Below are 288358 nucleotides of genomic sequence, written 5' to 3'. Positions count from 1 at the left end.
AATCCCTGGCTTTGATCTTCCACGAAGCTCATAGGCAACCCTACACCGTATCCACACAAACTATGGCAGATGCGGGTACTTGCTGCACAAATGGAAAATTAAAGACTCTCCAGTGTGCGACTGTGGTCACCCAGAACAGACCATGGAATATATAACAACTCTATGCTTGATTCACAAATATGAAGGAAGCATCACAGCAATACACTCTGCTACTTCAGAAACAATTATCTGGCTTAATCATTTAAATGTAACATTATAGTTGTTGCTCTACATTTACATCAGCCATATGAAGAAGAAAAAGAGAAGATTAAAAGAACTTTAAGATTACAAAGAGAAGCATTCTAAAGTTAGGAAAAAATGCCAGAATTAATGTTGCCTGTGAAACTTCTGTTCAGCCCCCCTTGTGTGGATGTATTATGATACAGTCTTTAATGACATAATCACTTACAATTTTTCCCACAGGAGCCCTGCCTCATTCAGTGCACAGTCTGGGCAGTGCTCTGGGCATGAAGTAGGCCTGGGTAATGTAGGAGGCTGTTGTCTGTGGGATCCCTGCCTCATTTGTTGTGGAAGTTGGAAGATGTGATGTCACGAGGAAAAGAAAGGATGGTTTGTCTCATGGTTAAAGTAGTTGAGTGCCAACCCGGAGACTGCATTCTATTCCGTCCTCCACCACAGAGCGGCGTGTGATGCTGGACAAGTCATGTAAACCAAACTTTTCAGAGGTGGCCAATGTGTGTTCTTCATAGTCTAGGTACCCAACTTGAGACACCTGAGGCTGGATTTGCAGAAAGGCTGAGCAATCACAGTTGCAAGTGAGGTCAATGGGAGCTGTGTTCGCAGCATCTAAAATGCCAAAATGTAGTGCTCAGTGCTTCAAAAACTCAGGCTCTAGACCTTTCAAACCGAGTACCTAAAATGAGTGGACCACTCCAGACAATTTTGGCTTTAATCTCTGTGCTTCAGTTCCTCATCTAGTAAATGGAAATACTACAACCTCACTTCCCAGGGGTGTGGTGAAAATAACTTCTTTAATGTTTGTACATAAAGATACTAGGATGAGAGTGCCATAGAAAAGCCCATGAGAAAATGAATAGTTCTGTATTCAGTGCAAGGTTTAGATGGTGATTGGCAAATAAAGCATGGGCCACTTGTTGAATGGTGAGGATAAACCAAAATATTTAGTAACTGCTCATTGAGCACCATCCATTCTGTGCACTGAATGAGGAAGAGCTCCCAGGGAGAAAATAGTATGTGATCACGTAATTAAGGGGCTGAACTAAGGTTGTGTGGGCAACCTTAATTCTGGCGTTTCCTAATTTTGGGTGCTTGACTTCCAACTTTAAAATCGATGTAGTGTTATTATGGAATGAGAAATAGATCTGTCAGATCATATGACAAATGTCTTAATTAGAGGTTTTAAAGAAAGTTACTCTTATAACAAACCACTGATAGCAAGTGCCATCTAAAAATGTCCTCATGACAAGGGGTTAATCCCTATCCTGTGCTGATGGTATCACCTGATCAAACTGATACAAAACAAATGCACACCATTTTACTTTCTGAGCAGTAAATCACCAGGAATAAGACCTCATGACATAATTATAAGCGTGGGTAACCTTTCCTTCCCTCTTGCTGCGTGGCTATAGAATCTGGCTGCTCCACCTGGATTTGCTCAAATTACCTGATTAGTTTGAGGGTAAAGTTACACAAATTTTTTAAAGTAAATCTCTTCCCTCTGGATTATGGTTCCACTTTGCCTGTGCAAGATTTTACTATGCAACATATCTGCTCCCGGGGTGCAGTTCACCTCTGTGCAAAAGGCCTAGGCTTCACTGGGAGTACAAAAAAAGCCTTCAGACTAGAGCTTGCTTAACCCTGGGGCTGGCCCTCTGCACAGGGTTATTTTCACATATTCCTGTGTCTTCAGAGCCTTCTCCTGACATTAGAGTCTAAGGCCTGGATCCACAAGGGCATATAGGCCCTTAAAGTGGGGAGTTAGGTGCCCAAGTCCAAAATTTAGGCAGCACTGTAATCCTCAAGACCCCTGCTCATCTGCTACCTACCTCTGTGGGTAACTGAAATCCCTTGGTTACTAAATTTTTGCCATAAAAGTCCCCTATATTTCTACCTCTGGGCATCAACACATCTCAGTCTAGGCACCCAGAGCCCAGACACCTGTCTCATGCACAAGGCCCAGCAGGATTGTCAAACTAGATGAAGACTGATGTTCCTCTGATGTCTTCCATGTGGGGCCTGATCTATTAGGTGTGCTCAGAGCAGGCCTACCAGACTGGGGCTCATACAAAATCCCAGGAGACAAGGAGGTGGCAGTGCCTCCCTGATAACTTCTAGCTCTGTGGTTAGACCATTCCCCTGGGATGTGAGAGATGCAGGGTCCAGTCCCCCTGCTCCAGTGACTAATTATTGATCCAAAGTGCACAGTTTCAACAGGAATAATTAAGGGGCCTCGCATCAGAATATCCCATATCTCAATGGTTAGGGCACAACCCTGAGAGGTTGGGGACCCCTGTTCACACCTTTTCAGGGTGAAACATTTAAGGAAAAAAGGTAATAGTGGATGTTTTTATGTATCTTCCTTTCTAAATGTTACATCCTGAAGTAGGCCTTGCAATTTGTGAAATACAAATAAAATAAAAGCTGAGCTCCAGGAAACTGTTCTGGGATGTGTGATAGCAAGGATAAATTACCTAAACTAAATAATAGTGAGATGGTCTTTGCTCCTGAGTGACACCTGCTAAAAGCTCCAAAGACATACAAAAACTGAAGGCCAAGTGGGGCTCATAATCAGTTATGCTAAAATAAACATCCTCAAAATCCAGACATCGAGCTGCAACATCGCATTAGAAGGCAAAAACATCAAGAAAGTAGAACAATCCATCTATCTGGGCAGCAACTGACTAGTCAATGAAGACCTCGAGAAGGAAGTGACATCAAGTACAGGGAAAGGCATCGACAGCATTTGCTAAACTCAACAACATACGGAAATCAAAGATATATAGCACCAGAACACTGAGAATTTTCAACTCAAATGTTATTTCAGTGCTAATGTGGCTGTCAGAGCTGGAGAGCTAACAAAATGTTAGACAGAAAACTAGATGCCTTTGAAAGTAAGTGCCTACAAAAGATCCTGTGCACTGGATGGAAAGACACACAGTGTCCACAGTGCAATGTAAGCCTAGGATTGGTAGAACTCAAGTTAGCAGACCCTGGTTTGTTAAACTATGACTTGAGTGTCTACACTCATTTATAATCTTAGGTTAGAACTTGTTGAACCCTGGATCCAGCATCTACACTGAATTATGTGGGCCTGAGTCTAACTACCCATATCCCAGACTTCCTAGCACCCCCCAAAAATGTGGCTGATCTAGCCTTTTGTTCATTGTGCAGTGTGGGAAAACTTAACTGTCCAAAGGACAAAGAAAGTCTGCTCATGGGACTGTGGGATACTTTTTGTGGATGGCCAAAGCACGAGTCCAGTGGGGCTGCATCTACACTGCCTGCAATGCAATAGGGCTTGAACTCTGGGTCCCAGCTTCACTCAGGCTCACAGAATCTCCACCCCTGTGGGGTTCTAGGATACTGGGCCGAAGCCCTGAGTTAGAGTGATTGATGTGTAGAAGGAAGCAGGGGTTAGGCTTGTGCCTGAGTTTGAATCCTGGATTTACACTGCAGCACAGATGTACCCTAAGTCACCAAGAAGAGATCTGAGAAATCATCAACCAGCCGCTCACCTCCACTAAAATCAGAAAGAAGCACAGGGCATATTTGGGACATGTTCTCTGATGCCAACTCACAGACTGCCATGTGAAGCTGTCACGTGGAAACCAACTGGTGTGAGGAAACAAGGGTGTCCAACAGAAAGCTTGAGAAGAACTGGGAGGGGAAGGTGGAAGCAGCAGCAACTGACAGAGGAATGGAAGAGACAGAGAGGAATGAAAGGCTAGTTTCCACCCCATGACCCAACATTGGTGTGGGAAGGTTGTGACCTAATGTAATCATCTCCCAGGGATTTTAACTTCACACTCCCTGCACACCACAGTCTGTTAAAAATACAGGCAGCAGAATTTAACAGGCAGAATAAAATGTCCAGAGAAAGCGAATCGCTTTGCCAATCTACTCTTTGATCAAATGGACCATGGATATGCGGTTCTGATCCAGGTTCAAGCTCCCAAGATCATAGATTCTCAACTAGTGTTAATCGGCAAAGCTCCACTCACCTCCGTGAAGTTCAGCTGATTTACACCTTTATGCCAGCTGCGGGTCTGGCCCAAGGTGTTTGGATCTGGGGTTTTGGTTTGGGCTCATTCTTCTTGTCAACCAAGATAAAGGTGGAAAGAAGCACAGGGAAGGTGATTCAAACCCATTCTCATGGGGGAAGGTTTAACCTCCTGGGGTTTTATTATAAGAGGAAGAACAAGAAAAAGACTTAAACAGAGAATTAAAATAAGTGAGAAGAAGGAGATTTCTTCCCCCTTCCAAGGCCTGTGAGAACAAAACCTGTTCTCTCCACAACCCTTCTCTTTGTTTTTCCCATCTCCCCTTGATGTCAGCACTTGTCTGAACTTCTTCTAGTAACAAACCCTAGTTCTCCTCCCTCCAGAGTCCCAGTGTTCCTAATAGATGATCAGTAATGTCCATTCAGTTCCCCATAAACCTGTCTCAGATACCAGGGGTAACAGCTCTCCCTTATCATGCATCAGCCCAACCCCATTCTCCGTCCTTCAGCTTTCAATCCCCTCTGATCAGATCACAAGGATGAGGGTTTGATGTCCAGTTCTACAGAGAACTTTTTTTAAGTTTACCATTTAATGCTTGTAAAAACCACAAGAATACCTGGGCAGCCCCAGCACCTTCTGCTCCTCTTTCCCTATGGAGCTCAGCAGGTCTCAGCTGAAGAACTCCCCAGCAGCTTAACTGTGGAATAAAAAAGGGGCTGAGCGATATCTTGGCAATGAGGTAACAATGGGGCAGCCACTCTAGGGGATGAGCTGTAGTGGTCCTGGCGCGACCTACCAACACTTTTGACAGAGTCTCTCCTGAGTCCTGCTGGGTTTCCTGAATCAAAGAGTCGCCCAGAGCTGGAAGTGTGTTTCAAGGATGTCTTAGTGATTTTAACTCAAACCAGACCTGCAACATCCCCTTTTGTTCCAGTTTTGGGTGACCCAATCCCGCAAATCAAACACCTTTCCCTGGGCACCCCCAGTCTTGTCCCCACAAAATCCACTGCTACTCCAAATTCCTAGCCCATTCCCACCACCTTAGCTCTGCCATTATACCTTGGGAGCGTGATCCAGTGATGATGGGAGTCTAAACAGTACTGCAGAAGAGCAAAAAATATAATGAACAGGCTGGTATAAGTGTAATACTGTGCTGTACTGGATGGGATGAAGAACTGCTGTATTTTCTAGGCCCTGTACTGCTGAAAGAATTCTCCTTCAGCTCCAGTGACTGCGACCTGTAGGTCTGGAGTAAGAGGAGCCAACTTCTGTCCCTGCTGTTACTCTGAAGTCCGGAGTGTGCAGTGGACACAGTTTTAAAAATCCAACTTTTAACATGCAGCGTGGGTAATATGTGAAATCCCTTCTGGGAACTCACCCACATCCCCGAATAATCACTGTCTTATTCCCCCTTTATTCTGTAAAATCCCTGCTTCCACCTCCTGCTCCCCAAGAGTCTCAGAATCAAGGGGACCTGGGTTCTCCAAGAGTTCCCTTCTGGTCCTGGATGCTTTTGTCATGCCCGGGGGGGCGGAGGGGGGGAGGGGAATTTCTCACACTGCTCCTAACAGAGTCACCATCCTCATTGGTGGGATGGCAGGAACCTTTTATTGTGAGGGCGTAATCTTATAGTTTGGCTCCTCCTCCTCTCCTCACTTTCTTCTTACCCAGTTCACAAGTGATCTTTTACAGGAGTACAGTCTTATCATTGGAGCACAGAAGACCTATTGCCCCCCTGAAGGGGTTAATGTTGGCCAGAGGGGTCAATTAACCTATTAGGCTGCAAATTGGGATACATTTAGGCTGAGAGGAGACCCTTAATTAAGGGATGCTCACCTGTGGAGGAACAATGGGGGCTGCTATAAAACCAGGGAGCTGGTATCAGGAAGGGGGCTATAGCCATTCTTCCTAGGACAAGGGCAAGAAAGAGATTTGGACCCAAGAGGAAGGGTTTGTCTACCAGATCCAGGAGACAGGGGTTTAGCTAGAAGGGTGGAGAATGCGAGCCTAGGATAAGCAAGGTAGGAAGAAATCCAGGGAAGTGGCAGGAAGGTTTGTGTTTGCCCAGACCTTTGCTGCTGCAAAGAGGGCCCCAGGCCTGGAACCCAGCTTAGGGGGTGGGCCAGGGTTCCCTGGCCAGGGTTCCCTAACCAGTCATGGTGTGAGAAGCTCAGTCTGGGTAGTGAAATAGGACCCAGTCTGGGACTCTTTATTCTTGCCATTGAGGGAGTGGCCCAGATGTGGCAGTAGAATTAAGGACTGCCTAGGATGATGTGGAAGACTGTGACAGTACCCCAGAAAGGAAGGACTCTTGTGGCTAAACCATGAAGATAGGTACAGCAGGTCCCCAAGAGTAAGAGAGTGGCTCCAAACCAAGAGAGTGAGACAACAGGCCAAGGAGAGGGTGTTGGACTGAATGAGCTAATTCCCAGAGTTGCCTATGGTGTGTAGAGATTGCTGGAGGACTGCAAGAAGAGGGAGTTGGACTGAATGAGCTAATTCCCAGAGTCGCCTATGGTGAGTAGAGGTTGCTCTGACTCATTGTTGAAAGTCATTTAACCTTTGCCTCAGTTTCCCCATCTGTAAAATGAGGACAATACCATTACCCTGCCTTGCAGGCTGAATGCTGGCTTTCAGCAGTGACTAAAGCACATAAGTCTACATATGGCTGAAAAGTGAACAAAGCTTCCAGCCTTCTTTATAGCACAAACACTCAAGATTTATAACAGGCCAATGAGGAAAATGGATGTGGGGGCCCTTGTTAAAATACTGGATCTGGCTTTAACTCAGATCACTTAAGAAAACCACCTTTTCCCTTCCTTCCCATCACAGTTGTAATTCAGGGCTGCATTCCTTTGCCAAGTGACTCTAAAGGCTAGTAATTTCCCTGTTCTCTAGGTTTTCTCAATGTAATTAAAGTTAAAATCTCAGTCACCTTGTGTTTTGACTGGAAAAGACATTTGCCCAGAGCTCTCTACTGACCTGACCCAAAGCCCATTGAAGTCAGTGAGACTCTTCACATTGGTTTCAGTCAGCCTTGGGTCCAGCCCAAAGAGGGGAAATCCCCTTTTGCTGCAATACCTTTCTTCTTCAGGAATCCCATTTAAAAAAACAACTTCCCTTCGTGACTTTCTAGCTCAATTCCCTCTCCTAGTTTATAATATTGGAACAAGTGGGAATACCCACTCACAGCAAACTCCATGGCATCTCAGCTAGTGGCAGATGGCAGAGCTCCTAATTAAGGTAAAGTTTCCTGCCTGGCAGTTAAAATGATGGTTGCTGAGAGAGGCAGGCTCTGAGTGTGGCCACGAACCTGATGTCTCATTTTACTGATCAAGAGCTTGGCCTGGTTATACACCCATTGCAGCCTCACAGGGCTCCTGGTCTAGATAACATCCATGAGTTCACCTCTCACTTTGAGTCACTAGCCGAAAGCTGTCTGCTTTGATTTCTGATTTGTCCCCACGATTGCAGCATCCCAAAAGTCTGTCACAGAGCAAAGGTTCCAACTGTTCCCAAGCCCGGGAAACCACTGGCAGACCCAAAGGCCTACTGACTAATGTCTCTGCTGTGTGTTACTGACAAGATGATGGAGAAACTAATCCTGGTGCAAATTAATGAGGTAGTCCAATCTCAGCTGCCTTGTGTTCAGGGTGGATTCAGGAGTGGGTAATGCACCCAAGTCAGGTACTGTGCCTGACTTAAGACACAGAAAACACATTTGAGTCAGGGAAAAAAGTTAGTGCAGTCCTTATTGATCAGATGGCAGCTTACAACACCGTGTGGCACAGCACGCTGACTGCCAAGCTGCTGCACATTATTCCTTGGCGGCTGAGGGTGCAGTTCATCCAAGAAATGATTAGTAACCAAAGGTTCATCCTATAAATTGCAGAGAAAGATCAGTGGCCTTAAATATCTTTGCAGTGGCCTGCCACAAGGGTCAATGTTGGCTCTCCTTTTGTTCAGTGTATGTACACATCTGACCTTTCTGAGATGCAGGCCGAGAAGCATGTGTATGCTGATGAGATCTGTGTTGCGGACACTGGAAACAATTGCCATAAGACTGAAAGGAATCTCAGTCAAGACATGGGCATTTTGACCACTGACTTCCAGCAATGGAGACTATTTCTTAATGAAACCAGGAGAATGGCAACTGCTTTCCATCTAAGCAATCGTCTTGCCAATCAACCCATCTTAATCCACGTACAAGAATGGCTATTGCCATTCCAACCAGTTGTCATATATTTGGGAGTAAAATCAACTGTAGCCTGACATACCGGCCTCACCTGGTCTGCGTCTCCTGTCCGGGAACGTATGAGCCACTGGCACACACTAGTGCGACCAGGGACATCTGCCGGTGAGCCTGGTGTCTGCCCCAGTGGGCAGGGCGGGGGGAGGTACAGCCACTCCAGAGGAGCTGCCCAGGCTGGGCGCTGGCTCCTGTGAGCGGCGTCCCAACATGCTGCTGCTTTCGCCGCTCCGCAGATATCCGCTTTATATCCGTGGATATCTGCGTCTGCGGGTATAAATCTTGTATCTGTGCGGGGCTCTACACTAAAGCTTCTTAAAAAACCAGACAAATAAATGCAACCAGTTCCTTAACAAGGACAAAACAACATAGTTTCTCCTAGCTTTATTCTTAGAAACAGATAAACCATTCTGGCTAAAAAATTCCAACAAAATTCAGCCTGAGGCACACTCCCAGCCTGGGAAATTTAAAGTTTGGCGAAGTTGAAAGCAACTGAAAATCGGGTCTTACAATGAGAACTGTCTGGCTACCTTAACTACAGGTGCCACTACCTGCACCGTCTATTGCCAGTATTTTTACCACCATTTCATTTTTAAAATGCTCTGAGTAGGTTCAGGTGGCACTGTAGTTAAAATGCCAGCAGCTGCCTGGGGCTCTGTTTTCACTAAGTGCTTGCTATATCATCAGCGGAGCTTAACCAATATTAGCAGAAATGGGAAATCTTTCAAGAAAAAAGGCAATTTAGACACAGCAAAAGAGAGAATATTTGTCTTTTTATAATGAATTCAGAGCCCATTTGTTCCTATAATGTTTTATTAAATGTTTAATATATACACACACAAAATAAAACATCATAAACTTCCCATAGTACATAAACTTCTCATAACGTGTTAACCATATGCTACCTAACCGTAACTATATTTGAAAAAGTAGATTATGTATAATATGAATGGTTAAAATATAAATCAGTTTCTTGTATTACTCTGTTTACAAACAAACCAAATTGGTTTATAAAAATCCAATTAGTTTTAAATCTTATTCTGCTCAGAGCCTATTTGTGTTCTTCCAGATTTAACTACACATTTGAGTGAGTAGACACACTCCCAGGAATATCCAGAAGAGTGCAGATGAACCGGAGGGCTTCAAGTCAACCCCATGCATTAGACATTAGAGAAGAATAAAAAGAAAAGGTGAGATTAGTTTTGAGAAGCTTATTTTGTTTGTTTAACTATTTTGTAGATAAAGGTACTTTTTTTGGACTCTAGACTAAATGGCAGCAAGGGAGATTTTTAGGTTAGACATTAAGAAAAACTTCCTAACTGTAACGGTAATTAAGCACTGGAACAACTTCTCTAAGGAGGTTGTGAAATCGGTTACTGGAGGTTTTTAAGAACAGGTTAGACAAACATCTCTTAGGGATGGCTGAGATCAGAGGTCTCCAAACTGTGGGGTGTCTCCCTCCTGGGGGGGTGTGCAGGAATGTTCAGGATGCATGGCAGGGCCTGAGCCAGCCTCCATGGGGGACAGGGCAGGAGTGCCACCCAGCCCTGTTGTGGTCTCAGCCCCGGCTCTGCTCCTGGCCCCAGCCTCAGCCCCAGCCTAGGCCTTTGGCCCCAGTCCCCTCTCCACCCCCTTTCCCACTGGCCGCAGCTCCCTTCCTGGCCCCACACCCTCCCCCAGCTGCAGCCCCAGTCTCACCCCCTTCTCCCCCCCCACCCTTGCCAAGAGCCATGACCCCACTCCTGGCCCTGGCTCATGGGGTGGGGAGGAGGCACAGACAGGGGTAAGGAGGGGCGCAACCATTAAAAGTTTGGGGACCACTGGTCTAGATAATAGTCCTGCCTCAGTGCTGGGGACTGGATTAGATGATCTATCGAGGTCCCTTCCAGTCCTATGTTTCTATGATTTCAGTGCCTTTTATTGTCATGTGACAACACTGGCAGAACTCACCTTTGGACTCTGTTATGGACGTTTTACTTATGCCGCTAATGACAGATTTGTAGCTTACAGTAAAACTGCCTCCAGTTTTACTGCTTTGTTGCCTATATATTTCAGCAGCTACAATACAGTAAACTTTAACAGCCACTACTTGCCATAGTTATCTGATGATAAATGTCAGGTCTCTATTGAGTACCAGCAATGAAGGAGATAGAGCCTCTTTTCCTTGTCATTATCTGACACTATGACTAAACCCTGGCTCAGTCAGACTCAGTATATGCTTTCACAATATGAACACATCACTGAGGAGATCTGCTACTTTGTCTGGGCTGTGACTACAGCTATAGGGGAATTTTTTCCCCCACTTTGCCTTATCCAGGATCACCCACCCCAAGCCTATAAGCCAAGACTGCATATCGAGAGACCTTTTTTGAAAGGAATAAAGTTTGGGTTTTTATTTGGCTTCTGAATGTTAAGCCTTCAGGCCAGTGTAATATTTTCAAGCTTTTCTCTGCCACTATAAAGGCTCATGGTGAAATCCTAGCCCTTGGATGGGGAGAGGAGTTTTGCCACTGATTTCAATGGACCCAAGATTTCACCTTACACCGGGGGTGGAAGTAAGATAAAATACTTACCGGTACGGGGGCCTGGCTCTGGGGCCCCGGAAGGGGCGGGGCCTCCGGCGGAAGAGGTGGGCCTGGGCGTCAGCCTCCCCCAGCCAGCCTTTCCATGCTGCCTGGCTTGTGCCACGTGGGGCTCTGGTGGTGATTTAAAGGGCCCAGGGCTCTGGCTGATGCTGCAGTAGCAGCCGGGAGCCCTGGGCCCTTTTAAATCGCTGGGCCCGGGGCAGCTGCCCCTTCCCCCCCCACACACACGTTGGCGGCCTTGCAGGGGGCAAATGGGGCAGTGACATTAAAGCGCTACCATGGCAGTGCTTTAACATTGGCTGCATACAGGCCGGTACCAGCGGCGACTTCTTATCAGTACGCCGTACCAGCCTGTACTGGCCCACTTTCACCTCTGTCTTACACCTTTTTTTTCCAATGAACACCTTGATTCTCAGGCAATCACCTGACTCCAGGAGCTGGGGCTTTAAGAAAAACACCCAATATCTTGAAACTCACAATAAAATGATAATTGGCAACACTGCAAAACTATCAACATAACAGCTACTGAGACAGTTTGAATTAACTAGCTCTGATGGGCTAAAATCCACTTCATCAGATGCATGGAGTGGAAAATACAGTAGAGAGGTATAAATACACAGCATATGAAAAGATGGGAGTTGCCTTACCAAGTGTGGGGGGGGTCAGTGCTAACAAGCCAATTCAATTAAGGTGGAAGTGGGCTATTCTCAACAGTTGACAAGAAGGGGTGGAAATCACTTTTGTAGTGCTAATGAGGCCAGTGTAATCAAGGTGGCCCATTTCAAACAGTTAACAAGAACACGTAAGTATCAGCAGGGGGAAATTAGTTTTTGTAGTGACCCCATCCACTCTCAGTCTTTATTCAGGCCTAATTTGATGGTGTGCAGTTTGCAAATTAATTCCAGTTCTGCAATTTCTCATTGGAGTCTGTTTTTGAAGTTTTTTGGTTGAAGAATTGCCACTTTTAAGTCTGTGATTGAGTGTCCAGGGAGATTGAAGTGTTTGTTGCAGGGTTTGGTTCCTGGGTTAGTGTGTTTGTTGGGTGGTGTGTAGTTGCTGGTGAGTATTTGCTTCAGGTTGGGGGCTGTCTGTAAGCAAGGATTCCTAATGCTAATGCTGCCAACTCTGTCCGCATATCTAGTCAAGGGACACCATCACAGGACCTAACCACATCAGCCATACCATCAGGGGCTTGTTCACCTGCACATCTACCAATGTGATATGTGCCAGGAATGCCCCTCTGCCATGTACCTTGGCCAAACCGGACAGTCTCTATGCAAAAAAATAAATGGACACAAATCTGACATCAAGAATTATAACATTCAAAAACCAGTAAGAGAACACTTCAATTTCCCTGGACACTCAATAGCAGACTTAAAAGTGGCAATTCTTCAACCAAAAAACTTCAAAAACAGACTCCAATGAGAAATTGCAGAACTGGAATTTGTTAGTCTCTAAGGTGCCATAAGGACTCCTCATTGTTTTTGCTGATACAGGCTAACACGGCTACCACTCTGAAATTTAAGCTCTGATGTTTATCCACTGAGAGTTAACCCAAGATAGTAGCAAACTGAGATAAAATATAATTGATGTTTTTGCAAGGCAGCCGGGATCTTCAGGGTTATTGCTTGTGTAAAGCATTAGATATTATGAAATTTCTCTCTTTCGTAAAGCTGGTACTAATGTGCACAATAATTATTTGCATTATTTAATTTATTTGTATGCTGATCAATCTCTCGCACACACACATTGCAGAATCTTAGCTTCACTCTTGTCATGTTTTTCATAGCATCTTAAAAGAATTGGGCATTTTTCAATATGTTAATTTACTCTATATCCTGATGATTCTATCGTGGAGTGTTAAATCAAGTATTTAAGATATATTTTGCTAAAGCACCCTCTAGTGGGACAATAAAAGAAGAACTGGTTTTTAACGGGCTAGTGATATCTATTCTGTGTGTTATGAAAGAACTGAGTAGAGAAAATGGATACCAGTGAATATAAATAAATGAATCGCTGCTTTATAACAGTTTAATGTTTCTGTAATCTTCTAGCAAGTGAAACTACCTTCCTCAAAACACCTGCAATATTCCTAACATGTAAACACATTGTTGCATTTACAGAGCTGTTCCAGTGCCTTGGCAACAAATATGTCCTGAGCTTGAAAAATCTGAAAGGATGATCAGTCACTTTCTAAAAAGAAACTGTCCATAATGCCCTTCTCAATGAACTGATGTCACTGTGGGTGAGGCATGATGATGTTTGATACAATACTCCTGCTACAATAAGCCAGCAGAAAAGATACAAGGTCCCAACCTTGCAAGCAATTCACACTGCAAACACAACATTAACCTCAGTGGGATTACTCCTGGTGGTAAAGTGAAGCACATGTAATAAAACATTTAAGCATGCACAAATGTTTGTAGGAGCTGGGCCTAATAATCAAAATCACAAAACTTTTAATATAATATGGAGTACCTGGCCCTCGCCAGGGTAACCTACCATTTTCTTACAGGGTATTGGATGTAAGAGTAGCTGCCAAGCAGTGGTACCAACTCTTGTCATGTGTCAGATGAGAGAGAAAAGAATTCTAATTTTAAAAATAATGTTCATGTACACTTTTAGTGGGCATCCAGTTGAACCAGTGTAGCTTTGGAAAGGGGAGGGTTCTTCTGTTTCCAGTACATAGCAAAGGCTTTCTTTTAGTAAGAGAAACATGTATTTTAAAATATATGGGATTGGGGGGGAGGGGTTAAAATTACAGGTTTAAAGAAAGGTTCACAAGCTCAAACTAGCTTTGTGAAGCCAAGAAGGAGGCCAAGAAGTTTTCACAGCCTCCAGAAAGTTTCTGTTCCTGTGGGTTACGTGTTTTACCCTATCTAATTGCAGTGCATTTAAAATAAATGAGGGGAAAGGATAATCTCACCCTAGAAATATTCTAGCAAGCTTGAGTTTAGCAGTTTTTTGCTAGGACTACCTGCAAAACGTATCTCCACTAACCCAGCACACCCTGTTTTTATGCCATGAAAATGGCTGACTCTTTCCTACTTTCCACCTCCAAAAAATTTAGTTGAATGCACACCACTTTGTATTAATGTGAGTGAACAGCCCAGCTAGGTATTTATAACAAAATAAAGTGACTATGCATCCCTGAAAAGAAGGAAGTCCCTATTTTCAGGGCATGTTTCTGTCCATTTTAAAGACAGCACTGTATTGTTCTGAGGAGACTGGTGCCCAGAAGGAGTTGCTGAGCTGGTAACATTTAGGGTTGCCAACTTTCTAATAGCACAAAGCCAAACACCCCTGCCCCGCCCCTTCCCTGAGGCCCTGGCCCCGCTCCCTCCATCCTCCCTCCCTCTGTCGCTCGCTCTCTCCCACCCTCACTCACTTTCACTGGGCTGGGGTAGGGGGTTGGAGTGCGGGAGGGGGGTGAGGGCTCCAGCTGGGGTGGGTGGAGCGGTGCGGACTCTGGGGTGGGACCAGGGATGAGCAGTTTGAAGTCCGAGAGAGGGCTCCAGGCTGGGAAAGGGGGTTGGGATGCGGGAGGGGGGAGGGGCAGGTATGTGCTCTGGCCTGGGGTTGCAGGCTCTAGGAGGGAGTTTGGGTGCGGGAGGGGACTCTGGGCTGGGGTGCAGGAGGGGGCTCAGGGTGCAGGGTCCCGGCATCGCTTACCATTGCTCCCAGGAAGCAGCCACCAGGGTCCTGAGGCCCCTAGGCGCTTGGATGGCCAGGGAGGCTCTGCGTGCTGCCCTCACACCCTCAGGTGCTGCCCCTGCAGCTCCCATTGGTTGCAGTTCCTGACCAATGGGAGCTGTGGAGTCGGCACTGGTGCAGGGGCAGCGCGCAAAGCCTTCCTGGCCGCCTATGCGCCTAGGGGGCCACAGAGACCAGGTGGCCACTTCTGGGAGCCATACGCAACTAGGGCAGGCAGGGAACCTGCCTTAGCGCCGGGTCCCCACTGCGCTGCCAACTGGAGCTGCCAGGGTCTCTTTTTGACCGGGCATTCCACTCGAAAACAGGATCCCTGACAACCCTAGTAACATAGGATGTAGGCGAGGTGAATATAAATGCACCTCCTGGATCACCTCCATGTCTACATGGACAGCAGGTTCTTTGGGGCAGGGACCATCTTTTGTTATATGTTTGTACAGTGCCTAGCACAATGGGGTCTGGGACTTTACAAATACAAAGAATAAATTATAGTAATTCCTCATGCAGTAATGTTGCTGCCTTGCCACCCCTGAAGCCTCTCAGTGAGCACTGCCTCAAGCCAGTTCTTCCACCCGGAGCTTGATTCTCAGTCAGTCACTGCACTGAGAGACCTCAAAACTGCAAAAGACTCCTGTCTACCAGGATCCTGCCAATATCCCCAGGGCTGGTTGGGTTTTGGATCTGGCTAGCTGCCAATATGCCCAGAGTTTGCCACACACCCTAATTTCACTGGCCCTCCACAACTCTCCCTCCCTGTCTAGACTCTCTGATCTCTTACTGTGCCTTGTCCCCTCCTACTGTGTAACTGGTGCTAGCCTTGAACCACCGCCCCTTTGTCCACTCCTATAATGACCTTCATTCTTCCATACTCCCCTTTATGCATGCAACACCCTCCCTGAGCTGTTTCATAAGGCTAATTCCCTCTCTTCCTTCAACTCTTTCCACCCCACTTCTATCATGGAGCCCAGCAGCAGCTATCCAACTCACAAGGACTAGCTCAAAGGCCAGTGGGAGATACTTGTATCTTTTACCTATAAAAACCATCAGATGTTGATTGTACATTTTTTGGTCTCTTCCCCTCACCGCCTTTGTTTGTTGCCTGTCTTTTTAGATTATGAGCTCTTGATAGTGGGGACTGGACTGTGCCTTTGTTTGTTGGGCTGGTGCCGAACACATAATATAAATTGATGTAAGGGTGCGGGGGGGATGAGTTTCTTTAGGTCCGACTCACCCCCAGCCTCACGCAAGAGAATGAGAGGAGTTGCCCCTCTTGGCCTGAGTCTGTGCGTACTTGCAAAGTTTTGCAAAGGATAATTGTCCAAAAACCTGGGGATTGGTGGTGCAGGTATGTCCTTAGCTGCTGGAGTTTTTTGCATGAACGCTGTCAAGGCTAGGGGTTTTATGTAGCATTTTGCAGGCATTAGCCGTTGCATTGTCACAACCAAGCTGTAATATAAGGCAATAGTAGTCCCCTATTACAGATGTGGAAAATGAGGCATAGAGAAGTTAATGCCAAATCTTTCAAGTCAGGCACCTTTAATCAACAGTTAGACCCCCTTTTTTTTAGGTGCCTGATATTTCATAAGTGCTGAGTAATTCTAACTCTGACTGAACCCAGTTCAAGCTGGGGGTGCTCAGAACCTCTGAATTCAGGTGTCTAACTTCAGGTCCCCAAGTCTGGAATTTTTGCCATGTGTTGCTTGACCAAGGCCTCATAGAGAATCACTGTCAGAGCTGGACTTTGTCCTTTGCTTTCCAGTAGATCATGCTGCTTCTCACACAAGAATGCTACCTCTCCTTGTGGCACTGGCTGCTTAGCAGAAGAGCTAGCTCGTTTACAGGCAGCTAGCTGGCCGGACACTTGCCATGGCCCTCATACCATCAGCAGTAACCTGGATGGTGTTTACCCTTTTCACAGATCTGAGGCACTGTGGCTGCAATGGGGACAAGAGACCAGAGAGGATATCCAGTATCCCCCAGTATCCTGTCCCTGAAAGATAATACAGGTTCACTACACACAGTGGAACCCCCTTCGCAGGGGACCTTGTGGAAAAAGCCCTAGCACTGCAATTGAAGAGCCCTGGAGCTAGTGTGGAGGCATATCTTCCCTGAACTGATAGCCCTGTATATCCATTCGAGCCGTAAAATTCATAAGATTGGGAGAGGAAAGAATCCATAGGTTCTTGGGGCCTCTACTTCCTCTCTGGGGTATAATTAGAAGAAATTAGTTTCCTCCAAGTGAGCTCTTTTGACAGGTTTTATTGTGGGACTTGGCTCTGTATTTATTTTCGTCTAGATCAGTAACTTAGAATAGAAATGACAAATAATGGGGAATAAATGTTTTATGCTAATCAGGGCATTGGCTTTATAAATAAGAGAAGCACTCATTTAATTTTACAGTTCAACACTAGATTTCTTTTCTACTGCTTCAGTACTGTGGCTGCAAGGCAGTGCCATGTAGGATTGATATTAATTTTATATATTACTGTGACTTATTAACCTTGAAATGTGGAATGATGAAACTGAACCTTAGTCTAGCATTTACAACAATACTTGATCAAAACTTAGATTAAGCTCATATACAATTTCTGACACTAGAGGGAGTGCAAATGTATTTTATGAAGAGAAAAAATAAGCCTGATTTTAAATGGGAAATAAATCAAAGGAACAATATAAAATATTAGGAAAAGGATTTTATTCCCTCTCTTCAAAACAACAATAAAAAGTCACCAAAGATGTGTCTTAAACTTTACTCTTAATATAGCTAATAATGTGGTACTAGCAGATAGATATTGGAGCATGTATAGGGACACTGGGGACCAGATTTTCAAACAGCATGTGTAGTTTGTATCCATTATATCATGACTGAGCACACAAATTGGGTTATCAGCTTTTGACAAGCTACCAGACTTGGCTATCAGTGCATGCAGTTACATATCTATGGTCCTTATATGGACAACATTGCCATAGTATCTGAGCATCTGACAATCTTTTTAATGCATTTATCCGCAATACTCCTGTGAGGTAGGAAAGTGCTATTTTCCAGATGGGGGATCAGATACTAAGGGCTAGATCCGCAAAGGGGACTGAGGTTCAGTGTTGCAATACCTAACTTTAGGCACCCGGTCACCTAGTGGAATTCTCAGCCCTGTGTTAGGTGCCCAGATTCCCTATACGATGCATGGGGAGAGTTAGGCGCCTAAGAATAGAATGCACAGAAGCCAGCACATTGGGCAGGGTGCCACGTCAGCTAGCCAATAAGAAATGTCGAGGAGAGGGGTGTGGCCTAAACTCGAGTAATGTAGAAGAAGGTCAACATGGGTAAATGGAATTTACCCACTTCTCATTTGGGGGATGTGCAGTTTACTGTAGGTTAGTTTGCAGTTTACGACTACACCACTGCCTAAGCCCAGCGGCGTATTAACGCCTAGGCCGCCAAATTTGCAGGGGTGGCAAATTTATAATAGCAGCCAGAGGCTGCTTCCCCCGGTGCCGGTTTGCACCCTCCGCCCCCAGCCCCACCCCAACTCTGCCGCCCCCTCCCTGCCCCTATTGGTCCCCGTCCCCAAATCCCAGCCCCAGCCCTGCCTCCTCTCCTGAGTATGCCGCTTTCCCCCCCTTCCCTCCTCCTTCACGAAGCTGTTTCACGCACAAGCACTGGTAGGGAGCAGGGAGAAGCAGGACCTGGCAGCGCACTCTGGGGAGGAGGCGGAGGTGAGCTGGGGGGGCGGGGGGCAGGCGGCAATTATTTCTGGGCCTAGGGGCGGCAAAATCATTAATCCGCCACTGCCTAAGCCCCACCCCTCAAAGGGAGGGAGGTACCTAACTCTGGGCTGGAGGGAGTTGCCTCCCACCGCTCAGGATTTTCAGCCATGAGCCCTCTCCTGGAGCTGGGTGTAGGGTGACCATATTTCCCAAAAGAAAAACAGGACACCGGGTGGGGTTGGCCCAAACCATTCGCCCAAGCCCCTCTCCCTCCATGGGGGGCAGGCAGGGCTTAGGTGAGCAGTGATGCACATACTAGATAGAGTGACCATGTTTCCCAAAGGCTGGGGCTGGCATGGGTGCTCTCTCGAGCCCTGCCTCCCCACCTGCGCAGGGCTGGCATCACTGGTCGCCCCTCCACCTGATCCTCTGCACCCCAGGGTTTTGACAAAAGTGGGCATTTGTCCCATATTGGCAACAGCAAACAGGACAAATGCCCACGTTTGCCAATGTAAGTCAGGACGGCTGGGACAGAGCTTAAAAAAGAAACTGTCCTGGCCAAACCTGGATGAATGGTCACTCTAGTTGGGTACCTAAACTAGGTCAGTGATTTATCACAAAGAACTGAGGAGGTGCTGCCCCCCACCTTATGTCTTATAGCCCTGTGTTTAAAGCACTTGTTCAGACTGTGGGAGACCAGACTTCTAATCCCCATTCTGCCTGATGTGGATCAGGGATTTAAACCCAGGTCTCCTATGTGAGTCCTATAGCTACTGGGGTATTCTCAAGTGGGTTTCTTTCAGTCTTTCCTATTGAAGCTGTTCCACTTGGAGGAGGGACTATGAACCTAACTCTCCCACACCCCAGGGGAAATATCCTAATCACTGGGCTCTAGAATCATTTTCATGTTTTCTTTGGCCCAATGAATATTCAAGTATTTTATGCTAAGTGGAACAGTTTCAGCAGGAGAGATTCAGAGCCTAGGTGACCTTAGGAAACTTCGATGCCTACAAGGTTAGGCTGTTGATGAGCAGGGATTTTGAGGATCTAAATTTTGGACTTGGGCTGCCTAAAGTGACAGGTAGATGCCTAAATCCCTTTGTCGATCTAGCCCTAAATGGCTTGCCTAAAGATCTCTCAGGAAGTCTGTGACAGACCAGTAAACTGAACCATGGCCTCTTGAATCCAAGGCTAGTGCCCTCATCATTGAACTGTCCTTCTTCCCTGCTGTTGCATATGTAGTTATAGGTTTCAGAGTAGCAGCCGTGTTAGTCTGTATTTGCAAAAAGAAAAGGAGTACTTGTGGCACCTTAGAGACTAACCAATTTCTTTATATGTAGTTAGGTTTAGGTAGCTTAAATGGCACATTTTGTTATGACATATTACATGGTGGCATTACATTGTTTTAAAAACACCTTCAAACACTTTTTAAAAAGGATTTGGCTGAGTGTTGCACAGTCATTTTAAGGACAGCAATTCAGACCAAATAGAAAAATACTGTACATGTCATTTGGAGTCTGATCCTGCTTTCTTTGTGTACCCAAACATTTACTTTGAGATTTTGGTACATAAGACAAGCAGGAGTTAAATGATCTAGGGAGCCTCTGGTATCTAGGATCAGGCCATTGCTGTTTCTTCTTTTATTTAGATGTATCTGACATATTTCTATATCATATATTCTCCTTTGTGAATATGTTTTTCTTTATCCTATTTATAGATTTGGAAAGAACAAATGGAAATCATAAGCATCCTGTCAAAGACTCCAGTCACCACATACACAAGAAAACATAGATTTGATGTGTTCTGATGTTGGTCTATCGCCTCACATATGGTTATATCTCCTGTTGTGTCCCAAAGGGCTTTGCAAGCAAAAAGGAACCAAAGACACTAAAAAGAAATGTCATGCTTTAGAATGTTTTTCTAACATTTTTTCCATTCGATTCAATTCTCTATAGGTTCTTATCAAATCCTTCTCACCAGCGTGCCTTCTAGTCCTGCATTCAACAACATGGCAAATATTTGTCCTGGGAGGTTTTTCTTTCTGTAACCGTCTCCCCAGTGAGCACTGTGTACTACTCCTGTTTCAGATGGGTTTTGTTTGGAGAACATTAGAACGTGTTGCACACTAAGGGCTTGTCTACACTACCAGCTGGATCGACCGGCAGCAATCGATCCAGCGGGGGTCAATTTATCGTGTCTAGTATAGATGCAATAAATCAACCTCCGATCGCTCTAGCGTCGACTCCGGTACTCCACCTCAATGAGACGCGCAAGGGGAATCGACGGGAGAGCGTCTCCCGTCAACACACCACAGTGAAGACACTGTAGTTAGTAGATCTAAGTACGTCGACTTCAGCTATGTTATTCACATAGCTGAAGTTGCATAACTTAGATCGATCCCCCTCCCCTCACCCTAGTGTAAACCAGCCCTGAGATATATTCCTTTTGAAAAATCAGGCCCTTCTCAAACATAATTCTAGCACAGACTTAACTGTTACCTACAGGGGAGAAAGGTGAAAAACCTTTTTCAAACTTGTTTCTCTTCTTATTGCACGTGAATTAAAGGTGACTTGAGAAAAGCAGAAATAAAAGTTATGCCCTGTTTTGCTTCTTTATGATGACTAATGAAGGCTGGAAATGGTTTTTCTTTTCTTTTTAAAAAGGAGCACAGAGGGCAATCGAGGGGGGAGAATAGAGGGGACTGAGGAGAGGCAAGATGGTGCAGTTGTTAGGGTGCTAGCCTGCTACTTGGGAGACCCAGGTTTAGTTCCCTACTCAGCCACAGCCTTTCTGAGTCACTTAGCTCATGTCTACACTGTCAGAGTTACAGTGCCGGGAGTTACAGCGCCACTCAGAGAGCACTGAAGGGAAACCGCTTTTGTGTGTTCACACTGTCAGCTGCCTGCACAATAGCGTGTTCACACTTGCAGCACTTGCAGTGGTATTCGGAGCGCTGCACTCTGGGGAGCTTTCCCACAGAGCGTCTCTTCCTCTTCTGCCGCTAAGAGTTATGGGAAGGTGGAGGGGGTCACGGGGCATCCTGAGTCCTGTCCCAGTGCCCCGTGATGCATTGCTTTGCATTCCAGCAATCCCAGTGCTTCCATCCGCATTCGGCGCCATCTTTCAATGGTTTGTGTAGTGCGCACTCTGCCTCTTCGGGCTGCAGGAATGGATCCCAGACTATTGACCAGTATGCTGCTCGCTCCGACCAACACGTCATGAGTGTCAGTGGAGTTATTCTTTAAACGACAAAGGCAAGAGGAGTGCGACATTGATCTCGCCACGCATAGTAGCTACAACATGAGATTGCTTGTGGCATTCACGGAGGTGCTGATCACAGTGGGATGGCGCTTTTGGACTCGGGAAATGAGCACTGGGATGTCGGATCACATCGTCATGCACGTCTGGGATGATGAGCAGTGACTGCAGAACTTTCGCATGAGGAAAGCCACATTCATGGGACTGTGTGATGAGCTCGCCCCAGGCCTGTGGTGCAAGGACACGAGAATGAGAGCTGCCCTGCCTTTGGAGAAGCGTTGGAGATTGCATTGTGGAATCTGGCTACTCCAGACTGCTACTGATCGGTCGCTAACCAGTTCGGAGTGGGAAAGTCGACTGCTGGACTCGTTTTGATGGATGTGTGCAGGGCCATTAATCGCATCCTGCTCTGAAAGACTGTGACTCTGGGCAACATGCATGACATTGTGGATGGCTTTGCACAAACGGGCTTCCCTAACTGCGGAGGGGCGATAGATGGCACACACATTCCAATTCTGGCACCAGACCACCTCGCCACCGAGTACATTAATCGCAAGGGGTATTTCTTAATGGTTCTCCTGGCACTTGTGGATCACTGAGGGTGTTTCATGGACATTCATCAAGGCTGGTCTGGAAAGGTGCATGACACATGCATCTTTTGGAACACTGGCCTATTCAGGAAGCTGCAAGCAGGGACTTTCTTCCTGGACCAGAAGATCACAGTAGGTGAAGTCGAAATGCCCATTGGGATCCTGGGAGACCCCACCTACCCCTTAATGCAGTGGGTTATGAAGCCATACACGGGGCACCTTGACAGCAGCAAGGAGTGGTTCAACAGCAGGCTGAGCAAGTGCAGAACGGCTGTTGAGTGTGCATTTGGCCGTTTAAAGGCCCGCTGGCACTGCCTCTATGGGAAGCTTGACCTGGCTGATGACAATATTCCTATGCTTATAGCCATGTGCTGTATGCTCTATAATATTTGGGAAGGGTGAAAGCTTCACTCAGGGCTGGACTGCAGAGGCTCAGCGCCTCGAGGCTGAATTTGAACAGCCAGAGACCAAGGCTATTTAGAGGGACACAGCACGGGGCCATAAGGATCAGGGATGTGTTGAGGCACCAATTTGAAGCTGAAAGCCACTGATATTTGTTGCTATTTTCAGGAGTGCAGTGCTTTTAATGCTAGGAGGTGATTGGTGTAGACAATGCAAAATGAAGGTTTAACAAAATTGTGTGTTGCTTTGCAGGGCACTGTTTGTTTTCTATTAAGAGACTAAAGATTGCTTTTAAACCAACACAATTCTTTTATTAAAAAACAACAATGGGAGGAGAGATTCAGACAAAAAACAAAAAAACCATCAGCAGTGAGGGGAATTGGGGAAAGGCAGGTCCCAGGAGGAGGTGGGGTCCCGGGACAGTTCAAGATTTGTGTATATCCAGAGATCATATCCAGCCTTCCGCTTTGGAGTACAATGCAGCGGGTACTGTACTTCAGCAGGCCCAAACTCCAGAGGGATGGGTGTTGAGTGTAGTGGGAGTCCGCAGTGCTGGAATGTGAGGGGGGCGGAGTGGAATGTCGCGGGTAGAGACTGGAGCCAGGAGGTTGATAAAAGTGTGTTGGCAGTGTCCGGGGGGAGCATGGGGAAGAGTTTTGCGACACTGGCTGCAGGGGAGGGTGGGTGTGGAGCTGCTCGGTTTGCAGAGCTACTATCGCCTGGAGCGCGTCTGCCTGGAGCTCCATGATGTTTAAGAGCTGCTCCGTGGCTTCATTCTGGCATGCTGCGTTCTCCTTTCGGTCCCTCTTCTCGCTGTCCCACCTCTCCTTCAATTTCTGCTTCTTGGCCGCGGAGGGCATCATAACATCACGCAGAAAGTCCTCCTTAGCTCTTCTTGGCCTCTTTCTAATTCTGCGCAGCTGTTCAGCCACTGATAACAAAGAGGGAGTCTGGGTTAGGGTTAGGGTTAGGTTTAAAGGCAACATTTTACAGAAGCAGTATTGTTTGCAACACACAGAACACTGATTCAGTGCTTTAAAACACAGCCAGTACTCTCACACCTGTCACTCACTGGCTGCCCCTGACAAGCACACATGAGCTACAGGACCCCCAAAATGGTGAGTAGCCACAGGGCAGGGTAAATCACTGTTCCCAGACCCTGCTGTACACTGGGCACGTGGCTCCTGGGGAGAACCAGCACTGTAGCGGGGGGTGGGGTAGGGGAGGGCTGAAAATAATTCCTGTCCCCACACTTTCCACAGGATGTGATCATTATAGAAGATGTCTCGCTGCTGAGGGTGAGCAGGGACTCAAGGGAGTGTTTTCTCCAAGACTGCAGCTTTCACCCTGGCCTCTGTGCGGCTTGCCTATGCGCAGCAATGGTCCCCCGTCCCCATGATGGCACAGGCGTGGGAAAGTTACCATGAATGGGTAACCAAAGAACCTGCGGCAGCAGCGGCGGATTACCCAGTATCTCCATGAGAGTTTTGTGGAGAGCTCTGAGGCAGATTCCCGTGAAGTGAGGGAGTCAATCAACAGCCTGTTCCTCCACTCAGACTAGCCATGCGGTGGGAGACAAACCTGCTTCCTGCAACTCTCCTTCCCCCAATAACTCGCTTCAGCAATTCCCAAAATCAAATCCACTTACCAGGGGCCTCCTCTCCTGTTTGCGCTTCGCCAACATCCGACAGCTGTGACTGGCTAGCCTCGTCCTGGGTAGAAAAGAGCTCCTGGCTGCATGCATCTCTGACCTCCGAGTCATCCTCTGCCTCTGGGTCCCCCTCCCACTCCACATCCTTGTCCAAGATTTCCTCCTCCTGGCTCGGTCCACTCTCGACTGACTCGCAAGCCACCAAAGTATCCACAGTGGTCTTCGCAGTGGAGGTGAGGTCACCGCTGAGTATCGCGTCCAGCTCTCTGTAGAACCAGCAGCTTGTGAGCGCAGCACCTGAGAGGCAGTTTGCCTCCTGTGCCTTGTGGTAGGTGTTCTGCAGCTCCTTCACCTTGACCCTGCACTGCAGTGTGTCCTGGTCAATGGCCCCTTTCTGTCATGCATCATGAAATCTGTCCGTAGGTATCATAATTCCTACGGCTGGAGCGCAGCTGGGACTGGACAGCCTCTTCTCCCCAAATACTGATGAGGTCCAGCAGCTCGGCATTGCTCTGATGTGCTGAGACCACTGCACGCATCACCGAGCAAACAGGAAGGGGACTTTCAAAATTCCAGAGGAATGTATGGAGTGGGGCTGACCGTTGGTGACCTGACAGCAGGGCAGTAGAGTTCAAAGCGATGACCAGAGAGGCGAGAACAGGCATTGTGGGACACCTCTGGGAGGCCAGTCGCAGCGCTTTAGTTGCCACGGTGTCTACATTGGCACGGCAGTGCTGTAGCTCTGGCGCAGAAAGGTCTACGCCTCTCCTTGGGGTGTTTTTTTTTTAAAGCGCTACAACTGCGCAATTTCTCTGCACTAAGTGGCTTGGCAGTGTGTACACCTTGGGAGTTACAGCACAGAAAGCTGCTTTACTGCACAGAAACTTGACAGTGTAGACAGGGCCTCAGTCTCTTATCTGCAAAATGGGGAGAATCATACTCTAGTGTTGTAAGGCTAAATACATGAAAAAAGTGAGCGGTTGGATATTATGGGGACAGGGGTCATAGGAATAACAACTATGGGTATGTCTACACAGCAAAAAAAACCCTAGGCAGCAAGTCTCTGAGTCCATGTCAATTGACTCGGGCTTGTACTGCAGACCTAAAAATAGCAGTGTAGATACTTGAGCTTGGGATGGATGCTGGGCTCCAAGACCCTCTCCACTAGCTGGGTTTCAGAGCCCAAACAGCTACCCTGCTATTTTTAACCCCGCAGCATGAGCCCTGTGAGCCCAAATCAGTTGACCCAGGCTCGGAGACTCACTGCCCAGGTTTTTTGCTGTGTTGATGTATCCTGAAAGGAGTGTGAGGAGAGAAGTAAAGAGAAGTTGAAGCTGGTGAGAGACAGGTAGGCATAGAAAGAGAGAAAAAATGGAGTGAATTAATGAAAAGAAAAGGGAGGGTAGAAAAGGAAGGGTAGAAAACCTAGGAGACACGGTAAATAAAAAAAATAGTATATTGTCATATAGAAAGTCTGATATAAAAATATTACAATGAAATATACAAAGTAGTTGTCAGGGCACAGGCTCGAGTAGGAGGGGGATGTAGAGATTTGGCTGTGAGTGGGAGATGAATACAGGAACCTAGAGTTATTAGAGAGAAGCGGAGAGGCTCTGGTGGGCTATGACATTGTACATCAACAATGCTGACATTTGGCAATGGCTTGACATATTTAAATATGTGTGTTGAATGGGAAAATTTGCAAGTTTGACACCTGGTGGCTTTCCAGTGTTTGCTGGGTTTTGTTTTTTAACCAAACCTAATTTACCACTGGCAAATCAGTCAGAGATCAGGCTCCTTTCCTTTCCTTTTCCTTTTTCCTTTTGTTTTTAATTCATAAAATCTCTCTTCTAAAATGTTTTAAAATCATTTAAAATTCAGGACACTGCACCAGGCACTTCAGTTTTTCCAGAAAAGAACTTCTGGGCCCTTTCTTTTTGTTTGTCATTACATCAGGACAGTTTCTCCACCCGGGGTAAGTCTAAACAAGGGTATTTGTAAGGATAGTTGTTGAGAGCCTCAGGGATGTGCCTCTCTGCCCAGCTCACCCCCAACACACATACTTGTGCTTGACTAGCTATGGGCCTACTGGGGTACATGGATTCTTTTTGGATACACTTCTGCTCTCGCTGCAACCTGTCGCCACAAGATAATGCCAAAGCAGGACATGTCACCTGTAATTGCAGTCACCAGAACTGGTGAGCTCCCGCTCCGATTCTAATCTACTGTAACCACTCCTATATGCTAATAACGTCATATGTCCTTCCTCCAGTTTAAACATGGACTAAAATTTGGTCCATGATTTGTGCTTTGGTATATAATCTGCTGTGACCTGTTATTTCCACCAGTTTTTATTAGCCTGTGTTTTGTTCTTCTGTTGAAATGGCTGTTTTATTGGATGCACTTACTCTTGAAAATCAGTAACAACTAACTTAAAAAAAAAAGCAGGCAGAGTGAAAGGATGTAACCATGTTCCTGTGTGCAGCTGTAAAGCCAGTTGACCTATCAGCACTGACAGTAACTATTTATAACGTGGGTAACATAACTACTATAGTTTTGCAAAGATGCTTTACAGGAAAGGTACCATGATTGTGGTGGATAGCTCTGTCTATCACGTGTGACTCTGCTGTTCATCATGTATGGTGCAGACATGGGAAACTTTTTTAATTTGTAAGTAAATGTAGTGTTCAGAAAAGGGAGGGATGGATAGCCCTGTATTGAGCTAAGCATAAGGTGAGAGAGGTGCTTCTTTCCCAGTGCTCTACTAATGCATTTCAATTCTGAGTTGCAATGCCCACGCTATTCCTGTCCTTAACAACTCCTCAGTAGAGATATATGTGCAGTGTTTTAGTGTTTAGGGCCCTTAGCATTTAAATGGGAGAAAGTAATTTCACATTGCCATACAGAAACGGTACGGTATTATCAAATGATAGAATTATGTTGACCTTGATCTTGCACTCTTTGTGTGCTCAAAATTCTTTGAAGTCAATGGGAGTTTTGGGTGCACAATAAATGCATAATCATACTCAGTGTAGGCCAAATTAAATTCCCAAATCAAGAAAAAAGGAATTTATTCTGACTGTAAATTGGGTTTTTGCAAAGCAGATTTAACAATGAAACTTGGTATCTTTCCTGCCTGACATTCAGGTAGGATAATCTGAGATGAGAAAATCATCCTGCCAGTCATAGGCGCTTTTTATTAGAATGCCCAGATCAGCATCCTTGGAATAAACAACATAAAACAGATCCATTATTTTGTATCTGATGCAAAACCAAAGCCAAAATAAACAAGCAAACAAAATAAATAATCATGGAGATTTGTCAGTCTGATTCCTGGGAAGATTTGTGGGTCTGTTTTATATAAACACAATTTACAGGTGAGAGTTTCATTTTCTGTCCACAGGGACCATACATTCAGTAGGAACTGGAGGTGAAAGAAACGGAAAGCTTTAGAGCAACTGTACCTAGCCCTTGTGAGCTTCCCAGGATGCCCCATCATCTAATATGTAGCGGGCAGATGTCTCAATTGGCCATAGCAGATTTTCTGCTGAAGGATCTTTAAGGGAGAGAGAGTAAAGGAAACCTTATGCAAGAGGCTTTTTCTTATGTGATTAGATACTAGTGCTGATCAAACAATGGGCTGGTTGGTTTTTCTAGAGAACACATTACTGAAAATGAAAAGAATTTTTTTCTTTATTTTTCTCAGATAATTTTTACTTTTTGGCAAAGAAGCAAACCCCCCAAAAATTCATCTGAAAACTGATCTTTTGATCTGGAAATGCTGCCACAGTGTCTCATGGGACTTGTAGTTCAGGCACCTCATGCCCCCATTGCCCTCAGTGGACTGGGCTCTGTGGCTATGCTACATCTCCCATGATTCACCATGGTGTCCTAGGTCTTAAGAGCCTCAAACTAGCACCCTAACCACCTTCGTCCCCTGTCTTGTTCAGATAGAGTTTGACAATCTAATGTATATCATAGCCTCACTTAGCAGAGGAAAAACAAGGGTAAAAACTGGAAGGTAAAATGGAAGGAATGAATCACAGGATCATCCTAGGAAGGAGAAGAAGGATGCAGTTACCTTGTCCTCTGAAAAAAGCAGCTCAGTTCCCAATCCTCTCGTGGTAGAAGAATGCTCTCCAGAGAGAGGAACAATTAAGCCAAAGACTTGAGGGAAGACAGACATAACTTTCAGAGGATGGATTTGGGGATATAATATTTCCACCATGCTTTTAGACCAAAAGCTAGCTAGTTATTTGGAGATTCTCACTTTTCACACCATGATGGGAAAATCAAGGAGTATCTTATGAAAAAAACAGGGAAGTATTATTTCATAGTCAGAACAATGTAAAACCTGTAGAACTTGTATGAGCTAGAAAGCTTAGCTTTTTCCTGCCCTTTGAAAGGAACAGTAATTTGATACTGGAAGAGTGAACAGAGAATGAATTAGACATCTGATGTTTCTTGACTATAGCCAGTCAGAGACTGATCTACCCTCCCTGCCCGGTGAATAATTTTGACTTTTTAGCAAAAATATCAAAAACCAAAATCTTTTGTTTGTTTGGGCATTCTGTTTTAGATTGATAAATCAAAAATTAACATAGAAAACATGCACTTTTTGCAGAGAAGTTCATTCAGTCAAAAACCTAATTTTCTGTTGAAAAACTGTTTCAAAGGAAAATTTACAACCAGCCCTAGACATGGCAGAGGAAAGAGCAAAAAACTTACTCTGAAGAATGGCTTCCAGTAAGACAGAAATAAAAAGTGTTCTTCTACCAAGTTTCTAGGAAAAAGTAGTTTTATTACCTGCCTGAGAAGGCCTGGTCTACAACTTAGGTTGACCTAACTATGTCACTCAAGCTGTTAACCAAAATGCTTAAAATAACAGCTTCAACAAAGAGAGGCATTATTTATAATGGACCCCCTCCCACAGGTTTGTTCTTGATTCTGTATCTATTCACCAGTGGTGACCCTTTCCCCAACCAATAATACAATGGGAATGCAATTAAGATACAATAACAGAAATTTATTAAAAAAATAACTCGGTAGTTAACTTTTCAATGGCTTAAAGCCCGGACCACAAACTAATAAGGTGGGTTACAAAGAAAGACAGATAATTATGTACATCATCATTTCCTTCACAGGGATACAAGGGACCAAGACAACACCAGGACAACGACTGGATCAGGAACCACCAAGAGATGACACCACCAGGGATCAAAACGGACCGGACAGCGACGAGGACCACAATGCAGGAACAGGATCAGGATCGATACAAGGAGCAGGTAGGTATGATCTTTTTTTTCTTCTTCCAAGATGACACGGAACAAGCACGGCTACCACTGGGGTGGACAGCACCTCATCCAGGGCATACAGTCTTTATATAGTCTGACGTTGCTAGGTAGATTTCACCAAATCACATGACTTTTCCTGCTCTCACTTTCCTGCCATTATTCAAAAAGAGCGCCAACTGGGCGACAAGGAAAGGACCCAACATGGAGGACAAACAACAGTAATAGAAAAACAAAATGGCAAAACAAGCCCAATCAAGGGTGTGAAAAATTCACACCCTAAGAGACAGTTAAGCTGACCTAAGCCCCTGTGTAGGCACTGCTACCTCCTCTTGGGGAGATAAATTTACTATAGCAACAGGAGAACCACAGCTAAAGCTATGGAAAAACCTCTTCTGTCGTTGTAGGCAGTGTGGATGCTACAGCGGAGTAGATGCAGCACGCAGCTGTACCATAGTAGTGTAGACAATACCCTAGGTCTGAGAAGTAAAAAAATGTAAGGAGCTGCCTCTAAAATATTGTATTTTGAAGAGCAAGAACCTGCCGTGGGTCCAGGAAGGCTCATTCGGTCATCACAAAACCCCTAGTTTCGTTTATGAAGTCTGATTGATTACCTGTCTGAAAAAGGTAGCCTGAATTAGAAAAGAGATCAAGGATGCTTGCTCAGGAGTTGGCTGCCATACCTGTTCTTGTGTGCTGCCTTTTACAGCATATGATTTAATTTGGTCACTTGTCCGCAACTGTGAGCAATGTAAATCTGGACTTTGTGAATTCGCCCGTTGTGTGTTGACAGGTTGAAAGGCTTCTGGCTGCAAGTTACTAGAAATATAGACACCACCCAGGGTTTAGAGCCAGGTTTCAATTGCTAGAGTGTATACATGCCCTTTTCTCTACTCCCGTGGTTCCCAAACTGGGGTTCGCAGAACGTTACAGGGCGTTCGCCAGAAAAATTTCACTAATGGCGGCCAGAGGACCCCGGGCATTGGAGGCAGCAGGTGGGACCCGGTTGCAGGGCAGACAGCCCGAGCCCCATGGAGAACAGGGGCTGGGCAGTTGGGGCTGGCAGCTCAAGCCCTGTCCCCGTCAGCAGGGGAGCCGGCTATCCGAACCCCAGCACTCTGTGCGGGGCTGGCAGCCCGAGCCACAGGGAGAGCGGGGCCAGGCAGTTGGGGCTGGCAGCCCGAGCCTTGTCCCTGTCAGCAGGACCTGCAGCCCAAGCTCAGTGGAGCTCAGTTGACCGGGGCGGTCAACAGGGTCCAGCAGCAGGAGCCCCGTGGAGTCCGGAGGAAATTTAAACTTAAATCCCTGGAAATATTCATTTTTAGGAGGCGGTTACGAGATTTCACAATTTATTGAAAGGGTTTCGCAGGCTGTTAAATTTTGGGAACCACTGCTCTACTCCCTTTTCTGACAAAATGTAGTTTATCCAGCTACAGTGTCTGATGGTGGAAAAAAAATCGCAGTAAGTCAGAAGTATTGTTTTAAAAAGGAAGGAGGGAAAATCCCTCAGCCCTGTGTCATGGAGCTGCCAAAAAGATCAAACAATTATTTCTGGAAACTTTACTAGCTAAATGTGGGCAGAAAGTCATCCTTCTGTGTGATTGTATGAGCTAGAAACAACAGAGATTTAGTTTAGATTAAGTTTAATTCCTGACGACATTAGTTATGTTTCAGTGGAAGAAAGTGTCCAGTTTTTCAGTTTAATTATATCAGCAATCACAAAGCTGTATCGCAGAATGGTATCACACATAGAGAAACACTGAAAGGTTCCTAGGCTTAGTTCAGTGAGATAATCACCCCAGAGTTTGGATGCTTAGTTGAGGCATTTTGCACCTACCTTGAACCACTTGAGATTGAAAATGAAGACTGGAATTTCATCAGAAAAGGCTTTCCTGTGAGAGCTCCAGTATTTTGTGCTTCCAGCAAGGGTGAAAGTAACTCAGGACACTTACCGGTATGAGGCCGGGACTGGCTCCAGCCCCAAGAAGGGGCAGGGCCTCGGGTGGAAGGGGCAGGGCGGGGCTGGGGCTCAGCATCCCCCAGCCAGCCCTTCCAGGCTGCCTGGCCCATGCCACCCAGGGCTCCAGTGGTGATGATTTAAAGGGCCCAGGGCTCCGGACAGAGTAGCAGCAGCAGCGTCTGGCGCCCTGGTCTCTTTAAATTGCCACCCCCGGGGCAGCTGCTCCCTTGCCCCCCCCGTCGGCAGCTGAGGGGGGGAAAAAGGGGCAGGGACGTTAAAGCACTGCCACGGCAGCGCTTTAATGTGGGCTGTGTACCGGCTGGGGCGGGTTCTTATCGGTATGCCATACTGGCCTGTACCAGCTCACTTTCACCCCGGCTTCCAGTCAGGATGGAAGTATTGTGTGAACAGCTTTTCTTGCCACATTTCACTACATTTCCCTTAAACTAAGGCCTGGTCTGTACCTAAAACTTAGGTCAACCAAAGTGTGTTACTCGGGGTGGTTGTGTTGAAAAAATCACACCCTTGAGAGATAGAGTTAAGCTGACCTAAGTCCTGATATAAACAATACTAGCTCAACAGAAGAATTCTTCATCAACCTAGTTACTGCCTCTCCAGTGGGCGGATTAACTACGGTGACAGAAAATCCCCCACTATGGTGCTACAGAGACACACCTGCAGAGCTGTAGCTGGGCCGCTCTAGTATCTGCAGTGTAGACATACCCTAAGAAAAAAATTTTGAACCCTGAAGGAAAGTTTGGTTTGGGTTCCATTTGAGTTTTGAATGAAAGTTTGTAGGAGTTGCGGGTTTCTTATTTTATCTGGACTTGTTCACCCTTGTTCTGGACCTTGTTCACCTTGTTCATTTCTAATAGTGGTATATAAGGCACTGAAGAATAAAAATACAGTTTCCATACTGTAGGGAAAAAAAATTGAGTAAAAAGTAGGTCTGGTTCGAACATTTTCAACAAAATGAAATGTTGTCAAAACATGCTGTTTCACTGAAGTGTTTAATGGAGATGTATTTGTTTTGGCAACATTTTCATAGTGAGGGATATATTGGTACATGGGCTCTCTCGTCACTTCTGATGAGAGAAAGAGAGAGATCTGAATTGAAAAGCTGAGCTTTTTGATTCAAAAATGGGCTTTCAACACTATTCAGTTTCATGAAAATGTTAAAAATGTTTTGTTTTCACTCCGATGCAGAACGAGAACAAATTTCAAAACCTCAAAAGTTGCCATGGAACACAGTTGTTGTCCTCCAGCCATCTCTAGTAAAAGTGCCAGACATTCTTTGGAGGGGAAAAAGAGGCATTATATGTAGAATTAAAGGTCAGGAAAAGAGCAGCTGCACCAGAGAACAGCTGGTTCTACCTGTGGTGCAAGGGCAGATCTCATCTAAGTGGAATTTAATAGTCCCGGCTAATCCTGCAATCACTTACACATGTGCTTAATTTTATGCCTGTGACTATACCCATGAGCAGGTCCTCAAAGGAACTAAAGTTCAGCATGTGCATAAGTATTTGCAGGATCGAGGCCATGGATTGTCAACAATACTTACGGTTACTTTATTCTGTAAAACAACTAGTACAATTTTGGCTGCTCAAAAATAAATATATGTGAAGTGTATAAAATGCACAGTTGTGGAGCTTATTAAGTGTGACTCCTATAAATGCCAGTACGGAACTTATAAAAATCCATATCTTCTATATTCCACTCATGGTCCCTAGCACACTTCAGTCTCTTCTGTCACGGGGGCAGGACCAGTGCCATGCAGACAGTACCAAGCACTGGTCAATGCTTTTAAGTTAACTTTAACGTGTAATGTAAAGTATGGGGTGGGTGGTTATGTGTCAGTTTATAGGCAGATATATACAGAAATCAGAACGACTTACATAAATAAAATCTCTTAATTTGAAAAGTGAGTGGGTACAGGGACAGTTGTTGATCCTGAAAACTGCTTTGTCTATTTAATTAGCTTAATGCTCATGTTGTCGCACTGAGTATGCTGCTGACCAAGCTGCACAATCTGCTTCTCTGCTGTGCTGCAGCTATAGTAAGTCCTATGATGAGATTCTGTAGAAGGCATTAACCTTCCTTGTCTGACCCTGGTCGTTTTATCTGCATTCCCCACAGGCTTTCATTCATCTCCTCTACCAGTGCAATTACAGGGGGTGGAGGGGAGGTGTAGCGAAAAGAGTGCTTTTTCATTGGCTACTCTGTATATGCTAAACACATATTTGTATGAGATGAGGCATTCTATACAGAAGTGCTTACGATGCAGAAATAGCTGAAAATACTAGCGGGTATATTTTAAAGACAGTGCTCGGAAACTTAGCAGCACGATTCTTACTGACATTAATGGGAGTCATGAACCTAAATCACAGTGCAGTGCTTTCAAAACTGACCCCAGAAGACATTTCCTGACAGAGGGAGAGACAAAATAAGAAATAAAAGTTTATAAAACCAAAGAGCTGAAATAATTGAATAAAAACTGGCGACATTGGTACAAAACTGTGTAAGTAGGGCCCTATCAAATTCATGATCCATTTTGGGCAATTTCAGTCATAGGATTTTAAAAATAATACATTTCATGATTTCAGCTATTTAAATCTAAAATGTCACGGTGTTGTAATTTTAGGGGTCCTGACCCAAAAAGGAGTTGTGGGGGGAGGGGAGTCACAAGGTTATTGTAGGGAGGGTTGCAGTACTGCTACCCTTACTTCTGCGCTGCTGCTGGCGGAGATGCTGCCTTCAGAGCTGGGCAGCTGCAGAGAGGCAGCTGTTGGCCAAGAGCCCAGCTCTGAAGGCAGAGCCACCTCCAGCAGCAGCACAGAAGTAAGGAGAACATGGTCTGGTATTGACACCCTTACTTCTGCACTGCTGCTGGCGGAGCACCACCTTCAGAGCTGGGACCCTGGCCAGCAGCTGCCACCCTCTGGCCACCCAGCTCTGAAGGCAGCACAGAAGTACTGCAACCCCCCTGCAACTCCCTTTTGGGTCAGGACCCAATTTGAGAAACATTGGTCTCCCCTGTGAAATCTGGTCTTTTGTGTACTTTTACCCTGTACTATTCAGATTTCACAGGGGAAGATCAGATTTCATGGTCCATGACGCATTTTTCATGGCTGTGAATTTGGTAAGGCCCTATGTATGAGTTATGAATCTGATAAGCTGGTATGTAATCTATAAACCTGCAAGACGAGTGAAGAGATAGTGTCTAATCACAGTCTCAACATTTATATGTGTTCACTCTGTGGTAAACATTATGGGCTTTTCTTCATTTCTACTTACTAGATCTAGATGTCTTATGACAGTGAACATTGACTGACCGCCTAGAGAAGCTGTCTGAACTGCAAGACACGCATCCCCCCAGTAGGTGGCTTGGCACAGCAAAATTTGCCTGGTCTTCGGGGATCCTGGGGCTTAATATAGTCAGCAGAATGTACAAGGGAGTTCAGTCACGGGCTATTGATGTATTAAACCTCAGCTGCATTTTAAGGAATGAGGCTAACAGCTGAGTTTCTTCAGCAACCCCAAAACTGCACCAATGTTCCATTAATGTATAGTGTGGAATATGACAGTATTTTTGTCTTTATTCTTTTCATGATTCATTGGAGTCAGTGGAGCTATGCTGGTCTGCATCAGCCGAGGATCTGGCCCACAAAGTCAAGTACATGGCAGAAAAGTAATTTGGCCTCTATTTGGAAACTGGCAAGTGAGAAAATGGAAAATAAATGGACTCAATGTCAAAGCGGTCTGCAGCATGTGTAGCATGCAGGGCAATGAAATGGAAGGCATAACACACACCTGCTGTGTGAGATAACACAAACTAACACTTGTATGGCAGCTAGGAGAGTGTTTTCTGTGAGATCACAGGAAAAATTTCCAAAATCGCCTAAGCCACAGGGGACTAGGAGTGGAATCCATAAAGCTATTTAGGCATCTAAACCCATCTTTTGGTGCCTAAGTCCCCCACTGTGATCCACAAAGCTCTCGTCAAATCCTGTAGGTGCCTAAATTCACTTGACACCTAAGTTTTCCCAAGTAAAAAATTCCCTAGGTGTCTAAGTTTCTGCCTCTGATCATGTGCAAAGCTACTTCCCTCTAGACGTCCATATACCTATCTCCTGTCTACACCCCAGAGTGACTAACAAACAAAAGGAAGATAGGTGTTCGGCTGCCTAACTCGCTCAAGGGTCTGATCTGGTGGGTGCACTCAGAGGGCACCTACTGGCTGGAAGAGATGCCGGCATGCCCATCTTATAACTTCTAGCCTAGTGGTTAGAGCACTTACCTGGGATGTGGGACCGAGGTTCAATTCCCTCCTCCCTGGCATCAGGGAAGGGGTCAGGAGATTGAAGCTGGGGTCTACCACCTCCCCATCAATATTGCCTGTTGAAGCAGTTCTACTGTGGATAAATAAAGAGTGATTGGATCAGGGGGACTGGACCCAGGGACTTCTATCCCCCAGCTGGGTGCCCTAAGTGCTGGACTACAGAGGCATTCTTTCTCTCTGGTCCAATGACTCTTTCTTTCTTTATCTACAGGGGAACAGCTTCAGCAGGAGAGATGCCTATAGGATCAGGCCCTGCTGATGAGACTGGTGTTCTAGTTTGAGAATCCTGCTTCAGGGCCTCTGGGGGTATGTCCACATAGCCCCTGGCAGTGAGCTTCCCAGCCTGGATGGACAGACAAGGGCTAGTGCTCTAAAAATAGCTGTGTGGCCAGCACTTTGAAGTTGCCACTTGGGGTGGAGCTGCAGCACCCTCTAACTTGAAGTGGTTTCGATTATATCCAGGGTTTACAGTTTGGTTCAGTGGCTCTCAGCACCCCAGCTATAAAAATTGTTTCAGCACCCCTGGCTACACAGCTATTTTTAGAGCATTAGCCCCAGTCTGTCCACTTGGGCTGGGTGGCTCGCCGCCATAGGCTGTGCAGATGTACTGGGGCTTTGGCTTGAGCTAGGGCTGGGAGTTGTTTGATAACTGTGAGGCAGGGCTTGTGGGGCTTTGCAAATGCTGACTGGTGAAAACGTAGGTGCCTAGCAGGTTAGATGACAGCTGAGTGGCACTGACATGTCATTGGTGCCTAAACGGTGGATTTAGGTGTCTAAATACCTTTAAGGAACTGGGCCTATGTCCCCTTTGAAAATGGATCACTTAGGTACTTTTGAAAATGTTACCCCACAGCCTTGGAGATGTAGAACCTGCTGGTATATTAGCACAGACTAACACAGGCAGGTGACAGTTTTGGGGGTTTGTTTGTTTTAATCAACCCTAAATATCAGTATGCTTTAATAACGTATAACTTAACAACAAACCACACCTATTGGCAAAATCCGGGAAGCAAAATTCTAGTATTCAAAATTGTGTGAAGTTATCAACAACAACAAAAAAAAGACATAAAGCAAGGAAAAGAAAATTGTTCGTTGGGAAAGGGAGAAAAAATAATAAAGAGCTGATATAGAGAGCAAACATTCGTGACTCTAGCTTGCAAATGAAGATCCTGACCAACTGTATAAAATAAGAAACAATCAGAAAGCACGCTTTAAAAGAAAAGAGAATTGAAAGCGTCCCAAAGCTGAGTATTCTGGCTTCCAGCCAAGCCAGCCTATGCATCAGTTCCGCTCTCTAGAGCAAGAGCAATCCCTGCTGTCAGCTCTGCACTGTGGATAAGACTACGTGTTTCAAAGAAGTGAAAGTATCTGTTACAGCAGAAAACAGACAGAGTCTGGGGCTTTCAATGGAACAAGCCAGGCAACTGAATCAGCCTGAGTGACATGCTTTTTCTTCATGCTGCATGCCACACAATGCTGCAGTTCTCCCACTTTCTTTCTGAACTCTTGAAGATAGTAAACTCATTTCGTAGGTATTCTAGCACAGGGCTTACCCAAGCTTTGGTCTCTGTGCAATAAGTGGTATTTTTGGACAATATTGTCCACCCTTTTAGAATAATCTTTCAGACGAGCTGTTGGGGGCTGTCAGTAAAAATAAAAATGCACATCAGTCTAAGTTTATGGACATGATCCTTATAATTATAGGTAACAAAATGATTGTGGATCCTGTTCTATGATTGGCAGCCAGAATCAGGGCATTGGTGCCTTAGTCAGACAGGATTTGACTTTCCTTCCCACATAGTGACTTCCTGTTCCCTTCTCCTTAGCGGTATGGCCACAAATCTGAACCATTTCTTCCTCTTGAAGGTTGTCCCTGTTTCTGCTTTTGTCGTCTGTGACAGGTGCTTTCAGTCTCCTAACAGCACCCTGAATTACTTGTAGCAGCTACAGTGGTGTTTCAGAGAGAAGCTCTACAGCAACCAATGCAAAAGGTCTTGGGAGTATGTCTAAGACCGAAGGCATTTACTTGACTAAGCAGAATCAGAGAGACCTTCCTGAAGGGGGCTGGCTTGGAATCTCTATTTAAGCCAGAGAAGAACAATTCTGCGTGGTCTGTTGGTGAATGGCCCTAGTTGTCTCAGCTTTCTTCCGGTATTGCTCTCATAGGTTATGCCCTAAGTGGTCACCTATTTATATGTACATTTGTATGTTGAATGGTTTAAGTTTAAATCTTATAAAAGCAACACTACCCAGCCAATAGGTGACACTCAGGAAAAAACAACTCTTGTCTACATGGCCAAAGTACCAAAAATGATTCCAAATACACAGAGCACTGTTAGCCAGGACCTAATCCTGTGAGATACTGAGCACTTCCTGGTGGGTACGGAATGCGATTATCAGTGTGCTCAGTAGGAGGGAAGGGTGCTCAACACTTTGCAGCATCAAGCCCTTTGTTGCTTTTTAGCAGTAAAAATACCCCACATACTTCTCAAACATAGGTAGTTACAATGACAAGGTCGTTACACAACAACAGACACCAAAGGACCACAAGATCTTAAGTCTTTAGAATTAAATATGTTGCTCAGTTTTATTTTATGGTGACAAGACACCTGCAGAATGGGGCAGATTAACTGAGAAAATTAGTAGAGGCTAAATGAAATGGAAAAAATCTAGATCTCTAGACTTTTCTGCTTCTAGCACAAGTTGTGGTGTTTCACTTTTCCGGTTTATGAAGACACCCACTGCAAAATTGCATCTGGTGATCATATATATATGTAGAGTGGTTATTTATTCTATTGAGTTAGGGGTCTTAGGCCTGGTCTGCACTAAAAAATTAAAATGGCTTAACTACATCACTCAAGGTGTGTGTGAAAACACCACACCCTTGAGCAGTGTATTTAAGCCAATCTAACCCCCACAGACAACGGTAGGTCAATGGAAGCATTCTTCTGTCGCCCTAGCCATCGCCTCTCAGGGAGATGGATTACCTACGCTGACGGAAGAACCGCTACCCTCAGTGTAGGAATTGTCTGAGGCACTACTGCGGCATAGCTGTGCCGCTGTAGCATTTCAAGTGTGGACAAGCCCTTAGAACAGAGATCGGCAACCTCTGGCTCGTGGCCCGCCAGGGTAAGCCCCTGGTGGGCCGGGATGGTTTGTTTACCTGCCGCATCTGCAGGTTCGGCCGATCGCAGCTCCCACTGGCTGTGGTTCGTCGCTCCAGGCCAATGGGGGCTGCGGGAAGTGGCGCGGGCCAATCCCTGCCTTAGAAGGTGGTTTTTAAAACAAACACTCTTTCATTAAGCACAAGCAATAAGTCCCTTTGCTTTCTAATGATGAAGAATCCAATTTTGTCTGGGGTTGAGTAACCTCATCTCTCACATAATTTAATCTATGACAATTAAGGGATTTAATGCCTCACAGAAAGTGCATTTTACCTTCAAGGGATGAAATTCTGGCTCCACTGAAGTTAATGGGAGATTTGCCATCAACAGGGGTAGGATTTCATCCTCGATTTATAAATTAGTCTTGTAAATTCTCTGGTTTGGGGATAGCATTAGCCTTTACTGCTCTGGTGCAAAACCACAGATCCTGTTTGGAGCTCAGTGTATTGTATGGGATGTGTATGGCACTTTTTGTCCAGAATTCCTTAGAAGACATAATCTCTAAAAAGGGTGAATCCATCTTTCATTCACAATGCTCTCCAAAGCATGGAACACTCCGAACGAGATTTGCCATAACTTAGACATCTGTCACACAGCTCTGCTGTGTGTTGCAGATAGATTTGTTAGTTTTAATATTGAACATGTTTATTTTAGTACATATAAACATAACCACTGCCAAAAATCTACCACATAGACTCATCTATCCTGCCCTCACCCCCAAAGTACTGCTTATAATAGGATTGAATTAGTGGATTTCTAATAGCATCTTTGTTTAGTTAATACAACTAAATATCAATTAGAGATCACTAACAATTAGACATACGGAGTAGATATAACAGATGGGCCTTGTCCATGGTTGATTACACTAAAAATACTATGGGATTCTATTTTTAAAATAGTGTCATTCTAATACCCTTGCTCCATGCAAATCATGCTGAAGTGCGTAATGTAGTGGTCAGAAATTCTGCTTCCTGATAATTTTGCAGTTTGTACAAAACATGCTGTTTAAATTGTATAAGTGTTCCATTATTATGTCCTATTACCTCAGGATTATGACTAACAATTATGGCTAATCTTGTCCTAAAAGGTATTGGTGCATATATCTGATTATGATAATTTGGTTAAAATGCAAAAATATCCAAAGCAGACTTACAAATAAGCAATTTGCCCATGTGATCATGGTAATTTGGTCTGTAAATTAGGCAAGCAATTTTATACTAATTTTCAACGTGACCTTGGGCTTCTAATTTTATGAAACATTGGCTGTACATGTCAGCTATTTAATATATACCTCTGGTGAAAAGGATGAGGGATTTATTTTCCAAAACGTGAAATCGTGTTGCTGCATGCGTTGCTACCTTTGATATGCTCAGTGTGTGATTTTTAACTAAGCTGTACATGGAAGATCCTTTTATCTTCACCATCAAAAGAACTTTGATTTAGATTTCTGGCACTATACTTATCATACTGGATATTTTACAACCATTCTGAAACTTCCACTTTGTCCAAAGGAATATGAACAAAACAGCAGGAACTATAGATATAGATACAGATATATAGAGAGAGATAGAGAGATGTAGTTATATGTAGATAGATAGATTAGATGTAGATATAGTTATATGTAGATATATATAGTTTTATATATAGATAGATATATTAATGTTGGTGTTTTTATTGTATGTTTGAATGGGCTTTGGATCCTTGTTTGGTTTTGTTTCTTCTGTACTCTCCCCCTGGTTTACTCTCCATCATGTGGTCTTTTACATTTGTCAGTGCCTAGAGAAAATGAGGCATAGTGGTATGCAGAGCTGTCCCTTGGGTAGGGTGAATCGGGGCGACTGCTTCGGGCCCTGCACTTTGGGGGGCCCTGTGGGCCGGTGCAATTGGCCAGCACAGTTGGTCCCAGAAGAGACACATCCGTCACTTCCACCCCGGGCTCCACACGCCCCCTATGGATGGCCGTGGTGTTATGATATAATTATGACAGATACCTCTTCCTATTTAATAGACAATGCCATCTCCTAAAAGGGTTTCAGCTATCTCCCTTCCCTATCACACAGAAGAAAAGGTAGGAGAAAATCCCGCTGAGGAATATCACTGAGAGGATTTTGGAGAGGGAGTGTTACTCTAAGAGCTCCTCAATGCCACTGGCAGAGGGCCCACTCTTCTGTAACTCCTGTCAGGCCTGACATACTCACTACACCTAACCCCTTGCTGTCATAGTGTTTGTCTGTAAAGAGTGTTGTATGAATTATCAAATGAAAGCTAGTGACACCCTGGTCATTAATATAATTGTGTGTGTGTAGCAATGGATGGTGTGTGTGCTGGAAATACCTTCCTAAAATATGTTTTGGGGCACAGTTGATTAAAAAAAAAAAGTTTGTCCTAGAAAAAAGAATGCTGACTTGACTGTTTGCCTATCTCTCCAATGTAAATTGAGCATGGCAGTGCCAGAGATAATGGGCAGTTCATTTGTATCTGAGGTAAATGCCAGTTATCAGGAGGATGAGGAAACAGCATGGCGTCAGCACCCCAGAGACAAAGAGAGTGAACTCTGCGGGAACATAAGGAGAAGCAAAAGGGCACCTTGTTATCCATCACTGAGGGAACAAAGAGGTCAGCACTCTTTGCATTCCATGACCAGTGGATCCCCAACCCCAGAGCCAGTGCTAGGCGTAAGCAGACTAAACAATTGTTTAGGTCCCCAAGCAGCGTGAGGGGGCCCTTTATTAATTATTAGTATGTGTTGTGTGCCCAATGGGCTAGCACCGGCACTGCCCAACCTCATGGGGCTGGTGACTCAAAGAAGTGGCCATAGGTGAGAAAACTGCCTTAGACAAGGATTGTAACCTGTTGAGTAAAGTTTTGGTCACTAGGAAGTGTGATTATACTTTTGTTTTATTTGTAATCATTTTTGGTTTCTACTATCTCTGCGTAGTATCACTTAAGTCTCTGTTTTGTTATACATTCATCTCAGTGCTGTTATATTAGAATGAGGTGGGACTCCTCAGCTGAATCAACAGGCTCGTGTTTTTGGAGACAGTGGGCTTGGTATCTCTGTGGGCATCCAGAAGAGGGGCTGGATGCTGCAGGGAGATGCTTCTGGAGAGTTCAGGAACTGAAGTACACCAGTGATCACCCTGCAAGGCAAAGTTAGGACTGACAGAGTCCTGAGGAGTTTATTTGGCTGGCTAGCAGACTGGGGTGGCAGGGAGCTGTCACGCAGGCTAGCACCAACACATTCCTTTTTTGCTAAGGCAGAAAGGTGGCAAGGGTGACTTACAGTTCTGGATACCCCAAGAAAGCGTCACAGGGAGCATGTCAGAGAACATAAAACACGCCCAGAGGAGCACTGATGTTGAAGGATTTTAGCTAAAATTAGAAGAGTTAGGGTGAGAGGCCATTTAATCTAAGATGACAAACGTAACCCATTTGAATTGCAATCATGCACTCTGTTTCATATTTATGGCACAAATCCTTGCCCTTTTCATTTATTTGGATCAGTGGCACACAATCTTTAATATCTGGAGAGCCCCTTTGTCATCTAATATAGTCTCAGACAGTTCTGAAAGAATTAAATGTGCATGAAATACAAGTATTGGACCAGATCCTTAGCTTCGCTATATACAGTCCCTTTGCAAATCTCTGGCAGCACAAAGGGCCAAAAAAGCATTTTAATTGTCCTCCTGAGGAGCCCTCTTATGTAGGAAGATTCCTGGGTGGCAAAGAGCCAGTGTAGCAGTTCTTGGCACAGAAGGCTTATCTGGCGAAAAATGGGTGTATTCTGAGTACTACTGCACTCCAGTGATCCCTAACTGTTGGAACAGCCCACTGGGGTAGATACAACTTAGAGCAGACCTGAAGCTGCACTTCATTGCACTGGGAGCCGAACTGGCCGCTAGACAGCTCTGGGATTGGGAGAACCCACAGAAACAAAGTCACCTTTGTTCCTTCTCTCTGGTCCTTTGCTGAGCGTAGCCTGGCTAGAAAAGAGGATTCAGCCCAGTGTATGTAACCACTTAGTTGCAGAAATAATGGTTAATAATATTATTAGTTAATATTACCCTCTAATAAAGCAAACATCAAAGCATCAAAAACATCCAGGTGAGATCCATGGTAAAGAGCTGCTGAGATGTTTGAGAGGGATGTACAGTAACCTTCACTCGAGCTTCGGTGTATGGAACAGAGAGACCAACTACACAGCGTCTGTTAGTCACCTGAACTAGCTGGGGTTCCTGGAAGGCTCCCTGCCATGCCCCCACAAACATGTGAGCTCTGATTGTGAAGGGGGCATTTTTTGGTCTTAAGACCCAGTCTTCAGTCCCTGCCCACTAGAGTTATTTCAGGAAGCAAAGACAGGGAAACCGTTAGCCATGGACACTCTCTTCGGCGGCAGTTTATTTGATGCCCACCTGTTTCTCAGATGGGGAGAAACCTGCCCTCCTTGTGACAACAATGAGGCATTGCCTGAGCTGATTTAATCTACAGTGGCTTGATTGCCATATATGGAAGTTGGGCTGGAGTCATGGACAGTCCCTTTGGAGGGGGTTGGATTAGGTTGCCACATAGAGGTGCTGTTGTGGAGCTGCTGAGGGCTCTTTCAGTAGAAAGGTTAGGAAATTTCCAGTGCATTCTCTAATTCATATCAAAATATACCAGCATGCTAAATTTTACAAAAAACCCAATGTCATTTTACTGTGGGGCATATTGTGCTCTCCCTTTTTATACTTGTGGGAGAGTCACTGGAGATCTAGGAAACTTAGGGCAGGTCAGATCATGGAGTTTGCCTCAAATCATCACCTTCTGGGCTCCAGGAGGATGGGCACCCCCAGACTCACAGAGGGGATGTCCCTCCATGCTGCTGTTCTAGCCTTACAGTCCTCCTAGCAACATAGCACCGGAGGTATGCTGTCATTGGCAGAGCTCCCTCGTGGCTGTGGAGTAGTAGCTACAGAGGAGACTCTGAGAATTAATTCTGTGTCAAGCAGTATTAACTGTAGCTCAGATTTCCAGCTGGAAATCCTTAGGGTCAGCTGAGGATGATGCTGTGGAAAACAATGAGTCCTCTGCTCTGCTCCCTCCCACCACAGCCTCCACCCCCAGAGAGACCAGGCCTGCCGAACTACCTCAGAGGTGCTTCTCTCATGTCCCAGGAAAGGGAAGGGGGAATAATGCCCTGGGGGCAGCAGTTACCTCATTTCTTTCCCCATACTAGGGAACTGTCAGGTTTTCAATCCCTCCACCCACAGAGACAGAGGGAACAATCTGAGGTTTTTATTACTTCTACCGAAAAATGGGGATTTTTTTCTACATTGAAGTCTGAAAGATTTTTTTTTCATTATTGCACCAACTTATTGCTCATGATGCTGGAGTCAGCCAATCTGTGCAGAAACTCAAAAGTACAAAGTTTGATGCATGATATTTTTAGACTAATAATATCACAGGTTCCCCATACCGTCTGGCCTGTATTGAGGAATAGAGGCCCTAAAGTTCTACTAGTTCACCTTGGATTCCCTACCAGGACTCTCAAACACAGACATGATACTGCTGTTGATAAAGGCACTTTTTGAGGACTATTGTTTCAGAACTGGTTTAGCCAGTGCTATAGACAAGAAATTCTCCTGCAGAATTTGGGCTTCTAATGCTGCAGAATTTTCAGAGTCCTGTTCTTGACCCTCGTGACAAGACTCTTGCAATGTCTAAAGCAAAATGAGAGGTTTTCCTGTAGTTGATGACATAAGATATTTCATGGCCACTTGATGATCTTGTTTACAAGTGCGTTACTCCCAGAAGTGACTGGCAGTTTATGCTCAATCTGGTGTTTCCAGCAGCTGCCACTAATGATTAATCTAAACACCCAGCTAAATCTCAGGCTGTTCCTAAAGTCTGGGAAACAAAGACAATATAAATACACTAATATTAACCCCTTGCCACCAGGGCTTGGAATTTACCAGTACTGAATGCTGCTTTCATCAAACATCACTCAATTTATTATATACAACTGAAATTTGATATAAATTACGTTCTGATTCTGTTACTAAAGTTGCTGTTCCACAGATTGGAAATGGAACTGAACTAGGCAACAACCAATAATGAACATTTTTCAATGTCAGGAAAATATTCAGGCAATTTTAAATTTAACATGGGGAGCATCCTCTTCTACCAAAAGATTTCTGATGCCATGTTGGGATGGTAGACATTCTCCAAGATGAATTTATCTATCGTTTCTTGAAGTAATGGGCTAAACTCTCTGAAGTCAGTGGAGTTTTGCCAGCAATAGACTTGCATCAGCAGAGAATTTGATCTGATATTTACAAGAGTGTTTCCCTTTATAAGATCATGCTTTCCTCTCTCACAGATGGTGAATTTCAGTAACTTGCTCCTTCTGTTAGGATAAGATGGGCAAATTGTTTCAAATCAACTGTGCCTTTGCCTTTGGGGTGAAATTCACAAGGACCTCAAAACAAGGCTAAAGTGAGACTTAAGTGCCGCATAGCCCTTGTGCGGGCCCTATGCGTAAAGGTTAGTTCCACCTTTTAGGAGAAGGATCAGAAAAATATTGAAATAATCATCATAATTCTGGTTTGAAAAGCAAACCAATTGTAAAACTGTCTTTTTGATTACCTCTGAGACATCTTGTTATGTATGCCCTGACATTTAAAAAATCCTATGTAGAAGAGGTTTGACATTTCCTCCTAAAGCAAAAATATTTTACATACCAATCCAAAATATTCTCACTAGTGCCAGCATTTATAGAAAAGGTGCACCATTTTTATTGATGATACAAAAAGAAGCTCTTATTCATTAATGTTTTGTTACTGGCTGAAAATGGATATGTAAACTGGCCTGACAATGTCCAGGAATTCTTTTTTCAGGAGCAGAGCATTTTAGTCTGCCCAAGCATTATTCAGTTCGCTTTTCGTCCAAGGAAAAGATTTTTAGCTTTCATTCCTTATCTTAAATTCATGGAGGAATCACACTGTAAATGTCAGATTGTTAATAACAAAACTACATATTTATTCTCCGATTATGACCAGCTGGTCTTACTATATGGGAATTGGAAATCTGAGAAAACTGTGATTCCTTGTCAGCTGAGTTGAAAGAGGAGTGGATAGTGGCATTTTCCATGTATATATCATAATATTTTATATTCATTGGTTTTAACATTGGTTCAATGTTATCTTACTGGGTTAGACATTTATAAATAGACCATTAGTAAAGAAATATTATTGATGATGTTCACTGGGAATATATTAGACGTTTTCGCAGATTTCTCTCCTGTTCAGTAATTTAGAGGGTTTTTGGTTGATACACATAAGGGCCCCTTTAAGCTAGAACCTCAGCTGGTGTAAATCAGCATATCTTCATTTTACCCCAGCCGGAGATCTGGCCCTTTGTCTCCTGGGGTATGCCTACATTGCAGTCGGGAGGTGTGATTGCACCACATGTAGGCATACCCAAGCTAGATTTGATTGAGCCAGCTTGCTAAAAATAGTAGGGTAGCTGCAGCAGTACAGGTGGCAACATGAGCTGGCTGCTCAAGCACAAGCCGGCCCAGACCGCGCCCCTCCCCAGGGTGGCTAGCCTGTGCCACTGCCCGTGCTGCTACCCCTGTTGTTTTTCGTGATCTGACTCAGTCACAATGAGCTCAGGTGTGCCTACAGGTGCGCCAGTCATACTGTCTGATGGCAGGGTAGACATACCCCTGGAGAGAGCTGAAAGCTCTACGCCAGTGCACTGTCCTCGGAGTATTGGTTGATCACGGGATGACTATGAGCCATCAATGTGATGCGGCCATGAAAAAGGCTAATGCAGTCCGAGGATGCATCGGGCGAGGTATTTCCGGTAGAAACAGGGAAGCGTTAGTATCATTATACAAGGCACTGGGGAGACCTCATTTGGAATAGCGTGTGCAGTTCTGGTCTCCCATGTTTAAGAAATACGAATTCAAATTGGAACAGGTGGGATGATCCAAGGAATGGAAAACCTCCTTATGAGAGGAGACTCAAGGAGCTTGGCTTGTTTAGCCTAACCGAACAAAGGCTGAGGGGAGATATGATTGCTCTGTATAAATACATCAGAGGGATAAATACCAGGGAGAGAGTGGAGTTATTTGGGTTAAGCGCCAATGTTGACACGAGAATAAATGGATGTAAACTGGCCATGAATAGGTTTAGGTTTGAAATTAGATGAACCTTCAGAGGAGTGAAATTCTGGAACAGCCTATCAAGGAGAGCAGTGGGGACAAAAAACTTGCCTGGTTTAAGACTGATCTTGACAGGTTTATGGAGGGGATGGTATGATGAAACTGCCTACAATGGCATGTGGCCCATCTGTGACTGCTACTAGCAAATATCTCCAACAGCCAGAGATGGGACACTAGACGGGGAGGGCTCTGAGTTACTACAGAGCATTCTTTCCCAGGTGTTTGGCTGTTGGGTCTTGCTGACGTGCTCAGGGTCTAATTCATTGCCATATTTGGGGTCAGGAAGGAATTTTCCCTCGGGTCAGATTGGCAGAGACCCTGGGGTATTTTCACTTCCTCTGCAGCATGGGACATGGGTCACTTGCAGGTTTAAACTAGAGAAAATGGTAGATTCTCTGTAACTTGAAGTCTATAAATCATCATTTGAGGATTTCAGTAACTCAGCCAGAGGTTAGGGGCTGATTACAGGAGTGCGTGGGCAAGGTTCTGTGGCCTGCAATGTGCAGTTCAGCCTAGATGATCTATCCCTTCTGGCCCTAAAGTGTATGAGTCTATGCTGCAGGTGCTGTGGTTACAGCAATGTCATCTAATCAGCCTGGGTGGGTACTGGGACATTTTAAAAAATAAACATTAGCGAGGGGCCTGAATCAGAACCTCATATCCAAACACTCCCAAACTATGTGGCAAAGTCCACAGATTTGATGGCCTTAGTCCCACGTCTAATACACATATAGTTGCATCTTAGGTTCCATTTAGCATCTTGTCTGCTCACTGATTTAAATTAAAATTTCTGTTATTAGGGTACCATAAACAAATTAAACTAAAACTTCCTATATGACACACTTGCATATTATATCAATTTCATTTCCCCATTAAAATAATTTTCTGGATAAGGATATAAAGAACCAGGCACTTCAGAGAGATTTACATGGCCCTTAGGATTTTTTTAAAATTTCATATCCAGAAGTCCAACTAGTAAACTGGCATATCAGCCTGGATTTCTCTTTGGGTAATTTGCAATTGCTTGAATAAGTACTAATAAATAGCTCATAAATTTATTGCCAATAGAATGCATTGAATTAGCATGTCTAATGTCTACTGAAATTTGTTTTTCATTAGCATAAAATGATCAGAACTCTATTGGGCTCCTAGTTAGAAGGTGCTTGTAAATTAAATGAAGACTATCCCCAACTTTCTGTTTGGAATTTGACTTAGTATCATTAATAAGATTACACATAGCTGCAAATGTAGCCAAATGTCTCTATTAATGTGTTTAATTATATTTATGATTCTTACACATAAACCATAAATTATTGTTATCTTCCTGCATCAGCCAATATAAGATTAGCTTTTAAAACTCTCCTGACTGTCACACCAGGGAATTAAACCAGTTATGTCATCTGCAAAGAATGCAACATTATTCTGACAACATTCAAAGGAAGCAGATGCCAGAATACTGTTTAGCAGCTATTATTAATTTTTTGTAGTAAGCAGTGTATTGGAATATTTCCAAGCATTAATGTAAGGGGACAGTCCAGTACTGTCATTACCTGAATTTATCATAATTTGGTAGAGAGAATGCTGTGAGATCGAAATAACATTTTAAAGTTTTATTTTTGTGATTTTAAAATATTTTCATACAAAAGCCTGATACAAATCACATGCATCCTCTTGGATCAGCAAGCTTAAAGCACAACATAAACTAAGGCTCTGCTTCTGTAAGGGGCTTTATTTGGATGGACTCTTGCACCTGCCTTTAGCTCTATTGACTTTAGTAGGACTCCACTTGGCATAGACCACAACAGAGCAGTTTGAAAGAGTGAAGCTCAAGAATGCAACCATAATCCAAGTTTTAATCAATCACTTGGTCACCAATACATTTTTTTAGGTAGGACCTACCTGCTTGAAATCCTGACCCTGTTGAAGTCAATGGCATCAAGATTTCACCCACTGTTTTTAGTGCTCTGTTGCTTTACAGCCATTGATCTAGCAAAGGGAGCACATGTTAAATAACAAACTCTGGGCCATATACTAAGAGATGCTGGTTAAAATCAGTGGGATTTGCAGGCTCTCAGACCCTGATTCAGCAAAGGACTTAAACACATGCTTAACTTTTAGTCAGTGGGACTTAAGGATGTCCTTAAGTACTTTGCAGAGTTGTAAAAGTATTACTGATTTTAAAAAAGAACTAAGTGAAACACAGAGACATTTTGCTTCTGCTTCACTACATCTGGGTGCTTGGAAGGGGGAACCAAAGTTGACCTAATAGAAGAGGCTTGCACTGGTAAGAAAAAACATGTTAATTGTCCAGGTTCCAGGAGGAACAAACAAACAAACAAAAACCTAAAACTCCTTCTATGTCCCTTTGTCAATTTCAATGAAAAATGTAAACTAGGCAGCTTTGGATGTTTTGAAAACATATTTTACTGTTTGTTTTGCTATAAGAATCTAAGCCCACGCAAGTTAGTAAACCCAGGAAACATAAAATTGTCATTTATAAATACAACAATCTGCAATAACAGCTCACACTCATTAGGTCTAGCAAATTAATTAAACAAGGCAACTTGTTGAATAAAAGTAAAATGCTATGAAACAGCTATTGTCCTCCCACAGGGCAGATGTACAATAAAAATAATTGTATGTTAGGTAAAAAGGAAATAGATTAAGCATCCAAAATAAAAAGTGCACTTTATAAAAGCATTTTATGCACTCATGCTATATTAAGACTAAAAGTCTTCAGCTAACAAACAGTCAGAGCTTTAGAGGGACTTGAATGGCTTAGAGGATTTGTATTGGGATATAGAAGCTTTCATCTTTAGGTCATTACTTTGGATCAGGTCCAAGGCGGGTGGTGATCAAAAGTTGTCCTATGATAGCGATTTGTTTGGTAGTCTATATGAAAGGAGTTGGTGGTCTTATTTCTGTCCACCTGCGCTCATGTCACACCATCAGCCGTTTCAGCTGAGAAACTAAGAACCACCTCCAGGTGAGGCCTATGCAGGTGACACATGAGGCAGAACCAGAAGCCCAATTGTGCAGCATCCCTTCTGAAAAATAAATTGAGGACTTTACATAAGTACACATACATTTTAACCCTCCCACCCCCCGTAAAAACAGCAGTACATTAACACCATCTATTATAATGCAGCTCTCAAGAGTAAGATTTATATTGTCCACCACTGGATTATTCTTAACCCTGGAGTTTGGCATGGGCATGAGAAGAGGGTCCCTGGAAGACACATCCATATGTTGCTTCAGGCAGTCACACACTGAAGGGAGTCCTTCCTGTCAGAAGTGCATGCAAGCTCCTCAGCAGCTATGTTGTGTTCTTCATTAGGGCAAAAGAGCTGAAAAAGGGAAGAACATGCTGGTCAACATTAGCATTAACTGTAACAATATCCTAACGTTCAGGAGTCTTCCAGCTTTGTTCTGAGCTCCAATATGAGCAGCATAAGACATTTTAAAATAGTCTACTTTCTTGGATTTTTGTGTGTCATAAAACAATTGGAAACAACAGGGCTAACTATTAATAATAATAATAAAAGCTATTTAAGCCATAGGGAAATTAAAGAGTTTGGGTTTATAAGGATTGAAGTGATGAAACCTGATTAGGATAAAGTCAAGGCAGAGAAGTGGGGTAATTTCCTAACACCAAAAAAGAGGTGAAACATTGTATAAGGTTAGCCAACTATTACAGATCTATCACTAGAGCTGTAATTTCTGTGAAATTACTGCTCTATCAACAAGCATAATTGAAGATAAGTGTAAAAAAATCGGTATAATACAGAATGAGTGAGTCGTTTAAGAGAAAAAGAAATGGTTGTGCTGTTCTGTTTTACACAGCCCAGATTTTGAGAAACGCTTCTGCAAACAGATACCTCTATGCAGTGCTTAATTTGTGATGAAAGAGGTGCCAAGTCTCAAGAAATTAAGCAATGTTTTAACTTTCACAACTGATGCGGCAAGCCCAAAGGTGTTGGGGGTATGAACTGCCAAGCCTAGAGGTTCCAGGGCTTGCCAGGGCCAGCACAAATTAAGCACGGCCTCTATGTCTGTAACAGAAGTAGCATTAAATCAAGAATCTGCAGAAGTGGAACGGTAAATTCTTTATGTGGTTAAAAAATGGTTCTCAAGAGAACAAATGATAGAACAGCTATGATCCCATGATAGATCAGTAATATGTGGCTATGAAATGCATTTTTAAGGAGTGAGAATATATTTTAATAAATATGTTTTGTTATCTACTAGGGTGCGAATTTGTTAGTAACAGACATCACCCACTAACCTGTATGAACAGCATATGTAAGATATAAACACCTGAATTACTCCAGCACATAGGTATAAAATCATGCACTGGCCAAGAGAGCAACATAAAAAATGTAATTTTCATTTCCAATATGGAACTGTGATGTCAGATAAAACTGGACCGGAGAGATATGTGAGGACATGCCACTTCTCAGGATTAAGAGAGAGAGAGAGGAAAACCTAACAGGAGCTAAATATACCAGGGGAAAGGGGGAGGGCTAGCCAGCAGCAGTCATATGCAAAATAGCTTTTCTCTCCTAGATTTAAAGGACCTGCTACCAGCAGAGCATTCTGGGAAAGGTTCCTATAAAATGTGGAACCAAAATTGGAGAGCTCAATAGTGACCAGGTAGTCACAGAGACCCAGTTTTGACATTTATATACCTGCTTGTGCTGGAAGTAGTTCCTAGCTTCCTTGATGTGCTGCCTGGAGATTGCTGGCCTGCGAGGGGAACCTACCCACTGCACCATCTCCTTTAAAGCGGGCAGCATTTTCCCCCTTTACAGTAACTTAGCTCTGCTGCCAAGGCCAATGCCCAGCCTTCTCCCCACTCCCTTTGGAATGTCTCTGATGGGGCACTCCCTGCACTCAGGAGAACGTGAGGGCTGCCTTTCTGACTAGACCCTGCACAGGACTACAAGAGAGGAGGAAGCTCCTCTCCTAGACATCCACAGGGAGCAGTCACACTGCCGAGGGTGGCATAAAACCCTTCCCCTAGTCCATCACCAGTTGGGCAAGCCCCCACATCAGGAGAATGCCTTGAAGGCCCGATTCATTGACAGAGGTGGTATAAAAGGGGAATGATGTAGTGACGAACTGGGCTCTATGTACCTTTGTTAGCTTGTGATAGTCTATAGAGAGTGTACCCCTTTTCAATCCAAGTAGCTAGTCAAAATTCAGGGACCTGGGGATGTTTCAGTAGGGAGCAGAAATTGATGATGGAGTCTGGCATTTTCTTTGTTGCGGTTTTGTTTATTTGGAGGAATGTATAAAGTCTTGCTTCTCCAAATGCAGCAGGAACCAAAGGCAAAAGGAGCCGTTTCTTGGCTTACAGACCCAGGCCAGCCCCATCCAACCCAGAACCTCTCTCTAGGTTTTGCTCAGGGTCACACCATGGAATTCTTACAGGCTTCTGCTTGGATTTCTTCAGGCTGTCTCTGTCTCTCTCTGGTTCTGTGTTCTGCTGGGGTCACCTTTTCCAGCTTGCCCTTGTCTGTTCCTCCACGCACACAAGTTGACGCCATGCCATTCTGTTTTGTTGTGAGCACGTTCTTTCCATTTCTGGCCAAAGAATTTTGTCATGGGATCAGTCCAGCGTGTTTTCGGTCTGCCCAGCGGTCACTTGTAGTCCCTGGGGATCCAGTCAATGGTGCGGGTTGTCCACCTATTGTCTTGCCTACAGACTACATGACCTGCCCATCTTCCTTTGCGTTGCACATCGCCTGAACTACATTGGTCACCTCTGTACACCTTCTGATCTCCTCATTTGGTATGTGATCATGGAGTGATATCTTGCAGATTCGCCTTTCCATTGCTCTCTGGGTGACAGCAAATTTTTCTTCTGCTGGGGTAAGTTCACATAACCATTTTGTTTTAGGTGGCAGATTGTGATTAATTTATCTTTACAATTAGGTTATGTGGAGAGTGTGTTCATACCCATCAATCTCAATGAGATTTTAACTCACCATAACCAGGCTTTGCCCAGCTCATAAAAATGGAATGAAAATCACACTATCTTTTGCACATCAATTGCTTCGTGTGCTCCAGATTTACCATTTCCTTATCTCAAGGATGCCATGGAGGTGCCTGACATGTGGATAGATGGCAAACAGCATGGTTATAGATAGAAACCCAATATGGGGGGAGGGTCACTTTGATACTTGGGTCCACATCAGTTTATTGTTTTCCACAGTGAACTGTGACAAGAAGGACTCTTGATGAAAGATAATCTAAGAATCAAAGAACTCTAGTGTGCTAGGACCACAATGTCTGTTGAATTATAAATTAATTAAAAATACGGTTGGAGTACCTTTCCTAGGCCTGAGGAAGAGCTCTGAGTAGCTGGAAAACTTGTCTCTCTCACCAACAGAAGTCGGTCCAATAAAATATATTACCTCATCCACCTTGTCTCTCTAAACATTTATGATGCCATTCCAGAATTGTTTAATCTAGCTACTGAGCAAAGTGGGTAAAGAAAGGCTTTGCAAGGTGTAAGATAAAATAGGCTAGAGAGTAATAAAACAGTATTTGTTAATGATCCCAGTTGGAGTGAGAACCTCTTTATAACAGCATGCTGAGACTGTAGTATTTTGTAAAGCTGTGTGATAAACTCCAATAGCTTCTTTTCAAATCTGTAGAGGAAGAAGTGAGCAAAGCTGGCTCTGTTGCTCCCACAGCTTTCAATGAATGAGCTCAAAATGGACCCTTTAGTGTTAGCTCTGTCAAAGAATCAGACATGCTCAAAGACAACCATTTCAATATATATATTTTTGTAGGTTCAGGCAAACCTAATGTGCTGCTATCAAAAGAAACGACAATCTCAGAGCTCTTAAGATGTATGGTCGGATTCTAAACAAACTAAAGCTGACACAGATAGTACTGGATTTTTTTCGTCTACTTTGCAAAGCACAATTTTCACTCAAATTGAGATGAGAACAGAATACAAATATAGGCAGGGGGAATTATTGGAACTCTGACATCACCTTAAAAAGGGAAATGTGATGGGTAATTATTGTCACTACTTCATGCTTTAAAAAAACCAGTCCCCAGTTCAGAGTGGATCATCTGCTAGAGAGATGGGCTGAATGATTTAGTAAACCTGACCTACAGGCAATCAGCATAAAAATCACTTTCTGGGTAAGAAGAAAAGGAGTATTTGTGGCACCTTAGAGACTAACCAATTTATTTGAGCATAAGCTTTCGTGAGCTACAGCTCAAATAAATTGGTTAGTCTCTAAGGTGCCACAAGTACTCCTTTTCTTTTTGCGAATACAGACTAACACGGCTGTTACTCTGAAACCTTTCTGGATAAGATATTTCAGACTGCAAAAATCAATTGGTTAGAGAGAAAGACTTAATCAGAACCAAATCACTACCTCATGATGTTACTGGTTTCTTGACAGACAGCTGACTTAATATCCCCAATACATTTTACATCTGGAGATTGTGGTGTGCTTCTTCTGTTGAATAGTACATTACAACTGCATGAGTTTCAGAGAAGTGCCAGGAGCTTCTCCGCAGTGATGGGTGGTGTGAGTAAATGGACCTATGTGTTTATATTTATAGTATAGCTGTGGGAAGAATATCATGCTGTATTGTACCTTATGCAACCCAGCTATATCAGATGCTTTTTCACAGCCACGCTAAGAGTTAAAAACTCCAGGCTGAAAAGAAAGACATCCTCTTCTGGATTCTGCTCAGGTGTGGCTGGTTGAGCAGCCTGATGGAACTACTGCTATTGCTAATGGAAAATTAAAACAAATCTTGTTTGGCTAATAAAGGGCTCTGAGCATTAATGTCTTTTTTCCAATTGTCAGGAAGTTTCAGTCCCCTATGTGATGAAGACAAAGCACCTGCAGCTATTTTACGTGGAAATGTCATGGTGTTATTTTAAAAATTTTGTTGGGTAAAATATTTTCAGTATTTATCTCTGACCTTTGGCAAACAAATCTGTAAGGAAAAGATAGTTACTCGCCTTTGTAACTGTTGTTCTTTGAGATGTGTTGCTCATATCCATTCCAATTAGGTGTGTGCATGCCGTATGCACGATAATCGGAAGATTTTTACCCTACCAACACTCGGTGGGTTGGCTGAGGCACCCCCCTGGAGTGGTGCCTTCATGGCGCCGGATATATGCCCCAGCCGACCCAGCACCCCCTCAGTTCCTTCTCGCCGGCTACTCCAACAGAGGGGAAGGAGGGCGGGTTTGGAATGGATATGAGTAACACATCTCGAAGAACAACAGTTACAAAGGTGAGTAACCGTCTTTTCTTCTTCGAGTGCTTGCTCATATCGATTCCAATTAGGTGACTCCCAAGCCTTACCTAGGCGGTGGGGTTGGAGTGAGATGTTGCGGAGTGAAGGACCGCTGAACCAAATGCAGCATCACCCCTGGACTGCTGAACTATCGCATAATGGGTGGCGAAGGTATGCACCAATAACCAAGTCGCTGCCCTACATATCTCCTGTATGGGTACGTGTGCCAGGAAAGCAGAGGATGAAGCCTGAGCCCGCGTGGAGTGGATGGTAAGGTGCGTAGTTGGGACACCAGCCAAGTCATAGCACACACAGACGCATGATGTGATCCAAGACAAGATGTGCTGGGAGGAGACCGGAAGGTCCTTCATCCGGTCTGTCACAGCAACAAATAGCTGCAACGTTTTCCTGAAAGGTTTTGTTCGCTCGATGTAGAAGGCGAGGGCCCTGCGAACGTCCAGGGAGTGCAGCTGTTGTTCCCATCAAGAGGCATGCAGCTTCGGGTAGAAGACAGGGAGGAAGATGTCCTCGTTGACATGGAAGGCAGACACCACCTTAGGGAGGAAGGCCAGGTGGGGTCGCAGCTGTACCTTGTGCTTGTGGAACACCGTATACGATGGTTCTGATGTGAGTGCCCTGAGCTCAGACACACACCTCGCCGAGGTGATAGCTATGAGGAAGGCTACAGGAAAGGTACAGGAGCGAGCAGGTGGTCATCAGCTCAAATGGGGCACCCATGAGTTTGGAGAGGACCAGGTTAAGATCCCACATAGGAACCGGTTATCGAATTCGTGGGAACAGGCACTCCAAACCCTTGAGAAATCTGCTGACCATGGGATTGGAGAAGACTGAACGCCTGTTTTCGCCCGGGTGGAAAGCTGAAATAGCTGCCAGGTGCGCTCCTGGAATGCTTGACAGACCAGGCGCACTGCTCTGAGTTCCGGTACATTGATGAGCAGGGATAACTCTCCTGCTGACCACAGCCCTTGTGTACGGAGGTGGGCTCCCCATCCCAGGGATGACGCATCCATGACTAGGGACACGGAGGACTGAGGGGCGTGAAATGGCACCCCTTCGCACACTGATTTGGGGTCCAGCCACCAGCCTAGAGAGGCTAATATCCCTGGCGGGATGGTAACCACCGTGCTCAAGCTGTCCTGACCTGGGCGGTATACTGTTGATAGCCAGGCTTGGAGTGGACATAGTCGCAGCCTGGCGTGCATGGTCACATATCTGCAAGAGGCCATGTGTCCCAGGAGGCATAGGCATGTTTTCACAGTCGAGGTCGGGAAGCTTTGCAGGCTGTGGATGATGTTCGCCAGGGATTGGAAGCATACTTCCGGCAGAAGTGCCCGGGCTAGGCCTGAGTCTAAGACTGCTCCTATGAATTCTATCCTCTGGGTTGGTACCAGAGTGGATTTCACGACACTGAGCAGGAGGCAGTCGATTGAACATGTTCATGGTGAGCTGAACATGAGACTGCACCTGATCCGTGGAGCAACCCCAAATAAGCCAGTCGTCGAGATATGGGAACACTTGGATCCGTTGTTGACGAAGGGAGGCAGCCACAACAGTCATGCACTTGGTAAACACCCTGGGGGCTGTGGACAGGCCGAAAGGAAGGATGGTGAATTGAAAGTGCTGTTGATTGACTACAAAGCGAAGGAAGCGTCTGTGCCCTGGATAGATCGCAATGTGGAAGTACGCGTCCTTCATGTCGAGGGCGACATACCAGTCTCCAGGATCTAGGGAAGGAATAATGGTCCCTAGTGAGACCATGCAGAACTTCAACTTTACCATGAATTTGTTGAGTCCGTGTAGGTCCAGGATGGGCCGAAGCCTGCCTTTGGCCTTGGGGATTAGGAAGTAGTGGGAGTAAAAACTCCTGCCCCTTGACTCTCTTGGAACCTCCTCTATCGCTCCCACAGCTAGGAGTAATTGGACCTCCTGTAGAAGGAGGTGCTCATGAGAAGGGTCCCTGAAGAGGGACGGGGAAGGAGAGGGGGGGAAGCAAATTGGAGGGAGTATCCCCTTTCCACCGTGCTTAGGACCCAACGGTCTGATGTTATGTGAGACCATGCACGGAGGAAATGGGAGAGACGATTTTGGAAAGGCGGGGAAGGATCTGAATGGAGACTGGTGCTCCATCCTCAGGTGCACCTTCAAAAGTTCTGCTTAGGCCCTGCCAATGGCTTGGGAGGGCCCTGGCCTTGGCTGGCTTGGTGCCCAGTTTGTTTTCTTTTATCACCTCGACCGCGTCTTCTAAAGAAGTCCTGTCTTGGCCGAGGGGGAGGGTAGGATCTCTGAGGCTGCGGTCTGAAGGGCCTTCTCTGCATTACTAGGGTATGCATTCCCAGAGAGCGCATGATAATTCTCGAGTCCTTCAGACTCTGTTGGATCATATTAAAGAAGTTCTGTATTAAAATCACAAATGAGTTTGATTCCCCATAGTTTAAATTCCAGGGTATTACTAATTAAGAGATCTCTTGGTTTTTGGTACTGTTTCTCTCCCTCTATGTGTGAAACTTGCAAGCTCCTAATTGTGTTAGTACATTCTAAGACAGAGTCTGTTCTCAAAGCAATTCTTTGTAACAACAACTACTCACAAAGAGAGAGACTCAAAGCAATACTCTGTAACAACAGAAACAGCACCCAGAGACTCCCCGCCCTTTTGTTGTATTCATCTCGCTTTGTTAACAATTGTGATTAAAATAGAGATAGAGGATGTATGTGGATGGATGCTTGGTGTGGATAATAACTGAATGATCAGGGAGGTGCCAGCCTAAGAATCCAGTGTCCATCAGCTGAAGAAGGCGTCAAGTGGAAATAACCAGAGGACCCCCGGAGGGCAGACTGGAATCCACCCAACAGCCTCAAGAATGGGAGAACCAAAGAACAAGATAACATCTGGCAGCACGGAGCCATCAGGAATGTGCCATCTGCTGATTGATTCAGCAACAGCATGATGAAGCAATTCCCATAGACTGGCATAGGAAGAAATTCCTATAAAAATGGACTCTAGAAAGTGAGAACTTTGGGGTCTGATTCTGCAAACCAACTTCCAGGAGCATCAGATGAGCATCTGACAAGGCCCTGCTCCCTCCTCATGTCCAGGCCACCTGGCCAGTGGCTTGGCATGAGCAACTCTAAGGCTGGTAACTGTGATAACAACCTTGCAGAACCTCTGTGTGTGTGTGTGTATGAATGAATGTGTGAATAAATATGAGATTGAATGGAATGTTATAGCTATAACTAACTGCTTACTATGATTCTTTCTGTATTCACAATAAATGTGGCATTTTGCCTTTTCCCCTTTAATAAGATCCTGCTGGTTTTTATTTTATTGGTATAACTACTCTGCAGCCTTGAGTCTGTCTTTTCGGAGAATAGGCCCTGACCATCAAAGGGCAGGTCCTGGAGGGTCTGCTGCAACTCTGGTGGTAAGCCAGAGACCTGCAGCCTCGAGATGAGGCGCATGGCTATGCCTGAGGCCAGGGTCCTAGCCGCCGAGTCCGCCGTGTCCAGAGAGGCTTGTAGGGAGGTTCTGGCCACCTTCTTGCCCTCCTCTACTACAGCCCCAAATTCTTCTCTGGACTCCTGTGGAACCAACTCTTTGAATTTTTCCATAGAGTGCCACGAATTATAGTCATATTGGCTCAGGAGTGCCTGCTCATTGGCCACCCTGAGCTGCAAGCCTCCAGCCGAGTACACCTTGCCCCCAAACAAGTCTAGGCGTCTAGTGTCCTTTGATTTAGGTGCCAGGGCCTGCTGACTGTGCTGTTCCTTCTCGTTGACCAAAGCCACGACAAGGGAGCACGGTTGGGGGTGCATATAGAGGTACTTGTATTCCTTTGAGGTGACAAAATACTTCCTTTCCACCCCCTTGGCCATAGGTGGAATAGAGACTGGTGATTGCCAGATTGTCTTGGCATCGGCCTGTATAGTCCGTATAACGGGGAGGGCCACTCTGGACGGTGCCTCCGCCGACAGAATGTCAACCACAGGGTCCTCTACCTCCACCACCTCCTCTACCTGGAGGTTCATATTGCACGCCACCCTGCGGAGCAGTTCCTGGTGGGTGTGGAGGTCCATAGGAGGAGGGCCCAAAACTGTAGTCCCCGCCACTGCCTCATCAGGCGAGGAGGAGGAAGATACCCCATGACTAAGGGATCCTGCGTGAGGTCCTCTTGTGGAGGATCTTGTTGCCCAAGGTCCACCACGCTAGGGGCGTAGGCCTGTATTGGTGCTGGAGCAGTCACCTCAGAACCCCCCGGGGGGGGAGACACAGTGGCCTCCGGTACTCGGGGCTTCAAAGGGGTGGAACAGAAAGCCCCGAAGGAACCCCTTGGGCCTGATGGTATGCCCAGGGGTTCCAAAAAGACCACTGTGGAGGTCCTTGGCCTGGGTCCTGGCCTTCGTCCAGCCACTGGCCTGCACCATCCTCACCCTGGTCCTGGGTGTGGTAGCCACCTTGTGAGAGTGACAACGCAGAGGCAGAGCAAGATGGCCAAGGCGGTGCTGTACGTGTCAGTGCTGAGTCCCCCGGTGCTGTATGGTGCCGTGGTGCCGGGGACCAGTGGCGTGATGCAGAACGGCACCGAGACATCGATCCATGTCTGCGGTCGTATCAGTACCAGGAGCCTGATCTGGATCTCGATGGCAAGTTCCGGTGAGATCAGTGCCGGGATTGGCTCCGGGTTGAGTGCTGCTCTGACTTGTACTGGGAGCGGTGCCGAGAGTCCGATCAGTACCGGCCATACGGCAATTCGGATCTCCGTGAGCCGGAGCAGCGTAGCGAGTACAACAGGTGCAGAGAACGAGATCGGTGCCGGGACTGCATGTGACGCCGTGATGCGTGCCAGGACCAAGATCGGGACTGGGACCAGTGCCGTCCTGCTTCACTCGGGAATGGTGGTTGTATCAGGGACGGTTTTCCCTTCGACGGCGCCACCCACACCGGAGGTGCTGCCGGCTGCAGGGGAGACCACTCTGTGAGTGCGATCAAGTCCCGCACTGTTGAAAAGGTCTCCGGCGTGGAGGGCAGCCTCAGCTCGACCGCGGTGTGCACCGGGGAGCTCACATGCACCAGACTCAATGGCCCTTGAGGCGCCACAGTTGACGGTGCAGGAGCCGTTACTTGTCCTGTGCGCTCCGGCAATGGATGCGGCTCCAACTGCGGTGTGGGAAGCATCGGTGGTTGTCGAACCAACAAACAAGAAGCAGTCGGCACCTGCTTGGGCTGCTTCTTCTTCTGGCCCGGAGATAGGGACCGGCGCCGTGGTGGTGGAGGTGCCGGGGAGATCTGGCGCCACAAGTCTTTAGCAGAGTCCGAAAGTGGTGCTGGACCAGTCGGTGCCGCAGGGGCACTCCGCACCGAAGACGATGGCACCGAGTCGCGGTGCACGGAGGAAGGGACTGGGCTAAGTGCTGCCACCATAAGGAGCTGCTTCAGTCTAAAGTCCTACTCCATTTTGGTCCTCGGCTTGAAGGCTTTGCAAATGCAGCACTTGTCCGCTTGGTGGGATTCCCCCAGACACTTTAGGCAAGAGTCGTGGGGGTCTCCCGTTTGCATCGGCTTCAGGCAAGCCAAGCAGGGTTTGAAGCCCAGAGACCCAGGCATGGGCCCATGTACCAGGACAGGGGAGAGGGGAGAAAACTCTGTTCCACCCCACTAAGTAAACTAAATCTAACTAAACTATTAACAACTACTAACAATTATAAACAACTAATCACAAACTATTAACAGGTACTAAAGCGAATGCTAGGGAGAGTGGAGATCAGCTAAGCTGTGCTCCACAGTTCCAACGACTGTCACAGGCGGTAAGAAGGAACTGAGGGGGCGCTGGGTCGGCTGGGGCATATATCTGGCGCCATGAAGGTGCCACTCCAGGGGGCGCCTCAGCCGACCCACTGAGTGTTGCTAGGGTAAAAATTTTCTGACGATCGTGCACTCAGCGCGCACACACCTAATTGGAATGGATATGAGCAAGCACTTGAAGAAGAATATGGGAGTGCGCAGTAAGGACAGGATAATTATTTTGTGGGGAAGAAGGGGTTAATCCTGGAGCATTAAACCTAGCAGTGCAGATAAAATAAAACAACAACACTTTATGGGCCTGATTCTCAGAAATGCCAGGCATTCACAACTCCCATTGAAGTCCATAGTCCTGGTTCATTATTGTTCTATTGCTCCTCTGTGCCCTGCAATGAATTGCACTGGTGCAGAGGGCGAAGGTGACTCCGTCATCTCTGTGCTGCTTCTGCAGCAGTCCCCAGTACAGGGGGCATTCCAGGGGCAGAGTAGAGGTCAGTATGGGAGCATGCCAGAAAAGGGAGGGAACGTGGCTGGGGTAAACCTGAGCATTGGTGATTTTGCACCCCGGCATTGCTCCCTAGTAGTCACTGAAATCAGTGGTACTAATTAGGGAATCCTACGCAGGTAAAAGGGCTGAGCCAGCATCCAAAAGCCCCTTATCCAAAAGACACAACCTTCAGCAGCATTGTCCCCTAGCACTTGGCTGGGCATTGGTTCATTCCTGACTCGGCGTATGTCTGTGCTGTAATTGTGGTGTGTGATTGAAGCTTGTGGAGACACACCCAAGCTAGCTTTAATCTAGCTGGCTCGGGGACTGGAGGAGTGAAGCCATGGCAGAATGGGCTTCTGTGTCAGCTAGCTGTCTGAGTAATTAATCAAGGTTCCCGGATGGGCTCATAGAGCCCACGCTGCCGTGACTTCATTGTGCCAGTACCAGCTAGATTAAAGCTAGCTTGGGTATGTCTACATGAGCTACAATCACATCCCGTGACTGCATTGTAAACATAACCTCAGAGAAGAGAGTACCACCTCCTCACGCAACAACACCACTTCCTGGAGCACCATTGTACTTTGGAGATCTCCCTCTGGAGTGCTGACCTGTCCCTATTCTATTTGTTTGAGAGCTGATATAATGAGATCAACCTCTGCGGCAGTATCCTGATCATTGCTTTTATTGAGTAAAGTAATTCTCTGAATATATCAGTGTTAAATCCACCCTGTCATTCTCGTTTAATATTTCATCCTTGCTGTTCTGCATTGACACACTTGGAAACTGCACCTCCTCCCAGTCACCTAAAAGGAAGCACTACCTGTAGAAATGAAGGTTCAGGGTGATGGGAGTGCAAGCACTATCTTTAGTAAGAAATGTACTATGTAAGAGATGACTCAAGGTTCTCTAACTTTAATTATTATAATACATCTTCTTTATATAGAACCTATCTGCATGGCAATCTAAGTGCTTCACAGAAATGAGAGATGACAGCAAACAGATTAAAACATTAAAATTTATCTTAAAATGAGAGAAAACAATCAAATGAATCACAGAGCCATGGAAAGACAAATCATTTTTTCAAAAATGCCATAAAACGAAAACAAATGAAAAGTATGCTCCATCTGAAGTGCTAATATCTGAAAGAAGATATTAAGAGACATTCCCATCCCTCTGCAGGGACCCATCACAAGCCCTATGCACCATCTAAATCCCACTTAAATTTTGTTTTGAGGGCTTAAATGAGACTTAAGTGGTGCAATGACTCTGTGCTGGTCCCCTGGCACAGAAATGAAATTCATTCGTTGAGTGCTTGTATTATGCCATGTCTCCTAGCTCCTACATTATTCCTTAAGGATGCACTGGCACAAAGTTGGGGAAACTTGATCTGACAAATTTTAAACCCCCTCAAACATAATGGATTTAAAATGTGACAATAATGGGGCAGAACTTGTTAGTATTCAAGTGCCATTTTTGCCATATGAAATTCACCAACTTCCTCAGCCTTAATTAGGTTTTGTGGTGCTGTCGGTCACAGCCAGTCTTATTGCCCCATTTGTCTCCTCCTCCTTCTGCTTCCACCTCTGTGCCATTATCCCTCATTCCAAATTCCGTAGCCATCAACTGTCTCCACATTCAAGCCCCTCCTCCGAATGACTCATTTTTCTGTGAAGCCCTCCAAAAGTGAAACAAAATTATATACACAAATAAACTCTCTGCTTCAGAGCAGGAAATGTCCTCATTTAAAACAGGGCCAAGCACAAAGTTGGTACTTAATAAATAGATAATGGGTCTGATTCTGAGCTGCCACTTCTGAAGGCACAGCACTGGAAGTGCATAGATCACTTTATTCGATGCAAATCTGTATTTTTAAGTTGAGAAAAACCTTGGCTGAAAATTTTTGTCCATCTCTACTTGCAAGGTAGGCAGCATAGCACTGTGAATGCTGATCGTTCGCTGTGCCTGTGCTGGGGGACTTCTCCTCAAACTGTTGTGGTGCATTAAGGGTTCATATGTGCTGCCAGAGCAGTGTGTGGGAGTCGGGGGGGGGGGCGGGGGGGTTGAGAAAACTTGTCCCAATAACAAAAACAGCAGCACTGACACCTCTGTCAAGTTAATAAAGATGGCAAAACACCATAATTAAGGTTAACGGGAGGGCCCTTCTTTGTATTCATAAACCTAGACATCTGGGTATAATAAAAATACATTAACACATGGACATGTAAATTATTTTTCTTTGTTAGCAGCTGGGCAATTACAGCTTAATTTTGCTCAGTTGAAATTGACGGCAAATCTCCCTTTGACTTCAGTGTATGTTAAAAAAGGCTCTTACAATACACTTGGGGTTTTAATCCTGGTTTAAATATAAATGGCCAGGCTTGTGGAGGAGAAAAATCAGTGTATCAATGATCTAAGAGTTTGCAGAGAAAACTATGACTATCTGAAATTACTGGGTGTCAGCTTCTTTCTGTAATTCTGCTGGATGTTAACGTACAGTTAATGACAGAGGTCTTAGATTTTAAGTGTAGGTGTTAGCAATAGGAAACACTCAGTCATTTCCCTGCCATTGCAGGGCCTCAGGCACTGCTGCACCTCGGTCCCTCCTATTCTCTGCCTGTGGCACATAACAATCGAGCTGTAATAGTTTGGTCTAATTTCAGTTGTTGTCTTAGTATGCTGGTGCTGGATGGTGTTCGTGGCCTGTGATAGACAGACAAGATGTCAGACTAGATGATCTGGTAGTCCCTCTGGTCTTAAACTCTATCAATCCTTAAATGAAAAACCAGGTGCAAACACCATCAAGTTCTAACTGTTATAAATAAATGGGCATGAAAGTTCAGTAGCAAATTACATTCCAGTTTTTGATGGATTACTGTGGATATTCTGTGATTCTGTAGGACACCAGCCTGGTGGCACTTTGTTCTGCTGGCAAGTTAATATCAATCACACAAGAGTGTTACAGATATCCTTGAAGAAAAGGAGTACTTGTGACACCTTAGAGACTAACAAATTTATTTGAGCATAAGCTTTCGTGAGCTACAGCTCACTTCATCGGATGCATATCCTTGAGACAAGGCGGGTGAGGTAATATCTTTTATTGGACCAACTTCTATTGGTGAAAGATACAAGTTTTCGACCTGCATAGAGCTCTTCTTCAGGTCCAGGGAAAGAAGCAGAGTCCGAGCTAAAATACAAATTGGGACAGATTATTAAACAGAATGGGTAATGCATATTGTTGGCGGTCATTTAAAATGAAGTGGGCGCTTGGGGGTTAGACGGATATGCATAAAGTGTTTGAAGTGGGCAATAAAGGGTAGTGGGTAGTGTGGTACGTTACAAATTGTTGTAATGAACCATTAAACCAGTATCTCTAAGTTCATGGCTTTTGGAGTCTAGCAGAGTTATGAATTTAAGTTCCCATGCTCACCTTTTGAAGGTGTTGTGTAGGTTTCCCTTGAGGACAAGTACTGAAAGATCAGATATGAAGTGATCACTTTGTGAAAAGTGTTCAGCCCCAGGTGATATGGTGTTTTTGTCTTTTATCATTTTTCTGTGTGAGTTCATTTGAAAGTTTAGTGACTGTCTGGTTTCACTGACATAGTTGTTATTGGGGCATTTGATGCACTGGATGATATAAACCACTTGTTGTGATAGGCATGTGTAGGACTCATGGGTCTTGAAAGGTGTGTTGTGGGAACTATTGCTCATTGTAGCAGTGAAGATATGTCTGTAAGTTTTTGTGTCTGTTGTTCTGACAGGGTCCGGTGCTGCTTTGAGTTGGTGTGTCCTGGTCTGTGGGGAGCTTGCTTCTGATGGTGAGCTTGGTGAGGCAGTGGGAGCAGAGGGGGGTTATTTGAAGGCCAGAAGAGGGGATTCAGGAAAGATTTCTAACAGGATGTGGTCCCCATCAAATATCAGTTGTAACTGATGAACTGCTGTATGGGATCCAGGGTGGGCTGGTAGATGATAACTAGTGGTGTGCAGTCAGTGGCTTTCCTTTTCCTGTATTGAATCTCCTGACCTTTCCATGATTCAACCTACTTCTCTGGTGGAGTGTCCTTGTTTAGTGAAGGTGGTTTTTAGTATGTTTAGGTGTGTATCCTGGACTTTCTCTTCAGAGAAAATTCTGTCGTATCTGAGTGCCTGGCTGTAGCTTACAGATTTTTTGGGGTGTCTGTAGTGATTGCTGGATCTGAGGAGGTAGGTGTGGTGATCTGTGGGTTTCTTGTATGTGGTTTTCTGTAGGGTTCCATTGCAGAAGCTCATTGTGGTGTCCAGGAAGTTGATGCTATTGTGGGAGTGTTCCAGAGAGAGTTTAATGGACAGGTGGTGGTTGTTGAAGCTGTGGTGGCAGTGTATGAGGGAGTTTAGATTTTCTGCTTAACAATCTGTCCTAACTTGTATTTAGCTCAGACACTCTGCTTCCTTCCCCAGACCCGAAAAAGAGCTCCGTGTAGCTCAAAAGCTTGTACCTTCCACTAACAGAAGTTGGTCCAATAAAATATATTCCCTCACCTAGCTTGTCTTTCTCATATCCTGGGACTAACATGGCTACAACAACTCTGGAAACAATAGATATCCTTCTGAGCCATAAAAATCTTTGAATTTATTAAAGCCCAGCGACACAGTGAAGTGCTAAATTGGGCAGGATGACCGAGTTAGCTTTAATTGTGACTTGTTTAACTTGGCCATTTAAAAGTTAATACCTTTTTAACGTGGCTGTTTCTATAAATATTAAACACCATGGGCTTCATTCTCTGCCACATTGAACTGTATGTAGTCATTTATTTGTGCAAAGTGGGTATAAAATGCTACCAGATCAGAAGGGTAGTATTTTACACCCACTGGGCAAAAGAGTTCATGCCTACATAAAGTACAAGGCAGTGGAGAACAAAGTCATGTATCTCTGTGTGGAGGAACTGTGATTTTTCTGAGCTCTGGTCTACACTACAGAATTAGGTCAAGGTAAGGCAGTTTACGTTGACCTAACTATGTAAGTGTCTACGTTAAAATTTCGCTCCTGCTGATGTAACTCGCACATTACACCGACTTAACAACTCCACCTCCACGAGCAGTGCAGAGTCAATGTTGATGTAGTCATGGGTGGCGGGTAACGTAGGCGGGGGAGGCTGTGACTCCCCAAACAGCCTGGCATGGCCCCGCCTATGCTCCGCCCAACCACCTCCTGCAGTTCCTGGTGCTCTGCCCTGGCCCAGGCTGGGTGGGGCTGGGGCTGGCTGGCCTGCCTCCCGCAGGGACTCAGGGTGGCTGGCGCTGGGACCATGCTGCCTGGCCGCCCGGGGCACTGGGGCTGGGGGCGCTGTGGGGGTGCTTTCTGGGCCCCTACAGGGCAGGGGGGCAGAAGGGGAAGGGAAAAAAAGGGAAGGGGTGTCGGGCACAAGGGGGGGACTAGCCTCGCCCAGTGGCCGGAACACTGGCCACCCATGGATGTAGTTATGTTGACGCAGTGTCAGTTTAGACACTGCATTGCTTATATCAACTGTTGCTGGCTTTCAGAAGCTGTCCCACAAAGTGCCACATTGACAGTTCAGCTGGTGCAAGCGTTCCTGGTGAGGACAAACACTGCCAACACAAAGAGCAAAGTGTAGACACTGTAAATCCCCGAAACTCAGGCAACAACATGCACAAGTGATGAAATTACTGTGGCGGATGTATACCGACATAAGTTAGGTCAACTTAATTTCATAGTGTAGACAAGTCCTAAGTTGGTTATTTTTAATGCAAAGGTTTTGATTCAGATATCATTACATTTGGCTTTACAGAGGTAGTACGGATCAGTGTAAAATCACCTATGGAGGAAAAACATACAAGAAGTCTTAGTAAAAGTACAATCTTAACAAAATTTTAATTCAATATCTTTGAACTATATAAAGCAGACACTTTTCCTGTTAGGATATGCTATTTTAGCATACCATCCATGGGAAATAAAAGTATTGTTTTGACCACCAGAGGGCTCACATATTTTCCCATGGATGCAATAGAAATTTATTGAGAATGACTAACAAATTAAGTTTAAAATTGAATATAAGGATTGTGAGGTACAGAGTGCATTCTATATTACATATCAAAATCAACACACAGTCATTTAATTAAAATTTGAATTAATAGCCTATATTATGTTTTAGTTCTTCAATAAAAATAGTCGTTCACGGACTTTTGTTAAAAGTATTTTGGAATGAATAAGATAATTAAAGGCCCAATCCTGGCCTCAGTTTCACAAGTGTAATTCCTATCATTCCTATTGTGTATCTGAGGACAGGATGGGCCCTGTGTAGCAGTGCATTTGACACAGAGAAAACAGATATCAACTTCCAAAAAAAAAAAAAAAGAAAATACAAGGGCTTGATTCTCCTTTCACTTAAATCTCTTTAACTCTGATGTTAACTCCATCACTATTGCTTCTGATTTCCATTGCTGTAAACTAGATCAGACCCAACATTTTGACTAAGTACCTTCTGAAATAGAAAACACACTCTTTTTCTACATTTGCATGAGCCATTTTCACTGGAAATTAAGGGCTTAATTGTGAAAGGTGTTGAACACCTCTTTAGAGGGGCTGGGAATTCTCAACTCCTACTGAAGTCAATGAGAGTAGCAGGTGCTAATGGGGTAGGGGATCCAGTCCTGCAAGGTGTCCTCAATCTATTGACCTCATTGGGAACTGAGTGCAATCAATGCCTGGCAAGAGGTGCTCAGCACAGGAAGGATTAGATTTTTCTTTTGGCCATCACAAGCATCCACATTATTTAATGAAGGCAACAGAAACATATTGAAAATCTTTTAAAATATTAATAGAAAATAAATATCAGAGATCGTGGGTGCAGTCCTGAGAGGTGCTGAGCACCTCCTGAAAGACCCTTGTCTCCTTTTCAGGAAGCACTTAGCTCCTCACCTGACCAGATCTCTGGAGCTTAAATGAAACATTACCTTATTATTAATAATGCATTGTGTTTCCAATTAATAACATCTGTATGTATCCTAATTTAATGCAAAATGTAATTAATTTTCAGATTAAAATAAAACGTGGAATCAACAACACAAAAATGAAGAAGATGAAGAAACAAATTCCTTTTCTTTTGTTCATACAGGTTTTTGATAAACAGGGCATGCAACACCACAGTTTTATCTCTGTGATGTTAAAGTATGTAGGTACAAAACCATCCAAATAATACAATGTTAAGACTTAATATTGTCAGATCAATACGTCAGATTCCCCGTTTAGTTCAGTTCTGAATAAACAGAGATTCTTTTTTTCTAACTTGCTTTGAGTCACTTCATATCTCTCTATACCATCTCTCTCTCGTCATAGCTTATTTGCTTCACTGTATTTTGGAGCCCTAATGTATTTTTTCTAAATGCACTAGAATACAGATATACTTTAGCCTACTTGCAAAGTATGATTGTAGACTAGTTTTGGGGCTGCTGCTATTATTATTATTTTGCTAAGAACTGAAAAAGTATAAGACACAAATATAAAGACAACCCTTGCTGCAAAGAGTTTATAATCTAAAAGACAGACACAGGAAAATGAATTAGGATCTCTAGAGTGAGGAGTAAATTTAGATTGTGTTTTAATTACTCTGTTCTGGTTTAAGAGATCCTTTCTGTAATTTGACATGCTCTGCAGTCTTGGAAGCAACTAATTTTCAGCCCTGATAACACTGACTGAATGTTGATACAGGGAGAGGAAACGGGGACACAGTCACCAGGATTTTAAAGCATAATAGTCAAACCATCACTTCCTGCAAAGATACCCACAGAAGGGACAAGAGACGCAATACATCCAAGAAACTCCAGGACACGATTGTTGACAGAAGTTTTCCTCAGATCATCCTCTTTAGTGGTAGGGGCTAGGGTAGGGGTGGGCAAACTTTTTGGCCTGAGGGCCACATCTGGGTGGGGAAATTGTATGCAGGGCCATGAATGTATGGCTGAGGCAGGGGGTTGGGGTTCAGGAGGGAGTGTGGGCTGTGGGAGGGGGTGTGGTGTGCAGGAAGGGGGCTCCGGGAAAGGAGCTGGGGTGCAGGAGGGGTGCAGGATGTGGCAGGGGGTCAGGACAGGGGGTTGGGGTGCAGGAGGGGTGCAATAGGGGCTCAAGGCATGGGGTTAGGGGGCTCAGGGCAGGGGGTTCTGGTGCAGGAGGGGGTAAGGAGTGCGGGAGGTGGCTCAAGGCAGGGCATTGGTGTGCGGGGTGCAGGAAGGGTTTGGGGTGTGGGATCTGACCTGGTGCCACTTACCTTGAGTGGCTCCGGGGTGGCAGTGGCATGCAGCGGGGCTAAGGCAGGCTCACTGCCTGCCCTGGCCCCGCGCTACTCCTGGAAGTGGCCAGCATGCTGGGCAGTGGCTCCTGGGGGTGGGGTGGGCTAGGTGACTCAGCTGCGCGCTGCCCTCACTGTGGGTACTACCCCCGAAGCTCCCATTGACCGCGGTTCCCCATTCCCGGCCAATGGGAGATGCAGGGAGAGGGGGGACGTGCTTGCAGGCAAGGGCAGCGCACAGAGCCCTCTGCCCTCCCTCCCCCAGGGGTTGCAGGGACGTGGTGCCGGCTGCTTCCGGGAGCACGTGGGGCCAAGGCAGGCAGGGAGCCTGCCTTAGCCTTGCTGCGTCATGGGGCTGGCAATCACGTGGGCCGGATTGAAAGCCCTGACGGGCCGGATCTGGCCCACGGGCCATAGTTTGCCCTCCCCTGGGCTAGGAAGAGAGTCCAGGAAGATGACGTAGCAGGAGCTAATCCTTGAAGCACATTAACTCGCAATCAGAAATTTACGGGATCCACAGAGAATAATTACACTGAGAGCAGCTGTCCCCCTTATCCATTCTCTCTCATGTTCAAGTATTACAGAGGCCCAACCTACAAAACTCCAGAGGAAGTGGGGAGAATGGTGTTGTGCCGGGCAAGTTTCCCATTCCTTCTATGCCTGCCTATCCATTCATCCATCCATCCTTGGTTTTTCTTTAGTGTTCATAGCTGAAGTATCTATGCATTGAGTCGTTCACTTACCCCACTGAGGTAGAGGGGACAATCTGACTCAAAATCTTTCCAAAAAGTTCTAGACCTTTTGAGAAACACTAGACTTTTCTGGTTTTCCCAACTGTAAATGGAGAGCAGCATATTTGGAGAACAGTGCTCTCATTCATTTCCCAGGCAAAAAGCATTAAATATGGTCTCATCTGAATACCACTTGTTTCATTCCAAAAGAGCTGCTAGCACAGTTCTTGTTAATTCAGATAATAGATTACTTCAGCAATAAGACATAACAAGCCATGTTTTAATGGTCTATTAAAATGTGCCTTATGTGCATTGTGAAGCAAAAGGCCGAGTAACTTCAACCACCCAAGAAGTGTATTAATGACCAATTAACATATACCTTGTTGTGTCTAATTGCTGTAATAATACAGATCTTTGTATTTACCAAGGGATGTCTATAATGAAATTTTGAAAATTATTTTGTGTGCATTTCATTGAATGCATCTTTATTTTATGAAAAGAATAGATTATAGTAAAAGGAAGGGGGAATTTAGTTTACTCTTTGTAATGACTTTTTAAAATTTGTACTTTAAACTTGATGCACCAGAAGTGATCCCAAATTATGTTTGTCTATTGGGTTAAGAATTTTTTTTAAAAAATACTAAGCAGAACAGACACCATCAATTTGTACCCGGGATTAGTCATCTCCAAATTCAATTGAAAAAGGCAAGATTTTTGATACATTCTCTTAAACAGGTCACAGGGAAAGAAGGGTGAGATGTAAAATATGAATATACTGAGCCATATGTTCCCTTCTGCTTCTGCAAGTGGAAGAGAGCGAACAGCTGCAGATCCTGATAAGCGGATGGATGCAGAGCAGGGAATGTCAGCTCTATGGCCTGCTTTCAGTGGTGACCCAGAAGCACCTCCTTAACACTGTCAGCATTAATTTATGCCAGTTCCACCACAGTGATATGACGCGCCCCTCCCCCCCGCCCTTAGAAGAATTTCCAGGACTTCAAAAGGTGAAAGGCACTACAAAAGCTGTGTTGCTAAAGAGAACAGAGAGGGTATCCATCCATGTGAATGGCTTTGCCATTGGTAGATACCTGAGGTTGGCAGATACTGGAAGTCAACATTCATTTTGATAGAAAAAATGTGAATCTCAATTTTTTAACTTTTATTTTAAGCTATTTAAATGAGGTGTCTCAATGCGTGGATGAGACAATGGTGTAGGGAGGAGGGGTTTAGATTTATTAGGAACTGGGGAAACTTTTGGGAAAGGGGGAGCCTATACAGGAAGGATGAGTTCCACCTAAACCAAAATGGAACCAGATTGCTGGCACTTAAAATTAAAAAGGTCGTAGAGCAGTTTTTAAAGTAAAGGCTGGGGGAAAGCCAATAGGTGTGGAGGAGCACGTGGTTCGGACAGCAACATCCCTTAGGGGAGGATCTACTAATGGAGATTCTCTATGTCCTAGTAAGGAGGAGAGGATGAAAGATGATAAAATACAGGTAGGATCTGTTGAGAAACAGTCAAATGAAAAAAAGTCCCATTCAATTACATTATGTAATAGCAGACAGCTAAAGAATGACAAGTTTTTAAAGAGCTTATATACCAATGCCTCATTTTAAATGAGGATATTGATAGGCATCACAGAAACGTGGTAGAATGAGGATAATCAGTGGGACACAGTAATACCAGGGTACAAAATATATCGGAAGGATGGAACAGGTCATGCTGGTGGGGGAGTGGCATTATATGTGAAAGAAAGCATAGAATCAAATGAAGTAAAAATCTTATATGAACCAAACAGTACCATAGAATCTCTATGGATAATAATTCCATGCTCTAATAATAAGAATATAGCAGTAGGAATATATTACCGACCACCAGACCAGGATGGTGATAGTGAGTGTGACATGCTCCGGTAGATTAGAGAGGCTATTAAAATAAAAAACTCAATAATAATGGGGGATTTCAACTATCCCCATATTGACGGGGTACATATCACCTCATGATGGGATGCAGAGATAAAGTTTCTTGACACCTTAAATAACTGCTTCGTGGAGCAGCTAGTCCTGGAACCTATAAGAGGACAGGCAATTCTTGATTTAGTCCTAAGTGGAGCACAGGATTTGGTCCTAGAGGTGAATATAGCTGGACCACTTGGTAATAGTGACCATAATATAATTAAATTTAAACATCCCTATGGTGGGGGAAACATCACAGCAGCCCAGCACTGTAGCATTTAATTTCAGAAAGAGGGACTACACAAAAATGAGGTAGTTAAACAGAAATTAAAAAGGTACAGCGCCAAAAGTGAAATCCCTGCAAGCTTCGTGGAAACTTTTTAAACACACCATAATAGATGCTCAACTTAAATGTATACCCCAAATGAAAAAACATAGTAAAAGAACCGAAAAAGTGCCACCGTGGCTAAGCAACAAAGCAAAAGAAGCAGTGAGAGGCAAAAAGGCATCCTTTAAAAAGTGGAAGTTAAATCCTAGTGAGGAAAATAGAAAGGAACATAAACTCTAGCAAATGAAATGTAAAAATATAATTAGGAAGACCAAAAAAATTTTGAAGAACAGCTAGCCAAAGACTCAAAAAGGAATATCAAATTATTTTTTAAGTACATCAGAAGCAGGAAGCCTGCTAAACAACCAGTGGGGCCACTGGATGATTGAGATATTAAAGGAGCAGTCAAGGACAATAAGGCCATTGTGGAGAAACTAAATGAATTCTTTGCATTGGTCTTCACGGTTGAGGATGTGAGGGAGATTCCCAAACCTGAGCCATTCTTTTTAGGTGACAAATTTGAGGAACTGTCGCAGATTGAAGTATCATTAGAGGAGGTTTTGGAACAATTTGATTAACTAAACAGTAATAAGTCACCAGGACCAGATGGTATTTACCCAAGAGTTCTGAAGGAACCCAAATGTGAAATTGCAGAACTACTTACTGTAGTCTGTAACCTATCATTTAAATCAGCTTCTGTACCAAACGACTGGAGGATAGCTAATGTGACACCAATTTTTAAAAAGGGCTCCAGAGGTGATCCCAGCAATTAAAGGCCAGTAAGCCTGACTTCAGTACCGGGCAAATTGGTTGAAACTACAGTAAAGAACAAAATTGTCAGAAACATAGATGAACATAATTTGTTGGGGGAAGAGTCAACATAGTTTTTGTAAAGAGAAATCATGCCTCACCAATCTACTGGAATTCTCTAAGAGGAACAACAAGCATGTGGACAAAGGGGATCCAGTGGATATAGTGTACCTAGATCTTCAGAAAGTGCCCTCACCAAAGGCTCTTAAGCAAAGTAAGCTGTCATGGGATAAGAGGGAAGATCCTCTTATGGATTGGTAACTGGTTAAAAGATAAGGAACAAAGGGCAGGAATAAACGGTCAGTTTTCAGAATGGAGAGTGGTAAATAGTGGTGTCCCCTAGAGATCTGTACTGGGCCCAGTCCTATTTAATATATTCATAAATGATCTGGAAAAAGGGGTAAACAGTGAGATGGCAAAATTTGAAGATACAAAATTCCTCAAGATAGTTAAGTCCTAGGCAGACTGCGAAGAGCTACAAAGGATCTCTCAAAACTGGGTGACTGGGTAACAAAATGGCAGATGAAATTCAATGCTGAAAAATGCAAAGTAATACATATTGGAAAACATAATGTCAACTATACATTCAAAATGATGGGGTCTAAATTGGCTGTTACCACTCAAGAAAGAGATCTTGGAGTCATTGGATAGTTCTCTGAAAACATCCACTTAATGTGCAGCGGCAGTCAAAAAAGGGAACAGAATGTTGGGAATCATTAAGAAAGGGATAGATAGACAGAAAATATCACATTGCCTCTATATAAATCCATGGTACGCCCACATCTTGAATACTGCGTGCAGATGTGGTTGCCCCATCTCAAAAAAATATATATTGGAATTGGAAAAGGTTCAGAAAAGGGCAACAAAAATTATTAGGGGTATCTAATGGCTGCCATATGAGGAGAGATTAATAAGACTGGGACTTTTCAGCTTGGAAAAGAGATGACTAGGGGGACATACGATAGCAGTCTATAAAATCATGACTGGTGTGGAGAAAGTAAATAAGGAAGTGTTATTTACTGCTTCTCATAACACAAGAACTAGGGGTCACCAAATGAAATTAATAGGCAGCAGGTTTAAAACATACAAAAGGAAGTATTTCTTCATGCAATGCACAGTCAATCTGTGGAACCCTTTGCCAGATGATGTTGTGAAGGCCAAGACTATATCAGGGTTCAAAAATGAACTAGATAACTTCATGGAGGATAGATCTATCAATACCTATTAGCCAGGATGGGCAGGGATGGTATCCCTAGCCTCTGTTTGCTAGATGTTGGGAATGGGCGACAGGGGATGGATCACTTGGTGGTTACCTGTTCTGTGCATTCCCTCTGAAGCACCTGGCATTGGGCACTGTCAGAAGACAGGATACTGGGCTAGATGGACCTTTGGTCTGACCCAGTATGGCCGTTCTTTTATTCTTATAACTACCTGGATTTTTAAATCTTGATTTATACATTGGCTGTTTTAGGCTATGTTCAAGCCTCAATTCTACTTACATCTTGTGCAGTGAGCCTGTTAGCTCTGACAAAGCCCAGCACTGCCTATCTTATCAATAGTTGAACGGGAGACCTCCAAGGAATACCACGTTCCATAAAGTGGCATAGGTGATTCAGTAGATGGCACACCTCCCTCAGAAGCAGCACTGAACCAAAATTTTGGCATGGGAGATTGTGTTTCTGAAGTTGGTGACCCAGATTCCTCCCTGCATTAGGGCCACTTTATGCCATGCTGCCATTGGCCCAAAAGTGAGGCTACCATCAGGGGCAACAGCAGGGGAGGAGGCACACACAGCACCCCCCCAGCACCCACCACGGGGGAGGCGAGGGAGATTCCCGGACCTGAGAGGGGCCCTAGGAGCACATGCAGTGACAGTGGTGGGGGTGAGTGTGCTGCTGGGGGGGTGGGAAAGAGGGGCTCCTCCCCCAGAGCTCGCTGCTGCTTGTAGGGAAAGGGCTGGGGGGAGTCCTCCTCTCTGGCCCCTGTCCCGGAGCAACCTGCCTGCACCCCAAACTCATCCGCAGCCCTGCCCCACCCCAGAGCCCACACCCCCAGCCAGAGCCCTCACCCCCCCACCACACCCTCAACCCTCTACCCTAGCCCTGAGCCCCTCCAACACCCCAAACCCCTCATCTCCAGCCCCAGACAGAGCCCTCATCCCCCTGCACTCTAACCCTCTGCCCCAGCCCTGAGCCCCCTCCAACACCACAAACCCCTCATCTCCAGCCCCAGACAGAGCCCTCATCCCCCTGCACTCCAACCCTCTGCCCCAGCCCTGAGCCCCCTCCAACACCCCAAACCCCTCATCTCCAGCCCCAGACAGAGCCCTCATCCCCCTGCACTCCAACCTTCTGCCCAGCCCTGAGCCTCTGTAACCCCCCAAACCCCACAGCCCCAGACAGAGCCCTCACCCCCTACACCCCTACTCTTGCCCTGAGCCCCTCCCATATTCCAAACCCCTCATCTGCAGCCACACCCCACAGCCCTCACCCCTGCACCCCCTCCCATCCCCAAACTCCCTCCCAGAGCCTGCACCCTGTACCCCAATCCCCTGCCCCAGCCTAGGGCCTGCACCCCAGACCTCCTCCCCCACCCAAACTCCCTCCCAGAGCCTTGGGCAGGTGGGGGCGGAGTTTGTGGGGGGCGGAGTTTGGGCAGGGGCGGGTTCTGGGCACCACCAAAATTTCTACAAACCTGCCACCCTTGACTGTAGATGGTTACAGGAGGATCACTCCAGCATGGGTGATCCATTGGGTTGCATAGCTGGGTTGCATTCAGGTTCTAACTTATTCCAGTGCACAGCTGGACAATGATTAGAGGACTATGAAAGTGCCTTAAGGTCACCCCTCCACACACACACACAAGTTCTGCTGTGCTTTCTTTGGCCACAGTTGAGGATCTGGGCCTCTGTCATCTGCCTAAGATGTAAAATAAGGAACCTGAGTACTTGCAGTGATTAAAAACAGATAGCAGTATTTGTAAGAGTAGAAATGTTAACCCCTGAGTGACCCAGCCAAATTACTTACCTCCTTCCTAAAATCAACTTGTAGTTTCATTTGAATTAGGGTATTCTTCTTCACACCCTGTCCTAAAGTATTGTGTAGAACAGCTGCTCACTGCTGCTGCATCTCCCCTGCAGGTTACTGTATTCTGTGGTAAATGAAATGATGCCTTTATACAACATGTGTATCAGTTTATAAAGTGTTTTAGGATCCTTTAGGTTGAATGCTGATACACAATTACATGGCAAATAGTTACCAATATTATCCAGCACAGCTTTGAACAGTTCTGTACCCAGGACACTGCTGCTTTTAACTTTCACATTTTAGTGAAAAGCGTTTGATTCTCTAGATTTTTTTCTCTAACGAGAAATGAAAATCAACCTTGACGCAGCCATAGATGAGGGAGCATTAAAAGCCACTGACAGTCTCTGCTGAAAAAATGATCTTTCTATTCCTTTGATGGCACTAGCTCAACTGTGACTTTCAGAAACTATCCCTCCTGACTTTACAGCTTTTAACTTTTTATTTTTTAAAAAAACCCTGAGCTTTAAAGACCCCTCACAATTTGACTTTTATTAATTAAAAAAAACAACCAAATGTTGAAAAGAAGCACTGTGGTGGGTGAAGTGCTTTTGAAACCATACAAGCACTGATGCCAGGTAGAAATCTGCTGAAGTCTGGAGTCAGAACAGGAAGTCTGAAAAGAAGAAGGGGGAACCAAAGTGAGCATTTAGGTGACATGACTAAAAAAACAAGGAAAAAAATCATTCAAAATAATATTACATTCTATTATTTTTATGATAGTGCCTAGGAACTGACCAAAGACAGGGCCCCATCATGCTAGGCACTGTCCCAATACACAGCTGTAGACAGCCCTTGCCCTGAAGAGCTTACAATCTAAATAGACAAGACAGACAAAAGGGTGGAGAAAGGGGACATAATATTATAAAACACTAAAACAGGGCTGTTTTTACTATAAATTAATATGTATTTTTTAAGTTATATAATCCCAGGGTTTCCTAAACTCAATGCAATATAAAGCATCAGACATACTCAGTTCAGTTTTGATTTAAAAACTCAGATTAGTCTCTGAATGTGAAAAAGTAATAGATTTCATAACTGTGGGATATAAACATTAACAGGAGAATTCAACCCTGTGTCAGCACTTGCAAAGGACTGGAGGGCTTTCACCTCTCCTATTCAGAGGACTGCCAAATGATCAATTAGACCCTCAGTGCAGGCTACAGCTGCCCTAACTTTTGCTCCTACTGCAATGGTACCTATAGGCCACTGCAGCCGTGGAGAATAACTAGGGCATAAGAATGCCCTGAAAAGCTCCTTGTGCCATGGCTTCCTGTTAGGGAAAAGGCATGCATAGCTTGTTCTGTGGCTCCCACAGAAGGTTCCTGGCACTGTTGGTATTCCCCATGGGTTCATGCAGCTGCTTTGCAGCCCACTTGCATGAGAATAGTTGGCACAAAGGGATGAGAGAACCCAACTCCACCTTGGCTTTCATGGATACACTTCATAATGAGATTGATGCTGTAATGGGAGTTATACCTGTGTATGTAAGGGCAAAATTGGTCCTTATTAGCCAAGTCTTCACAACTGGCCTCTAATTTCATGCCTGAAACTAACTGTAGGAACAAACAGTAGGGTTTATACACCAAACTAACTAGATTGGGTAATCCAGGTAGTTAGATTTCTGTATTTTACCACTTGCATCTACAACTGTGTTTGCAAAATTAGTTTGGTTCTCTGAAAACTTGCCTAAAAAACCTCAAACCCCCGGTGTAAAGTACATTTAGGACAAACTGGCCTGCATCCTAAATCCACAGATTCTGACCCTTAAAAAAGTATATGGAAATTTAAGAGAAAAGTAAGTAGGAAAGGTATGCAGAGTTGAGCCAGATTTTTTCATTAGATATACACTTGCAGCTCCCAATGATGTCATGCCTAACTGAAGTGAGAATTTGGTCCTTAAATGTGATTGTAATTAAAATGAACACTTTTTAAATATGTGAAAGTCAGATACAGTAAAATACCTATCCTAATCCTTTCTTTTATTTCCTCTCCAAAGTGTTTAGCTTTGAAAATTGCCTCATATTTTGCCTCTCCTGATTTTCTTTTCTTTCTTTCTTCATTCAGGCAGAAAATCTCTTCCGACACTGCTGTCATTCTTGCCAGATCTGCTTGTGGTTCCCTTTAAATTAATTTGCCAGGGCAGACAACAGGGAACAGGCAGCAATGCTTGCTACTGAAGATCATCATCTTCTATAAGATTTTCATTAGGCGCTTAATTCTTTCCCTGGCATCCCAAGGAGCTGTAGGGATTCAGAACAATATACTATGACTTGAGAAGATTTGAGGCAGGTCAAGCAGATCTGGAAAGGAGCTGCCTTTTTCAGGCACACGTATTTGCAGCAGAGTGAAGAGGGGTATGCACTCCTGAGGATACTAATATTGTGCATTATTATGTAACGGGGGTGTATATTTCCTCCTGACCGCAGCTGATGATTAACTTTTTGCCCCGAAACATGATGATTCCTAATCCTTATTAGTTTTATTTTAGCTTGTGACGGTTTTGTGTTGTTGTTTTTTGTAATGTGGACACCAATCTATTAGTAAGTGAACTAAGTCCATTCACGTTGGCCACCAAACTGTAGCTTTTCTAATGTGCTGAGATCCACAAATGATTTGACTTCCCCAAGTTTTTTTTTTTTTTTAATTTAAAGTCTTTGCCTTTGTGCTCTAATTCTACTGAATATGAAAAAAGGCTTCTTGATTCTTATTTACACTAAGGGCCCTATACAACATTCTGGGAGTATAAAAGAGACCTTAGTGCAAATGAGAATCAGGATCTTTGTATTTATTAATATTTTTAGTGAGCTTTTATTTGTCGGAACTGAGGAAATGTTGCTGAAAGAAAGGAGTTGCTGCACTCGGAAGTGATTATATTCAGATTTGAGTACCACAGAGATCTCCACCTCATTGAGGCCGAAACAGATTGCAAAATATGCAACAAGAGCCCAAAGAAGGAACACAACAAAAAATAGATACCAAAGCTTCTATGATGACCTGGATAGCCCTTGACAATTCTGCCCCTCTGGAACAATGGAACTATCAACCTTCAGGGTGAAGTTTGTATGGGCTGGAGACAGGGCTTTCTCAGGACCTACCCCACAACTGTGAAATTCACTACTGCTGGACCAGAAAACCTGATTCACCATTGCCCTACACTTTTTGTAACTATTTTCACCAGTTCAAATTTGGCTTAAAACACTACTGTTCTGCTCTGGTACCATTCTCACTTGGTACTTACTGCAGTGCTGTAAATGACTACATATGGTGCAGGGGAATGGTGAATTAGATCCTAAAAGTAAACACAAACCTCATTTCTTTGTGGTCCAAATGTAAATCCCCCTTCTTTTATCTATCTAAAGTACTTGTATGGCATCCCTCATCATAGTTTCCGAGCACCTCACAATCTGTAAAGTGTTTATACTCACAATACCTCTGTGAAGTAGGGAAGTGCTATTATTCCCATTTTACAGATGGGGAACTGAGGCACAGAGGTTAAGTGACCCATGCAAGGTCACGTAGAAAGTCTCTGGCAGAGCAGGAACTTAAACCTAGATCTCCTAATTCCTAGGCTCGTGCCCTAACCACTGGACTATCCTTCCCCTTTTACCAAGCTTTCCTGCATAGCAACACAGAGCATATTGCTTATATTTAAATTAATTAATTCAATACCCCATTATATACCATTGCCTCTGTAAGGGACAAATGCAGAGAGAACACATGATCAACATTAGTCACCTTGTTTATTTTTAACATTGGAAGGTATTTGGACATCACAGTGAATGGTGCAGTACAAGAACCTGAATAAAATGAATCCAGGCTGATTTCTTTAACATAAATGATACTATTACATTCATCCCAGGATCACAGAACCCTTTATAAACATCAATTATGCTGCCTAACAATCTTATGAGATAGATACAGGGTAGTGTAATTGTAGACCATTTTGCAAATGAATCAACTGAGGCAGTTAACTGGAGAGCTTAGTGACCTGTATACTCACACAGAATCCGTGGAAGAATTAGGAATAGGATCCAAGAACCCGGACTTCCTGTTCCCGCCTCTAAACACTACCCATTTCCTCAGTTTCATGATCCAACAAATTTCATGTTAATGATATACAAGAAGTAACACTGGGATAATACCAGATTTGTATGAGACAGGAAAATTTTAATCTAAACTAAATGAATGAGTCATATGCATTAAATGACATATTCAAGTACTTCTAGGGGCATACACACAATATTTTCAGATAGAAAATCTTCTGGAGCTCATCTTGCCACTCCTGAGGAAGAATGTCATTGAATTTATACACTCTCCATAGGTTAGTTTGAATCACATATGGTAATAAAAACAAATTTATAGCTACTGAGAAGATACAACAGTTTTTAGAATTCCCCTAATTTTCTAGTATCAGGGGGTAGCCATGTTAGTCTGTATCCACAAAAACAACAAGAAGTCCAGTGGCACCTTAAAGACTAACAGATTTATTTGAGCATAAGCTTTCGTGGGTAAAAACCTCACTTCTTCAGATGCATGGAGTGAAAGTTACAGATGCAGACATAAATATACTGACACATGAAGAGAAGGGAGTTACCTCACAAGTGGAGAACCAGTGCTGACAGGGCCAATTCGATCAGGGTGGATGTAGTCCACTCCCAACGACAGATGAGGAGGTGTCAATTCCAGGAGAGGCAAAGCTGCTTCTGTAATGAGCCAGCCATTCCCAGTCCCTATTCAAGCCCAAATTAATAGTGTTAAATTTGCAAATGTATTTTAGTTCTGCTGTTTCTCTTTGAAGTCTGTTTCTGAAGTTTTTTTGTTCAAGTATAGCTACTTTCAAATCTGTTATCGAATGTCCAGGAAGACTGAAGTGTTCTCCCACTGGCTTTTGTGTGTTACCGTTCCTGATGTCTGATTTGTGTCCATTTATTCTTTTATGTAGGGATTGTCCAGTTTGGCCAATGTACATGGCAGAGGGGCATTGCTGGCACATGATGGCATATATAACATTAGTAGACATGCAGGTGAATGAGCCTCTGATGGTGTGGCTGATGTGGTTGGGTCCTCTGATGGTGTCACTAGAGTAGATATGGGGACAGAGTAGGCAACGAGGTTTGCTACAGGGATTGGTTCCTGGGTTAGTGTTTCTGTGGTGTGGTGTGTAGTTGCTGGTGAGTATTTGCTTCAGGTTGGGGGGCTGTCTGTAAGGGAGGACTGGCCTGTCTCCCAAGGTCTGTGAGAGTGAGGGATCATTTTCCAGGATAGGTTGTAGATCGTTGATAATGTGCTGGAGAGGTTTTAGCTGGCGGCTGTATGTGATGGCCAGTGATGTTCTGTTATTTTCCTTGTGGGTCCTGTCCTGTAGTAGGTGATTTCTGGGTACCCGTCTCACTCTGTCAATCTGTTTCCTCATTTTCCAAGGTGGGTATTGCAGTTTTAAGAATGCTTGATAAAGATCTTGTAGGTGTTTGTCTCTGTCTGAGGGATTGGAGCAAATTTGGTTGTATCTTAGGGCTTGGCTGTAGACAATGGATCGTGTGATGTGTCCTGGATGGAAGCTGGAGGCATGTAGGTAAGTATAGCGGTCTGTAGGTTTCCGGTATAGGGTGGTGTTTATGTGACCAACACTTATTTGCACTGCAGTGTCCAGGAAGTGGATCTCTTGTGTGGACTGGTCCAGGCTGAGATTGATGGTGGGGTGGAAATTGTTGAAATCCAGGTGAAATTCTTCAAGGGCCTCCTTCCCGTGGGTCCATGTGATGAAGATGTCATCAATGTAGTGCAAGTAGAGGAGAGGCGCTAGGAGACGAGAGCTGTGGCACCGTTTCTCTAAGTCAGCCACAAAGATGTTGGCATACTGTGGGGCCAGGCGGGTACCCATAACAGTGCCACTGACTTGAAGGTATAAGTTGTCCCAAAATCTGAAATAGTTGTGGGTGAGGACAAAGTCACAAAGCTCAGCCACCAGGTGTGCTGTGGCCTCATCATGGATACTGTTCTTGACAGCTTGTAGTCCATCCTCATGTGGAATATTGGTATAAAGAGCTTCTACATCCATGGTGGCCAGGATGGTGTTTTCAGGAAGATCACCAATGCATTGTAGTTTCCTCAGAAAGTCTGTGGTGTCTTGAAGATAGCTAGGAGTGCTGGTAGCGTAGGGTCTGAGGAGAGAGTCCAAATAGCCAGATAATCCTGCTGTAAGAGTGCCAATGATTGGGTGTCTAGGGTTTCCAGGTTTATGGATCTTGGGTAGCAAGTAGAATACCCCTGGTAGGGCTCTGGGGGTGTGTCTGTGTAGATTTGTTCCTGTGCTGTAGCAGGGAGTTTCTTGAGCAGATGGTGTACTTTCTTTTGGTACTCCTCAGTGGGGTCAGAGGATAGTGACCTGTAGAATGCCGTGTTGGAGAGTTGCCTGGCAGCCTCCTGTTCATAATCCAACCTGTTCATTCCTCTAATTTTTATCTTGAACCTAAAAAGTTGATTATGGGGAGCATTTTTATAGTATTTCATGATTTGAATAGAGACAATGCAGATGGAAAGTGACAGGAATGTATATGAGCAGAGGCTTTGGGATGATAGGTCAACAATTGGTGGACAGCAGATGACTAATCTTTTTTATGGAACTGCAGTTACTTCAAGCCTAAAACAATCGATTGCCTTGATATGTAATGCCTTAAACACTTTTGATAAATATATGGTTTGTTGTGCATTGCCCCCTACAAAATTTTCATTTAGGAACCCATCGGATCCTAAAGCCCAATGTGATAATGCCAAATCACCACATGAAGGTCTTTGGCTTTAATTGACAACTGAATGAGAAGTAAATGGCCCTCATCGCTCATGGTTAGAGAACAGATGGCAGTTCTGTAAGAGTTCAGGAGTGAATTTTGGGGTCCTGTCCAAATTCCAATTTGGATGATTACATTCTACTTACCTAAATTCTCTCTGCAGGTTCAACTAAACATCATATTCTTCTTCACTTCCTTTCTTAAACTGTTCTGAAGTGTTGCTGTGTCCTATTAGGCAACTGCCAAGCTTTCTTCCTGGGGTTGTTATACTTCAGGTTGGAAGTGAAATTATCCCTGTTTTTTTAGACGAAAAGTGCTATAAAATTGAAGATAGTATTATAAAAATTATTTGTCAAGGTTAATTTACCATGTTTCCCGTCCCTTTGTTCTTCACTCATTTTCATATTTCACCTTTTTTGGGGGGGTCCTTTATCTGACTATTTTTTTCCTCATTCTTTTTTAGTTTCTGTTTTCCATTAAACTAATTTTCTACAATTTAGCCATTTTTAAAAATGTTCACTTCTTCTTTCAAAGCACCCATTATTTATTTTCTAGTTTTTTACAAGGTATGGACAACAATTCATCAGTTGCAAGTTACAGGTAATAAGGTAGTTTGTTATCCGCTGCACAATTATCAGAGAAGGACAGAGAGGGGTGATTCCCTCTGACAGGATCCAAGACCGAATGGAATAGCATGTAAAGATTTTTTTACGGTTATGCTTTTCTATGGATATTCTTTGTTCCGTGCTAAAACATGCACATATTTTGGGGAAAGGTGAAAGACGGGAAAGAAGAATATTCATCATAGCATATGGCATACTTAACTATATCCCTTCCTTTTAAACACAAATTCAGTGCCTTTCATCTAATTAGACAGAATGTGTGTGTAAGAGGCTGGCAATATTTGCGTGAAATACCCCACTCTCTTATTAGATGTTGATCCTTTTGGGAGGCTTAAGGGGGTTTGTTGAGGCAGGTGGCTTAATGTCCTACATGGGTATAAGGTGAGAATGGCTGTCTATAAAGAGAAAATCTAGGGTGTTGACTGTGTAATCCTCAGGTAAGAATCCTTGAAGCATCCACATCTGGGGATAAAGCTTGAGATTAATTTTATGTCATGTCATCTCATGCTAATCTCTTTATCAATAAAGCCAACCCCAAGAAAGGGGTTAGTTTCTTATTCTAAACTATGTGGGCTGAGAGCTGAGAATATATGTGGGCTGTGCACAGAGGAGCAGAGTTATACATTAGAGAATGATTGATATGTTTAAAATTAATATATTTGGAGGTAGAGATCAAGGATGGGCACTTCCTAGTTATACTGTGTAAGGTATAGCTTGTGGAGATGAAGTTCCTTCTGGAATGTGGACTTCCAAGACACTCAGTCCTTTAATTCTAATCCTTCCACATCTAATACAAAATAGTAAAGGACTGCCACATTCACGTAGAGAATATAATTCTTGCACAAAGAAATAGCAAAATATTTTCACTTAGAAATAACATCGTCTCCCTGATGCACGCATTGAAGGAAAATAAAATCCAAGTATACAGACAGAACACCTACAACAATATGTTCATGCAATTAAAGAAAATGAACAGTACTTCTACAGCTAAATATTCCAAACACATGTCACTTTAGCTTCTAGCTAAAACAGCTGATCATCATTTTGGGACTAGGAGTTTCTGCTTGAGCCACCACAGGGAAGCAGTTTTTGCCAAATTCTATACCAATACTGACCTAAACAGATGATAATATATATTGCAAAAGTTGAGGAAAAGCCACCTGCAAACTCTTAATCATTGCCATTCTTGAGTCCAATCAATGCCTGCTATTTTTGAGTTGGCTGGCCTGCCCAGCCCTATTGGGGAAGGTTTCTGACAGATATCTGGCAACATTGATGTCTGAAAGCAGTAATGCCCAGAGAGGAAAGTAATTTTAAAAAATCTTGGTTATTATATCCTTAAAATACTGGACCTAACAGATGATCCAGGGAGGAATAACAGAACAGGCACAAAAGATCATCTATCTTTTGTCTATCTGGCCTGCTGGCCCATCTAGTCCAACACGTATAGCATCCTGCTGCCAAGAGTAGTCAATACTTGTTGCTTTAGAAGAAGGCATTTTTCCCCTCTACTCTATCCCAATAACAAGGCTAGCTAATTGTGCAATATTGTATATAGGTGAAAGAACCTTTCTTGATCCCACAGGGAATTAGTGTTCTGAAGCATGAGATTTGATTAGCAGCTTGCCCAGTTACCAATATTGTAAGCAGTCATGAAATTATCCAACCCTTTAAAAAATCTAGCCACAATATTTGTCTTGATTACCTCCTCCTGTGGAGTTGAATTCCACATGTAAAAATACCACATTGATGAAATATGTGAAAGAGCCTAAATAAACAGACTTTATATTTTATAAAGAAATATTCTCTTTTATTTGTTCAAAACGTTCTGCCTTTTAATATAACTGAATGTTCCCCTAATTATCCCATTTTGGGTCAGATAAAAGGAGAAATTTGGTCAATTTTTACTTTACCCTTAATAATGTTAATGACTCCTTTGACTTATTTTTCTTTCCAGCTAAAAACTCCTAAAATTGTGCAATTTCTCATCAAATGCAGATTACACTCATGTTGCTTAACACCTTCATAGCACTTCACTGGACCTTTTTTATTATCAATTTGGAGGATATTTCATGAGACACCACTTCATATTATCTGCCTCAAACTCCTAGCTAGATCCTTTGCTATAAAGAAAATCATAAAAAGAGATCACTAAGGTTCATTATGATTGTCTTGTGCAGTATGTCAGCAGAATAAATAAACTAGGGAGCCAATACCCAGATGTTGGCAAATATGGCAAAGTAATTGTGGGTGTATTAACTACAGTATAATATCATGTGACAAGTGGAGCATATTCCATGGGCTACCCAACATGATAGTAGACTAGAACTCATCTAAGAAGTAATAACAACCGTATTTCATAAACAAATCTCAATGTACTTCAATAATTTACCTTCACAAAGCTCTTGCGAGGTGTGCATTATTATATCCATACTACAGAAATGTAAACAGAAGCACAGAAATTACAGGATTTACACTGGTTGCACAGTGAGTCAGTGAACAGATGGGAACATAGCCAAAGAGTATACTGATGCTTAGTCCCCCACTTTAACAATTTGACCACACTGCTTCACAACTGGATTATACACAGGGAACACTTTGTCAAAAAGACAGGATCTTCTGAAGCTGGATCTCACAGCTAAATCAGTAGTTATAACAATTATTCAGACTCTGGTGGAATTACATGGAGCAGAACAGAATGTGGCCCAAAGATACTAGCAACGGAAGCATTGCTCCAATAATAGGTGGATAAAGGGGACATATGCCTTTCCCTCTGTTATCTCAATGCCAAGGGTATTAGGTAAGGGAAGAGACAGAAATATACCATTATACTAGTAACACCAACAGAGAGTTACCACAAAACTAGCAACCCTGTTCTCTTTCATTATGTTTAGAAGGGTACTGAGCATCTGAGCACTGGACATAATAAAGAGATGATTCCACCCAAATGAGGCCCATTTCCTCATAACTCAGAGGCTGAGTCCACAACTTTTTATGGCTGTAATCTCCAGTCTAGTCCAATGGTACTCAGTGCAAGATGGAGGGGGGGGGGAAAGAGGGGATAAAGGTGCCTTTAAACCCCATTCAAGTTCCCACTCTTCGTTGCTGAGAAATTGAGAGGATTGTAAGCTCTTTGGGGGCAGGGACCACATCATCCCATGAGTTTGTACAGCTCCCAATACAGTGACCCACTTCTGATTGGAGTCTTTGGTTACAACTGTAATTCAAATAGTAAATAATTATAGGAGAAATTTTTACAGCCTGGCCTCCTAAACTAAGATCTTGCACATACAATAGCAAGATCATATTTACTATGTGTATTAACTTATTAATATGAAAAAGATTTTTAACATGCTAGCTGCTACTTCACAGTTTCTTTTACTGAGTTCACTGTATACACTGCTTCCTTTGATTCTTCTGGCTGCAAAAAAGTCAGCTTGTTTGTTATCTAGTGGTAGAGCACAACCCCAATCTGTTAAATGAAAATCAATACCTAGCCAATTTTTTTTTCCAAATGAACTCTACTCCAAATTGCTCTGACTGTGTAAGCCCTTATTTCTCCTCCCCCTTACTACTTCCATTGCAAGAGCCAGTGTGAATCGCATTGAGCCATTACACAGAGTGATCATGTGTTCATCACTCTACCTGGTTTTCTTAAAGTGGCGTAATCAGATAGATTAAGTCCAAAATGTATGTTCAATTTAAAAATGGGTTTACAGACTAACAGATTTTTTTTTTTTAAAGTTTGAATGAAAACAGATAGTGGTGTTTTTTAGATTTAAATATTTTCCTGCATTGGGGCTAATTCTTTCCTTTTATATGCACATGACTCCTACTGGCTTCAATGGGAGTTTTGCGTGCATATCTAATCTAAGGACATAAATTGGCCCAGCGTTTGCAACTCAGATACTGCAGCATCAGGTTCGCCCAGGCCATGAGAACCTAAACGTGAAAGCTTCTGTGGCACAGTGATATCATTAGTCTATTGTCATTGTTCAAATGGAGTAAAATGCAAAAAGCAAACAACGAGTAAACGCTGAAAGGAAAATTAGATTTTCAATTTTCCATTCTTTCCATTTGCCAGTCTCTCTCACTGGCTGGCTAAGCACATTGAGTGGGTTCCACAAAGGGACTTAGACATTGCAGGGCTTAGCATCACAGAACCTAACTTTTAAGCACCTAGAAAATCTGAGGAACACACTGTACTTCACAAAGCCTGCATTAGCCATCTAGACTCCCTGTAAAATGAATGGGGAAAGATCCATGCCTTAGAATGGGACCCACAAAATCAAGCATACTAGACAAGGAGCTGCCAAACTAGCCAATGGGAGACACCAACAAGAGAAGAGTGTGTTAAACCCTAAATCTGGGTCCCTAAACACGTTTGATCCCCACCCATTGGGCCAAATTAATCCCTGGTGTAACCCCTACTGATTCCAAAGGGAGTCCCAAACCTGCTGTTAGGGAGGCAGGCGCAGAGCCAGTGGGGGGTTAATGGGCTGTGCACACACCCCCCCCATTGGGATCCAGGAAATGGGCTGTGCACACCAGCCCACTGTGTGCAGGGCATGATTCACAGCAGGTTTTTTGTTTTTGTTTTTTTACAGCCTAATTAAGGGCGTGACCCTGCTGACACCCCGCTCCAGAACGAAGCCGCCCATACTCGGGCCAAACATCAGCTGCAGCCAATGGCCATAACGCACCATTTGTCGTTCCCTTAAGGGGCCAAGGCCTGCAGCCGTAATACATGGGACGCTCCCCCAACTAGAACCCGGCTCCCTCCTGCGAAGCGACCAGGCCCTTGAGCCGGCCCGGGGGCACTAAGAAGAGGAGGCGGCCCGCGCGCGCAAGCTCCCAAACGTGGGCCGAGCCACGTGGGCTCCGAAGAGTTAAAGGGGCGGGGCCTGGGGGAAGGCGGGGGGGCGCGCTCGCGCTCTCTGGCTAGAGCAACTGTTGGGCGCTCGGCAGAAGCGCAACCGCTGCCCCCGCTAGCGCTCACGCGCCATAGTGGCTGCGGCCGCGCGCGCTGTGAGGGAGGAAGGGGCGCCTGGGCTGGAGCACGAGTTGTGGCGGCCGGCCGGCAGGCGGGCGGGCAACGGCCGGAGCTGCCTCGGCTTTCCGGGCACTCCCCCTCACCCGACTAGCCGAGCCCGAGTTTGTAGATGGGGCTGAGCTGTGCCCGCTGAGGAAGAGCCGGGGCGAGGGAGCCGGGGCCAGCCGGTGAGTGCCCCCCTCACGCGGGGGGGTCGGTGCGGGATGTTTGACGGGGTTCCCCTTCAGGCCGCGGGGGAGGGGGTCCTGTTGCTATTCTGGTTTCTCGGTGGAGACCTCTCCGCCCCGGTCCTCTCCCCCGCCGGGAGGCTGCAACGAGTGGGGCCAGCTGGCCTCGGCGTTGTGAGGAGGCTGCTTTGCCTCCGGGGGTCGAGCCGCCCCGTGTGTGAGCCGCTCGCACGCAGGCCCGCCCCGAGCCCCATACCTGCGGGGGAACATGGAAGCGCGGCGAGGGAGAGAGGGTTTTCCTTTGCCCCCGAGGTGGGGACTGACCACTTGCTATTGCCGTGTCCCCAGCGATTCTCCGGCCGCTCCGGATTATCTCTCTCTCCCCAGCCCCCATTCTCTGCTCTCCTGGAGCTTATCTGTTCCCGCCCTCCCTCCCCGAGGGGATTATTCTCCCTATTGCTGCCTCCTTTCTCCCCCTTTCTGATCCCGTGCTACCCCTCCCAGGGATTATCTCCCCTTCCTGCGGGATTATTCCCGATCGCTGCCCCTGCTCGGCGTTCCTCCTTCCCCGAGGAATTACCTCCTCCCCCTCCCGCCCCCCTCGCTGCAGTCCGCAGTGAGATGAGGGAAAGAGGGCTGCTTTGGATCGGGGAGGAGGGTGGGCTGTAATTGTCACAGGGCTGTCACTTTATTAGGTTTTGTACTGGTACTACAGGCTGATGGAAGTACATGGGGTGTCGGGGGGGGGGGGGGGGAGTAGAGGGATACATGGCAGAGTTAGGGCTGCAGTGTGTGCTAAATGCAGGAGGAAATATCCAGCTTCACCAAAGCGTGAATGCTCTTGATGTTGTTGCTCGTGGAGAGAAGAAGCCAGCTGTCTGGCATTCTGCTTTATAGATTTACATACACACCTTTTTGTTGGGTTCTGGAGTCTCCTTTTCAATCATTTATTTTTGGACAGTATTCCAAAAATATGTACTCCAGTTCATAAAAAAACCCCTGTCAAATACAGTAGTAAAGTAGCATTAAAACATGAAGATGCTACATGGATGACATTGCTGTTGTGCAGGGTCAGCTCCGAACGGAATGTTTCTCTTTTCTGCAAAAAGAAAAGGAGTACTTGTGGCACCTTAGAGACTAACCAATTTATTTGAGCTGTAGCTCACGAAAGCTTATGCTCAAATAAATTGGTTAGTCTCTAAGGTGCCACAAGTACTCCTTTTCTTTTTGTGAATACAGACTAACAAGGCTGCTACTCTGAAACCTTTCTCTTTTTTGTTTTTTAAGGCAGTTGATGGATTGACTGGGGAAGGGAGTAAACATCTTGCACTTGGACCCTGGTGTATGTGTATGGACGAGTGCTGCAGTGACACTAAATGAGGGGAAAACAAGTTCGCTTAATGGAGTAGCGATTATGGGTGACCCTTTATGTATGGTTCCCACTCGGGTCAGACCACTCATGTCTTCTCTATCTCCAGTTGCGGTACATGGGATCATTGGATTGGAACTGCAGAATTTCCTGTCAGCTCTGCAGCTCAGGGCCCAGGATTGCATCCATTAAACTTCCCTTGACTTGGCTCTGGGAAGAGGAGGGGCTGAGGGAAATTGGAGAGAGGCTGGGTGGCTATAAATAGACATCTAGAGGAGGCTTTGAACAAATCTTGGTGTGTTACTTATGAACACACACTGTCTGTTAAACTGGTTGGTTGTCAGTAGTGTCATAATGTTTCCTTCTATTCCTGCTGTGGTGGTTGGCTTTTAAAACTCCTAAATGAGCCAACATTTGTCGCCAAATACAGTTTAGAAATGCCATAGAGAAATTTTACATTTTAAATAAAATGTTGATTGGTAGTTGGTTTATCAACTACTTTTTCATATATTTTGAAAATAATCTTAAGAGGCTCTTAAGAAAAGATCAAGCTGACAAAACACAAGAATGTTGAGTACAGAGGCTGTCTCTCTGCCTTCATATCTGCTTGAGCCTGGGTATTGCACCATATAAACATAGATTACCTGAGATCACGCATTGCTCAGAGATGTCTGCAGTGTCAAGGCACAATGTCATGAATAAGGCTGGAGTGTCAGTATTGGCTTTAAGAAAAGGAGTACTTGTGGCACCTTAGAGACTAACAGATTTATTTGAGCATAATTTGTTAGTCTAAGGTGCCACAAGTACTCCTTTTCTTTTTGAGGATTCAGACTAACACAGCTGCTACTCTGAAACCTGTCAGTATTGGCTTTGGATTTGTGTGGCTCTATTGTAGAGGAGACTCTCCAACTTTTGTAACATTTTATTTTCAAAATGCACTCCACCAATATCTTATTGAATGTATTGAGCCTTCAACTCCTTTGAATTCAATGTGCTTGCTTCCATATGCAGATTCTGCAGTTCACTGCTGTTTCAGTTTATCTTGTCAAGAAAATGTAATGTAAAGGTTATTGCCAATTAGACCATCACAGCTCCTTCAGAGCTGTATTTGTTCTGTTGCTATACTTGTGGACCAACTGTGCATACCAAAAATTTCTGAAATGATTGAAAAGCTGTTGTAGCATATGTGCAGTAAATCATTTTCTAAAGAAAATTAAACTTTTTTTGAAAACAGCAGAAGCAAATTTAAATAATGGACTAATCACCTGAACCTTTTCAATAAAAAAAAAATGTAAATTACCGAAGTATGCAAGCTTCAAACTGTTGGTGAGGATGTGGAAAGGATAAACCTTTAAACAAAGATGACCCCAAGAAATTTTGGATTTAAAAAATTGCCCTTGGACTAACTCTATATCTAGTGGTTTGGAGCAAAACTTGGGTAAGTTTGAAATGTTCAGAAATCTAGAAAGCATCACTTATTCTTGAATGCCAAGACTAATTATAATAACCTCTCCCACAAATAATGGTCTAGAGTGAAACTTGCCTGTATAAGGATCTGATCCTGTAATGTTTAAATGCCATTTGTAAGCATCTTCCAGTTCTGTTAGCGGGATGGGACAATCAAGATTCAACTGAGATTATGTCCCCGTTGTTCTAGGCTCTGTACAAATTCAGAGTAACACCGTTCCTGGCCCAAAGCTGGCAACATAAATAGGGTAGGTGTAGAGTGGGAGGGTATATGGGGGTCCAGAGACATGACTTGGGCAAGGTCATACAGCAAGAAAGTGGTAGAGCTGGGTATAGAACGAAGGTCTGATCTGTCCAGTTCCCTGGATCCCATTGCCTCTCTATACAGGCTTGCTCATTTAAAATAACAATGTATATACAAGTCTCTACTCCTACAGGCAGAGAAGTGTGTTTCTTTAATAGTTGTGTGTCAGTAGTACGTATATAACCTTAACACTTTTAATTATTGCAATAGTAGTTGGAATGTGCATGGTGCTGTACCTATATATCTATGGAAGAAACAATCCATGCCCCAAAGGGCTTGTGTCCTATGGACTAAGTGGGATGCAAAATGCAAGCAAGTGGTTGAGGTGATTGGCACTAGTGTGCTCCACTTCATCCACAGTATAGAACAAGTCAGTTTCTTTGTTTTTTACTTAAAATGCTAGTTTCTGAGGAAGGGATTTGAAGAAGGAAAAGGCAGTGGCCAAGCAACTGGTTCAGGAAGGTAATTCTGTGCATAGGGGGTGCCCTGGATGAGATCCTAAATGAGGTATCAAGATTGGCATCAAGAGGTGAAGAGTGTTTGATATATTAAAGAATAAAGTTGTCTGAATGGGGAGTGACCGAGTTACATAGCCTTGAAGGTGGAAAGTTTAAATTTGTGGTGGGGAAGGAAAGCCAGTGGAGGGATTCAAAGGATATGTATACACAGCTGCTGAAGTGAGCTGTAGCTCACGAAAGCTTATGCTCAAATACATTTGTTAGTCTCTAAGGTATCACAAGTACTCCTTTTCTTTTTGCGAATACAGACTAACACGGCTGCTACTCGGAAAGCTGCTGAGGTGTAATTCCTAGCATGGTTACACACACTTGTACTGACTGCACTGGAGCTAGCACATTAAAAATAGAAGTGTGGCTGTGGTGGGATGGGTGGCAGATCAGATTAGCTGCCCAAGTATGATTCTGCCTGATTCCCTGGATACATATTTGGGCAGCTAGCCTGTGGTGCCATGGCCATACTGTTAGATGCTAGCTCAAGCAGAACTAGAACAAGTATATCTACCCCCTGCTGGGAATTACACCTTCTGGTTGTTGTGAAGACTACCCAAAATGAGGAAAGAAGGCCTGGTTAGATGAGATAGTAAGGTGACCTAAGCAGCTGTCTTCTGTGAATTGGAAAGAGGGATGATGATGGGTGTTGGGGTTGAGAAGGCAGAACTTGTTGAGGGTTTCTTGGTTCTTTGGGGAGAACAAAAAAGCTGGATTTCTAGAAATGTTGAGGGAGGGGGAGAAGCAACAGGATTTGGATACAAGCTATATGGGGGGAGGGGTGGGAAGGAAGAGTGAAAAATGACCATATGAAGAGTCTGTGACAGGGAGGCTGAAAGTGGTGTCAGCTGTGACAGGGAGCATAGGCATATGTTGGAAGAAAAGGAAGGGGTTGGAAGAAAAGGAGTTTTGGTATTGGTGGTTTCAGGGAGATGGGCTGATGTACAGGTGTGGATGGAGGAGACAAGACAGCAATAGATGCATGATTTACTAATTTACAATAGTTATCTTGCTGTAAAATCCTAAATGGAAACAAAGTGTTTGTAGTGTTAACCGAACCTAAATTAGGTGAGGTCAGCATTACATCCATGCCTGTGGTTGACTTCACTTAATCACAATAAATTTAAAACTACAGTTTCTTGTTCCCACTATGTTTTTACAGCAGAATAGTTGATGAGCATTAGCTATCCTGAGGTAATAAACTTCTCTTTTTGTTAACAACGTAGTCTTAGTTGTTAGTAGAGAAATGGTGGCTGAAGTGGATGACAGCTGAAGGAAGGCTATATGAGAGGGGGTGTGAGTGTGTGTGAGCGGTGAGAAACAAAGGGGCCAAGAGTAAGAATGTAACAACTCTTTAAAAAAGAGAGATACTGCTTTTATAGCATAAGTACTTGTAAAGTACTTTCACAAACCATATGATATAATCTGAAATGGTATTGGTAAAAATAGAATTTGTTCCTATAATTTAAGATGGAAGGAATTCAGAAAGCCTTCTATTTAGCCCATGTTTAATTACGTTCAAGTTCTTGCTGATTAAAGAATATGACTAAAATCTGAGGGGTGCTGCTAATATGAAATACTCTAGATATGTAATCTAAACATTTTTTAGAATTACTGCTGATTTTTAATGTCTGTCTCCTTAAATTCTGTTTGAAGTGACATCAAAAGAAAAATTCATTGGAATTAAGTCAACACTTGATGTATAAAACTACCAAGGTATGTCTTAATAAAGTAAGAACTTTATGTATTGTAACTGTACCTTCTGACTCTCACTTTTTTCATTTGACAGCCTTTTTCAACAGCAGGAACAGCACAAGAGTTCTATATCCTTGCTGGCTGACTATTGTCTCTTTTCCATAAGTTTGTGGGGCTCAGTTTAGCTTTGACTTTTCGGTCTTTTGCATCTTGCACTGACCTGTCAGTTTCTGCTTTTGCTTAGTTATAGAATCTCGAAGGATCAAATCTTGCTTTAGCTTTTTCTGCTAAATTCACTTATCCAGTAGCTGGAGACAAGCAGTTGATCTCAAACCAGTTCAAACCTTTGCGTTTTGACTCTTAGCATTTTGCCAAAGTATTGGTATAATGCTGCTGATCATGAAGCAGATGAAAGTACACTTTTATTAATGTGTGCTTGATTGTGAAAAATCACTGATAAAAACCATATTTCTTGCATTCTACCTCTTCATCAAGATAGCGTGAGCATGTTGGTGTGCTGCCCAAGAAGAGTGATTGCAGTCAATTCATTGGTTTATAATTTGTCCTTTTTATGGCTATATTGCCACCTCATGGTCAAATGCTCAGCAGAGAAGCTGAAGTGCGACCTGAGAATCGAAGTGCAAGGTGCAGGAAAATGTATTGAGTAGATTGAGAGGTGTTTTTTTTAAATGGCAAAACTATCTAGTAAGGGAGGGGAGTTCAGACTAAATTCTATACAGTCATCAGGGAGATAGAGCTCTTGTATAGCATCTGCTGTCCATTGGGAAAATAAAAATAGGAGGGGGATGAGGAATGGAAAAATTAGTAGTTCTAACCGCCTTATTGCTGATACGCTATTGTTAGAATTCCAGAAAAAAATGAATGCAATTATGACACCATTCCAGGGTAAACAAAGGGCTGTAGATATTCTTTCTTTATCACGCCAGCAGGATTCCATGGATGGGAAGAGCCTCCTAGACAAACTTTTAACTTGTCTTAAAAGGACACTGACTTAAATTGTTTGAGACTAATTTTTAGAAAAATCCAGTTACTGGTAAATCAACCTTTAAATGGCCTCTTTGCTTAAACTTAATTCAAATGACTTATAATTTTCCTGATCTCCTGTTAATGTTTACAGAGGTCTTTTCAACAGGAAAAAGTAAGTACTTATATTGCAGAAACAGTGAAGCTGACTATAAAGAAGCTGCAGTCAAATGCACAAAATGATCAAATAGAAAAACTAGAGAAATACTTCCGAGGAACACTAGGTTACAGTAATCTTGGCTGTTTGTACCTAGTTACAATGTTACACAGAAATGACTTAACTCTTGTGTCTATAATATTTCACACTAGCTGTTTTTGAATTTTTGCCATAGTGATTGAAATGCAGGAGGAACTATTGTGGTTAACAAGGTTTGAAAAGGATGTTGCTCACTCACTAGTGGAGAGGATTGCAGGAGGCTACTACTAAAGTTTCTAGTCCTTCTGGCTGCAAAAACAACCTTAGTGTGGTCTTCCAAAGTGTGCAGATAGGTGGCTTCTGTAGCTTCCTGCTTTTTATACCTTTGCTAAGCTACAGCAGAATAAGATGAACAATACTCACTCTGCTCAATTCATTTTTGACAAGGCTTTTAAACTTCCCTCATCACTGTAGTATTTGAGCACTTCCAGAAAGTCCTGTCTACGCTACAGGTGCTGCAGTGGAGTGGCACAGTGACTCCACTGCTGTGCTTTTGTAGCTCCATAGTGTAGACACTTTCTACAATGATGGAAGGGGTTTTTCCATCTCTGTAGGTGATCAGTTTCTCTGAGTGGCAGTAGCTAGAGCCACAGAAGAATTTTTCCATCAACCTCGCTGCGTCTCATGGGGATTAGGTCAGCATAGATACAGTGCTCTGGGTGTGAATTTTTCACATCCCTGAGTGCCATAGTTAGGTTGACCTAACTTTTAAGTGCAGACCAGTCCTAAAGGATGTGACTAGAATTTGTCATGTGAGTCCTTCTCTAAGGGGAAAACTGACATTGCCTTCAGTATAACACATAGCACAGCAGACCAAAAAAAGAGAAGCACAGTGTTTTTTTTTTTTCCTTTTCTTCAAGTGGAAAGTTTGATATTTAAGGTGATTGTTAGCTCCTGTGAGTTTATTCCACAGCCTTAGAACTTTGTGCCTGGTCCACAAATGAGTTTTAAAGTGGATTCATTGTGCTTGAGGAATGTAATTCTATTCATGGTCCTAATTCTGGAGCCTTGGGCAACCGTTTGGGTATCTGAGATCCAGTTCAGAGTGCCTTGAAAATGAAGAAAATTTTGAATTTGACTTCCTGTTTAAAAGGAAACTAGGTAGAGAGCAGAAGACCATCTGGTGTGATGGGCTTATCGTAGCCTTTGGTGATTAGATGATGCAGCCCATTTGGAGTTTCCTAAGGACTTATGGTAATGCTCTAGTCATCTTGACTGTGATTATTAAGAACCTTGTGGGAAAGAGGGAACACTCAGGTTTAGGACCCTACCAGATTCACAGTGCATTTTGATAAATTTCCCGGTCATAGGATTTAATCTTAAATTTCATGTTTTCAGATATTTAAATATGAAATTTTACCAAAAAGGGCTTGTGGTGGGGAGGTCACAAGTCTATGGGTGGTGGTGGGGTTGTTGCCACCCATTGCAGTATTGCCACCCTTACATCTGCTATCAGAGATGGGTGGTGCCGCCTTCAGAGAGTGGGGGCTGCTGACTGGGAGCCCAGTTCTGAAGGCAGCACCATCACTGGCAACAGTACAGAAGTGAGGGTGGCATGGTATGGTATTGCCACCCTTCTGTGCTGCCCCAGGAGGTGGGTCTGACTTGGCCCTGGAAGTGGCCTGTGTGTGTAAGAGGAAGTCCTGTCCCACCACAGCCCTGCCGAGACTAGCAGCTGGAGCCTGGTGCATGGTAGGATGCCCCAGCTCTGTTGCTCCCCAGCATTCGTGTTAAAGGGGCTAACTGTGTTTGGGGGGTGGGGGGGCGGTTTGACCATAGCACCTTGGGCAGTCATCCACCCTATGAGGCCAGCCCTGTTCTCCTGCAAAAAGTGATACCCCCCACCCAAAAAAAAAAAAAAAATGCTGTGGCACCCTCACTTCTGTGCTGCTGGTAGTGGCGGAGCTGCCTTCAGAGCTGAGTGCCTGGCCAGTAGCTACTGCTTTCCAGCCGCCCAGCTCTGAAGGCAGTGCAGAAGTAAGGGTGGCAATACTGTGACTACCCTACAATAGCCAGATTTCATTGTCTGTGACATGTTTTTCATGACTGTGAATTTTGTAGGGCCCTACTCATTTTTCTGCTGCATGGATTAGGAGGAACTGTATGAGCAGCAGCTAGGACAGGCTGTGGAGGGCCCAGAAAAGGAGTTTGTAGGAAGGGGTAAACCCGAGAACTCTGGGAGATTTCCTTTAGGAGCCCTTTGATGTCTAATTCCATATAATAAAAATATTCTCTTCCTCTTCTCCCCTCCATTTCCACCAATGAAAGATGCAGAGTCCAGGGACACAGTACCGTAGTGGAAATCCCAACTACTGGAATGGAAGAGAGGCTGGGTATTGCCTTTGGACTTCATGGGGAGGGTGATGCTGGTGTGGGAGCATGTCTGGCTCATAAGGTTGTCAAATCTTTTCACGCCTTGTGTATCAGTATTATAAAGCAGAACATTCTTACAAAACAAATTTAGCTAGAGTAGTCCCTCTAGTGGTTGAGATGTGGTATCTATGAGATTGAGAAGTAGTCCTGGGAGAGGTTGTAGTTGGTGTGGATGCTATGTGAAGCTATATAGATGCCTGATGAACTTTTTAGTGTATAGTTCCTTGGTTGTGAACTTTTTTCAAAAATTATCTATTGTAGAGTCTCTTAGGGTAGCCAACTACATTTTTTTTTTTTACAAAAATAAATGACAAAATAGAGAGGGGTTCAGAAAATGTCATGTAATAAGTGGGCTTGGAAATTTAACTTGCCTACTTATCCAGCGGTTCTCTCTCCCTGACAAGCAGGGGGACTAGTGCTACCGAATCATGCGGAATCTATATCTATCTTCCACTTATACAAAACATGTATGTTAGCTCTGACTGTGAAGAGAACTTTCTGAAGCTGAAGTCAATACATTGCTTCCTTACCTCTCCACATAACTATACATAAACAGACATTCTTGTCAATTTCACAGTCTATCACAGTGTTCTGACAAGCGAGTTTTCACTCTTCTGAATCTCAGGAAACCTATGAGCAGCTGCAGAAGCAATGAAGTTGTCTATCTGGGGATTTAAAGGAGTCAATGCATTGAGACTAATTAATGTATGTGGCGAGGGGGGAGGAGGTGCTCAAATCAGAAGCTGGGCAAGGGGGTGTATAATAGCAGAGAGGCCCTTTATCCCTAGCAGTCATGAAGCTCTGGAGTTGGAGGTAGAACAGAGAATGTCTTTCCAGCAGATGGTGGGGATGGAAGACTTCAAACTAATCACAGACCTACCTAAGCAGAGGCTGATAGAAAAAATGAAGCCCTTCAACAATGACTGTGTCCTGGCAGAAATCCAACACCTCTAGTCTTCCCAGACCCAGTCTACATTTGTGAGTTGTGGTTGTTATAGTTGTGATGGTAAAAGTTCCTACCGTAGATGCAGTTATGCTGGCAAAAACTGCTTTTGGCAGTGTAGCTTAGTGCCAAAGCACTTCTTAGTTTAGACCGAGTTGCTATGGTACGAGGTTTTTTTGTCTCCCCCAGCCATTGGAGCCCGACTACCTTTCTTTTGTCTTCTGTCTAGAAATCTTGGTAACCTGATAATCAATGCTTGAAAAGTTATTAGGAATTTTTAAAGTCTCTGCTTAAAAAAAGAAAACAACCCAAAACTTTGCAAGTGCATTTTTTGGGAGTGAAAAATGAATTATAAATATAAGGCAGTTATAAATGTCTGTTCTTCAGCTAATTATGTGACTAGGGATCCACTGCACCGAGCAAACCTTAGCTTTAACAGTACTTGTTAAGACAGATCACTTCAGTGAAGAGTGAGGCCATGTCTATACGACAAACTGGTTGTTGCAAGTTACGTCAGCATAAAGCTGCCACAGTTAGTATATCGCGCATGTGTGTGTATATACTTGGCTCCTTGTGTCAGTGCTGTGTGTACTCACTAGGAATGCTTGTGTTAATACACAGTGCGGTGCATCATGTGCAACCTGCCACCAGTCAATGCACGGTCTTTTGGGAAGTTTTGGCATGGTGGGGCAAGAAAGGAGTTGTGCAGGGGTGACTGGGAGCAAGGGATCAACTTCCCAGTGTGCAACTGTCTCCATCCCGTAATGTCATCTGTATCCCATAACTTTCACACTTTAAGAAGAAGAAAAAAAAATCCCACATGGCCCTCCTCGCTGTTGGCCATCTCTGACAGAAGCATGGAGCCTGCACAGCTCTGTGCTATTGTCATAAGCAATTGCAAGCACAGAATGCATGATCCTCTGTATTTGCAGAGCTGCAAGAACTGGTTCAGTGTGAAACATGATGATTTCTTGAGGACAGATTTCTGTGGGATATAATGAGAACCAATTCAAGGTTGTTGGTGGCATTTGTGGAGCAGCTGCAGGTGGTGTAGCGGTGCTTCTGGATCTGAGAAATGAGCACTGACTGGTGGGATGGTAGCAGTGGCTACAGAACTTTCCTGGATCTGTATGCCAAGCTTGCCCCAATCCTCCAGCACAGGGGGACACACATGGGAGCACCACTGACAGTGGAAAAGAAAGTGGCGATTTCACTGTAAAAATTTGCAATGCTGGATTGCTACCAGTCAGTGGCAAATCACTCGAGTTGGAAAATCACTATGGAGGCTGTTGTCATGCAAGTGTGAAGGGCCATTAATTACCTCCTCTTACACAGGACTGAGACTCTCCGCAATGTGCTGGACATAGTGGGTGGATTTGGAGCAGTGGGGTTCCAGAACTGTGGTGGAGCAATAGATGGCACTCACGTCCCTATTTTTTGCACTAGACCACCTTGCCACAGAGCACAAACGGCTACTCTTTCTGTGATTATGCAAGTATTGATGAATCACCAGGGATGCTTCACCAACATCAATATTGGCTGGTCAGGGAAGGTGCATGATGCTTGCATCTTTTAAGAACACACGACTGTTCAGAAAGATACAAGCCAGAGTCTTTCCTGACTAGTGGATTACCATTGGGAATACTGAAATGCCAATAGTGATCCTGGGGGATCCAGCCTACCCATTGCTCCCCAGGCTCATGAAGCCATACACTGGCCGTCTTGACAGCACCACGGAGAGATTCAACTACCAGTTCAGAATGACAGTTGAATGTGCTTTCAGCCCTTTGAATGGTTGCTGGTGTTTATTCACAAGATTGTATCTCAGTCAGGTGGAAAAAGTCCCAGAGGTTATAGCTCCTTGCTATGTCTTGCATAATATCTGTGAAGCAAAGAGGGGAAAAGTTGCTGCTGGGGTGGAGGGCAGAGTTGAAGTGGCTGTCTGCTGAGTTTGAATAGTCAGCCATAAGGGCTGTTAGAGCTCACTGTGGGGCTCAGGGAGGCTTTGGAAGAGCACTTTAACAGTGAGCCACAGTAATGTGTTGTGGTGTACTATGCTGTACTTGACCCTGCTGTTTTAGGGCTGGCTAGAAATTGTGGTGCTCTTGGTGTATATCTATGAATATAATACTGTCAATGAATCTATTAATTTTGCAGTGCTTTCTGTACATTTATGATTACTGTTGCTGATCCTGTGAATCTTCACCCTGTACAGCAACTAGTAAAGTGGGTGCTTTCAGAACTGCTAGGCACTCTGCAGCATATGTTGTGAACTAATAAAGATGAATTGTTTTCAAAGTAGAATTTTATTCAGTAACAAAACCAGTGCCAAGAAAAATCTGTAATTTAAAAGCAAATACATTAAACCCAATACATTAGTGGAATGGTACTTAAGGGGACAGAATATTCATGTCCATTTTACCTGCACATAGACTGATCTGTGAGAACAATCATGGCTTTATGTGAAGCTGTGGTTGTCCTTAATGACCTCCAGGGTGGAGTGGTAGTGGTAGGGATGTCACATAGAATGAGATGTCCCTGATGTCACGTGGAATGTTGGGGGGGTATGTAGGGAGGTGAAGTAATGGAGTACTCCACTGAGAACTCGAAAGGGAGGTGAACCAGTGAGTGTTAACCCTGTAGGTCCACAAGAGTCAACAGCATTTGTGTTTTGCTGCTGGAGAACCCCCATCATGGTCTGGTGCATTTCCCTCTCCTTTTCCTGCAGGGAGTCCAGAGTCTTTCTCTGGTCCTCTTTCCTTCTCCAGGTTGTCTGCAGTGTTCACCCATGAGGCCCTTTGCCCGTGAAGTGAAGCAACACTGACTTACATGATCTCCTTGAACTTGTCATCCCAAGTCCTCTTCTTTCTCCTCCTTATCTGGCTCAGGTGTTCTGTTGGTATTAAGGGGGAACCCCTCGAGGCTGCAGTTAAAACAGTATAGTCACAACAGAAATCAAAAGTTAAGATTCAGAACTTCCTTCCCTTGCTCCCCTAAAGTTTTTTAAACAAGACATGCATATTGAAATTTCTGCTTTGGAGTGCTTATGCACGGCACCACTCACAGCACAAGCCATGGTGAGTATAGTCTGCCTACAGGTGAGCAAAATGAGGAAGGAATTGCTCGGTTGCATGAAAGTATGCGAACAGGGCAATGGCACTGAATACTGGCACCATTTTCCATAGGTGGTTGTGATTTTAGCTGATCTCTAACCCCTGAGGGTAACCAAGGCTGAGAAAGGACAGCTGTTGATATCCTGAAGCTGTCTGCCCCTGTATGCTGCTAGCTTGTATACTGCAATGGTGCCTACTGAAGTTATCACTCACTGGTGTGGGAAAGTGTCATGCATCAGAGGAAGAAGTAAGGCTGCCATCCCTAGAAACCTTAAGGAGAGGATTGCAGAGTACCTCCATGAAAGTTTCATCAAGATCTTTCAGGAGGATATAAGGGACATACTTGTGTAAATAACAAACTACTCCATATAGCCCTGCTTGCTTAGCATTATCATCTGCTTTTCATTCTCCTGTAGTTATCTCTCTCTTGGTTGTACCACTGCCTCTTGTATGGATAAATTAATAAAAAGTTGATAGCTGTGCCCTGTTAAGTTGGGGACACCATCAGTACATCTTTGTAATGTGAAATAGTTTCACATTTACCTGGGGTACCTTCCTCTTCATCTGGCTCATCTGCCAGAGCTGACTGGACTGTGGGGGAGTCTCAAACAGGTCCTGGCTCACAGCATAGCTGGACCACCTGGTTGCATGTTTCCCATCCTACTCCTCTGCCTCCAACTTGTCTTTGCTGTTGAAGCTAGGGGCTTGTGTCTTGGATCCATTGGAGGTATCCATGGTGGTTGTGGGCTATCTGCCAAGTATGGCATGCAACTCTTTGTAAAAGCGACAGGTCTTCAGCTCAGCACTGGATCAACTGTTGGCCTTCTAATATGCCTGGCGCGGTTCCTTCACTATCACATGGCACTGCTACTGGTCTCTGTCGTACCCATTTTCCTGCATCCCCTGTTCAATCTGCTCGTGGATGTTGATGTTTCTATGGCTGGTCTCTAGCTGTGCTTGCACAACCTCTTCTCCCCACATGCACAGGAGATCCAATATCTCCTGTCTACTCCAAGCAGGAGCACGTCTGGAGTGTATAGCCAGCATGCTCAGCTGAGCAGTTGTGCACAACAATGGAGAGCTGCTAGGTGTGCTCACCAGGCTGTACAATCAGGAAAAGGCATTTCAAAAGCTTTAAAGGGGTGGAGGAGCTTCCTCTTTGTTACCCAAGGGCATTGGAGATCACAGTTGTGACCAGAGTGGTCCGTATTGAACATTGTGGGACAGCTACTGGATGACTGTTAAGATTGACAAAAGTAATGCGGTGTCTATAGTCACTCTGAACCATGGTCGATATACTGAGGTCAACTCAATGCCGCTTGGGGAGGTGGTGTTACTGCGTTGCTGTAACAGGGCATTTACATCGGTAGGAGACAAATTTAAAGACAGACACATGCACAGCTGTGTTGATGCAAGGTGGCTTACATTGACCTAACTTTGTAGTATAACCCAGGCCCAAGGTTAACAGCACAAGCTACTTAAGTAATTTAATTAGAACAGACTGACTTCTCATGCTTCCTCAATGGTGTAAGTAAATACTACTTAAGTAAATAAAAATTCCAGTCTCATGGGATGCTTCAAAAGCTGTTTGTTCCAAACTTATCAATCTTTTGTCCATTCAGCACTTCGATGATTTTTTAATACATGTCCAAGAGAGACTGCAGATGCGTGTACTTCCAGGACTTAAGTTTTGGAGCTGCAGTCCAACACTTTTTTGTCTGTCTCAGCTAACTATGACCAAATAGATCATCTGTAATGAATGGCTCCCTGTGGTGATGCACTGAGTTAGCAGTTTTGCTAATAAAAGTGGTCAAAGAGCATAGGAATTGTATTTATTTTGTCTCATTTACAAGGACCAAAATGCCTATTAGGAAAAAACAGGAACTCTTTTACAAATGTTCTCAGTGACGTGTTCATCTAAAAAGTCAAAAACACCTTCTATACATGGAATAAAGGGGGATTTAAGATTTAGAAGCATGCTTTTTTTCATCGTTAGTTGAAATAACATTGGAGTTTGTGCAAGGGAGTACTGTACTATTGACTAAATTGTACAACTCCTTTTGGAGTCTTTAACTTCCTGTTCTTGGAGGGTTTTAAGCAACTCCTGATACCTTTTGGGTCTCCCACTTTCTTGCATAACCAATGCAGGATGGCTTTACCCTTCACGTGTTGTGCAGGTGAATGGTAATAGTTTAGATTACCCAGTTGTAGTCTAGTTTGTTTCTGGATATTAGACAAAGTGGGTGAGATCTCTTATTGGACTGACTTCTGTTGGGGAAGGAGACAAGCTTTTGAGCTTACACATAGAGCTTAGTTTAGATTAAAAGGCTGCTATTTGCTGCTTACAGTCAAACATGCATAGCTGTCTAAACTTTCTAGGATGTTTCACAATAGGCTCTTGTCTTATCATTACTATGCAAAACCGGCTGACTCCTAAATCTTTATCTTGCTAGCCCTGTACGGAAGACTAAGAGCCAATGTTTAACCCTCATTTCCTTCCTGGCTTCTCATAAAGACATGCAATAAAAAAAACTGCATTTCTTTTCTGTAAATTTTAATATTTCAGGTCAGTGAGAAAGCTGTTTGAATCTTCTACCTGCTTGCTGAGACTGTCAGTTATGGTGATTGTCTTTACTTATGTGTGTATGTGCCCAGTAGGGACGGGACTGAGACCAGGCTCTCTTCATATACTTCATTAAGTGAGTTGAAGTTCATGCATATGCTCTTTATTTTGACAAATGCTTAGTCTCTTTTAAGCTACTTCTGAGATCCTGCAGTTCTTTGAAATTAGTGAAAGCTCTGCATATGGGACTGTAGGCTAGATACAGCTTAGTCTAGTTACAAACTGTAGGATGAAGTTCTGTTGCAAGAAGTTGCAATATAATTCTTCACTTATTGGTTTAAATGTACATCTAAAAGTTACATGGATACTAGATGACACTCAATTTTTAATTATGCCTGTCAACCAGTGCTTTCTAAGGCTATGTCTACACTTCAGACTTTTTTGTAGACAAAAGTTAGGTTGACAACCATAATAGCAGCACTATTGAATGTTTGCTGACAGAGGGAGCGTAGTGCAGAGTGCATCCACATTTAGTGCCATAGACAGTGAGAGCAGTGTACTGTGGGTACCTATCCCACAGGGATACTCACTACCTTGTGCCGCTATGACTTGTGGGTTGGCAGAGTGGATCACAGCGCATCATGAGTGTGCGCTTAACATCCCATGGTACAATGTTTTCTGTCCCAGCATTCCATGGTCTTCCGGCATTGGTTTGCATGTTTTCAACGGCTCTTGTTCGTCGTAGTGGACTGTTGAGGCATGCCAGCTGGAAGCTGATTTTGAGCAGCCTGATACCAAGCTATTAGAGGGGCACAACGGGGGCCAATTCAAATCAGAAGTTTTGAGGCAACACCTTGAGAATGAGAACCAACAACATATATTTTTATGCTGCAAACTGCAATGCTTCATTAAATTAAATTTTCCTAGGAAGCACTTGTGGTGATTCGTGGTCTAGGATTTCAGTAAGCAAAGGATTAAACTGCCTGTGTATGTCTTGGTGCACCTGCTATCTATCTTTATGCCCTAGAAATTGAGGTATTTTTTGTTTTTGTTAAACACTCAACACACACAAACGCTTGGTGGGAAAAGAAGGGACCAGGGAAGGGCAGACTGTCGGAGCTGTGCGTAGGTCTAGCTATCATTTTGAAAGCTGTCCCGGGGGTGAAGTGAATGGGAAACCGATAAATTCCAGAGTGTCGGGGAATGCGCAGGTGGAGTTGTGGGGGCGTGGAAAACAGTTTTGAATGTGCTGCAGGGGAGGGTGGGCAGGCAGGCATCTGTTCTGACTGCAGAGTTATGAGGGACTTAAGCATGTTTGTGAATGAATTATATTACTTTTATCATCCGCTCGGTGGCATCCTTAATGTAGTCCTGATTCTTTTCTGTCCTGCCTTTCAGTTTCTCTTCACTCCTCGTGTTCCCCTTTTTCTGCATCAGGGTATTGCAGGACTTCCCAGAACATGTCCTCCTTGCACTGTCTTTATGAAGGCCACATCTGCAGAAGCACAAGAAACAATACACAGACATATAATTGTTCACACACATTGAATCATTACAGTTTAGCACATTCCTTGTAACATACCAAGCCCTTTCTCCTTTCTTTCTGTCCCTTGGCAAGTACGCATCTCAGCGAACACCCTAGGCATGGTGAGTTTAGCCAGGGTGGGTGAGTTTCTACTTGGGCTAAATAGCAATGGTGCTTTTGAAAGGGTTGCAGTGTAGGTGACTAGGGACAATATTGTAAATGCTTTCCCACAGACAGGGGTCATTGAAGCAGATATCTCACTCCTGAGGATAACCAGGGAAGCAAGGCTGCATCTGTTGCAGGCTTGTGGATTCCAACCTGGTCCCTATGTTACTTTCCTGTGTGGCACTTTGTCCCTGCACAAGTGATTGCAGAGTTGGGTGGGAAAGTTTCCATGGGGGAAGGAACAAAGCAGCTCTGCCAAGGAACCTCTGGCAGAGGTTGCCAAGTACCTCCAGGAAAGTTTTTTCCTAGAGATCTCTCTGGAGGATTCCCGTGAAATCTCAGTGTGCATCAACACCTGTTTCACTGTACTGCTTAGCTGCATACAGAAATGTCGAAACACAGCTAGTTTTGTCCATTTCTATCTCTTTACCCATCATGTAACTGAGCACCATCAACTTTTTTTAAACACCACTTACTAGGTGTCTCCTGTCCTCCTTGCTCATGGAAGTGCTGGGACTGGCTAGGCCACTCCGGAGTGGAGAACAGTTATTGACTGGCCTGACAACCTGGCAACCCCGCTGTGGGCTCCACAGCATCCTCTAACTCTACCTTCTCATCCATGACCTCGTCCTCTGGGTATGTCTACTTTCCACTGTCTCAAGTGCTGCCAAAGTGTCCACAGAGCTCTTGGTGTGGAGGTGGGGTCGCTGCTGAGGATAGTATCCAACTCCTTATAGAACTGGCAGGCCTCTGGTACAGCACCGGAGCAACGGTTTGCCTCCCTTGCCTTCTGGTACACCTGCCTCAGCTCCTTGATCTTTGCTTTGCTCGGCACTGCACCGTATCTTGATGTACCCCTTTTCACAAAAGCCATGAGAAATCTGCCTGTGGGTATTGAAATTCCTATGGCTGGAGCGCAGCTGGGACTGGACAGCCTCCTCTCTCCAAATGCAGAGCTGTTGGATCTGCTCAGTATCGGTCCAAGCGGGAGACAGTTTGCTACATGGAGTCACCATGATCAGCTGGGAAGATGCAAAGTGAGCTCTCAATGCCCAGTAAACAGGAAGTGGAATTTCAAAAATTCACAGGGCTTCAAAGGGGGAAGGGCAGCAGAGTTCAAACTGCTGACCAGCGTGGTCAGGATGGGCATTATGGGATGTCTCCTGGAGGCCATTTACAGCAGCAAAACCAAGTGTGGTGTCTACTTTGGCACTTAGCTACTAAAACTTTGCTGCAAAATTTTCTCATTGAGGTGGTTTTATTTTGTTGCCAAAACAGGATAGTTTTGTCACCAAAAGTGGCATTGCAGTGTGCACACCTCCTCTGTTTTGCCACCAAAAGCTGTCATCTGCTGACAAAACTCTGTAGTGGTAGACAAGGCCTGAACTTTTACTTAAGTATAAAAACAGTTATCAAGACATTAGAGGACCATGGTCAAAGTGTCTTCCCCCACACACAAACTTTCTCAGTATTCACTCCCTGGCAGCTGGAAATTTTACTCTCAAAGCTTTTAAAAAGGATATCCCTTGGGCATCCCTGCCAGAGAAACAATCTTCTCCCCAGCACAGATACAATCGACATATTTCCAGAAGGCAAACTCCAGGACTACCTCAGACCAATTTAAATTAATTTCTCTGATTGCCATTTTCTCCACAAGAAGATGGATGAACTGGTGGATTTAGGTGGTGTTGCACCCCCCCCCTCCCCCCCAAGTAAACTGGCTGTTGAAAATGTTAATGCTTGCTTCTTCCCATTGTTTCAATATGGAACTTGGGTACTCATATGGCTTAAAAGTAAAATAAGCTGCGTTACCTGTAATTCTACTTTCTCCAAGTCAGTAACTGCTGTTTTTGTCAGAACCCACCTTGTGTTTAAGTCTCAGTAATATGTAGGGTTTTTTCTTTTGCATGGAAATACTGGAGAGAGAAAAGTAAGATTCCATTATTATTCACATGAAAGACTTTGCTACAAATTAATATTTTTTTAAAAAAAAATAATCACAGTAGGCTAGTTTTGGGGATATCTTTGCATTCTTTTGCTAACTTACTATTTAGTCTGTATTTCACCTGTGGCAGTATGCCTAGGCTCTGTGGCTGCAGCATCTCAAGTAGGTCAGTCAGAAAAACCACCAGCCAGCTTGGACAAAACAAGTTATCTGTCTGCCATGTGCTGTTAAGGTGGAAAGACTATTGGAGCTAGATTGATGGAGCACCAGGTACCCACTTGGAGAAAATGTTATGGCCAGGAAACTCCTACCTCCTGGGGGACCCTGAATGAATAGGTGGCTCTTAAGGTGCCCTGAAGGTCACCAAATCTGGATACTAGTAAACCAAAGTATGAGACTAATTAATTTCAAAGCCAGGAATGCTCAACCATCAAGAAGACCCTATCACAATTCAACCTTTACCAGGCAGAAGCTGTTGACGCAAGTATCTGTGAGCTTGGGGGTAGGATGGTCTATGGTGGGGACAGGCTATAGGGATAATAGTGGAGAGGACTCTTTTATAAAGCTTGTGGCTGATACCAAGCTAGTAGGGGTCTCAACTTTAGAGGACAGGATTAGAATTCAAAACAACTTTGACAAAATTGGTGAATTGGTCTAAAATGAAAGGTGAAATTCATTAAAGACAACTGCAGAGTACTACTTAGTGCATTTGATTTTTTCCTTCCTAATATAAAATGGGGAATAAATGGCTAGGCACTAGTTCTGAAAAGAATCTGAGGGTTATAGTGAATCACGCACTGAATGAGCCAACAGTGCGATGCAGTTGTGAAAAAGGCAAATAATATTCTGGAGTGTATTAACAGGAGTGTCATAGTAAGAGATCTGAAGAAGCTATCTTGCTCCACTCAGCACTGGTGAGGCCTCAGCTGGAGTACTGTGTCCAGTTCTGGGTGCCACACTTTAGGAAAGATGCAGACAAACTGGAGAGAGTCCAGAGGAGAGTAATAAAAATAAGAGATTTAAAAACATTGTCTATGAGGAAAGGCTTAAAAAATTGGGCATGTTTAATGTTGAGAAAAGATAACTGAAGGGGAACCTGGTAGGTCTTCAGATCTGTTAGGACTGTTATAAAGAGGCTGGTGATCAAGAAGAACTGTGTAAGCCAGAAAACTTGTCTCTCTCCAACAGAAGTTGGTCCAGTAAAAGATATTACCTCATATCCTGGGACCAACACAGCTGCAACAATACTGCAGATGAATTGTTGTGTGTATCACCTGAAGATAGAAAGCACTGGAATAGGCTTCCAAAGTAGGTTGTGGAATCCTCACAAAACAGGTTAGACAAACACCTATCAAGGATGATGTAGGTATACTTCATCCTGCCCCAACACCAGGGGGCTGGACTCGATGACCTCTTGAGGTCCTGTCCATCCCTATATTTCTGATTATACGATTTGTTCCCCTTGATTACTGCAATGTTGAGCAAAGGCAAGACAAGGCAGAAAGAAGAACAAAAAGTGAAGCTTAGGCCAAGGCTTTTAGTTTCAGTTCTATTGGCATCTTCCAGGGTTTCATTGCAAGAGTACCGTATATTAATGGATGTTGAGCTTTGCTTGTTAAATGCAAGGTCAGTGGCTAATACAATTAAACTGGTTATACTTGCAAAGTTAAGGCCTTCACCTTTAAATCACAATCTGGTTGACTCTACCCCTATAGATGGTAGAGGGAGATAAACCTACAGATTATAGCCTTCAGAGTGGTAGCCGTGTTAGCCTGTATTGGCAAAAACAACTAGGAGTACTTGTGGCACCTTAGAGACTAACAAATTTATTTGGGCATAAGCTTTCATGAGCTAAAACCTAGTTCATCAGATGTGGACATTTCCACCCCAGCATCAACCTCAGCCTGGACCAGTCCGCACAAGAGATCCACTTCCTGGACACTACAGTGCAAATAAGTGATGGTCACATAAACACCACTCCATACTGGAAATCTACTGACCACTATACGTACTTACATGCCTCCAGCTTTCATCCAGACCACATCACACAATCCATCTACAGCCAAGCTCTAAGATAAACTGCATTTGCTCCAATCCCTCAGACAGAGACAAACACCTACAGGAGTTCTATCAAGTGTTCTTAAAACTACAATACCCACCTGGTGAAGTGAAGAAACAGACTGACAGAGCCAGAAGGGTACCCAGAAGTCCCCTACTACAGGATAGGCCCAACAAAGAAAGTAACAGAATGCCAACAGCCGTCGCCTTCAGCCCCCAACTAAAACCTATCCAGTGCATCATCAAGGATCTACAACCTATCCTGAAGGATGATCCCTCACTGTCACAGATCTTGGGAGACAGACCAGTCCTCGCTTACAGATTAGCCCCCCCAACCTGAAGCAAATACTCACCAGCAACTACACACCACACAACAAAAACGCTAACCCAGGAACCTATCTCTTCAACAAACCCAGTTGCCAACTCTGTCCGCATATTTATTCAAGGGACACCATCATAGGACCTAACCACATCAGCCACACCATCAGGGGCTCATTCCCCTGGGAAAATCTATCAATGTGATATATGCCATCATGTGCCAGCAATGCTCCTCTGTCATGTACATTGGCCAAACCAGACAGTCTCTACGCAAAAGAATAAATGGACACAAATCGGATGTCAAGAATTGTAACATTCAAAAACCAGTCGAACGCTTAAGTCTCCCTGGACATTCAATAACAGACCTAAAAGTGGCAATTCTTCAACCAAAAAACTTCAAAAACAGACTCCAACGAGAAACTGCAGAACTGGAATTAATTTGCAAACTGGACACCATCAAATTAGGCCCTGACTAAAGACTGGGAGTGGATGGGTCACTACAAAAACTCATTTCCCTATACTAATTTCCCCCTACTGTTACTCTCACCTTCTTGTCACCTGTTTGAAATGGGCCACCCTGATTACATTGGCCTCATTACCACTACAAAAGTGATTGATTGATTTTCTCCTCCCCCTTCCCTTGGTATTATACTGTTGAAGAGCCCACTTCCACTTTAATTGAATTCTCGTTAGCACTGACCCCCCCCCCCAACTTGGTAAGGCAACTCCCATCTTTTCATGTACTGTGTGTGTGTATATATATATAAAATATACCTACCTGCCTACTGTATTTTCCACTTCATGCATCTGATGAAGTGGGTTTTAGCCCAAGAAAGCTTATGTCCAAATAAATTTGTTAGTCTCTAAGGTGGCATAAGTACTCCCATTGTTTTAGATTATAGCCTGTGTAGCTGTCTTCCCCTTGGCTGTTGAAGGCCAATAGGGAGTGTAAAATGCCTGCTTATCTAAAGATGCTATCTTTGTAGGATTCGTATTCCTGGGTCTTGGCCCCTTTGGTGGAACTCTTCTTGCCTTTAAGTTTTTTTGTTTTGTTTTTCTTAACTTATAAGGACAGCTTATAGGTAGAAGTAGAATAGAGCATAAGTCAAGCCCCCTACTGATCATGATTAATTACCTCCTTCAGTGTAGAAATAGCCAGTTCTTCCTTGAGCAAAACTGGCACCTTAGTGACCATTGTTCCAGTTCTTCATTTGATCCTAACATGGGCTATCCTTTCTTCTTTTGGGTTCTAATAACACTAAGTTTGAGGCCTTTGGCTTGGGCACTAGACATACTTCAGTTTTTTGCACTTAAGTGCTCCCAACCCTTCTGATGTTCTAACAATTTCTATGGCATTTTCATTAGTTTCAGTGTTTGGGTACCAACAGTGTTCATGCTTCATTGATGACTGTCTCTAGGCACTCTGGTTCCACAAGTTTTAGAAGCCTTAGAGCTTGGTGCCTGTCTCAGTGCTTGAAATTGCTTGTTCCTACTGGTTTGGTGCTCCTCTCAATGGCCTTGTACTGCTTTTTCTCCTCTGCATGACTCCCGTGTTTCAGGTATGACATCCATTGTCCAGAGATATATTTTGTGGAGCCTGTGATTCTTGCATAGTGCGCTTGTCCCACTCCCTGTCATGAGCACCCTATGATGCCAGGATTTGTAGGAAATAATCATCTGCTTCTGAGTGGAGTAATATCTGTTTTCCCCCATCAAGAGCTGTCCTCATCCTGTTTCTAGCCTCAGAATTGGGGACAGAGTGGACATAGCTTTGTAGGAACGAGTTTCAGAAACCAGGCTTGGTTTCCCATTTTACCATCCCACAGACAATTCCCTAACTCCACATATGGATGGCAAGCTTTTTCAACTCCATTCCTTACTGATTCATCCGGCAAGTGCGCCTTCTAGATGGCTTCTAGGATCATAGTTGTATTCATATTTTGTCTTTTCCTGGACTATTATGTGGATTGGTGCACTGCGTAGAGTAATAGCAGAAATAAACAGTGATAGACTGACTTAGATTCATCTTAGGTTCAATGTTTGTTTGCCCACATGCTTTTTCTGTGTCTATCCTAGGTCTGTAATACTATCTGGTATGAGGTCTTATCTCAAAAGAATGTTAACAGAAGATGAAGGCTGCTATAAGGAAAGACACATGATGCCACAAACACAGTATATGTAAAGCCTGTTGGGAATGGTAGTCACATGGACTGATGTGTTTGTCAACCAGCGTTCATATCTATCATGTAATCCTCTCCACATCTTGCCTTTTCATATTTATTGGCAGAGGTCAAGGTCCCATTGTCTTCTCTGCTCCTTCAACTGGTGGATTTGGAGAATCTGACTTTAAGGGGAACAGAGGTAATTCTCCATTTGTGAACCAGGCAGAGTGATCATATGATAGGCAGCAGCTGGGGATAATCAAGTGTAGACTTGGCAAGCTGGTCAATTGGCTGGTCAAATGACCTCTTATTGGACCTTCATGATTAAATATTCCAGCAGTAATGCCCTCATGTAGGCAATAGTTTAACCCTAGTTGCATCATGGGGCCATCTGTTAGCAAGCCTGCTTAAATGTCTTGATCACTCACTTTACTGCATGCTAATGTCACCTGTTGTGGGGAAAAAGGGTGAACTAACTTAAAGTTGGCTAAAATCTTCTAGCACAAGTATTGTATGTATATTTTTATTTGTATACTAGGCCATCAGTGTATGTGGTAGTTTACAAAGCACATTAAACAAGTTAAAGGCATGATCCCTGCCCCAAACAGCTTACAGTCTAAATGGTCTAGAGAAACCTATAGAACTTAACTCAGAAGGGACTAGGGGAGAGATGAGGGTTCAGTCATTAAATTTCCTCCAACACAGAGAAAAGATGCATAGCCATTAAACCTCTTCCTTAACAAACAAGTGTCATAGCTATAAATCCTCCTCAAAACCTCCCCCACCCTCAACAAAACAAACACCGCATAATAAATGCCCATGTAGATAAGAGGGGAGGAAGGAGTGACGTTTAACAAAAATCTCCTTAATGTCCCCTCATTTTGCACACCTATTTATCCAGAGCCAAACCTGCTGATAATATAAAAAGTTGTATTCTAATGAAGGGTGTGAGACATCGAATCTCAGAGGCCCCTCCCTTCCTGCTCTGTTCCTCTTCCTCGCACTGTGCTGCTGCTTGAGTCCATTGTGTGTTCCTTCTGGGAGGAAGGGCTGCCTGCCCTGCATGCCCTCCATGTGATCTGGGAATCTGAAAGGGTCCTGGGAGGGAGGGTGCAGCATTTGATTGACTGGGATTTTTTGGAACAGTAGTAGTTAGATGAATGGCTACTGGCTGGTTGAAATACAAGAGATACTTCATAATCTATAGAGCAGGGGTCAGCAACCTTTCAGAAATGGTGTGCCGAGTCTTCATTTATTCACTCTAATTTAAGGTTTCGTGTGCCAGTAATACATTTTAATGTTATTAGAAGGTCTTTCTATAAGTCTATAATATATAACTAAACTGCTGTTGTATTAAAGTAAATAACGTTTTTAAAATGTTTAAGAAGCTTCATTTAAAATTAAATTAAAATGTAGAGCCTCCCAGACCTGGGCAGTGAGAGTGCCACTGAAAATCAGCTTGCGTGCCGCAGGTTGCCTACTCCTGCTATACAGCATTCCGGAAACAGTGACAATAATAAGTAGACATGGCAGAATCTGGGAAAGCCAAAATGATTGATTTGTATGAAAATCTTTTATTAGAGATGAATGTGGAAAAATTGTCAAATCTAAGTGCAGGTTCTCTTATTCTGGGTGGGTGATATATGTAGATAGAATGGAGAAACACTTGTTAAGTTCTTCAGATATGTCCAACTGCTGTCAAACAGGAGGAAAACTGGTCTACATCAGAATTTTTTTTTTCTGTGCATTATCCTTCATTTTTGGCAGCATCACCACAGAACATGAAGCCTTTTGATGAAGGAAGTGGTATGAGTGGCAATGAGAATGAAGCTAATTCTATTTCTTGATCTTCTAAAAATAATTTTGATACTCCCATCTGTTTCAGTGTCAACTCCTACTCCTGGAAAGTCTTCAGATGTTCATCAAATTAGTTTTAAGAGGTTTTTGGATTGAATGTCCCATGACCATAAAAATGAACTTGCTGCTAGAGGTATTTATTTATGATAGCAATACACCATTTCATATAGTTTAATCATTATATGTTGTAATTTTTTCATAAATTACATCCAATTTACAAAGTACCCAGTAGGAGACAGCTTGTGGGAAGTCTTTTCACATTGTCTGCTTTGGCATTCAGAAGGAGTTGGTGTTTTTGCAGACTACTCCCATCTCTTCCAGTTTCTGATGGATAGAGCAGTATTCACAGGGAGTGTGCCATCAACTTAATGGTAACTCCACAACCAGTATTTCTTTCATTCTGTTGGACAACTGAGCATCACCGCACAGCCCAATGTATTGGTGACCAGTTTAAAAATATAGTCAATGGACTGGGTCCGTGAAGGTTATTTTGGTTGACCAATAACCTGGCTAATATGAAAATGATAAATGAGTATTCTCACCTTTTTTTGGATGTGCTGCCTATGTGATGGTTTTCACTGGTGATGTGATGAGAAAGTTGTCAGATCTCCAACATGTGGCAAAAGTGAAAAGCACTGGCAAGTTTTTCAAAAACAGTTACTAGTAGCCATTTTTAGTGCCAATTTCATCTACACTGAGAGCCGTGTCATACTGGATAAACATCTTCTATTAAATGTCTCCAAAGATCTTCAGATAGGCAAGAAAGCCCTTCAGTCAGCTGCTGTTGAAGGGGCTGCCAGGTGTTGCCCCCAAGTAATCAGCACTAACATTCTTGAAGACTGTCTGTTGGAGGCAAAACTCAGTTCACTTAACTACTTGAACCTATAGCTCTATCCATTCAGAATATGGACTGTTTTATAGTTCTGCATTATGCAGTGGTGGTGTAGCTATGTTGCTCCCAGGATATTAGTGACAAGGTGGGTGAGGTAATATCTTTTTATTGGACCAACTTCTGGTGTTGAGAGACGCTTTCAAGCTACACAGAGCTCTTCCTCAGGTCTGGGAAAGGTACTCAGTGCCACAGCTAAATAAAAATGATTCTCCCAGTCAGTGTGTGGGGAAAAATTAGGGAACATGTGCAGAATGAATTTTATGTGCACTAATATGGAGGTGATGTGTGACACATGAGCTCCATATTGGTGCACACAACAAAATTGGGGCCGAGGGATTCAGCATGTGGGGGGCAGGGCTCAGGGCTGGGCAGAGGTTTGGGGTGCATGGGGATGTGGGCTCTGGGGTGGGGCTGCCCCTCCCCCAGCTGCAGCAGGTCTGGGGCTGAGTTGGGGCAGTGGGAGGGGTGCCCCTATAGGCACCGACTCCATGGGTACTCCAGGGCTGGAGCACCCACAGAGAGAAATTAGCAGATGCTGCTCAGCAGCACCGACTGGCAGCCAAGCTCCCCCAGCACCTCTCCCCTCCTGGTGGCCCCACTGACCAATGCCTCCCCCCGCCGCAAAAAGTTGTTTTGTGGCATGTAGGAAGCTTCAGGAGGGTGGGGAAGGAGGCAGGCCCTGGATGGGAGTGGAGGGATCAAGCACCTCCCAACTAGAGGGGAAGTCGCTGCCTATGGGCACCCTTCCCTTGCTGCAGCAGGTTGGGGCCGTGCAGAGCCCCCGGCCACGCCTCCACGTAGGAGCCAGAAGGGGGACATCCAGCTGCTTCTGGTAGCTGCTTCAGGTAAACTCTGTCTGGAGCCTGCACCCCTTACCCCCTCCTGTGCCCCAACCCCTTGCCTCAGCCCTGATCCCCCTCCTTCCCTCTGAACCCCTCAGTCCCATTCTCCTACACCCCAGAGCCTGTACCCCCTGCTGGAGCCCTCATTTCCCCCACCTGCACCCCAACCTCCTGTCCCAGCCTGAAGCCCCCTCCCTCACCCTGAACACATCATTTCTGGTCCTATCCCAGAGCCTGCAGCCCCAGCCAGAGCTCTCACCACCACCTGCACCCCAATCCCCAATTTCATGAGCATTCATGGCCCACCATACAATTTCCATATCCAGATGTGGCCCTTGGCTAGAGCAGGGGTGGGCAAACTTTTTGGGCCAATTCCCCTCCAGCTCCCCAGCCTTGAACCCCAGAACTGTACCGTTTTACACTGGTCAGGCTTCTGACCAGGGCAAGTTCATTACCCAGTTTGCCCCTGTCTCATTGTGGAGTGGACATACACTAGCCTTTGCAAACTGAGCTGAGATTGCCCAAGCACTTAAACCAAAGCACACACTTTTAGGTAAAATATAAAACAGGTTTAAGTACAGAAAGATTTTAAGTGATTATAAGTATTAGGAGTAGAGGTCAAAGTTGGTTACCTAAGAAATAAAATAATTTGTAGTCTGAGTTCTATAAACTAAATTGAATTAGAATCAAGCAGTGTCTCACCTTGGCAGATGGTATAGTTCAATACACAGGCTGGGACTCTCCTCCAGCCTGGGACCACCTGTGCCCCAGTTCAAAATCTTTCTTTCAGATGTGCTTCCAGGTGTTGAGTTGTGGGGGAAGTGAGGTCCAGTCATGACATCACTTCCCTTCTTTATAGTTTTCTTCCAGTTTGCTGGAAAGATCTATGCTTGTGACAGGGACGTTCACCCCCATTGGTCAATCCTCAGAGAGAGCACACAGACCATGGAGAAGTCATTTGGGATAGCTGTTGGGAAAGTAGATTCCCTTTAATGGCTATCAGTGTGTCTGGCTATTCCATTGTTGTACCTGAAAAGCTGTTACAGATGTTCCCAACCTCAAAACATATTTCAGTAACACACACACACACTCCAACTGGACATTAGTATTCAACAAATCAAGATGTTAAAATGATACCTCACGAGGTATATTTTGTACAAAACATAAATATGACAGAGGTGAATATTGGGGTTCCAGGTTGCTTCTTTGAGGTACAGAGTGCCACATGCTCCTGTCGTCATAGGTCAAAAAAGGGGAGGGGAGATTGTTGTATCAAGCCAAAATCCAGTATCGGCTAGACATTAAAAATCATGGTTTTAATACAAAGTTATGAATTTAAGTTCCCAGGCTCATCTTATGAAAGAGTTTATGCAAGTTTTGTTTTGGGATGAGGACTGATCAGAAGTAGAGTGATCGCTTTCTGAAAAATGTTCACCCACAGGTGGTGGTTTTGTTTATCATTTTTCTGTCTGAGTTCATTTGATCACATAGTGGTTGTCTGGTTTCACCCACATAGTTGTTCTTGGAATTTTTTTTTGTCCTTTGACTACAGGATTGTTAACGGGCCATTTCACTTGAGTGGTTGTGATGTTTCCTTGGTGAATCTGGACTGGTGATCTGCTAGATCACTCTAATCCTTGGCTCTAGGAGCCAGCCTTACTGTGCTCTATTGTGAGAACCCCACTCCTGGGCTGTTCACGTACAGCCTCTGGCATATAAGCTGCTCTTTAGATTGTGCAACTGAATGATACTAGCCAATATCTCCGGTCCCAGACACAACCCTACGAACCTCAGCCTTGCAGTGTCCAGTTATGCCCGCTGGACATTGCAAGCTTATATGAGTTTGTCAATTTAACAAAAATTAATATGCACCAGGCTTGTTATCCTAAGGGGAGTCTCTGACATGCTTCAAACCAAACACGCTGCAGCAGGAAGAATAAACAAATAAATGTATTAACCATTTAATTTTAAGGGATTATAAGTCAAAGCACAAGTCGGATTTGGTCAAATGAAACAAAAGCAAAATGCATTCTAAGCTGATCTTAACACTTTCAGTGCCCTTACAAACTTAGATGCTTCTCACAACAGGCTGGCGGGTTGCCCTTCAGCAAGGCTCTCCCCTTTGATCAGCGCTTCAGTCGCTTGGTGGCGGTGTCTGTAGATGGAAGTGGAAGAGAGAGGAAGAGCATGGCAAACGACTCTCCCTTTTATCATGTACTTTCTTCCCTCTTGGCTTTGCTTCCCCTTCAGAGTCAAGTGAGCATTACCTCATTGCAGTCCCAAACTGACCAAAGGAAGGGGAGGGACTCACTCGAGAGTCCAACGGATCCTTTGTTGCCAAGGCCAGTGTCCTTTGTTCCTATGAGACTGACCTAGGTTTGTCCCATACATGCCCTGATGAAGTGTGAACTGCCCCTCTGCTCTTGGAGAGTTTTTTGCCTGGGCTTGCTTTAAGACAAGAGGACACGTTCTCGGCCTCATAACTATTATTTATACATAAAATTACAACCAATAACAACGATTACTATAACAATGCTCAGTGCATCATGAGCCTTCTGAAGACATCTGACATAACAAACTTTGCATTAGATACCACACGATCATTTTATAAGGATGAACATTGGAGTGTAGGGTGTTCCCACAAGGTACAGGATGAGTGGTCACTTAGAAGATGTGCTAACTACTTATGCTAAACTATCTTTTCAACCTTGTATTTAGCTGAGGCACTCTGAGTACCTTTCCCAGACCTGAGGAAGAGTTCTGAGTAGCTCAAATTTTTGGGTCTCTCACCACCAGAAGTTGGTCCATTAAGGGCATGTTTAGATGTACAGCGCTGCAGCAGCATAGTTGTACTGATGCAGCTGCTGGGGGCATTGCAGCATGACTGGTGAAGAGACGCTATGCTTTTTTGGAACTCTATTTCATTGCATTTAACGTTTTTCGTAATTAAAGTTACTCAGTTAAGTAGGTATCAGAAGGGTAGCCATGTTTGCCGTTTTTACAGATCCAGACTAAGAGTCCTGTGGCACCTTATAGATGAACAGACGTATTGGAGCATAAGCTTTTGTGGGTGATATCCGATGAAGTGGGTGCTTCTCCTCGTCCACTCGGGAGGCCTGTGACTTCAACTCCTCTAAAGTATCCACGGTGCTGTTGTGGGTGGTGGTGGATCTCTGCTGAGGATGGCATGCAGCTCTTTGTAAAAGCAGCATGTCTCTGGCTCCACGCCAGAGCGACTGCTGGCCTCTCTTGCCTTCTGGTACACCTGCCACAGCTCCTTAACTTTCATGAGGCACTGCTGTGGGTCCCTCCTGTAGCCTTTCTCCTCCATGCCCCAAGTAATCTGATTGTAGATATCAACACTTCTGTGGCTGGATTGGAGCTGTGCCTGCACGGCCTCTTCTCCCCACAGACTCACCACCTTCTGTGTACTCCAGGCAGGACTGCATCTGCAGAATGGCGCAGGCATGGTCAGCTGGGCAGTTGCTAGGTGAGCTGTCCACACTGAGCGAACAGGACATGAATTTAAAATTTGTGGGGCTTTATAAGAGATGGGGTGTGTACTTGGTCGCAAGGCAGTGGAGTTCAAAATGATGACCAAAGCAGTCATGATGGTCCATTGTGGGACACCTGGAGGCCACTAAAGTCAACATAAAGAAAGCAGTGTCAATGTAGACTGACGCTGCATCACCCTAACTACGTTGACCTAAGAGCTACGCCTCTCACAGAGGTGGAGTTAAGTCAGTGTAGTAGGCAAGCTACGTTGGCGAGAGCGACGTTTTATTGTAGATGTTTACAGTGTTAGGTCAATGTAAGCTGCCTTGCATTGACCTAACTCTGTACTGTAGACAAGGTGACATTCTGACTGACAGATGTTTGTAATGGAATTTTCTTTCATAAATAAGCCAGGAAGAGCACAGTCAGCCATACCCCATGGAAAAATAAATCAACCTCTCCCATTCTGTGTGGAGAATTGATTCCTAATTCTACAAGCACTTTGTAGTTACGGGTGTGAATTTTCTTCAGCAAAAGTGACAAAGCTGTTGCTGTGTTCAGTGGCCTATATTTAAATGTGTTGATGGCTTATCTAGTTCTGATCTCAAATACAGGTGTAGTTTGCTCATCATCTGGCAGTCTTAGGTCAAGGGTTGACTGGAGGCTTACCTATTTTCCTGACCAAGAACCGGTTCCTTGAGAAGTCATTGCAGCAGTATGATGAAGCTGTACTTGCATGTTTGAGTCTCACTTCTTCAGGCTGAAGCACCCCACTAAGGTTTCTTTGAAGATACTAGTGCAGGGGTCCCCAACGTGGTGCCTGCAGGTGCCGTGGTGCCCGCCAGGGCATTTTTGTGCGCCCACAGGACACCCTGCCACCGAAAAGTGTTGCCGTTTCTCGGCAGCATTTTGGTGGCGAGGCTTCTTGCCGCTGCCACTTCTTGGCAATGGCATTTTGGCAGCGGGGTGTCGGGCACCCGCCACAGTCTTCTGGGGATAGCAATATGCTATTACCACAAGAAAGGTTGGGGACCACTGTACTAGTGGGTGTAGGGTTGCTACACTGTAGAACTCTGTGTGTGCTCCAGAAGTGATGGTATAGATGCTTGTAACTAACTGCACAATTTTTTTCCCCTCTGCTGATGGACTGTCTCAGAGCTCCCCACCTAAATTTGTGGCTTACATCTCCTGTAAATTCAGGTTATTCCTTTCAAAGTAACAGCCGTGTTAGTCTGTATTCGCAAAAAGAAAGAGTACTTGTGGCACCTTAGAGACTAACCAATTTGAGCATAAGCTTTCGTGAGCTACAGCATCCGATGAAGTGAGCTGTAGCTCACGAAAGCTTATGCTCAAATAAATTGGTTAGTCTCTAAGGTGCCACAAGTACTCCTTTTCTTTTTGGTTATTCCTTTGTGACTTCTCATGCCAAAAACTTCATCCCCACCCACTCTCATCTGTGCTTTAAAAGTCACTCTGCAAAAGAGAATGTAGTGAGAGTTCTAGATCAGTACCCAGAGCTTAAGGAGTTGACTTGGTATTTGACAAAGTTTCTAAAACTATGAATGCTGGTCTTGGTCTAAACTTCCAGTGAACATCTAGCCTGTCTTTCAAAAAAGTACCTGCAACTCCAGTCAGTTAGTGGAGCTTGTGACAGTGCAGCAGTTTTGAAAATAAGACTTATTAAGGCCGCCTTACTCCTCATGTTGTGAAGTGGGTATTGTCAGCAGTTTAGTTTTATATTTGTGTTTTAATAAATCTGAATCGAAATACAAAATCCATCCTAGTATTCACTCTGAACAGGAATGATTAAGAAATCTAGAATTGTGAAGTAGCTACAATACTTGCATATTCAGTTTAGATGTTTCAGTATGGTAAACAGATCAGAATGAAAAAACTTTATTTGGAAATTGAGTGGTTGGAGCTTGACCTGGCAATCAGTTATGATAAATAAAGACTTTGTTAATGGGCGTCTTAAATATTTCTTTGTCTTAATGCACTCTGTGTGCATTACTTTCTTACAATTAAAGCTCTTTAAGTTGTCAAAGAACTTGGACTTCGGCCTTGTGCCTTGCTATGTGCTAGTGCTGTGTATTCATAAGACAGTAATGTATAGTCTGTTGCCTTAACAACCAGAATATGAAGAATGCATGAAAGAACAGAACTCTAGATGAATAAGGAATGAGAGGTCAAAGTTGACATTCTCTTTATATTGGTGAGAAAATTAACTTCTAATAGTCACACTTGTCTGGGTCACACAACTTAGAGGTCAACTTTTGTGGCATTTAGGAATATCTTTTCAACTGTGTTTCAGACAAGTCTGTTTAGTTTAACATCTTAGAATTCTACTATAGTGTGGAAACTGGTTTGTTTGTAGCTTAAGATTGAGTTTGCACTTAAAGTGAGATTTCAACTACTCTTACGTATGAAGAATATAGTGTATTCTCCCAAAATTACAGAACTTTGAGTACAAAATGAATTTTGTGAGAACTTGCAACTAAGTCCTTTAATTTTGAGTTGCAGCTAATTAAAAATTGGTCATTTAAGAAATCCCGCCCTGTGTTAGACTTCTTTCGATCTTGAAATGAAAAACTAGCAGACACTGTCCTCTTCCTCTTGAATCCTGCAACCCCTTTTATTAAAGTAGCGTGAAGTCTCTGGTGTGCACGTATGCCCTATTTGACTCCTCACTAGCTTGGATGACAGTATAGCATTGATATCTAAAAGATGTTCTCTTGCCTCCAGCTTGCTAGGAAACCTCACTCCTTCCTCCAGATGAGGTCTGGACCACAGTGATCAATGCACTGGTCACTTCCAGCTGGAAAAATGACCGTTATTATATCTGAAGCTGAAAGTGAACATACACAGACTGCAGCTGGTACGGAATGTGGCTGCCTACCCTACTCCATGGTGTAGACCATCATGAGCAAATTGGGTCCATGCTAAAATCCTTTCACTGGCTTCCAGTCACCTTTAGCTGCTTGGCTTAATTGAGGACACTATGGCCTCAGTTTCACTGAGGATGGTAGGCGGCAACCATCTTGAAAGAACACCGTTCTTCATGGAATTATCTGAAAAAAAATATCCTTCAGCCTCTGTTTCACAAAACTTAATTATGAAAAATGGTCCCCAAAACCCCCAAAACTTAGTTTGAATGTGCATGCTTAGGACTATCCATTGCATCAGGTCTAGTCAACAAGGAGAACCAGACAGGAAACCTATATGCTCCGGGGAAAGTGAGGAGAAATTGTGGGTGTGAAATGGAATGTAGTGGTGAGTTGTTACTGGAAACTTGGCCAGAAAGCTCAGGCTGTCCCAGAATGGCAAAAAGCATTCAGAATCCACAGGTGAATCTGACTCAAAGTAAAAACACCAAATTAAGGTTGATACTACATATCATGTAATATTCCTAATAACTGGAAGGTTGTTTTCTTTGGGTTTCTTGTTTAATGTTGATGTATGAAATATAGAGTTCTCAGGGAATAGTGCTAACTTGGATTTCACAAATTTAAGGAAAACCTTAACTACTCCCCTCTCATTTTCTGTTCTGTAGTGACATGGGTGAGGAGAAGGTTGGAATGATGAAGAAATCTGTGGTTTTTTTAAATCAGTTTAATAGTATCTAGGACTACAAATATTACTGTGCACTAGTCATACATGTCCTGTAGTGACATTATACAGTCAGTATTTTGGGTGCCTGAACTAGGTATTTCCATATTTTAACCTGGTTGGATATCCTTAAATGTAACCTTAATTCTGAATATCTGTGGCTTGTAATGCTTTGTTTTTTAGGTAACTGAAATGCATGTAATGCTTTTACCTTTAACTCCAGTTCAATATGTGTTTTTAATCTGGGAACTCAGTACATGCTGTATTATAGCATTTAGGACTAACTTTGTGTGTTCTTTTTATGGAGAAAAAAATAAATGTAAATCTTACATCAAAAAAAATTTAAGTATTCAAACTGTTCCTTGCATTTGACATACACATTGCAACTTTATTTTCAAGTGATATCCAAAAAGCCACTCCTGTGAAAACTAACATTAAGAAAAGTGTATGTTGAATTATTCATGAATATCCTAGCTAACATTGCCTTGCTATAGCTGTGAGCAGTGTTAGAATTATGCAAGGGCTTGTGGTGCCTAGCTTTGATAATTCACTGGCAAACTTCAGTAGATTTAACTTGTGACTGAGGCTACAGTTGTGATAGCTCTGCCTTTCACTATTTTTTTTTTCTCTCGTCTCCCTATCAAAGCTGTGTTTCAGATCACTTTTAGTGTTGGAAATTGCCTACAGGCCTCAGTTGTTCTTGCACTGACTGTTTCTAATCAAACTCCTCCCACATAGCAAGCAATAGAGAAGCTGTTGTGGCTTGAGGCAGTTTTCAACACTTCAGAATATTTTTTTGAACGTACATTAAGTCAATAGAGAACAGAGTAGGAAAGTAACATATGGTATTAAGTGAATGGAAATAAGTGATAAATGAGAGGTTGGCACTTTTTGTCACAAGTTTTGATCACAAGTTGCATATGAAAACTGAATAAGAAGGACTGCTGAGGAAGACAAAGTCACAATCTTAGGGCAAAATTCTGTTTTCATCTCAACCCACATCATTTCTGCACATAGTTGAGTCTTCTTATTTTGGCTGGAAAAACTGTCTCAATTGAAGATGAAGAATTGTACCAGTATGAGAGAACAGAAATGGCAGACTAAACTGTGGTACCTAGAGCCCTGTACGCACTAAGATTGTGTGTGTGTGTGTGTGTGTGTGTGTAATTTATTTTAAATCCAAGTGTAGAGAAGGCACTGTACTCTTAACTCTTAACTTGAACCTAGTGTTAACATGTTAAAATACAACTTGTCCTGTCTGTTGTAGGATTTTTAAATCACAGAATCAAAGAAATATAGGACTGGACGGGACCATGGTAGGTCATCTAGTCCAGTCTCCTGCACTGAGGCAGGACTAAATATTATCTAGGGGTTCTCACAACAATTTTTTTTTGGTGGCCTCAGAGTGTGGCCACAAACTTTTCCTGGTGGCTGCTCTGACAATTTGTCCTAAAATAGTTAACTTTAGGAAAACACAAATATGCACATACACATGTCCAAATCATTGTAATTTATTTATGTAGGGTTTCTTTGCAATAAAAAAAATAATGTACAGTTGTCTCTGTTCTTTACTGGACCTAAACAGAATTGAAACACAAGTGAGGTGCTTTGCACATTCTTGTCTTTTGTTGCTTCTTTTGCTGTTTTAGTTGCTTTTTTTAAAGACTTGCTGGCTAGTAAGTCTGCTGCAGTGAAAAGTGATGCTTGTATATTAATATCACTTTGCACAGCCTCCCAGCTAGCTACTAAGTTTGCGGTGAAAAGTGGTGTTAACAAACATATAAATATCACTTTTTCACCACAATCTTACTCAGCCCTGGCTAGCGAGGAGACAAAGTAAGCCCTGGATGGGGAGGTGAGTAGGGAGGCAATGGGGCCAGGGGCGATAGGGAGAATGGATGGGGGCTGGGTGAGGCAGCAGGGGTCAGGGACAGTTGGGGTTAGAGCTTGCCACTGTGTGACAGGGAGGCAGAGCCTTGCACCCTGCACTTAAGGGATGAGACCCGGGGCTGGACCCTTGGGCTGGAAATGGAGTTCGAAGGTCTGTGCCTGGAGCCTACTGCTCACCACCCCCAGCCTGAAGCCTGACTCCACCACCCAGAGGAAAGTGAGGAACTCACTGGCTGCCTCCTTCTCCAGCATTTGTGTTCCCAGAGGGGGGAAAGGCCCAACCTCTGCTGGCTGCCCCAGGGGAGGGGCTATGGCTCTCTCCTTCCCCTCCCTCCCCCACCAATCACCACCCAGGAGGCTGTGGCCACAAGAAAAGCCCCTAGTGGTTGCATGTGAGAACAGTGACCATCGTGACAAGTGTTTGATAACGTTCTTAAAAACCTCCCAGTGACAGAGGTCCCAGTGCTTAACTAACCTTGCAATTAAGAAGTTTTGCCTTGTCTGATTAAAATCTCCCTTGTTGAAACTTAAGCCCATTGCTTCTTGACCTGTCCTCTATGAATAAGGAGAATTATTTATCACCCTCCTGTTTATAACACCTTACATACTTGAAGAGTTATTGCCCCCTGATTATTCCCTTCTCCAGACTAAACAAAATAGTTTTTTTTCAATCTTTCCTCAGAGGGCATGTTTCCTAGTCCTTTAATAATTTTTGCTGCTCTCCTCTGGACCTTCTCTAATTTGTCCACATCTTTCCTGAAGTGTGCTGCCCAGAACTGGACACAGTACTACGCTTGAAGCCTTGTCAGTGCTGAGAAGAGTGGAAGAGTTGCCTCTTGTTTTGCTTACAACAGTCTTGCTAATACATTCCGGAGTGATGTTCGTTTTTGTTGCAACAGCGTTATTGTCAGCTCACATTTAGTTTGTGATCCACTATATTCCCCAGCTCATCTTCTGCACTACTTTTTCCTAGGCAGTCATTTCCCATTTTGTATTTGTGCAGTTGATTATTCCTTCCTACTTGCCACTGTGCAGCTGGGGGGCAGAGCCTTGAGCCCTGCACCCGGGGAATGAGGCCTGGGGCTGGACCCCTAGGGTGGAGATGGAGTTCTAAGCCCTGTGCCTGGAGCGTGCTGCACACCACCCCCAGGCTGAAGCCTGACCCCCATCACCAGCAGGAAGATGAGGAACTCACTTGCTGCCTCCTTCTCCAGGGTTTGTGTCCCCAGAGGGGGGCATTTCTCCTTACTGACTTTCATCCTTTTATTTCAGACCATTTCTCCGTTTTTAATTCTAATTCTATCCTTCAAAGTGCTTGCAACCCCTCCCAGATTGGTATCATCTGCAAACTTTAAATGAACTCTTTATGCCAGGGGTGGGCAAACTTTTTGGCCCAAGGGTCACATTGGGGTTGCGCAACTGTATGGATGGCCACGTAGGGAAGGCTGTCTTCCCAAATAGCCTGGCCACCTCCCCATATCCAACCTCCCCTGCTCCTTGTCCCCTGACCGCCTCTTCCCAGGACCCCCCCACCCCCCGCACTCCCTGTCCCCTGACTGCCACGACCCCTATCCACCCAACTGCCCCCTGTCCCTTGACTGCCCCTCATTACCCCCTGCCCCTTATCCAACCTCCCCGCCCCCTTACCATGCCAGAGCCAGCCACGCCGCCGTGCTGCCTGACAGGAGTGGCGGGCCAGAGCGCTGCCCGCATGGTGGCGTGGCTGCGGGGGAGGGTAGACAGCAGGGGAAGGGCCGGGGGCTAGCCTCCCTGGCCAGGAGCTCAGGGGCCAGGCAGGATGGTCCTGTAGGCCATAGTTTGCCCACCTCTGCTTTATGCTGTTATCTAAATCCTTTATGAAGATGTTGAATAGAACAGGACCCAGGACAGATCCCTGGGGGATCCCACTTGATGTGCCCTTCCAGCTTGACTGTGAACCATTGATCACTACACTGAGTATGGTTTTCCAACCAGTTATGCACTCACCTTATAATAGGTTTGTCTAGGCTATATTTCCCTAATTTGCTTATCAAAAGGTCACATGAGATAGACTTCTGATACTAATATTTTTTTAAAATTATCCCTTTTTAGCCTCATGTGGACAGGCCATAGGCAAGGTGAAGAGCAGAGACCACTTCATATGGCCTTATGTAAATCTTAATTACCATGCTTGGTAATCAGTCACATACTATGATGAACGGGACAACCTAAAGAATTTCTAAAATAAGAGATGCATATAAAGAGAAGAACTCCCCAAATGCTGAAGGATTAAGATCCGTCACCTCTCTCTCTCTCCCCCTCCACACCCACACATACCCAACTATTGTATATCTTGAAAAGAAATAGGCTAATTGTTTTAAAGTGCTTGCAGTCTGGGCTTACTCTGATATCTTCTGGGGAAAAAATAGATTCCAAAGGTAATGGGAAACAAGTGCAACTTTCTGTTGGCTTTGCTTATAACACTCGAACTTCCATCAGTGAGTTTTGGAAGATAAGGCAAGAATGTCAGTATGCCTCTGAACTGGAGCTGCAAAGTCAGTTCTGTGACACATACTTATGGTGCAGTTTTGTAACCTGCAATGAAGCATAGTAAACTTTCAAATATGCTTAATATAATAAGCAGAAGAAAATATCAGGTGGATAGTGAATACTTGTTTCTTCACATAAAAAGCCCACCAGTCTAGAATCTGTGGCTGTTGCTTCTTGTTATGCTGTTTGCAGGTTTTTTTTCCCCTTTTCTCTTCTGTCCTTTTCCTTTCCTCCCTCTTTCTCCCCATACAAAGCAGACCCTTGTTTCTTGCCAGGCTTTTGGGGCTGATTACCAATCCTACCTGCAATCATCTTTTGGTTCCTCTTTTTTCTGGTACCTCTTGGTAAGATGGGGTGGCTCCTCCTGTTCTGTTGGTGATTGAAATGACATCTGGGGGCATTAGAGTGACCAAAGTAGATTTGAACCATTACGGGACAGACCTCTATTATCCTGTTTGCTCTCTGGGACCTTTTCCCCATATCTGATAAGAATGATATTGCATAATGTGCCCCATCCCCTTTGTTCCCTGGACTAGGGAGATTGGCCTATCCAGTAGTGGTGTGTGTTGGGGCTAAGATCCAGGTTTCACAGAAAACATTCTGATGGAACTCAGCTATGTTTGAGGAAACTATATGGGAGAGGGCCACCTTCTCTTCCCCCCCACGGTTAATCCACGATTAAGATCAGGCCTATGGAGAATCTAGCAAGTTCTGAGGAGAGTGAGTCCTTCCCTCCTTTGCTTCCAAAAAAGATCAGTCTTGGCCACATGAGACTGCTTCCTCCCCACCCCCCCCACCCCCCAAATGTCAAAATGTCCAAAGCATGAATTTTTGTCCTGAATGGAGTCATGAGAACCAAAAGCTCTGAAGAAGCTATTCAGCTCCAGGAGGAAAGCCTGACTCAGTTTTCCTATTTTTATGAGGGCATTGAGGTTATTCTGGAATCCTAGGATATACCAAAGAGACTTTTTCAAAAAATCCTCCTTTTGGTTTGTCAGTGAAGGGTTGGATAAAGCAGGAATTGGCTCTGTAGTGGCGGTGTTAATGTAGGAAGAAAGATTAAAGATGGGGGGGGGGGAAAGGATAGCTCAGTGGTTTGAGCATTGGCCTGCTACACCCAGGGTTGTGAGCTCAGTCCTTGAGGGGGCCATTTAGGGATCTGGGGCAAAAATTGGAGATTGGTCCTGCTTTGAGCTGGGGGTTGGACTAGATGAGGTCCCTTGCAACCCAATATTCTATGTTCTTAGATTTCTTTTGGGTCAGGCATCTGTCCTGGAGTCATTGGGGACTGTATAGAGAAATTTCCCAATGTTTCCTATCTCCCTAGTCAACAGGCTCTTGAAAATGACTGAGAATATCTCTTGGACCAGTACTTTTTTTTTTTTTTTTTTTTCTTCCCTAGCTTGGATTCTGTTTTTTGTTTTTGTTCTGCTTCTGCTCTTAAGCCTTTGGGTTCATTCTCTTACTTCTGGTTTTAAGGGAGGGTGGCCGTCTCTGCTAGGAAAGTGTGAAAACTAGTGCCTCTTCCATGAAGGTACTCCTTTCCTTTTAGTGCACAGTGGAAAACTAAAGCCTTGATTCTGCAAGCAAATGTTCACATGAGTAATTTCATTAAAGTGAATAGTCCCATAGACTTAAGTGGAACTACTTATGCTTCCAGTTATGCATGGGTATAACTGTATTCAAAACTTTTCTCAAATCTTAAATGTCATTAAAATATTTGTCACTGTACAACAAAGGCATTGTAGCATGGAAAGTAGAAGTCTTGATACATTCTAAAAGTTCAGAATTGTGAACTTTTAGATACAAACTTTTTACTAAACACATAATGCAGTTCCATAATGCAGCATTTTAAATGTAGTAAGTACAATCCATAATCATGAATGACTTATGATGGAGTTCTTTCTCAAATTCACAGGTGGTGCTTTCAAAGCTTTCAGAATCAATATTTGAGATAGGAAAGCAACTCTTAAGCCCTGTGCACATTTAGCACCAGCATAGGCCTATAGGAATTAATGATTAAGACATCCTTGTTTTCTCCCAGAGCACTTAGGCTGTGTCTACACTGCCACTTTCAGCACTAAAACTTTAGTCTTTCAGGGATGTGAAAAAACACACCCTGAGTGACAAAAGTTTTAGCCCTGAAAAGCGCCAGTATAGACAGCATTTTATCGATGGGAACTGTGCTCCCGACGATAAACCTACCACCCCTCGTGCGGGGAGGTGTGTGCATGTTTTTTATTGCTGGGAGAGCTCTCCCATGGTGATAAAGCGTGTCTACACTGCCTACATCACAGTGCTGCTCCGACCGTGCTGTAACGTGGGCAGTGTAGACATACCCTTAATTTGTCTATTACTGTCTTATTCTATAATATTTCACTGGAGAAGTGTGGTTTTTGAAATATAGGAAACTTGGCTTACAATTGAACTACTATTGGAAGAAACTCAGGGCATGTCTTCACTACAGAGCTAAATCATTGCTGCTGCAATCGATGCAGTGGCATTGATTTAGCGGGTCTGGTGAAGACATGCTAAATCGATAGGGGAGCGCTCTTCTGTCGATTTCTGTACTCCGCCTCCCCAGAAAGCATAAGGTAAGTTGGTGGGAGAGCATTTCCTGTCGACACAGCATGGTGTAGACACCATGGTAAGTGGATCTAGCTACCTCAACTTCAGTTATGTTATTCATGTAACTGAAGTACTATAGCTTAGATCGATTTACATTGGTAGTGTAGCCAAGGCCTCAGTTGCAACTTAAAAACTTCTGCATGTGTTTTGATGTGTGGGGGAAATGGCTCATACTTGAACTGATCACTTATGTTAGAAAATGACATAGTGCAAAATACTGAAAACATTTTGACAGTATATAATTGCAATTCACTGAAAGGTTTTTTCTTCCACATTTCAACAGCTTTAGCTAGTGAACATTAATTTCCCTCTATAGTAATTGTCATACTATGGACTTCAGTATTTGAGCAATCCCATAACAAACCTTTTTAGACAGCCATTTGGTATTTTTTGGCAAATGGAGTCAATATCCTGTTTTGTACTCTTCACAGATTTTCACTAACTGCCTAGAAGATTGTGTTTGTTTTCAATCTGCAAAAGCGTTTCACATTACTTCATGATGCATGACAAATGTACGGACAACTTCCTGTTTGCATTTGACAGCTGCAGAATGGTTGTTGCACATGGAATTTAATCACATGGGCCCTGCAACTGAAACTCATGGGCAGACCCATGTATTACAACTTGGACCAGTAACACCCCCACCCATCACTGTCACCAGTTATATCAGTATAAGGGTGCTAGTCTCATACAGAAAGGGGAATAAATTAAACTGGTATAACTGCATCCACAGTAGGGGTTGTAATGCATACAATTTTGGTAAAAATCACATTCCTAAACAAAAGTTATTCCCTTCCAAAAACGGTGTGTACATCAGGCCTTGGCATAAAATATTCGATACATTACAGCCTAAACAAGAGGAGAAATTAAAACTTGACTTTGGATTTGATTTAAATGCATCCTTTTGTAGTGAATGCCTTTAGAATTGTTGATAGTGAGAAGTTTTTTTTAAACTGACAGTTGGAAATGTCATGCTCAGTTTTCTAAATCCCATTATTAGTCTCTGCATAAAAATGCAGAGCACTGGCTTCCATTTTGACTATGTTTGGGACAATACAAGGGGGTGGAAAGTGTCTAACATTGTTTGTGACACCAGTCCAGCTAAGGTTGACTGTAAACTGATGGAAATAATTTGTCAGACTTCCGAATCCTTCTCCTGTAATGTTGTATTTCCTCCAAAGTTCTCCCCAGCAATATATACCTTGAATTTCAAAATTTTTAAAACAAAAAAAGGGTGCTTTGTGTACTGTATATATTGTGGTAAATATAGACACTTTGGGAACACTTGTACTTGTGATAATCTCATATCCCATTTTCTCATAGTAAAAGGAAGCAAGAATTGTCTGGAAAATAAGCATTAAACTTATTTTTTTTAATTTAACATCTATTTAGCTTCAGTGCCTAACACTTTAGATAAAGGAAGCCTGTGTTAACAGTTCACTCTTGCCCCCTTGTTAAGGGTGCTAGAGCTCATGATTAAAATTCCAGAAACCTCCTAGAGGATCATTCCTGATATTTCTGTGTTTTTAAAAAAAGAAAGGTAGCAAAACTTAAAGAAACTCAAGTGCAAATGACCACTTTTAAAAAGATTCTTTGGGGGGTCACTTAAGATTCTGCAAACAGACTTGATTGATCCTGTATCAGTGTCTGTCACTGTATTCACAGCCATATTGGCAATGTTTCAAGAATCTCAAAGCCTCACTTCACATATTAATAATCTAAAAAACACCTTGCACTGACTCAGACATACTTTCCCCAACTTCAGTTGCCTCCTTACAATAGGAAGTGCCAACATGTTGTCTAATTTTTTATTGTAGCTTTTAGACAATCTTTAATTGTCTAAATTATAAGCTTTAAATGTTCACATTTTAAATTTCAATGTAAAAAGCAGTGATCTAAAAATCTCTAAAGTTTGTCTGGGAATAAGCTGTAAATAAAGCGTTCTGAATGATCTTGGACAGATTTCAATTTGATAATGTCTAACTACAGAAAAAAAGTTGTGATTAGAGGTATACACTTGCTCCTGATTTCCATGTGTCAATTTTTGTGCTTTTACAATCTGAATTTCTATTTTGAAAAATGTTACGCTCCCCTGTTCCTCTGTGAAAGACGTACACAAAGAAAAGGGGGAACTACCGGTGAAACTGACTAGATTCATAATTGTCAAATGCACAAAGTAACTGAACTGAAATTTAGATTTTTCTCTAATTGTTATTTTAAAAAAAACCCCATGTGTTAGTTGTAACAATAGTAAATATATTCAGTTTTTTGTTTTTTTTGTTTTTAGGTGGGTGTCAATGTAGATCATGTTTAAATAATGGGGTGGAAATATTATGATTCATCTTCTTTGCTCTGCAGTTCATTATAAAAGCTGTCCTGTATAACTGATTTCATTTGTACAAATTAACATCAAATAATATCTTAAAATAGTCTTGAATAACTTTGGATATTTAAATACTTATTTTGTGTAGTGTATTATAGACTCAGCGGTATTAAGGTCAGAAGGGACCATTATGATCATCTAGTCTGTCCTCCTGCACAATGCAGGCCACTGAATCTCACCCACCCACTCCTGCAATAAACCTCTCACCTTTGTCTGAGCTGTTGTAGTCCTCAAATCATGGTTTAAAGACTTCAAGGTGCAGAGAATCCTCCAGCAAGTGACCCGTGCCCCATGCTGCAGAGGAAGGCGAAAAAACCCCCAGGGCCTCTTCCAATCTGCCCTGGAGGAAAATTCCTTCCCGACCCCAAATATGGCAATCAGCTGAACCCTGAGCATGTGGGCAAGATTCACCAGCCAGATACCCAGGAAAGAATTCTCTGTAGTAACTCAGATCCCACCCCATCTAACATTCCATCACAGGCCATTGGGCCTATTTACCATGAATAGTTAAAGATCAATTAATTGCCAAAATCATGTTATCCCATCATACCATCTCCTCCATAAACTTACTGAGTTTAATCTTGAAGCCAGATAGGTCTTTTGCCCCCACTGGTCAGATCCCACCCCATCTAATGTCCCATTGGGCATATTTACCACTAATAGTCAAAGATCAAATAATTGCCAAAATTAGACTATCCCATCGTACCTTCTCCATAAACTTATCAAGCTTAGTCTTGAAGCCAGATATGTCTTTTGCCCCCACTGCTCCCCTTAGAAGGCTGTTCCAGAACTTCACTTCTCTGATGCTTAGAAAGCTTTGTCTAATTTCAAGTCTCAGCTTCCTGGTGGCCAGTTTATATCCATTTGTTCTTGTGTGCACATTGGTACTGAGCTTAAATAATTCTTCTCCCTCCCTGGTGTTTGTCCCTCTGATATATTTATAGAGAGCAATCATATCTAGCCTCAGCCTTCTTTTGGTTAGGCTAAACAAGCCAGGCTCTTTGAATCTCCTTTCATAAGACAAGTTTTCCATTCCTCGGATCATCCTAGTAGCCCTTCTCTGTACCTCACGAAAGCTTATGCTCAAATAAATTGGTTAGTCTCTAAGGTGCCACAAGTACTCCTTTTCTTTTTGTTCCAGTTTGAATTCATCCTTCTTAAACATGGGAGACCAGAACTGCACACAATATTCCAGATGAATATACCAGTGCCTTGTATAATGGTACTAACACCTCCTTATCTCTACTGGAAATACCTCGCCTGATGCATCCCAAGACCGCATTAGCTTTTTTCACGGCCATATCACATTGGCGGCTCTTAGTCATCCTGTGATCAACCAATACTCCGAGGTCCGTCTCCTCCTCTGTTACTTCCAAGTGATGCATCCCTAGCTTATAACAAAATTTTCTGTTATTAATCCCTAAATGCATGACCTTGCACTTTTCGCTATTAAATTTCATCCTATTACTAGTACTCCAGTTTACAAGGTCATCCAGATCTTCCTGTATGATATCTTGTTCCTTCTCTGTATTGGCAGTACCTCCCAGCTTTGTCTCATCTGCAAACTTTATTAGCACATTCCCACTTTTTGTGCCAAGATCAGTAATAAAAAGATTAAATAAGATTGGTCCCAAAACCGATCCCTGAGGAACTCTACTAGTAACCTCCTTCCAGTCTGACAGTTCACCTTTTCAGTTTGACCCGTTGTAGTCTCCCCTTTAACAGGTTCCTTATCCACCTTTCAATTTTCATGTTGATCCCCATCTTTTCCAATTTAGCTAATAATTCCCCATGTGGAACCGTATCAAATGCTTTACTGAAATCAACGTAAATTAGATCCACTGCGTTTCCTTTGTCTAAAAAAATCTGTTACCTTCTCAAAGAAGGAAATCAGGTTGGTTTTGCAGGATCTACCTTTTGTAAAACCATGTTGTATTTTGTCCCAATTATCATTGATCTCAATGTCCTTAACTACTTTCTCCTTCAAAATTTTTTCAGACCTTGCGTACTACAGATGTCAAACTAACAGGCCTGTAGTTACCCGGATCACCTTTTTTTCCCCTTTCTTAAAAATAGGAACTATGTTAGCCATTCTCCAGTCATACAGTACGACCCCTGAGTTTACAGATTCATTAAAAATTCTTGCTAATTGGCTTGCAATTTTGTGTGCCAATTCCTTTAATAGTCTTGGATGAAGATTATCTGAGCCCCCCGATTTAGTCCCATTAAGCTGTTCGAGTTTGGCTTCGAGTGTGATTGCAGAGCCATTGGCCATTATCTTTGAAAACTCATGGCGATTGGGGGAAGTCCCGGGGGACTGGAAAAAGGCTAATGAAGTGCCCATCTTTAAAAAAGGGAAGGAGGAGGAGGATCCTGGCAACTACAGGCCAGTCAGCCTCACCTCAGTCCCTGGAAAAATCATGGAGCAGGTCCTCAAGGAATCAATTCTGAAGCACTTAGAGGAGAGGAAAGTGATCAGGAACAGTCAGCATGGATTCACCAAGGGCAAGTCATGCCTGACTAATGTAATTGCCTTCTATGACGAGATAACTGGCTCTGTGGATGAGGGGAAGGCGGTGGATGTGTTGTTCCTTGACTTTAGCAAAGCTTTTGACACGGTCTCCCACGGTATTCTTGCCAGCAAGTTAAAGAAGTATGGGCTGGATGAATGGACTGTAAGGTGGATAGAAAGTTGGCTAGATTGTCAGGCTCAACGGGTAGTGATCAATGGCTCCATGTCTAGTTGGCAGCCGGTATCAAGTGGAGTGCCCGAAGGGTCGGTCCTGGGGCCGGTTTTGTTCAATATCTTCATAAATGATCTGGAGGATGGTGTGGATTGCACCCTCAGCAAGTTTGCAGATGACATTAAACTGGGAGGAGAGCTAGATATGCTGGAGGGTAGGGATAGGATACAGAGGGATGGGATAGGATACAGAGGGCCCTACACAAATTAGAGGATTGGGCCAAAAGAAATCTGATGAGGTTTAACAAGGACAAGTGCAGAGTCCTGCACTTAGGACGGAAGAATCCCATGCACCGCTACAGACTAGGGACCGAATGGATCGGCAGCAGTTCTGCAGAAAAGGACCTAGGGTTACAGTGGACGAGAAGCTGGATATGAGTCAACAGTGTGCCCTTGTTGCCAAAAAGGCCAATGGCATTTTGGGATGTATAAGTAGGGGCATTGTCAGCAGATCGAGGGACGTGATCGTTCCCCTCTATTCGACATTGGTGAGGCCTCATCTGGAGTACTGTGTCCAGTTTTGGGCCCCACACTACAAGAAGGATGTGGAAAAATTGGAAAGAGCCCAGCGGAGGGCAACAAAAATGATTAGGGGAATGGAACACATGACTTATGAGGAGAGGCTGAGGGAACTGGGATTGTTTAGTCTGCGGAAGAGAAGAATGAGGGGGGATTTGATAGCTGCTTTCAGCTACCTGAAAGGGGGTTCCAAAGAGGATGGATCTAGACTGTTCTCAATGGGTAGCTGATGACAGAACAAGGAGTAATGGTCTCAAGTTGCAGTGGGGGAGGTTTAGGTTGGATATTAGGAAAAACTTTTTCACTAGGATGGTGGTGAAACACTGGAATGCGTTACCTAGGGAGGTGGTGGAATCTTCTTCCTTAGATATTTTTAAGGTCAGGCTTGACAAAGCCGTGGCTGGGACGATTTAGTTGGGGATTGGTCCTGCTTTGAGCAGGCGGTTGGAGTAGATGATCTCCTAAGGTCCTTTCCAACCCTGATATTCTATGATTCTATCTTGGATGTGGTAATATCTACCTCCATATCTTCATTCCCATTTGTCATCCTACCATTATCCCTAAGCTCCTCATTAGCCTCGTTAAAGACTGAGGCAAAGTATTTGTTTAGATTTTGGGCCATGCTTACATTATCCTTAACCTCCACTCCATCCTCAATGTTTAGCGGTCCCACTTCTTCTTTCTTTGTTTTCTTCTTATTTACATGACTATAGAACCTTTTACTATTGGGTTTAATTCCCTTTGCAAGGTCGAACTCTACGTGGCTTTTGGCCTTTCTCACTTTATGCCTACATGTTCTGACCTCAGTAAGGTAGCTTTCCTTGCTAATCTCTCCCATCTTCCACGCCTTGTAGGCTTTCTGCTTTTTATTAATCACCTCTCTGAGATGCTTGCTCATCCAGCTTGGTCTACAACTCCTGAATGAATTTTTTTCCCCTTCTTGGCATGCAGGCTTCTGATAGTTTCTGCAACTTTGAGTTGCAGAAATTCCAGCCCTCCTCCACCTTTAGATCTATGAGTTCTTCAGTCCAATCCACTTCCCTAACTAATTTCCTTTAATTTTTTAAAGTTAGCACTTTTGAAATCAAAAACTCAAGTCACAGATCTATTTTTGTTTATCCTTCCATTTAGTTTGAACTGAATTAGCTCATGATCGCTGAAACCAAGGTTGTCCCCTACAACCATTTCTTCTATGAGGTCCTCATTACTCACCAAAACGAAATCTAAAATGGCATCCCCTTTTGTCGGTTCAGCAACTACTTGGTGAAGGAATCCATCAGCTATCACATCTAGGAAAATCTGAGCCCTATTATTATTACTAGCACTTGTCCTCCAGTCTATATCTAGGAAGTTAGTCTCTCATGATCACACAATTCCCATTAGTATTTACTTCATTAAAAACATTAAAGAGGTCTCTATCCATATCCAGATCGGATCCCGGTAGTCTATAGTACACCCCAAGCACTATCCTAGGGGAGACTCTAGTGGCTTGCTTCCCCAATGTGATTTTTGCACATACAGATTCTGTCTTATCCATTTCATCACTTTTTATTTCTTTACAGTCTACCTCATCATTGATATACAATGCTACTCCACCACCTTTGCCTTTATTTCTGTCTTTTCTAAGCAGCACATACCCTTCAATACCTGTAGTCCAGTCATGACTACTATTCCACCATGTTTCTGTTATCCCTATAATATCTGGTTTCACTTCCTGCACCAGCAGCTCTAGTTGCTCCGTTTTGTTACCTAGACTCCTCACATTAGTGTACAAACATCTTAATTTTTGCTGTTTGGCTTCACTCACATTCTTTACCCGATTGGGCAAGGACATTTTACTGCCAGTGTAACCTATTCGACTGGTATCTACACTATCCTTCCTCCTTATGTCCATTTTCCTACCCACGGCCATATCCTTTCTTTCTTCTGTTGTATAGGAAGCTAATGCCTTATGGCTTCCTTTAACATTCCGATTTTAATATACTGTGGAGGGCACTTACAGTACACTGACTAGTTTAAACTTCTTGGTGATATGAGAACAGATATGAAATTAATAATTTTATTTTTTTCTTATATGGATTAAATGATAAATGTGCACGAGGATGGGTTTGGTTCAGTCTTTCTGCAAAGGTTAGGCTGAACTGGGCCTATTCTTATGTAGCATATGTACAGAAGCAATTGGCACTGCTTCTAACTGTAGCGCGTTTATTCAGGACCTTAAAATTCTGAGATACGTCAGAGCCAGCTTCTGCAAATAAAAGAAATTTTGAAGCAATGAAATTCTGTGACTAGCACCTACTGACTTCAAAATTCCAGAAAACCTGAGAACTCCTGTCTCTTCTAGTATGTTTGATGGATACTAGCAGCCAACTGACTAAAAATAAATTAGTTGTTCATGTAATATTAGCAAGTGGCTGGCTGAATAACTTCAAAAGAAAGATCTGGTCATGAGTCTTAATTCTTGCTTGTGACTGCTTTTAGTTTATTTTAAAAGGTTAGTTTAATATGTAATGCTATAACTTTAAGCTTTTATGTAATTAAAAACAAGGACAGCAAATAGCTGTCTGTAATTAGTTTCTTTATTGTGGGACTTTCTGAACATAATTTTTTAATTTTCTCTTTTGTCCTTTCTTTTTCAAAGATGTGAATGAATCAGCATCTCAAACTCAAAACAAACAAACAACCACTGCTCAAAACAGATAGAAAAGGGAAGAAGTAGCAGAGCACTGCAACAGTTATTTTGCTGAACCTAAATTCCATGTTGTGTGATATAGAAAATAGAGACATTGGCTGTTGTAAGAGACATGGGTGGTATTTAGGTACAGCGCTATGTAGTTCTTAGATACTTTAGTAAATAACCTTTGCCCTGTGGGGAGGGGCAGATTTGCGTCTCTTGTTGCAATTTTGAAAGAAAACCAGTCTGTGACTTGTGAATTTTATTACAAATAATAAATGTAAAATTGATTTTAACTTTTCACTAAAACTACTGTAAATCTTACTAACCCATGAAGGATTAAACAGCACAATTATCTAATCAAAATGACAGTTGGAACTGTTAATAAATCAACAAATTGATTTCATTCCCTATTATTGTCATTAACTGGCTAAATCACTGGATGACCACAATAAGATTTAAATCATGAGGGTAACAACACATGATCAATTCTTATACATACTGTCCCTGGAAACATAAGGAGGCATGGCTTGCTTCTCAGTCCTTTAAAGTTGTGTCTAGACTCCTTCAAGGTTGCCATTGAGGCCTGGTCTACGCTACGGAGTTAGGTTGACGTAAGGCAGCTTACATAAGTATATACACTAAATGCAGCTCCCGCCAATGTAACTTACCCACTACACTGACTTAACTCTGACAGGCGTAGCACTTAGGTTGGTGTAGTTAGGTCGATGTAGTGTCAGCATAGACACTGTGTTGCTTATATTGATTGTTGCTGCCTTTCAGAAGCCATGCCACAATGCTCTATACTGACAGTTAAATCAGAGCAAGTGCTCTTGGTGAGGATGTGCACCATTGACGTAAGGAGCATGGTGTGGACATGCTAAAGTGATTTAATTACTGTGCTGGCTGTGTGTTGACGTAACTTAGGTTGACATAACTTTTGTAGTGTAGAATTGCCCCGAGTGGCTTCACCATGTGGCTTTTTCCCTGACTTAATTTATCTCTACTGTGTCTGTTGAGCAAAGTATTTTTTGCAGACGCTAGTTTATAACCCACAAAGTGATTTAAGATAGGACTGACTTAGAATTTGGACAGGTTTCAGAGTAGCAGCCGTGTTAGGGTATATCCGCAAAAAGAAAAGGAGTACTTGTGGCACCTTAGAGACTAACAAATTTGAGCATAAGCTTTCGTGAGCTACAGCTCACTTCATTGGATGCATGCAGTGGAAAATACAGTGGGGAGATTTATATACACAGAGAACATGAAACAATGGGTGTTACCATACACACTGTAACAAAAGTGATCAGGTAAGGTGAGCTATTACCAGCAGGAGAGTGGGGGGGGGGAGGGGCGGAGAAACTTTTGTAGTGATAAATTTTAGAATTTGGAAACGCACATGCTATTTTTGACTCTCTCATTCATACCTAAAGAACCGTTGAGAGAAAAATCATGAATATAGGTGGCAGATGTCCCTAACCACAAAATAGGGACAAGAAAATGGTATTTAAACTTTTTTCTTTTATGTAGCTTGCTCAGTCATTAGTGTCAGGACTTAAGAATGGCCACACTAGGTCAGACCCATGGTCCATCTAGCCCATTATCCTGTCTTCTGAGAGTGGCACCGCGTGCTTCGGAAGATATGAACAGAACAGGGCAATTATTGAATGATCCATCCCCTGTCATCCAGTCCAAGGTTCTGGCAGTCAGAGGTTTAGGGATACCCCGAACATGGGGTTGCATCCTTGACCAGTTCGGCTAATAGCCATTGATGGACCTATTCCCCATGAACTTATCCAGTTCCTTTTTGGATCCGGTTATACTTGTGGCCTTCACAGCATCCCCTGGCGAAGAGTTCCACAGGTTGACTATGCATTGTGTGAAGGAATACTTCCTTAAGTTTGTCTTAAACCTCTTGCCTATTAATTTCATTGGGTGACATCTGGTTCATGTGTTATGTGAAGGTGTAAATAACACTGTCTCCACACCACTCATGATTTTATGGACCTCTATCATATCCCCCTTTAGTGGCCTCTTTTCTAAGATGAGCAGTCCCACTCTTTTTAATCTCTCCTCATATGGAAGCTGTTCCATGCCCATAATTATTCTTGCTGCCCTTCTCTGTACTTTTTCCAATTCTAATATATTGTTTTTGAGATGGAGCAACCAGACCTGTGTGCAATATTCAAGGTGTGGGTGTACCATGGATTTATATAATGGCATTATGATATTTTCTGTCGTCTTATCTATCCTTTCTCTAATGATTCTGAACATTATTAGCTTTTTTTGACTGCTGGTGCACATTGAGCATATGTTTTCAGAGAGCAACCCCTAACAAGTCCAAGATCTCCTTCTCGAGTGGTAACAGCTAATTTAGACATCATTTATATGTATAGTTGGGATTATGTTTTCCAACATGCATTGCTTTGCAATTATCAACATTGAATTTCATCTGGCATTTTGTTGCCTGGTCACCCAGTTTTATGAGATCCTTTTGTAACTCCTTGCAATGTGCTTTGGACTTTTTTGAGTAATTTAGTATCCTCTGCAAACTTTGCTACCTCACTGTTTACCTTTTTTTTCCAGATCATTTATGAATATGTTGAACAGCACTGGTCCCCGTACAGATCCTTGCTATTTGCCTCTCCCCATTGTAAAAACTGACCATCTATTTCTATCCTTTGTTTCCTGTCTTTTAACCAGTTACTAATCCACGAGAGTACCTTCCCTCCTATCCCATGACTGCTTATTTTGTTTAAGAGTTTATGGTGTGGGACCTTGTCAAAGGCTTTCTGAAAATCCAAGTACACTAGATTAATTGGATCACCCTTGTCCACATGCTTGTCAGCACCCTCAAAGAATTCTAATAGATTGGTGAAACATGATTTCCCTTTGCGAAAGCAGTGTTGACTCTTTCCCTAACATAGTGTGTTCATGTATGCTCCTCATAATTCCGTTATTTACTATAGTTTCAACCAATTTACCTGGAACTGAAGATTGGCTTACTGGCCTGTAATTGCCAGGATTGCCTCTGGAGCCTTTTTAAAAAATGGTTATCTGGTTCAGATAACTTTAGGATATAAACAAAAGGTTACATACCACAGTTAGTAGTTCTGCAATTTAGTGTTTGAGTTCCTTCAAAACTCTTGGGTGACTACTATCTGGTCCACGTGACCTATTACTGTTTAATTTATCAGTTTGTTCCAAAACCTACTCTACTAACACTTCAATCTGGAACAGTTCCTCAGATTTGTCACTTAAAAAGAATGGTTCAGATGTGGGAATCTCTCTCAGAACCTCTGTAGTGAAGACCCATGCAAAGAATTAATTTAGCTTCTCCACAACAGTACTACAGTTTGGGGGACCAGGTGATCTCATCTCTGGTTGATGCCTTATGCTGGCTGGTGGGCTTCCTCTGGGCACTTGTCTGGTCAGGCTGGCATAGCCTCTACTAGTCTTGGGCTCCTTGCTATCCCAGTATCCGTTCTTGGCGTTGTGGTGAACTAGCAAGCTCCACTTCTGGCATTATTGCAGAGTTAGATATTTTTAAGACTATCTGAACCCCAAGATTATAGCACAAGTGAAGAAGCTTGAAGAGCCTTCAAGCCCCATTTCTAGTCTCGGAAATTCTGTTAAGATTTGGCTGATCAACAGTCTGTGTTCTAAATAGGAAGGATAATGATGCACTGAAAGTAGAAAATAAAGGAATTCTTCCAGAAAGTTGTTTGTTCATTCATCCTCACCCTTTTATGTATGGTGATCCAAGAACCTTAACCTTCACCAGGGTTGCCCCTCAGAAAAATCAAACGAGGTATTAGTCAAAACTGATTCTAATCTGAGGAGCAGGGGATCTCACTTAAGTCACACACGTTAACAATACCTTGATCTTGGTATCCATGGAAAAATGCTTTACATATGAACTTTCTGGAGCTGAGAGCAGAAAGATAAGATCTCAACATCAATATAGTGAAGCTGTGGATTTTTTTTTTTTTTTAAGCAGCATGCTACCCAGTGGACTCACTAATTAACAGGGAGGGACAAGACTGGAGCATCTGTTGGATGAAGTTCTGTAGCTCTTGTTCTCTATTGAATCTGGACGTGCAGTGAGGAATGTTGGAACAACCATTACTTAATCTTTTCACAAAGACAAACAGTCTAACAAATGTATGTATATTATGAATATTCATTTTGTGTGGCTAGTAATGTGGTGTGGAATTTGAGTAATGGTACTTGCAGCAATGAATGATGCTTCTTAGTATGACTGATTAAAGCAATACTGTTTGTTCCACCTCACTGCAACAAATTGATTTAAATGATTCAGCAGAATCATAGCTGTAACTGCATCAGTTTTATGACTCCTCTGAAAAGGTACATGTTAGAGATGAGATAAATTAAATTGAAAGAGGAAAGGCACACTTTAAAGGATTGCTGTGCCCATTTTGTTACCCCTATTTTGCTACTCTTCTGGACTTTATGAATACTCATTTAAAATCTTAGCAACCTCTTTGTTTCAAACATTAAATACATTTTTAAGATATTCAAATAAAAATATACTATGCATACACTTTCAATTTGGGAAAGAAATCCCATGTTTAAATCATGATGATTGAGGAGTGATGAAATATTTATATACATCTGTTTTTTTTAATATTCCTTCAAAGGCTTTTGGCTATAATTTGCCATTTACAGAATTAGTCATTATGTTTTAATCCCTCTGCGTTGCTTTTGAAAAAATTTAAATAACTGTTTGTCTTTTGTAATTTAGCTGTGCTTTCAGTGAAGGGATGGGTGCTGAGAAAAATCTAACAGATGATTTAAACTTTTTTCTGTTGAAGCTTTTCTGGTAATATTAAAGATAGACAAACAAGGAAATTGAACACCAATCTAGACACTAGGTAAAATTTTTAAAAGCCCTTAAGTGACTACGTTCCTAAATCTTGCTGAAAATCAATGGGACTTGGGCTACTAAGTTACTAAGTGCTTTTATTGTAATCTCAGCTTCTGGCACCAAGGTAGTGAACCTGCAGCCTAGAATTAATCCTGAACATACCAGGTACTTTAAGATTTAATTTCTGTTTTGATGGATGATTGAATACCAAGATTTAGTCAGTTAATAATTCTGGAGCATATGCTCCAGAATTATATGACCAGGCCTGCACAATTTGTAAAGCGGCAAGGGCCATATTACTCCAAAGAAAACAGCTGAGGGTCGAAATCCCCTGGCCCTGCAGAAACAAACCCTCCTTCCCCAGTGTCGCCCCGCCAAAACAGCTGTGGGCTGAAAAGGAAGAGTTGGAGGTGGGGAGGGAGTGATACTTTATTAAGAATTTTTCAGTTAAATCAAACAGTTTTTTTAATTTTTAATTTTTTTTATGAATCATGGAATTTGGGTTGGGGGAGGAGGTCTGGGGTGCAGGCCCTGGGTTGGGGCAGGGGATTAGGGTGTAGGACAGTTGAGAGGTCGGGCTCTGGGATGGAGTTCGGGGGCGGGGCGCAGTCTCCGGGCTGGGGCACAGCATGGGGGTGCAGGATGGTGGAGGGGTGCAGGCTCTGGGAGGGAGTTTGGGGATGGGAGGGGCTGCGGAGGGAGGGGGTACAGGCTCTGGAACGGAGTTTGGTTGTAGGCTCTGGACTGGGAGTTTAGGGTAGGAGGGGGCGAGGGGTGCAGGCTCTGGGACAGAGTTTGGGTGAGGGAGGAGGTATGTGGGAAGGGGGTGGGGGTACAGGCTCTGGGATGGAGTTTGGGTGCTGGGTGCAGGCTCTGGGCTGGGACATGGGGTGGGGTGCAGGATAGGTGGAGGGGTGCAGGCTCTGGGAGGAAGTGCAGAGGGCTGGGTGCAGGTTCTGGGAGGGAGTTTGGGGGCCAGGGAGGGTGTGTGGGAAGAGGTGGGGGTGCAGGCTCTGAGAGGGAGTTTGAGGGCTGGAGAAAGGGTGTGGGCTCTGGGAGGGGGTGGTGGGTGCTGCAGGGGAGGGAACGGCCATCATATGTGGCTTCCTTCCTCCCCAGCTGCCCCTCACCATAGCCTCACTGGGGGTGGGGGATGGGGTTGCCCCTTGCCCAAGGTGGGGCAGGAGTGGTGGCGGGGAGGGGGGGCTGATCACAGGGTCAAACGCTCACCAAAGGCCCAGTAGCTGCTCAGGTGGGTCACCTAAATCATTCTCCTTTAGAAATGGTTATACATGCTTCAAATTCAGTAAGGAAAATCAAGGTGGTCTTCGCGTGCTTGTTCATGTCGATTCCAGTCAGATGTGTGCACGCGCATGTGCACGTTAGCTGAAGATTTTTCCTTTAGCAGCATCTGTTGGGTCGGCCTGGGCGCCCGCTGGAGTTTCACCCTCATGGCGCCTGATATATAGCCCTGCAGACCTGCCACCCCTCTAGTTCCTTCTTACCGCCAGTGATGGTGGCTTGAACTTCCCTTGGCTCTTGCTCAGCAAGTTTTCTTCTCTATTCCATGTATATAGTTAGTTAGTTCTTAGTAGTACTCCAGTTAATAGTTTAGTGTAGTATAGTAATTGGGGTTTTTTCCCCCACGCTCCAGCCCCGATGCCATGGCATGCCGTGATGCCCGGGCTTCAAGAACTGTGTGGCTTGCGCCAACCGCATGCTGAAGAGCGACCTGCACTCGTCATGTCTTTGGTGCCTGCGGGAGACCCATCAGAAAGATCGTTGTAAGATCTGCCACGAGTTCCACCCGAGAACACGTAAAGAAAGGGAACAGCTGCTGAAGGTGATCCTCATGGAGGCAGCCCTATGCCCCCACTCTGACCCGGTCTCAAGAGACCTGACCCCTATGGCATCATCCTCTACACAGAGTGCCCCGGTGCCGTTGGCAACTTTGGCGCCGAGGAAGGACTCCTCCAGGGATGCTCAGCACTGCCACAGCTCCTCACAGGGCCCATCTGATAGTAGGCACCGCTCCCACTCACCAGTGCCTCAAAAGAAGAAAAAGCCCTGTTCTCCGGCTAAGCCTCGAGACGCGCGACCCCAGGTGTTCCACTCCTTGGCGTCTCCTTCCTGGGCTGTGTCGACTCCTGTCCAGGTGAGGTAGTCGAGTCTGGCCCCATCTCAATCACCAGTGCCTATGCAACAGCTGCAGCTCCTGTCCATGCCGGAAGCATACCAGGCCATTAGAGATCTCCTCCACCTGATGGCACTGTTCTCGCCTACCAGGGAGGAACCCTCAGCATCAATGGAGCCCTGTCCTCTGGTGTACTCTAGGGGAAAGCCAGCTTTGATGTCGAGGCACTCCCTTTTGCCTTGTCCATCGGCGCCTGCACGCTCTGACAGAGAGCCTTCCCGCTCCCCAAGCTCTCGATGTTCAAGGCACTAAGGATCAGCTCCTCCGTGGTCTTCAGTGTCTGAGACCTCGGAGTCGGAGCCCGCCTCCTATCACTCAAGTAGGAGCAGAAGCTGTAGAGCGAGGTCGGGCAGAGACCGAAGGGAGTATCAGGTATGGCCTCCTCAGTGGCAGAATCCACCTCATTGGCCCTTCTGGACTCCCTGGGCTTATCACCAGGGCCAGGGAGGAACCCAGGGCCCACACTCGGCGACACCTTCAGTGGCCTCTGCCACTTTCATGCCGCCTTCCACTGTGCATCCACCCCCGGCACCTACGGTCCCGACACCTTTGCCTCTGGCCCTGTCATCGACTCTGGCACCATACTCGGCTCCGACTTTGGTACCGGCCTTCACGACGTTGACGCACCAGTCTCCCATGCCTGTACCGTGGTCGACCTCTATGCAGGCACCTACGGCCCCGGTGTCAATGTTGGCACTGGGCCCCCTGACCCGGGGGGCTCCTGTGAGCGTGCCGATGCAGCTCCCTCTGGTGAGACTGCCCACGTTTGCTATGATGCCTATGGCCCTGGCACTGACATCGGCACCGTCTCCGTCTGCTCCAACTCTGCCCTGGCAGTTACGTGACCCCTCCAGGGCAGAAGGTAGACAGCTTCCACTACCGGCATACGCTTCCTTCCCCTCGTCCCTGGACGAAGCATTGGCAGGGATGACCATAACGCCTGCGTTTTGAGGATAAGAGTCCTACAGCAGTTGCTCCGCAGGGCTGCCCAAGGTCTGGGCATGAAAGCCAAGGAGGTGATAGAGGATACTTATCCCATGATGGACATCCTAGCAATCTCGGGGCCTTCACGGGTAGTGTTACCCTGATAAAGACGGTGGTGGACACCACTAAGACACTGTGGCAGACACCAGCATCCCTGCGACCCACTGCCAAATGTAATGAGTGGCGGTATTGTGTCCCTTCCAAAGGCTTTGAGCATCTCTACTCCCATCAGCCTCCAGACTTGCTAGTGGTCAATGCGGCTAACCAGCAGGAGAGACAAGGTTTCCAAGGTCCTTCCTGAAAGAATAGGGGTATTAAACACCTGGACCTCATGGGTAGAAAAGTCTACTCCACTGGTGGTTTGCAACTCCATATTGCTAACCAGGAGGCCATTGTGAGCAGGTACTCTTTTATAACACCTGTGCTTCAATGGCGAAGTTCGTGGATCTTGTCCCTTCGGACTCTCGGTCAGAGTTCACCGCGTTGGTGGAAGAAGGGAAATTAGTCTCCCGTGCTTCATTGCAGGCAACTTTAGACACTGCAGATGCTGCCACAAGAGTCATGGTGACGGGGTGGCTATGCAGCGGGGGACCTGGTTGCAAGTCTCAGGGTTGCCCTATGAAGTCCAACAGATGATTCAGGACCTCCCGTTTGAGGGTGAGACTCTTTTCAGAAAAGACGGACAAACGGTTCCACAGCCTAAAAGACTCCTGAGCCACTCTCAGATCCTTGGGCTTGCATACACCCGGCACACAGCAGAGACGCTTCCGCCCACAACCTCCTCAAAGGTTCCAGCAGCAGAACCGCCAGGACAATTCTAGGAGGAGGAACTGGAGTGGTAGGAGATGGCAACATTTCTCCACTAATCAAGGCCAGCCCAAACCGCCCTCTGGCCCTAAACTGGCCTTTTGAAGGTGCGGTCGAGGACGGCGCACCAGACCAGAGACTGGATCTACCCTGCCTTACCTTTTTCTCCCGACTATCCTCTTTCTACTGGGCACGGTCCCTTATAACTTCGGACTGCTGGGTGCTTCGCCCAGTAGAGAGGGAATACTCCATCCAATTTGGTGCCCTCCCGCCCTTCCACCTCCCCTTCCCATCCCTCTTCAGGGACCCTTCTCACGAGCAACTTCTCATTCAGGAGGTGCAATCGCTCCTAGCACTGGGGGCAGTGGAGGAGGTTCCACTGGAGCACAGGGGAGAGCATTTCTATTCCCCCTATTTCCTAATATCAAAGGCCAGAGACGGTCTCAGGCCTATCCTGGATCTGTGTGACCTCAACAAGTTCGTGAGGAAACTCAGGTTCCGCATGGTCTCCCTGACCTCCATTATTCCTTCACTGGATCCAGCAGACTGGTATGCTGCCCTCGACTTGAAGGGCGCGTATTTTCACGTAGCAATCATGCAGAACAACAGAAAGTTCCTCAGGTTTGTGGTCAGTGGTTCACGTTACCAATTTACTGTCCTCCCTTTCAGTCTGTCAGCAGCACCTCGAGTCTTCACCAAGCACACGGCAGTCGTTGATGCCTTTCTGCGGAGACATCAGGTACAGGTGTTTCCATACCTCGACAGCTGGCTGATCCAGGGCTCAGGTGGCATTCATCAGAGCCACCTTCGAGAATCTGGGCCTGCTACTGAACGTGGCGAAATCGACTCTGTCCCCAGTCCAGAGGATAGAGTTCATAGGGGCAGTTCTGGACTCAACCCAAGCCAGAGCATTCCTCCCGCAGGCGAGATTCCAGGCCCTCGACGCCATAATCCAGGGACTCAAGCAGTTCCCCACCACCAGAGCGAGAAATTGTCTCAAACTTCTCGGCCACATGGCGGTCTGTACGTACCTGGTTCAGAACGCCAGACTCAGGCTTCGACCGCTGCAGTCGTGGCTTGTGTCAGTGTACATACCTGCCAGGGACAGCTTAGACAGGATTGTGACCCTCCCTCGCCGTATCCTCGACTCGCTCCTGTGGTGGACGGATGCTCAGCAGGTGTGCTCAGGAGTTCCCTTTGCTGCCCCACAACCATCCCTAGCGCTAGTGACGGACGCGTCAGATTTGGGGCAGGGAGATCATCTGGGGGACCACAGGACTTGGCCTCTGGTCACAGACAGATCTCCGTCTTCATATCAGTGCCAGGGAGCTCAGGGCGGTACACCTAGCATGTTAGTCATTCCACCCGTATCTAGCAGGTCAATGTGTATCAGTCATGACGGACAATACGACCACGATGTTCTATATCAACAAATGGGGGTGCACGCTCCTCTCCGCTGTGTCAGGAAGCCCTCAGGTTATGGGACTTTTGTATAGTGCATTCAGTCAATCTACAGGCATTGTACCTTCCAGGGGTCAAGAATGAGCTGGCGGACCGCCTCAGCAGGTCTTTTCACCAGCCATGAGTGGTCCCTTCGCCCAGACGTCGCATCCTCACTCTTCCAGAGGTGGGACTTCCTCTGATCGACCTCTTCACCACGCAATGCAAAAGGAAGTGTCAGCAGTTCTGCTCCTTCCAGAATCACAGTTCGGGCTCCACAGCGGATGCATTCCTCCTCCATTGCGGGGCGGGGGGGGGTCTGCTTCTATACGCCTTCCTACCCATACCGCTCATCCGCAAGGTCCTGCTCAAGATCTGCAGAGACCGGGCTCAGGTCATTCTTAGACGTCTCTCCTAGACATGTCAGTGGGAGCCCCGAGTACCTTGCTGCTCTTCCCGGACCTTCTCACGCAGGATCACGGGAGGCTCCAGCATGCGAACCTGCAGTCGCTACATCTCACAGCACGGAGGCTCCATGGTTGAATCCGTTCGAGCTCTCCTGTTCAGAACAAATCAGACAGGTTCTCCTGGGCTGTAGGAAACCCTCCACTAGGGCCACGTATCTTGCCAAGTGGAAGAGATTTTAAATCTGGTCAGTTCAGCGCGACTTTCCCCTGGCGCTAGACTCAGTGCCCCGGATCTTGGATTTTTTTCTTTCCACCTAAAGTAGGAAGGTCTCTCCTTGTCTTCCATAAGAGTACACCTGGCTGCCGTCTCGGCTTTCCGTCCAGGGCACAGGGCCGCTCGTTTTTCGCTAACCCCCTGGTCAGTCGCTTCCTGAAGGGTCTCGACAGGTTGTACCCGCTCGTCTGCTAACCGGTTCCAGCTTGGGACCTTAACTTGGTCCTCTCTAGGCTCATGGGGCATCCCTTTGAGCCTCTAGCAACATGCTCCTGGCTCTACCTTTCCTACAAGGTCGCATTCCTGGTGGTGATGATATCAGTTCGGAGGGTGTCTGAGCTCAGGGCTCTAACGTCCAAGCTGTCCTACATCGTGTTTTTTAAGGACAAGGTTCAGCTGAGGCCCCATCCAGCCTTCCTCCCAAAGGTTGTATCACAGTTCCACATCAACCAGGACATTTTCCTCCTGGTTTTCTACTCCAAGCCTCATGTAAATAGCAGGGAGCAGAGACTCCATGCTCTCCATGTCCATAGAGTGCTGGCCTATTTCATTGAGAGGACGAACCATTCAGGAAGTCAGTACAGCTCTGTCGCAGTAGCAGACAGGGTGAAGGGCCAGCCTGTTTCGACACAGCACATTTCATCATGGATTTTGGCCTGCATTACTGAGTGCTACAGTCTAGCAGGGATCCCAGCGCCCCCAATAACAGCACTCTACAAAGGCGCAAGCTTCATCAATAGCTTTCCTGGCTCAAGTCCCCACCTAGGAAATCTGCAGGGCGGCAACGTGGTCATCAGTACACACCTTCACCACACACTATGCGATTACTAGGCAGGCCAGAGATGATTCGGCCTTTGGTAGAGCAGTACTCCAGTCAGCGGACAGCTCCGACCCCACCTCCTAATTTTGCTTGGGAGTCACCTGATTAGAATTGACATGAACAAGCACTCGAAGAAAAAAATGGTTACTCACCTTCTCGTAACTGTTCTTCAAGATGTGGTGTTCATGTCCATTCCAATACCCACGCTCCTACCCCTCTGTTGGAGTAGCTGGCAAGAAGGAACTGAAGGGGTGGCAGGTCGGCAGGGCTATATATTAGGTGCCATGAGGGCACAACTCCAAGGGGCGCCCAGGCCGACCCGATGGATGCAGCTAAGGGAAAAATCTTCCAGCCAACGTGCACGTGTGTGCGCATACGCCTGATTGGAATGGACACGAACAACACATCTCAAAGAACAACAGTTACGATTAGATGAGTAACTGTGTTTTCTTCTAGTGTTGCATCCAAAAATGGCTCAGCTGCAGTGGCAAAGAGAGTGGGGAAGAAATACTTCCTCTACGTACTTGCCTAACCTTAAACTTTTTGGAACCTATTTTAAACCCTCTGGATTTTGTGATGATCTGGCTGTTGATGATCATACTATAGAGATGACATGATAAAAGTACCTACACAGAGCCAAACAGAAATTGATTAGGCAGCTTGAATTATAGAGAAACTAATAAAATATGGAGTTCCGCTTTGCTAGTTATTTACCACAGAGAAGAACTTTCAGTTCTGGAAGCAGGACTTGTTCATACTATAGGGTATAACTTCTTTTGGTTGTCAAAGCAAGGCAAAACATTGAGGAATTCATTACCCTTTTTTCCTCTTCAGTTGGTTCATTTTCAGGAGGTGGGGGTTGCATCAGTGTATACTGAACAGGAATTAGTAAATTGTTTAATTTATCTAGGCTTATTGTCAAAATAAATGTTTAGTTTTAGTGAATTGTCTTTATTCTTTACAGCTGAGAGCTTAAAGAAAAATCTAAAACAGTTTCCTCAATATTTGGCTCTTGATTTCTCTCTCCATTGACAGTATCTTCCTTTTCTGTTGGCCAAAGAATGCCTCTAGCCAAAAAAATTCTAAATTTGCTTTTATTTCATCGTCTTTGGGGAGTGGTGGTTTAGGTATCCACTTTTTTGCAGGAAATAAAATAATCTTTAAATATCACTTCTCTTTCCAGAAAATGCAGCACTGCAGGCCAGCCGTTCATCAGACAATTGATGCTTCAGCTTTTTTTAACAGTCTTCACAGCCTGAAAGAAGTAAGGCTGTAGATTTTTTTTTTTTTCTTTAAATGTGTGAGAGTTTCATACCTACGAAAATAAGGGTTGGATAGCACTGGTTTGAGTCAGGTATAATGTAGGTAGACAAGTAGACATGATACAAGCTTCTATCCATAGCTCTAATACTGCATCTCGGTCATGATCTGCTAAACCCCTGCTCTTCTACCTCTCTGTAGATTAAAAATAATCTGTTACCTACAGTCCAGGATTCCATTGTACTAGGCTGACAATCTCTGTGCATGACTGAGTTGGGAAATATTTTTGCAGTGTAGATAACTGAAGAAAAAGCTACACTAGTCACTTGACACCTAAATTATAATTTCAATCTAAGTGAGGGGAAAGAATCTGTGCCACTTAGACCCTAAAAATAGTAGTCTTTTGTATGTTCATGCTTAAATGATTCAAAAAGTTCTAGATTAAGTAACTCTTGTAAAGCTGTCCCAAGTAGTGCTGGTTCCGTTTTTTCCTCTTTAAATCCTGTTCTTAGTCTGGAGGTTGTAGCCCTTCCTAAAACAGACACTAAAACTTTTAAAATTTTAAACCTGCTTGAAGTATCTGTAACTCCTTGGTACCAGAAACTGGAATTTTAGGAATTGCTGCTATGAAGGGATTCTAAGAAGTTAATATAATATTGCCAAAAAATTGCACCAGGCAGTTCAGCCAAACATGGTGCTTATCCTGAGGATATTATGAGACACTTTTCCTTTGTCTGTGTTTTAAATACTTGTGCCCCATATTTCATCAAGTTTCTCTCTTTTCTTGCATCCAGTAAGCAGACCTTTTTATATTTCTTCTCTGTCATCCTGGTTTTTATTCCCCTTTGTGGGGATCCTCTTTATTAGATTATGTACTACTCAAAATTGTTGTGTCTCTAATCTATTGTTTCCATAGCATTGTTCTTCCAAACAACTATGGGATGGAATTTGTCAGACCTGTACAAATATGTGTAATGATTCTTCCTTTTAGAGGCTGTAACCACAAAAGATGTAAGCCCTAAAAGAGAAGGGAGAGAAAGTAAGATGATAGGGCGTGGAAAAGAGGGGGAGAGCTGCTGGTTGTGTTGCAATCCTACCCCCTCATGAATTTTTCACTGATGTCTTTTTGTGTGTATTTATATAAAATTACACAGACAATCTACTTTTTTACAAATAATAAAGGTTGCAATGTCAGGCACTCGAGTTGGGAACTCCTGTGCAACCTTAATTTTGCACCTTTGTACATGTGCCTTATGATACAGTGTTTAATTACATGATCACATAATGATTTTCTCCACAGAACCGCTGTCTCATTCAGTGCAGAGTGGATGGTGTTCATTTAATGAGCAACTGTTCAAAATTTTGTTTCTTTAACAGATGAGCTGAGGCACAAAGAGGTTCATGTTAACGGTATAATTAACTGTGGGTGCCCAATTTGAGATGCCTAGGGCCTGATCTCCCCTTCCCTCCATCCCGAGTATGTAGCAATACATAGCACTTTATGTATTCAAACACAGTTACCACTGACTTCAGTTGCAGCTGTGTGTGCACAGAGCAGGCCCTGGGATCTCAAGTTGGGCATACAGAAAATAAGGCACACACCATTAGTGACCACCTATGAGAAGTTAGGTTTGAATGACTTGCTTAGCATCATGCAGGAACTCTGTGGCAGAGTCAGGGATAAAATCCAGTTCTTCAGGGCAGCCTTCAGCTGCCATAACCATGAGACTGTCCTTTCTCTTCCTGCAATTCCCCTGCCTCATTCACTACATGTCTTCTAATTTACGCAATAAATGAAGCAGCGGTCCGACAGACCTCCTTTGCTGTGCAACCCTGATTCATTCCCAGAGCAGGTCCATCCTGTCTACTGAATTAACCAAGGGTCCTATGACGGGAAAAAATAGGATGTGATTGTGTAATTAAAGACTGTATCATTATCCATCTGCACAAGGGGGCCAAACAGGCATTTGTGGCATTTTTAATAAGGTACTCTCACATAGTCCATCTTTGGTCAGTTGTCATCATCAAGCATGCATGGTCTACTGAGGACCATTGAACCAGCTAGAGTGACTACGGTTGATGTAGTTGCACCAGGCATTGTATAGTGAAGTTTGCAGATCTGACTCAGTCCTGCAAATCCATGACATGCTGGGGTGGCCCTGCAGGCAGCACCAAGTATGGTCCAGGGTGTGGACCCATTCACGCTTTGGCACACCATGCTCTTATACTCTCCATCAAAGTGTTTTTGTCCATCCTGGCAACATGGATGAAGAACATGGGATGCTGTCTTTGAATATGAGTGATTGAAGGAAAGCCAGATCTTTGCATTTTGCACAAAATCAAACCACTTTATGCTCATCATTTGGTGCTGATAGCACATATGGAATGCCTTTTGCCACTCCAGTCAGTGAAAAATTCAGTTGCTGTACTCTATCAGGACAAGCACTGTAACACTATCAGTGCTAACTGTTCATAATCTTTCCAGAAGACTCAGAATATTTTATGACATGGCTGCTGAAATCAATTCTATCAGAGCTTTTCTAGCTAAGTCATAGACATGCTAAGTGCAAGAAAAATGGCAATGATTCAAATCTTATTATTGAACAGAATTGTTGTTTATGCAGTTTTGAAACAGATTTATCCATTTCTTTGTAGGCATGCTAGAATTTTGACAGGCTGGCTTTGGGAGTAATTTACAGCTGGAGAAATAATCACTTCAAAAGAGAACTGGGTTTTTGCCCTCAATGTCTCTGAACACATGCATCTTTTAAAAAAAATAAAAATAAAAAAAATTTTTAGTGGTCGTGAAAATAAACAGCTAATAGCACTATCTTAGTTTTGGGGTACTGTGCTAAGCAGTGTGCAACACAAATACATATTACTTCTGTCCTGTAACACTCCTATTTAATTATTAGTCCTGTTTGGAAAAGTCTTCCAGTTGTGTGATATGGTCAAATGAAGACTTGGAAAAAAATCTTCATTCAGAATTACTTGTCACATGATTCAAGTTTGCAACTGTATTCACCTCAGATGCTTTCTTTGAGCTTGAAGTGCAATATTTTTTGACATTTTTTTGAACCTATTAGAAACGTTTGTTTAAAGACAACCAGCAAATATATATTTGTTTCATTCTACATACCAGTATGGGGATTTGGGGATTAACCCTGTGATGAGCAGGTGGAGATTGAGTCAAATTTGAATTTAACCAGTAGCCTCTCTGCTCAACAATTTTAGGTATCTCCAAAGGGTGAAATGTCTGTTTGGTTCTTGCAAGACTAATTCATTAAAAAGTTTGTTTGCTTTTTCCTCTTGGGTAAGATTCCAGATGACTGGAAAAGGGAAAATATAGTGCCAGCCTATAAAAAGGGGACAACCAGGGAAACTGCAGACCAGTCATCTTAACTTCAGTACCCAGAAAGATAATGGAGCAAATAATTAAGCAATCAATTTGCAGACAACTAGAAGATAATAAGGTGATAAGTAATGACAAATCCATGCTGACTAAGAACAAATTGAGTCAAACCAACCGAATAGCTTTCGTTTACATGTTAACAAGCCCTGTGGATAGGAGGGAAACAGTCAATGTGGTATATCTTGACTTTAGTAAGGGTTTTGATATTGTCTCATATAACCTTCTCATAAACAAACTGGGGAAATACAAACTAGATAGAGCTACTGTAGGTGGCTGCATAACTCATTGGAAAATCGTTCCCAGAGAGTAGTTATTAGTGGTTCACAGTCGAACTGGAAGGGCATATCAAGTGGGGTCCTGCAGGAATCTGTTATGAGTCCAGTTCTGTTCAATAACTTCATCAATGATTAGATAATGGCATAGAGAGTACACTTAACAAGTTTGAGGATGATACCAAGCTGGGAGGGGTTGCAAGTGCTTTGGAGGATAGGATTAAAATCCAAAATGATCTGGACAAACTGGAGAAATGGTGTGAAGTAAATAGGATGAAATTCAATAAGAAGAAACGAAGGTACTCAATTTAGGAAAGAACAATCAGTTGCACACATACAAAATGGGAAATGGCTGCCTAGGAAGGAGTATTACAGAAAAGGATCTGGGGGTCATAATGGATCACAAGCTAAATATGAGTGAACAGTGTAACACTGTTGCAAAAAAAAAAACAAACCTTACCATTCTGGGATGTATGAGCAGGAGTGTTGTAAGCAAGACACAAGAATTAATTCTTCTGCTGTACTCTGTGCTGATTAGGCCTCAGCTGGAGTATTGTGCCCGGTTCTGGGCACCACGTTTCGGGAAAGATGTAGACAAATTGGAGGAAGTCTAGCGAGGAGCAACAAAAATGATTAAAGGTCTAGAAAACATAATCTATGAGGGAAGATTGAAAAAATTGGGTTTGTTTAGTGTGGCGAAGAGAAGACTGAGAGGAGACAAGGTAACAGTTTTCAAGTACATAAAAGGTTGTTACAAGGAGGGCGGACAAAAATGGCTCTCGTTAACATCTGAGGATAGGCCAAGAAGCAATGGACTTAAATTGCAGCAAGGGAGGTTTGGGTTGAACATTAGGAAGAACTTCCTAACTGTCAGGATAGTTAAGCACTGAAATAAATTGCCTATGGAGGTTGTGGAATCTCCATCATTGGAAATTTTTAAGCACAGGTTAGACAAACACCTGTTAGGGATGGTCTAGATAATACTTAGTCCTGCCTTGAGTGCAGGGGATTGGACTAGTATACCTCTCGAGGTCCTTTACAGTCCTATTATTTTATGGTTTATATGTCTAGCTCCGTGGATGGTAGGATTGACAAGGTGGTCAGCTGTAACTAGTCAAATAAAGTCAGTTGACTGCCTATTTGACCATGGTCCTATATTTTCAGATATTCCAGCAAGAATACCCTGATGTATGTGGTGGAACTAGGAGAGGTATGAGCATAATGCCAGAGGGAAGATCTAAGGAGTAGTTCTTCAAGTGGTTCTCCCAGTTGGTATTCACAGAGGGTGCACATGTGCTCCATGCACTTGAGACCAGAAGACTTTTTAATGGCCGTATTCATTTGTCTGCTCCTGTGCTCTGCACCTCCTCAAACTCTTAACCATGGATATAAAGGGCAGCATAGACCAATTGCTCTCTAATTCCTTTCTATTGCTTGTGGTCTGAGACAGAACCCTTCAGTGTCCTCCAGCTTTTGCTGGCAGTCCTGATTGAATTCACTTTTTTCCCCTTGGTTAGCTGTTAGTATTAGTTTTGGGGTTTAGGGGTTTTCCCTACTTGCTGCCCCAATGTCTGAAGCACTTAGTATGCCCAAGATTCCAGGCTTTAAGCCCTGCCTCGCCTGCCCACAAGCCTTTCTGGTTAGGGACCCTGCCTATGTTGACTCAGGGAATCACACATTTCTTCTAAGTGCAAAATCTGTCGATCCTTTCCCCTTTGGACTGGAGGAGGCTGGGGAGTTCCAACTCTGTAGACACTTCATAGAACTCTCCAAGAGGCCCCATTCCAATTCTGATCCCTCCTGCTTCCTGGCACACTGGCTGGAGCCTCTGCGTAGTGCCCCTCTAGCAACAATGCTCCCTAGCGATCCTTGATCAAGCTCAAGGACTTGTTTAAGCAGAGGCATTAGGAAGGTAAAGGTGGACACCCCCTTCACAAAGAGGGATACATTACTTCCTAAGTCCTCTAAGAAGCAGACTGTCTCTCCCCTACTCTTGGTACTGAGTGAGACTCTAGGTTTGTCTACACTACTGCTGAAATCAATGTAACTTACGTTGCTCAGGGTGTGAAAAAACTACCTCCTTGAATGAAGTAAATTACATCAACTTAATGCGGTGTCTACAAAGGTGCTCTCTGGGATAGCAGCATATCTTCATTGCCAAGGCAGCCTGGTATTTCCTTACCTTGACAATTGGCTGATCACAGGTCACTCGTATCAGGAGGAATGGATGGTGGTCCTCTCCTTACTAAACTTCTTTCACTCTTTGGGATGTAGGTAAATCCAAAGGTGTCCACTTTAGCCGCAACACAAGTTATGGAATTTATAAGAGTGAATCTGAACTCCATTTTGGTCATGGCATATTTACTGTCAGATTCTGTGTGATGAAGGACCTCATCACCCAACTCTGACTAATCCCCACAAATGACAATCCAGTCCTGCCTGGTCCTTCTAGGCCATTTGGCTGCATGCAGCTATGTGACATCATTTGTAAGAGTCTACTTGTGGATGGCCTATGCTCCAGGAAGCTGCACCCTGGACAAACAATTTTGTTTCATTTGAGTGTCCTCTCATCCCTCACCTAGTGGGAAAACAAAGGGTATGTCTTCACTACCTGCCAGATTGGCAGGCAGCGATTGATCCAGTGGGGATCGATTTATCACGTCTAGTCTAGACGCGATAAATCGACCCCCGAGTGCTCTCCCATCGAATTCCTGTACTCCAGCACCACGAGAGGCACAGGCAGAGTCAATGGGGGAGCGGCAGCAGTCGACTCACCGCAGTGAAGACACCACGGTAAGTCGATCTAAGTACGTCAACTTCAGCTACGTTATTCACATAGCTGAAGTTGCGTAACTTAGATCGATTTCACTCTTCCCCCCCCCCCCACCCCCCAGTGTAGACCAGAACAAAGAGACTGTGTAGGGGTTCCCTTTGTTCTCCCATCACCCACAGATACATTCATTACAGATTCCTCCTTACTGTGCTGAGGAGTGCATGTAGGCAGTCATATGGCTCAGGGCTCCTGCATTCCACACAAAACCAAACTGCACATCAATCTTCTGCTTCAGAGAATGCACAAAGCTTGCAAAAGATTGCCACCCTTCATCTGCTCCAACATGTCTAAGTTATGTCCGACAGTGTGACTACAGCAGTCTTATGTATAAGCAGAGAGGAGTGAGGTTCCCCCCACTCTGCATGGATGAAATCAAGCTTTGGATCTGGTGCATCAGATCCGTGTTGGCAGTGCACTGACCAGAGTAATGAATGCTAGAAGATAGTCTAAACAGGCATATCTACCAGGATTGTGAGTGGGAACTCCACTCTTCAGTGGTGCAGAACATATTCAGGTAGTGGGGTTTCTGGGACTTCTTCATGACCGAAGCAAACTAGCAGCGCCCAACTTACTGCTCATGAGCTGCTATGCAGGATGCCTTTCTGGGACACTGGAGCTGCTAATGTAGGCCTTCCCTCCCATCCCCCTATTAGCCTTTGCCTACAAGAAGGTCAAGCAGGAAAAGGCAAAAATAATCCTGATAGCACCTTGGTTGCTGAGATAATTTTGTTCTGCCACCATACTGCAGATGGCCTCTCACCCATGCATAGCCTATAACTGTTCCTAAATCTGCTGTCTCAGAATGAGGACAGAGCCATCCATCCAAATCCAGCCTCCCTCCATCTGGCAGCCTGATTTTTGGATGACAGATCGTTTAAGAAATTAATAGAGTATGACGAAATCAGACTGACCAGTTCAAGTACTTTGGTGTCTGGGTTCCAGAAGATAGTAAGCTTAAACATGATATGCTCCAGACTGGGGAGTGTTGGCAAAGTGTGGAATAGCATCTCAGGTGTTGTGCATGACAAACATATGTCACTGTGACTGACAGCTCAACTGTGTAGAAGAATGGTGCCACTTCAATGCTCTGCAGTAGAGAAACATGGGCAGAAAAAGGGTGGCAGGGGTAGTGCCTACCGATGTTTGAGATGAGATGTCTGCACTATAAAAAGAGTCACACACAGAGACAGATTGCAAAATGAAAGGTTTAGGGTAGAAAACAGTCCATGATGTGTCTGCATCATTTGAACCTTTGGCCTCCTGCTCTCTTTTGGCCCTGTCTGTGAAAGTGGCCTTCCTAATGGTGATCATGTTGGCTATGAAAGTGGGTAAGCTTGGGACCTTCATGGTGGATCCTCTCCACATGGTGTTCCGCAGGCATAAAATGTTGAAATCGCATCCCAAAGGTCCCCTCTGAATTTCACATGAATCATACTGCTCACTTGCCAGGCTTCCACCCAAAACCTAACAGTAATAGGAATGACAGGAAGCTGCACACTGTGGTTGTTGGCAGAGCTTTAGCCTCCAACTAGCAAAGGGCAAAACCCTTTAGAAAGTCTCCAAGGCTATTCATTTTCATTACTCAGAGAATGAAAGGAGAAGCTGTCTCTTCTCAAAGACTCTCAAAATAGATTTCAGGGTGTATTCTCCACTACTAAGAGCTTATGGAAGCGCCTCCCCATCATGGTATCTGGGCATACTCAACTAGAGCACAAACTGTATGTGTGGCTTTCCTACAGGGAGTTAGTTCCCCTCTTGGACATCTGTAAAGCAGCAGCTCAAGGCTCTATTCATACATTTACCAGGCATTATGCTTTTGTCCAAGCTTCATCCGTGGATGCCTCCTTTGGTTCAACAATCCTATGATCTGCAGCATTCTTCCTTACATACTCCTCCATCATGAGTACTGCTTGTGAGTCACCCACAGTGCATAACATATGGACCAGCACTTGAAGTGAAGGTTACTTATTTCTATAGTAACTGGAGTTCATTTGAGATGTGTGGTCCCGATGGGTATTACTTGCCCTCCTTCCCCTCTGCTCAGATTCTTACTTGAGTCGCAGTAGAGTAGGAACTGGTGAGGCAGCAGGTCCTCACTGCCACTTATGTCCTCGGTTTAGAGCGTGAGGAAGCACAGGGCGCAGGTGCTTTGGAACACACTGCTATGGAAAAGTCTTCTGGTCTTAGGCACATGGAACACGTGCACTCATTGGGACCGTGCATCTTGAACTCCAGTAACTATATGGTAAGTAAACTCCTTTTTCCCCATGCTAAAGCCAGCTTAGCATAGCCAATACTGGCATTGTATCAAATTTAAAAATCAATTGAGGCTCAGAAGTAGGGCTACTTCAGGTCTACTAGCACAGCAAAGATCACTAGAAACTGAATATGGTGTCCAGAATAATCTTCCAAAATGAATAAGCCTTCATACGGTAAATACCCTTTTCCTTCACGGCAGCAAGAAAGTTGTGAGCACATCAGGACTTTCAGTTTCTGGGCACCTAGTCCCCTACATTCATCTCACCTTGGGTAGTTTCTTTTGGAAGTCCCCCTTATGTCAGGAGTTCTTGCTGCAAAAACATTTGAGGTTAGTGGCACAGAGATTGATTCAGCTCTGAGGGATAGATATCTGAAGTGAAAGGAAAGTCAGAAAATAATATTTAAACAGGATCAACTGTCTTACATATTACCTAAGAGTGTTCTCATTTTCTTGGTGCGTCACGGATTTAGCACTTCAGCTACATACTATATTAGTTAATTTATTAAAGAATGAATGGAACTATACAACTGTAGTTTTAATGCAGTGCCTAGCCCCCTCTGCTCACTATTCTGAGTTGTCTCTCACAATGCCTTACTGGTGGCAAGAAGCAAATCCCTCCAGGTGCTGTTACCACTCAGTACAACCTCATGTGGAGCCCCACACCCAGTTAGATTGCATAAATGCCCCCAGAGTCACTCATGACTATCACAGAGAAAGGTACCAGCCAAATCCCACCAGCTCCCAGCCTTGTACCTTAAGAATATGCTGTCTTGCACTGCTCAAGACCCTTTCTTGAGCAATGCAAATTTATTATTGGTTCACAACTTCATCAATGAAAAGTGGACATGCATCAGCCTTTGTGACCTGAGCAGATTTGCCAAACACTTCAGACAAACTCTCTGGTAAAGAGAAACAGTAAAACAAGTGAATTGATTACAAAAGCTAGATTTTAAGTGATTATACGTGATAGGCAAAAAGAGTGGTTACCAAAAAAAGAAAAGAAAATATAAGCATGCAGTCTAAACTCTCAACCCTGTTAGACTGGGCAATGTCTAAGTCAGGGTTGGCAACCTTTAGCATGCGGCCCATCAAAGTAATCCACTGGCGAGCTGCGAGACATTTTGTTTATGTTGACCGTCTGCAGGTACAGCTCCCAGTGGCTGCGGTTCGCTGTTCTCGGGGTATGGGAGCTGCGGGAAGTGGCGGCCAGCATGTCCCTGCAGCTCGTTGTGTCCCTCCGTTCTCATTGTCCGGGAACAGTGAACCGTGGCCACTGGGAGCTACGGGGGGCTGTGCCTGCGAACTGTCAACATGAACAAAATGTCTTGCAGCCTGCCAGTAGACTACCCTGATGGGCTGCTTGCCGAAGGTTGCCGACCCCTGATGTAGGTTAAGCAGTTTTTCTCACCTCACTGGATATTGCAGGTTGGTTACAGTCTTTAATACGCAGGCTTTTTCCCTCTTAGCTTGTGGACCAGTCTCTTCAGCTCCGGCATTCTCATTGCCTTCCGCGTAGGTGGGGGAGAAGAGAGAGGACAAAGCATGCGGCCATTGTGTTGTGTTTTATATCCTTAGTTCATGTGATTGGAGAACATGTGTCCAGGCATGTCTGTTGGGCATTGCTAAGTCATCAGGCAAGATTGAGCAATTCCCTTGGTGTGGCCTTGTGCAAGTGAGTCATTGAATTGTAAGTCTCTTGCTGGACAATGGCTGATGATGTTTGTTCAGCACCCACGTGGGCGCTGGTTATCCCCCTTTTTACTGTCTTTGGGGAGCTAGTATCTGGGTGCTTCCTAAACTCTCAGCATATTTTAATGAGAACCATACAGTGCAATTCTCATAACTTCATATGCATTAATGGTATACATATTTAGATGGAACAGTGGGTTTCAGCAGATCATAATCTTTCCCATGATACCGTACATAGCATGCTTTATATGCAATATTACAATTAGATACAAATGATGAATATGGGGGTTGCAGGGCGTTCCCCCATGGTGTAGAGTGTCGCAATGTTGCTTTCAGGACTTAATGTGCCCTGGAGAGGGGACAGGTAGTGGTAGTTTATTTTTTTTACACAGTGCTGTGGTACACATGGTGCTTCAGTCATTTAAGAACAGTCCTGGCCCCAAATAATTTACAGTCTGCAAAGGCAAAGTATGCCCAATAAATGTGGAAAAGGATACAGGTTGTCAGCCTAAAGAGCTCCCTAGCATTTAAAAAATTGTTAGATCACCCATATGAGGGACTTTAAAGAGAGAGAGAAGGAGGAAGCTGATGCATCGTATCACTAATAAGTAACTAGTGCTGTTGTCCACATATAATGATTGCTTCTGTTTGTAAAACACATAATTTGTCAGAATTTTGTGGAATAAATTCTTAATCTTAGGACGAGTGTTAACTATGAAATGGCATTGGCATAGATGTGTAATTTTGTGGAATCTGGTGAGCTCTGCACAGTTTATTTGTAAAGCAAAGAAAGCATATTATTGTGATTTAGCATTTATGATCCCAACACTGTATGACACATAGTACACCAATAAAAATGCTAGATAGAAGCACTTGTATACTTGTGCAAATGTATTTATTTTATGTCAGAAAACCAGCATTAAGAGAACGTTACAGCTGTGTAGTTAGAGCAGTGGTTCCCAAACTGGGGTTCATGAAATTTACAGGGGGTTCTCGGGGGGGAAAAAATTCCCTAATGGTGGACAGAGCTGTCCCTCGGAACCTTGGGCAGTATGACTTCCAAGAGCTAAGCAGATCAAAGCAAGCATATCTATCACACTGAGGAGATTTAAACTTCAAGACTCCTTATAAGAAATGGAAAGGGAGGTGGATATTTCTTGCTGTTTTTAAAATTAAACAGGCAGCTAGTATTATTTTTTAAATTATTATGAAGAACAAGTTTAAGCTTTGTTGTAATGTGTGGTGTTTGCCTGGACTGCTCAAGAGCTGAATGCTTGTGTAAGAGGAACTCTGAATTGGCTTCTTAAATACCTTCATGCTGTTTCACATCTGATTCTCACTGATAAAACATAGAAGCCTTGTCTTATAACAGGCTTATTCAAAGTGATACAAGCTACGAAAGTGAGATCTTGGAAGAGTGTTGCCATTTTCATAATGTAATAAAAATACTGTAATGATTAAGAATAATAAATAGTGTGTAATAAGCATGTCATAAAAACAAATTTTATATTTCCAAGATCACTGCTTTTATAATTTATACTCAGGTAAAGGAGAAAATCCCTGGAAATAATCATTTTAGGAGGGGGTTTGCGAGACTTTACATTTTAGTGAAAGGGGTTCACAGATTGTTAAAGTTTGGGAACCACTGAGTTAGAGAATTTGGAAGTCGTGAAATGTGAGTGCAATGTTGTTTTGCCAACTTGAACTGGAATGGGTGAAGAGGGATTTAACATGTAACTCTTCATAGGGGCTTTTAAAAAACATATGGGCTATGTAGAGTTTGATTTGGTCGTTTTTAGTCATTTTTGTTTTGCTGACTTAGATATGGTATGCAGCATGAACCTCACAATGTGGTTACCAACAGCTTTTGTCTCTCAGCTAAAGATTGGAAATAATAAATTGCTGTCAGAATCTATGAAAGCATAATGTAACTGTCATTTCCCTCCTACTCATCCTTTCAAGGAGAATTCACTTTCTTAAAGTAAATGGGGGTGAGGGTGTTTATTACAAAATATGGTTATAGCAGACTTTTTCAAATATTAAAAATGGTCCACAAACCCTGTTGATTGACACAAGCTACTGTACTTCAGGATAGCATTTAATTGTGTTAAAACATTCTACTTAATAAAGAGTGGCCAGTAAATATTTTCATGAAATGGATTTTTCTAGGAAGGATAGATATCAGAATGTAGGTGTTTTAAATACCATCCATTCTGTACAGTTGTTGTTACATAATGAAAGCTATTGTGGAAAGCCATGAAGAAGTAATGCAGATTAGGAATACATTTCTGTGTGGGAGGAAAGGGTATGTGTGTAGTTTTCTGCCCTTTTTTTTTTTTTGCAGCCTGTGGACCATTGTAGTATAGTAGCTTAACGATTATTATTTAAAAAAAATTGTGTTGAACATTAGCAAGCCCATGTGTACATGCAAATGTCAGAATTGTTCAACTGTACACAAGTGTACAGGTACCACATGCATATGTTTGGACCTGCAGTATGTGTGGACATGTGCGCATGAGGGCTGAAAACATTTCTTGAATGTCCAAAGAAAAGAGAAATAGAAGAAAAGCAGCCATTAATACACATTACATTTAATAATATGTGCAAGTGTGTCTCCAAGGATATAATGTATAGCATATACTCATTTATGTATTTCTTGACACCTTTAAACACTAGCAAATGTTGGAAAAATGTGCTGCACCTGGCTTCAAAGCAATTGCATTGGTAAAATTCTAGGTGGATCGCAAAAAAAAATCTTATTTTCTGTCCAAGCCCCTTTTTTGTAAATGCAAATGGAATGTTGGCTGCCCCACACTCACTCCAATGTGCTATATAAAATATCTACAGTAATTCCACTGGAGCAATCGCTACATCAGTAGTCTCTAAACATCTGAGATGTCTTATGAATATTGGGTTTTAGTTGTATTTCAGTTTTTAAAGGCTTGTCCAGAGTATTTTTGTCATTATTATTTCTTTTTATCAGCAGCAATGCAGCAAGTTTTGGATAATCTTACTGATCTGCCCACATCAACAGGAGCTGAAGAAATAGACCTTATTTTCCTCAAAGGAATTATGGAGAACCCTATTGTAAGATCACTTGCTAAGGTATTTTGATGTATAGATAGCTTTAATTAAATTTGACACTTTGCATATTTTTACTTGGAATATTGTCAATTCAAGAAGTCTGACTGGTAGTATAAATTAATTTTATCCAGAGCATATCTACCACTGGTGGACTTAAAGGAAATTGTGAGAACAGATTTAATCTTGGAACCGCTTGACTTGATCCTTTCTCCATCTATTGAACTCAGTTTCATTTCCAGCATTTAGAAAAGGGATTGGAATATGGAGGATGAAAATAAGTTTATTATTTATTATTAGTATTATCAAAGAGCCTAGGAGTCCCAGTCACGAACCAGGATCCTACTCTGCTGGGCACCATACACACAGAACAAAAAGAGCTTGCAATCTAAAAAAAAAAAAAGGAAATTTTTAGATGGATATAGACAGACCAACAGGTAAGTACAAGAAACATTACCAGTCTGTGTGATAGGCTGTAGGCTCAGCACACCAGCAGCCTTACCATTGTCAGGTTTTTGTACACACATCATCAAAGGAGAATTTTAAGGAGGGAATTGAGGGAGAATAATGAGTGAGTTTTGTAGATGTCATGGAGCCTTTCTTCCACGCATGAAGGGATAAAACACAAAGGAGGTTGTTTGAAAGGTTGTTGGTGCTGCACAACATTTTGATTAGTTTTATATCATTCTAGTTTTTTAATGTGGCACACACAAATGGATTAAAAACTGGCTGACAGGTCTCAAAATGTAATCGTAAATGGGGAATCGTCATTGAGCAGGTGTATTTTCAGTGTGGACCAGCAGGAATCGATTCTTGTCCCTATGCTATTTAACATATTTACCAATGACCTGGAAGAAAACAAAATAATCACTGATAAAGTTTGCAGTTGACACAAACATTGGGGGAGGGGTAAATGATGAAGAGGACGAGTCACAGATTCAGGGTGATCTGGATGGCTTGGTAAACTGGGTGCTAGCAAACAATGTGTGTTTTTGATAGAGCTAAATGTAAATGCATACATCTATGAACAAAGAATGTAGGTCATATTTACAGGATGGGGCACTCTATCTTGGGAAGCAGTGACTGTAAAAGATTTGGGGGTTGTGGGAAGTAATCAGCTGAACATGAGCTCCCTGTGTGACACTGGGGTCAAAAGAGCTAATGTGATCCTGGGATGCATAAACAGGAGAATGTCCGGTAAGAATAGATGTTATTTTACTTTATATTTGGCAGTGGTGCAACCATTGCTGGGATAGTGTGTCTAGTTCTGGTGCTCACAGTTTAAGGAGGACGTTGATAAACTGGAGAGTATTCAGAGAAGACCACATGAATGATTAAAGGATTAGAAAAATGCCCTATAGTGATAGACTCAGAGCTCAATGTGTTTAACTTAACAAAGAGAAAGATAAGGGGTAACTTGATTGCAGTCTATAAGTATCTATGTGGGGAACAAATCTTTAATAATAAGCTTTTCAATCTAGCAGAGAAAGATGTAACATGATCCAGTGGCTGGAAGTTGGAGCTAGACAAATTCAGACTGAAAATAAGGCATAAAGTGACAATAATTAGCCATTTAAACAACTTGCCAAGGGTTGTGGTGGATTCTCTATCACTGCCAAGTTTCAAATCAAGATTGGATGTTTTTCTAAATGATATTCTCTAGGAATTATTTTGAGGAAGTTTTATGACCTGTGTTATACAGGAGGCCAGACTAGATGATCCCAGTGGTTCTCTCTGGCCTTGGAATCTATGAAAATTTAACAAGTGGGCAATGGAGGCTGGCATCATGAGCCGATGGAAGATAGGAATTTGCCAAGTCAACTCCTGTGTTTTAGGAACTTCAGATACCGAAAATATGGTATCTGAAAATATGGTAAAATTATTTGTGAAGACAATTTCAAAATACTCAAAATTTCAAGATTTTCAGTATTTAGTATTTATATAGTACTACTCTACTGTCTCCTGTCGCATCTCATCTGGTTTGTCTTTGACCAAACGTACATTGTGATCTACACATATGAGAGACTGTGCCTGTATAGAGCCACTCTGAAGTCAGTGGGGCTCCATGCAGGCACAGAAACCCACGCACATGGATCACCATGGTGCAGCCTAGAGAGAGAGAGGTGTAGAGAGAAACAATGGCAGTATGCTGCTATTAGTAACAAGAATGGAGTGAGAAAAGATTAGAAAATAACATAGTTTATGTGTAATTTAACAAGAGTGACTGACTTCTAGGCTAAAGTGGTGGCAACTCTGTGCAAAAGTACTGCAGGGGTCTCAAAAAGTGGGTGCTCACATTCCATATCTACTGCATACAGATTTAGAGCACAGGTACAGTGGTTGGCTTTCAAATGTGAATTGTATACCTCCACTTTTATGTTAAATTTGATACTTTATTTTTTTATCACCAGGGAGGGGGTGCTTTAGAAACAAGCTTCTTTTTGCTCCTTTGGCAAGAGCTTCTGTTCTCTGGCAAATTACAGTCTAAGAGCTTGTCTAGAAGAACAGTTAAAGACAAATCTACAGTGCTGGTGTGCCACACAGTAACTCAGTGTGGATCCTGCTACTGCATGAGCTTTGATCTACTCTACTTTGAAATGGGAGTAGATCAAAGCACACTAGGGAACTTTTAGTGCACAGGAGCAGAGTCCTCACGGACAGTTACTGTGTGGCATGCTAGTGCTCTGTAGATGTACACCTCAGCTTGCAGCGCACTGTTATCTAGATGAGCCCTAAGGCAGTTTTTTTAATGGTCAAGTTGAAAATGCAAAAGAGAGAGCCTATAATGGAAATGTTTTCACTTTTGACGATGGGCATATCTCCGCTAGAAAGCTGTATCACTTTAACTATACAATCCCCTAGTGTGGATGCAATTATATCTGTATACATGTACTTTATTCCAGTGAAACCATTCTCTTATGGGAAGTGGAATAAGTTGGACCAGTATAACTGCATCTGTGTTTTTACAAAAGGGGGAAATGAGTAGAGTACATTTTTGTTAGATTTTTTTTTAATGCAAATTGTCATTGCAAAATGTTACTAATTATAAGATCAGTATTATTGTCTTTTAGCTACTGTAAAAGCAGTATTGGGTACAGTGGTAGATGGTTATATAATCTGTATGGTATTTGCAAAATACATTTAAAAAACAGCAGCACCATAACATTTCTTTATTCTTTTAAGAGTAATGTGTATGTCTGGCTCAAAATTCTCAGTGAGCCTTATAATAAACAAGGTTATTTAGTCAATGACCTGACTTTTTTTTCTTTAAAATAGAAAAATAACTGAAGCTTTGTCCTTTTCTGTGTTAAATAAGCTACTTCAGAGGTTAATTACAAATATTGGGGCTCACTTAATAAAATTTACAGGTAAGAATGGATTCTTACCTGTAAATTCTACTTGTTGAATTCTACTTACTTCATGAAAAATCGTTTCAGAAAAAACATACAGATTTTTCCATTTTTATAGCAAGATTAAATTTAAACATCTGCCTTTGACACACCGCCTCTACACAGCCCCACTGAGAAGTGGTTTTCCTAGGCAGATACTAAAGGACCCATATTAAAGCAGTACTTGGCAATTGGATATGGGCACTTGTCCATCGGGCGCCATATATTGTGGGTATACATTGTTCGCTCCCTGTAAGGGTGTCTCAGTTCTCTCTCTACCAACCAGTGATCATGAATCAATCCTTTTGCTGACTTCTGTTTGTTAAAATTACTGTAAATAATGTTAGTAGTTTATATAGTGTTGAGCATCTTAATTTTTTTGTTGGTTTCCTTGAGAAATTCCCAGCTTCTGATGAGCACTGCTGAGTTTAGGGAAGGACTTTGTCTAAGGCAGTACATCTGTAAGTCTTTTCAGAAAAGGGATGAAGAGGCCCAACAGAATTTTCTAATTTTCTCTAATTAGAACCTGCCTTTACAAGGGGATCTGGAAGCTCATGAGCCTGTTATCCTCTGCTAAAAAGGCACTGGAAGTGCAGTTTATTAAGCCTGCCTCAGTGTCAGTCTGATATCACATCACTGGATTTCAAAGTTGTCCTCTGGGTTATCATTAAAGAATGACAACATAAGCTAAATGACTTTATAAGTCTTAAGATCCAATCACTTTGAATGGAACTGGAAAAAGCATTTTCCTGGGGTCTTTAGGTTGGAGGTTGTTCAGCACAGAGGAGAAGAGCTCTGACAGGACTTCAGCCATCTGATCTGCTCAGCCTTTATTGTGATTGGCCTTCCTGAATCCTAGGTTGTAGAGATGTGTCTCAGGTTCTGCATTAAATTGAGCAGTAATCCACAGTGTGGTTATAGACACCTTTCTCTTATATTTATGGGGGAAAGGGGCCTTTTATGAAAAAATGCTTTTTCTCCACTTCTTCTCATTGCCAGGGTAGTGTGGAAGATTTGGCAGGAGAAAGCCAACATGGAACTGACAGACCTGGTTCTCAGGACATATTACTCTGTCCATGAGATCATCCTTTCACTCTTTCTCTTGAGTCCAGATTTTTTGTCTCAGCAGAGCAGTTTATGCAGACTTCATGTCCCTTCATAGCTGTTGATTTTCAAAGCAAGATGACTTTACTTGTCTGAGGTGATCCAGTCAGTCAGAGATCAAATAGCAGCTTCATAGGGGGTGCCAAAGTTAGAACTGGCTTAAAATTGCCCAAGGCAGATGCTTTGACATGGTGGTTATCTGATTCCAATTGTCTTGGACTTTGTCTTATCTCTGGTATCACTGAAGCAATTCTTGGCAACTGTTCACATTTACATGGCTGCTAGTGAGAGCCAGCAATTCTTATGATAGTCCACAAAGAAGAAATGTCCTTAGGCTGCACCCCAAGTTTCTGACCAAAATTATATTTCATCTTAATAAGTCAGTTTCTCTGCCTGTGTTTTTTCCCCAGAGCCCAATATCTGCTGTGGGGAAGGAAAGTTGAGATGGTTAGGAACTCTGAGTTATTACACTATACTCCTGATTACCCAAATAGCAGGGGGGACACAGATTTCATTCAGATAATTGGGGGTTTGGATAAAATGGAGAGGGCAGGAGCTGTTCAGCAGTTGGGTGGCCTCCCTGGCGTCTGGGGGTGGCTCCTCCTCACAGTCCTAGCCAGAGGGTAGAGGGGGTCTCCACTTTTCCCCATCAGAAGTGCGGCCTTCTGCCTGCACCTTGCACCTGCAGGGGTCAGGGATCACCAGCTTTGCAGTGGTCCGAGCCTTCTGCAGTTCCACTGTCATAGCACCACTTCACCCACTCTCATGACAGCAGAGCTGCATAGGGCTCTCTGTGCTGCTGCAGGAGTCATTCCATATCATGGTGGTCTCCCCTGTGGCCAAGGTTTGTTGTCGTCGCCATCCTGGCCAGGGGTCTTTGCTCTATTATCAGAATCTCTGCATTATCCAAATCCCTTTCTTGGCCCCTAGCATAGATTCAGGCCCTCTGCAGCTGGGGGACAAGGAAGGGATTCGGATAATAAGGTTTTGGCTAAATGGAGTATAATGTATTTAGAGGAAATTCAGACTATGAAGCCCAGTCATTAGAGGGAAGAAGAAAAACTCCTAAAAATCTCTGCACAGAGACTAGGTGGATGAGGTGCTACATCCAGTCATGTATGAAATAGTTGGTGTTCCCACATCTGAATGCCTCAGGGTTTGCTCTGTGAGGAAATGGCAGACGCTATGACACATCTCTTCTCTACTGAAGGGCTAGCAATGTTCCCCTGTTAGAAATCTGTAGGACTGCTGTGTGGACTTGGTTCACACGTTCTCAAATTGCAGTTCTCTTGGCACTGCGTCAAGAGCAGATGCTGGTTTCAGAAGGACAGTGCTTCAGTCATTGTATAACTAACAGACGTCCTTGGACCTTCTTTTCAAGGAGGTCACTGCTAACTAGGGTGACCAGATGTCTCGATATTAAGGACTTCGTGTTATATAGGCACTATACCTCCTACTCCCGAAAAAGAGAGTCCCAATTTTTCATACTTGCTATCTGGTCACCTTACTGCTAACTAGTCTCTTAGAGTGGGACTCAGTGACAGAAATGTCCAGGATCAAGAAAAACAGTTACCAAGGCAAACTCTTGTTCTCCAACTGTATTGCCTTCATAAAGCAACATTGATCCTCCCTCTTCCTCTCTGTTTCAGAGCCCAGCCCTTGTAGCACTTCTAGAGGTAAAGAGAAACTGAAAGATTGTTCAGAGATGGTGGGCTATTAGACTGTTGTGTAATATGGAGCTTGAGGGGACACGTGTACACACACACACACGTCAGTCCAGTGCTGCTTTAAAATGAGGGTTCTGTGGCCAAGTGGTTAAGCATGCTAATCCTACGGTGAGGCTGTGAAGGCAAAACAGCAGATTTACTTTAGATAAAGTGCTCTTTTTACTCTTGATGAAAAGATAAATCAGGAAATAAAATTAATCACAGGGCTAAATGAATTAAAAGTACTGTTGCAACTCATTGGCTATCATTAATATAATCTTGTTTTTAATCTCTCACAGGCTCATGAGCGACTGGAAGATTCTAAACTTGAGGCTGTCAGTGACAACAACCTGGAGCTAGTGAATGAAATTCTTGAAGACATCAGTCCTTTAATAAACAAAGATGAAAGTATTGCAGAATTAGTTGGTATACTCAAGGAACCTCATTTTCAGGTATCATTTTTTTTCAGTTTGCATATTTAAATATGTTACCACTTAATATATCAACATATGCACATTGATCTAACTAGAAGGAGTGGAAAAAATAATTTTAACCCCCCCAACCAAATAAGGAGGAAGAATTTGGAAGAAACACCACAGTCTTTTTTTTACCAAGAGTAGAGTTAAAGAGAAATAGGATAAAACCAAAACAAAAAAAGACCACTTGGAGGGATTAGGTATATATGATAACGAATTCATTTTGATCAAAGCATATTATACATTCCTTGACATATTCTCAAATCTGTCTCTAGCCAAGCACTTGCAATTCTTTCTTCCCCTGGTTCAAATTTGCTGTGCTCAGGGGGATGATGTATATTACGTACAGATTTGACATCCTTTCACCTGGAAACTTAGTTCTGCACTGTCAGCTAAAGAATCTTTCTGTTTTTTTAAAACTGGTCACACTGTTGCTCTTGCATACAGGGTTTTTGTGTGTTGGGGTTTTTTTAACTGAACAGTTTTATGCTTCAAAAGTTACACAAGATCTAAAAGGATTTCCCTAACTTTTATTTTACTCTGGACTTTTTATCTTAAATTTGGATTTACTTTTCTCCACTGCTGTGGTGTGTTTGGCAGACATTTAACTACACCATTATTCCAGCATCCTATCTCTGACAATAGCCAGTAGCAGGCTATTCACAAGAAGGTGCAGGAAACCCCTTATTCATAAGTCTGTGGCCTTCTCTCATCCCTCAGAAAAACAGTTTCTTCAGGAAAGAGGTATTGTACATTTCTGTCTATTAAATCATTAATAGTCTAGGAATTGCACTTGACGTGAGCTATGCCCTCTACATATTCCCAAACAAAAAACTGTCAAAGCAGAGTTAAGGTTGAGCATATGTATCACTTAAGGGAAAAAACATAACCTGGATGATGATGTCCTACCAAAACCAAGCACTACAAAATCAGGAAAATCAGAGTTAAGGTAATACTTAAGCAATCCAAAATGTTAAAGTAAGAAATTCACAGTTATGGCACTGAAACAACCTTATCCATCATCTCTCATTCATCACCGAAAGATCAACTCCGGCCTCCCTGGCTCACTTGTTAAATTTTCAAACAAGCATCTTCTCCCATGTTGCCCCTTTCGCTTATGAGTTTTTCCCCCTAAATATCTGAAAAGCTAACTCATTATCTTCCTTAAGATTCCTCCTTTGGACTCTCCTCTGCGGTGTTATGTACAAAAGCTTGACAATGGTTAAGCTGCTAGTGTACTGAGCCTGCAGCTGCTTGCGCTGACCAATAATGTCCCTTGTGTCCTTGTACTTTCCTGGAGGCTTGTCTGTATATCTCTCTCATCTTTTCTTTCATTTAGATTGTTAAACTCTTTGGGGCAGCGAATGCCTTTGTTCCGTGTGTGTACAGGGCCTAGCACAGTGGGATACTGGCCCAGGACTAGAGCTCCTAGGTACTGTGATCATACAAAAAATAACCTTAACTCTGCACTGTAGTAACATTGTTAGATTATTATGATTAAGGGATCTTAGCATTTTGTGCCACCACATTAGGTTAAACTGATTTTTAAAGAGCATATTAGAATATTTTTTCATAATTTACCCCTTGTGGTGTCATGAGGATTCTGATTCTCCCTTTGCAGAGATTCCTACACAAAAACCCACTTACTCAAGTTTTGAGCAGAGGACCAGGTAAAAGAATAGCTCCCAGTCCTGTAACTGCCAGGTTCAGTCACAAGCAAATTGGTGGCAGCAGTTAAAGCAAATTTTTGCTGGCCCTTCAAGAGGCTCCCAGGAACCTGTAGCCCCTATCTTCTACTTCCACAGCTGGACCTGAAGTTCCTTTTTCTCTGTTATGTCTGTTTCGCTGTTTCCCTGTTTGTGGCACACAGGCTCCTGAAGCATCCCATGTGAGTTGCTTGAAGGCCTCTGCTTTCTGTGTCCATGCTCTGGTAGGCCTCTGGAAGCTGCAGCATTCGAGTAGTACAGCCTGGCCTAGCTACTGGTCCTATCCTCTGCCTACCCCGGCTGTGCATGTGGCCCTACCAGAGCCACCATCCATGGTATCTTGTACTCTGCTTTTTCTATCCAACTGCTTAATGTGATGCCTGTCAGTGGCCTTGCCTGTGACTAGAACTCCAGGATGTCTTTTTGTGAAATAAACTGCCACTATCCTACTTTAAGGTGAGGTAGGATTAAGGGCCATTCCACTCCTCTAACTTGTCAAGGGCCCATATTTCCTCTCCCTGCCTCTACCAATGAGACGCTCCCTTTCTGACGGAGCCTGGTACTTCCCTCTCATGGGAGTGAATTATTGCCAGGTTATACAGATGTGGGTTGGAGTACCCTTCTTGTTTCCATGTTTTCCACGTAGGCCTGAAGTCACTATAATGTGTCCCCTAGAGTCTGGTCTTTTGCTTTGTCCAGCAAACCTAGATTTATGTTGATTTTTCATAAATGTTAGAAGATTAGATTTTTTAATGAAAGGTACCTTAAAACTGTAAAGTAAATTGTCTTCCAAAGGTATTCATTATAAGATTTCAATATTTGTGTGTGTGTCCATGTATGTAGACTGGGAAGAACTCCTTTAGTTCAAAGTTCTGATCACTTGTTTCCAGCAAGTGGAGTTCTCAGTTTACATATATCCCAAATCGTATATGGGACTATAATTCAGGTTCTTGTAAGTAGAAACCACACACCTCTTGCAAAATCACTAGAAACTCTTATAAACCTAGGACTTACAATTCTGTGTAGTTTTAGCTTTTTTGTGGGGGATTGTTCATTTTTTACTTCCACCACTTTGTGTTCATGAGCCTCCAGGAACCTAATGTGACTGCTCAGATACTTCCATATTAGTCAAAGAAGAATATTTCAGGGTGTCTGCACGCATGTTCATGCGTGAGAGACCACCCGGTCCTATTCAACCCCGTATTTACTCTGTCTCTCCTACAACTGCTTACAGTAAATAGTACTTATGTGAGTAGTCCCATATTTGTTCAGATAGTATGGTGATGAAGTCATGTAAATACTTACTTATATGTCCCAAAGAAGTCTATTTAAGTGTTAATGTATTCTAAATGAAACAAGGGTTGCAAAATCTAGACTTAAAGGTTTTGTAGCAACTCATTTAGGTACTGAATTGTCATTTAATAACCAATACCTTCCATAGATATTAATAGTAAACCTGCTTTATTCACTCTTCATTTACAGTCACTCTTGGAAGCCCATGATATTGTGGCATCAAAATGTTATGATTCCCCTCCTTCTAGCCCAGAAATTAATAATTCTTCAGTGAACAACCAGGTAGTACCAGTAGATGCCATTCGTATACTTGGTATTCACAAAAGAGCAGGGGAGCCACTGGTAAGTAAATGTAATTAGGTGTTCTGTCTTTCACCTAAACAGTAAGAGAAATATTTTAGATGTTCTGAATTTTCTACATTGTTCTTATTATTTCTCTTTGTTCATACTGGTGTTTATAATTTTTATATTGAGTAAGCCCATTGATTATAATGTGCACTATAACATTTTCAAAATCAGTTTGACAGGAGATGCAAGAATGAAAAGCTAAAATCTGAAGATACATGACCATTCTCCCACACTTTTCTCTTCAAGGACAAATGATGACCTTGTCATTAGGCAGGATGATATGCCTAGCATAAGTGATATGAAGAAACTTTTTTTGAATATTTGGTCCTATTAAGGAATGACAGAACTTAGTGAAGTCAAGAGCAAATGGTCTGACCGATGTATGCTTACGTATCAACTTCCCGTCCGGAGTACATATGATTTGCATTTATTTCACTTGGACCATGCATATTTATTGCATAATACAGTGCAATAATGTCAGTATGTTAACAATTTGTTCTGTGGTCACTATTAAAAAGTCAGCAGTAGTAGTAGTAACTGTTAGAACAAAATTTAAGGTGAAACTCAAACAGTGATATTAAACTAAGTAATGGTGTTACTCAATGCTTCCTTTAGGGTGTTACATTTAGGGTTGAGAATAATGATCTAGTAATAGCACGAATCTTGCATGGCGGAATGATAGATCGACAAGGACTTCTGCATGTGGGTGACATCATTAAAGAGGTGAATGGCCATGAAGTTGGAAACAATCCAAAAGAACTACAAGAACTACTGAAAAATATTAGTGGCAGTGTCACTCTGAAAATTCTTCCCAGTTATAGAGACACTGTTATTCCTCAACAGGTCAGTAACATGATATTTTCATTGCTTCTGCCAGAAAACGTTTTATTTAGTGGTGGTATAATAATCTTATGTATTATAAATTACTGAAGGAATGGAAACAAAAGACTTTTCTCTATTTTGTTTTCTTACTTTGTGCATTTGACTGCACTCTTTGTATAGTCACTTTAACTCTTCCCCTGCAAAGTCAGTCAGTTTCCCCTTTGTCTGGGTCTTTCCCATACAGTAGAGAAGAGGAAGAAAAAAGATTGTTTTAAAAGAGAAAGGAATATGTAACTAAACCCACAAAAGTTAACACAGAGGCTGAAGAGTAAGTGTAGTATCTTTAATTCTCTTTTAAAAAGAACTAGATTAAGTTGTCCTTTAAATGATAGACACAGGATATATCATGTAATGTAAAGCTGCTATATAGCTGGTTGAAATTTTGAAAAAAATGAACATTTTGAAGAGTGACAATTTTTGGATTAAATTTTGTAGTAATTTTTTTTACTGTTTTTGACTGTGTTTGCTACCATTTTCTCATGTAAAACAATGAGATACAGGTATTTCCTTCTCTTCGTTTGGAGCATTTGGTAGTAAACGCAGATACTGCAGATAAACTGGAGAATATAAATATCTGGCCCCATAGATACCATGGTAATTGCTGTCTTAAAATGCCTCCTACTGCTTCTTAATGAGGTAGGTTGCTTCAAATATTAAAAGATGGACAAATAAAGGAAGATTCACATAATAGGATTTTAACCAGACAAAACCTGATGAGTATACAACTGAGCTATGGATTCTTTTTTATTGGGAAACATAGCACATAAAGAATATGCTTAATGTTATATGGTATTCCTTTACTAATATAAATAACATTTTTGGTCTTAAAAGTTTTGTTCTGGGAACGTGTGCCCATTTCATATGTTTATATCTGTCCTCTTAAGTCCTTCATATTGACACATAGGATGGTGTAAAGACCTTTTAGCCAATTAACAATGACGAAGGTTTATTTGCTTTATAGTGAGCATAAAGCTGGGGTTGCATGTGCCTCACTATCCAATAATTCTAATTTGATTTCATACCAAGAATTCCCTAAATCCCTCACATCTTCATATTTCTGTCAATTGAGTGGTAAAAGTAATAGTCCTTTGCATTTGCATAATGTCTCTTTATTAGAAGAGCTCAGCTGCCTTAAAAGGTAAGTAGCAGTTTCTCCATTCACAGATGGGGAAAGTGAAGTACAGAGAAATTAAGTGACTTGCTCATAGTCACTCAACAAGTTTGGTGAAGGGTCAGCACACTAGAACAGATACTGTATCCTAACCTGTATGAGAGAGCCACTCTTCTGGATTTGCGGTTTATATAGATTTCTGGTAGATTCATGTTAACGTTCTGCAAATACAGGTTCTTGTCCTTCCGTGATACCTACAAATAGGAAGTTCTATATAAATGCTAAGTACTGTTAGTTAATGGGTGTTTCAGGTTCTAGCATATCAAAAAGCTGTATTGCTGAGCTTAAGAGATCCAAACAGTATAATACGATGCAAAATAAATCTCTTATAATTGTTCCACGTCCTATCCTGGCTTTTATCACATATTTATCAACCAGCCAAATTCCCTTTTAGGGCAGGAGTACTTGTGGCATCTTAGAGACTAACTAATTTATTTGAGAATAAGCTTTCGGTGAGCTGTAGCAGCAGACATCCATTCTGATCCTCCTGGACCTTTCTGCACCATTCAGCACTGCTGATCATGAGATACTGCTGTCCCATCTGAGAAAAGAAGCAAGGATCCATAAGAATGTGCTAAAATGGTTTAAGTCCTTTGTGAAGGGACACACTCAAAGCATAGTGATGTGAAGCAGCATCTCTGCCACCAGGTCCCTCATTTGTGGAGTACTAAAAGGATAAATTTTCTCTGATCTAGGCAAACTGGTGAGAGTTCATGGATTCAAGTGCCAACAATATGCAGATGAGACACAATTTCTACTTCTACTTCTTCAGTACATGTGGCTATCAAGATCAGCTAACGGATTAAGAACAGCTGATTGAACTTGAACCTAATCAAGATAAAGATTATGCTGATTGGCAGCAGAAAGCACTTTTGGGAAGTTTTGAGTGCAGTTTCTTTTAGTTAAAAGTACATATGCACAATTGGTCAATTCATTCCATAGTTTAGAACTGCTGCTGGATTTTTGGCTGACAGTGTCTCACATAGCAGCATCCATGAGTAAAACTTTCTACCATCTCTGTTTGGCAAGGACTAAGTCCTATCCTGATGTAGAATGACCTGGCCCTCAGTTATATGTTGCCCTTATCTTCTGTTTGGATGATCCAATGGCTGGAAGTTTGAAACTAGACAAATTCAGCCTGTAAGTAAGATGTAAATTTTTAACCATGAGGGTAATTAGCCATTGGAACAATTTACCAAGAGGGGTGGTGAACTCTGTCAGTGACCATTTTAAAATCAAGGTTGGATGGTTCTTCTGAAAGATCTGCTATAGGAATGATTTTGGGTAAGTTCTGTGGCCTGTGTTATACAGGAAGTTTAGAGTAGAGGATCACAATGGATCCCTGCTGTCCTTGGAATCTGTGATTCCAGCAACAAAATATACCTGAACATGAAGCCATCAGACTTCAACTACTACAACTTCTCCTCAGCAACACAGGCTACAGTGAGCACATCAGACCTGTCATCGTCTCTCTACGGTGGCTTTTCATAGAATATAGAGTCAAATTCAAGGTCTTGATCCTTACCTTCAGTGCACTTATGGCTTGGGTTCAGGATATCTAGAAGATCACCTAAAGTTCGGAGATGAGGATCGCTGTTGACAGCTCTGCTCCTGAGGCAGAACGGTGCTTTCTGCTGCAAAGGTAAAGCTCGTTTGTGCAGGAGACAGTTGTTGTGGGAGCAGAGCCAAGACTGTGGAACATACTCCCACAGGAACTGAGAACTGTCACAAACCTCACCACTTTCCACTCCAAGTGCAAGTTATGCTGCTGTGGCCATATCTTAACTAAAATAAACATATAAACGTACATATATTAAAAAAACTACCACAACTGAACACTCTGTATTGCCACACAATTTTTCCTCTGGGGGATGATGATGAGAGGATGAACCACATTTTAAAGATGTTAGTCATATCACATAATGTGTTTCTGAAGGACTTCAAACTACCATGAACAAAATAGAGCAGAAATGTCCCCATAGTAAGATAAGGCAAAACTATCCAAACTCTGAGATTGACTCTCCTAAATAAGACGGTGGTGTCAAGCAAGCAGGATTCTCTCCTCTCCTTCTCTCTGTCCTCCCTCATAGAAGTCTGGTCAGCATTCATTTCGCAACTGTCTTTACCTCAGTTTTCAGGACTTTCCACTTAGTGTTGCCTTGATTGGTAAAAGAGCTCTCCTTAAGTGCTGTAGCCTGACTTTTGTGGCTTCCACTTCTGTTGTCACATGTCCCAGGGTAGCTTTTTCTCCTGTATTTATATCCTTTCTTTTTAAATCAGCCAGTCCAGTCAGAGCTGTAATAAATTCTTCTGGTTTATTTAACCCACGATGCATTTTGTCAGTGCTTCTTGTTGTTTAATTCCAAAAGTATTACTTCTTCCTTTGTCATTTGGTTCTGTTGAAGTCCTTTCATGAGTCAGCTCAGAGCTTGTTTTATCCTGCTTTGCTTTTCTATATTTGGAGGGTTTCTGTCTTAGTAGATTGTCTATTTTGGCACATTTTGTTGGCTTCTCTTCAGTGTCTCTGGTCTTGTAGTACTTCGGACTCTTGTGTTGTTGCTTTGGTGAATTGTTTCTCTACACAGCTTTAGTGCTTTGCCAGGTTTGTTCTTCCTGTCAAGTCTCTTCAAATTATTTTCCCCCTCACTGTCCCTATAGATAAGTGGTTTTCAAGCTGTGGGTCGCTACCAGTTCTGGTTGCAGAATAGAAGGCACTGGGTCGTGGCGGCTCCAGTCAGCACCGCCGACCGAGCCATTAAAAGTCCCGTCGGCAGTGCTGCCCAGCTACCTGTTCCAATACTGTGCTGCGCCCCGGAAGCAGCTAGCAGCAGGTCTGTCTCCTAGGTGATGGGGGCCCATGGGGCTCCTTATGTTGCCTCTGCCCGAGCACCGGCTCCACACTATAGGTTTGACCATTTAATGGTAGATTTCTTTTAAAGCACAAAATAAATCATATTCCTGAAAAATTTGAATACGATTTTACTGAAACATATGTTGGGTCACAGTAAATCATGTGAGCTTATCTCAAGTGATCTTTGTCTTTAGGTGCCTCAGAGGCCTAATTGAGAGGAAGAATTGTCTAGTGGTTAGGGCACTAGCCTAGGACTTGGGAGACCTGGATTCAGTTCCTTGCTCTATAAAATACTTCTTATGTGATCTTAGGCAAGTCACTCAGCCTCTCTGCCTCAAATCCCCATCTGTAAAAACAGGGAAGCGCTACTGTCCTCATTTCACAGTGGTGTTGTAAGAATAAGTACATTAAAGATTGTGAAGTGCTTTGAGATCTACTAATGAAAAGTGCTATATTAGAGCTAGGTGTTCTATAGTATGAAGAGACAGATCATAAAACCCCCTTTAAACTTTTTTTAAACCCAAGGTTTTGGCTAACACAAATCAGCATGGGATGGAAAATTGCAAGAAGAAATATAATTTCTGTATCTTCAATCAGTTTGGTTTGATGGGTTGTTCCTTCTGTGTATATCTTACTAGGCAACAGAAAAGGCCAATTAGAACACTGAAGGCAAGATTTTTAAAAGTGATTAGTGATTTTTGGGTGAGTCTACTTTTTTTTGTCTGACTTGAGACTACTTAAAAATGGCCTGATTTTCAGAGGATAAGTGCTCAGCGTTTTCTGAATATGTGGCCCTTTTAAGGTGTCTCATCTTGAGCACCTGCAAATTGATCCTCAGCCTGTTGGAACCTTCTGTTCAGATAATCAGTAGTCCAGAAAACAAGAAGCTGCTTTTCCTCACCAAAGTCTAGCTTCTGCCAAGACAGATAAGGATTACTCAGTAACACTACTGCTGTTCTTTTATCAGGTGAGGATCCTTTTTTTAAACTACATGATCAAAAAAGAAAACAAGAAGAAATAGAAACCAAGCTTCAAAGTGTAGCCTTTTGAAGAGCAGTTTTTCAGCCTTCTTTCTCTAGTTAGTTTGGTACATTTTTACACTAGTGTGCACTAAATCCTGAAGATGAGTCTAACTCTGTAATCCAGAAGCAGAAATCGTTGAAAGGGTTCAAAATTGCATATCCTACTAAGTTCAACACTGTTGAATAAAGGCTCGGAAATTTTATGCAAAAATATTTGGAACTCATGGCCAAAAGAACTAAGGTAAAAGGCTTTTAAGTATCATTTGGTTTAAAGGACTTATTAAAAGACTCAAAATTGAAACTTCAAACCTCCAAGCATAAGACTGGACTGGACTGGAATTGTCAAACTTATTTTGTGCAGATTTATTATCTGTTCAGTACCTTATTGTTGCATGAAGGGAAAACATACTCTATTTTAGAACTGTTGTTTTTCTGCCCACTATTTCTCTTCTTTCTGCCTTCTTCTGCGTCTTTCTTTCATTTGTACTTCGTTCTCTGTAGCAACTCCCAGTTTCCTCACCTCTGACCTATGGATTTTGATCTCAATCCTTTCCTCATTTCATTGCTAAAAGAATAAATTAAATAGTTAATGATTACATTTTAAAGTATCATTAGATTATTGGTAGTCAGAGGAAGTTCACAGCAATGAATCATTGTTTCAGGCTGTTTGCAGAATCAGGTAGATGGCATTACATTGGTTACAGTCCGTTCACATTTGAAAGGTTATATATGTAGCCAGGAGAGAGAGAACTTTTTTTGGTGAGAGCTTAGGTTCTACACATTCTGAACATGCTATGCAGGCCATGCAAATATATTTGGTGGGCTGGATCCGGCCAACATTTGACACCCCAATCTAGACCCATACAGAAAAGGGTAACATTTTCTCAACCTCCCGTAAGTTCACATTTCCTTATTTCCTATAATACAAGAGGAGGTTCTTTCATCTTGAGAGAATCTTCTAAGGTTCATTTTATCTACCACTCTGTCTCATTGAGTGATTTAAAGTGGGGAGGCTTCTTCACTCTTAGGGAAAAACACTGATAAGTACAAGATTGGGCACCCTCAGTAATGACCAGGCGGTACTGCATAAAATTACAAGAAATGCCTGTTGTGTCCCCTCTGTTCATCCTGTCCTCAGTTGCTTTTTAGGAAGAAAAATAACACAAGGTTTTATTAACTATGTGTAGTTCATTGCCTCCTCAAGTACAGGTGCAGAATCTGGGAGTTGTTTCCCTACGTTTTATAGTACCAAAAAAGGTGGACCAATTTTGATTTTTGAAATGGCTGAATTTGTTTGTATTCAAGAAAAAATTCTGGATGGAATCTGCTAATGCAAAGATTTTGCTGCTGGGGACAGTTCATTCAGGGGATTTTGTAATATGCTGGATCTCCGGGAAACCTACCTTTTTTTTTTATATGCCTCTAGATCCCTGTTGGCATTATTGCCTGAGACTTGTCCTAGGGAGACATTCACAGTGGTTCTCAAAGCTGGTCCGCTGCTTGTTCAGGGAAAGCCCCTGGCGGGCCGGACCAGTTGGCCGAACCTGCGGACGCAGCAGGTAAACCGATTGCGGCTCCCACTGGCTGCGGTTCGCTGCTCCAGGCCAATAGGGGCTGTGGAAAGCGGCCTTCCCGCAGCCCCCATTGGCCTGGAGCGTCAAACTGAGGCCAGTGGGAGCCACGATTGGCCAAACCTGCGGACGCGGCAGGTAAACAAACCGGTCCAGCCCGCCAGGGGCTTTCCCTGAACAAGCAGCGGACCGGCTTTGAGAACCACTGCATTAGCCTGCCTGTGGGCTATAGATCTCCTTGTGCTCCAAACTAAGGGTATATATGGTGGTGTGAGCTGATGCCCCTCTAGTTCCTTCTTATTGCTGCATGGTCTGAGTCGGAATCTTTGGTGTTCTCTGCTCCCTTTTTTTACTGTCATTGCTGTAGGATATTTGATATAGTTCATTTTTAGTAGCTTCAGCAGTTTTTAGTATCTTTATAGCAAGTTCTACATAGTATAGTTAAATAATGTTTTTCCCTTTTTCTTCCCCACCAGGGGACATTTTCACCCCCAAGCCTGGGATTATGCCCAGGTTCTCGGACATCAAAAACCGTTTCTCGCCCTCGTTCTTTTTCAGTGAGTGATGAACATCAACAGTGCCTCTGCTGCCTGGGTGAGGTTCATATTTCTGTCTAGTGCAGCATCTGCCACTCTTTTCCCCCCAGAACTTGTGAGGGTCAGGAACTGAGACTCAGAAAACATCTTGTGGAGAAGGCAGTAAAGCCCCAGTCAGATCCGGTCTGGTGACACCTCTGTTTATCAGTCGCAACAAGCGGGCACTGTTTCTCGAAGCACGAGTTCAGGAATGGAGGCTACAACTGTTAAGCCTAGAGAGAAAGCTTCACATGAGATGCATTCTCATAGACATAAGGACAAGTCATCTTCATCTAAAACTTCCCTGAAGAGAGAGGCTCCCTCTCTGACCCCATCAAAGTCAAGAGAGCCAGGACGCACTGGCTCTATGGGCTTAGGCCTCAGTAAATCTTCTTGACAGAAGGAGGAGGCACACAAGGTTATCGATGCAATGGTTCTGACATTGGCTCTGATGGTGAAGGCTTCGGATAAACAGCTTCTGACGCTCCTGTCTACTTCTAAAGCTGAAGCGGTACCAATAGTGACATGGCCCTGATAGGAGCCAACCACCACGATGACCAGAGAAGCTCTGGTTCCAATGGCTCTGCCAATAGACTCTCCTCAGACTACAGGGTGTTCTGAGATCTGCGTTTCCCTGGAGGACATCTTTGCTCTTCCTTACCTTAATTCACCCTCCTATCGGGATCATCTCTATTCTTGGACATCCATACACCTGGAAAGAGACTATTACAGTAAGGCAACCATTTGTACCATTGGTTCCACCAGAGATAAGGAATCCAGCTTTCTCTTCAGATGAGTATTAGCCCCTGCAGGATCCCCTGCAGCATCAGGCAGAGGGAGCATGAGACAAGAGCCCCAGATGAGCAGGATTCCAGCCCCAGACCAGATACAACTGGCCAAAGGACAGGTGGTACCTGATGCCATGGATTCCTCCTCAACCAGCTGATTCAGCCTACTGGCAATTTTGGGGACTATGGGAGCCTACCAGAGACACCAAGGATCACTTCAGGAGTCCTATTTATCATCACCCAGTTACCCACAATTGAAACTGTCAGAATATTTGGATGGGGAAAGTGAGTCAGAGCCTACAGTTCTTGTCATCCTCACCGGATGAGGTGGTTACTCCATCCTCTCTGTTTCCCTCAGATGACTTTAAGTAATACCAGGATCTCATGCACAAGGTGACTGTAGAGCTACAGATTGAGCTGGAGAAGGTCCAGAAGCCTCAGCACAGTTTGCTGGACATTCTGCAATCTTCCAGTCCCTGCTGAGTGGCCCTCCCCATCAATGAGGCTATCGTGGCAAAGATGGTTTGACACACCCTGGCTTCTTGTGTGCCCACCCCAAAGAAAGCCAAAAAGCATTACTTTGTTCCTTCCTGGAGGGGAGGGGGAGAGGTTTTTGTTTTCTCACCCACTGTCTAACTCTTTGGTAGTGCAGGTAGCTACAGAGCAGTCCAAGCAACAGCACCCAAAGCCCACGCTCTCTGATAAGGGACACAAGTGACTCATCCTGCTAGGGAGAAAGGTCTTCTCATCCACCTCACTCCGGTTCAGGAGCTCAAATTACCAAGCCTTTTTGTCCAAATATGATGATAGCAACTGTAATAAGTTTTTGGAATTCAAGGACAAGCTCCCTCAGGATAAGGCCCACTCCCAGACCTTAGTGGATGAGGGTAGGATGGTGACCAAAGCTTCCTTCCAAGCTGTGCATTTAGAAAGATAGCTGCAGCCATTGTTATGCGAAGGGACTAATGGTTGCAATCCTCAGGTTTCCCTAGAGAGGTGCAGAATACCATCCAAGATCTGCGCTTCGATAGTATCAACCTGTTTCATGATAGTCTCTCCACTCCTTGAGTCTTTAAGGGTAATGCTTTGCTCACTGGGCATTTATACTCCCACCCTTAAGAGAAAACACCATAGACAAGGGGAATAGGGCAAGATGATCTGCTCAGCTTTTTAACCACCAACATCCTCAGGAGCCACCACACAAGAGACCGGGTTTATAGACCCAGGAACTCAGCCACTGTAACATCAACTGACACATCATATTCCAACCTCCAAATGAAGAGTTTCTTTTGATAGGTCTGTGGAGACCTGCATACCCTTACTGGTGCTGCTTCATTCCCCTCCCCTGATATTTGGAGGTTGCCTTACCTAATTTGCCAAAAACCAGAGGACCTACTGCAGACAAATGGGTATTAGAGATTATTCATAGTAGCTTTCAGATCATGTTTCTGGTACCTCCTACTCACAAATCCCCTTCCCTGTTCCATTTCAAGGACCACTCTTACAAGCAGATTCTACAACAAGAGGCAAACCCCCCTCTCCTACGGGGAGCTGTAGAAAGGGTTCCACCACAACATTAGGGAAGGGATTCTATTCCCCTTACTTCCTGACCTCCAAGAAGAATGGGGAAAGGAGAGCAATTCTCAATCTGAGGCAGCTGAATAGATTCATTTGAAAGCTAAAATTCTGCATGATATCCTTGGGCATCAATAATTTCCTTGTTAGAGGGGAACACATGGTTTGACATTCTTGACCTGAAAGATGCATATGTTCACAAAGACATCCACCCAACTCACAGGAGGTTCCTCTTCAATCAATCACATTACCAGTTTAGAGTCCTTCACTTTGGCCTAGCTATAACACCCAAGGTCTTCACAAAGGTTTTTTCAGTAGTGGCAGTTTGGATGAGAAGGGATTTACAGGCTTCCCTTACCTCAACAACTGGCTTCTGAAGGGCAGTTCCTATGAGGAAGTCCAGTGAACAGCCAGTGTTCTGCTCAGCCTTCTGCCTTCCCTGGATGTCTGCATCAATCACAAAAAGTCCACGTTGACACCCACAAGATGTATAAACTCTACAGGGCAATGATGGACTCAACCACAGCAAGAGCATATCTTCCTCTTGACTAGTTTCAGGCCACGAGTGCACTCATACATCAGGTCACTATCAGACCCAGGATGTCAGTCCAAACTCGCTTTTCCCTCCTTGGCCACATTGTCTCTTGCACACATGTGACGCCATTCACCGGACTTCATCTTTGTTGCCTACAAGCCTGCCTTCTCTCTATGGACATATCAGAAGGGCAATATAGATGGTAAGGTCACCATTCCTTCCAAAGTTTTGCACCCTTTCAGACGGTGAATTAAACCGGAAAAGGGTTGGATGTGGATTCCGTTTCTCACACTGACTCCTGAGGCAACCATTGTTACGAGTGCCTCCCGCTTGGGTTGTGGTGATCATGCCGGTGATCATATGGCGCAAGGCATCTGGACTGTATGGGAGTCCAGAATGCATATCAATTTACTAGAACTGTGAGCAATCAGCAGGGGGGAACAAGCTATTATCGTCTGTGCATAGAGGCAAGCGTCCTCTGGAACTGGTGCATCAGCCATCACATAGCCCTACCAGCAGCATATTTACACGGATGCAAAACTCCCTAGCAGATTGTCTAAACAGACATTTTTCTGCAAATCACAAATGGGAGGTTTAAAATTCGGTTCTCAACGTTTTCTCTTGATGGGGAACACCAGACTGGGACTTTTTTTTGCCTTATGGGGGAACAAGAAACTTCCTCAGTACTGCTCCAGAGCAGCACTGTGTAGGGGCTCAATTGGAGATGATCTGCTGGTGTCATGGACGGATTGCCTGGAGTATGCCTTCCTTCCCGTCCCATTGATACCACAGGTTCTATGGAAGATCCACCAAGACAGAGCTCAAGTCATCCTGATTGCGCCCAACTGGCAGAGACAGTTCTGGTTTATGGATCTGCCAGATTCCCTGTTCATCCACCCATGAATATCCTCTCAGAAAATGGGGTATTTGTCCCATCGAAAATGTTGAGTTTTCTATGAAAACTCGAAAACAAGAACACTTTGGCCAAAACCCAAAATATTTCTATTCTGAAGTGCTTCTGCTGTGCATAATGCTCCCATTCTCTTCTATAGGCTGGGTTCCCTTGGCAAACTACATCTCCCATGGTGCATATGGGTCTCTACTCTTGGTGAGCAGAGGCATACATAATGGCAGCTGCATGGCTACTGTGCATCCTGAAAGCTGTAGTCCAGCTGGGGAGAGGTTTGGTTTTTGGATGTTCAGTTTTTTGACAAAATCAATTTTCTATAGAAAGTAGACATTTTCCACAAAAACAATTTTAGTCAAAAACTCAATTTTCTGTTGAAACTGTTTTGATAGAAAACTTACAACTAGTCTTAATTTTAATATATTTGTTAATTATTTACAGCCCCACCCCCCTTTACATTAAAAGAAAGCTACAGTTGCAATGTCAAGCACTCAGCAGTTAAGAAATGCGAGAATTAAGATTGCATTATAGTACACTCTGGAAAAATAGTATGTGATCTTGTAGTTAGTGTCGTTAAGATGGCTATAGACCCTTCTGCCCCATCCCCCTTCTCTCCAGACTGTCAGTACTCCTCTGGTCCTCTTTATTCGCCCTCACACAGCTCATTTCCTTATCCCACCTCCACTGCTTCCCCTTCCTTCCTACCAGCTCCTCCCTGTTCACACCTCTACATTCAGGTCACATTGCTTCCTCCTTCTCCTTCATGCTGCATTGGCGGTAGCAATGGAAGCATTGAGAACACAGGGGACATTCTTCTTGCTCTCAATTCCAGTGCCTGGCAGCACAGCATTGTTCAGCTGTTGAGAGAAGCAATTGCAGGTAAAGTCTGGCCCAGCCCCTCATCCCTGGAATGGCACATGACTAGTCTGGTCGGTCCACAGGAGATGTATAGGGATGAAGAATGCTCTGTGCGGGCAGAATCTTCAGAGAGTGATGCTGCTGCCAGTCTCTAACAAATCTCTACTGAGCAAACTGCAGTTTTCAGAGACTTGGCTGAATTTGGGTACAGGCTTAATTTGAGAGAGAGAGAGAAACTTCCTCAGAAGTTGATTTGCTTGAGAGAATGTGAGGTGCCAAATAGCTCAGTGTTCTAACTGATTGTTCCTGTAGCCTGTTAACTTATACACTGAAGGAGTAAATACATTGTTCTAAATCGATGGATTTGAAGATTCAAAAAAAGCTCTTTGCAGGTGGTAAATTTATCTTCCTGAATATGATTTTCCAAAACATAAATTCTCCAGGACCAGCTTTGAGTACAAGCAATACAAAAGACTGCTTGGGCTAGCAGGAGCTATGGGAATATAGGAATGCACTGAGCTTTAGTCAGAGACGCATTCTCCTACACAGGGGATAAGGCACACAAATCCCCATCTTCTGAAGCATTGGAACCACAGAGAAGGGGGGCAGTTTACTGCCAGTTCCCTTTCCAATAGCAACTCTGAGAAGAAGGCCTTTAATACAAGTGAGACAAGTGAGGGCTTGAAACCTCAGCAATTTGTAGCCTGAGTTCATAGTTAGAATTTCACAAATCTCAAGGCCAGTGCTCACATTCTCAGAAATGCATACTTTAGATTAATTTCAGGTTAGTGCATGTCAGAATGCTGAGTTATAGTTTATACTGAAGTGTAAAAATGAGTGTTTCAGTTTCAGTTAGACAATATGTGTGTAATTTTTAAAAAAAAAACAAATTTTGTATTTTTCTGGGTTGAGAAGCTTTTTGAGATCGTTTTAGTGTTGCTGTTTTAGTTTAATGTACTCTCTGCTGGTATAATATCAGGCAAAATGTTCTTTAAATCTTCTCCAATATCTTGTATTTTGCTTGGCCAAGGAAAATTGTTAACCATTAATTAAATTTTGTATGTCCTTAGCAAAGTTACAAAGCAGTTTTGGCTTTACTAATGAAGTAATGAGACTTTTTGATATCAGTAGCAATTGTTGATATTCAATCTTTTAAGCTTTAAAGGTTTACGATGTATTTCAGGTATTTGTGAAGTGTCATTTTGATTATAATCCATACAATGACAACCTGATCCCATGCAAAGAAGCAGGTTTGAAATTTTCTAAAGGAGAAATTCTTCAGATTGTAAACCGGGAAGACTCAAATTGGTGGCAGGTTGGTAAAATGCTGAGACCTTTATTACTTTGATTATTTATAATAGTAATAGATTTGTATTAATCTAATCCGGTTGATAGGAGTTTAGGAAGAAGTATTGATCCTGCTTTTCGCTCTCCAGCGTAACCTCAAAGTCTTAAAACAACCTTACATCATTGTCTTTCACTTCAGTATTATCTATACCACTCTGTCCTTTTTATACTACTACTTATTTGGTCTGAAACTGCTACATTCCAAAATTCAGATAATTTCCAGCAAAGTATTACATCTTAGGTTGTCAATTAATTATGGTGAGTCTCCCTCTGACAGTGATTGTGGAAGAGCAGGTTCTTCTTTGAGTGGTTGCAGACATGTGTTGCACTCAGGTGCGTGCACACCCAGCGCACCAAAGCTGTATAATTTTGCCTAGCAGTACCCACAGAATCGGCACCAGCTTTCCTCCGCTCATAACTCTTCCCATGGCTATAAAAGGGCAGCACCACCCCAACCCCGCTCCGTTCCTTCACACTGCTTGCAGCTAGAGTTGGAGCACTTAGTGTGATCTTTCCTCTCTCTTGTCTTTACAGCTTTTTGTGTCATCTTTGTGTATAGTTACTGTTAGTACCCTTAGGTAGTTAATAGCCAGGTAGCTTCTCTTGGTAGGATGCCTTCACTGGGGTTAAAACATTGCCCTTTTTGTGGGGCAGCTATTTCCCATAACCATCCCCACCCCAGATGTTTATTGTGTCTTCAGGAAAGGCATGTTAAAGAAAGGTGCTCTATTTGTAAGTCCTTTAAAAAGAGGACACAGGAAACTAGAGAAGTAAGATTAAAACAGCACCTTCTCGAGCAGACAGCATTGCCTGCCTCAACGTTGGGGACCAGTGTGGAGAGTCAGGCCCCTGAAAGGGCACTGGAGCCGGTATGTATTGGTGCTTCTGGACTGAGCTCAGATTACTTGTCCAGAAGGAAGAAGGACTGCTCCCCTTCATCGGGTCCACAAACAAAAACAATCAACAAAACAGATCAGGATCATTCCAGGGGATGTGGAGATTCATCTTCTCAGACTAAGGGAAGTACTGATTGGCACTGGGAGTCTCTTGGTATGAGGGATAGAGTGGGACCATCAATTCACAATACAGATTCACAAACTTGATCTAAATGTGAGACCACCACTGATCTCTGGTCTCACATTTAGATCAAGTTTGTGAATCTGTACCAGCAACTCTGGTGTACTGCCTCGGGGACACCTATTGATTCCGGTACCTTCAGTACAGATGATGGTATCATTGGTTTCCACCCTGTGTATCCGGAAGCAGCAGATCTGCTGTGCTTGTCTGTTCCTGATTCACTGCTTATTCAAGACCCTCATCTGACTGCAATTGCATCGTCTGTGGTGTCCTCTGCTACCCTGGGATTGTTGGTGAATTTATCGTTTCTGACACCGTCGTCCTCACTGCAGTTTACCCATGATGCATGGGTGTTGTCGACTTCTTATTTGGTACCGAGGGTGTCTTTGGCACAGATAGAATCCATGGTATCAATGCTGACTACAACATAGTCTGGATCTGCTGGCTTGACACCAGCTTTATTTTTGGTACTGATGCCTTTTTTGGGGCCCAGAATGAGTTCAGGGCTGGTACCTATATTCAAGGACTTGTTGACTGCTCCTTTGGTACTCGTGGCATTGTTGGGTTGGGCTATGAATGGCGCTGGAATCTTGGTAGTCCTGACAGGAGTGGCTGTTTGGGGGGATCTTCACAGCTGAGCTCAGAGAGATCTCCCTTCCCTTCCCTATCCCACTCTTGAAGGTTGTCAAGACACAGCAGGAGTCATAGTTGGTACCAGGATTGATATCGTTCCCACAGCAGAGACAAGGTACCTTGACCTAGTTCTTACTGGCCTCAGATGCTGTATCCTTATGCCCAGCAGCCTCCCGGAAATCCCTGGGAAGTCTCTTGCTCAGCAAAATCCCAGTCATCAGCTCGCTTAGGAGGCGATCACCTGTACTTCCAGTAGTCTCCCCGCCAGAACCATCAGACCTGCAGGCACAGCAGAAGGCGCACTCCCTGTGTATTAGGACATTCTGAACCTTTGGGATGGATGGATGTCATTCCTCAAGGGATTGCACTGGCCCCAACTACATTGTCGTCCTTGTCACCAGATGATGCAGTGGTACTCAAGTCCTCATGTCCAGTACCAGAGGATTTCAGATCATATTGGGATCTGCTCAGACACATGGCATCAGCCTTATGTATTCAGGCCAAGCTTGTGCTGGAAAACACCCATAAAATGGTAGATATCTTCCAACAATTGGCTCCTGGGAGAGTTGCCCTCCCTATAAATGAAGCAACACTAGAGTCTGTTAAATCATTATGCAGTACCCTGGCTTTGTTAACACCCACAGCAAAGTGCATGGACAAGAGATACTATGTGGGAATGGAGGGCTTCAAATCCTTTTTCACACATCCAGTTCCAAATTTCCTGGTTGTGACAGCAGAACATGAGAGAGTGAGAGAAGGAAGGTATAAATCTATGCCTAAAGAAAAGTAGTCCAAAATGCTATGTTATTGGGGAGAAAAATCTACTCGACTTCCTCCTTGTAGATGTGTTTTGCAAATCATCAAGCTCTATTATAAAAATACGATTTTGTGAACTGTGACGCTATGTCTGTATTTGTGAACGAGTTACCAGTATCCTCTAAGGAGGAGTTCAAGGCTTTTTTTATGGTTGGTAGTTTAGTGTCCAAGGCATCCGTACAGTCAACCCTGGATATAGCAGATGCTTCGTCCAGGTTCATGGCCTCATGAGTACAAAACTCTGGCATAGCGCCTGAGATCCAGCAAAGCATAGAGGACTTGTTTGATGGTCATGTCCTGTTCTCAGAGAAAACTGATGAGACATTATACTGTTTGAAAGACTCCTGAGTGCCCTACACTCATTGGGGATTTATACCCAGGCTGCAAAGAGACTGCATTTTGGGAAGCAGCAGCAATATCGTCCTTGATGATATTTCTGTCAGTGTTCATTCCTACCCTGCAAGGCGGCAAGATTTTCCCTAGAAAGGGGAATAAATCATGGAGGGAAGAAACCTTCTGGGTCTACTTTTTAGTCAAGTGGCTTATCCTCTTTCTCCTTCCGCTAGACAGTCTGTTTGACTGGTGTTTTGAGAGCAGCACCTCAGTTGTCAATGTAGTTTCTATGCCCCAGTTATTTGGGGAAAGGCTGTCTTGCTTCTACAGTGTTCGGGAGACAATAACTATGGTCAGATGGGTCATAAGCACTGGGGGGATCAGGTTGCGCCATTCAGTTCCTATCCATTCCCCACTCCCATCCTCCTACCCCGTCCCTTTTCAGGAACCCATCTCACGAGTAACTGCTCTTAGAGCAGGTACAAACCTTGTGTACTTTGGGCGCTATAGAGGAGGTTCTTCGTCATCTTTGCAGAAAGGTGTTTTATTCGTGATACTTCCTGATCCTCACATCTAAGGAAGGAATGAGACCTAGCCTTGATCTCATCAACCTCATCAGAGATTCTGCATGGTTATCCTGGTTACTGTTCTTCCTGCTCTGAATTACAACCGGTTTGCTGCTCTCAATCTCCAGGATGCTTATTTTCATGTAGCAATCTTCCCAGGCCACAGGAAGTACCTCAGATTCCTCATCACCAGCTATCACTACCAGTACACGGTTCTCCCCTTCAGGCTGCCATCAGCCCCATATGTCTTTATTAAATACATGACGGTGATGGCTGCCTTTCTCAGGAGCAGGGGAATTTATCTCTTTCCATACCTGAATGATTGGCTACTGAGAGGTGCATCCAGGGAGCAGGTTCTCTATCATGTCAGGTTCACGCTAGACTTTTTTTTATCAGTTTGGTCTGATCTGAAACAGGAGCAAATCAGTTTTGAAGCCAACTCAAAAAATTTTCATTGGTGCTCCGATAGACTATGAATTTGAGGGCCTTTCTTCTGTCTGAACTGTTCCAGGCAATTCATCACTTTTGTTGGGATCTTCAGTTGCACCCTTTGACCACAATCTGAGTATGCATGAGGTTACTGGGCCCTATGGTGGCATGCATGTATGTAATGAAACATGCAATGGTGCATCTTCACCCTCTTCAGTTGTGGCTGGTGTTAGACTTTTGCCTGTGTAGCCAGCTGCTGGACACCCTTGTCCAGGTGCCCTAAAAATTCTGCACTCTTTATAGTGGTGGGTGGAATTCAACATTGTGTGTCAGGGTGTCCCCTTTGCCCACCTTCCACCAACTAAGACAATAGTTCTGATGCCTCCCCATTTGGTTTGGGAACACATCTGGGAGAGTTAAAAATTCAGGGTTTGTGGTCAGAGGAAGCTTCCTTTTATATAAACCTGCTGGAACTTTGAGCAGTATACAATGCTTGTCAGGTGTTTCAGGATCAAATCTGGAGGGCATGGATTCATATTCTCATGGACACTGCCATTGCAGTGTATTATGTGAACAACCAGAGTGGTGCTTGCTCCAACCAGCTTTTTCAGGAAACAAATAAAGGTCTGGAACTTCTGCATCAAGGAAGATATTATACCCACAGAATACTTGTCATGCTCTCAGAACCAAATGGCTAATCATCTCAGTAGATCTTTTTTAAGCAACCATGAGTGGTCCCTAAAGAAGAGTGTGTTGACGTTCATTTTTCAGCAACGGAGTATCCCGTCCATAAACTTTTTTGCAACAAAGGGCAACAGAAAATGTCATCAATTCTGCTCTTGAGCACGTCTTAGCCAAGGTCTCTTATCAAGGCCTTAGAATCATAGAATATCAGGGTTGGAAGGGACCTCAAGAGGTCATCTAGTCCAACCCCCTGCTCGAAGCAGGACCAATCACCAACGAAATCATCCCAGCCAGGGCTTTGTCAAGCTTGACCTTAAAAACTCCTAAGAAAGGAGTTTCCACCACCTCCCTAAGTAACCCATTCCAGTGCTTCACCACCCTCCTAGGCCTTCCATCTAAATTGAGGAGGGAACCTGATGTATGCCTTTCCCCCCATTCCTCTGATCCCTCAAGCTGTCTTCAAGCTCAAATTGGATCACGTCAAACTTACTATGATTGCACCAGCATGACTGAGGCAATGTTAATTTTCCAACCTCCTCTCTCTGTCGCCTTGACCTCCCAAACCTCTCTGTTTTCTGCAACCTACTGACTCAACCAATTAGCCAGGTTGTTCATCCAGCGTTGAGCAGTCTGCATCTCAAGGTGTGGATGCTGAATGGCTAGTTCTCAGAGGCAGTTAGAGATATTCTGCTTAGTAGTAGAAAACCAGACACAAGGGCCATTACTTGTCTAAGTGGAAACAATTTTCTATTTGGGCAACGTCCATGCCGATTCAGCCCATGTTTTGAAGTATTTGGTGCATTTGAAATCTTCAGGCCTCACTCTGAGCTCCCTGAAGGTGTTCCCTTGGAGGTGTTCTCATCTTTCCCATCCTCCCATTCAAGGGAAGTTGGTATTCTCAAACCCTATGATTGTGAGGTTTTTGAGAGGGTATTATCCATCTTTTTCCACTAGCAAAAAAATGGTGCCATTGTGGGACCTTAATGTCCTGACAGCACTGATTGGTCCACCATTTGAGCTGATAGCAACATGTTCATGGGCTCTCCTCTCTCAGAATACTGCCTTCCTAGTGGCTATAACATCCACAAGAAGAATTAGTGAGGTGCAGGCCTCAATGGCAGAGCCTTCATACGCTCAATTCTTCAAGGACAAGATGGCTTTAAGACCACACCCAACATTTTTGTCCAAAGTAGTGTCTCAGTTTCACCTTAATTAGATTTACTTACCTGTATTTTTTTTTTCCCAAACCACATTCAAGTGTGGAGGAACAGCATCTGCCTAGTTTAGATGTAGTGGTTGGCATTTTATTTAGAAAGGACTAAGCCGTTTCTTTCATCACCTCACCACTTTATTTCCTATGCTGAGCAGATGAAGGGACAACCATTCTCTGCTCAAACTTTTTCCAAGTGAATAACTTCCTGCATTACTATGGCTTCTGAAGTGACTCAGATGACACCTCCACCATCTTTTGTGGGCTCATTCAACGAGAGCTCAGGTGACATCAGCTCCATTTCTTCGTGGTGTTTAAGTAGTGGATATCTGCAGGGCTGTGATGTGTCTTCTGTACATATTTTTGCTAGACATTGTGCTATCACCACAGCATCAAGACTGGCTGCAAACTTTGGGGAGCAGTTCTGCACTCACTATTTAAATAACTCTGAGCCTGCTTTCCAATGGAACTGCTTGTGAGTTATCTGATTGGAATACATGTCTACCACCTGTATCATAACTGTTCTTTGAGATGTGGGTGCAGACATGTAGTCCATGACCCACTCTCCACCCCTCTGCAGTCGAGTCTTCAGCCGGGGATTTTGGCACGAAGGAACTGGGGGGAGGGGTTGGGGCAGGAGTGAGCATGACTAATATTGCAAGGCAGAGTAAGCCCATGCACACACATGTGTGGAATACATGTCTGCACCCACATCTCAAAGAACAACAGTTATGGTACAGGAATCTTTTCTCTTGTTTTCTCAAAGAGTTGGATTTCCATCTCACTCCCTTTGTGTGTTTGAAAAAGATGATAGAGAGATCCCCATCTTCTTCTAACCAGCCAGCTACAGTAACTACAGAAGGGAAAATAAAGAAGAGAAAAAATAGTCTGCATAATTACTTACTGCCAAATAAATGTGTTTCAGAAGTTAGGCACTCTGAATCTCTTCACAAGAGCGTACTAGAGACATTCAGCATGCATGCTGTCACCTGTCTGTCTTTTCAAACTCCTCCAGCTGGCAACTTGCAAGAGTCCAAACAAAATAAACCAAAAGCCCTCTCCCACAAGCCATCTCTAGTGGGTTTTTACATTTCATTCTGTCTATTGACATGAACAATGATGTATTGTATTGTAAGTAGTAACTTGCAAGTGTACCAAAATAGATGTCATTGAATTCCTACAGCTAGAGACTTTTCAGCATCCATCCAGTATTTCTTGAGTGGGCAAAAAGTGAGATATTAACTTCATTCCATGTGGCTACTAATAAGATGAAAATATGACTCAGCCTGCTGTTTATACCATTTCTTTTTAAGAGAAATGGATGCAAGTAGCTGCTATTGAGAGGACCAAAACTATAAAATTTCACATTTGTGTGTCCTGAATTACTGACAATGGGACACTCACCATAAAATGATTTCAGTAGAAAATATCTGACTTCTAAGCTTTCAAAACTAAGTACACTGTTTGGTTTATAAAACGTAGATCTATGAGTTTTCTCTCCTAAGAAGTAGTAAAACAGTACAGTGACAGTGGAATTTTAAGATATGGTCAGTTAATAGGCAAGGATAATATTCCATGTTTGTGAAATGACAGAAAAAATAGGTGCGTCAGGTGCCTATATCTGGAATCATGGTTAGCGTAGGGCCTCTGGATTCCAGCAAGAATGCAGGATAAATGCATAAGTGTTCAGCAGAGCTCCACAGATGTTGTGCCATGCAGAATCCTTTCAAACGAATTATGTTTGGCTTTTAAGTGTTTTCTGAGCTATTTTGGTCAATTTGGTAATTGTACATTTTAGCAATTTTTTTTTTTATGGCTGAAATACAAACCTCTGGAATTAGAGATTTAACAGTACAATGACTTCATTATCAAGAAGTAGTTTTCTGTGTCTCTACTCTAGCCATGTTTCTTGAATTATGATGCTTAAGTGGACTAGAGAACCGGCAAACCCCACTGTGTTTCTGGGAAGCATGGTATGCTAAATTTGGATTTTCAGGTGTCCATCACTAATGCATCAGTGCTTAGCCTCCAGAAATCCTAAATGACAGTCTTTCAAGAAGCCAGTCTTCAGGAGAGAATGTCTGATTGAAAGTTTGCTGCTTGTTTGAATCACTGGACTAAAATTTAAAGTATTTGTCACAGGGGATTCATAGCTTATTAACTTGATTTCAGGCTAGCCATGTCAAAGAAGGAGGAAGTGCCGGCCTTATTCCTAGCCAGTTCCTGGAAGAGAAGCGGAAGGCATTTGTTAGGAGGGACTGGGATAATTCGGGTAAGGTTTAATGCACATTCAGAGATGGGTTCCTTTATCATAGAATCATAGAATATCGGGGTTGGAAGGGACCTCAGGAGGTCATCTAGTCCAACCGCCTGCTCAAAGCAGGACCAATCCCCAACTAAATCGTCCCAGCCAGGGCTTTGTCAAGCCTGACCTTAAAAACCTCTAAGGAAGGAAATTCCACCTCTCTAGGTAACCCATTCCAGTGCTTCACCACCCTCCTAGTGAAAAAGTTTTTCCTAATATCCAACCTAAATCGCCCCCACTGCAACTTGAGACCATTACTCCTTGTTCTGTCATCTGGTACCAATGAGAAAAGTCTAGATCCATCCTCTTTGGAACCCCCTTTCAGGTAGTTGAAAGCAGCTATCAAATCCCCCCCCTCATTCTTCTCTTCTACAGACTAAATAATCCCTGTTCCCTCAGCCTCTCCTCATAAGTAATGTTCTCCAGCCCCCTAATCATTTTTGTTGCCTTCCGCTGGACTCTTTCCAATTTTTCCACATCCTTCTTGTAGTGTGGGCCCCAAAACTGGACACACTACTCCAGATGAGGCCTCACCAATGCCGAATATAGGGGAATGATCACATCCCTTGATCTGCTGGCAATGCTCCTATTTATATAGCCCAAAATGCCGTTAGCCTTCTGGGCAACAAGGGCACACTGTTGACTCATATCCAGCTTCTCATCCACTGTAACCCCTAGGTCCCTTTCTGCAGAACTGCTGCCTAGCTACTCGGTCCTTAGTCTATAGCAGTGCATGGGATTCTTTCTTCCTAAGTGCAGGATTCTGCACTTGTCCTTGTAGAACCTCATCAGATTTCTTTTGGCCCAATCCTCTAAGTTGTCTAGGTCCCTCTGTACCCTGTCCCTTCCCTCCAGGGTATCTACCTCTCCTCCCAGTTTAGTGTCATCTGCAAACTTGCTGAGGGTGCAATCCACGCCATCCTCCAGATCATTAATGAAGATATTGAACAAATATATCAGGGAGGAAGGCAGTGGGGACTGGAAGGCCACACACAACCCTGCAGGCTCCACGTACTAGCTTTGGAAGGACACAGCAGCCCAGGGGCTACACATGGTGTTGCGCAGAGCGGGCAGGGCTCTGGCTGGGGTGCTACCATAATTAGCTTGCTTTGCTTTTTCCATTTACACAATCAGGCAGACCTTATGAAAGAGGCTCCTCAGGTGGTTTCAATACATAAAATAAATGCTAGTTATTACAAATGTATTTTATTTTGACCTTGACTGGAAGAGCGAGGATTAGAATGTACGCTCACTGTTTTCAGAGTTCTGATCCTTTTTGCCACCTGCTGGTGAATGGTAAAATTAAGCAGGAAAATCAACCATAGGGTGACCATTTTCAAGTTGCTTTTAAAATATATATATAAATTAGGGATGTCAAGCAATTAAAAAAATTAATCGTGATTAATCGCACTGTTAAAGAATAATAGAATACCATTTAAATATTTTTGAATGTTTTTTGCATTTTCAAATATATTGATTTCAGTTAGCACACAGAATACAAAGTGTACAGTGCTTCACTTTATATTATTTTTTATTACAAATATTTGCACAGTAAAAAACAAGTTTTTTTCAGTTCACCTAATACAAATAATGTAGTGCAATCTCTTTATCATGAAAGTTGAATTTACAAATGTAGAATTATGTACCAAAAAATAACTGCACTCAAAAATAAAACAATGTAAAATTTTAGAGCCTGCATGTCCACTCCATCCTACTTCTTGTTCAGCCAATCGCTCAGACAAACAAGTTCGTTTACATTTGCAGGAAATAATGCTGCCCACTTCTTGTTTACAGGTGTTTGCATGGCACAGTTGTAGCCGGCATCGCAAGATATTTACGTGGCAGATGCTCTAAAGATTCATGTGTCCCTTCATGCTTAAACCACCCTTCCAGAGGACATGCGTCCATGCTGATGACGGATTCTGCTCGATAATGATCCAAAGCAGTGCAGACTGATGCATGCTCATTGTCATCATCTGAGTCAGATGCCACCAGCAGAAGGTTGATTTTCTTGGTGGTTCGGGTTCTGTAGCTTCTGCATCAGAGTGTTGCTCTTTTAAGACTTCTGAAAGCATGCTCCACACCTCATCCCTCTCAGATTTTGGAAGGCCCTTCAGATTTTTAAATCTTGGGTCGAGTACTGTAGCTATCTTTAGAAATCTCACATTGGTACCTTCTTTGCTTTTTGTCAAATCTGAAGTGAAAGTGTTCTTAAAACAAACAACGTGTGCTGAAATCATCATCCGAGACTGCTATAACATGAAATATATGGCAGAATATGGGTAAAATAGAGCAGGAGACATACAATTCTCCTCCAAGGAGTGCAGTCACTAATTTAATTAACACATTTTTTTAAACAAGTGTCATCAGCATGGGAGCATGTCCTCTGGAATGGTGGCCAAAGCATGAAGGTGCATACGAATGTTTAGCTTATCTGGCACATAAATTCCTTGCAATGCCAGCTACAAAAGTGCCATGTAAATGCCTGTTCTCACTTTCAGGTGACATTGTAAATAAGAAGCAGGAAGCATTATGTCCCGTAAATGTAAACAAACTTGTTTGTCTTAGCGATTGGCTGAACAAGAAGTAGGACTGAGCAGACTTGTAGGCTCTAAAGCAGTGGTTCTTAACCTGGGGTGCGAGACATGCCGGATTTTTTTAGAAGGTAAATCATCGAAAATACAAATTAAGCACAGGTACGTACGTACAAACAACTACTTTGTTTAATCAAACCTATGTATTAACATTATACGTTTTTTTTAATGATTACTGTAATATACAAACAAAAATATATCTAGGTTTAAAGAACTGACCTACTTCAGTGATTTTTGATAAGGGGTGCAAGAACATATTTTGAGAACCAAGGGAGTGCAGGCTGCAGTAAAAGTTAAGAACCACTGCTCTAAAGTTTTACATTGTTTTGGTTTTTTTGAGTGCAGTTATATAACAAAAAGAAAAAAATCTACATTTGTAGGTTGCACTTTCATGATAAAGATATTGCATTATGGCACTTGAATGAGGTGAATTGAAAAATGCTATTTCTTTGTTTATCATTTTTATAGTGCAAATATTGGTAATAAAAAATGTGAGCACTGTACACTTTGCATTCTGTGTTGTAATTGAAATCAGTATATTTGAAAATGTAGGAAAGCATCTAAAAATATTTAATAAATTTCAATTGTTATTCTGTTTAACAATGCAATTAAAAGTGCTATTAATCGTGATTAATTTTTTTGAGTTAATCACGTGAGTTAACTGCGATTAATGGACAGCTCTAATATAAATATTTACTGGAAACAGTTTTGGTCCTTTCCTATTCATTTCTAGAAAAGTATTTTGTTTTCTGGTACATTTTATGCAGAGCATTAGTTTTTATGTGTCTGCTGTACCATTTAAAGTATATGCAAAGAGGATTAATAATGATTCGTCTCTCCAATAAAGGTCATATTGTGTCTCTGGTTTAAAAAAAAAAAAGTGCAACTATCCTTCAGTATATGGCTGTCTTTTTAGTTAATCCTAGAATCTACATAGAGTAAGCCATCATGAAAAGAGATTTATCAAAAGGTGAGTTTAAGAGCTTTCAGTATTCTTGTCTGTTTTACTTTCAGGGCCCTTTTGTGGAACAATAAGTAGCAAAAAAAAGAAAAAGATGATGTATCTCACAACCAGAAATGCAGGTACATTTTAGTCTTACATTATGTGTAAAATCCAGTAGAATAGTGTACAAGTCCAGTATGTTGTAGAGTTTCTGAATCTGCATTTTAAACTTAGGTTAACACACTGGGTATAGCCAATTAAACTATCATGACAGTGAATGCTTGTGTTATAGGAGAAAGTTTTAAAATTATAGTAGCTTGATTAGCAAATCAATCAGCTAGATCAGAAATTATAAACAGGGTAGTTTTTGTGGTTAAGTCATGGTGCACAAAGAAAAGCTGTTACTGTTGAGCAGATGCATTAGGGGACAGAATAAAGGATCAAAGAACAATTTTCTAAATACTTAAACACCATTGATTGGCACAGTGGCAAATGCTGGCATGATGTCCTAGGCACTGACTCCATGGGTGCTCCAGAGCTGGAGCAGCCACACAAAAGAAATGATGGGTGCTTAACACCCACCGACAGCCCTCATTATCAGTGCCTCCCCCAACTCCTCCACCTGCCAGCGGCCCTGCTGATCAGTGCCTCTACCTCCTCTGCTGTGGATCAGCTGCTCCGTGGTGTGTAGGAGGTACTGGAGGGGAGCAGGGAGGAGTGAGAGTGGGGGGCACTCAGGGGAGGGGGCAGGGCAGGGTGGGACCCTGGGAGAGGGATGGAGTGGGGGCGGGGCCTGGAACGGAGCCGGGGGGGGGGGGGGGGGGGAAAGCACCTATGGCACATTAGAAAGTCGGCACCTATGCATGGTGTGACTATTGCCTAAATTTCCAAAAAACAATCCTACTACAGAATTACTGTGTTTAGAGTAGATGGTCATTGAAAGAATCTACAATATTCCCATTTCTGTTTATACATAAGAAAACTGAGATAAAAATATCTGAAAAAATACCTTTTAAGTACTATTTACGTAATAGGTTATATGTGAATATAAAATAGAATTGCTGAAGTTTTCTACAAATGGCAGTGACTTGATCTGCATTTAATATTTTGTTACTTTTTTCTATGTAGAATTTGATCGTCATGAAATTCAGATATATGAGGAAGTAGCCAAAATGCCTCCTTTTCAGAGGAAGACATTGGTCTTAATAGGGGCCCAGGGAGTGGGTCGAAGAAGCTTGAAAAACCGATTTATAGTATTGAATCCCATTAGGTTTGGAACTACAGTGCCATGTAAGTTGTCAGCACTCCCACTGTCAAATCCTATTTATTGAAGTTTGTAATTCATCTGGAAAAATTTACTCTAATCTGAAGTTCGTTGTAGTGACTCAATCTGGGAGTAATAATTGTGGGTTGAAAACTTTGGCTGGAGAATGAAACGTGTTTTCAATCTCCTCAATAAGTAGGAAAATCCTGTTTGTGTTAATGACATCTAACTACCAGCCAAACTTTTGTCTACTCATGCTGAAGACAGGAGTTCCAATGCGTGCATCTGGCAGGATTATTCAAGTATATCTATTTTGGGGTTTATAGTCAATATCTGAATGCTTCTAAAAATTCCTGGTACATTTTAATAATGAACAGTTACTAGAATTTTGCTTAGAAACTCATTTTATTGTTTAAATGAACTCTTTATCTCTCTCTGTATGTGAAACAAAAACTTCATATGAAATTTGTAGTTCCTGGCTTTAACCCATAGTATCCTAGGGATAAATAAACTATGAATTCTATTTTATTGGTTGTTAATGTTATAAATTGAGGGATGAGAGGCCAATTAATGTCATTTCTTTCTACTTCTTCCTGCACCAGCCCTACCCCTCTCTGCTCTGGTCTTTCTTCCTTTCAGCTGCTGAAAGAGCTACCCCTTCCTGCAGTATCAGAATTTTCTCCTACCTCGCACTTTCTGAAAGAACCTGTTCCTTCCTGTCTGCCAGACCACCCCTTCTGGCTGACCTCTGAGCACAGAACAGCTTCATTGCCCCATACCCGTTATGCCCAGACACTTCTAAGAGCCATCTGTTCTCTTCTGCCTCATAGTGTGTGGCAAGGAATGGTACTGGCAGTAGTGGGGATGTGGGCAAATCTGAAAGACAAGCCAGGAATGTCTTGTAACTGAGGTGGGGAAACTGGATAGCTCCAGGAGTCCTAATCTTTTTCATCTTTAATGCTCACAAACCCCCAAACTGATCCATACCATTAGAATCAGGGTGCATATCTGATAGCACAATCTGTCCAAAGGAACCTATGCTGGGAGTCAAGTTAATAATCCATGTAGGCAAAGAGTAATGCACAACATGACATTAACAGTAAATTGTCTAAAAATTAACAAATTATAGGTTTCTGTAAGATATCATAACTGCAGATAGGTAATAAATGAGATCTCACAATTCGTATGTGTGCCAACATTATTATTATTGTTTGTTGTTTAATCTGTTTAGAGCACTTTTGGCCACTTGAATCGGAATGTCTCAGAATTCAGAGAAGACATGGTCCATGTGTCAGAGATCTGACTACCTAAATAGACAAGGCAAATTACCAAGCAGTAAACCGACAACATACAAACAAAACATGTAAAGTTAAATACTATTTAATCAAGCTACCATAATAATTTATTTGGAGATTAAGGCTGATTCTGCACTCTGGCACTTCGAGTGCAGAAGGTGGGGCCCACAAGGACTCTAAAAATTAATACTTGCCATTCCAGGCTTGTATTAAACTTCCAAGGTTACAGCTTTTTTCTGACCTTGGATTGGTAGATGCTGCCACCATCCAAGTGCAGAACACACACACACACACACACACACACACACACACACACACACACACACACACACACACACACACACACACACACACACACACACACACACACACTAATTTAAAATATGTGCACAAACCTCTTGAGACACAGAACTCCAATCCTGTTCTTAAAAAAGGTAATTTTTATTTTAAAAAAAGAAAAAAACATCTGGAAACTCAGGCTATTGCTAGATTTTAAAAGAGTGACTACCAGGATTAAGCACCAAGAGTAGCTTTTTTGAGGTCCCACTTAAAGGTTACAAGCAAAACAAAAGCCCCGGCGTTAGCACAGAGGAATCCACGAGCCATAAAAATATAGAAAGAGATAAACCTAATCGTGTCTTCCTAGACATTTCCTGATCTACTGACATAGCTGGGATTTCAAATGAGTAGTTTCTAGGTATGATATTGAAGATTTTTCATACCTGGCCCAAGCTTCTTACAACATAACTGCTGCCCTGTCCCCCTCTCCCTGAGAGAACAACAGACAGACAGACAAAGGGGAAGTTTTTTCTCAATTTTAAAAAGCTCTGGCCTTCCCATTGGCTCTTTTGGTCAAGTGCCCACTCGCTTCCTTTTACCTATGCATAGCAGTGAGACTTTTAACCCTTTTACAGGTAAAGCAAGTAAAGAACAGCTACTAACAAGGATTTTATAGCCTGCTGGCTGGGTGGGTGTCCATAAAAGAGAGAGAAAAATAAAACACATTTAATATTTTATTATTCACTTGTATAATAATATCACCTAGAGGCCCCATTCAGGATCAGGGCTCCATTGTACTATGTGCTGTACAGAGTAAAAGGACAGTATTTGCCCTGAAGAGTTTGCTACCTAATTTAAGATAAGATGCAACAAACAGTAGGAAGGAGTGGTGGAGGTACCATAGGGAAGCTGTAAAAAGAACATGCATTTATGCAGGGAAATTTTGAGCACAGCTAGATGGGTTTTAGTTGTCAATTTTTAAAAAAATGCTATTATAAGAAATAAATGAGGCAAATATTAGAAGCTTCTACTGGCCAACTGCCTAATTACTGTCACTTGAAAATTTACCAGAGGCATTACAATAGAAGAGGGTCTTGAAGGAGGACTGGATAATTAGTGTTTTCCTATAGCTTTTCCACTTCCACACTGTGTGTCAGAGAGAGAGAGAGAAATAAATGAGTGTTGTGGGATCAGCTGAAAAGAGCCTAAGGGCATGGCTACACTGGAAACTTCAAAGCGCTGTGGCGGGAGCACTCCCGTGGCAGCGCTTTGAAGTGCGAGTGTGGTCCTGCGTGAGCACTGGAAAAGAGCTCTCCCAGTGCTCCTGGTAATCCACCTCCATGAGGGGATTAGCTCTGAGCCCTGGGAGCATGGCTCCCAGCGCTCGGAGCCTGTTTACACTAGCGCTTTAAAGCGCTCTGACTCGCTGTGCTCAGGGGGGTGATTTTTCACACCCCTGAGCCAGGAAGTTAGAGTGCTATAAAAGGTAAGTGTAGCCAAGCCCTAAGTCCCATTGAAAGTCAGTGGGACTTAGGCTCCTAAGTGTCTAAATCATCTTTGAAAATGAGACTTAGGTGCTGTTGAAAATCTTATGCAATAGTGATTGAAGAGGAGGGATAATGAATTTTGGATATGGAATGAACAAAGAATGATGAAAGTGAGGGAATAAAGGGTAGATGAAATGAGGGAGGGAAGAGAGTAATGGCAGAGGGAATGGGTTTGGGAGGAATTATGCTCATAAATTTTGAACATGAGCTTGGGCAGTTCCCCACACAGAAAAGACACACATTATATGTACATGGCTTTACAGCCAATCAATCTTAAGATATCTTGGGGGTTTTTATATCCAGTGATTTGTGAAAAATTTGTATTTAGTTACTTCACGAAAGCCAAGGGATGATGAAAAAGATGGGCAAGCATACAGATTTGTGTCACGTGCTGAAATGGAGGCAGATATTAAAGCTGGCAGATACCTAGAACATGGAGAATATGAAGGAAACCTTTATGGCACCAAAATAGATTCCATCCTTGAAGTGGTTCAGACTGGAAGGACATGCATTTTGGATGTGAACCCGCAGGTAAGTAATGTGTCATGTACCCTAAAATGAGTATCAGTGTTGAAGAGGTATGTTTTAAATTTGAAGACTTTTAAGCTAGTCTTGTATCCTACAGTACCATGGAAGACTCACAAGTTAGTTTGGATTTTTGGCATTTTGAGGTGGAAGAGATCAGGAATGTGCAAAGGCCTGTAATAGAGTGTGTTTTGCATTGCTGATCAGTAACCCATTCAGCCAATGTAAGAGCGATGTTGAACACTTCAGAGGGGAATTTCGTACCATCCTTTGGCAAGGTAGCACTCTGAGGATGGGATAGGAGTGTAAAAATTGTCTTGTTATTTTGTTAATGGTACCGGATTAAAATTGCAGTACTTCACTGAGAAGTACAGTGACTTATTCTCATTTTTAACTAATTCAATTTAGTGTTTGGAGGGGATTTGGTTGGTTGGTTGGTTGGTTTTGTGTGTTTTCTTGTTTCTAGGCCTTGAAAGTATTGAGGACTGCAGAGTTTATGCCCTATGTAGTGTTTATTGCTGCTCCAGAGTTAGAGACTCTGCGTGCTATGCACAAGGCTGTGGTGGATGCTGGAATTACAACCAAACTTCTAACGGTAAGCAAATTCTTCCATATATAGTTTCCTTTTCACAGGATTTTCTTAAACCTTTTTTCCTTTACGACAAGTTCTTTGTAACACATGTGAATGTAATGTCTTGCTGAGGAAGATTAGGCAACATTTATATTAGATTACATAATATAGAGTAATTTAAACTGATCATATACTACTAACACTAGTTGTTACGTTCTGGCATGGATTGCTAGATTTTTAAATAAGGGTAATTAATTTATTAAGGTGGCACCCCCTATAATTTGGGTTGCCTAATGCTTTCTATTATAAAGGATTCTTGCAACTTTTCTTTGGGATGTTCTCACAACTCCACTGTTTGCAACAGACCTTTGATATTTGAGGGGAGGAATCTTTTAGGGCTGCAGAGGTAGCTTTTCTTTGTCTCATGAAGTTCCACTGAGATTTGCCTAAAATATAAATGATTTAAAAATCAAAATGGTCCTTCTCTCACTTGTGTTCCTTGGGAAGATTTTGACAGCCCGTCAATCACTGAACCGCAGCAGCACATACTGTATTGGGAACACCTGGGAGCTGCTGGGGGTGGGGGATGGGGAGATGATGGGGAGCCAAGCTGGGTTTCCCTGCTCCTGTAAATTACCTGGCTCCAACACATGGAACCAAGTGGTCCCATAGACTAGGAGTTCCCCTAACTCTCTGGGGAAGGGAGAGGGCAGGGGAGAATATGAGCTGTGCTTTCTCAGGCTACCCCCATGGACCTAGCACCAATCCACCCTCTGGGTCAACACATTGGGCAGGAACTTCTCCAACTCCAGCAGCATGAGGGAGAGAGCTGGGCTGGGTTTCCCCCTAACTCCTCCCTGGATCCACCATCTGAACCCAGCAACCCATTTCTTCCCCTGTCCCATATGAGAAAACAGCCTTCTTCTGCTGCCAGTTGATGGACTTAGTCCTGTAGAATCATAGAATCATAGAATATCAGGGTTGGAAGGGACCCCAGAAGGTCATCTAGTCCAACCCCCTGCTCGAAGCAGGACCAATTCCCAGTTAAATCATCCCAGCCAGGGCTTTGTCAAGCCTGACCTTAAAAACCTCTAAGGAAGGAGATTCTACCACCTCCCTAGGTAACGCATTCCAGTGTTTCACCACCCTCTTAGTGAAAAAGTTTTTCCTAATATCCAATCTAAACCTCCCCCATTGCAACTTGAGACCATTACTCCTCGTTCTGTCATCTGCTACCATTGAGAACAGTCTAGAGCCATCCTCTTTGGAACCCCCTTTCAGGTAGTTGAAAGCAGCTATCAAATCCCCCCTCATTCTTCTCTTCTGCAGACTAAACAATCCCAGCTCCCTCAGCCTCTCCTCATAAGTCATGTGCTCTAGACCCCTAATCATTTTTGTTGCCCTTCGCTGGACTCTCTCCAATTTATCCACATCCTTCTTGTAGTGTGGGGCCCAAAACTGGACACAGTACTCCAGATGAGGCCTCACCAGTGTCGAATAGAGGGGAACGATCACGTCCCTCGATCTGCTCGCTATGCCCCTACTTATACATCCCAAAATGCCATTGGCCTTCTTGGCAACAAGGGCACACTGCTGACTCATATCCAGCTTCTCGTCCGCTGTCACCCCTAGGTCCTTTTCCGCAGAACTGCTGCCTAGCCATTCGGTCCCTAGTCTGTAGCGGTGCATTGGGTTCTTCCATCCTAAGTGCAGGACCCTGCACTTATCCTTATTGAACCTCATCAGATTTCTTTTGGCCCAATCCTCCAATTTGTCTAGGTCCTTCTGTATCCTATCCCTCCCCTCCAGCGTATCTACCACTCCTCCCAGTTTAGTATCATCCGCAAATTTGCTGAGCGTGCAATCCACACCATCCTCCAGATCATTTATGAAGATATTGAACAAAACCGGCCCCAGGACCGACCCCTGTAAGTAGCTCTGGTAGTAACAATCTCTGTTGTAATACCAAAGGTTTAAATCCTACTGATGATTCATGATTGTGGCAGGATATTGTTACATTTGCATAAACATAATTGGTTTTTACCTTTTCTTTTTAAAATTGGAAAACAGATTGCATGTGCAACTGTAAATCTAGCATTTCCTGACTTTCAAGTGTTTGACTTTGCAACCTAAAGAATGTTCTTTTAATGTGTTTTTGTTGTGCCTTTTATATATGTATGTATACAGAATCTCTCCGTGTGTGTGTATTTTACACACACAGACAGAAAGTGTGTATTCTTTCAATATTATCTGTTTATGCAGCCACTTCTGAGTAAGTGGATGCATTTGGATGGTTGAATCTGCTTTGCATACTAGTGGATTATTTTAAATCATTTCTAATATAACAAGCAGTTGCAAATTTCCCTACTGCTTCTGGCTGTTATGGTGCTAAATTTGCATTCCTCCTTTAGAAAAGAGGAACATAAGAATGGCCATATTGAGTCACACCAATGGTCCATCTAGCTCGGTATCCTGTCTTCCAACAGCAGCCAATGCAGGTGCTTCAGAGGGAATGAACAGAACAGGGCAATTAGTGAGTGATCCATCTCCTGTCTTCCACTCCCAGCTTCTGGCAGTCAGAGGCTAGGGACACCCAGAGCATGGGGTTGCATCTCTGACCATCTTGGCTATAGCCATTGATGGAGCTATCTTCTATGAACTTAACTAATTATTTTTTTTAATCCAGTTATAGTTTTGACCTTCACAACATCCACTGACAATGAGTTTCACAGGTTTGACTCTGTGTTGTATGAAGAAGTAGTTTCTTATGTTTGTTTTAAATCTCCTGCCTATTAATTTCACTGGCTGACCTAATTTTTGTTATGTGAAGAGGAAAATAAATGTCCCTGTTCACTTTCTCTGCATTATTCACAATTTTATAGATCTCTGTCATATCCCCCCTTAGTTGTCTCTTTTCTAAACTGAAACTTCTCAGTCTTTTTTTTCTCTTTCGTCATAAGAAAGCTGTTCCATATCCTTAATCATTTTTGTTGCCCTTCTTTGTACCTTTTCCAATTCTAATATATCTTTTTGAGATGGGACAACCAGAACTGCATGCCGTATTCAAGGTGTGGGCATAGCATGGATATATATAGTGGCATTATGATATCTACTCTCTTATTATCTACCCCTTTCCTAACGGTTCCTAACATTTTGTTAGCTGTTTTGACTGCCACTGCACATTGAGTAGATGTTTTCAGAGAACAATCCACAATGAGTCCAAAATCTTTTTCTTGAGTGGTAACAGCTAATTTAGATTCCATCATTTTGTATGTATGGTTGGAATTATGTTTTCTAATATGCATTACTTGGCATTGATCAGCTTTTGAATTTCATCTGCCATTTTGTTGCCCAGTCACCCAGCCTTGAGATCCTTTTGTAACTCTTTGCAGTCTGCTTTGGACTTAACTATCCTGAGTAATTTTGTATCATCTGCAATCTTTGCCACCTCACTGTTTAACCCTTTTTCTAGATCATTTATGAATATATTGAACAGCACTGGTCCCAGTACAGATCCCTTGAGGGCACCTCTGTTTCCCTCTCTATTCTGAAAATCGACCATTGATTCCAGCCCTTTGTTTCCTGTCTTTTAACCAGTTACTGATCCATGAGAGGACTGTTCCTCTTATCCCATGACGCCTTACTTTGCTTAAGAGCCTTTGGTGACGGACTTTGTCAAAGGCTTTCTGAAAATCCAAGTACACTATGTCTGCATCATTCTTGTCCCTGTTTGTTGACCTCCCTCAAAGAATTCTAATAGATTGGTGAGGCATGATTTCCCTTTACTCTTCCCCAACATATTGTGTTCATCTATGCATCTCATAATTCTGGTCTTTACTATAATTTCAACCAGTTTGCCTCATACTGAAGTTAGGATTACCAGCCTGTAATTGCCACGATCACCTCTAGAGTCTTTTTTAAAAATTGGTGTCAAATTAGGTATCCTCCAGTCATCTGGTACAGAAGCTGATTTAAGTGATAGGTTACATACACCAGTTAGTAGTTCTGCAATTTCATATTTGAGTTCCTTCAGAATTCTTTGATGAATACCATCTGGTCCTGGTGACTTATTACTGTTTAATATATCATTTTTTCCAAAACCTCCTCTGACACCTCAGTCTGGGACAGTTCCTCAGATTTCTCACCTAGAAAGAATGGCTCCTCTGCAGTGAAGACAGGTGCAAATAATTCATTTAGCTTCTCCACAGTTGCCTTATATTCCTTGCTGTTAGTTTTTGAGTCTTTTACTAGTTGCTCTTAAAATTCTGCCTAATTATATTTTTACACTTGATTTGCCAGAGTTTAAGTTCCTTTCTATTTTCATCACTAGGATTTGACTTCCAGTTTTGAAAGGATGCCTTTTTGCCTCTAACCACTTCTTTTAGTTTGTTGTTTAGCCATGGTCCTCTTTTTTTAGTCCTCTTACTATGTTTTTAATTTGGGGTATACATTTAATTTTATCCTTTACTGTGATGTTTTTAAAAAGTTTACATGCAGCGTGAAGACATTTCACTTTTTTACTGTACCTTTTAATTTCCATTTAATTAGCTTCCTCAATTTTGTATAGTTCCCCTTTCAGAAGTTAAATGCTACTGTGTGAGGCTTCTTTGGTATTCTACCCCACCCCTCCAAGGATGTTAAATTTAGTTCTATTATGGTCGCTATTACCAAGTGGTTCAGTATATTCACCTCTTGGATCAGATCCTTCGCTCCACTTAAGACTAAATCAAGAATTGCCTCTCCTCTTGTGGGTTCCAGGACTAGCTGCTCCAAGAAGCAGTCATTTATGGTGTCTAGAAACTTTCTCTTCAGCCTGTCCTGAGGTGACACATAGCCAGTCAATATGGGGATAGCCCCTCATTATTACTGAATTTTCTATTTTTATAATCACTCTAATCTATAAGAGCATTTCATAGTCACCATCGTGGTCAGTAGTATATTCCTGCTGCTATACTATTATTAAACATGGGAATTCCTATCCATAGAGATTCTATGGTACAGTTTGATTCATTTAAGATTTTTGCTATATTTGACTTCATGCTTTCTTTCACGTACAGTGCCATTCTCCAACAGGTGCAACCTACTCTGTCATTCCTATATATTTTGAACCCTGGTATTACCATGTCCCATTGATTATCATCATGACATCAAGTTTCTGTGATTATATAAATATCCTCATTTAATACCAGGCACTCAAGTTCACCCATCTTAGTATTTAGGCTTCTAGCATTTGTATATAAGCACTTATAAAGTTTGTCACTTTTTAGCTGTCTGCCATTATGTGATGTAATTGAATGGGACTCTTTTTCATTTGGCTGTTGCTGTTCATTTCCTACTTGGATTTGTTCGTTTCTTACCTTCACTTACTGTTACAGAAGCGCTACTTACAAAACCTATATTTCAGTGTGGCTTATGTGACTTCACATTAGTATTGGGCCTTGAAATACTTATTTCTACGGAAGAGAACATTGGAGCAAACGAACCAGTAACTGCAGGTTTTGTTTAATTGGCTGTATGCAAAAGTGACTTCTGCTTTGACACTCACATCTTGGTAGTGCAGTATGTGGGAAATCCAGTATTGATAGAGTACAAAACAAAGGTGAAATTTCTTCTCTGGGATGCTGAACAACAGTTTTATAGTGGCTTTTAATCACCTTATGCTTCAGATATAGGATGTCCTCATCAGCAGTCTTGGAACAGTCCTTACACACCTCAACATCTCAGAGATAAAATGATGCAGTGGAGGCCCACAAGTGGGAGGATGGGTACAGATGGAAAGATTGGGTGAAATGCAGTCCAAAATAACAAGGAATGCCAGCACTTATTCTTTGATACTGGAAGTTTCAATTCTAAAACTCGTGCATCAAGATTCTTGTTTTGGTGGCAGTATCTGATGGAAAATTAAGTATATTTAGGGCCAAATAAAACTGGCTGCTCAAATTATTCCTGAAAAATTACCTCCACGCTCATTGCACCCAACAGTTCCACATACAAAATAAGTAGCTGCAGTAAAAGGCTTCTTTGGGCAGAAAGGCACCAGCTCATCAGAGCATTTAAGTATGTACTTAACTCTGAGCACATGCTTACGTGCTTTGCTAAATTGGGGCTGATAGTCACCTTTCAAATTTAGCAGATTTTGAAAATTTTGCTCTTACAGTTAACCAAATTACATTAAGCATACCTTCTTCCATCTCCATCAAATATTTTAAACTTTACTTCCAAGTATTTGTAGTAAATGAAAGCTTTTGTTCAATATTAAACTTAGTAAAATTCAGTTGCACTACCTGACAAACTGATGGTACCAATAGTTATGTTCGTTCATTTATCTTTGTTTGAACGTGTAATGAACTGCTAATATCACAATTTTTAATTAGTCTCCAAATCTTTTCAACAGGACACTGATTTGAAAAAAACAGTTGATGAAAGTGCACGGATTCAGAGAGCATACAACCACTATTTTGACCTCCTCATTGTAAATGACAATCTAGACAAAGCCTTTGAGAAGCTACAGACTGCTATAGAGAAATTGAGGTTGGAGCCACAATGGGTCCCAATTAGTTGGGTATACTGACAGATTTCTGAAGATGGGTTTAGCTAACAAGTGAAATTAGCTGCAACAAACGTTCTCAGAAGACATTCTGTAGAGATGGAAGATACCTGCAGGACCCTTGCATTTTTACTCTGTGTATATTCAGATGATAGTACACTATTCTGAGTTTTTATATTACATATTGAAGGAAAAGTGTACTTAGATATGTAATTTATTTTAATTTTTCTAACTTTTTACAGATAACCTTTCTATTCATGTCACATGAAGGAAATGCGTTGAAGCATTTTTATATGTTTTAATTTAGTACCTTTGCCTTTTTCATCTAAAACTTTCAAGTCATTCACTTTAACTTTTACATTTTGGTCTTACATTTTCACTGTGATAAGGAAGGATACTTGAAACAATTTTTGTAAAACTCTTGAAAGTTAGTGTTCATCTGGTCAAATGTCAATTGTTATTAGGAGAAAACACTAATTCTTTTCCTAATATGCACCTTTAAATTTTTTTATGGGAGCAGAATTTTAAATATTAAAGCAGCAGCCATCACTGCTTTGTGACATTGCTCTGACATCTTTCTGCTCAATGTTTATACACTTTTGCAGTTTCATGGTTTCTTCTTGTCTCTTTTGATTTAGACATATGTACTGTAGACTTCCCCTATGTGTACCTTTAAAAAAAATAATGTAAAACAATAACTTGCACTCTACTTATTAGGCTATTCTTGGGAGCCAACCTTTTAGCCCATTACAGTTGAGGTACTGATGTCAGAAAAGTTGTATGTAATGTAAATCATTGTAGTTAGGATCATGGTGAAGTAGCCTGAGAAGAGAGCCTTATATTGCAGAGCCTTACAGTGAGGCTTAGTGTGTAGGACTATTTATTCACACTTGTGAAAACACATTGCTAAAGAAACCTGCTTTTTTATTGAGACATTGTTCGGTGTTTGTATATTGATCTGTGAATTGAGTTCTTGTGATATTTAGCTGGCTCTTATTTTACATTTTGGAATATTGTGAGTGATCAGCTGTTGTGTTTTATAAAATGTGATGTAATGAGATTTTTGTGCTATTTGTTATTTTGTGTTTAAACTGCATTCTTCATTGAATAGCTTGTGAAATTAGAAAGTTATTGTCAGATGCTAAAAATCAATGTTTATATTTTGTTTTATAACATGATTTTTTTGTGTTTCGTGATGAAATAATTCTCCATTCAGTAGACTCACTGGCATAATTCCTATTATCTCCAAGTTCATATTGATTCATATTTTCAAGACTTTTACTAATATAAATTCTCCTTAACAAAGTATAAAATGAAAATACAAATTGTCAGTAAGACAAACTATTCTTGTGACCATATTTGATATTACACTAGCTATTGTATGTAGTCACATTCCTTCATCAGTTACCAGGTTTGAGCCTAAATTACAGTCATCTATCCACTTAATTTATTTTCTATCTGGTGACGGTCACCTGTCTTCTGAAGTTTTTTTCCATGCCGAAGCATATTACACAGAATGCCAACAAAAAGAGGACTTCTGCTGAATTCTCTTTCTGATGAAAAACCCAAAAGAGTAGATACAGTGTAAAAACAATAGTGTGCCCTTGGTCTTTTAAAGATTTTTGTCTATGTACACAAGAAAACAGGGTGCAAGTAGCTTTATGTAGTTACTTTATACAAAGAAACTCTGAGTCTCAAAAGTTATATTATAGAAGATTTAAAAACCTCTAAGATATATTTTTTAAAGATTCCAGTATATTTTGTAAATGTTATACAAAATCTAGCCTTGGTCTTCTCTGTGGCTCTTGGTATTGAGATTTCAGTTTTTTAAAGTGAGTCTGAAACTTTTAAGGAAAACGTGTATTACTACTTTGTTTTTATTCTGTTAAATTCTGCAAAGTATATATGGGTTTTGTTTCTTTTTAAAAGTTTGGTAGATTTCATAATATGTGGTGCCAGCATGACACTTTTCTATTTGGTACTCTTAGGAGACTAGGTTCTATGATGCTACTGCTCTAGCGGTACTTTGAAGAATAGATCTGTTGTTGCCAACAAATAGCAGAGCCTTTTGCTTGAATATTTTAAAAGATTCAATCTTGGTACTAAAGGACTTTATAGCTATGATGGATCTATCAGTGTCCTTGTTATACACTATGTAATAGGAGATAAATGTGTTCTGTATGTGGGAAGTGTTATCTAGTCAGATACTACGCCTTTCATTATGAGTTAGAAATGACTAACTCCTGAACTGTGATGCCAAAAGTGGGTTGAGCTAGCTCCTCCCTAATGAGTGAAATTAGAAGATTTTACTTTCCACACTGTAGTGCCGTATATTGCAAATTTCACTAACTTCGCAGCTTTGTCAGAGCATATTTCACCAAATGGAAATGTATGCGCCAAGGTCTAGTCAGAAAACTACTGTACTACTACCAGTACCATCATAGAAATAGGAATGTCAAAAGGGACAGTGTGGTGATGTTTTGTGCTAGGGCGTAGGCCCTCCTGTGTTCAATAGAGTGCAAAATGTGAAATGGATCGCGCTTGAGCCTATCGTTAAGTGTCATCAGACCTGCTGTATCCTTTTAGGTATTGTCTTTAATGTAGAAGCAGCTGGAAAGTGTGATTCTAGGGCTCCCTCACAGGAAGGATTGTCTGGCAGGATGTATATAAGAACCTGGTATATCAAAACCTTTATGGGGGTTATCTGGATGTCTAGGCTTAAGGTGGTAAGCAAAATAAACTCTTTACCAGACTTCTTTACCAAATCTTTCAAATTTAGCAAAGTATACTTTCATCATTGAGGACCAGGTTAGCTGTATTAACACACCTGCTTTGGATTTAAAACAACTGTTCAGAAAACATTGGAACTTTTCTTTAAACTATAAAAAATAGGTTTTTAGCTCATATGGTCACTCAAAAATGGCTGAATTTTTTCTTTTTCTCTTTTAAAAAAAAGTCTTCTAGGCTGACAGCAATGAGAATTTTGAGTTCAAACTAACCTTTTTAGAGAGGTTAAGCCATTCATCAGAGGGTTAGAGAATGAAGATGCTATTTCCATCGTAACTACGGTGATAGCTTCATGTCATAATACATATTGGTAGGAAGGGTGGTAGGCTAGAACAGTGGTTCTCAACCTTTCCAGACTATTGTACCCCTTTCAGGAGTCTAATTTGTCTTGCATACCTCAAATTTCACCTCACTTAAAAACTTTTTGCTTACAAAATCAGACCTAAAACAAAACAGTTCAGCACACTAATACTGAAGAATTGGTTACTTTCTCATTTTTACCATGTAATTATAAAATAAATGGATTAGAATGTAAATATTGATTGTACTTACATTTCAGTGCGATACTTGAGCCTTGTCATTCTGAGAGGCAGTGAGGCGACAGCAACAATCAAGTTTTTCTCCACATAAAGTCTATTCCTACTCTTTGTCTTGATGGCAGTCTTAACAGAAAATGAGACTTCACAAAGATGTGTTGACCCAAAAGGTAACCGAACATGCAAAGCATGGTTCCCAAGGTCACTGTACTCTTTCTGTACTAAACACCAGAACTGGGTTAGTGTGGAGTCTTTAAACTTCATTTGCAGACCTTGGTCTTAGGATGTCTCAAGAAGATTTTCTTGCTGACTGGCAGAGAGGTTATTGATACTAACATCTGACAAAATGAATGGGTTTCTTACCCAGTCGAGTTGAGCTAAGTTGTGTTGAATGTTGGGGCAGTATTGTTATCCTAAAATTTTAGACGTCAATTATGTTACCTACAATAGCGCTTTTAATTTCTTAAAAGGGTAACCAGGTTTGTGGTCTGCTCTAAAGGAATTGCCAGGGTGTTACCAGGGGGCTTGTCTATGACCCACAGAGGGCTCCCCAGAGCAAGCTAGTCTTGCTAACCCCTAAAAGGACACGGATACAGCCCTCCGCTCAAGGATAGACATACAAGCAGTAATTCTTCGAAAACAAAATAATTGTTTATTTAAAAGATAAGTGGTTACAGTGTATTTAATGAAGCAAGAAAGAATAATAGAATATAGTAAAAATGCAGTAAAATTACATTTAAAACATCATAATTAAAGCGGCACAATGAAATAAAAGACTGCTTACAATATTTCACACACAAAGAATACAGCAGCTTCAGTGTAACATGTATATAAAGATCCCACATACACAAAGGTTTTTAGTCTTAGTGTTACAATCTAATCCTGTACTTAATGTAAGAGATGCAGTCTCTATATACACACATGAGAAATCATTGTCACATAACATTTAACATAAAACCTTTACTTAACATTAACACTTAATATTTAACATCCTATAAGTGCTGGCCAAGCAGTTACAAGAGCAGAAGGGAAGATCTTACTCAAGACATAGGCATCCAGCTTTATTTACAGACAAACCCATACACTCTTAAATATTAGATAGAAAAGAAGATCAGACTTACACGTCTTATTCAAAATTTCCCTCTGATTCATCTATTGATCCTTCTGATCTGTTTGAATTTAGAGAGCACAGTTTTCACAGCTTGCAGTTTCACTGCTCAGTCGGGCCATGGATGCTGTGGTGGCTGCTGCTCATTCGTTAAGATAGTTGCTGGCAGGCAGTTGCTCGTTGCTATGACAACCTTGGAATTCTGCTGCTGCTGCTGCTTTTCCAGGTAGCTGCTTTCCAGGATGTTCCATTCTTCTTTTCAAGCAGCTTCTGTACTTCAGTTTCAGCCTGCTGGCTGAACCCCCTACAAACTCAACCTGCTGGCTATTGGCCTTATATACTGTTTGCTCTCTCAATATCAGCTCCTCTCAGCCAATCAGCAGCTAGCTTTTCAGCTCCTCCCTATGACAACATACCTATTTTTAGGTAGGAAAGCTCCTCCCTGAGCCATCTTGGATTCTAGACCTTTGTAAGCTCCTCCCTCTGATGCCATCTTGTTTGCTAAACTTTCCACAACCTAATTTTGAACTCCGTAATCCCTGTGTCTCCCATTTTGATTTTCCTGGCCATGTTGGATTTTCTAAATTTAAACTATCATTAATTTCTGCTTACTTAGAGCCTTAATCTTAAAACTAATTACTGTTTTATACAACCCAAATTTCCTGATACTGTCACCACCTTAATTATATCAATTGGGAAAAGTGAATTTTTGCAATATTTAAACCCCTTTTCAGGTTTTTCTGTAAGCCTCTCAGGATATTCAAGGTATTTCAGAACATTAAAAGCAGAATCTCTCGCCACAATATGACTTGAATTCAGATGTCAAGTGAGCAAAATGATCTATTATTATATCTTTTAATTTTGCTCTGCTCAGTTTCCCCTGTGTAGAAATCAGTGACATGTGCATGAAGCAGTGGAAAACAGGTAAAGTCTTTGTCTCCACATTTGGATTTTCAGAATTCAGTTTTCTTGATAAAGGCATTCACTTTCTCATAGAGATTCAGAATGTTAGTGTCACGTCCTTGCATGGACAAATTTGGATCATTCAGCTTGCTAAGTGTATCTGCGAGGTAGGCAAGTTGAGGTAACCACAGTATTCTCAAAGCTTCAGCTATTTCTACAAAAGCACACGATGCTTCATATGCTGTCTCCCTTCTTGTAGCAAAATCAAAGAAGGCATACACTATTACAGAAGATCTGATTCTACCTGCTGCTGTAGCACTTGCAGAAAAAAAACATGCTTGATAAAAAAGCAGTTGATACTCTCAAGAAAGTACCTTTATCAAATGACACTGTATGTCATAGAATTGAAGAAATGGCTGAGGAAAGGAGGGAATGGATGATCAGAAAGAAATGTGTGAACTTTTGTGTGTAATTCAGACAATCTGTCAAGTACTTTCTGTCATGAAAGCCAGTGAACCTCTGTGTGAAGCAACAGTTGCTGCTGTTCTGACCCCCTCTCTACGCAAACAACACAAAACAGGTGAGCATTGAGGGGCCTGGACTTGATAAAGTGACAATTTTGACAGACTCATTTGAAACTTCATGCAGTTAAGAACTCATCTTGTTTGAAGCAAGTACCCCTCAGTGTATGATACAGTGCACCCACTGCAAGGAAGGATATTCTTTCCTGATCCTAGCTACAAGTCCGTTCACTCTCTCGGTCATTGCAGCAGCCCCCTCGGTGCAGATGATTTTGCATGAATTCCAACTCAAATCATGTTCAGAAGAAAAATTCAGTTTAAACATGGCCCCTCCAATTTAGTTTGCCTTTAAACTTTTGTAAAACAGTATGTACTCGTTGATATCAGTGGTTTCACAGTATCGAACGTAAGCAATCAGCTGAGCTTCTCCACTAATATCCGTGACTCATCAAGCTGAAGGGCAAATGTTTTTGCCATTTTAAGTTTCTCTACAAGTTGAGAGAAAATTTCCTCAGCCATTTCTTCAGTTCTGCGACACACAGTGTCATGTGATAAGGGTACTTCCTTGAGAGTATCAACTGCTTTTTTTATCAGATCTTTTGAAATAGTGTACGGCTTCTTTGATCTTTGCTATAAGAAAGAGAGACAGCATATAAAGCTTCATGTGCTTTTGTAGAAACAGTTGACGCTTTTTTCATTTTAAGCTGGCAAGTCTGGAACTTGGAAACCTTTCTTTGAAAAAATTCTTCCAGTTTACCCACATGCATTGGGTGTTTTGTCTTCAAATGTTGTTGCAAATATGCCAGCTTCATGCTGTTATTTAATAGACTTGTCCGCAAAGGAACCACAAAGTTTGAGGTGGATCACTATTTGTAGATGTGAATCCAAAAGCAATATATTCCTCACAGAACTGATGGAGTTTTTTCAGTCCTTTTCAATTTCTTACAAATTTCACTGTCGCCACTACCATCGCTTCTAGCACCTTGTTTTAAAAAACTGTCAGTTTTTACATTGGAACTGCATACACACTGACAACTTCAACCTCATTAACGTGCTTGCATGCATCAGTATATGACATAAAACGCATGTTTAATACAGTGTGTATATGCACATTGTTACTGTATAATATAGTATATAGAGCAGAATAACCAATCATTGTATGAAATTTTAGTTTGTACTGACTTCGCTAGTGCTTTTTATGTAGCCTGTTGTAAAACTGGCAGATATCTAGATGAGCTGACATACCCCCTGAAAGACCTCTGCATACCCCTGGTTGAGAACCACTGGGCTAGAAGATCCACAAGTTAGACTGAACTGCATAATATACAAGTAATGAAGAGATGCTATGAATGCATTAAGTTTGAACAAATAAAAATATTTCTCATAGCATGTACTATATTGTTGTTAATAGTATTTTGGGGGTTTAAAGTTATAACGTTTCCTATTGTCCAGAAATCACTTTTGTGTTTGGTTCATCTTCTGAGTATTAAACACTTGCTCACTTTTTCCTGGACACTGAAAAGTAAAGTAGCTAAACTTTATGCTGACTAACCATAGGGATATATGTTAGAGATGCTGCTAAATTTGTAAAGTACGTGAATATATTAGTTTACTTTTATCTTCATAATGGTCAAATAGCTGGGAAGTGAATGTGTGCATGCGTGGATAGTAAAACAAAAAATGTTCATGTACACAATCATATTATGTACCAAGACTTAATCCAAAGGAAATATTCCTACATATGAGATATATTGAAAACTGGCACATATATCTCTACCTGGATGGTGGTGATTATTAATATACGTTTGCTCACTCTAAAAATTTATTCTGTATCTGTAACTTCTATCTATATTAAGCAGTTCATCAGGTACCATAAAATGTTGTGTGTGTATCTATAGAGTTATAGAGAAAATATTGGGTTCATCCTGTGAACGCTAGCTTTTTGCTAGAATGCAATCAGAATGTCATGAACCACAAATTATTCCATGGCAGGATGGAAAAAAATTGAAGCTTTCTTTTAAAAGATTAAAAAGAAAAAATTGGATTTTTTAATTTAAATTAAATGCAGGTTTATTTTTAAAATATCTATTTAAATTTGAAATAGACCTTAGCATAGGTTGTCAAACTTATCTATTAAAATTTAAATTAAATCCAAAAATAATAAACGATCAATGTTTGCTGCCAACTTTTAAAGAAAATCAAACTACTGAGCTGGTAGTAATCACTGGTGAAGCACCTGGAACCAAAGTCTATTTAAGGGCTAACACAGCAGTTTTGACAGCAGTAGCCTCTTCTGCAGGTGCAGAAACAATATTTTATTTTATTTCAGTTTATTCAACTAGTTCAATTCAGTTACTAGTTCATTCATAATTAAGAAACCAGTTGGAAAGGTTGTTTTCCTCTTCCAACCTAGGAATAAAGACTAGGTGTCAAGATGAGATCTACTAGTTCTAAAATCTTGATCAAAGTGACCAGAAACTATCAGTTCAATTTTAATTTTAAATGCAAAACATATTTTGATCAACTTTTTTCTTAGGCGTGTAGCACATTTAAGGTAGTTTTATTTAATATTTTTAAAAAGCTGGTTTTGTGCATCTTTAATTGAATTAGAATATCCATCCAAATACATCTTGAAACAAATCATAAGTAAAATAATCATCTAGTAAATAAGAAATGCATCATTCACCATTTTCTAACATAATAAAAGATTTTAAAATCTTTTATCTGAACAAATGTTAAGCTATATAATTGCTTAAATAAATATGTATAGATATAATGTATTCTCCTGATTAGCAAAACAAACACACACCAGTTTAGTGTAAAGTCTATATTTAGTTGCAAATCAACATGTTTTCATGGTTACCAACGAATAAGAATTAACCTTTCTTTAGAGAAAATAACTAAAAAGTACACATGCAAAACACAATTAAAATTGATTATTTAAATAAAGGGTTCCTGATTGCTGATTTAAATCACTTTGATATAAATCAATCCTCCCTGTTTCGTAGACTAATTTAAGTAAACACCAAACCAAACTTTAATGCAAATACTTTGGGTGCATAACTGGTTAGTTCATAATAGCTCTATTCTTTAAAAGTTATGTTATTGATTCAACTTAAGTTTCTAAATATTGTGACAAGCCCGAGTCTGTTTAAGGTTCAGTGTGGTAAACCATAATAGAACCTGTCAACTTATATATATTTTATGAAGGGCTTTTAAAATGTTTAGTAAATATAAAATAAAAGATGTGAAATTAGAGCCGTATCATAAATTGACACCGGCAAGGAAACTCAGCCTTGTGGGCAATACAGTATTATTTTTTTGCCTTGTGCAGTGTTCTCAGATCAGAATTTCTGTATGTGTATTGAGGTGCAAGAATTGTGTGGAACAGGATGGCAAGTCAACCTTAACTTTGAATGTCTGTGCTTAAAAAGACTGTCAAGGATTGTGAAGGCTCAAAATTTGACCTACTTTACCGGCTCCTTACATGCTATCCTAATTATGTCTTTTAAAATCAAACTTCAGTGCTTTCATTTTACAAAATGCCTGATGCTCAGCACTCAAGAGCTGTCCTAGGTTTCCAGATGATGCAAATATGAAATAGAAAAATGTTTTATGAAATATGAAAAATGCCTGGCTGGGTGTCCTTTTTAAAGTTTGTGTGTCCATACCGTTCCTTATTTTAGCTACAGCAAAGACAATGTGGATCTGGTGGGTCGGGCACTAGATGGCAAATCAGGAGACCTGGGTTCTTTTTCCAGCTCTGCCCTTGATCTGATGTATAACCTTGCCTATGTCAGCTCCACTCTCTGTGCCTCTGTTTCCCCTCCACACTTTGTCTTGCTTATTTAGGCTGTAAGCTTTTAGAAACAAGACTGTTTCTCACTGTGTCTACATAATGCCTACTGCAATACAGTCCCCAGCTCAGGTGGTGCCTCTAGGCACTACTGTAATACAGATATGAGGCTAGATTCTAAACTTAGTGTGGTCCATAGGGGTTTTTGCCTCAAAAATGCACCAGTTGAGAAACCCAGTGGGGAACATACATGCATGTGTTCAAAGGCAGGTTCATGCTTCTGCAATTAGAACTCTGCCCCATTCATTAAATCCTGGAGAGATTAAGTATAATTTATATCGCCAAATTCAGTGTAGAAAAAGTCAGGTCCTACTTGTTTTTAAAAGGGATATTTTGGTACATTAGTTCATAACAGGAGTGGTGGTTAACACGTCCATCACCATTCTTCAGCATAGAGAATTCCCAAGTAAGTCAGTGGGTGTTGTCTGTAAGAAATTATTTGCAATATGTTGTCTTTTATGTCGTTCGCGGTATGTTGTATTTCTATTCAAGTTCTAGTTTAACTGTATAAAATATGAAAAGCATCTTTACTAAAGGCATTCTGTAGAGTAAGTAGTTCCATTTCTGTTAAGTAAACCCACCTATAAACAGTTAATTACTTTTATAGTTGGCAGTATTTATATTCTATGGGGCAAATTCTACTCCGAAGTAAATGTGAAATCATACATGTACATTAGAAGGAAAGACTTTTGGTACTCATAATTTTCAACTTTCATGCTCATGGGCATGGATTCCCCTTCCTTTGCTGCTAACATAAGATTGGATCCTCAAGTGTGAAAGAGTTACATTGGCTATGGGGACACTTTCGCCTGTACTCTTTTCTTTTTAATGAGACTCTGCAGCTGTTATCCAAACTCAAGGACAAGATAGTTGGGCACCTGCAAGGCTGACCTAAATATTGCTCCATAAGATATTCTTCATGTTCTAGAGAAGGGTAATAAAGCTTTCTCCAGAACCCAAGTGGCTTTTCTGTACTATCTGACCTCTCAAATAAGGGGTCACAAGATTCCTCTTAACACTGGGTTTTGTTGGATGGCAGTATATTGGCCGGTACAGTGCAGTTTTGAACAGGTTTCAAAACACAGTCCAGGACATCACACTGCGTTCATGATGTACAAAATATTACTTCCATAGACTTTTTCTTGACTTTTAAAAATGCATGTTGAGTATGCCCTTCTCCCACAAATCTTACACTTCCTATGTATAATGTTTCTATATATTGTGGTACAGTAAGGGTACCCACTATTACTGAAGGAGTCTAAACTCTGGAGTTTCTTTGTCAGGGATTGTGCTAAGAAATTCAAGATTTTGGTCAAGTTAAACTCTGATTTACATTTATATTAAATATGCCTCTGTCCCCTTGAATTAAGATTTGACTTACCTTGCGTGTTTTCACAAGTGGCTTTTTCTTTTGGATGTTAACATGCATGCTTTTTGTGTAGCTTATTAAATTTTAAAACTAGACTTCGTACTTGTGAGTTTTAAAAATTGTTCTCTTCTGATGTATACAGGTCTCAGCAGTGCAAAAAACAAAACTAAGAAAACCTTGTCATTGCCACATTAACCAACTGAGTGATATTTTCTAAAGTAAGACTGTGAAAATAACTTAGCAACTAAACTTTTGCCTAAGAAACACGATATTATGGAACAGGTCCAACAAATGGGACCTGTTAGTATTATATCTTTACATGGATAAAATCAGCTGACATGTCGGACTATGTTTTTAATCATTTTGTATTCTAAGATCTCCCCTCATTATCATGTTGTCTTTTACACAGTTATCTTTTTCATGTCATGCATAGTCCAGCCTAAAAATAATGTACAAATATGTGAAATTCTGTTAATTTGCAACAAAATATTTTTGTATATAATAAAATAAAGATTTAATATTGGGGAAAATGTAGTCTTTTTTCATGATATTTGCTATACTGTGACTCTTAACCAAATAGTAAAGTTGACAAGATTAGACCACACTACACATTAGATCAGGAGTGGGCAAACTTTTTGGCCCGAGGGCCTCATCAGGGTGCGAAATGGAGGGCTGGATAGGGAAGGCTGTGCCTCCCCAAATGGCCTGGCTCCCGCCCCCTATCCAACCGCTCCCACTTCCCACCCCCTGACTGCCCCCCTCAAACTCCCCATCCATCCAACTCCCTTAGTAGTATTATTACTCCTTATCCCCTGACCTGCCCCCCCCCCCACAACTTCCGCCCCATCCAACCACCCCCTGCTCCCTGTCCCCTGACTGCCCCCTGGGATCCCCTGCCCCTTATCCAACCCCCCATCCCTGGCCCCCTTGCCATGCTGCTCAGAGCAGCATGTCTGGCAGCTGCGCCACCTGGCTGGAGCCAGACACGCTGTCGCGCTGCCCTGCGTGAGCACGCTGCCCAGAGTGCTGCCCGCGTGGCTGCAGGGGAGGGGCCGGGGGCTAGGAGCTATGGAGCTGGGTAGGATGGTCCCGCGGCCCGGGTGTGGCCCACGGGCCATAGTTTGCCCACCTCTGCATTAGATCCTACCTCAATAAATCCCTAACTAGAGCCATCTTATTCTCTTAAGTGCAAAAATTCCTCTGGTATTGCAAGTGGACTGTCTGTCAACCAATGCACTTAATCAGTATACCTAGAAATTCTGCTACAGTCTTCTGGCAGACATCATGCAAACCAAGGCTCTGTGATCTGATCAGCACCAGTTAATCTTTTTGCCTGGGCTGAATCCCATTAAAGTCAAAGGGGTTACACATGGACTCAGGTCCATCCTCATGGATCAGATTGGCAGTTTGAGCCCGAAGCGCACAAATGTAGTAGTTTTCCTTAGTTACTAAAAATCAGTTTTAACATTCACTCCATGTGAAGTATGGTACTGTTCTCAGAAGTGAACAAGGAAAAAGGCCAGATGTAAAAATGAAATGAAAGTCTTTGGTTCTACAGAAATGGCTTGAACCTCTTTCATCAAACAGATATTTTAAAGTTTCTCTGTTTGTGTCTAAAATAGTAGCAGCGGTCCTAAAGTTTGCCTCTTAACACTTCCACTGAAAATTTATATGAGAAACTAGTTTAGACATGGCCTATCCAAAACTCTCTCTGGGAGGCCAACAGGCAACTTTCCAATAAGGTAATTAACTTGAAAGAGTCATAAAGTAGAGACTATATTGGTGGGATGTATGCTTTAAGTTTAAAAATATCGAGGGGGGAAATACCCTGGGTCCTTGGATATCCAGAAGCTCTTTGGTGCTTGTGTAACACCACAATCTATTCTAAATTTTTTGGGAAAACCATTCTATTCCTGCCATATATGCCAATGGAAACATTTTTTTTCTCCTCTAAAGATTGTGTTTTGGCAGGTCTTCTGGCTGTTGTGCTCTTACAGCACAAAAACACCCTATCACCTGTGGGTGAACACTTTTCACAAAACGATCACTATATCTGACTTATCAGTCCTCATGCTCAAAGGAAACCTACACACTTAAATTCTTGTGCTCTTTACAGCACAAAGAAAGGTAGAACTTTGCAAGTGACCCTCATCCTTTCCCTGTTACTAGTGGTTGTGTGCACCACTCAGGACTCTAACCACTGTTCTTAGGCAACAAAACTATTGGAAGTTTCTTCCTTAGTGAAGGAACTCGTCTCGTCTTCCACCAGGAGCAGTCTCTGGTCAAGATTTTTTAGGCACTTTTCTCAGTTTGCCTTGGCCTGGCCTTGCCAGCGCCCGTATTTGCAGTACTTTGTAGTTCCGTCTCATGTCAGAGTTTTGGTGAGTTCTCACCTTGCCTTGGTGCTTCAGTGTCTGTGTTTTGGGAACATTGGTGCCTTAGTGCCTGTACTTGGGCTCCTCCATGAAACTTTTAATAAAGCCTCAGTTTTCTCTGTGGCTTCAGAGTTTTGGGCTTCAAAACCGCCTGCCTCAAGTATAGTTTATTTTTTAGGATTATACAGAGACAAGGTGGGTGAGATAATTTCTTTTATTGGATCAACTTCTGTTGGTGAGAGAGACTAGTTTTCCAGCTACTCAGAGCTCTTCCTCAGGTCTGGGAAAGGTACTCAGAGTGCCACTACTAAATACAGGGTCAAACAGATAGGTTTAGTACAAGTACTTAGCACATATTCTAAGGAACCATTCAAGGTGAAGTGGCCTGTTAACACTCCTGTAGTGATAGGACAAAAATGGGGAACGGGGGCAATAGTAGGTTACAGATTGTTGTATTAAGCCATAAATCTAGTTCTTTAAGACTATGATTTTCAGTGTCTAGCAAAGTTATGAATTTAAGTTCCCAGGCTCGTCTTTTGAAAGCGTTGAGTAGGTTTCCTTTGAGGATGAGGACCAATATAGAGTGATCACTTTGTGAAAAGTGTTCACTCACAGGTGATAGGGTGTTTTTGTCTTTTATCATTTTTCTTCATCCCTTCTAAGCGTGGAACTTCTTGCTGTTTATTGAGGTAGTACTGCTGTCTATGCATCCGACGAAGTGGGCTGTAGCCCACGAAAGCTTATGCTCTAATAAATTTTTTAGTCTCTAAGGTGCCACAAGTCCTCCTGTTCTTTTTGTCTAAGCCTTGACTCTTGAAATTGATGGTACTAAGCTCTGCCTTATCCAATGAGGTATTTTGTCCTTAGAAGAAATGATGGATAATGGTGCATGGAGGAGACTAAACTGAGAATATTCGGTAGCAGTGCAAGTTCAGGGACCTGGCCAAGTCAGACCTGGTCATCCCTGAAGCTGGCTGAAAGGTTGCAGTGCTGCCATGGAGCTTTCCCCTAGCCCTATGACGTAAGTTGCCAGATCTCTGGGTGCCATTGGACTTTTTTTGTGTGTGTGCCCACATCAGTGGCCAAGCCCTTGAAGTTTGCTCTCTTGATGTGCAGAAATTGGCCCACTTTTCACAATTGACTGTATTCCCAGCACCAAGGGTCTTTGACAAAGGAGTAGTCAGTACTGACCGTGCTTGTCAAGGATACAGCCTTGTGGATCACCTTTTCAGATCCACTCACTTGTGTGCTCAAAATAAATTAACCAGAATGATACTTCTGATGCCATTGTAAAGGCAACTTTTCTGGAGTTTGTCAGCCAGATTTTTGAGTCCACGCCAGTCCAGGAATTTACCAGAGCCGTAGATGAAATACCTGGGCCAGGAAACACCTTCCAGTAGGGTGGCTGTACCCTTGCATCCTACTTTGGACTAGCTCCTGAAGGCATTGTGGCAGACAGCTTTATTCTACAGCCCTGTCTCAAAGGCAAGAAGGTGTATTCTTCCTAGAAAAATGCTACCACCGCTATCTAAAAGGGAAAGGATGGTCTAGTGCATTGGCTCTCAACCAGGGGTGCAGTGAGCAGGTTTCAGGGGGTCTGCCACAATAAACCAGAGAGCAGAGCTAGTGTTAGACTCACTGGGGCCCAGGGTAGAAAGCCAAAGCCTGAGCAACTTAGCTTTGCAGGGCCCTGGGCAATTGCTCTGCTTGCTACCCCTCTAACGCTGGCCCTGGCTTTTAATCTACTGAAAAACAGTTGTGGCACAGCTGGGCCATGGAATTTGTATAGCATGTGTGGGGCGAGGCCTCAGGAAAAGATTGAGAACCCCTGGTTCTAGTGATTAGGGTACTAGCCTACAACTCAGGAGACCCATGTTTAATTCCTGACTCTGCCACAGACTGTGACGTGGGTCATTAGTCTCTTTGCCTCACTTCTCTATCTGTAAAATGGGGTAATGGCATCCCTTCACACGGATATTGTAAGGATAAATGCATTCAAAGACTGAGGCACATTGACAACATAGTGATGGGAGCATAGAAGTACCGTAGATATTTTCCACACCCTCCTCTGCTATCAGAGCTTGGTGCTTAACTCACTGTGATTAGAGGGGGGAAATAGGCCAAACCCATTAAACGGTGTCCCAAATTCCTGAACTTTGGTAGTAGGAGTCATTTGAAGGGTTTACCCATCTATGGTTTAAATCCTCTAAGCTGTGAATACTAACACCTTCTATTTCCTTACTCAGGACTAACACAAGGTGTCAGATTTTAAATTTACATAGGCAGTTAAAGATGCAAATAGGGGGATTTTCAAAAGGCCCTAGGTGCATAAAAAGCATTCGGACTTCGGCACCTACTCAGCTTTTCAAAATGCCCTATCTGAATCTTTAGGTCCCTAAATACCACTAGAAATTTGGCCGTAGGAGCTTACCAATTTGGTACACAAGGCCACAAATCTGGCTCAGCATCAGTTCTGGGTTAGCTATTAGTACAGGAAAGTGGAGGGGCAGGGGGGCAGGGGCAGGAAGCTGCTGCCTCAGCTGTTGGAATAGCCAAAGAAAATTTGGGAAGAACATGCCCTCAACCTCTAGTTCTACCTGTAGCGTCAGCACTGGAGGCCTCTGTGTTCCACCAGTAGCTTCAGAAACCACTTTAGTAGCCATGATCTATGAAAGAGTCCTACACCTAATCTCTAAAAAGGGTCTGTCTGCAGAACAGGAGAGAGAAAAGCTGGCTTGCATTCTCTTAGGTCTGTGTCTTGAAGAGTTGGAGGAGGCAGGAAGACGGTGACAGCAGCAGCTGTACGTTCTCTGGTGACTACAGCTGTTGGGAGGTTCGTCTGAGCTGTTAGCTATTCTTGTGAGACTTCTTCAATGCCAGATCCCACCCTCTCTTCTTGTACCTTCCATCTCCCTTGTGAGGGTGAAAGGGAAAGGAAGAGAGCTACTAACTACAGCTCTGTTAAGAGTGCAAGACAGGCTCAATTACAAGGGCCTCCATTAACACCTAGAAATGAATCATACATGTGTCCAGAGTAAACCTTATCCTTGTGTGAACTGAAGTCCCTGCAAGGTTCTACTGACCTTAGTCAGCTTTGTTCAGGACTTAGTGTTTCAGAAAGATCCAAAGTGACGCAAAGGTGATGTGAAAGGGTGGCAGATACATTGGCCTACTTCAGGTCATTCATCCTTAGGCAGGAAGGCGTTGGAAGAGTGGGGCTGCATCTCTTGGTGTGGCCAGAGCAAGAGGTGGCACAAAGGATAGAGGAAGTGGTTCGCTAAGTCTGTGTTCTGTAATCCTTGAAGAAAAGACGTGGAACGCTTTGCTTCTGCTGTGGGGGGCAAGCACCCCATGCAATGAGATGTTGCTCCCACTGAAACCTGTGGCTGCCATGAAAGCCAGCTTTCCAAATGGAACCTCTTTCTCTCCCCTCCCCCCACCCCCAAAGGATAGCACAAGGAGAGGGGGAGAGCAGCAGCTGGAGTAGCAGGTGGAGCACAGCAAACTCCTCCTGGAATGCTCCCCTCCCTCCTCCTCTGCAGCAACTCATAAGCCAGTCCTTTGATTGGTTGCCAGGTGATGACTGCCCTGTCTGTTCCTTCACCTCCCTGTGCTTCCTGCAGCCTCCCTCACCCAACCTCCCCCAGCTACTCCCTTCATATGCAATGGGTGGAGCTGTTATCTATGCTTTTCCTGAGTCACAGAGCTCCCAGCCTGCTGCAAGCAGAGTGGGTCAAAGCTGCACTCAGTTAACAGCTTTCTCCCCACCTTCTCCAAACCTAACCGAGAACACTGAAGGGCCCTGAGAGCGGTTGTTGGCGAAGGGAGATGGTCTCAGTCCTGCTCTGCCTACCGCTCCTGCAGCTGGGGAGTGGGCAGAGGAACACCGCTCCTTTCTACCCACCCCCCAAACAGAGCAGGGGACCTGGAGGAGGAGGAAGAGAGACAGAACTGCAGGATTCTTAGGACAACTCCCAGTCCAACCCCTCTTTCAGCAACCCCTCCCTCTCAGCTACTCCCTTCCTTCTGATTCCCCACGCGGGTGCAGGAAGGAGCAGTTTACAGGTGGGCGTTGGACTTCTGCCTCCAATCCAATCCAAGGGGCTGCAGCCTTGTCTAGACTAGAATTTAAGGTGTGATATTTGCACCTGTTCACTAATGTGCTGATGTGTTTTGAAAGCATAGTCTAGACAAGCACATTGCCTGTAGCATGCTAAATTGCTTGAGTTACAGCCAAGGTGAGTGCCAAATCTATTTTAGCTACCACAAACACATTATACCTTAACTACTAATCTAGACAAATCCGAAAACTTGGGCTAGGGTGCCAGCCCTGCTGTTTGGGAGCTGCTACAGAACACCCCAGTTTCATTCTGCTGCTCCTGTCTCCGGCCGTCCATCCTTCCTTCAACCCTCTTTACTAGCACTTGTAAAGGGAACAGCTGGCAGCAGAAGGGACTTCAAAATCCCACTGCTGCTGCTTCTCCTGGAGCTGCTTCCCTCAGAATGATCCCTAACAAGGGAAGGGGCTCCAGGCTCCCCATCACTCAAGTGGGTGTCTGTGCCTGCTGAAGAGGGGGAGTCAATAGGGGGGTGGGCACATTCCCCCTTTCCTTGAGGCATATCCTAGCAGAACTACAGGGAAGATCCCGACCTTTTCCCCTTGGAGCTCTTCTTTGCAATGATGGAGGGCTTCACAGAAGAAGCCAAGTTCAGTGCATGAGTTTTGTTCCTCAGTTTTGCACAGGACTAAATGAGCGCCAGCCACTGGCACCTGTTAGCCATTTACCTATAGGCACATGTCATGTGTATTAAGGCAGGGAGCAGCTGCCCCTTTGTCACTAGTTGTCAAGAGACAGTTGGAAAAGCAGGAGCAGTTATGGTAGCCATGAGCTGCACAGCTCCTCTCCTGCTTCCTTAGCTTTCACCTCAGGGGTCCTGGTCACCCCATGGCTGCTGCTTCCCCTCCCTTCCACTGCTCTGGTAGCTCTTGTCTCCTCTTGGCCGTAGGATAGTTATAAGGGGAGGGGCCCTGCTGCAGTGACACAGCAGTATTTCCAACCTGGGGGGGGGGGGGGGGAAGGAATTAGACCTCTCCTTCTGAAGCGTTATGAAATTAGCCTCAAAAATCTTTTTTTTTTTTTTTTTTTTTTTTTAAAGATGCTAGACAGAAAAACACTATCCTCTTGAGCGCCTAGTGCCCATCCCCAGTGTGTGTGAGACAATTACAGTGCTTCTACATCTCACAAAGTGAAAAATGTGTTTTGCCCCCAGTGCAGGAGCTCTTATGGCAGGGGTGGGCAAACTGTGGCCCAGAGGGCGCATCTGGCCCTTCAGATGTTTTAAACCAGCCCTTGAGCTCCTGCTTGGGAGTGGGGTCGGGGGCTTGCTCTGTGCAGCTCCCGGAAGCAGTGGCACATACCCCCCTCTAGCTCCTATGTGTAGGGGCTGCCAAGGGGCTCCATATGCTGCCCCTGCCGGCGGATGGGGCAGCGCACAGAGCCACCTGGCTGGGCTTCTGCGTAGGAGCCGGAGGAGGGACATGCTGCTGCTTCCGGGAGAAGCTTGAGGTAAGTGCCACCCAAAGCCTGCATCCTCTGACCCCCTCCTGTGCCCCAACTCCTTGCCCCAGCCCTGATCCCCCTCCCACCCTTCTTCACCCCAGAGCCCACACCCCTGCTGGAGCCTTTGTCCCCCCCTCTCCCCCACCCCAACCCCTTTCCCCAGCCCTGATCCTCCTCCTGCACCCTGAATTCATTCCTGGCCCTACCCCAGAACCCGCAACCCCAGCTGGAGCCCTCACCCCCTCCCATACCCCCAACCCCCAATTTCATGAGCATTCATGGCCAACCATACAATTTCCATATCCAGATGTGGCCCTTGGGCTAAAAGGTTTGCCCACCCCGTCTTACGGGAAGACCCAGCTGAGGTCAAATGACATAAATTTGTAACTGGTGTCCCCAAAATTCCCATGAAGGCCATGGCCCCCCACCGCATCTGCCCATTTCCTTGTGCCTGATGTTCCCAGCCCTAGGGGAGAGGAGCAGGACCCATGGAGGGAGGAAGGTACACATGAGGGTTGGGTGGCACAGGGGCAGGATGGCGGCTTGGGGGGGTGGGGAGAGCAGAGCAGGGTGGGGGAAGAGGTGGGTAGTTGGCAGGCGTCACACGCAGCTGGAGAGAGGTGCCCCCTCCCCCAACTCACTCAGTAAAAGTTGAGCCCCCAGCTGCTCGTGCTGCTGCCACCTCAGAGGCTATATGGCGCCTAGCTGGTGGGGCTCCTCCTAGACCCCATAGCACATGACAGAGGAGCTTGGGCAGCTGCTGGCTGGCAGGGGTGGGGCTGCCCACATGCTGCCTGTTGGGGCAGGAGGTGCCCATGGGCGGCATGTATCGTAGGCTGGGAGAGGCTGTGCCTTCCCAAACAGCCCAGTGTGGCCCTGCCCATGCTCTGCCTGGAAGCCGCCCTTCCCCCTTGGCCCCAGCCCAGGCAGGCTGGTTGCTTGTCTTCATGGAAGTGTGATGGGGTTGGGGCTAGGGTGGTAGGGGCACGCCCAGCACCTTGGGGGGCTGCCAGTGCTGGGGCATTCCCACCCTATGCTTGGGAGGATAGGGGGGCCAGGGCTGACAGCCCTGGGGCTGTGTGTGGCTCTGGACTCCGGCAGGGGAAGGAGGGGCAGGGCCGGACCAGGGCTAGCCTCCCTGAGCCAGCAGCTCACCTGCCGCCCATGGAGGTGCTGGATAGCTGCCTCTGGGGGGGTGCCATGGGGGAGGGGGTGCTGGCTCTGGGTGGAGAGGACAGGTGCTGCATCTGGGGAGGGTGCCATGGGGCAAGGAGGAGCTGTCACTGTGGGGGAGGGACACTGCTGAGGAGCTGGTGCCCTGGGAGTAGTGTTTCCTCTGCCAGGCCTTTTTCCCTGTGCAGGCCCCACCCAGGAGCCCAAACTGCACCACCCTCTCCCAGTAGTGCCCAAGGCAGAGTAAAGCCAGGATGGCTTAATCCCAGGCATTGAGCCATAGCAAAGGGCCCAGTCCAGCCTGCTAGTAAGGAGGGAGCAAGGTGGTGCACAGAAGCAGGTCATGGTTGTGGTGCAGGATCACATCTTGTAAGGCCTCCCACACCCAGACTCCAGCCCCCCCCTTGATTTGTCACACCATCCTCGGTTGTAGGGCCCTAGCTCATGGAGCTGATCCAGCTGTTCCAGGAGCAAGGAACTGCATGGTGTGGCCTTCACCCCTGCTTGAGGCCTCAAGTGGCACTACTGGTAGTTGAGGGGTAAGTAGGGGGAAACATCAAAAGACCACTGCTGGGGGGTTTGGGAGGAGGGAGTCAAAGCAGTGCAGAGGGGGGTGTTGGAAGGGAGGGCAGTTGGAGGCAGGTAGGGTTGCAGGCATCTGGTTTTTGTCCAGAAAGGGACCCTGTGGGGTCTGGACAGCACAGCCGACTGGGCCATTAAAAGTCTGGTCAGCAGCACAGTGGGGCTAAGGCAGGCTCCCTGCCTGCCCTTGCTTTGTGCAGCTCCCAGAAGCAGCTGTCCAAAGTCCTGAGATAAAGGTGGGCATGCCTGCCTCCAGCCCTTTGGGAATTGGTGCTTGGTCCTGTCGGAAGATGCCACCCGCTACCCTAGCTCTATTGACTTGAGCTTTATTTATGGGCTGTATGGGAGGAGCCTCACACAAGTTCATTCAACTGTGCTATTGTCCCGTTTCATCTTCCTTTGAAGAGTCTTCCCAAAGGCACACGACTGCAGTGGCAGGTCATCAGTACCATACAGGACCCTTAAAACAGAAAAAGTCCTTGCTCCAAGGTAAGAGCCATTTCCTACTCTCCTTTCTGTTCCATTAGCCCAGCAATTCTGAGTTTGTGTACTAGTATGGTGGCTCCTGACACGTCAATGGAAGAATTCTGGGTAGAAAGTTTATGCAAGTCTCTAGCCATATTTCCCTCTGTTCACCAACAGACGGGGGTAGAAAGCTCCTTCCGCTCTGGAGCGGATCTGTGGCTATTCTACTGTCTGGGTATGGCTACACAGCATTTTGGAGCCAGGGGGAGCAAGCTTCCCAGCCAGGTCAACAGACTTGGGTTAGCAAGCCTTGCACTAGTGCTCTAAAAGTAGCTGTGTCAACAGGGCATTGAATCCACTGCTCAGAGTGGAGCTCAGCCTCTGAAGCCTAGGGAAGGGGGATTCAGCCCTCATAAAAATCCATTAGTCTAACCCTGTCACTGAAGTCTTTGAGCAAAATACTGTATGCAGGCTTATCCCAAAATTATTTCAGTCAAATGTGCCATGGACTCTAACTGCTCATGTGTGGGGTGATGTATTATGCCCAAGAGACTGACTATGTCCATAATGTATAAACACAATGGAACAAAATGAGAGGTAAGTTACGGTTCTGTTTTCAGATCAAATGTTAAATTCAAACAGTTGATAATTTACACTGTTACAAGGAAAATGCTTTCAAAGAGTTAGTGGTTGGCAGTTAATAATAATTAACCTACTTTGCTGCTTATTAGACAAAGGGACTTCTGCCACTCCACTTTCCCCACTTACAAATTAACACACAGTAAACGATAGACAGTGTCAGGTTTCAGAGTAGCAGCTGTGTTAGTCTGTATTTGCAAAAAGAAAAAGGAGTACTTGGGGCACCTTAGAGACTAACAAATTTGAGCATAAGCTTAAGTGAGCTGACTTCATCGGACAGACAGTGTGTGTCTAATAAGGAAATTACGTGGCCTTTGCCACCATAGAAGTTGAGCACCTCACAATCTTTATGTATGTATCCTCCCTGCATCCTGTGAGGTAAGGCAGTGCTATTATCTTCTGTTTTACAGATGGGGAATGGAGGCTTAGAGCTCGGGGACCAGATTTTAAAGGTATTTAGGTGCCCAAAGATGCAGATAGGCACCTAATGGGATTTCCAAAAGCTCCAAAGCAGTTTAGGCACCTTAACAGCCATGGCAATCTTAGCTTGTAAATCCCTTGATGTCAATCTGTACTTTTAGTCACCTAAATATCTTTGATAATCTGGCCCTAAATGACATGTTTAAAATCACAGAGGAAGGGAGCAGGGAATTGAACCCCAATCTCGTCAATTCCAGGTTAGCACCCTAGATACTGAACCATTCTTCCTGCCTAGGCACACTTCCACAATGCTGCCTTTGTTCACTTTACGATCCACTACACGCAGTATAAGAACATGACCCTCAGTCTTTTAACTGAAATCTTCCCAAACCAACATTTACAATGATTTGTGCTGTATTTTTAGAGCAGTGATATTTTATCACAATTCACACGAGGAGGAAAACACCCCAATTAGGATTAAAGAGGACAGATAGCAAAGTAATGCACTGAGAACAAACACTTTACTTTTATTAAAAAACCACCACACTGAAGAGGTCAGAAGGGTAGAACAAGTGTTTGTCTGGACTGAACCAGAGTGAAGTACTACATACACCTCAAAAGGAATCATTACATTTTTAAGCGAGAGTTTAGGGTGTAACTTAAACATCGCATGCTGCTGAAACTTCCACAAAAAAGTGATCAGTAAAGATGCTGTAGTGAGGTCTAATCACTAATTTGATTAGATTTAGGAAAGTAAATGAGAGACATGGAGTATTTGCTATACTGTGGAGTATTGCCATAAATCAATCTATACTACTACTGACAAAATAAACGCCTGATTTTGCAAGGTGCCGAGTTGAGTAACACTTGAGGGCACTCTGCAGGCCCAGGCCCTAAATGAACAACGACCATGCTGGGATACAGTGCCCTTGTATTTTTCATGTTCATTTACTCACCCACTTGGTTACAAAATTCAGTGATTTGCAGTTGTCTCCCAGGCATATGAGTGCAAAATTTGCAGGGTTCTATAGCACGGCAAATCTGGCATTTATTAGTGCAGTATGTTCAGCTATTATTCTAGGTTTTTCTTTTTTTCCTCAGATGGTCCCACCTAAGGCATAAAATCCATACAAGGCAATATAAAGAATGAATGGGAAAAAGCTAGGTTCTTTCATGGTTACAGCTTTCATTGAAGACTCCATCATTTCAAGGTTGATGTTTGACAGGGCAAACAGCCTTTGCACTATGTGAAATCTTCCTGTGTCAGTCAGAGGGGCCAGGGCAGGATCTCTCAGTGTCAAAGTGCCATCAGCTGAAGCGACATTAGGCTGTGTTTATATAGACAGAAAGAGGTTAAAGCTATTTTCATAGAGTACAGTTTCTGACATCATAGATCTTTGCTCTCTGCAGTAAAACTCAGGGGACTCAGGTTCTGGAAAAACGAGAAAATATATTGTCTTGCTGCCAAAAGATACATTTAGGTAGAGTAAAGATTAACAAGTGTGATTCCATTCAGACTGAATGGAGACTTAAGCTCACACAGACAGACATTTTCAAAAGCGTCCACTAATTTTATTTTAATGCCTCCGTTTTTCGTGTCCAATTTGAGACACCATGAGCCTGGCTTTCAAGGGAGCTGACACCCTGCTGCTCCTGGTGACTTCCCTGGGAGTTTGGGGTGCTTGGCAAATCTAAAAAATCAGGCCCAAGATATTTCAGACTGGCACCGACAGTGGAGGCGCTCGTTTTGCCCCAACACTCACTGAAAGTAGGGGCTTGGTGTCAAAGGAAAGTGATGCTTTAACTGCAATCCTTTTCCTCAAAGCAGCTGAGTGAAGCCTCTTGCTCAGGTCCTCACTGTGGGGGCTACTATTTCCATATGTAATCCTTAGCCTCCAGTGCCCTATAGAGACTGCCATTCTATCTATCGGAGCAAAGGATGAGGCCCACATCTTTTCTGGCCACTATCAACGTAAGCCCCTGGACCAGCAATCGAGGGGGCGTTGTGACAGTTTCAGCTGGCCAGAGGACTTCCAAAGAAGTTCAGCGCTCAGGGTTCCTACATGCATGGTTGTGTAGTGGGACAGAGTGGCCCATGGCCTAGAGCACTCCAGCCTATCCTACAACCTCAGCTACCTATCCTTCCTCTGCAGGCCTCTGATCCCTCCCCGACACCTACCCACAGTGAAAGAGTTCCAGTCATTCTGCTTCCAGATGGCAAGTTCAGCTCCTCTTCCCCCAGCTGACTTTCCACTCTGATCCTTGTTCTTCACAAGCCTGCCTATAGCTCCCTACCAAAGTTTGGTCACTGAACCCAACTCCCACCCCTCTCCTCACAACCTCTAACAAAGTATTGTAACAGGCAGGCTCAGAGCTTCTGCACTTCAGTAATATGTAGGCAGTGATAAGTTTGTTTTCACAATGCAATTCCTACCTCACCTGCCTCTGACGCCCACTGCAGGTTTTTGGTTTATGAAGTGGTCTAATTAGATGTTCAGTAAAATAAAATCGTGACCTTTGACACTTGAACCAAAGTTCCTATTTTCTCTTGCTTCACATTTGTGGCATGTAGAAAACTACATCAATGTGTCAGAAGGAAGAAATCCAGTTTTGGTTTAAACTAGCTGCAATGTTTGTCATTTTAACACACTAGACCAGATGGTGATTAGGCTTAATCAATGCCTACTGATGTAATTTGTAGCATATTCTGACCTCTCCTTTATTTAATGACAGATGCAATCAGCCAGAGCCTACAGACTCCTCACCGTCACTAGGACTGACCTCTGAACACTAAGGCAGTCCACTCCCTTTTGGATTACTTACCAAATAACACAGGATAGGGACTATTTGTATATCACAGCAAGCACGCAGCAGAGCCAGTGTGTAGTCGGACAATTCTGTGGAAGGAGATATAAAGAGAGTTAAGTTTCAATGATCTCTGAAGCAGGCTGGTTGCTAAAAAGTAGCCTGTAGGGATGTATATGAACAAGCTAAGCCTACACACACAGTTATGAAATGCCATTGCTGGGCAGTGACAGCCCCACTGCTTCTCTTCAGTGCTGTCCTGATTAGTAGAAAGTGCTCTGGAGACCAGCACAAACCCACCACTGAAGACAATTATGTGTTTTATTGAGCACTGTCAGTGTGCTGTGCGCTGCACACCCATAAGAGGCAAATCTAGCCCCTTCCTTGTGTGTGTACAAGCTCTCCAGGCAGCAGAAGCCGCCTTCCAAGTGGAGCAAGGGGGGCAAAAAACCTAACTGGCTTCAAGACTGAGCTTGATAAGTTTACGAAGGGGTTGTTATGATGGGACTGCCTACAATGGCATGTAGCTGATCTGCGCCTGCTAGCAGCAAATATCTCCAATGGCCAGCGATGGGACACTAGATGGGGACGGCTTGGAGTTACTACCTAAAATTCTTGCCAACATGCGCAGGGTCTAACTGATCGCCACATTTGGGGTCGGGAAGGAAGAACTTTTCCCCCAGGTCCGATTGGCAGAGACCCTGGGTTTTTTGCCCCCCCACCTTCCTCTGCAGCATGGGTCACAGGTCACTTGCAGGTCCCAACTAGTGCAAATGGTGGATTCTCTGTAACTTGAAGTCTTGAAATCATAATTTGAGGATTCAGTAACTCAGAGGTTATGATTCTATTATAGGAGCGGGTGGGCAGGCGAGGTTCTAGTCTGACCCCCTGCACGTTCCAGGCCATAGATCAGAGGTGGGCAAACTATGGCCTGCGGGATTCTCCAGCCCAGCCCCTGAGCTCCTGGCCTGGGAGGCTAGCCCCCGGCCCCTCCCCCAGTGTTCCCCCTCCCCTGCAGCCCCAGCTCATTGCACCACCAGCACAATGCTCTGGGCAGTGGGGGGGGGGCTATGAGCTCCTGGGGCAGTGCAGCTGCAGAGCCCGGCCTGACCCGGTGGTCTGTGGTGCATGGGAGTGCAGCTGTAGCACTGCCAGCCACCAGTGCTCCAGGCAGCATGGTGGGGGGGGGGGGGGGGGGGGGGGGGGGGGGGGGGGGGGGGGGGGGGGGGGGGGGTTTGGATAAAGGTCAGGGGAGTTGTGGGGAGGGGCGTGTGCTGTTTGGGGACACACAGCCTCCCCTAAACAGCCCTCCATACAATTTTGGAAACCCGATGTGGCCCTCAGGCCAAAAAGTTTGCCAGCCCCTGGACTAGATGATCATGATGGCCCCTTCTGGCCTTACAGCCTTTAAGTCTATGTGGGGGGAGGGGGGGGGAATGGATGCTAGGAGCTGCACTAAGTGTGTACACTCTCCGTGTGTTGCAGAGTCCTGCTCTGTGTGAACCTAGCAGCAGCGTATCGGGCAGTGCAAGTAGGTTGGCAGGGGGTGGAGCTAGGAGGGCCATGTAAGCCTTTGGGTGGTAAAGGCAACTTTCCAGCATGGGTGGGAGAATTTCTCTCTCCTTGTCTCCTGCCTATCCTAGTGCCAGGCATGGTATTAGGTCTGGGTGCTGGACAGAGGATTTGGGCCTAACGGAAGACAGCGTCTTTGCCCCAACATTAATATGAGAGACACATTGTATAATCCATATCATTATAATTCCTAGTGGAAAACAGCTACAAAGCAGCTTTCTGGTTATGGATACTGCTTCAGGTATACATGAATGTCAGATCTAGATATTATGTCCAGAGCCAGGTTACATCTGATGAACTGTACATTACTTGTCAGACTATTAAAAGTATCAGTACATCAACAGGTCTGTTTTGTTCAATTGCTTTTGAATCTCTGCAACTGGGTCATGCTTTCAAAATGTCTCTTATCTTTCATAAACTGGTGCCATGTAGTTGCATAGAAACTGACCTTCCACCGTACAGTGCTACATGGTTACCCAATATCACACTTCACTTCCTCTCAGCACCTGACTTAATGGAATGAAGATTTTTATGAGAAAGAAAGTTGGATTTGCAGGTGGCTTTTAATTAACATGGTAGTGCCAATTTCATTGTGAGGGTGGCATTCATTTACATTTATGTTTAATTTCTTTTTTCTGTGGCAGCATAAAAACCCTCTAATTACAGATCTACATATTAAAGTATTTTTGCTAAATATGGTTTGTACTTCAACATAAGCCACATATTCAGCAAATACAAGGAAGCCAGCACCTACAATGCAACCCTGAGGCACTAGATATGAAGGATTCGGATGCACAAGAACAGTAATTAATTTACAAAACTGAGTGAAAAGGTCTGGCTTCAATGGAAACTCAAATCAAATGATTTCCAGGGAATGTTAAATTTTACTTGTAAAATATGCAGTGAAAGGCATCTGAATTTAATTCTTAGCCTGAATCACAAAGTGCTTTCTTCTCCATCCACCCTAGCCCCATAAAACTGAAACAGAAATCACTACATGTACTGAAGCTACCCAGCTGTTGCAATTTACCTATAAAATAAAAATTCATGCTGTACACAAAAGGAGTTTCTAAGTGGGAAAGCTGCAGTTATCTCCATTGTACCTGCCACTGCACTGATCAGGATGTGAGCAGCTGAGAAGAGGCCCGTATAATGAAGCTGGTCTTTCTGCAACAGCTCATTCTGTAAACTGTACCCGACCAGCTGCAAGAAGTCGGTTATGTTTTGCTGCTGTGGAGGTTTCAACTCCTTCAGGTCTGTAAAATCCGGCTCTTCTCCTGTGAAAATACTATCTAACTGGAAAGAGGAAAAAATGATACATTATTAGTTTCTCACATTTTAAACTAGACAGAGAAACAAACCCTGATCTTCCTCCCACTGAAGTCAACAAAACTTGTTAAAGAATACTTATAAAAGTAGTGTTTGAATAGAGGGACGTGTTAGCTCTATTATTTTTAGAAAGAAAAAAAAGTTCCATCATCTTACCACCTCCTCCAGTGCAATCACAATTTCTTCATGATGCAAGAGCTCATAAAATATTTTATTTAAAGCTCCTTGCTTGTCTTCTGGAAGCTTCACAAAGGGTTGGAACTGCATCTTTAACAGCAACAGATCTTTCCAAGAAAGAAACACAATGTTAAACTCATGACTCTTACAAATGCCAGCATATGCAACTAAAATTCTGTAATCACTAATCTCTAGAATTCACAATGAAATGTAGGACACATTTGGTTACAGGTGTGTTTTACTAGTGACCTTTCCAAATTAATGAAAGGTCAGTGCAAACTGAGAGAAAATAAATACTGTTATTAGGCATCAATATTCAGTTTTAAGATTTCAATATTTTAATACTGTTTTTCACATGAAAGCTGTTCATGATTCCCAGTAGGATGTTCATTTTTAGAACCAGGCAGTCTTACTTCTCAACCAGAATATTTTATTCTGGAACTGCTTCATATTATGGTAAAACATCATGAATAACTAAGGCTGATGATATTGTTCATATTTCAAATTAAAAACTCCGACAGTAACACTATTTTACTCTCCTCATATATTTCATCATCACCAGCTTTACACGATTTACCCCTCTCTCCTTTGACCAAAAAACATACGTTTTATGTTTTACATAATATTTAACCTATTACAGTATGTAGTTTATAAACTCAACTACAGTTTATTAGATTCCTTTTCCTGCAGTGCAAACGTGGTATTAAGCCAAGATGTTTTATGAGTAGGAAATCAATATTCCAGCAGTGAGTTCCAGTCAACAGAAATTTAGGGTTTGGGTTTTTTTTTTTTTTATTTAATCTCTGAAGATGCCGGATGTTACTTTTAAAGCCTGATGTAACACTTGTCAAACACACACATGATCTTTAAAGATGCCTGTTTCACATCAATAATTATAAGATATTGAAAAACAATAATTTTACTCTAGGTAGTGTCTCTCCATATGGGTCAACCAAATAATTATACAAATACTAGAACATCATGATGGGAGGAAAAGGGGGGAAGGAGGTCAAACACCTGCCCCAAATTATTCCAATATAAAAGCATTTCAATAAATAGGGTAGGTTAATCAAAGAAACAGAATGACAATTCTTTAAGTAAGACAGGCACAGAGGGTATTAAGAAAGAACAGTGCAACACAGTCCTTCACACACAAAAAAAACCTGTTATCCCTATAAAGAGATAAGTTCTCTTAAGCAAGTCTACACTAGAGAAGAATAGGATTTATTCCAGTGCAATAAAATGGCTATTTTGGTCATAAATTATTGACTAAACTGAACTCAGGGCCAAATTCAGAGGTGACATAACTGGTAAATTACACCTTGGTATGTGGAAGTGGGTGTAAAGGCAGGACTACCGGAGGCAATATAAAAGAGGGATGGGGCCTCCTTTATTTTAGACCTTCTTACTCCTTCCTGTTTGTTGTTTTGGTACAACCGTACCCTTCCACTCCCTAGCCACTTAATTTACCAACATGTAATTTGCACTGCCATTTAGCTCACATCTGAGTTTAGTCCTAGGGTTCAATTCTGATTTTTTCGAGGTTTCTCATAACTCAGAGAGGTTCAGGAAGAAAAAACTGCTTTGTATTTCTGGAGATGTCAAATAACCTTCCCCGAGAAGCTTTACTAAGAGAACGTTTTCACATCATGTGTCAAATATTCTCAGTGAACATTTTTCAGTGCCAACATAAATTATTAATCTTGTGCAGTTTAGCAGGGATATAATAAAACTGATGTAAAACCAAAACTGTATAAGGTTATATTTATGACAAAGGGTAACAATATGTTCCTAGGAGAGAAACAACTTACTCCCATTCCCTTCATACATTCATTCCAGAAGTACAAGATCTTCCAATTTTTTCTAAGTGATCACCAAGGAGTTATTGCTAGAGGCTATTAAAACAGGACAGCATAATTTCTATGTACTATTCTGCAAGAATACCTCCTTCTGTTATCTTGCTTAAGACTCTGTAGCGTAATCAAATAAAGCGTTTCTGGTAATACCTTGTTTCAGTACACTTAAGGAGGCATCGCTGGGAACGATGTTTCTATCTCCAGAGCGCCTGTCACTATCCACAGCGTCTGGCTGATATAGAAAGTAAGAGTCTCTAAATGGTAAAGAATATGGATAAGATGAGCCTTCTGTGTTTTCTCTTTCAAAACCTCCTTCTTGCTCATTTAGCAGACAGAATTCTGTAATTAGAAACACAAGTGAATAAATAAATAAAACCACATGAGTGGACAGAAGCAAATATTAATGCTAGAACTTTCAATGTAGACATTAGAAACATGCACTCAGGAAGGCTATGTAACCGATTTCTTGTAGATGGAAAAAAATGGTTAACAGTCACTGTCTACATGAACTACTGTACATTATATGTTGTTGCTTTTTTAGAACAGTGCTGTGCACAGATCTGCCTTGATGTAAATGGAAACAGGTACTAACTACAGAACGCAAGACAAGATTTTGTGGATGCATTTAATAATCCGTTCAGCAAATACCAAGAAAAGAAGCAATCTGCTAAATTAGAACAATGCTCCTCGTGGACAATTAAAACCTGCATACTATATATGAGGGAAGGATCTATATATTTCTCACATTATCTATAAGCTACTAGATGTTATATACAGTGGGCCAGATCACCCCTTCCTACGGGAAACCCCTGTGAAAGAGCTACAGGTCAGAAAAACTCCATGAGCATCCCTCAGAGCTTTGCCCTGGTTCTTCTATCGGGCTGCCTGGCTTTTGGTCCATCCCTAAGCCCCATAGATCAGTGAGAGGCCAGGTCCATGCTAGCTCAGTAGCAGCCTGGCTCCCACAGAGTCGCATCACTAGGGTCTTCCTCTGGCCATGGATGCTTCCAGGACTACCCTTCAAGGGAGACACCCACTGTGGAGCAGACTCCATGGGAAAGGAAATACACCTTCGAGCTGCATTACATTTCCAGTCTAGTCTCGGTCAGTTCATGATGGGCTGATGTACATCCTCTACCCCACCCAATGTGGGGCTGCCACCTCCTTGCCCCCAGTCAGATTTCTATGTGGGCTACTGGAAAGGAGGTGGGAGCAATGCCACAGAAGGCACTGATCCACCCTTCTGTGAAGGGGAGAGGACATTTGTGTGTGGAGGATCCCTTCTCTACTCAATTCAGAAGGCACAACCTGGCTCATCATATGGAAGACTATCGCTAGTAACAAAGTACTGTCTACCCAACAATGTCCAGCTTTACAGTTCTTCACAAACAGTAACTACCCTGAGAGTTAGGCAAGTTTCATTTTACAGATGGGGAAACCAAGGCAGAAATTAAGGACACAAAGGGAGCCACTGTCAGAGCCAGGATTAGAATGTACAAGTTTGTAACTTCCAGACCTATGCTCCGACCACTAGGCCATGCCCAAAAGAATAATATATGTGAAATAATCCAAGACCCTGTATGTTACTACAAAATTTAATGGCCCAAAAAGATATTGAACCATATACCATCCATGGCATTTTGTAGCAAAACAAATGGGTAGACTAAAAAAAGTAAGTCAGTTTTAAAGTAGTATGTGACAAAGAAGAAAGTCCAAAAGTAAACAGGTATTTCAAAGGGTGAGGGGGAAAAAAAATCTCTGCTACAGAAGGAAGGGGAAAAAAGCAATCTTTCAGAAAGCTGCCGTCACCTGTAAGACAACTTGAAAAGGAACAGAAAGAGATTAACACAAATAAAAGCCTTTCCCAGCAAGGGCAGCAGCCAAGGCATTACTGACTAAGGAGTATAGTCTTGTCTCAGTATGCTTGTGTTACTCCCATTACTGTTACAGTGATTTACATACGCACACCTGAAGGGAGAAGCTATCACTAAAAAACAAAACAAAAACAAAACAAAACACACACAACAAAAAACCCAACTGCCCTTTATGGGAGAATGAGGCCAGTGACTGAAATACATACACAGCATCATGTGAAAATAAGTGAGGCAGTCACAACTGTCAAATCCCATAACAGATCTGGATTCAAAAGCAAACAAGTCTATGAAAGTTTGTATTGTTACTATCGTTCATTATTTTTATAGCACATTAAGTTTGCATGACCCTTTATAGAGGTGGGGGTGAGGGCAGAGAGGATTGGAAAGTCAAAATATCATAATGCCATTATATAAAATCATTGGTGCACCCTCTCCTAGAACACAGTGATCTGTTTCTGCCAGCATGTTTGAGATAAGGTGACAAGAACTGAAGAGATCCAGAGATGGGCAATGAAAATGATGAGACGCAGAGACATTAAGATGATTAAGGGGAGACACGTCAAAGGTATATAAAACAACGAATGGTACAAAGCAAATCAGCCAGGTGCTACTATTTATCCTCTCTCGTAACACAAAACCAAGGGGACAAAATGAAATCAAAAGGGAAAAAAATTCAGCCCTTTAAAAGAGAGAGTGTTTTTATATTCAGTGCATAATTAACCTGTGGAACACAGACACACAAAAATCACTGTGCTAAAGGGTTCAGCAGGATTCAAAAAAGGATTAGACATTTTTATAGCTAAGACCCTCCCTAGCCATGTTAGAGAGAGTATATACAGAGAGGAGGAGAGAGAGAGAGAGAGACTAAACTCTCATGCCTTAGGGCATAAGCCAACCACTGATAGAAATGAGAACAAACAAGACTCATGTGCAGGTTATTCGATAATTATCCATTATGGGGATTCTTCCATCTTCCTCCGAAGCAGCTGGAGCTGGCCACTATCAGAGGCAGGACACTGGACTAGATGGACCTCTGGTCTTATCCAGTATGGCAATTCTTATATTCCTAAGCAGACATTAATTCCACTTTTACTCTTGCTGAAGAGTACCTTACTCTGCGATTAGTCCCACTGGTTTCCCTGCCCACTGAAAGGAAGGGAAGGGATGGATGATTGTTGCAACAATTAAAAAAAAAAAAAAAAAAGACACTAGACATATGTTGTTTATGAAGTCCAACAAATAAAGTCAACATGAGACATATGTTGTTTATGAAGAGGGAAAGACTAGATAATTAAAATGAAAATAGGGTCAGGCAGCAGTGAAGAAACACATGAGAATACGGATCAATGAATGCACGCACACACTAACCAGCTGACAGAACACAGGATATTCCCAGGGAGCGATTCCCAGCCAAACTTTTACTAAATAATATTTTAATACACACTGTTAGCCTGATGTCTTATTAAGACCTGATTCAGCGTAGTGTAGTTAACTGGGAAATGCAGTTCAGTTCTGAAAAGTGACTATAAAATGCACAGCCTTAGGGAATTTTCCTGTTCATCGTGTCTCGATGACTTTAGGTCAAATACATTTTGTTTACAATTTTTTTTTTTTATTATTCTTCCTGCCAGTCCTACAAACTCATCATCAGGAGATTAAAAAGTCAGTCCAGATTCCAGCTGGCCATCATCTCCTGTAACAGACCCAAATGAGATGCATTGTAGGTTTACATCTCAATTGCACGTTAAGGACATCTACAGTTCATCTCGGATGCACTAACTTTTCTAACTGCCTGCACTGCACACTCAACCTGGGTTCTTTCCTTCTTGCACATTTATCCTCAGTAACCTCACGTGGGTCTGGGATTTGTAGCTATGATACACAAGGAAGAGCCCAGACGGAATGTCCAGAGCAGGGAGTTACAAAACAAACCAAAAAACCCAGCAAAACAAACCAAAATCTCCAACCCCAATGTATTTTTACTTGTAATCTGAGTGAATTTGATCTGGAGTAACCAAGAGACAAAGACTGAACATGGCAAGGAAATTTTTATGGTCTTTTTCTGAGCTGATCTATATTCATTTGAATATAAAATCAGTAAAGCTCATGAACTACCAGCCTCACACTTTATTTCTTCATTTTTTCTAATAAAATGTTGTACAGACAGGCAATACTTTGACTGTTGCCCTGCATCTTATGCAGTTATTTATACTAATCAAAAGTGAGTGTGAAAAGTATATAAAATGCTACTAAATAAAAATGGTAGCAACATTTTATGCCCATTTTGCACTGGTGTAAACGACTATGCAAGATGCAGGGCAATGAAGAACCAGGTGCTGTAAGCCTGCAGGTGAATGAAAGGCTTTACTTGAGGAGGTAGCTCTTTTCCATAGCAGAGCTACATGCAAAAGAAAACGGGCATTGTACTTACCGAACTGACCATCACGCTTTATATACAGTTCAGTTATGCCATAGGCAATAGCGGTGGGAGCAGGAATCTCTAAGACCACATTGGAATCCTTTCTCACATTCCCATTTTCGCTCACTGAAACCTGGGGGACAGATTCATCCACTGTTTATTTGATTCAACTAAAGAGCAGCTTGCACACAAAATGAACTTCAGGGTAACACAAATTAGATTAGGAAAAGCATTAGCTCAATTCTCCACTGTGCCCAAATCAAGATCACATGTGATATTAGAGGTCTGTGAACATTTATCTTAACAAAGCTCTCTGGGCCTGAGCTCAGCCCTGTGGTAGGAGACAAGAGCAGCACCTCAACCCTCAGCCTCCAGCCCCAGTGTGTGCAGGGCGCAGCTTTCACTTATGCTCCTGGTGTAAAGTCCCATGAAGTCAGGGGAAAAAACTGGTCCTCGCTTTGTCATACTGCTGCTCTGCCCTCCCATCCTGACACCCCCCCTGCTCATCCCCATCCTCTTTACAACCAGGTGCACAAGAGCTGGTAAAGCAGGTACCTTTGCCAGCTTTATGTCAGTGGAAGTGCCCCTACAGTGGGGATTTGTTGGTAGTTCTGATGATTTTGCCTCAGTTTGTTACAGTTATTTCAGAAGCACCTTGAATGCACCTGAAGAAAACGGTCAAACAATGAGGATCCTCATACTCCGTGGAGCTGGGTGACATGGCAAAATCTGGTTTCCAAATAGTCACTTGAATTTTTACATGAATTGGCTTCAGCTGTGCTCTTGCCCCTTTAACGTGCCGTTTCTTTTAACATTTGTGTTATCATATGTCGTGGGCATGAATGTTCACAAAAACTGAATCACATGCCAAGAGTATTCATGGAAACCAGGTTCTAGATTCACCCCAGAAGAGCTTGCACGCTCATCCAACTAGGGAACTCTACCAATCAGTGACAACTAAACAATGTATCGAATACTTGTGGAGAACCATTTGCAACAGATACAGTTTAAAATAGACAAAAATTGCCAAATACTTAATAATGAATACATATGAAGAAAGTGATCTGTTCTCAGAAAATTCATATGGAGGAGAAAGGGCTAAATTAATTAGATAACATGCTCATTGCCAGTTATGTGCTTAGCTCTAGCAGTAAGAGAAGAAACAGATCTATTAGATCAATTAATAAATCAAGGGCAGGATATGGTCAGTTATAATATGGTTTGTTCAAAATCAGGAGGAAAAAAAGTGGAAATTTTCTTAGTTATTGTTTTTTTAATACCATAACTGAGGTTTTGAAGGCATCTAATGATGTTGAAGAAATATTTGTGTGCGCGCTGCATGGTCGGTGGGTTGTTTTGTTTTTTTACCTTTACAATTTTTGAACGGAGTCCCACCACGCCACCATATTTTTCTTCAGTCTGAATATGTTCAGACACCAAACACTTTTGAGTTGTTACGATCTTTTCTGTCAAGATACATAGTACCTCATGTTTTCTTCCTAGCACTTGTTGCAGTAAATTATTGTTTAGATTTATTGTTCTGAAATTTAAAAAAGGGTATTAATAGCATAAACACTGCAGCTGATAAAACATTCTTAATTGTATGCCCACAATCTTTGTAAGAAGCTTTTATTGTAAAATATAAATGGTTTGAGTATGATTATCCTCTTCAAATTATTATATTCTCTTTTGTTATCTGGTAGCAGCAAGACTGTAATGATCTGTTTGGAACAATTTAAATCCCACCATATTTAGTGAATTCTTGGTTCATCATTTCCAGCAAAAAGGCTATTTAGTTATTTTTATTTGTTTAAATAAAAGCCAAATAACTTCAGACAAATTTAAGACTCCTTTGTGATTTGAAAACAAATAAACCGATCTTGCAAACATAAGGGCATATCCTCAGCTGGTGGGTCAGTTGTCATGGACTTCAAAGAGCTATGACAATTTACATCAGGTGAGACTCTGCCCCACTAGCTTCAGTCTATTGCTGACTAACAAGCATAGCCCCACTGAAGTCACTGAGCCACATAATAGCCAATTCCCAAATAAGGACTGCAGTAAGTACCAAAAAAAAAAAAAAAAAAAAAAAAAAAAAGTTGTGGTCCATCCAGTGGCATACCTAAGGGTGTGAGATAGACATCCTTGTCTACTAGCCAATGTTTTTTGGGTGTAATTTGAAATTATTAAAAGAAAATTAAGGCTGCAAAGTCAAGCACTCAAAAGCTAGAAAATACCAGAATTAATTTGCCTCCCAGTCCCAGCTCCCAGTTCCAAAAATCTCCTTGTCCCAACCTACTCCTTTTCCTTCCTCCCTGCTCTGTTTTTTGTCCCCTCTGCATTTGATCAGACAACTTTCTCTTCCACACTGTCTGGGTGCCAGCAGGGGTGAGGTATCATTGAGAGCATAGGAGAGATTGGCTCCACTGTGGCACGGAGCACCCATTATAGGGGAAGTCCAGCTTTGGCCTTTGTAGCCCTGGGCTGGACCATGTTCTGTCACTCTATGGGGACGGTACATGCACAGTCTGGTCAACACTAGTAGCTGCAAGAGGTTCAAGCATGCTCAGTGAGGACAGAATCTTTCACGATTTTAGCTGGAATGCTCTAGCAAGTCTTGACTGACCATGTGTGAACTGCAATTTTTCAAAAGCTTGTAACTTGGGTAGTTTTATCAGGGGATAGCAAAAGGCACATCCCTGACACAAAGATCACCCTCTGGCAAATTTCAAGTCCCTGCTCCAAAGCATGGGTCAGCTACAGTTTTCAAAGAAAAGGACACCAGAATTTTTTTAAAATGGGCAAAACAAGATTTTTTTGTCCTTAGCGTTGTTCTCAGAAACAATGCAACTGTTTTGGCTAAAAAATGTTCAAAAAAAAATTCTGCTTGAGACAGACCTCCAAAGTGGAAAATTTCAGACGAATCAGCTAAAGTTTGGCAATGTTATAAACAACTGAAAACAGGTCTTATAATAGGACATATCAGGCAACCTTAATAAGACGACATTTTCCCAACCCCACCTATAACTAATTACCTCTGTTTTCTAATCTTGCTATTAACAAATCCATTTTTAGTGTCTAGTCAGACTCATGGCTGGTAAACTGGGGTCACAACTAACCAAGTACTTTACATGGTAGAAGTAGATAACATTTAATAGATTTTAAGGACAGAAGAGACTGTTAAAATCATCCAGTCTGACCTCCTGCATAACACGAGTCATAGACCCTCACCCAATAAACTATTTAGTCCATAACTTTATTTCAGTGATAGCATCCATCTTTTAGAAAGAAATCCAGTCTTGACTTAAAGAAGTTCAAGAAATGGAGAATCCCCCCTATCCCTAGGAAGTTGTTTCAATGGTTAATTACCCCTCATGGTTAAAAATGCAGGCTTTATTTCTAGCGTGAATTTGTTTAGCTTAAAGCCCTTGCATGGACTAAAAGGTTACCTCAGTGTTATTCCCTGTGTCAGTTCCAATGCACCTGCGAAGGTCAAGGATACATTTAAAAAAAATCAGTTACCAGAACTGTCACATTGAAAAGATGGCGGGGTGGGGAAATGAAGAGGGGGGGAGCGACTCTGCCCCCTTTACTCATGTTGAGTAGCACCTTATTATGTCCCCAATTTAGCAAATCATCCCAACTAAACAAAGCACTTAAGCATGTCCTTAAGTCCCACTGAAGTCACTCCTGAAGTAAGATGCTATTCAACATGAGAAAGGGTACCAGAATCATGCCCTAAAGATGTCAAGAAACCACAAAATTTTTCTAAGAAATGGATTACTTACTTCATTACCACATCTTCTGGGGTTTATGATTGACAGGATTCAATCCTGTCAGTGAAGTTAAAGGAACTTTTAACTGTATTCCATCAACTAAAATGTGTTAATTATACCAACCTTTTTCAAAATACTCATCTGAGGTTCCTAAAAGAGGGGTCATACCTTCTATTAACAGACAGTTCTAGCTAGCAAGATAGCTAGAAGATTAAAAGATTGCTATCCTTGGCAGGAGTTATTTAATCTTTTCTTCTCCATTCTACTGTAAATGGGGTATTCAGAGGGGTTAAACTATCATTCCCAGAAAACAGAATACAAGAGACATGTTCTGCCTCAGATTCATTTAAATCAATACATCTCTAGCTTTTTAGGAATTAAAGTTTAGACACCCCAGTTTCTGGAGCTTCAGACGTTACACAGACAGCACAACATCAGATTTAAGTCAGCTTGGTTCTTTAAAAACAAAAAACTAACCCACCCCCACCCTCAAAAAACAAAACACCATACTGTCAGACAATTTTTGATCAGTGTGGAATTTAGAAACCTCTGTTTCTGTGAAAGCTCAGTCATTCAGAAAGAATGGTCTAAAAACCCTAAAAATTGTGCAGATGAGGAACAAAATATATCGAAGCAATGTAATAATCGTTATAACAATGCACCCAAACATTCCTGAGATTTTTTCTGCAAAGCTTAGTTTTATATCTGAAAGGTCAGATTCTTTGAAATCCAAGAATTTTCAAATGGTCACAAACAGCAGTGTTCTTGGAAACTCCCACCGACATGCAAAACTGGGGCTACTGAGCAGCATAGTAACTAACAGAGATTACACTTTCCATATTATTACTATAATTAAGCTTTATGCAGTATTCAGAAGTGTGCTAGGCATCTTGAAGATATACAGCAAGATGGGTCCATGCTTCAAAGAACTTGCAATAGGCAACATAAGGACCAACAGGGATGCAACACCAGAACCTTTCCCCCATGCTCTCTTGTTTTCATTCCACCTATTTTGTGCCTATTTTAGGTGGTTACAAAGTTACAGGACATCCTCCATTCTATCCAATTATAGGAAAAGAAATGAGAATGTAGAAAAATGCAACCAGATTAATTTGGTACCAGAAATAGTACTAACTCAAGAAGTACTTCAAAACCTGCTTAAATTTTGTTAAAAATAAATGGCCCTTCAGAGTTCAGTTCCATCTATTGCAATGGAGTTAATCTGGCCTAAACCCTCTTATACCTTTTGACTCTGGAGTACAGCTAACCAACTAAGAATCCTGTGTCAAAACTGAAGCCTCCTATTCTCAAGTCTCAATTCCATTGACTCCAACAGGACATACACTAAATGTTTTCCTGAATATGGTCCCTGTACACTAGCGGCCTCCCTCCTGTCCTCACTGACTTTAATGTGAACATATATATAATGGCAATGATTAATCCTGAGATGAGTCTTTTAAGGACAACACAGTGACTGAAGAGGGGAAGTGTTTGGGGGGGGGGGGGGGAGGAGGGGAGAGAGAGAGAGAGAGAAAGAAAAAAAAAAAAAAAAAGAGCCAAGGCTCTCTGTTCCACACAGCTCCCTGCTAGGAGCCTCTTGCCTTAGACTGTGAGATCTGCACCTGGAGTCCCAGGACCCTGGGGGGCAGCAGGGCTCCCAGTGGGGAGCCTGAGTGGCAGCCCAAGCCTGTCTTGGAGTGGAGACCTGACAGCAGCTAGCTTTCTTGTCAATTTCAGGGCTGGGGAGCCATGAAATTGACAAGACAGCCACCAGCTCATGTAAGAAACACAGGTTCATATCACCCTAACTACACAGAAGTAAGCCCTACACCTCTCATGGAGGTGGAGTTATGTCAGTGTAGCACGGCACTTACATCGGTGGGAGCAAGGCTGAAGGCTGTAGTGTAGACACTGACACAGGTCAACATAAGCTGCCTATGTCAACCTAACTCTGTAGTATAGGCCAAGCCTAAGACACCTCATTCACTCAGTTTTCCTTAGCCTTGTACTATGAGCATAGTTAACACGAGATGCAGGAAGGGCTACATTAAAATGACTGAGGATGTACACAAATGGAGCTGCAGTTTTTATTTCAACAGGTTTCAGAGTAGCAGCCGTGTTAGTCTGTATCTGCAAAAAGAAAAGGAGTACTTGTGGCACCTTAGAGACTAACAAATTTATTTGAGCATAAACTTTCGTGAGCTACAGCTCACTTCATCCGATGAAGCAAGCTGTAGCTCATGAAAGCTTATGCTCAAATAAATTTGTCAGTCTCTATTTCACAAGTCATATTTTAAATGCTCTTATTTATGGTAAGCAACATATCACTCTAATCTTTCACATTCTATTTTACAGCATCATCATCGATCTGGGTTAACTTCCTATCGCTCCACTGCATTCCTTTCAAACTCTTTAAAGGTGAGCTGAAATGCTTTACAAAGGAAACATTATAAAACGTTTGAAATGCTGGATACCTCAAATCATAGATATATTTACTTTTAATTCTGTATGTGTTTTTGTAAATTACAAGATGAAAGTTTATGATTTAGTTATACATTGTGTAATAAAAGCTTCCTTTTATCTATTTTAAACTCACTTGGGCTGATCCTGCCCCCAATGAAGTCAACAGCAAAACTCCGATTGACTTACAATGGGAGCAGGATTATGCCCACTGTCTTTCAATTTTATTGGAAGTTCTCTTCTTGTATTATAAGAAAGGGTAAATAGGTGCACTGAGCACTCTCTCTCTGCTGCAGAACAGAGGCAGCAAAGAGAAAAAGAGAGGAGCCAATAAAAGGAAGGAGCACGACAGGCGGATACAAGCAGCCCAGCATCTGGCACTACAGCATGCTAATAGGTAAAGGATCACAAATCTAGAGAAACAAACCTAGAGCCACCAGCTGAGTGGCCTCCTCAGGTCCCCAGCAGCCAGAGTTTCCTCAGGCGGGCTAGGACCACTCTTCCATCCAATCCTACCTAGATTTTCCAGGGCAACAAGATGAAAGGCCTTAACCTGCAAACCTTTATGCTAAATACTCAGCTATTTGCTGGGCGTTCTAAACAGAGAGGGCTTGCAATGTTGGGCCCTTAGGCACACTCACTGATGGGCAACATCCTATCTCCTAGCACCACATATTTCTGCTCATCACTTTAAAAATAAACTACGCTGCTGAAGAACCATTTCCACACGTGAACCGGTTTCTAGCTGCACCAATCACAAATGTATGCTACGCTTCCCCCAAAAAGAAATGCACCTACTTCTTCACATTATAAAATAGCACGTTTCTGTTGAGTAGGTCAGAGAAATGTAGTCGGTTCAATCTTCTCCACCTCACTTATAAAACACAATAGCCTATTTCTTCTATTCAGATACTACCTCCTACTTTACAAGGTCAACTCTTGTAAAGCTTTATTCCTTCTCAGAACAAAAGTCTGTAGCCGGGTCTCAGACAGCAGAGAACACCAGTCTAATCCACTGTCACATTCCACTAAACAGTTCCATATTACTTCCTTTATTAAGCCATTTAAAATATCAGTTTTCTGACTGATTACTTACCATCACACCATAACACAATACTTACTATAATATCCTTAAATTCATTTGAGCATAAGCTTCTGTGAGCTACAGCTCACTTTGTGATGAAGTGAGCTGTAGCTGATGGAAGCTTATGCTCAAATAAATTGGTTAGTCTCTAAGGTGCCACAAGTACTCCTTTTCTTTTTGTGAATACAGACTAACATGGCTGCTACTCTGAAACCTGTCCTTAAATACAGTATTTCAAGGTTCCCTTACAGAGACACCAGGCAATTACTCTATGCCACATCTTCCTTGAGAGTACTAAAAGACTTATGACTGAGTTCAAAAGGGGGACACTGCTCCAGAATTTTCTTTCCAACTTCCTGTACTCTATTCCCCCCCACCTGATTGTATGCAATTCTGAGTGGTGACGTTTTATGAGTTCACTTAAGCCATATAATACTACTGATTGTTCAATGTAGATTTCAGATAACCGATGGAGGTATCTTACCAGCCTCTAAGTATTTCCAACAGTGCTCAAAAACCCCTTAGGTGCTTTAAAGAACACATACAAAACACATGGTCCCTGCCTTGATGAGATTACAATTTAACTTCATGCATTACTTGACAAATGAGGGGAACAAACAATAGGGAGGGGAAAGAAGGACAAGATTAACAGCAATAAAACTCCCACCATTACTCAGGTTTAGGCATATATAAATAAATCTGGCTAATTAACTCACTGCATAAGCAATAATAAAGTGAATTTTAAGGTGGAATATACCAGAACATATTTCAATTTGGGCCCGGTTCTGTTCAATATCTTTATAAATGATTTAGAGCAGGGATCAGAAACCTTTGGCATGTGGCCCGTCAGGGAAATCTGCTGACGGGCCAGGCCAGTGTGTTTACCTGCAGCGTCCGCAGGTTCGGCCAATCGCAGCTCCCACTGGCTCCATTTTAAAGAACTTTGCCGTGCCAGGCCAATGGGGGCTGTGGGAAGTGGTGCAGGCCGAAGAAGGTGCTGGCTGCCACTTCCCACAGCCCCTATTGGCCTGGCATGGCAAATTGCTGTCAGTGGGAGCTGCGATCGGCTGAACCGGTGGACGCTGCAGATAAACAAACCATCCTGGCCCACCAGCAGATTTCCCTGATGAGCTGCATGCCAAAGGTTACTGGTCCCTAATTTAGATAATGACATGGCGAGAACGTATATAAAGTTTGCGGACGATACCACACTAGGAGTGGTTGTGAGTGCTATGAAGGATAGGGTTAAAATTCAAAATCAGACCATTTCTTCAGTTTGTCCAGAAGTAAATAGGATGAAATGCAAAGTACTCCACTTAGGAAGGAATTGCATATATACAAAATGGGAAACGATTGCATAGAGAGGAGTACTGCAAAAAGGGATCTGCAGGTTATAGTGGGTCACAAGCTAAATATGAGTCAGTGTAACACTATTGAAAAAAAAAAGCAGACATCATTCTGGGATGTATTAGGAGGAGAGTAATTCTTCCACTCTACTCCACACCGATTAGGCCTCAGCTGGAGTATTGTGTCCAGTTCTGGGTGCCACATTTCAGGAAAGATGTGGACAAATTGGAGAAAGTCCAGAGAAAAGCAACAAAAATGATTAAAAGTTCAGAAAACACAACCTATGAGGAAAGATGGGGGCAGGGAGGGAGGTTTGTTTAGCCTGGAGAAGAGAAGACAGAGGGCACACGATAACAGTTTTCAAGTATATAAAAGGTTGTTACAAAGAGGAGGGTGAAAAATTGTTCTTGTTAGCCTCTGAGGATCGGACAAGAAGCCGTGGGCTTGAATTGCAGCAAGGGGGGGGGGCTAGGTTGGACATTAGGAAAAACTTCCTGTCAGGGCGATTAATCACTGGAACAATCTCCCTCATTGTCTGATCTGTTCTTAAAAACCTCCAAATACCTGTCAGGGACTGTCTAGCACTATTTAGTCCTGTCTTGAGTGCAGAAGATTGGACTAGATGACCCATTGAGGTCCCTTCCAGTCCTACACTTCTATGATGGTATAAAAACAACACAATTATTCTCGAGCTTATTTTCTAACAAATTGATTAGAAGTAGAGCCTCATTTATTCACTCTAAGCAGCTGCAAGACAATGAATTACTGCATTTTGTGAAACAGCAACTTAGTTCAGCAAACACAGCAAAAAAGAGCAAGGATAATGTATCACAAAATGCACTTTGTTCATGTATTTGATGAGTGTTTTAATTTTAATTATTTTTGATACTTCATATTAGGTTAACAGATGTTGTAGGGCATATTTTGTAAAAAAGTAATGAAATTTTATTTATGCAGGACCTTCCATCACACCATTCAGCTGTTAAATCCTTGCTAAAAAAGGGGATACACCATAGGTTTTTTTGTAATTTAATTCTGAGCTTTACTATGGTTCTCCTTTAGAAGGTACATATAAGTGGAGGGAAGCTGATTTTATACCACTCAGGACAGTATCATGTATTATGTACATGGAGGACAAATTATTTTTTAAACTTTATTTAAACTTCTGAATTATATCACAATTCAAGTAATGCAAAATAAGCACTGCATTTTTGCAAAGGAACAGTTAGGACATACATTAAAAATGAACAGAATAATTATAGATCCAACAAACCCTGGATAAGTCATTTCATTAGGTGAAATCAAGTAAACACCCCCTTGATAATATATTGCTTAAAATCAAACCCTCAGTTTCAAGCTCACCAGTGTTTAATGTTATCACATAATGTTCTATGAGTAAGATAATAGGTAGATGCTGGAGAAAAATTTGTGGCACATCATGAAATAACTAAGATACAAATACAGGAAATTTCAATTTTAAAGAACTGCCTCAGCATGGTAAATTCTAAGGGCTATACTGCTTATGACTAGGGACACAGAAAAACTGCAAATTAATCTTGTTCTGTAATCTCCCAACTCCCAGTGAAACTAGGACTGGCTGGAATATTGGCGATATATTTTGTATCATAAGCATTAAGTTATGAAATGTCATTTCTAGAGAAAATGAGCCAGATGCTTGGGTGCAATGCAGGCATATTGTGCTGGCATACTTCCAGTGCAAAATCTGCATAAACAATCCAGTGAGACTCATATACAGAGCATATTACCTTCAGAAAATTAAGGGCCTCAATAATTGGTTTGAGTCTAACAAACCAAGGATTCTGCAGTCCCATGTGCGTTCCCACACTTCAGAAGCCAAATACATTTTTGCTAGATTAAGGCTTGTATGAATTTAATACACTACAGTTACAAACATGATACAAATCATTGGGATCTTAATTTTCATTTTAGGTATTCATAGATTGGTGTATACCTTATGACCATCCCGAGTGGAATACAGATAATGTTTGTAAATGCGGTTTAATTACTGTGACGATTGTGAGCCCACAGACATTGGATTAACTTCAGTACATTTCCATTTGCTATGGGAGAGTTGCCTATTCTAATGGAGCAGCTAACTAGCTTTTTCAAAACTCATCTTTTCCAGGGGATACTAGGCATGACCTAGTGTGTCACTGTCATGACAGCTACTCTAAATCTTGAGAGTTTTTTTTCCCCCTTTATACTACATATAAATTCATTTTTGAATCATGGCACACACATTTGCTAGGATATTTATGTTTTTAATCAGGAAATTTATTAAGAAAGTAACAAGGTGCCTTTCAATGGCTGTTTGTAAAGGCTTTGACAAGCAGAACAGCAGGCAATCCTTACTGTGAGAAATTGATTACTTTTAGAGGATCTGTTTAAAGGAAATTTACACTGCTTTGGACAACTATCATGCAGCTAGCGAAAAAACTAATTCTTCCATCTCATTTCGACACCTGCCACCTCATCATCAAAGCATTAGCAACGGTTGTTAAAGTATGTTGCATTGAATCCAAACAGATTAAGGGCTTGATTCTACCACATGCTGAGTACCCTTGACTCCATATGATTCATGCCCCAATCCTGTAAGGCAAAAGTGCACAAAATTCCCACTGAAGTAAGTTGGATTCCACAAAGGGGGTCTGTCCATGGACAACTCATTGTAGTATGATGCCCTTATATGGGATTTTGGGGCACGCAGAGATTGTCAGGAGGTGCTCCGTATCTTATGGAACTAAGCCCCTGACTTCGGAAGTCTATTTTTCCTCATGTTATAAGTGATAGTTTGTATTAGTGATAGGAAAGTGCTGTAAAATGTTTTCTTTGATTATTCATTTAATATTTAAATGAATTTTCACTGACATATTGCTCCCCTTTTGTATTTCACTCCTATTAAATTTGAGCAATCAAGTTTTACTAGCTTGAACACTCAGAGAACAGATTTTAAAGCTTGCTTACTAGAATACTGGGTATTTGAAGTTTGGTTTCCATGAGTATTTGCCCTAGATATCTGGTGAAGAAAATCCTCAAAAATGTTCTAGTTTGTAAACAACCAATATACATTAAAAGTATTCTTACTGGATCCATCAAGACCTACACAATCCTTAGACAAGACTTAAAATCCAAGAAACTGCCTGATTCTAGTCCATATCTTTGGCATTCCCTTTTCCTCTCCCATGGTTTGTTACTCCCACTGGTTACAACCTGTCTAAACTCAGGCTCCAGTCCTGCACTAACCACCAAAACAAACAGATCCCTGCACCCACACAGAGCCCCACAGAGGGAGGATTTGGCTCCAAATTCAACGTGTAAATTCAGCATAAAAATAAGCCACTTGAAGATCTATTTCACATGTTTATTATTCCTTTTTAAGCTTTACATGGATGGCAAAATTAAAACTCATACCTTCCCTTGAGGTCTTTCATAAGCTGCTGCAAATCAGCCTCCTGCTTTTTTAGGTTTCCAAATGAAGACTGGCTTTCTACAAAGCCTTTTCCTCCAGCACCCAGGTTGATCTTTCCAAATGAAGTTTCAATACTTCCTCTGACAAAGTCTTCAAACTTCCCCTCATATTTCACAAAGTCAGACTCAACAACAACTTGGAAAAGAAAAAAAACAAAAACAAACCCACAATAAAAAATGACTAATGCAGACCTGAAAACAATAGATCCTGAAACAGAAGCCTGTGGAAAATATGAACAGGTAAATAAAGTCACACAGAAGAGTTAACTGGCCTACAACCCTTATTTTTGTTTGTTCCATCTCCCCCCCCCCCCCCCCCCCCAATTTACACTGTTTTTCATTTTGGCATTTTAAGGAAATGTATGATGAGAATTTTATAAAGTACCCTAGAGATTTTTTCCTGCCATACACAGAATACATACACAACTCAACTACCTATGTTTTCAGCTTTTTATTTTCCATTATCTTGGTTTGTCTCATCATGGGCCTGTGCCAAGGTCCACTGAAGCCAATGGAAAGACTCCCATTGATCTAATGGGCTTTGGCTCATGGCCTTTAATGCCAAAAACATAATACACTTTAGGCACAGAACTCAAAATTGGGAACTGTAATGTGCAAGTTATAAACATAGATCACTTCAGATTACTTGTTTATGTTGGATAGTCATGTCTGCCGAGAGATACTGATCTTGGCCTTGCTATTACCTTTCGAATGTTGGCCTAGCAGTGGTTCCCACCATTGAGTTACACAACTTGAGGAAACAAGTACAGACACTCCACACAGGAGACGACGACATGGAGATAAAAATGCCTGAGCCTTGTCTACACAAATGCTTCCACTGTTGCTACCACCAGTAGATTTTCATTGTTACATATTAGCATAAACCAGTGTAACCTGTATCAGAATCAGGCCCAGACTCCTTCACTTGCTGGTCACTCAATCAAATTTAGGTTTAGTCACCTGTGACCAGATGTCTTCAGTTTTGGCAGAGATGCCAAGGAATAAACAGGCAGGAAGACTGAGCTCTCCTCTGTATGCAACTGGAGCTGGACTTTCCAAGTCAGGGTTGATAAATATTGGTGGGGACCTGTGGGAAAGCTTGCATTCCTGCTACCTGCACTGTTTCTGTTTTGGGGATCAATATAAAACTTTTCTCCACATCAGCTAATTAAGCATCTGAAACAAACATTTTTTTAAAAATGTATTATAAAAGGTCAGATAGCCGTCAAGACTGATTTGCCCCAGGGCTTGAGGATTATGAGATGCAGCTCACCTCACCTGCTGAGCATATCACAGTGTGCTCTCATCTAGAGTGCACTATGACAGCACAGTATTACCACACACTGGAGCCTGACAGTGACTCTGAAAGAGCTCTTCAGAATGTCAAGCCATAAAATAATAACATTTAACAACACTGTCATTTGGAGTCTCCAGTATTCAATCACACTACTCGCACTGGGCAAGACATTTCACTTTTTAACTAACATTTTATTAGTATTGTTATTAGCTAAATGACAAGTCAAGCATAGAAAAGATCAAACCATCTCATATTTAAAAGTGCTGAATATTTCAGAGCCAAAAGAAACCCTACAGTAACATGCTATAAGAACTTTATTTAATAATGGTTAGAACAGATTGTACTTTGCATTCTTCTTATCTACTGTAATGTCATACAAGTATAGTTTTACCTGGTTTTACAGGTTTGTCTTCAGTAAGCACATCATTCAGCGTGACTGTCAAGAAATGGTACTTTGGTTTCTGCCAGCACCACAATTTCTTCTTCTTTGTTACTAAGTTGAGAAGCTGTAATTTATCTGAGTCATTCAAGCGGGATACAGGGATCAAGTCACCGCCACAGTCAGTCTCTCTCACAAAATTTTTTGTTGCTTTCGCAAACATCTTGTGGAATCGTTTAATATCTGAAAGAACAAATCCCCTTTAAAAGTACAATTGGAAAGTATCAGTGCTTAGTTGTCCCCTTTAAAGAAGCTTAGGGTTTTAGAGAGTTAACATGAGAATGTCAGTATCACTTTTTGTTTAATGGCCTTCCTCTACCCAAGAGAGTGTATTTCACAAAGATTCTTCTAAAAGAGGAACCATACAGAAGAAACACAGTGAAAATGACTACATAAAGTTCATAAACTGAGGAAAATATTTTTCTCCCATCTCTGTTTTTATATGCCTATGTGTTACTTGTACCAACAATTAAGCGAAATATTTTCAGAATGAGATATTTTTTAACTTGACAGTGTTCTTTTAAATCTGACTGCGAAGACTGAAGAGTTCAAGTTGAAATGTAAAATGTCTTATCTGTCCATTTCTTTTCTTTGAAGCTGTATATTCATACATTCTTCATTAATTATCTGTCCTGTTCCACACAGATATTAGATCTGTCATTTAGAGATGCAAACCAGGATAGGGGAGGACAGACTTCAAAGCAAGGACAGACACTCAGTGAACATTGGTGAATATTGACAGAAGAGACAGAAAAAAAAAAAAAATACTGAGGAGAGCTTGGCCATAGAGCTCGTTTCATTATTAAATAGAGGGAAAGAAGAAAATAACTTTAAAGACAGAAATTTGCCGTTCCGTTAACTCCCAAAATTCCATTTCAGATAATACTTCACACAACGTTAACCAATTGATGTTCAGGTATTTTCTCATGAGACCCCTGTGGCCTACTCTTAGTTCTATATTTAAGCAAGGTTAGTAAAAGGTACTTCCTGACTACACAAAAAATGGAAGGAATTTTACAATGTTTTAAAGTCAAACAACATTTTACCTAAAGGTCTCTCAGCACTTTCATTATAATCTGCTATTGCAATGTACTTGGGGCACAGTCCAGTGTCCAATGGGAATACTTCCACTAATTTCAGTGGCTGTGGATCAATTCCTTAGCTCTAAATTTGTTCAGATTCTTGCATTTTCAAACTCCCACTCCCATCATTTAGGCTCAATGACATGCATATGTACAAGTATGGAACGCATTTCCAGAACATTTTAAAATACAATCGTTCAACTCCATTTATATTTGGAAGGGAAGAACCTCAACCACCAACAGGCAGGGTTTCCCCCACAGAATTCTACTATGGTGAAGTTGACTTCTGGAACTAACCTGACAAATTATTTGCAGTGGAGGAGGAATACCAGAGAAATTCTCACTCCCTGCTAAAGTATCTGTTACCGGTTTCTAAATGTGACAATGACTTCTTATCCCCAAGGAACATATTCTTCTTCTTCTCCTCCCCCCTCTCAGTACACGCATACACCTGTGGTTTGCATATCCTTTGACTCCATTTCAGAATAAAGAGTAATCAGGTCTGCATGGGCAGACCCTTCTACATATGAAGAGGGCCACTGACTTCAAAGAGGTTAATGCAGAAAGGAGGTTCACCACTCACACAGATACAAGTGCAGAAAAGGAGCCTAAAAATGACACAGCATTTACCTCAGTCTACTCTACAGCAGCCTCATCTTCTAGGAATGTCAGAAGTCTCTAGATTAACCTGAATCTCAATGGAAGAATCTAGAACAGCTTTCGGTTAAGATTAGTTTCTGCTACATGAAGGAGTTACCTTGTTTTTTCAATTCAAATTTTAAACCTATTGCTCATAGAAATATTATTGTCTCCTTGAACTTGATGCCAACTAATCCTATATACCCTTTTCACAGACTTCCACTCAGATAGAATTGTTTCAAAGGGACACTTCTAGTCTCAATGGTAAAACAACGTTCGACTGGGTTTCCTAAAAAACTTCAGGTATGCTGGCGGACGGGCAGGGCGCTAAGTGTTGTTGAGAGGACATTACCTTTGAATTTTCTTGCTTTGGAGGTTTATGTTAGACCAGGGCTTGGATTGACAGAACTAGCGGGAAAGCTATTCCCCCCATGCCTAAATTAAACAAATTATTGTAAACTGATGAAAGAAACCAGCAGAGAAGAGAAGGGGTGTTTTGTTTGCTTGACTGGGGACTTGAGCTAAGCCTTTAAAATGAGTTTGCATGTGGGACGGGGAGGGGACAGTGTTTAACAAGAACATCACTAAAAAGATGCAGAGGAAAAACATGTCAGCTAAACTCATTCCCCCCCCCCACCCCCATGATGGACACCTCATTATTCTTTGGAGTAGAGATTGTCTTTTTTTCCTCTGTATTTGTGCAGTGCCTATCACAGTGGGGGTTCTGGTCCATATCTAGGGCTTGTAGGTGCCATAATAGTACAAATAAAAAACAAACAAACGATCTAGTTCAGTGTTCTCAAACTTTTGTACTGTGACCCCTTTCACATAGCAAGCCTCTGAGTGCGACACACTCCCCCCCAATATATCAAAAAGTGTTTTTAATGTAACACCATTATAAATGCTGGATGCAAAGCAGGGCTTGGGCTGCAGGCTGACAGCTTGCGACCCCGCATATAATAATCTCCCAACCCCCTGAAGGGTCCCAACTCCCAGTTTGAGAGCCCCTGATCTAGTTAAATAAACATCTCCCTGTGCTTCATAATATTTGCATACATTTACTGCAATTCCAGAGCTACATGTTTAGGAACATTACCCCAGTAATCTGTATTTAGGAATATTAATTCTACAGGAACATTTTACAAGGGGCAAAGAGGATTGTGAAAGTGAGTACATTTTACTCTGGACAGTAAAACAGGAAGTTTCATGAAAGTTACCCAGTATTTCCCATTTGTCAGTATATTAAAATGTAATTTAAAAAAAAAAATCAGTTTTGACTAAAGGACAAAATTGCTCAAAGCCTTAGGCAATAGGAGGAGGAAGGCAGATGTGGAGGATGAGAGCAACACTACAGAATGTTAGAACATTGATTACAAATTCAAGTTGTACATAAACACTTCATAGGAGGGTCCTTGTGTACCAAACAAGTCTGAACAAGTAGCTTGACAGTCCAAAGAGCTGTTAGACTTTATATTTAGTGAAGAACTGCACCAGAGGAGATATCCTTTGAATTCTAATGGGGCCTGAGTCTATACTGAGAGACATGTAAAGAGAGTAGGTTGCAACAAGTAGCATGTAAATTTTATTACCCTTTCATAGCAAAATTTGGAACTTATTTTCATTGCCTTATTTTTCTGGACAACTTGGGTAAATGTTTAAAAACCATAAAAGCAAATGCCAAAAGGTTAGTGTGGGAATTATTTTAGGGAAGTTCTAGGGCAGGGGTGGGCAAATTACAGCCCGCAGGCCATATGCGACCCACAGGACTGTCCTGCCTGGCCCCTGAGCTTCCGGCCAGGGAGGCTCACCCCTGTCCCCTCCCCCGCTGTCTCCCCTCCACTACAGCAATGCCTTCATGCGGGTAGCACGGCTTGTGCCTGCCCACCTCCCAGGCTTTCAAATAAGCCTGTCCTGCCACTCTGAGTGGCATGGTAAGGGTAAGGGGGTTTGGATAAGGGGCAGGAGGCCCCAGGGGACAGTTGGATAGGGCAGAGGTTCGGGGGGGGTGGCAGTCAGGAGACGGGGGGGGGGGTTGTATAGGGGGTGGGGTCCCAGGGGGGGCAGTTAGGTACAGCGGTCCCAGGGGACAGGGAGCGGGGGGGGGAGGATGGATAGGCATGGGGGCGGGTTGGATAGGCCTTGGGGTCCTGGGGGGGGGCAGTTAGGGGCAGGGGGTCCCAGGAAGGGGTAGTCAGGGGACAAGGAGCAGGGGGGGTTGGAGGCTCTGAGGAGGGCAGTTAGGGGGCAGGGGCCAGGCTGTTTGGAGAGGCACAGCCTTCCCTAGCTGGCCCTCCATACTGTTTCGCAACCCTGATGTGTCCCTCGGGCCAAAAAGTTTGCCCACCCCTGTTCTAGAGCCTGTGTTACACAAGTCAGGCTGGGTCATCGCAATAGTCCATTCAGGCTTCGGAAAAAGTTCATGCAGTTATTCAGTCCTCAAACGAGTTAATTTCAGGCCCTCCTCCCTGCAATCACATGCACATTATTTAGCAGCACTGAAAAGATGATTGTTTCCAATTCTGATGAACTACAGCCTTTGCCTCTAAGGGCTATCTACAGAGTTGTACTGCATTCCTACAGCAATATAATTAGAGCAGTAAAAAAGAAATCCCTAGCAGGGACCCAGTTTGCACTGGATTAAATTGCTTATGCTAGTACAGTTCATCCCTGTACGGGCAGAGGAATCTGTGGTGTAAGGTCTCTTTATAACTATTTCAGTTAAAAAAAAAAAAACAACAACAACACAATCACACACCCCTAAGCCCCCCCAAGCCATACTTAGGCCTTAGGGTGTGTCTACACAGCAGCTTGCAGTTTTAACCCTGGGGCGTGGACACACACACCCGTGGTTAGCCAGACTGACCCAAGCCCGCCTGCAATCACCCTCAGGGCATCCAGGCACGACATGGCACCGATGTCACTAAAGCCCCGCTAAAAGCAGCCGGCGCTTGGGGCGCACGGGGACACCAACGGGGACCGGGGCGAGGAGAACAAAGGGAGAGAGCGGGAGGGCGAGTGCCCCTGGGGCGAGCGGGCGCCCGCAGCGGGAGGAGGGCAGAGGGAAGGGAGGACGCGGGGCAGCGGCTCCCCTCCCCAGAGCTGGCGTCTCCCCTTTGCCTTCCCGGCGTGCCGGGGCCGCCACCGCGGCGCGCTCGGCTCGTACTCACCAGCACGCCCGTGGCTCACCCCGTCGCAGCCTGCCCCGCGGGGGACGGATGCTCGCCGCGCTCTCTAGCCCATTGGCTGGCGCCCGCAGCCGCACGCCGCCCAGCACCGCCTCACTCCTGAGCTGAGTTTGCCGGGCCTCGGCAGCGCGGCTGGAAAGTAGTAACTAGCTTGGCCTGGGGGGAGGGGGGGGGTATTATCAGCTGCGAGCACGCACACACCTGGGACGGGGGTGGCTCCCTGACTGCGGGGGGTGGGGGGGTGTGCGAAGAGACACGCGGCCGGCAGCACGCTCTGTGGGAGGGGAAGGGCGGGCATACAGGGACGCTTCTCGCCGGGGTCAGTGGCAAAGCGAGCAGCTGAAGCTGGAGGGGAAACACCAGCTGTAGAAGAGGCTGAAATTGCCCTTCCCATCATGGTTTCTTTCCGCGCAGCTGGGAAGCCCTTGGGAGTCCAGAGTCTGAGTGCCCAGAACCTGCAAAACCAGCGACTTCGGCTGCCACACTGGGGTGGAGCGTTTCCTATGACACGTGCCTCAGCGGCCCACAATTCCACAAGTGTGGTGATAGCCTGCAGAGGCGCTGAGAAGGCACCCTGTGAACTAGTGTTGCCAACCCAGCTCCAGGATTGAAAGATTAATCTTTAATTAAAGATTATGTCATGTGATGAATCCTCCAGGAATACCTCCAACCAGAATTGGCAACCCTCCTGTGAACACCCGGGCAATGGAGTGAAGGTAGCAGTTCTACCAGATCAGTAAGGCCCCAGTCCTGCAAACATGCTCATGTGAAACTTTATTATTGGCGTAACCCCTAGAGTTAAGCACACGAGGAAGTGTTTGCAGGCTCGGGCCTAAGGCCTGGTCTAAAAATTACATCAACCTACCTACAATTCTCAAGGCTGTGAAAGATTTCACGCCTTGTTTGACAAAGTTAGATTGACCTAACCACCCACTGTAGATGCAGTTAGGGACTTGTCTTCACTGTGGGGAGATCCATGCAGCTGCAATCGATGCAGTGGGTGTTGATTTAGCGGGTCTAGTGAAGACCCGGAGGGCAGTGACAATTATGAGGGGGCTAGGGCACATGACTTCTTAGGAGACGCTGAGGGAACTGGGCTTATTTAGTCTGCTGAAGAGAAGCGTGAGGGGGGATTTGATAGCCTTCAACTACCTGAAGGGGGGTTCCAAAGAGGATGGAGCTCGGCTGTTTGTCAGATGACAGACCAAGGAGCAGTGGTCTCAAGTTGCAGTGGGGGAGGATATTAGGAAAAACGGATTCACTGGGAGGCTGGTGAAGCCCTGGAATTGGTTCCCTAGGGGGGTGGTGGAATCTCCATCCTTAGAGGTTTTTAAGGCCTGGCTTGACAAAGCCCTGGCTGGGATGATTTAGTTGGGGTTGGCCCTGCTTTGAGCAGGGGGTTGGAAAAGATGATTTCCTGAGGTCTCTTCCAACCCTAATCTTCTGTGAGTCTATCATGCTATGAAGTGAATGGTATTCTATTATTGTTTAACAGTGCGATTAATCACAATTAATTTTTTAATTGCTCGACAGCCCTATTATTTTCATTCCTTGCCATTCAGGAAACAATATAACTGTGTTTGTAACTTAAATTAACATGAAAGGTGCTTCCACCAAATTAAAAAAGTGCCATGTTAACATGAGGCTTTACACACGTACACAAAATGTAATGTTTTGCACTTTAGTGCTTTTTGTCTATAACTCTTAGTGTACTTTAATAAGGATGGTAAACATAATTATTCACATAGTACAGATAATTGTATTGGATAATTCTGGGGACTAGAATTGCCTCTAAGGCTTTATCTTCACTGACACAAAGGTGGTGTTTTTACAGCAAGTTAATTAGTATCTTGCTGTAAAATCCAAAGTGGATACAAGGCACTCGTAGGTGTGTTTTTATTTAGGGATAATAACTAATGTGTATGAGCTATCCCACTGGGAAACCACAGTGGAGACAAGGCACTTTAATATTATCATTATTAAGTAGATGAAGCAAGGTCTGCCAAAGGCAGGGTGTATAATACTGATGTCACCTAGCTACCTCCTGATAAACACTGTAAGTCCTTGTCTCCACTGAAGATTTTACAGTGAGATAACTATTATCTGTTAGTTACCTTGCTGTAAAAATAAACAGACAAACAAAAAAACACCACCTTTGTGTCATCAGTGAGGACAAAGCCTAAGTCACCTATTCAAATCTGGCTCATGTCACCAGTGACCAAAAATCTGCTGGAGTTTCAGTTGCCTATATAAAATGAATTTGTTGGCATCTACCCCAGTTCTCCAGGTTGTCTACAACTCAAAAGATGTTATCACAAATACAACTGGCATTTTTGTGAGACTTAGCAGAGTCCAAGGACTGAATGACTCATGGGGACTGAATTACCCTCCTATTCTGAGATGTAGTCCTTCCATAACATGCTGGAGGCACGTTTTGTCAGGATGGCTTGGGGAAGCCTGTTCTGCTACTTACTTTTCTGGTTCAGTCTCCAGTGCAATCCAACTGATACCTTTCATAAGAATTAAGAGAAACATCAATTTCCTAACATAAATGTAGGTCCAATCCCCAATCTAGTCCCATATCTGGAGCCACGTGGTATAAAACAAGATGCAAGTAAATAAAAAACCATATAAAATGGAGTGGGGGGATTTATGAAATACACTGTGAAACTATTTGTATGACACCATACACATATACTTATACATATATACATATACTTATAAGATCTTTAACTGATCTTTAAATGTAGCTCTGTTCCTAACTTTGCTCTTAGAGACATCAAAGGTCTGATTCAAAAGAAATATATTTGGCTTTTACACCGGGCTGCAGAAACAGAAGGAAGTCATTTTTTCAAGGAATGTGCACCTTTGCAAGAAATCAGAGATGCCTTTTTCACATGAATCACACCACACAACAGGTAGCTTCCTTGAGAGTCTGGGGGCAGGAGTTCTAGGCTGCAGTGAAATGGGCCCAGATCCAGGTATTTAGGCTCCCATTGAAATCAATAGGAGTTAGGTACCTAATTCCTTTGAGGATCTCGGCCATAATGACAAAAATGTCAAATCACTAGGTGTTAATAGGCCCAAGATTGGGCTTTGGAACAAAAAGAAGCTCAAAGTCAGATGACCTTAAATTAACTAACAGACCCTGGTAACAGTTCCTTTTTTTTTTTTTTTTTTTAAAGCAGGCCTATTACCAGTTTTTCATTCCATCCTACCAAATGTCCCAGCTTCTCCTATGCCTTTTAGTGAGGTTTAGATCTGATGTTCCATCCCTTAATAGCCCTCATTAATACCCTTAATGACTTAATAATACTTACTTTTTTTTTTTTAACTGTAACTAACTAAAAAGTGTGAAAAGTTACAAAACAAAAACTAATGACAAACTTTTATAAAGGCAACACGGCCTAATAATATAAAAACGAAGACAGAAAAAACAAAAATCCCTACCATAGCCTACCCCTTAAAATAGAGCCTAATCCTGAGAGAGTCTCAGCACCCACAGCTCTCTCTTACTTCAGTGCAAGTGCTCAGCCTCTTTCAGGATCAGGCCACAGCTGCAGAGTCACCAAGTCTTGCAGATGATAGTAAGAATCTCCCCCACTAGCCACCCACAGGTGTCATCTGTTCTCGTTGATGGGACTCTTTGCAGTTACAACCTCTGAGTCATTGTACATGGAAGTGCCTAGTGAAGCTCATTTGAGAAATCCAGCCAAGATGTCAGTGAAATGGATCACTGTGGAAACGTCAACAGGGAAAAAAAAGTATCCACAAATTGTGAATCTTGTCAGCCAGCTTGGGGTGTCTCTTATTGATAGTCAGGCGCTCTACTGAACAAGTGAAATCCTCCTCACTCCCCCAGTGATATTTCCATCTTACCAGTGTTTAAGTTTAGCCAGCTGTCATTTATCCAATTTGCAGCATGGCAGGAATCCTGACAGTTTTGAGATACCTCGACCTAAATAACTGTCTCTTCCAACCACAGTGAGTGTATCAGAATGATGATACCTCAAAACCATACAATTCTATTAGTTTTCACACATTATACACAGGTGGCAAACCTGACCCCTGGAACACTGAATATGGAACGATGCCTGTGGCAGATGAGTAATCAGTCGTACTTCAGTCAGAATATAAATAGGTGATGTTCAGACATGTAGGGCAGTTGAAACTGATAGAAGGAAGAGAGAGATCTTGGAATCATTGTGGATAGTTCTCTGAAAACATCTGCTTGATATGCAGCAGCAGACAAAAAAGCTAACCGTGTTAGGAACCATTACCAGAGGGAAATATAAGAAGACAGAAAATATGATGACACTACAGAAATCCATGCTATACCCACACCTTGAATACTGCATGCAATTTGGTCACCTCATCTCAAAAAACAATATATTAGAATTGGAAAAAGTATGGAGAAGGATAACAAAAATGATTGGGGCATGGAACAGCTTCCATACAAAGAGGGATTAAAAATACTGGGACTGTTCATCTGAGACAAGAGAGGACTAAACAGAGATGTGATAGAGCTCTACAAAATTATGACTGGTATGTAGGAAGTAAATAAGGAAGTGTTATTTTACCCCTTTCCATAACACAAGAACCACAGGTCACCTAATGAAATTAATAGGCAGCAGGGTTAAAACAAACATAAGGAAGTATTTCTTCACACAATGCACAGTCAACCTGTGGAACTCCTTGCCAGCGGATGTTGTGAAGGCCAAAAGTATAAATGGGTTAAAAAAAAATTAGACAAGTTCATGGGGAATAAGTCTATCAATGGCTATTAGCCAAGATGGTCAGGGATGCAACCAGTGATGCTTTGGGTGTTCCTAAGCCTCTGAGTGCCAGAGGCTGGGACTGGACGACAGGGGATGGATAATTCAATAAATGCCTTGTTCTTTTCACGCCCTCTGAAGCACCTGGCACAGATCACTGTCGGAAAACAAGATACTGGGCTAGAGGGATCATTAGTCTGACCCAGTGTGGTCATTCTTATGAAATTACTTCACTGGTGAACAAGAAGCCAACACAGTGGCCAAGGCGCTGAGGAAATACAGACTATCAGAGTAGCCTGTGTAAGAATCTCCTTGCCACATTCTGAACTTCTTGAAGGTGCTGGACACCAACAGCAGAAGCTTGAAGTCCATTGTATAGAGCTGCATGAAAGAAAGGCACTACTAGCTGAACCAGAAGAAAACTGTAAACATGTGGTCAGCGTGGCACAGGATAGAACAACATTCAGCACAGGACAGGGATGTAACCCAATCGGTTACATCACCCAAATGAAAAACAAAAATCAAACAAACAAAAAAAGGAGACCAAATGAAGCAAGCTGATCAAGAACTGAAAAAGTTACATCACAAAATTTCACCAATGGAAAGTGCACTTCACCTGTAAATAGTGACCCATACAATATGCAGGCAGAGAAGTCTGAAGTGAAAAATTCAAAAGTGTTAAGATGTTCCTCAAATGCCTTGGTGTGAGAATCCTCTCACATTGTGTCTGAACTATGGTAAGAGAGTAAATAAGATTTAAAAGCCACCAGGTGTCAGTATTGTAGAAAGATTACTTCCTTGAACTGATTAATGCTACAGCTTATATTTTTATTTTATATAATAGTATCACACTGATTTATTTTTCAATCACTGATGTAAGCACAAAATTTTCTGCAAAGGGAAATTGCTTAGATAGAAAATAGTACTGTAGATCTATGGCCTGACTTGTACTTCTCTTCAATCCTTTAATTATGTGCATGTATTAATATGTACTGAATAAAAGTCCTATTAATGGTCATTCAGAGGTCTTTCCATCTGCATCTGTGCCTATTAGAGAATAATTAATATATATATGCTGCATGATTTCTTTCTAGTAAGAATTTAAGAAATCTTGCAAAGCTCTTTGTGGTTCCATTTCAGGCCTCTTCAGCCATCAAAGTGGCTGGAGAAGGCTCCATTGGTCTAGATTTCTTCTGGGAAGTAGGATGAAGTAGAAAGACGGGGGACCTTTTGGGTTTTTATTTAGAATTTAAGGCTGTTTTGTGGAGCAAATTTCCTGTTTAAAGATAACCAACAAAGACATGAGCAATTTGGTGCCCCTCCCTCCCCCGATTTGGCTTTTTCATTTCATATGAAAAATATCAGAATAGTTTTTCATTAAAAAACAAAGAACCCCCAAACCTTGCTTGTTTTGTTTACTAGGAAAAATCTAAGAATTTTTTGAAAATATTTCCCACCATTGCTGTTAGTGGTAGTGTATGTCTCACAGACACAGTGGTTAAAAAGCCAATGAAGGAGGTTAGAGGCAGAAGACATTTAGGAGCTATTTTGACAAAGTTGCTTATGTGCTTATTGGCTCCCTTACAGGAGGAGGAGAAGGGAAAGAGAATTGTTTACAAATCTTTTCAAGCAGAAGGCACTTGGATACTATGGTGATGATGGACATAAAGGAGCCTAGATAGACAGATGAATGTCCTTCAATATAGTTTTGTTAGTTGATTTCAATGTAATGCAGAAGTCACTGCTTGTGTCTGAGGTGTTGAACTTGGCTTTGGGAAAGAAGTTACAATATTTAGTTATAGCTGAGAAGTACATTATATTGTTGGACTCCCACATATCATTGCTAAAACTTTTTTTCCTCTTCCTCAAGGAAAGGTTGGAGAGGATTAGAGATGGGATTTTGAGATTGCCAGACCTTTTTAAAGATCTACTCTTGAAGACCCAAAAATATGATGGTTCTTAGATCAGATGATTGAAGGAGATTGGTCAAATGTGGCAGAAAGAAGATGGTTCCTTCCTAGTAAGTGGCATAGTGTTTTGCTTGCGGGTTGCTTTAGGAACCATCCAGCTGTGCCTCTCATATAATATAATGGAGAGCATATGTAATAATAGGTCTGGTAAACTCAATCCTTCAGTAGCTAAGTGATACTAAAACCATAAAACATGGACTAAATATAAAACATAGAAATGTCCTCTTTATTTCCTGTGTAACAGTGGTAAATTAAGGGTTAGGTATGGATAATGTTTCTTGCCTACTTCCAAGGTTGCTTCAATAATACCTTATTAAGAACCATCTGGTCTTTTTAATGTTTTATTAAGGACCACCTGAAAGCTGCATTGTCCAAGATATAGGATTTTAACATAAATAAAGCAAAAGGAATAGCTATGAAGACAACAGAAAAGAGCACAAAACATTTTTATGTAGGTCCTACATAAATGTAAAAAAAAATCCAAAGTATTTAAATATTCCACACCAGAAGATAAGAATTTTTGCAAATATACTAGATTAAAATTTGGAACCAAACTTCTTGACAGTATATCTAAAGATTATAAGCAATTACTTTTTCCTTTCTTCTTCTGTCTTATACATTTAGGAGATTGCCTTCACATAGTTTATGAAGTAAATGACAGACTATACTAGAATAAGAAATATTAGAGTTTGATTTCCAAAAGTGCTGAGAATCCAAGCTGTTAACTCCAAGTGGAGTTGTGGGTGCTCAGCATGTCTGAAAATCAGGCCATTCATATTTATATTTCACCACCAATATATCTTTGGGACTCTGCGTTCTTTGGTGCAATGACTGTTACAATTATGTATTTGTATAATATCTAGCACAATGGGGCGCAACCTGGTTGTGGCCTTTAGGTGCTCCTGCACTATAATTGTTTAATAATATGATTATAACAACACAGAGTAGGTTATTACATAATTATTTTGTTATAACATTTATGTTACTCGATTCTTTTCTCTCCCTTTCCCTTCCCCATTTTCATTCTTTGTGTTATGTTTTCTCCTTCTCCCATTTTCTTCAATAAAATCCTTTCTTTCGCTCTCTCTCATCTTCCTCAGTCTCTTTTCTACACAGACCACAACCAATTCTTCCTTGTCACTGCAGAATTGGCATGTGCTCTGATGACACCTAGTGTCTAAAGTGTAAAAGTTCATAAGCTGATCAGGTTTGCAGCACAGAGATATGGGACACAGACTTACCAACCTCAAATGTTTGAAAATCAAGCATCATCCTAAAAAAATCATGGGATTTGAAATAAACGTCATCCGGTTCTGAGGCTTTAGGGGGCACTTGGATCAAGTTTTCAAGCTTTTCTTCTCAACAATAACTCACTTATTGTTTCCTTTTATATCAAAGTTGAGATCCTTGCATAATTACATGATTCCAGGAGCTGGGGCTTCACACACCAAATATTGTGAGACTTGCTATAAAATAAGAAGAGCTGGCAACACTGGAGGCATAGTGCTGAAAATTACAAGAGTTGCCAATTGTGTGGGAAATTAGATACCAGGTAGGATGAACAAATACACAGGGCCTAAATTGGAAACCGAAGAGGCTACCTGTGAGGAAGCAGATGGGGAGAGATTTAACAACCACCTCAGTATGCCAGTGGAATAGTGGAAATGGCCAAAACTGCTCCATTCCAGATAATTATTACTATTTATATTTAGGTTTGAACAGATAACATTTTTATTGGTAAATGTCAGTAATCTCAATTTTACCCTACACAGAAGCCAGGAAAAAATGCTGCCATTGCTAATTGGAATGTATAGATAAGCAAAGTAAGAAAAATGCTTCCTGAGCACTTATTAGAGTTAGATGCAAGTCTATTTACTTTGTGTATTTTCACGTGATGTTGACGGTTTGTTTAGTGGTTATATAGCTTTAACTTTACTGTCATTAAACAATTATCTGACTCCCCTCATAGTCGGATAAAGCCACCCCCCACATAATTTCCTCAAATGGTGAAAATTTAAATAAATAAAAATAAAAAATCCTTAAAACCCAGCATTTTGCACAACTGTGAAAATTTAAATTGATAAGAATGTGCTTTAAAACAGTCAATTATATAAAAAAAATCTAATTCTGCCTAGCCTATTTCTCTTGCAGTAGTACCTAGACACTATACAAGCCTAGAGCAAAGAGAGAGTCCCTCCTCAAAGAGTTTACAGTGTAAGCTGGGTGTTCAGTCACAGGATTCAAACAAATGCTCCCCAGCTCCTCTCTCCTTTTGAGCTTTCTGCAGAGCTGAATGGAGGGGTAGGCTGGAAGGTAAGCAGATGAATGGCTGCTGAAGAAGGTGATGCAAGTAGCCTCCATCAATGGCTTTCTTATGGGTGGCTGTGGCCTTTTCACTTTGCAGCAGCTGGAGACATACTACCTTCCATGGAACAGGTCTAAGCCTGGACTGGTGAGGCAGAGCCACGGCCCTCCAGGAATTGCTGGATGTGCATCAGGAGAGGAGTGACGCAGCCTTTGACTGAGGGGGAAGACAAGTTGTGTCCTGCTAGCCAGTGTTAAGCTAACAGGAACAAATGGTTAACTAGTACAGGCAAAGTGAGTGCTCCCTTGTTCTCTTTACCAGCACTTCCTGCCCACATACTTAATTTCCATGAATTTTATATGTCCTTTTTTTCCCCTGTCATTTCAAAGTCCTGGTAGGCGCTGTCATTTGTGTGCACCCTCGTCAGCCCAGTATTAATGAAAAAGTAATAACATAGCATTTCTGGAGTACTTTACGTATTCAAAGAGCTGTGCAAAATTGATTAATTACTATCAGGGCCTCTTTTACCAGCTGCAAATTTGGTTGGAAGGAGGTGTAACAGAGCTCTCCTGGCTCCTGCCTCTGCTAGGCTCAGATAAAGTCACTTAGAGACCCTTGGGTTCTGAAACCACTGGTGCTTTTATTTACAAGTTTATGCTCCCACCACCTTCATCACCATACAGCGTTCATAGCTCTGGGTTCCTGGTGTCTGAACCCAGGCGGGCACACCTGCCCACCAGCCACACTAGCATCCTTCTTCCCAGCCTCTTATATAGCCCTGGGCTAATTGGGCTGGCAGCTGGCTCTCATTCCCCAATTAGGGCAATGTTCTTTCCAGCCAGCTCCACTTTATTCACCTAAACGGGGCTGGCGTGGCAGGGGGCTGATTCTGCAGTCTTTCTGCTCAGCACCCTGTCACGGGAGGTTTAAATTATTTTCTTAATAAAGACAGTTGAACTCCTTTCAAGTGTCCCTGAACAAAAGACCCTCACTGTACAATAGGACAAACAGAATGAGTTTGTCTGAGGCAGAGTTTCTATCGCTTAAACACACTGAAGCAGTCAACTTTTTTTGGACAAGCACTGCAGTGGCTAACTAGGAAATGAGCATCCATCTTCTGCTAGCCTCCTTTTGTCCTCCCTGCCCCAACATTTAATCTGGCAGGCACAAAAGTCTGGATTTTGTTTATTTTCTGAAAGAAGGCTAGGTAGCAGTTTAGGACAGAGAAGGGAGTGGGTTTGCCATGTTTTGGTATATACAGAACTAAATCAGATCACTATATAATTTTATTTTCCTTTAAAAATAAATTACACTTGTTGTTATTGGCCTCCTCAGATAGTCCTTACTTGGCCAAAGCCTCCGTTGGAATCTGTGGGGGCTTTGCCTGAGGAAGGATTGCAGGATTAAGATCAGAATTTTAAAACCTTTAAGAAAATGCTGTCTTTTTCAAAGCTATTTAACAATTCTGTCTTTAGCTGCTTCCAGAAGATTTATTTCTTTGACTAATGGGTAAGTAGCATACATTGAATACAAGAAGGATGATCTCTTGACTTCACTCCATCTTCAGTTTGACCACGACTGTTTACTTTTGTGTCTGGCACCATTTCACAATGGTAAATCACTTCTCTCTGTTAGCTGTTAGACAGGATCCTGTCTAGTGATAAATCTGTGTAATCCTTCCAAAATTCCAGACATTGCAGCGATGTTCTGACAAGAAACAAAGAGAAAAATAAGTTTCAAGCCACCTATTGTAATACTTCTTTTTAAACTAGTTTCTAGTGCAGTCTTTTGCTCAAGATCAAATCTTTTCATGCCATTTTAAAATATTCCTGTAATGATATGTTTGGTGGTACAGCTAACTCAATTTTTGGTAAAAGAAAAGTATTGTTAATTATGCAAATGTAATTCTTTTCTGAGGACTCTCGTCGGCCTTGGGGCAACAGAAGTTAAAATGGAATTACAGGAAGCATTTCAAATAAGGCTTAATAAGAGAAAGTAATGTCTCAACAAGTTACAAGAAGTCAAATCACTGTTGAAGTCTGTGGAGGTACAGACCAGAACTTCATCTGGTGTAAATTACTCTATGCACAAGTTCTTCTATTCTAGGAATTAACTGTTTTGTTTTTCCAAAAATTGTAAAAATTACATTGATAAATTCAAGGGGCCAAATCCTCAGGTGTAAATCAGCACAGTTCCATTGAGTTCAATGCAGCTATGCTGTTTTATATAATTTGAGACTCTGACCCACAATATTGGGAACTAGTTCTTCTCAGTAACAAATAAAGAGTCGTGTTGCAGATACCGGGGAAAAAGTCAGAAGCATACACCAAATAGTGATATATTACAGCATTCAGGCTTTCTACTTGACCTGATTTACAGACAGGCCCTGGTCCTAACAATTCTTGTGCACATGCATAACCCAATGGAACTAAGTCATGTGTGTCAAATTAAGCACGGACATAAGCATTTGCAAGATGGGAAACTTAAAATGATTTTATTAAAAACTTAACATTTGCAAAGAGCTCCTATACAGAACTAGAGTATCTCAAATGTCAAAATGTATCCTTCTATTTAGCAGCAGTAATAGGAGCATCTCAAGTCATCGTGTGGCAAAAGCTGACTTTTAAAATGGAGACTACTGTAGGACACTTGGAGAATATAGCGTAAGTACAGCAAATGTGGCTCATGAAAGTGTTGTGTCCAGTTTAGACTGGAAGCTCCTAAGAAGTAGGAACTGTATATTGTGTTGTTTATGTGCACTGCTGATGCTTGGTTTATTATGATGGCCATTGGCAATCTGTAGAAACTATACCACAAGCTGCAGAATTTAATCTTATAGGCTATGTGGAAATGTTTTGTGAAGTCTGACATTTTTAATGCCCATTAACTCAACACACATATAACACATTAATACATTGTCTAGTCTAGTAAGTTATCTGCATGTTTGTCTTTTGTATTCTTAAAAAAAAAAACCCACTTTCATCTTCCTCCTCAAGTTGTCACATTTCTCTACTCCCTCCCCCCATCTCTTCTCCCACATCTTCCTTTCCCCTTAGGTCTTCAGTCTCTGCTCCCTGTTCCTCTTGAGCCTTGAAGATCCTGCTGCTCTCACCCCCCCAATCAAATATTTTATAGAAAAACATTTGCTTCTGTGAAATGTTCTTTACAATTCCTCCAGCCACATGGCTCAAGTACATTAGCTGATGTTTCTATCAACATAATCAGCAATGAAATAGCTACCATTTAAATGATCATGAAGATGTTAACACCTCACTGATATGAACCAGGGGTAGTTCACTGACATAAGGCCAAATCCTCAATCCAGCATGTGGCCAAAGTGGCTGGATTTCCCTAAGGGAACTAGCAGGAAAGAATTCTCACTCACTGTAGCCATACTTACCTTGGGCTCCTATGCTTGTTCTGCAGAGTGAAATCACTGTAATGTTATGGTAGTGAATTCAATGATCACACTCTTCCAGCTCTACCATAGCATGCCCCCAAAGCCCTCTCTACAAGCAGGTGTAGGAAATGGAACAGAGCTGTGCTCCAGGCTGATCAGAGTATATTCCATCTGTATGGGCTCGCCACATCCCATTCCACCCATCCTCTGTGCAACCAAACTACATCTCAGGACCCCTGCACCCATAAAAGGAAGGGCAAGATTTCCACCATACTGCTATTGATTCAGTATCTGTGTGTGGACTCAAGAAGAAAGCACTGTACTGGTTCACATTCATGTTCTCTCTGCAGCCATACTTACTAGTTTTGTTTAAAGGTTTTGTTGCCGATAGAATGTGAAGACTGTGGTCTCTCTAGCTGTGTTATAGCATATTTCTGGGCTGTGCATTTTTCTATTGATCATTCTCATTAAGATTAAGTTTCTCTTTGGTGTAAATGTATGTATTCTGTGATTTTTCTTCCATCCCCTCCTCAGCATAATATCCATGATGTGGTGTTTTATAATGTATGCAGATAAGGGTAAACAGTCATGTAGACCTCGCTGGGGAATGGCAAAGTTAAGTCCTAGGGGGATTGTGGAAGGGATGCATCAGCTCCACCAGACGAGAGTACTTCCAGCCTGTCCATTTTGGAAAGTATAAAATCATAAGGCATTACAGCAGATAGAATTGTTGGCGTCTGTATAAATGACAGCTGAAATAAATCTGAACGAAAATGAGGATGTTCTGTGACCTTTCATATGTAATATTTATTAACATCTAGCTAAACTGGTTAGAGAGAGAAAACAAGCCATAAATTACACAGTAGGATGATCCAGTATTTTTACAGCAAATGAAGAGGACAGAAATGATTCTGACTATGGAAGTAGTGTCTTCAAAATAGACAATCGTGATAACTGTAATGAATAAAATACCTTCCTTGAATAGTGTCTAGTCTCTAGTGCCCCACTGAAAATCAAATACAAATATTATACTGTTAAAAAAATTAAAAGATGTAATAGCTCAGACATACACAATACACTTTTCGAAACATAGGAACTAGCAAAAAACAAACAAGAAAGGACACAATCCTGAGAGATTCCGAGTATACTGAACTCAGCAGAACTGAGAAAGCTCCCCCCCTCTTGTGGATCAACCCCCAAAAGTCCTCATGTAAAACAAAACTGTACAAAGCTCAAAACAGTAACAAGTATGGAAAGAATTTGTATAAAAATAACCATTTAAAATAATCTTTAATACATGACAACTGTTTACATGTGGGTTCAACTAAACTTGTTTTATTGTTCTCAAAATTAGAAGCTGCAGGAATTGTTTATAACAGCTGCAACATACAATAATGCAATTGGTGATACATTTAGGCATTTATTAAGTTTTAACAGGAAAGCTAGTTAACATTTTGGCTCAGATCCGCAAAGGTTTCAATGGAAGAGGGAGCCTACTTACTTTTGATGATCTGGGACTTTGTAACTGCTTGTTAGCTTAAGACCTTACTCAGTGGAGGATTGCCCTCAGTAGCAGCCTGGATGGTACTGAGAATAGCAGAGTTATTGATGGCTGAGAAATCTGTTTACATTCCATTTTAACTTCACTCATCTTTCCAGTAGTACCACTAGCCCCTAGTGATTGCAATAGGAGCCAAGTTCTGTCGAGGAGCTGGCTTTCATCAGTTTGTATTATGGGCCAAATTCTGCTTTCATTTATATGGTTGTGAATCCCAGATAACTTCAGTTGACTTCAGTAAGGTTAATCTGGAGGTACTGGATGTACTTCTCAAAGCGGGATTTGGCACTGTGTATTGATTATTTGTTAAGCATGAGCAACATAGCCCAAGCTGTACAAAACTAGGGCCATGTCTACACTTACCAGGGATTGAGGCTGCTGCGATCGATAAAGCAGGTCTAGTGAAGACCCGCTAAATCAATGGCAGAGCACTCTAAATGTGATTTCGATTTTAAATTTAGATTCGGTCAACTCCGGTACTCCACCAGAGCAAGAGGAGTAAGGTAAGTCAATGGGAGCGCGTCTCCCTTGGACGCAGCACAGTGAAGACACTGCAGTAAGTCAACCTAAGCTATGTTGACTCCAGCTAAGTTATTCACGTAGCTGGAGTAGCATAATTTAGGTCCACTTATCCCGGTAGTACAGACAAGGCCTAAGGTGTAGAGAGAATTTTTAAAAATCATCATTTTGTTTACATTGTGGTTTGTCCACCATCTTGGTACCACTTCTTGTTGGGCCAGTTGGTGCCCTTTTCAGTTAAGGTGGGAAAGATGGTGCCATGTGACCTAGGTAATCTGCTCAGTAACAAGAGGGCTTAAAAAATTTGTGCATCCAGTGCCAGAGACTGTCAGTCCTGTTGGCAGTCCAGTGTTTAGGGTGTCCTAGCCAAGACTACTTGTCAACAAAAGAAGATCTGCCTGCCATTCCTGTTTCTGATCCTGAGTGTGTCCGCTCCTGAATCCTGTGTCATGTGGTCTCTGGTTCCTGATGTTGCTGGTGATCCTGCTGTGGCCCTGGATCTGTGTGTGTGTTCCCTGTCCATGATAGCCTGTGATCCAGTGATGTACTGACTTACCTGAATTAGCTGTATACCTACCTTATGTTTGTTTGGGGACCTTGGTTTAAGGCCAATCTGTTGAATTAACAACCGAGTGCTTTGTGTTACCCGTCAATGTGAACTGTTATTTAGTTGGGAGTCCTGTTTAATAAATTTGACCTTGTTTGTATTTTATATCCTGTTTGCTTTGTGTTATTCCCGTGAATATCACCCCCAGTGACAGATGCAGGAGAAGTATGAGTCTGTAGGATGGGGGCTGGTAGCTAAATTCGGTAGCTCCCTGTTGAATACCCTTTGTGGGTTAACAAAAGAAGGTAGAGTCCCTGCCCTGAGGAGCTTATCCCCTAAACAGATAACACAAGAATGCAGATCAGAGTATGGTGCTAATTTAGGATCCATTTCTGCCACTCTTACTCACCCTGAACAATACCTTACTCATTTCTGGATAGTACATTGATTTTGCGACTACTCTAGAAGTAAGGAAATACTCAAAGTGAGGGAGAGGGTCAGAAGCAGGCCTTTAAACGTAGCTTACTTGGTTTAAAATAGTATAGTGGGCTTAGCATTTACTAACATGACAGCATTTGTGGGCCTTTGAGCAGTGAGTTTTGGGGAGGATTTTGAATGGAGAGAGCGAGAGAGTTTTGGCACACTGGGATAGAGATGGGTGTCCAGGCAGGAGAGGCAGCAGAGAGAAACTAAATTGTGTAACAGACAGCTGTATTTTTTGTCTCTTTGGCCATGTCTACACTACCAACTAAATTGGCACAAGGGCCATCCTTACCCATATACAAACTACGCAGCTGCATTGGGCACCAGGAAATTTGGGGCACCAAATTGCTCCAAATTTCCTGGTGCCCTACGCTGCTGCGTGCTGCTCCAGTGGCCAGCCCGATCCCACAGCCAACTGAGCTAGCCAGGAAAGCTGCCCCTGCGCCGCCTCTTCCCACCCCTGCAAATGTGGTGCCCAGAACTGGACACAATACTCCAGTTGAGGCCTAATCAGCATGGAGTAGAGCAGAAGAATTACTTCTCAGGCCTTGCTTACAACACTCCTGCTAATACATCCCAGAATGATGTTTGCTTTTTTCGCAACAGTGTTACACTGTTGACTCATTTAGCTTGTGGTCCACTATGACTCCCAGATCCCTTTCTGCAGTACTCCTTCCTAGGCAGTCATTTTCCATTTTGTATGTGTGCAACTGATTGTTCCTTCCTAAGTGGAGTACTTCACATTTGTCCTTATTTAATTTCATCCTGTTTACTTAAGACTTTCTCTAGTTTGTCCAAATCATTTTTAATTTTAATCCTACCCTCCAAAGCACTTGCAACCCCTCGCAGCTTGGTATTGTCCGCAAACTTTATAAGTATACTCTCTATGCCATTATCTAAATCATTGATGAAAATATTGAAAAGAACCAGACCCAGAACCGATCCCTAGTGGACCCCACTCATTATACCCTTCGAGCATGACTGAACAACTGATAACTACTCTCTGGGAACTGTTTTCCAACCAGTTTTGCATCCACCTTATAGTAGCTCCATCTAGGTTGCATTTTCCTAGTTTGTTCATGAGAAGATCATGCGAGACAGTTTCAAAAGCTTTACTGAAGTCAAGATAGACCACATCTACCGCTTCCCCCCATCCACAAGTCGATGACTGGCGAGCACTCTCCCGTTGACGTCTGCAGTCCACCTCGTCGAGGGGCGGAAGCTGTGTCGATGAGAGAGCGCTCTCCTGTCCCCATAGGTTGACTTACAGCGGTGTCTACACTGCCCTAAGTTATGTCGACTTCAGTTACATAATGTACATAACTGAACTAGCATAACTTAGATAGACTTACAGTGTTAGTATAGACCAGCCCTTTCTTAGATCACAATATGAGTGAGACATAAGTACGAGCCCATCAACATTATAATACAGCATATAAAGCAGGTGGTGCTACTTAGTCTTTATGGAAGATATGGAGAAACCCAAACAAGCTGGATGTATTGTGACATGCTGAAGTTGCACACCTTGTGATGTGCCTATAGAGAAACCGAGCTGGCAGAGTCTTAGTTCACAAACTTGTTAGAATAACCCTAAACAAAGTGGTTGGTTTACATGTGCCATTTGTTTGCCAAGTTTTTCACTCCCCTCAAAACCAGACTGATTTCTAAGAGTACCCAGTAAAAGTACCTATAAATAAATATAAACCTATACTACATCGATGCTGCTGTTATGCTGCTGATTTACAGGATTTGTTTAAAAAATAAAAATTTAACTCAGAAAACCAGCAAAAATGACATTGATTATTTGCTTCCAGGAAGATTGTTCTTCCAGTTTAGTTCTTGTTGCTCTATTGTCCAACCTGAAGGTATTTGCTGGGTAACAACCAAAGAACAACATGCTACGTGACAAAGGCTATTCCGATGAAAAATAAGCTCTTGAAATTCTAGGGTGCCACATACAAGTGTGAATGAAGTCCAGTTGATAGCTTATCAAGAGCCATAAACAAATTAAAGGTGTCTATTTTGTTGGGGGATGTTGAAAGCACTGCCTGAACATTTTTTACGTAGTTAACACTGTTAAATCAATACAGGGCTAAGGACCTGCCTCCGGTGGATCATTCTTTAATCTTACTCCCTCCCAGCACTACATCTCAGCTTAAATAGTCATCCTTAAAAAGTCAGCATTTGCTTGCACAGTGGTATTTGAGATACTGAGACTAGAAACCTATGGCCACGGTTGGCAAGTGTCTTTTTATAATGGCAATCACGCTATATCCACTATATATACACATAAAGTGTGTGTTAATGTATCTGGCTGTAAATTGTGAAATTAACATTCAATAATTTAGAACTTTACCAGTGTTTATCTGGTCTTTATTTGCATGCATTAAAATAAAAACATGAATCACAATTTAAACATTAAAAGGGGACAGAAGGGTGGACTGGGGTGTAGCATTGTTGAAAAATCCTGCTGCATGTTGGAACAACTCCAGGAGCAGAAAAACTGGCCAGGGGTGCAATGGGAAGGCTTCTCAAACACTGTAGCAATACTCTATTAGGTAAAAACTAGAGAAGAGCTTTAGGACTTGTGAAACCCTGCAGCCACTCCCTTGCCTCTGTCCCAATATGGGAAACAAAATAGTTTCTAACTCTAGTTTCAAAATAGTTTCAGCAAAAAGTTTAACAAATGCTTTTGCAGTTTGGTCTGAAGTTGGAAGTTTTCCAACAGGCGGTAAGACAGCCAGGCTAAATTCCAGTAGAAGAGACACGACATCTTTCAGGAGCTGAGGAACCTAGCAGTCCTCTGGTCCCGAATTCATTTGGATGATTGCCTCTGGCAACTTTTTTTTTTTTTTTTTTTTAATAATGTTGGCAGCTCTAGCTCCAGCTACACTAGGCATTAGGGATGTGACTACCCTGCGTGTGTACCTATGCTTGCACAGTGCTCATTGAGATAGCACAAGGGTAAACAGTTGTGTGGCCACGGTAGCACAGACAGCAGCAGCGGAGGCTTAGCCATACCGAGTACAAACCTGCCTCAAACTGGTGGCTCAGTACTTGCTCCCCGCTCCCCTGCCACCACCTGTGCTACTGCGGCTACACTGCTGTGTACACACGTGCTAGTTCGGTAAGAGCTAGTGCACGTATGTGTACACAAGCCGGGGAATCACACCCCTCGCGTGTAGTGCAGTGCCCATAAACAGAGCTCCAACACAAGCAGCCGGGGGCCACTTCCGCAGCAGGAAGCCACGTTTAGAGGAACTGAAAGTGTTCCTCCCCACTCCCCACTACCAACCCTTTTAATGTAAGTTAGTCCATTAAGTCCAGTATATATCTCCCAAAGAACCATCTTAGCAACCTTCTCCCACATCTTCAGGTCAGTTCAGATGGGAGTTGGTTACATCTTGAGAAGCAACCAGGTGTTTCACAGGCCCACCCAAAAAAATGCTAAGATCTGCTCTGGTCAAAATTTCAACAGATTTTAATGAGATTCTGCTTACCAAGAATAGTAGGGTGGATTGATTTAGATTGAAGTGATCGAAATCGCCAATTTTAAATCACACTTTTAAATAAATTTTTATTATTTAAATAGATAATCCATTTTAATCTTGTTTGCATTTGTACTTTTTATTTTCCTAAAGAAAGGTGGATTCTCATGGTTTAGTAACCATTAAAATGTGTTCATCTGCAACTAAATATAGACTCACATTAAATTTAGAGCTCTACTATAGTTATGCTATATCTATACACATTTAAGCAATTACATAGTTAACTCACATTTATTCCAATTCTTAACTTGTACATTTTTGTATTATGCATATTTTACTTGCTAGATTTTTTTACTTGTGATTTGTGCCAAGGTCTATTTACATACAAATTAAAATTCAATTTAAAATGCACCAAAAGAGCATTTTTAAATTTATTTTTACACAAAATAGTTAAATAACACTCTTATCTGCTAGATACAAACTTTCTTATCAAGAAGGTTATCAAATCATCTTTTGCATTTTAAACCAACTGAATTATTAAACAGAAGTAGTAGTAGCTAATGAATTAAATGGATTGTTTCGGTTCACGAGGCCCTTCAAGATTTTAGAACTAATAGTTCTCATCCTCTCACACCCAGTCTTTTATTCAGAGCTTGGAAGAGGAACACAAGCTTTCTGCTTTTTCAACTCCCTCTTGGTTTCGTAACTGTGAATGACCTAGTCATTGAACTGAACTAGTTGAATAAACTGAAATGAAGAAATATTCTCTCTGCAGAAAAGTCTATAGATGTCAAAACTGGTTTAACCTTCAACAAACTCTGATTTTAGATGCTTGGACATGTCAGTGATTTGACTTTCTGTAAAGATTGGCAGCGTATGTGAATTGCTTCTTAAAAAAATAATTCAAATTTTACACTTCCAAAAAGGTTGTCCTATATAAGCTATACTACTGTTTAATTCCCCTAAAATAATTACATACCGAAAGGTGTGCGTGTGAGGAAAAATTAAAGTCTAATAAACCCACAACAGCAAAATGGACAGAATTAAAACTTCACTCCTGAAATTCTGCAAGTATTATAATTAGAGATTTTGGTTTTACGTTTACCACTTTTCTGAAATTCAGTGTTTGTTTTACACAAATTGACTAATTTAAAATGTCTGTTACTACAATTTTTTAGAAAATCCAAAGGCATGCTTCCCTATGTTTGCTCAAATTTTCCTCCCAGTTACAGTGTTTTAGTTCAGGAGTCTGCTCTTATCAATTAACACTGAAAAGTCGGTAAAATTGAAGTCATGACAGCTCCTAATTTCTCATGAACAAATTAGGTGACTGAATCAGTTGTTTTCAGCGTTCATGTTTAAAATAACACCACCAGGAGAGGCAGCTTCAGATAGTTGCATGAGTTAAAACAGAAAGCCAGAATCCTTGGCTATAGCTCATAAGATGCGCAAGACCAGCTACACCCCAGAATAGAGGATGGTAGCAATGATACTTGCTCTTCATTTATTTTAAAGATGCATGTCTATTTTAACAGCTTCCTTGGTTTTGTGGGCGGATGTCAGGGCCTTTTTATTTCAATGCAGTTTTTTTAAAAAATGGACAATATGAAAGGAAAACACAATATTTTGTTCTTAGTATGCAGGGAGGAAGTGTGACTACACATAAATCTAAATTAAACAAAATGTTATTTATTTAGTCATTAAAAAGAAAAGCTACACTATACTTCAGCAGGCTGGTGTGAACTGCATGTTCATCTTGCCATGAGTAATTGCTTACACATATGGGCTATGAATGGGTTTGTGTGCACACACACAGAATGTTTTCAAGGCATTTTTCTTCCACATCTGAACCTATTTGTAATTAACTAAAGGATCAACAACTAGAGTCAGCTAGCAGTGGAAATGTGGTGTAAGAGAAACACCACAGCTCTAACTTTCTCAGTAGCTTTACCTTTCCCAATAGTTAATATTCATGCTGCAAACCTGGGAAGCATACAATGAGAAGGGACTGCCAGGTGCAATTGTTTTACTTCGATATACAAGAAATATTCTGGATTCCTTTGGTACCACAGTATAAGAACCGGAGTAGTACAAAATTAACCCATCTTCCTGATGTAGGAGTTTTGCCTGAAAGAGGAGTGAAGGATTAGGCCTGTGTACCGAGTCATTGGTAAAAATGCATTTTTGCATTAGCTTAGGTCCCAAATTATCCAGGGGGTCCCAAACTGTAGTAGGCTTACCCCTGGGGTACATGAAACATCTCTGGGGGGTGGTACATGGGAGAAATTG

The 288358-nt window shown here is 42.8% G+C and overlaps 2 protein-coding genes and 1 long non-coding RNA gene across 16 annotated transcripts; 2 read left to right on the top strand and 1 right to left on the bottom strand.

Moving 5' to 3' along the window:
• Positions 1–6102: 6102 nt before the first annotated feature.
• LOC122464338 lies at positions 6103–13781 on the top strand. The gene is made up of 3 exons (XR_006288281.1): positions 6103–6758; positions 9560–9680; positions 13199–13781. It is a non-coding gene; the product is annotated as an uncharacterized LOC122464338 (long non-coding RNA).
• A 75387-nt stretch (positions 13782–89168) lies between these two features.
• On the top strand, positions 89169–225509 carry PALS2 (protein associated with LIN7 2, MAGUK family member). Of its 12 annotated transcripts, none has more exons than XM_043541040.1 (14): positions 89455–89755; positions 92359–92562; positions 95058–95117; positions 166083–166201; positions 172676–172828; positions 176041–176193; positions 176815–177042; positions 190118–190249; positions 198202–198301; positions 201943–202011; positions 203000–203161; positions 206585–206787; positions 207248–207376; positions 213747–225509. In XM_043541040.1, the coding sequence occupies exons 4-14, from the start codon at positions 166085–166087 to the stop codon at positions 213921–213923; spliced, it is 1623 nt and encodes a 540-aa protein (XP_043396975.1). In that variant the 5' UTR covers positions 89455–89755; positions 92359–92562; positions 95058–95117; positions 166083–166084; the 3' UTR covers positions 213924–225509. The 12 variants fall into 12 exon arrangements, with proteins under 12 accessions (XP_037746454.1, XP_037746459.1, XP_037746458.1 ...); XM_043541043.1 differs by having other exon boundaries at positions 166080–166201; XM_037890530.2 differs by lacking the exon at positions 92359–92562 and having other exon boundaries at positions 89454–89755; positions 166083–166183.
• An 11187-nt stretch (positions 225510–236696) lies between these two features.
• Positions 236697–267419, bottom strand: GSDME (gasdermin E). 3 transcript variants are annotated; one of them, XM_027833746.3, is made up of 10 exons: positions 267007–267419; positions 262071–262301; positions 260326–260518; positions 249595–249766; positions 248239–248359; positions 244084–244272; positions 242057–242184; positions 241675–241867; positions 239018–239091; positions 236697–237522 (listed from the first exon to the last, which is right to left on the bottom strand). In XM_027833746.3, the coding sequence occupies exons 2-10, from the start codon at positions 262279–262281 to the stop codon at positions 237292–237294; spliced, it is 1512 nt and encodes a 503-aa protein (XP_027689547.1). In that variant the 5' UTR covers positions 262282–262301; positions 267007–267419; the 3' UTR covers positions 236697–237291. The 3 variants fall into 3 exon arrangements, with proteins under 3 accessions (XP_027689547.1, XP_027689548.1, XP_043396974.1); XM_027833747.3 differs by having other exon boundaries at positions 236697–237626; positions 267007–267356; XM_043541039.1 differs by having other exon boundaries at positions 262071–262318; positions 267007–267181.
• Positions 267420–288358: the final 20939 nt, after the last annotated feature.

The sequence above is a fragment of the Chelonia mydas genome, chromosome 2, assembly GCF_015237465.2.
Source record: "Chelonia mydas isolate rCheMyd1 chromosome 2, rCheMyd1.pri.v2, whole genome shotgun sequence".
Classification (NCBI taxonomy): domain Eukaryota; kingdom Metazoa; phylum Chordata; order Testudines; family Cheloniidae; genus Chelonia; species Chelonia mydas.
The sequence above is the reverse complement of the archived record's forward strand: the minus strand, read 5'-3'. Positions and strand labels throughout refer to the sequence as shown.

Bases quoted from the DNA above. Each gene is read 5' to 3' on its own strand.
- PALS2 (XM_037890526.2), top strand. From the start codon at position 166,085: ATGCAGCAAGTTTTGGATAATCTTACTGATCTGCCCACATCAACAGGA. The intron at 203,162-206,584 runs GTAAGTTGTCAG...ATTTGTATTTAG, and splicing joins GTTTGGAACTACAGTGCCAT to TTACTTCACGAAAGCCAAGG. The intron at 207,377-213,746 runs GTAAGCAAATTC...TCTTTTCAACAG, and splicing joins TTACAACCAAACTTCTAACG to GACACTGATTTGAAAAAAAC.
- GSDME (XM_027833746.3), bottom strand. From the start codon at position 262,281: ATGTTTGCGAAAGCAACAAAAAATTTTGTGAGAGAGACTGACTGTGGC. The intron at 260,519-262,070 runs GTAAAACTATAC...TTCTTTTCCAAG, and splicing joins AGACAAACCTGTAAAACCAG to TTGTTGTTGAGTCTGACTTT. The intron at 242,185-244,083 runs GTATTACCAGAA...TTTCTTGGAAAG, and splicing joins CTTAAGTGTACTGAAACAAG to ATCTGTTGCTGTTAAAGATG.